Source organism: Callorhinchus milii, unplaced genomic scaffold, assembly GCF_018977255.1.
Source record: "Callorhinchus milii isolate IMCB2004 unplaced genomic scaffold, IMCB_Cmil_1.0 Scaffold7, whole genome shotgun sequence".
NCBI classification, from domain to species: Eukaryota; Metazoa; Chordata; class Chondrichthyes; order Chimaeriformes; family Callorhinchidae; genus Callorhinchus; species Callorhinchus milii.
Genome location: NW_024704748.1, coordinates 20,576,733 through 20,865,090, shown reverse-complemented (window position 1 = coordinate 20,865,090; position 288,358 = coordinate 20,576,733). Strand labels below are relative to the sequence as shown.

Genomic DNA, 288,358 nt, shown 5'->3' with positions numbered 1-288,358 from the left:
ATTTATTTTTGTGTTGTAATCCTTTAAATATTGGGAATTCAAATATTGGGAATAAAATACTAGTTATCTCAATCTATACTGGAGTCCAAACTGAACTGTATAATAGACAAAATAAATAAGGCAAATCCTGGTGGGAGGTTGCTGCTCATCACAGTGGGTACTGGTTGTCCTAGCAACTGACATTTAAAGCAATCTTGAAGTACTCCGGCAATAACAGAGCAGAGGTGGACAAGACGATATTGAATTCGGTCTAGTTTTTAATTTACGCTAAGGACCAGCAGCAGAAGGAGCATAACTTATCAATGCAAATTTTTCTCCTTGTGTATCGTACAATTACAGATGAGGAAGACCAGTTGCACAGCAACACTGAAGTGATCCCTGGGCATGATGTTAACAGTATAATACCTGATGCAATGGATTCTAAGGAAACTGCATCAGACATTTCTAAGGAGGAAGGAACTTTATTTCTGATTGAAAATACGCTGCATGTTGAAACTTGTACTATAAGTGAGAATTTGAAAGAGAGATGTAATGAAGAGAAGGAAGAAACTGAAGGCCACACAACAGAAGTGCCTGAAGCCAGACTTTCTGTCGCTCTCTGGCCCACTTTGTCGAACATGGAGAGAAAGAGTTGCAACCCAGGTTGGAGCAGCGCATTTTTTGGAATGGAATGTTTTAACCAGGATGTCAAGACTTATGTAAAGCAACTAGGTCAACATAGCTCCAGTGAGACGCAGAACATAGAAGCAAAGATGTTGGTAAGTGTTGCATTCGTCACTTGCTAACATTAACTTCAAAAAGAATTTTAAATATTGTAGGCTGTTTGCTCTATTGGAATGAATCATAGATACTCTTTAAAGGAGAAGAGTCAAAGAGGGCTGCCTACTTTTAATGTTGTTTTTATATCCTTACTACAATTATTTCTGTATTTTTTACACATATATATTTTGCCCACAATATATAGTCAATTCACTTTACAGTATATTCTGTGAACCGCTTTGAGATGCCTTGAAGACATGATAAGGCACTATATCAAATGCAAGGATTATTATTGTTATATATATTAAAATATTATTATGCATGCATTAGATTTTAAAATAACAGCTGCATGATCTAACAGTATAAAATAATTAATTTTAATTGGCAACATTCAAAATGTCTATAAAAATTTACAATTCCTAAAAATGGCTTAAGCTATACATTTATTGGTTTTCCTATTGTGAGTTCTGTATGATGTATTAAAATCAGTAAGCACTCAAAAAGAAATTGTGCATTGTATTTCTACCACTGTAGAATAAAATGCCAAAATGTAACATTTGCAATACAAATTCATATGAAATGTTGTTGACACTTCACTATTGGAATAACATCCAAGAAAAAGGTGTATTGTGCATAATAAAGTAAAAACGTATTTTAAATTTCTGTTAACTCTTTTATGCTGCTAATTTAAGGTAATTTTCAAGTGCAAAAATAATTATTCCTTCTTAAATATAAAATATAAATATTTTGCTTTTCAGGAACTTAATCAACAGTTGATGATGGAAACAAAGGATTTTAGAAAAACTAAAACCTTCTACCAGAAACTTCAGCAACAGGAAAGAAGAAGCAAAGGTTTAAAAGTAGCACATAACTTGTCATAAGTTTTCACTTCTGATAAAAAGCAGGCACTCTAGATGGGTAGGGATTGGCAAACTGCTCTCTGTCATGTTTTCACCATTAAATGACTAACTTCCCTCACTAAGTATCAGAATTTCTTAATGATGAGGCATCACATCTTTTGTAAATGAAATCAACCTCAGCTGATTGTAGAATAAAACGTAATATCAATAGTAACATCTAATAATGTACAAATTCTGACAAAATATGCTCAATGAAGGTGAAACCAAGCAAACTGTGGCCCATTTTGGCCTATTTCGATTGAACTAACCACCTTTTTATTTGGCTATCTCTTAAACAGCATGATTGAAGACTCTTTCCTAATCAAATTATGCAACACACAGCTCTTCTCTAATACTGCACATACTGTTTAACTCCTGTTTAGTGCCACACCTATTCAATTCTATTTTCTCATTATTATTATCTTTTCTCTTCTTTGCATCATATTCCTGAAAGATCCTGAGCACTCACTGCAGTTAATACATCTGTACCAAAAAACTGTTAAAACGTTTATTCTGGAGCAGCGCAAAAATATTTTAAGGTGATCATCAGTTCGATATTTGGACTGGCCATGGTTGCATATTACTTCCATACCAACGGATGTCTGTCCTGCACAATTCCACAACACAGGACTATTGTTTACTAAATGCCACACAAAGTTTAAGCCAACCAGTCTGCATATAAATTTTGCTGATACTATAAAGCTGGAACAGATTTGAAAAACATAAATGCAACAGACTCCCATTACAGAGTTTCTTAAAGCTTTAACTGTATAATTTGCTAATGAGCCATATAGATTTGGAACATAACTTTACACTTTTCTTCAAAGGAACAGACACGAAGATAGTATTGCCCAAACTAAAAGAGCAGCTTGAAGAAGTGAAGCTGAAGGTGGAGTTCCTTGAATTGGCAAAAAAATATCTTGAGGTATTTCAAATGATTGTTTAAAATGTTCATTGCTAGATAATGAGTTGCAAGAGTCTTACGTTTGATTTATTAAGCACAAACTATTATGTGAATGTGCAGGAGTTTGGGTAGATTCTAGGCTAAGTTACTTATGAGGTGTTAGGGCTAGAGAGTAACATCACTCCAGGTTCCTATTCCTGATTACTGTCAAGTAACTGGAAAATTTGCTTTGTGTAGACTATTTTTACTTACACGTGAAGAATAGCTGCTTGGGAAGCCGGCAGGGAAATGGAAGCTCACTCTGATGTGAGGTAGCACCTCTATAACAAAGAAAAAGGCAGAGGTTTTTTTTGTGTAAAATATAGCATATATTTGATGTGTATACATATTTAGTTTTTTTTTTGAAAATCCAAACGTACGAGTATTCTATATTAAAGAAAACGGATTCATGTGTCCGTAGTTAAAGTAGACTTTCAAATGTTCTTAATGTTGATCTTGATCTTTCTAGGTATTGCATATGGAACAGTGGGGCCTGAACTCCTCTGTGCTTCCTTCATTGGTCAGCTCGTCATCCCAGACTGACATGTTGGAACTCAAATCCACTGATATTAATTCTCTCCTCACCTTCCACTCTCTGAAGGACGATCAGAGCCATAGCAATATCAGACTACAAATGCTTCAGGCTGGTACAACAATGGGTTTGATGGCTTACCTATACAACAGGTGAATAACAACTGGCATGTATAACTATCAGTTGTTATTGAGGCAACATAAGATATTTTGAGGTTATATCTAATAATAAAAAAATTGAGAAATTATGATTATATCAGACTAATTAACTTTTACTCAACTAGAGTAATATAATTTCCACAATATGTTCTTGATATTCTGTAGGCTTGATGACACCCCATTTTTTTAATTTCTGCAATCCTTTTGTTCTACAAAAGTTTATTGAAGAGATTATTCAAAGCCAATTGTTGGAAATTCCACTACACAGTAGACAAAGGAACACTCAGAGTTTGTGCTGTTGAACCTGATCTCATCCAGTAGAAATATCTTCTATTTCTGAGACACTACCCCCTGTGAAGGGCGCAATATAAAATACATATTGTTTTTGTTATAAGTTTACTAAATTTTTTAGCCAATTACATTAGCATTTCTATCTCATCCACCATGCTGAATAATAATAATAATAGTAATCCTACATTTCATATAGCACCTTTCCCATCAGGAGGATGCCACAAAGCACTTCACAGGATTCACTGTAAAGTGTATTCTGTGTCTTGTGTATTCTGTAGACGAATACAACTTTCTTATAGCTTTGTTGTACATAAATTATTAAACAAATAATTAAATCCCACTTCTGGGATTTAAATCACGTCTTATGAATCTTCATAATCTATCTTTGCGCTCTTATTCAGTATCCTATAAATTCCGCTTAAAATATATCTTTGTTGCTAAAATCCTGAAAACATTGTTCTTACCCTGTATACAATAAATCACTATATATGTAAAAGACAACCAATTCTCATCATCTTGTAATTAAGAATTCCTATATTTAATATCATGCACATATTCATTATTAATATTCTTATTTTTACAGCAATGCAGTAATAGAAGGCTACATTCAACAGTTCTTTTATACCTTTCGTTATTTTACATCACCCAGCGATTTGTTTCAGTTTCTAACTGATCGATTTGACAGTGCTGCCCATATCAGGTACAGTATTATCAGAGATAGTCATTTGTTGAATATTTACAATTTAATTTCTTCATTTCTATACTAGGATTCCAGGAATTTATGTTACTGTTTGTACTATACTATACTTAATACTATTTTTGAAAAATTCTAAAATTACTTGTCTAAGTTTATAGTCCAATTGTTACAGCAATGGCCAGCAGAATGCAGGTTCATGGCCAGGGCTACCTGACCCTCAAACACTCTTGTTACAGTTTGATTTCAGGTATCTTGTGAAACACCCAATGGAGTTCCACAACCCCAGTGTATAATGATAATAGACAGTATCCAGATGTGCATCTTTGGAGTCCTGTAGCTCAGTGGTTAGAGCACTCGCTTTGCAAGCGAGAGACCTGAGTTCAATTCCAGGCAGAGGGCGAAACCTTGGGCAAGTTTCCTTACTCCACACGCCTAATAATAATCTCTCCAAAACCAAAAACAATAATAAATTGGTCATTTTCATTCCACGACTGTTTGTGGGACATTGCTGTGCGCAATTGGCTGCCGCGTTCGCCCACAAATATACAGTCAATTCACTTTACAGTGTGTTCTGTGAAGCGCTTTGGGACGTCCTCCCGACGTGAAAAGTGCTATATCAAATGCAAGGATTATTATTATTTGCAAAATAGCACCAGTAGTGCTTGCACCGAAATAAAGATGTTTTGGAAGCACTGACTGACTGATGTGTTTAATTAGATCTTACCCAAGGAGGCTACTGCAGATCTAAAGTAATGTTACCGCTGATATTGATTTAATCTTTCAGTATACTAAGAATTGGGAAGAAAAAGCATACTTTGTTTTCTATTTTTGATAGTCTGAACCAGAAAAGATCAACTGATTGCATCAAGGTGCTGAACCGAACTTTAGATCTACTCCAGGGCTGGGTTGAAGAATGTTACAATGTGGATTTTGCACAAGACATTGAACTCGTACACAAACTGGAAATCTTCATTTCCACAAAGGTAAATGTTAATTCTGTAGAAATAGTTGATCCGCTATACTGAAAAAGGAAACAAAATTAAGACTGACTTGAAGACTGTTTAATTCTTGACGTGAAAGGCGCTATACAAATGTAATTTGTTGTTGTTTTCTAAATTCTGAACAAACTTTAAGACAAAGGGTGTGAGAAGTGTAGGACCCAAGTATGTATAGGATTGAACTGCTTGCTACATTCAAATACCCTGACAGCAATCACTCTTTCATCTTATCAATGAAGAAAGGCCTGAAACTATTTTGAAACCACTATGCTTGCACAAATTCCAATAATATGCGTTTCACCCACAAATATACAGTCAATTCACTTTACACTATATTCTGTGAAGCGCTTTGAGACGTCTAGAAGACGTGAAAAGCGCTATATCAAATGCAAGGATTATTATTATTATTAATGTGTTCATTGTTTCCATTTTCTCTTGTGACAAGGGAAGTTATGTAGAGGCAAGCAGTAACAAAACCACTTTGCCACCTGTACATAGGTGGGCAGGCGTGTATCAGTCATTCAGTTTACAGACATCAGATATTTCACTGCCAGAGCCTCCAAATAGCATTCTAACATGTACAATGAGAATTAATGTAGGACTGCCATTGAAAGCTCAGCTGAAAACTTACCAGTCAGGTGTGCACTGCCTCCCAATATCATTAGGACGTGGTTTACAAAGCAAATTTACAACTACTTCCGACTGCAAATATAAATGGCGCATGAGGTGAAACCTGGCTCTACGCGTATTATAATAATAATAATCCTTGCATTTGACATAGGGCTTTTCATATCTTCAAGCCATCTCAAAGCACTTCACAGAATAGACTGTAAAGTGAATTCACTGTATATTTGAGGGCGAAATGCGTGCAATAACCCCTGCAGGAAAGTGTTCTTCTGTGGTAAAGCCAAAATGCAAGATCTGGCTCAATTCACTGTCTCACTGTAAAACAGCCTGTCAAGTCTCACTTGTAGAAGCCAATTAATTATTCAAATTCTTTTCTGTACAGCATTTCTCTATGGAGCCCACTATAACAATCTGATTTTAACTATTAAACACTGTATTGACTTAGGCCAAGTAAAGCCCCTTTGAACACATTTAGTTCTTTGGAATGCCTTAATAATAACTCGTAAATTCACAAACTGATCCTAACCTTTTTTTTATTGCCTGAATGTTTGTATTATTCAAAAACTAGGCTATTAATTGATGTTATTCTTCCTTCATTTGAGCAATGCTTTAATTTTCCAAATGTGATTGATCAAAGCTGACTATGCAAATAAAATTTCACATTTATGATTTAATCTAATCGGTTTCGATAGAGCAAAGAATAAACATCAATATGGCAATAATTCACATTACGGATTAATGTAATAAATAAGTAAAATACCAGTAAAATCAGTTCTCTTAATATGATCTTTCCTTTGGAAGGTTATTCCATATGACGATCGGGGTCAGCATTTAGCTAACTTGCTTCACACATGCTCGAAGGCTAAAATGGTCCATAAGTTGTCTCACTTAAGCTTCAGTGCAGAAGACATGAAGATTGAAGAGGACATTCAATCGCTTCACTCATTCTCCAAAAAGCTTTCAGAAGAAAATATTTCCAGAAAGGTTTGTTCACTGTTTTTTTAAACTAAAAATCAGATATAAAATGACTCTAATGATTCAGTGGGTAAATGCATTGAATAACGTGGTACAAATTCACACAGGCCACAATCCTATGGGTTTGATTCTTTGTTTGTGCAGAGTAGTTATCTCAACTGGACAATGGTCAGACACTAAAATTAGGTTAAATGTTTCTGGGCTAAGACTAGAGGGAAAACTTTATCAGGGTTCCTGATTATTGTCTTGTGTCCAGTGTTGGAAACTTTAAGTCTGTGAAGATATAGTGAGAACAGAATCAGGCTCGTTAGTCTCACCCCTACTCAATGCCTAGCCTCACACACTTGGGTAAGGTACTGGTACAGAGCTTGAGCTTGGCAATTGTTTTCATATTTACCAAGTATTTTAATGTATCCCATTTATTCAGGATTTTCCATTTTATTTTACTTTCAATTTTCCTGAAAGGCTGGATATGACTACACGGGTGACTGGCATCCTCCAGTTCTTTTGCCCCAGTGCCACTCACAAATCCGTGAGTTTTAGTGGCTGTTTAATTCAGGAGAAGCTTCACAGCCAAGCCCAAGCCCCTCCTCACCTGATGTCCATGTGCCTTGGCAGAAGGGAGAATTGGATAATATTCAGAAGTGGGAACCTTGGATAANTTTTTCACTTCCAATCCAGATGCGCTGCTGCCTTGGCTGAGCATGCAAACCAAGGTTTAAACTTGGGACATTCAGGATGACTCCGTTTCATTCAAGGCATTGGCTTTAGTGTTTTGAGATATTAGGCAGTTCTTTCGATACTAAACGAAAATGAGAAGAACGTATCCTTGGAAATCACAATGCCCTGTTAAGATACGCTTGATTGGTTCATCTTAAAAATATTGTCTGGAATGTCTGCATCCAGCGCCTTGGGACATCCCCCTGACGTGAAAGGCGCTATACAAATGTAATTTTGTATTGGATCTCATTCTGTTATTGTTCAAACAGAGCTTTAAATGGAAGATTAGTAAAGGAAGCGAGTCCACAAGCCCTCAGCACAAGGAGAGATATTACACCATTGCAGCTGCATTACCAAGGCCCTGCTACAGTAGTTTTGCAGCAGAATTGTCAGGCTCTTGCCAGAAACTTGATGAGAAAGGGCTTTCCATGTTGACTGAGTACAGCCCACAGCATACAGCCCAGCAGCTGACCTTGTTACAACAGGTACTGTTAGAATTCTTAAAGCTTATGATTTATTTGATAATAATCCTTGGATTTTTGGTACAGCGCATTTCACGTCAGGAAGATATCTCAAAGCGCTTCACAGGATTCATAGTAATGTGTAGTGACTGTGTATTTTTGCAGACCAATGCGGCATCCCACAAACAGCCATGAAATGAATAACCAATTTTATCTGGGTAAGCATTGTTGGCCAGGATACTATAAGAGTAGTGCCATGGGATCTTCAACCTCTTTACTAATAATAATGATTCAATTTCATATGGTGTCATTCACATCAGGAGGACCTCTCAAACCACTTCAAGATTTACCCTAAAGTTCAGGATTTACCTGCAGGGAGCATTAGAAGTCCTGTTGTGTTTTTTTTTAACTGGTATTGCAGTCATTTTTGCTCCTTAAAGGTCTTTTTTATTCCACCAATTAGTTAGACCATTTCCAGAATGCCTGAAATGTACTATCTGAAGAACTTCACAACCTGTGGATCAACCAAGCTAGTAAAGAAAAAAAAAGTACCAAAGTGCTTCCTGAGTGAAAGCCCAAGTCAGTGCACTGTCAAGTGCAAATATTGTTGTTAGAGACAAACGTGGAACCCACTTGCACCAGCAAAGTCGCACAAACAGCCAAGAGATGAATGATCAAATTAATCAGAAGACTTGTTGGCTATGACACCAGGCGAAACTTCCTTCTCTTTTCAAATAGTGTCATGAAATAATTTTCTTCCCCCCCCCCCCCCCCCCCCCCCCCCATCCCAACAGCACTTGGGTCGATATTTGATCCAACAATGCAACACTCTCAGTGCTACACTGGAATATCAGCCTAGACTTTGCTCTCAAGTCTTGCATTAGTAAGTTTTTCACAGCTAGGACAGAAGTTTGACCTCTACATATAATTTTAATGTTCCAATGCTATGGACCAAGGTCAGGTAGCCCCTTGGCACTCACTTTTTATTCTGAGCATCTTTGCGTGCACAGAGTGGAAATAATGGTTTAGTCAGTCGGCAAACGGGTGACCTCTAACGTGTAAAGGAGAATGACATGCTGGAAGAGCATTTTCAATCTAACATATTGTCCCAATAAATATTTTTTATATATCCGACGTGTAATTTCTCTTATCTTAGATAAAATATTCAATGGAAAAACAGCACACTAAAAACATGCCTTGTCAGGTCTCTCTAAAAGAAAAAAAACCTATCAACTTTACATATGCAATGGGTCTATCACAGAATACTGCTCATTATGTTGAAGAGGGATTGGCATCCTTCCTAGTTCTAGCCGCTATCCTGGCACTGCAATCCAATTAAAAAGTACTTCAGATTGAAGCTACCCTCCCTTCCCAGACTGGTTCTATTTTAAGGGAGTGTTTTATGGTGTGTTTGTTTTGTAATTCAACAGCTTTTCATATGTAAATATTTTACGTAAGCTAAATTATATCCAGTTCACCTTGTGAATCCAATTTTGATATAAGCAATTCCCCCTTTTTACCCACTCCCTATTTCAAATAATCTTTCTCTTTGGTGGCAGCTTGGCACACTTAGTAAATAACAAATTCAGTATACTGTTTTAAAACCATGCACAATAGTTATACAAAACCTATATTTATATTCTCTTTGCAGCATTCTTTTAATATTAAATAATTTCTATGAAAATTTTAATGTGTACATACAATGCTGAAGCTTCTGCTTTAACAGCTGTTTTTTGTAATTTTAGGAATTGTTCCAAGATTGTCACCCTGTTAATTTTCTCAATTCAAGAGCATTTGGGGTTAAAGACAAATCTCCAGCAGTCACAAAGTGAGTAGCTTCAAGTCCCTTGTTTTATGGTTGAAATTGAAATCTAAATGTATTTATTTAGGTTTAGCATACATAAAGGATGATGCAAACAAAAATAAACTATATTTTTAGGTTTAAATTACATAGAGAATAGCAGTTGTGTGGCAGTGATTACAAAGAAATAACCTCACTGTGGAAATCATGGTGGTCCTTCAAGAAATGGACTGAATAGTCAGCAAAATATAGCTATGTGTAGTTTCACAATATTTCTGATCCTATTCATGCAGAAATCTATTTTAATATTTGATACATGCCTATATTGAAACATTATCTTTCCCCCTCTTAACAGATCAGTTTCTCCGGAACCAGTGGTTATAGAGGGTAACAGTTTATTTGTGCCAGAGTACAGACAGGAACACTATCTTATTCAGCTGATTAAATATGCAGACAATGTTGGCAACTGGGTTTCTGCTGAAATTGTCAATTGTGACACATCTAAGGTAAGGTTCCAGATTTACTTGATTCCAAAATGTATGAAGGTTATGCTCAAAGGCTTAGTTGGGGAAGAGCAGGAGGAGGCTCATGTGGAGCTTAAACACAGGCATAGATCAATTGGGCCAAATGGACTGTTTCTGTGCTGCATATTCTAATGTATTCTAATGTATGGGAGGAACCTGTTTCTTTTGTGGTACAACATTCTGTTTTTTTATATTTGATACTATAGATAGATTCCATATTCTTACCAGCACCTATTTGCAATTAATTGAGAAGCTTTCCAAATAAATCAATATACAATCCAAATTTAAAGTTGGTCCAATTTATGACTTTCCACTGGAGTATGCATGTTCCTAAAATGGCCCAATATATATATTATTTCCAATTAAGGTGGTCAAAACTTCAGTATATTCAAAATTATCCTCACCATGATCTGTACAAAGGTAGAACACCTTTGTTCAACCTGCAATGAAATGCTCTTTATATGTAATAATAATCGTTGCATTTTATATAGTGCCTTACCACGTCAGCAAGACATCTCAAAGTGCTTCTCAGAATCTATTATAAAGTGGATTGACTATGTATTTTGTGGGCGAAACGTGGCAGCAAATTGTGCACAACAATGTCCCGTAAACAGTTGTGGATTGAGTGACAAAATTATATATTTTGGGAGGGGAGGGATTATTACCGGAAAACGATCTACCAATCAACCAACAATTGGTTCCTACTTACTACTAGGTAAACAAAGGCATGTGGAGTAAGGAAACTTGCCTGACATAGGGTCAGTGAGACAGCCAAAACACAAACCCAGCGAGAGAAAAAAGCTGTTGTGAACACTGGCACCCACTGTGCGACAGTGACCTCCAGTATTCATTAGTTTTTTATTTGTTCATAGTTTCAAACTGGCTAGAAAATTTCATAATCTTACCAAGGTTCAACTCAAAGAGCAAAACATTGTCTGCTCATCCTCTATTCAGGCAAAGCTGTGTCTCACAATGGAACCTGGGTAGCAGCAGACATCAGCTTACCAAAGTATGATTCCTTAAGAGCTATTGATGTGTTTTCCCCTCTCAGACACAAAATGGACTGATAACAAAATGTTTATTGATGGCAAAGTGTTGTTATGAATGGAGAAACTTCGCTACAGCAATGCAGATTCTCAGTGGACTGGAAAATCTGATCGTGCGACAATTGCCTGTAAGTAACCATTAGTAAAAGGAAACTGACTTGATCCCAAACACACCAGCTTCTGTTAGGTTCCATCTCACTCAAAAATTTCCCAGACTATATACTGCTGAATTCAAACGTTATATTTCATGCTGAATATGACCACTTAATTTCCTATTGTGATAGCCTCAATCAGTGTGTCTTGCTACCAGTCTCTTCCAAGCCAAATAAGTGCACTCTGATTGGACTTCAATAATAATTTATAACTCTTTATTTGAAATAATGGAAATAAATAATCCTATGTTAGTTTATGTTGTGATCCATGACAATTCAATGCTCCCCAAATATACCCTGACCTGATATTCCCAAATTAAATCCCACAGCATCACCCCAGCCCATTCATATATATCTCATAACCTATGTGACAGTCTAGAAACTCAGGAGATCTATCAACTTTCGCTCACATGAACTTCTAGATTTATTTTATTTTATTTATTTATGAATTGTGGCAGTCAGATCAAACTAGAATGTTAAAAAAAAAGGTTTTCTTTCAAAACAAAAAAAACTTGACGGATTGCATAAATGAAAGCTATCACAATCTTTTGAAATTGGTATTTTGTTTTCAGGCCTGGAAGAACTTGTCTTCAAAGGCACTAGAAATTATGGAGGAACTGACTGCTGTTCAGGTACTGAAAAATAAGTCAATAAATAAGTAAATTTAAGTCTTGTTGGAGAACATTGTAGGATTATTTTTTCTTCTCAGCCCACCCCTTCCAATTTTATTTCCTCTTTCTCTAAAGGTTCAAATTCTCATTGAGATACGGATCAACATCACAGTAATAGGTATCAGCTTGATTAGTTAGTACTACTCTTATCTCTGGGTAAGAAAGTTTGGGGTTCAATCCCCATGAGCCCATAGTACTTCATTGTCAGAGGTGCCATTTTTTCAGATAAGGTGTTAAACCAAATTCCAGTTCACTTGTTCGAGTGGGCGTTTATGGTTTAAGTTTCCAATGTAAGAAAAGTTCTGGGAGGATTGTCTGTTCTTTGCTAATATCAAAAGTGTCACTAGTATTTAGTCACTAGCAAGCAGACCTCTGTATACGTGTTTACATACACACAATCAAAGTTCCTTTTTTTCCTGATTTGGGTAGGCAGAGTGGTGCTATCTGGTCACATCACTCTGAAAACTCGACCTGTGTAAAGTAATAATACTAATCATTTGATATTTGATTGCTAATAATCACTTGCATTTGATATAGCGCTTTATCACCTCTTCGAGACGTCTCAAAGTGCTTCACAGAATGCTGTAAAATGAACTCACTGTCTAATTTGTGGGGAAACTTAGGTGTATAATAACACCACAAACCAAAATCATTGCTTCAAATAGAAGGGATTCTGCAATATCCTGAGCTGCTGCGGAACCTGTGCTCATGACACTCTGTGAGGTAGATTCCACAACACCGGCTCAAGCAGATTAACAGCGCAGATGGGGCTACAGTTGGTGGCAGCAATGCAAGACACTTGGATCATTAGTTGCAGCATCCTCCAAAAAAATCAGTGCACTTTATTGATTTCAATCAAATTATATTGCACAGTGATAATAGTCAGATAATTTACTGACAAGCAGAAAATAACCATCTAGATGTCTAGTGAATCACATGGGAATTTTATTCCATTGCAATGAATATTAATTTCTGTTTTATAAATACACACATGAACCTGTGTACTGCCATGGATAAATCTGCTTCCTATCAGCCAGATTGATGGAACATGCAAATTTTCACATTTTTCTCCTTTAAAATCCCTACATGTTTAGTGAGTTAATGCCACCTTACATGGCAACTCTGCAGTTTTAACCGCCTACCATTCTGCTCGCTCCCCCCGCTCAACAGGCTCCAGCCTGCTTCACGTCCCTCGCCTCATTCGCCCCACTATTGACAGGCGGGCTTTCTGCCACTCTGCCCCCATCCCCTGGAACTCCATCCCACAGTCCCTCCGCCTTGCACCCTCCCTTGCCTCCTTCAAGATCCAACTGAAGACCTTCCTCTTCGACCTTTCGATCTCCCTGCTTCCCCTCCTGCCCTCCACCTTCCCTGATCCCGACCCCCAGCTCGGGTCCGAAACTCTGTCTGTCCAGCGCCTTGGGATGTCCTCCCAATGTGAAAGGTGCTATACAAATGTAATTTTGTTCTTCTTGTTGTTTAGCTGATTAACTTCCAGCAACACCCCATTATTGCACTCTTTGTTATATAACTTTATGCAACAAAACCTAATTATTTTCCCAGAAAAATTCCATAATAGACACACTTGGGTAGAAATTTCACCTGGATCTCCATTTAATCACCTAACATTTCAAAGCATCTATAATTTGAAATGTTTTAAAATACAGTTTGCATTTCAAAATTGTTTTTCTGTGATGTTCCTTAAAGAAACTACAGAAAATCAGCTTCAAAGTTGAGACTGAATTCAACAATTTACCAAATTCTGCAAACTTTGAAATACAGTACATTTTGACCCAGGTGGAATTTCTTATCACATGTTGTCAATCATAACATTTAGCAGCAAGAGAATTTGTTGCTTTTCAATGTTTGGAGTCCTGTAGCTCAATGTCGTGGCGTCCTGTAGCTCAGTGGTTAGAGCACTCGTCTTGCAAGCGAAACACCTGGGTTCAATTCCAGGCAGGGCGAAACCTTGGGCAAGTTTCCTTACTCCACACACCTAATAATAATCCCTCCAAAACAAAACAATAATAAATTGGTGATTTTCAATCCACGACTGTTTGTGGGACACTGCTGTGCGCAATTGGCTGCCACATTTTGCCCACAAATATACAGTCAATTCACTTTACAGTATATTCTGTGAAGCGCTTTGAGATGTCTAGAAGACGTGAAAAGCGCTATATCAAATGCAAGGATTATTATTATTATTATGATTGTCAAAGAAGAAACGTAGTGTTGATGTATTTCTGGTTTGTGAGCTACTAACAATATTCTTTACTATATCAGGTTTTCCTGAAGAGTGACAGCCTGTGTCTAATGGAGGGAGATAGCTTCAGGAAGCAACCTACAATTCCATGTGCTTGCATTTTGGCAATGCATGTCCAACAAGTAGAAATAGGTTCTTTTACCATGGCTAATGGAACATACAAATGGCCCAAGCTAAGGTAAGTTTGGAAAAGTGTTAAATGATTGCAGTGTTCAAATATTTTATTTGGCTCTTATTCAGCATGCAGTTTAACAGTTTTCATAATGTAGGAATTTAGTTTTGCAGTAAGTTGGTTGATTTTCTTGATTTAAGTTGAAAACACAGGTTACTTGGTCGACAGTGCTCCAGGTAAAATCCATACTGTGGCTCTTTTTGGGACATTGATGTGAACAAATTGGCTGCCACATTCATCTACCAATACATAGTCACTACATTTACAGAAACTATGGGAAATGCTTTGAGATGTCTTTGACATCACAAGTGCAATATCAAGTACAATGATTATTATTATTGTTTTCAGCTGAAATACAGGAATAGAGCTCTAATTGTTTGAACATTTTGATAAGCAGACCAGAAGTTCAAATCCTAGTATGTGCTGAAATAGTAACAATAATAATCCTTGCATTTGATATAGCACTTTTCACGTCTTCTTGACATCTCAAAGTGCTTCACAGAATAGACTGTAAAGTGAATTGACTGTGGGTGAAATGCAGCAGCCAATTGTGCACAGCAGCATCCCACGAACAGTCATGGATTGAATGACAAAATTATTACTGTTTTTTTTAGGTATTATTAGCAGGCGTGTGGAGTAAGGAAACTTGCCCAAGGTTTCACTTTGTTGGGAATCGAACCCAGGTCTCTCATTTGCAAAGCGAGTGTTCTAACCACTCAGCTACAGGACTCCACGAGTCCTGAGTAGAGATGAGGAAATTATTCTCCTCATCATTATTATTCATGACTTCTGCAGGAAACTTCACATGTGTGAACAGGATCAAGCTCATCTGCTGTGCCATCATAACCTGAATGCTTGATGTCAAAGCTCACACATAAAGATAAGAGTACTTGAACAAGGTACCAGAAGGTGGCTGGCATCCTTGAAACTACACCTCACCAAAGAATCAAGATACTCTTAGAAACCAAACAAAATGATTAGGATGTGACTATGAAAAGATGAATATTTAGATTTTAAAGTAGTAATAATAATAATATAATTGTATTTTTAAAATAGATCAACTTCATAATTAATTTTGTCTACATCAGAAAATCAATAAGCTCCAGCAAAACAATAAAAACAATAAATAAAAAAGCAATAAATAACTAAATTTAAATACTGTATCTGAGAAATATTGTGACCTAACTCCCATTTAGCAGGAATAATGTCAATCAAAATGCATCAGACTTGCTCCTACCAGCAGTGAAGGTAAATTGCAGACATTGAGCAGAACAAGAATAGCTGCTGTGTGAGCCAATGCAAGTTATTGCTAGTTTAAAAACAACGAATTGGGTGCTAACCTCACATAGGTGCAAAAGTAAATTCCATTGTAATTTAAAGAAAATGCAGTGTCCTTATTCACACTATTCTGACAAAAGGCATCAATCACATCTGCGTTTTGGTCATGGTATGGAAGTGGAAATTGCTCATTACAGTGTATATATAGAGCTGTGAGTTTTCAATTTTTATGTTTCTTTAATTTTTGACAAATAGTAATGACTTCTTTCACCTTATTGTTTTTTTCCAGTTGAGCTTTGTGTTTTACTCTGATGTTCATCAGCCATAATATTTTATGTGGTTTGTGTAGTAGATTAAAATAATTATTTTCTCATCAGTTGTTCAGTTCGTGATATTTAAGATATATCATACCAAAATATAACCCTCGTTTTCGAGTTTGTTTATTTATTTAGGAGTGATATGTGCAGATGTAGAGTAATTGCACATTTTTCATAGTTTTGTTTTGTGTTTTCAGGAAAATAGCAAAAGTAGTAAGTCAGATTCGAGCATTTCAAGAAAATCCCTATGTGTTCACCCCAGATTCGGAGATGCAGATGTATCTGAGACATCGAATATCCCATTTCAGTGAAGTAGATATCCATGTTCTTGCTGCAGAAAATAAAACTAATTTCTATCAGTCATCAAATGAATTGCATTCTCGCAAGATTCAAGACACATTGCGCAAAGTAAAAGCAACATTTCAGTGAGATGCTAAATTTCTGGTCTGTTCTTCAAAGAACTTGAATTTATTTTGATGGTAAGGTCGAGCTATAGTGTTACAATGATGTGTGTCAATATCAGGATTATTGGTTTAATCAGTCATGATGAATGGCACTTTTGAAGATTTCTTTAAATTTCACCAATCAGTGATTTGTATGAACCAATTAGATTGCACTTTATTGTATGATAAAACTGTATCTTATTAAAGCATCACTATACTAAAAATAAATGTTTGAAGACTCACAGCAACCTGTATTTAATACACAGAGAACTGTCCAATTTCTCTCGTCCAGAAATGGTCTTCATTTTCCATTCCTTCCTCCCACCCCCACACACCAAAAAAAATCAAGCACCTTCAAATGTGGAGGCATTACAAAATACAAAGAGGTCACTATAAATCTGAAGTTTGTGTTCACCCAGTTTATATTGAGGGTGGCATACATGGAAGAAATAGACACTTTGTATTCTGTGAAGCGCTTTGAGACATCTCGACAACATGATAAGGTGCTATACCAAATGCAAAGATTATTATTTATTATTACTTTTGCCCTAATCACTCCTATGCACATCATTTTCCCCATCCATTTTGGCCTATGTGACTGAAGATATTATCAATTGGATATTGGAGAGGAATTAAGTGTTTCAATTCTTTGAAATCTGGAGTTTTTCCTTAACATACCAACATACTTGATGTATTTTATAGTCTAGAAAACTGTTATGTTGCACATACTTTCCTTTTCTACTTTTTAATGCCTGCTAAATTATTGAACTCCTGTATTGCCTCTGACACATTAAAGTGTCTGACAGGAGGAATGTCCCCACGTCATGCATGCAAGGGAAGGCAACACGTTTTGTTGTGGAGTACCTCAAACCACTTATCTGAGTGTACCTCAATCATTCAAGAGTAGCCTGGCTGAGATAAGCAAATTGCTATGCGGGTAATTATATATATATATATGAAGCCATGTCCTGGCACTCCACAACACCTATTTCATAAAGGAGCAATCAACACAATTATTGATAATAATTGTTTCATCTAGCATAAATACAATGTGTAGTCAAAAACTAAATGTTTCAAGAGAATTAAAAAGGAAATGTTAGCATAGCTCTTATTTGAAGCTATGTGAAGAATATTTTTGCATCTGAAATATTCACTTCTTAGATCCAATAGTGTGGTAGCATTAATGTCAAACTGTACAGCAAATGAACAAAGGTGCATATGAGTTTTTTGGGATATGTGTTGTGTACGCATGAAGTGGTATACCTTTCAAAATAATCGTGATTTTCACATTTCAATTAACTCACCAAATAAATGTAATGTTTTGATCTGATTTTTCAGTATGTAGTTTAGTATGTAAGATTGAAAGAGCATGAGATATTTTAATCATGATCTCACCAAATATTGTGCAACTCTCTGAAATCATCCCTCACCGTTTGTATTTGAATGATGTACACCACTGAGATGCACGTTTTAAATGTACTTTATAAATGATTTTTTTAAAAATAAATTTTAATTCCTGTAATCCTTAAGCATTGAATTTGTTATGTTTGCAATTTGCATGAAATAAAGCATTATTAAGCCTTTCATGTTTTTTTCAGTGCTGAAGCTATACACTTGACATGCAGAACAGTAGGATATATACTTGTAGCAGAAATTTTCATACATAAGGTCGAGTAAATTATGTATTTTCACTAGGAATAGATTAAAACATAGTTCAGAATTAATATATTGCCATCCACTATTTTCAGTATATCTTAAAACTAACAAATTAGCTGTCACCCTGTGATGTGTAAGTAGCAAACGTTTAGATGCACAGACTTGACTAAATGTAATTTCCTTTTGAGATTTAGACAAAAACTCAAAATGTTTGGTTGGCAATCTTTACTTACTCAATTTATTTTACATATGTAACTGAAACATGAAGAGCAACAGCATCAACACAGGAGGGGAAAGTTAAGCTAGCGTTCTCATTCCTTCTCATTATCCTGTGATCTCCGCGGGAAAGTGCATATATGGGCATTGGAGTTCTGCTGTGATGTCCAGCACAGAATAAACACACTTGCAGAATCATCACTTGGGCCCTGTGTCTGGAACTATCCTCCAACATAAGTCAGCACTGTCAAACATGGATGGAGAAAAGTAAAACCTTATGACTAAATTATTGTACCTTCTCTCCCTCGGCCATTCAGATTCTTGCTTCATGGGTAATTTTATTTCCCAGAGCAAACTGCTAAATCTGATCTCAAACTTGCTATCCACCTTAGTTGTGAACCTCTTAACCATATTCAATAAGGCGATGTCTCTTATTCTCCAATCTGCAGCACAAGCAGAGCCACTTCCTCAAGTCTTGCTACAACAACCACTTACATTTACATAGTGCCCTTCACACGGGGAAGTATCTAGAGTGCTTAACACCGATGGCACTTGATGCCTAGCTGAGAAGAGAGGAAGGTCTTCAAGTGCAATCTGAAGACAGGCAAGGAGGATACAGATTTGGTCTCTTTTGGGAGTGAGGTAATGGCAGAGTTGATGCAATATTGCAGAGGTGAAAGAAAGTGGACGTGGTCAGAGGTTAGTGGTGTTGTACCTTCTTACTAAAGTCGACTATGAAATAAATTGTTTTAAACCTCTATTGTATCTAGTGATTGGTCTATTTACACAAGGTGTTTCTAAAATTATTCCCTTTTTAGTACATGTATTCATGCTTATTTCTCTAACTGTTCAGGAGTCTTTTTGGAAAGTGGCACTGATAGCAAAATCATTCATTAATTATTCAATGCTATTTCTCACACCAACTAAAAACATGCCCAAACCTCATTCAGAAGGTAGGCAACCTTGAACAGAACTGATATGTACAATTTATTGTAATTATTTTCCTCTCTTATTTCTCAGAGTTGGTATGATTTGGAAGGATGTGGATTCAGCCCCATATTAGGACCTGAGCATAGTCCAGGCTGACAGTGCAATGTAGTTGGTTGCGCAATGTACTGTGGGGATTGTTATCCTTCAGTTGGCATGTTAAGCAACGATCCTGTCTGCCTGTCTCCGATGGCACTGTTTGTGGAACCCTGCTGTTGGCTAAATTGCCTTTTGTGTTTGCGTACATAAACACAGTCACTGCATTTTTTGACTTTTTGTTTGCATAGTTCCTCAACTGATGAAGGGCTTCCTAAACAAGGCATGCAAAATGGGAATAACACACATAAAAGGGTTGACAGAAAGTCAGCAGCATCATGCGACTGGCATGATTGTTTTTCTGATGCATGACAAGAAAATATTGATAGTACATGGCATAAGAAGCTTGGATGTGATGATTGAATGAATGAGGATCTCGACTGCCTGATGGGAGAGGACGTGGCAGAGGAGGGCAATGTTGCAAGGGTGGGCAGAGGCCGAATGGGTCATGGCACGGATGTGGGGTTTGAAGGATAGTCAAGGGTCGAACATGACACCAACGTCCCATACTGCTTCTGCAAGGTGGAGAGTGTATCCGTGAATAGTTATGCTGTCAGGTGAATAGTCTGTCCAGCGTGAATGACTGTATATAAATGCAAATTATTATTCTTGTTTAGGCGCTGACAGGAGCCAAAGAAGAGGGTCTTCCATCTTGGCAATATTCAACTGGAGAAAGTTAGCTCTCATCCAGGACTTGATGTCAGTGGTCCTGGAGACCAGGTTGGAGATAGAGATAGAGCTACAACATGTCAAAATATTTTAGAAATTTCACATGGATCTCAGCGTTCCTGCAAACACTTAATGGAGTTGCTCTGGAGATTCCTAAAGGTGTGTTACTGTTGACTGGGAGGCAACGCCTGGTAAATCCCTATCCTGCTCGCTTTGCATCGGCACCCTCAAAGGGTAGCATTAACAGATAAGTTAATTGATAAGTCAATCAAAGATCTTAGGTCTCACATTTGCGCCTTATTGATGAAGCATATATACTTTAAATAAACCATTTAGCGCACAATGCAGTGCTAAACGGGAGCAGAGGGATCAAAGTGTTTCGATTGCGTCGGGGGAGGGTCCCCAAGAGGTCAAGTACTCATTTGCAAGAGACTTTATTAGTCAATGAAGCAAATTGGAAAGTAATTAGTATCAGACGAGGTTGAATAGTTTGGAGACAATAAGCAATGAGATCAGTTTGTCTGTACTGGAAAACTGCTGCTGTTTCAAAGATGCAGAACACGCCTCACCTTCGTATAAAGCGAGAGCTTTTGCCTTAAATATTCTTAAATTGAAGCAAAATAAGAGTTTAGACTGGATAGTAAGATAGAAAAAGATGAATGTGTATTTCGTATTGAAACAAGCAAACGCTACAACCTCACCCAAAGCTGCTTTCCATTGCCTGGTAATCCGCTACTATTTGAAATGCCATTTATATCTTTTGTATCATCCCATAAAATGTACCCTTTAACACTGTTTCTGAGAAATAGGCACTGATGGGCCATTTTGGTTTTGATTCAACATTTCGCAAACTTGAAATCGTTTTCTTTTCCCACACTTTTATGTTGTCAAAGAACAGCAATTGATTAGTTCAGAAGACAAAACGTTTGTGATCCCAACCTTTGCATATCACGGCTTTAAATGATTTGCATTTGGGATTAGCATTACTGAAGTAGATTAGCAGCTCCATCCCACCACATTGATTTTTTTCAGTGTAGGAAACTCTTTCATGTGCTAACGTTAGTCGTCAGACTGCTGGCGCCGTGCTCCCGTTGTGAGCTGCAGAAAGTATCCCTGCATATATTTTTATTTTATAGCATCCAACTTGGGTAGATTTGAAGAGATTCCGAGGAGAGCCGAGTGGGAGGAGCAAGCCAGAAGGGAAATCATGCAAACATTCCTGAATATCTTCAGCATCGGTTCTGATGAACCCCTGAATGATTATTTATGTGTATGTAATAATAAGAATAATCCTTGCATTTGATATAGCGCTTTTCACGTCGGGAGGACGTCCCAAAGCGCTTCACAGAACACACTGTAAAGTGAATTGACTATATTTGTGGGCGAACGCGGCAGCCAATTGCGCACAGCAATGTCCCACAAACAGTCGTAGATTGAAAATGACCAATTTATTATTGTTTTTGGTTTTGGAGGGATTATTATTAGGCTCTGTGTGGAGAAAGGAAACTTGCCCAAGGTTTCGCCCTCTGCCTGGAACTGAGCTCAGGTCTCTCGCTTGCAAAGCGAGTGCTCTAACCACTGAGCTACAGGACTCCACATATTTCAGAAAGGTGCAGACATCCTAACATAGGAAAACACGTGATTTTTGTTTTATTGAGGTACAGTATAAAGATATAGAAATGCGTTTGTAGAACTTGTGTCTCTGAATCGACGAGCCTCTGAAAGAGTTGTCAAACATTTGAAAGACCTTTCTGTTTCACAGTATTGGTTCTGAGGAACTCAAAAGGTTGTGCACGTGAAATGTGTAGGGATTAAACACGCATCAGGTGACTCTGTATTCCATTCGTTTTTTTTCCAAGAAGACAGCAATTTAGAAAGTTTGCACTTAATTTGTGAATGGCTCAGGTCGTGAAGAATTCGACGTGTATTTTACACTTAATCTGCTGTTTGTGAACAGAAAGTTCGCATGCAGTATTGAAACGCTGGCCTGGATAGGAAATCTGATGATTTGGCTGAACAATTCTAGAATATGTTAGGGAAGGTCAGAACAATAATGATGAAATAATAACATCACATCATTTCAGTAAAGGTTCCCCAATGCCCAGTTCGAAAGATGTTTGCGAGACTATGGTGCTCTTGTCAAGTGTCTTTGATGTGCCACTGAATTAAAAGAAATCTTAAACAGCTGTCTAGCAATTAAATGAGCTGCTCTCTTTTCTGGAGAACACAAAAAGGTTAAAAGCAAATGTAACTTTTCAAATACTTTGGGCTACTGGGAGAAGAATAATACATTTCAAAGTAAATGTTTTTGTTGGTGACAAAAATGCGAAGCTTATTAGCATCCTCACAACATGAAAGGCCCTATACAAATGTAATTTTGTATTGTATCTCAATACATTTTTTGCAGTACATTTACCTTACTGGAGCGTGAGATTACAATATGTTGTGATGACCTTCATATTAAAAGATCTTACTGCTGCCTAAAGGAGTATTCTTATGTTCTTCCTCTCTCTTACAATCTTCACTCATACAATTAATGCAAACTTGAATTTACTATATTAAAAACATTAATTCCTCCATGGAGCCTTTCATTGGGCTCTCCTGAATGTGGTGATTCATACCCAAATGCAGTTTCTTTGATCCAAGTAGCTATTTTCATGTGTAAACCTAGACAGCGAGTGATGACTAAAACATCTTCAATACGTCAGCAGCATTCTTTATTCAATGTTACTGACCAACTTGGTAAACCTAACTCTTGGTGTAGCACTAAACCCCTACAGAGCAGGAAGCTGCAGATACAAATCCATGTCTGTTGCATGGACCCACCTGACACAGTGATTTGGAATGCTATAATTGGCCTCAGAAGCCTTGGAGTAGGGATGTGAATAATCGGGCTTTCACACCTGACCACTTTTCAGTGAATGCTGCTGGACCATAATAATAATAATGTAAGCTTGTGAATAAAAGATAAAAACAGGATTATGATTGGCTGTGATGGAACTATCTCTAGTTTATAACAGACATTTATTTATATCATTATTATATAATTATTTAGAACATTTCCTTTGATTTTACATGTCCTCCTCCTGAAGTTACTAACCGATGCGAGGGTGATTCAATGGCCCTGCTGTCCTTCAATACTTCACCCAAGTTTTCAATCTTTATGTGAGAGATAGCAGAATAAATGACTGTGAGGAGTATAACAGTTGAACCTGATTCTATCCTCGACCAATGTCCACATATAAGTACTCTCCAGCAGAAGTTGCTTGATTGTAATCAGGAACACAGAAGCCAATTATGTCTAAACAACTGTCTCAGATGCTTTTTTTTGGTGGTGGGGGGATATTTTGGTCAACATCTGACACATGCGAAATCCCATCACCCTTAAATCAGCTAACTTACTCAAACCCAGGAATGTACCTGTGATGTATGGCTGAGCCATCAGTTGAGCTATTTGACATTTCTGAATGCAGAAAGGTCATTATGGCAATAGGGAGCGAAATACAGCGAACTGTTTTTATTGATTCAGCTCTCATTTTCCTCTACAAACAAGGTCTCAGATAAAATGTAAGTGTAACAATAGCATTAGATACTTAACTCTAAATTTAATCTGCAACCATATGTTCCAAACGTAGTTAGATTTATTTTTATCCTATTTGTTCTCTTGTGTGAATCGATGTGACTCATTTTAAAGGATTACATTGAACTGTCTCAAGGTCTATTTTATTTTGTGTTCCTATTCCTTTGTTGATCCATGTCCTTCACTTCAGCCTGGGCATGGAGGTTGTAGTTGTATTCTTCATTTTGATTCTTAGCTTTCTTTCTGTCTGTTATTATATGTTTGGTAACATTTTAATATTATCTTTTTATGAGGTGCCATTTATGAATGCCAAAGTCACTTCTTTAATAACATTCAAGTGTTGACACCACTGTTTGTCTGAATAACTAACATGCTTTTATAACATAAAGGTAAAGTAATTTAATATTGGATACTTCACACAACTTAGTATTTTCTTTGTTAAAAGACAAAATTTAGGCTGAATCAATTTCTGGAGCTGGCAAGCTGCATTTCACCACTTATATCTGGCTAGTGCTCTCAGCAGTGTTTACTTACTTTGACCACTGTGTCTGTTGAAAATACAACAACAAAATTACATTTGTATAGTGCCTTTCACATTGGGAGGACGTCCCAAGACACTGAACAGTCAGTGTTTCGGACCCGAATTGGGGGTCAGGAACGGGGAGGATGGAGGAAAGGGTGGGGAAGAAGTGTGATCAAAGGCACAGTCGAAGAGGAGGGTCTTGAGATGGATCTTGCAGGAAGCAAGAGAGGGGTCGAGGCGGAGGGACTGCGGGATGGAGTTCCAGAGGATGGGGGCAGAGTGGCTGAAAGCTCACCCGCCAATGGTGGGACGGGCGAGGTGAGGGACATGAAGCAGGCCAGAGCCCGCTGAGCGGAGGGAGCGGGCAGGTTGGTCGGGCGTAGAAGGTCCCAGAGGTAGGGGGAGCAAGGCCATGCAGGGCTTTGAAGATGAGGACCAAGATCTTGATCCAGTATCCTCTGTGTGATGTGAAGCCAGTGGAGTTGGTTGAGGATGGGGGTGATAGGGTCACGGAGCCTGGTGCGGGTGAAGACACAAGCTGCAGAGCTCTGGATGATCTGCAGCCTATGAAGGGAGGAGTTGGGGAGGCTGACAAGCAGGGAGTTTGCGTAGACCAGACTCAAAGTTATGCATACGTGTGTGAGGGTTTCGGCGGCCTGCAGCGTGAGGCAGTCTCGGAGCCGGGCGATGCTGCGGAGGTGGGGGAAGGCAGAGCGGGTCATAGCACAGATGTGGGATAGAAAGGGTAGTTGAGGGTCAAACAAAATGCCAAGGTTCTGGACTGGCTTAATAAGGTGGAATGTGCAACCATGGATGGTGATGCTGTCAGAGCTAATAGCCGACACCATCCAACTGCCAATAGTGGTTAGGGAGAATAGTGGAGCTGGGAAAATTAATATTGTATTCCACAAGGACACTAGCTATGAAAATAACTAGGCAGATTGCAGCAAGATGCTGTTTCCTTCAGAGGGAAACTTTTTTAAAAACACTTTAACACTTTAAGTTCCTTGAACCAAAGCAAACAAGACCACAACAGTACATATCTTGCAATATATAATCCTATAATAATCCTTGATTTGATATATGGCCTTATCGCATTGTCAAGACATCTCAAAGAGCTTCAGAGAATACACAGTAAAGTGAATTGGCCATATATTTTTAAACACGTATTCACACTGAAATTGAAACTAAATATGAAAGCACACCAAAAAAATGACAAGCGATTGCTGCTGACTCAGAGCAAGTTCAGGACATGGATATTGTGGGTTGGATTTTCACAGCAGGCTGCTTCAGATACTTCTAAAATGTGTAACACTAGTCTGAGCAAATTGAAAGACTACAGACTCGCACACATCCCACGAGCATTGCTTGGACCAAGATTATCTGATTCGTGGTTATGGTTTACGCTTTGGATGGCAAACGGGTATGAGCTGTTCCCGAGCAGCGAGGTCCTTTCAAGTGTATAGATATTTAACTATCTTCGCATCTTATCTTTCAGAATGTGCTTGGATGGCCTTTTATTGTACAATATACTGGAGAGCATAAGCCACAACAAATAGAGTTACGTCGCAGACCTTTCAAATGCGCACAAATGGGCTTCGCATACAAAAGGAAAGAAGATGAACGATCTGGCGACGTTTATTTAAGGTTAGTGACAAGTACATAATTATTGGATTATCTCTCTGGAAAACAAGAACTGACTGTCGCAGACATGCTGGAACCTGTCATCTACAGATTCCCCCGGATCTCAGAGTAGTTCAGTGATCAGCTCAATTAGTCTCAGTTGATGACCATTGTCTGTGCGCTTTGCTTTCCTTTGATGTTGGTTCACACATGCAAATTCTTCCCGAGAAAGCGTGTATAAATAGGTCTTTCTTGAATTACCAAGGGCAAAGAAAAGCTCTGTTGTTGAAAGTTCAGCGAGTTGCAGTCCAATATCGAGTAGCAGTGTCCAAAGAGATGGTGAAAGCTTCATTTTCCATTGACTGGCTCTCTCGGAGTAACCAGGATGACTTCACGGATGCACAACACGGGACAGATGCTCAGATTTCGGTGGACTGCCACAAACCACTGCGTTTTCCCTTCGATAAACATTCGGATAGAACAGCCTCAAACACCAGCGAAGGACAGGAAAACATGTTAATGCCGAGAACGGATCCTCGCCGACTTCAGACTTCTCCGTGTAACGGTGAGTAGCGCTTCGTGACCAAGTTTGTGTTGTTTTATTGCTGCTTTTCTATGATGTTTGCAATGGGGTCGGGCAGACAGCCACCCGCTCGGAAACACTTCTGCCATCATTGCAATCCTTGCGAGCGCTCACTGTGACCGTCCAGAGACGGGGAAAGGGGGGAATAAAACACGTTCTCTTGTTTGTGTCCAGCGTTTGCTCCTCTCGTGTCCCAGATCGGTTGCAGTAACCGTGACGACTGTTGCGGGGATGGGAGTGAGTGCGGCGGCTCGGATTGCTCGGGCCGGGGGGAGGCCGAGGGGACCCCCGGCTCTGAACGCGATGCCCCCCGCAGAGCGCGCACAGCTTTCACCGCCCAACAGATCCACAGACTGGAGAAGAAGTTCACACATCAGAAGTACTTGGGCGCGTCGGAGCGAGTCCGGTTGGCAGCTTCGCTCCACTTGTCCGAGACCCAGGTAAGGTGGCAAACCCCGTCAGCGATCTCATCGATACTGAGCTGGACGAATACGCGCGGGGATCTCGTTTTAATGGCTTAACAAGTGGGGGTGGGCTGTGTATAATGTCATCGCTTCGTTTCTTTTTCCAGGTTAAAACCTGGTTTCAAAACCGCAGGATGAAGCTGAAGCGCCAGTTGCAGGATCTGCGCCCCTCTTCCTTTGGCCCAGTTCTGCTGTCGCACCTGATGCAGACGAGAGACTCGCCTCTCGCCCAATGCACTTTTGCTGGACAGTCCTTGAAAAGTGGCAACAGCTATCAGAATGCCAGGTTTGCCCAGGTTGCCTTTCAGCCTCGCCACCAGCCGCCGCTCCACGGGTACTACCTTCCTCAAACGACTCTCTCGAACCAATCTCACTTGCGTCCGCTGGTCTTTCCAGTGATGCACGAGAAATTGTCATTTCCCTGCTTCTAACTCGTGTGCTGGAAGAAACTCGTCCACGTCTTGATTTTGCACCGTTGTCGCAACGCAACGCAAGCAAGAGGGTGTCTTTCGAATGTGAAAAGAGACTGTATATGTGATGCAGCAGTTTTGTACTGTATTTAACTGGAAAACCGCAATTAAGAATTACTTTTTTTTATATATCTGATTAAACGTTATTTTTTCTCAATCCCTTTTATTATGAGCGTATCTTGTTTTTACCGCTGCTTTGAAATGCAGTGATCCTAACGATGATTGTGTAACGACATGAATTCGAGTCGGTAAGCAAAGAGTCGGAAAACCCAATCCACCCCCAATAACCATTTCGCACTCATCGGCTCCACCCACATATCACATATTCGGGTAACTTTGCAAATCCATCCATGCATTATTAGGATCCTTATCTACTCTTTCTAAGTGTCTTGCGGTTATCGTTGGTTCAATTTACAATATTCGTTGTTTTGGGGGTCCTGGTGGCTTAGTGGTTTAAGGCACTATTAAAACAGTGTAACTGGGAAATGCAGCTTGAAGGTCCATTCCTTGTCTGTGCTAAATTAGCTGATTTGCGCTCTCCCCCCACCACCCCCTTTTTCTTTTGAGTTCTGCTTGTTAAGAATTCATAAAAGTAATCTTTACACAGTCTCTACAACACTTTGTGCACATAGCCCACATTTGTAATTTAAAATAAATTTAGACGAGGATCTGAAAGAATGTAATATATTACCACTTATTTTCACTACAAGACATATTAAAACATCATTTCTAACATTTATTTATGAATGCTTAATTCTTGCCTCTTTCGATTTCCTATTGAAAAGAAAACCTCTTTGTTTACAACAGGAAGTTATTTGATAATGAGGTTTCTCTTCTACCTCATTACAATCTTAAAACCTAAAATTGCTCTCTAAAGACTCGGGGAGAGTTTTGGCCTCGCCATGTGTGAGAATACATCAAAGCAAAGATAACCGGCCCATCATGGGAGATAATTGAGACTAATTTAAGGGATCATTAAAGTCTTAAAGAGACTTTGAAAGTGCAGTAAGATGTCTCCGGTGTGTCTGCGACTGGCATTTGGTATCGTATCTATGAATCGGCATAACAATGGTTTTGAATAAATGTTTAGGAATTTGTTTCAGATGCATTCACTGCATGTAGTTTCATGTAGTTGTGAACCATATTAAATGTCTTTATTGTAGGCATTTCATCAAAGCCCCACAGATTGGCAGCTTAGGGTGCAACAATGATTTACTTGGTAATCATTCTTGAACGTTTATAAACACAGTTGAAAAAAAGTTACTTTTTCCTTTGCTCCTGTCTTTTGATATATAAAAGAACTGAAGGTATTCAGCGTAATTGCCGAACACTATGTTCAAATTAAACATTTAATTCGGAGTAACACTCTCATGGCATCTGGGATATTTTCATTGGAAACGTGGGCATGATGACTCTGAAAAAAGTTTTTTTTAGATCTTGGACAACAAGGGGGAAGTCGATCGAGATGAGAATAATCCTGCTTCTTCCATATGCCTCTTCTGCAAAATCCCATTAATGCCATACATCTTCTTAGGTACACAACGATTGCAGAGAAGCAATGTTGAGCATAGGATCACGATGTTGGCATCTGTTGGAAAGTAGCATGAAGAAGGGCAACAGTCTTGAACAGGGTGTCAACTTCAGGAAGAGATCCTGTGTTATTGTCTGATCAGTAAACCTTTCTGATATTACTTGTAAAAGGCTGGTTGTACAGCATGTATAAATTTGTGGCTTCATTACTGAACAGTTAGCATTGTAGTGGGTAAGTCTGGTTTGGGGTGATCCGATTTTCCGCTGGGAATCCTGATTCGTTATTTACCAAACAAAGAGGATGTCACATGCAAATGAATGCATGTTTTGTGCAGTTGAAGATGTGTCAGTGAGGCATTACAATTGGGGCTGGGCGGATGGAGCCAAAGTTTGCACTGCTGATCGATATCCAGAGCCGGGGGGGAGGAGGCATAAAAATGTCATTATTTTTATTGGGAAATTCGTGGTCACTTTTCCTTTTTTTAAAAAACAGAAATTCAGTGTGTGAATCTCCTGCACGGTTTAGAAAATAACTGATACGCTTATTGGAAAGTTTACAGCACGATCCTTTCTCATCTTTCAAAGGCTTTGTGTACTGTTATGTCGCCATGGTAGAAATTAACAACAATAAATGAAGCGTGATTGACAAGTTTCCTTTTGAATTGTTAATACCAACATGAGCAAGAACTTGGCGCCGTCAGTCTCGGGGGTATATTGATTTGTTTGTAACCCCTCTGAACTTTGTCTGTCGGGACTATAATGTTTAAACGGGTGAGTCCACAAACACAACGAGACACTGATAAAAAGTTTCACTCGCCCAGATGCTGATCACTGCTCCAGCGTAAAGCGCCCTTTGCTTGTCTCACTCAATACAGGTTTGGGTCTGTTTCCAACACGGTCCAACCTCACTGGATTGAAGTAAGGCGGGTTGCCTGCTAAACTATTACTATTACAGGATCACTTTCTTCAGAGAATCATTTACTTCTTTTGTAATTCACTTTGCAACTGAGAGTGAATTGTGAAGAGGGAGAGGGGAACCCACCCCCAGCCCCGCCTTATTTTCGCACACAAAATAAGTCAAATCCACTTTACAGTGTATTCCCTGAAGCACTTTGTGAGACGCCTCCCGAGACGTGATAAAGCACTATATCAAACATAAGGATTATTATTATGGATGGTGTATTTTTAATCAAGCCTTTCACAATTAAGGTTTCTCCAAATTGTGTGGGCTACTTCAGCCAACTCACCTTTACCTCTGCAAGCCAAAGCCCTAACAGGTAGCGTGGTACTTGCTAAAGATTCGCCTCGCAAGCAAGAGACCTGGGTTTGATTCCTGGCAGGGTGAAATGTTGGGCATGTTTCCTTATTCCACATGCCTCTGTTTACCTACCAGTAACTAAGAACTTGGTTGCTAAGTCAATTGGTGGATTGCGTTTCCGGGGGTAATAATTCCTTCCAAAAAAAATAATAAAACAAACTCAATCCACGACTGTTTGCGGGACACTGCTTAAGCTTTCTGTGAAAGGCTTCATTATAAATCACTGTCATACAAACAAAATCACTGCTATATACTGTGAAGCGCTTCGAGCCACCTCGAAAAGTGTTATATCAAATGCAAGGATTATTATTATTATCATTATTTACTATATGACCTTGTTTTTCTAGAAATGCATGAAGCAGGCCAGAGTTTGGAGAGGTGGGGTGCTGGTGAATAGGGTCACAGGAGATCCAATGGGGGGAGGGGTGGAGAGAGAAAGCATTTGAAGGTGATGTCAAGAATCTAAAGTCAATCTACGGAAGAATAGGAAGCTAATGAACAGAGCAAGGATGGGGGAGGGGTGGTGGGGTTAGGCATCTGATTGCAGGCTTCAGCATATAGGATATTCTGCAGTCTATGTAAGAGGGTGGAGCTGAGAAGGACGCCAAGGAACACATTTGAGAAGTCCAGTGTGGAGGTGATAAATATGTGAATCAGTGATATTTGAGCTAGTGGTGTAGATAGATGATGTTACAGAGATGGAAGAAAGCACATTTGGTCAGACCTGGAAAGAAAAATTGAGGGTCAAACAACATGTTGAGTTTATGCTCAGGCTCTGTGGGCTTGATAGGGACTAAGGGGTAGGGACTAGGGGGTGTGAATTTAATTTTGAAAACATCCTTTCCAGCGCAGAAATGTTACCGAAATAGACTTTTAATGATTACAAAATTAAATCATTCAGTTAAATAGGTTAATAAAGGCCTCATTTCATTTTACAATTACAGTGAAATTACATTGAAACAATATTGCACCATATCATTTCCAAGATAAAGTGTACGAATTTTGCTCCGTAGCAAAATTTAACGCAGCGTTGCCATCAACTGATGTACAGTCCAGAGGTGATCAGCAGAGGTGTTCAACAATAACGGGTAATTGTGAGACTCGTGGCTCAAAGTGCCTTGATCCAGAAATGAATATTGTTCACGGAATGGCAACAGGCTATATGGCTGATAAGCAGCCTGTGGTAGGCGAAGGTTGGCATTGGCATTAACCACAGCACTTTGAAAGTTACTCAGCCCATTGAGGGACTGTCCCACAAAACTGCATAGAGGTGCATCACCAGTTGGCATCAGGCGTGACAGCAGAACTGGATTATAAGAAGCCGAGGACAGATCCTGCAACTGCCGTTTAAGCTTCATCCTGCGGTTCTGGAACCACGTTTTCACCTGCAAACAAACAGGAATAGGAAAAAAATGATGATGAGATCCCGTGGGTAAGAATGAATAATGCAAATTAGATTTGTTCCAGTAAATAAACTGCGTACAACGCGTGCAAATACCGACGCGGAATATTTCACTGAAGGCAGCGACTGACCCCCCCCCCCCCCCCCCACACACACACACATAAAATATTTCAGTTCATTTACTACTATACAGCAAATCAATTACAAAATTACAAAAGACTTGGGACATCAAACCAATCCATATAGGTCCAGAACGGATTATGCGAGAAGAAAGGGTTGGGTTTCCATTACAAACACAGTTTAAGTAACATTAATAATAATCCCCGCACTTTTATCTATCGCGTCGTGGAGGCGCCCCAAAGCGCCTTCACGGAATATACGGTAAAGTGGATCGACTGCGTATATACCTGGGTCTCGGACAAGTGGAGCGAAGCTGCCAACCGGACTCGCTCCGACCCTCCCAGGTAGGTCTGGCGTTTGAACCTCTTCTCCAGTCTGTGGATCTGTTGGGCGGTGAAAGCTGTGCGCGCTCTGCGGGGGGCACCGCGCTGGGAGCCGGGGGTCCCCTCTGCCTCCTCCCGGCCCGAGCAATCCGAGCCGCCGCACTCACTGCCATCCCCGCAACAGTCGTCACGACTGCCCTCGGACGCTGTCAGGAGAGAGAAACACAGAAAGCTCAAGTCAACCTTTCGGGTGAACGCGACTTATCCGGTCGATCCGCGTAAAAGGGCGCAGTACGATTAGCGCAACGTGACGAACCGTTATCCATTACAGTCGCAGTCTTGATTCGGCACAACAATTGAGTATCAGAAACCGAAGATGTTTTAATAACTCGTGTAACTTGGGGACTTACCACAGTCGCCCGATGAACCAGTCAAGGTTGGGTCGGACCCGATGTGATCCGGTGAATTCAGCAGCTGAGCTCCTGCTGCCGACAGGGAATGTTTCTGCGCTGCTCTCGGGTCCGGGTGACAGCCTCTTGGTTTGGGCTGCGCACAGTCTCTCGCATACAGACTTGGAGCCCGTGGCGGGGGCGCACATGGGATGTACATCCTGATGGTTTCTGGCTCACGTTTGCTTTCGGTGGATCCGTCGCGGCTGCTCCGGGCCAACCAGGACACAGAGAAGGTGGCTTTGACCATCTTGAAGGCTCGTGGCTTTGTGGCTCGTCCTGAATGCCCCTCTCCCCAAGATCTGCCCTCACGGGCTTAATATAGGAGATGTTTCACCGCAGTGATTACCATGTGTGAAGAGACTTCAAAGAAAAGATAACGGACGGACAATGGTCGACAATTGGGTCTGATTTAGCGAATCTTTAATGTGCTCGAGTATCCGGCAAATCCGAGAGCGTTGGCTCCAGAATGTCTGCGGCCATTCTCTCTGCCCTTTTTGTATTAGGACATAAAATCACACATGTGAAGGGGATCCGCGCTGTTCCGCAAATAGGCGTATGATAGCTCATCAAAGGAAGATATTTACATACCGAATATCGTTTTCCTTTCGAACCCTATTAGTAATTTGCACAGCGTTTCCGATGTGTTGCCTCGAATGTGTATTCAGACACAATCAAAGACGCATCAGCAGTCGTCATATAGCAAATATAATATACATAATCGTCTGTGTTTATGATAACTATATAGCGTGCTTTGGCACTTTGTCAATACTGTTTTCAACAGTAGGCTGGTTACCTGCTCTCTACAACTTTTTTGCACATTCCGTCGCAATTTACTGTTAAATCGCCCAAGGTTAACATATTGAGGGAGTACTCCAGGTGGGAATTGTATGACAATATAACTAATCGACATTGAATTCTTTCAGGATTTTGTAATTCAAGAGCAATGAATAAATAGTAAAATCTAATATCCATCATTAACTCAATTGAAACTCAATCTCGGCCTCTGATATTTTCTTTCCTTAAATGCACTCTTCAAATGTCCTATTGCACTTAAGTATTCGCTGTAACACTGATTGGAACTCCCTTCCTTAACTCATTTGTCTGTCTGTCTGACTCTCTTAAAAAGTTGTCTAAAAAAGTACTTCTTTGACCATATCTATATGACCTCTTCACCCCCCCCCCACCCCCCCCCCCCCACCCCATCCCCAACCCACCGTCCCTTCCCGATTGGTACTGTCTTTATAAGGTGTTCTGAAATATTGGTCAACTGCATCCTAACCATCAGTGCTACCAACTGCAGACGTGGGGTTAGTCTGCATACCGAAGTCCAAGTGTGCAGTGCAGCCGTTGATACTGTGGCTTTGCTGTTTGGTCTACCTGCCCATCACCATGTCCCATATGTTCTGCAGCTCAATGTCAACAAGATTAAGGTTATCTGGGGGCAGCAATCTCATGGTGTGGTGGACAGCGATGCCGTTTATGAACCAGGACCTTGGTCGTTCTAATCTCGGTAAATTGACTCGAGCAGAACCAGAGACATCAAAATATGTTGACATATTAAAGTAGAATCAGAAAGTAAAAAAAACTGACCGGCCATTCCCATGGCTCATTGGCGTTCTTCTACAGGAAATAACCTGGTTGTCCTAATTTTAGTTTGTATGCGTGTTTTTTTCTTATCTGTGGTGCTTGTTTTGAATGTCAGTCCATGGTTATGCGGCCCGAGTACAATTTGCCACTTAGACAATTAAAAAAAAGGGAACACCCGAAATAAAATAAAGGAAAATGTTCCGAACACTGTCACTGCACTGTGCTCGAGGTAACGAGGTTCACTGTTTGTGCTCAATGGAATGGTGGGAGGATAATTGTAAATCTATTAAGCCCACTGGGAGGATTTTCTTATTTGCATTAGATCTCTCAGCTGGCTGAGGGGGGGACCGTGAACATTAGTAAGTATATGTGCAGACTAACGACTGCAATGGCCGAGGAGGTGTGAAACCATTTAAACACTTAATAAGGTATTAAGTGTATGAGAGAGCCCCCATTGACAACGCAAGAGTGTCGCATTATGTTGTGGTCAGTCATACAATACCGACGGAGGGGTTCCCTACTCTCACAAACCTTTGATCTCGTTTCATTGAAGTATTCTCTAGACTGCTGGCGCCACGCTTTGCACATAAAATGTAAGTGGTTTAAAACGCCCCAACAAAGCGGCTGCTGCTTGCAAAGTGATGGCAAATGATACATTTCATAAAATTGCCTGGAGCCGCAGATGTTCAACCTGGTAGCCTTTTCAATTTAAAAGTTTCGACTCCGAGAGAGTTTTTCAGTTGAATTGGCACAACACAATTTTCCCTTTGAGGCCTGGCATTCGTTTTCAGTACTTGTCTCAGAGGGACCCAGAGCTGACACTGTATTGTTTCGGTTTCCTATGGGATAAAGCGAGATCCAACCACATAATCTGGGAGGATTGGGGTTTTATTTATTGCACTCAAACTATGAATAGCACTGGATCGTTAACGATTCTGCCTGGATCCTCCTTCACTAGTGTACATGCAGAATACCTCCCATAAATAGCAGCAACATAACACTGAATTATAAGGGCAATTTAAGAAGAAAAACACGTTAGTTGCAAAAGACTGACTGAGAAGTGGCGATCTCCACTTTACTTACGAGGTTGCCTGCTATGGCCACTCTCAGACCTGGCGGCGCCCATTATGAGCAGATTGATCCTACCAGCACTTCATTGATGTGTTTAGTTCAAACAGACTGCCGCTGCTTTGCCATATTATCTGTCCTTTGATGCCTCCTCAGACATGCAAATAAGAGGCACATAAACAACCCTCTCTTCATTAGTTTCAGATAAAGCCTACAAAGGGAGGAGGCGTTGATGTGCAGATCTCCCTATCAGACCACCCAACCAGGGAAGCCTCCTCTCTGTTCATCAACTCACTCACAGTAGTCATATCGATTCTATAAGATCAGAAAAGTAACTAAAAATATGATCATACATGTGTTCCAGGATAACTTTTCTATTCCTTATACTGTAACTCTCTCTATTCATCAGTGGTAACATGTCTATATTCTATAAATACAGTAGACAATTAGTAAGTAATAATAATAAACCTTCCATTTGATATTGTGCTTTTTACGTCTTCTGGACGTCTCAAAGCACTTCACAAAATATGCTGTAAAATGAATTGACTGGATATTTGTGGGCGAAATGCAGCAGCCAATTAATTGCGCACAGCAGTGTCCAGTGGAAGGCAATATTGGTATCAGAGCAGTTTCAAGTATTTGAATCAAACTGTTTTCTACCAATTTGCTTCATTAGAGGCCAATGATGTAATCCGGGTTAATAATGCGCATGGAACCTTTCTTTTGAGAATTTTGTACTTTATTTTGTAAACGTGTTAAATATATTTCGGCAAGTTATATTTGCAGATTTCACGTTGTTTCAATACGTCCATCCGAATAGGCAAACAGTGCCTCGTTTATTGTTTCATGGAAAGGGCAGAAAAACAAAGCTTTACAACAACAACAACAACAACAACTTTGATTTATATAGCGCCCCCCCCACCCGGACGGCATTTCAGAGCGTTTCACAGTAACGGATCCCGGGACCGAACCAGGGGGAGGGGAAGGAAGGTGACCAAAAGCGCGGTCGAAAAGAAAGATTTTCAGCTGAGACCTGAAAGTGGGAAGAGAGGGTTGAGGTGAAGGAAGTGAGGAAGGGAGTTCCAGAGCCTCGGGGCACAGTGGCTGAAGGCACGGCTGCTGATGGTGGAGTGGAGGACTCGGGGGACAAGGAGGAGGCCAGACGTGGAAGAACGAAGGCAATGGGCACTGTTGTGAGGGGAGAGGAGGTCAGAGAGGTAGGGTTTCCAGACGAGTGGAGGGATTTGAAGACAAGGGTGAGGATCTTGAAGTCGATCCTCTCTGGAACAGGCAGCCAGTGCAGTGTGGCAAGGACTGGGGTAATCGGGAAGCGGAGTTTGGTACGGGTAAGAATGTGGGTGGCAGAGTTTTGTAGTACTTGGATTTTATGAATGGTAGTGGAGGGGAGCCCTGCGAGGAGGGCATTTGAATAGTCCAGCCGAGAGGTGACAAAGACATGGGCCAGGGTTTCATGAACCGAGCTTTAGCAAATCAAGTGGTCTGCTGAACATGAACAACTTTCTAATGTTAAAGAAAACTCATGACATTTGCCTTCTGCATCAAAACATTGCATTTGGACACCAGCAAGTAAAATGCTGTGCATCTAAGTACTTATGCATAAAGTTGTTTTCCATGCGCACAGTGCTGTAGACTGGTTAGTATAATCCAGAACTGTCTGATGTGCTCTTAAATCAGTTACCAAGCAGCAGTCCTTGCAATATAACCAACAGTGGGATAAGTATCCGTGCCATTCAAGCCCAATAAACAGGTTTGTGAACAAGTATGCTGACGAAGTTGTTAATGAGAGTAGACGTTGACCCCTAAACAAGAAAGGAAATGACAATTTTATGCTATTAGTAACTTGATTTGCAGCAAGACAATTTACACAATGCGTTTTATTCAAGCGCCACATTTGAATCATTGACGGACACACGGTAGAGAGAGGAAGAGGTAGCCCGAGTTAAATAACTTTCGGAATTTATTGTAATTTGTCAACTTGTTGATATTAAGTGATATTTTTCAATGAACTGGAAAGTGTGAAATGGGAGTCAGTGACAGAGCATCAAGAAAGTTGTCACGGCTCACACATCCCCTACTGGTGGTCATGCTATGTCAATATAACATTGCCCAACCTGGCTCAAATGAGATCATTATTGCTCAACTACTCTTGTAAATCTGCTCTTTATCTCTTGTCTCGAAGTGATGTGATCTCTTCAAAACAATTATTGGTTAATGAAAGCCATTGCCGGCAATTTACAATCTCTTCTTCTATACCTGTGATCCTAGCTTCTCTTTCATTGTTGATCACTTTAAGGGATTAAAGGAGCATGAAAGGGATGGAAGTATTGCTTTTAATGGTTTGCGAATGCACGAATTTGCATTTTTTAGGCAAATTACTATTTTCTTCCCGAGAAGACTTTGCTCTAAGTCAACTAATCGGAAGAACGAAAAAAAACCTATGATTTATTTAACATGTCAGCCTCAGACACTTGGCGCCTGAGTCAGTGATTGTGGTGTAACGGGTTTCAAGCCACTTGTGCATTACACCTCTCCGCCTCTTGTCGCTAGAGGGCAACGAAAGTCGTTGTGCCCTTTTTTATCATGTGAGCTTTTTATTTAGTTTTTCCCCTCCATGATCAGATAGAAAAGTGTTCTTAATAATAATCGTTGCATTTGATATAGCACTTTTCACGTCTTCTAGACGTCTCAAAGCGCTTCACAGAACACACTGTAAAGTGAATTGACTGTATATTTGTGGGCGAACGCGGCAGCCAATTGCACACAGCAATGTCCCACAGACAGTCGTAGATTGAAAATGACCAATTTATTATAGTTTTTGGTTTTGGAGGGATTATTATTAGGTATGTGGAGTAAGGAAACTTGCCCAAGGTTTCGCCCTGCCTGGATTGCTTTTCATGTGATATGCATTGATATTTCATAAGGGGTTCCTCCCATTTCTTCGTCCCTTCTGAAGACATTTGGATCCTTTTCCTTTTTTTTGAGCTACAGTTCTAAAAACACCACATTAAAACTGACATGTGTGGAGACTTGACAGTGACTGTCAGCGTGTTATTATTTCGGGAGAGGCATCATAGCTTGCTCAAATCTGCCTCACCTGATGTCCATCTATGTGATCTTCAAGCAAAGTCTCTGGAGAGCGACCAGTTATAGGAACCCTGGAAAAAAATTCCCTCCATTAACACAGAGATTTCGATGTTATTGGTCACTGTCCAGAGACTTTGCTTCAAGGCAAAATAGGGAGGATTTCCACTTCTGATTGCAGTCAGATGGGTCTTTTTTAGGAATACAATAGTGTGTAATGATGGAGGTCCATTTATATTTTGTGGTCATGGCCTGTAGAACACTCATTTGTGGAAAATGGCTTCTTGAGTCAAGTATCATTGAGTGAAATATCAAATGACATTGAACCATAGAGATACTATCGTCAGGAGCAGACTGTGTATGTCAGGAAATAAGATACGAAAAGAAATTAATTTACAAAACTAACTGAAACAAACTATGGTGGTTTTGTATATTTTACTGAGTGTACAGTGTGTAGTAAGTGTAGTAAAGGGAACTTTTTATTCTGGAAATTGTGGCACTGCCAGGAATTATTTGTGGGCAATCTCACAACAGGTCATTTTCCTTGTAAACATTCTGTTACTGTACCAAAATATTCCATTAGGTTGAAATGATCGCACTCTGGGCCACAGAAATTGAAAACAATGCTAATTTCCCTCATTAGCACAAACATAACTTTCATTTATTTGGACTGAGTACAACTGATCATTGTAATTTTGACAATACTGTAAATGCAGGAGATTTAATATGTACACACAATATCCTGCAAAACACAAAAAGTACATGACAGAATAAATACAACATGATGTATTGCACAACGGGTGGGCATTAGAATTTTTGCTTTTGTAATACCTTTTTTTTGTCATAGGTCTCCTTTATTTTAAATAGTGAGCTATGGATGAAATCTTCTAGGAGCTGTTTTTATTTCGATTGGATTTTGGTAATGGTTGCTAAATGGATTGCCCAGATGTAGTGCAAAGTAATCAGAGAAAGAAGTCAGGGCAAGGGGAGATCCAAATACAGTATGATGAGGAAAATATTTGGAATCTGACAGGGGATAAAAACTGAAATTGGAGTGAGATTGACAGGACAAATACTGATGGAACATTCTGGATTTCAGAGCTTCAGCCTGAGCATCTTGGAGTTGTTGCTTGAGTTTCATTCGACGATTTTGAAACCATGTTTTTACCTAACAAAAAGCAAAAAAAAATTTCAAGCAAAACATTTCCATTATAGTAGTAATTTTACCTAATAGGAGCCAATACTTAGCCACTAATTCAACCAAACAAGTATTTAATGTTGCATATTTTAAATTTTAACTTAACACAACAAACACTTATGGTGTCAAAGAAACATTAAACACAAACAGAAACACAAGGTGGGCTTAGTATTATTTCAATCACCTCTGTAATAAGTAATAATAATCCTTGCATTTGATATAGCATTTTATCACGCCTTCGAGATGGCTCAAAGCGCTTCACAGAATATACTGTGAAGTGAATTGACTGTATATTTTGTGGCCCAATACACAGACCTGTGAACGCCTGTGGGAGCTGTCCTCACACTCACCTGTGTCTCTGAAAGGCTGAGGGCTCCTGCCAGCCTCTGCCTTTGGCAGGTTCCTGGATATGGTTGGTGTTGGAAACTGGTCTCGAGTATGCTCAGCTGTTGCACACTGAAAATAGTTCGGGGTCGACGTCGATCAGTCCAATCCTTGGATGCAGGGAGAGCCTCTTCCATGTCATTGGAATTCTTTGCCTCTCCGAGAGCCTCAGCCACTGCACAGAAACACATGCACAATCCTAACTGATTGCAATCGCGCTGTTGTGTTTGATCTCTGTAATGTCACATGCAAAAACCTTTTGCAAAAACCTTCTCAGGTTCCCCCCCTTTTTTTTCACAACAGAACTGTTTTTTTTTCTGTTAGACACGTGAAACTTTAACGGATTTCTTACACACTTTAATAAGCATCCAGTGAACGAAAGTGTCGCAATGTTATATCTTTTGCTGCTCAGCTAACGATAGATAGCGCTCGTCATTGTATTTAATGTGACAACGGTTAACCTATAACACTGTAAAGATTCAGATCACTCTGTATAAACATTCAGAGACTGAGAAAAAAAAGTTATCAACTGCACAAAGCAGCTCTGACTTCTCAGTGATCAGGTTTCGTGAACGGTAGAGCGAAAGGGATGTTTTGAATGACTCCTCCGCTCTTTTGTTACGAAATAGAAATGACTTACGAATAGTTTCATAGGATCTCTGTTGAGCTTCTTCCAGGTCGCGATCGTGTGTCGAGTTCACCATCAGTTTCGTGCAGTTGGTTTGGGGGTTTGCGTTTTCACACAACTTTCCGGATTCACGAATAGCTGTGCGACTTGTTATGTGTTGCCCCCCGCGAGTGCTGTTGCTGGAACAGCTCTGGCTCTCCACGTCTTGTTGAGACAGTTCTCTGTTGAGTTTCTGGCTGCTCCGAGACAGCCATTCCACCGAAAACGCACCTTTTTTTAGCATCTCCCAAACAGCAACCGGAGGAGACTTCTCGAAAGCTTCAGCTCCTTGGGAAACACTGGGCATTTCTGAAACGTTTCCCTGCGTCGGCCAGTAAATATGCCTGTCCACATCAAAGCAAGGATGGCCACAGATAATAGCTCGGGTCACAGGTAATCAGCTCCTTTTCAGAGGTTTGTAACATCCGATGGAGCTTTGGATACTCGAATCGAGTCTTCCCGACAGATTGGGGTGTGGGGGGTCGGGGGTGGTGGGGTATTGAAATGCTGCACCAGGTTCAAATAGAAATACAGGAACATTATCAATATAATAACTCTTAGTGATCAATTGGTGGCAGCACAATAATCCTGACAAAACCATCAGAAAAAAAACTTTCAGACATTTACCTTAACGGGCTGGGAAAACAGGAACATTTTTTTTGTTGAGCATCGTGACAGCAGTTGCAAACCCAGGTCACTCACTCTCCCTTTTTTATCGGTTGTGTTAAAATTAGGGGCATCTGCACGTTGTCTTCAAGATAGTGTTTGCATGTACCTGTATTTTTTTTAAATGGACCTGGCTTTTGACAGTGCAAGTGATCAAGAAGACAGGAAAACTCTCTAAAAACCTTTCTGCGACTTTTTATGCAGATGTAGATGTTAATGTAGATGTTGAATTAAACAATCCAGATGTTAAAGGATAACTGACTGCGCTATTTTGCTTCAGCAAGAACTTGGCAGCATTCACATCGCTTTTTCATAAAGTTATCTTTGAAATGATCGGAATTATCCTTTGCAAATGAACTGTTGACGCTTTTTTTTTAGAAAAGAAATGCAACCCGCGCCAGTTTATATTTCACAACTTCGCTTCTGTCGCAGAGATGAGCATTTTTGGGGGTAAATTGTCAACAGAAAGAAAGAGAAGAAAAAAGTGTCAGCCTCGCAGTCTGTCGGGAATGATGGCCGATTCGCTTTCTAATCCATTTGTTAGGCGATGGACAAAGAAATGATTGTGTAAAAGTGCTGGTTGTACAGTGCATAACTGAATGTAACTCACATTTCAAAAACGACGTGATTATTTCTCAGCTGTAAATGCACTGTGTCTGTTCCTTCCGTACGAACAGTCGAGAGGTGACAATCTGGAAAAGCAGAGTTCGCTTATAGTTTGATTAGAATCCGTGGGCGTTTCATTGCAAAAGTGTTTGAAAGTCATTCAAATCTCGTACACCTTTGCATGCACCTTTGCAATGAGCCTTTAGCATTCCTTCCAAAGGACATGGTGTTCTGCATGACCCTATTCCAATCAATCAATTGCTTAGCAAAGACAAAAGTGATTTAACTTCCAACACTGACAGCCATAAATCTGCATCCTGTCCACTTCAGATTAAATGCCTCAAGGAATATATTACAGTACACCAATTCATTCTCCGTTAATTTATATTATAGAGAATGCACATCAAAGGATAACAAAACAAATGCTGTCTTCTGATGTACTGGCTTCCCACACGAGATATGCTAAGTTGCCTTGATTACAAGTGAATGTCGTCATTTTGGGCACGTTCTCATAATCTTACTGAAAATATCCTAAATATTCTTTATTTTTTACAATCAATTGTTAAATCATAATGCACGTGTACTTGAATATGCAGTGTGTTATAACAGTCTTTGGTTATAAAATACTCAAAATGTACAGAAACCTCCCCTTAAACAGTTTTAGCATCTAAGGGGATACGTCCATTGGGTATACATTGTACTTCCTGAGTATTTAAAAGTGAATTATTGAATTCAACAATTTATTTGGAAGATGGTTAACCTGTAGTTTTTTGATATAAAACCGAAGTCTGTTAAAGTATTTTAGAATTGGCTAAATTCTGGATACTCTGAAATGCTAATAGAGTACATCTAGACCCAGGTGGAATTTCTACCTCCAGCAGATTGAGTGCTTTGTGTCTGAAGATCAGAGGCTTATTGTCGGGGTTTGTCTTATCTGGATAGCAATTTTAATATAATTCTTTACCAGAATTTGACAACTCTCATAACTTTATTTGTAAACATAACGAATAACTTCCATGTATTTTTCTACAATTGTTGAATGTATGATTCAAATAAAGTGTTTTACCAAGTTACTTAATGAGATGATTAGAAACTGCTGTTGTGAAATAATTTAGATCACAAAGTTCTTATATTAGCCTGTTAGTGTAAAAACCAGCAGATTTTCCAAATATCTGACAAACCAGAGGTCTGTTTCTTCAGTTAAAGTGTCAACAGCTGCCTCACAGGGCCTTTGGGTTGTTAGGAAATAGGCTCCATTATTAATTTATTTAAGGAAAAATATGCTTTGGTAATAACTGTAGAAATTAAGGTGTGCACTTTCCTTGATAAGCAGAACTACTGGGAAAGGGATTTTAAAAGTTCACCCTAATATATCTATGAACTCCATTTAAAGATTACATGGTAAACATAGGAAAAAAAGTTAATGTTTACTGTACAAAATGTGTTTTTAAAATAATTTTTTTTTAAGTGTGAAGAGAAAATATTTTGAGAAAAATGGGGTTGGAGTAGGCAGGGCAATTGGGAGGGGAAACAAGTGTGGGTTCATGCTGGAAAGTGTTAATCTCAATGCTCAACACAGATGCTCCCTCTCCCTTTCCTGCAATTTCTGTCAGAGTTTGCATAGAAAGAATGGTTACCTTGGCAAGTTATCAGAGAGCTGTACACAGCTATGGAAATGATAGTCCAACAAGACACAACTTTTCATGGAAAAATGGGGGAGATAGTTGGAAAGCGAAACAAAAGTTTATCACCTGCCTGCAGGGAATTAAAACAATAAAAGCCAATAAATAAATGCAGGTTTAAAAGAGGATACTTTTAAAGTCTTTGTTGGAGTTTTAGATCAGCATAACATTATATTGATGAGTAACTAACATTACAGTGCTGGGTTATTGTATAACCTACATACAACAATGTGCCCACAAAATATATCCAATCCACTGTGAAGCTCTTTGAGATGTCTTGACGACATAAGGTGCTATATCAAATGCAAGGGTTATTTATTATTTATTTTGAAACTATATAATAAGCACTTCAAAAGATTCTCATATACAAGATTTGTTGAACTTAGTTGACAAAAACATTTAATTTAGTTAATGTTATTTGCTTTATGCAGATAACTAGGCAATACAAACTTAGCATGACAATAGCGTTTGCAATTACTTCCATGGAAAACAGCTTACAAGTCGGAGGAGAAAAATGCAGGCTCTCTTTTGAATGCAAAGTTCTTTTTATTAGGAAGGAAACACATGATAATATATCGAGGTAACGAAGATCTAACAGTTCAATTTCCATACAAACATTGTTCTATAAAAATATACAAAACAAATTAAGAGCCTGAGGAGAAAAATGTAGACTCTCTTTTGAATGCAAAGTTCTGTTTATTAGGAAGGAAACACATGATAATATGTTTTGGTCATAAAGATACATTTGTTCAATTTCTATACAAACACTGTTCTATAAAAATATACACTTTATTATGGGAGAAATGATTAATCAGGAGCAGATGGAAGGCTGGTGTCTGTTCCTGGAAGACATGAAGCTTGCTTTAAGGATCAGATGCAGCCTCAATTGCCCCATTTTCCCATGCCCTATGCCTCTTTAGACCTAATTCTCAAAGAGGTATGTGCATAGGAAAAAGGAACAATGAGTAATGGATCAATTTTGGATGCCTGTGTCCAGTCCTGTAATAAAAGAAATGCCTGTTAAAATGGAACAGTTGCTTTTTCTCTAGCTTATTCAAGTCTAAGCTATGAAACCTATCCTTTCTGAATTATTCTAATAAAAACTGAAGCATCATGTCAATTCAATTAATCGAATGGTTCTTACTGCACACTATACTGCACTCTTCACTACAAAATCAAATTTCTTACAAACTGAAACAAATTGATAAAAATTACAAAATGCATTTTGGAAAATATTCTGGTCACAAAGTAACTCCTTCACGAGACATATAGATGTAGATGAACATCTCTTAAGATTCTATGTAGTACAAACCATTTAAATGTGGAATATTCTAAAATCGTAGTTAAATAACAGGTAAGGTTTATATTCAATTCAAGAAATTAATAAGTTTATTAAGTCTAAACATTCAAAGTAATTTTTTTTAACATATACACATATATAGTTATATATATGTGTGTGTGTATTAAGCTGTATAACTTAAGAGATATTATTCTGATTTAGGAATTACTACCATTGCCTCCCTTTACAAAAATAGTACTCACCGCTCTTGTAGCAGACTGCAGGCCGAATACAGCAAAGCTGTTTCTCATCCACATTTATTCCATCTGAAAGACCTTGAGTTTATTTAACAACACAGTGTAACTGTTTTCGAAAAAAAAAATGAGCCTCAGACATGGGCCAAGGTCTCTCCTGCACCTGCAAGATTGTTCAGTACGAAGCTCTAGTTGAAATTGAATACTGCATATCAATGATAGGCGGGGGGGGGGGGGGGGAGGGGGGCGTGTTCTGCAATGTCTAATTGGGGGGAGAAACTGGGGAGGGAGAGAACTATATTGTTAACAGGGTCTGTTTTGTACTCTAAGAGCTTGCTTTTATTATCATCTGTTGATACATCCTATGCCTCAATCTATCCGAGATGATTATATAATAGAGAACTCCTAGTTCCAAGGAGTTTACAGTAATTTTTGTCTTATCTCTCTGCCTTCCTTCCAGCAGATATGGCAGGGCGCAGGCATCAAGGCCAATGTGCAAGGCTTTTTACTGCTGTACAAGCAAATCTTCTGGATGCCAAGGACGAGAAAAGTGGTGTTACATGATTCAATGATTATTTCCACATAACAAGTCTATTAATAAAGTGATGTTGCATTTAAAATGCAGCATTAAGTCCAATATTAAATCAAAATCATTTTTAAGAATATCACTTGTGAAATTTTCTTGATTTGTCCTAACATGGGACCTCGTTAAAGATCTGGAAAATAAACATCTAATTTATTTCCAATTGGAACTACATGTACTATATTAATTGATATTTATTAACACTGCAGATTCCTAAAGTTTTAAAAAATATACAAAGACTTAAATAATTTCTATGGCACTGTTTAGGGGAGAAAAGTATATCATATCAGCATTTTGGACAGTTAAAATGTAAAGAATGAAACAAATGTAGATATTTGTATATTTTTTGCTGCTCTGTGGTGAGGTAGCTGATCTCAGCTGAAGCTTTAGTAAGGTCATTAGAACTGCCTTTGAACTGAAGAGGGGGATCCATAAATCAGTCAAGGGAATCCAACTTTCGATCTATATCCACTGACCCTTGGTGGAAAGTTTAAAGTGTGTGGGTGTTGGATGAAGACAGAATCAGGCATGGCTATGATATTCCTCCCTCCTCACCACGGTTGATTTGCCTGTTTAATTTACACATGAAGAATGGGCAGTTAGGTGAGATCTCAGAAAGTTTGTGGTGCACGAGTCAATGTCTTTAAGAAAGGATGAGAGAAATAAATGTAATCTTGATACTTTTTCCCCCCAAAATGTTCTTGTACATATGTCCAAGATCCGATTTTCCTCCCTGTCAAAATATCTGTTGTCCTTAGGGTTGGTTTTAAAAGAGGTAGCTCATGAGATAGTGGAGGTCTTGTGTCTGCTCTTCCGAAATTCTTTGGATTCTGGAACAGTTCCCATTGATTGGAAGATCGCAAATGTCACACCACTATTTAAGAAGGGTGGGAGAGAAAAGATGGGGAACTATAGACCAGTTAGTCTGACATCGGTGGTAGGGAAAATTCTAGAATCCTTAATTAAGGATGTCGTAGTGGGATATTTAGAGGATCACAATATGATTAGACAGAGTCAGCATGGCTTTACAAAAGGGAAGTCATGCTTAACAAATCTTTTAGATTTTTTTGAGGACATCTCAAGTAGATTAGATAGGGGGGAATCAGTGGATGTAGTGTATTTAAATTTCCAAAAGGCATTCGATAAGGTGCCGCATAAAAAGTTGATCCACAAGATTAGGGCCCATGGAATTAAGGGGAATATATTAGCATGGATTGAAGAATGGCTAACGGGAAGAAAACAAAGAGTAGGGATGAATGGGTCCTTCTCGGATTGGCGGGATGTGACCAGTGGAGTGCCACAAGGATCAGTGCTTGGGCCTCAACTATTTACAATCTACATCAACGATCTAGATGAGGACATCAAACTTAATATATCCAAATTCGCAGATGACACTAAACTAGGAGGGAGAGTAAACACCGAGGATGACATTAAAAACATGCAACAAGATATAGATAGGCTAGGTGAGTGGGCAAATAGGTGGCAGATGAAGTATAATGTAGGAAAGTGTGAAGTCATCCACCTAGGTGGCAAAAACAGTAGAGCAGATTATTTTTCTAGAAGGGGAGAGACTAGATAGTGTTAGCATTCAGAGGTGTCCTTGTACACCAGTCACAAAAAGTTAGTTTGCAGGTACAGCAAGCAATTAGGAAGGTTAACGGTATGTTGGCATTTGTTACAAAAGGGTTAGAATATAAGAGTAGGGAAGTCTTGCTGCAACTGTATAGAGCCTTGGTGAGACCGCACCTAGAGTATTGTATGCAGTCTTGGTCTCCTTATTTAAGAAAGGATGTACTCGCCTTGGAGGGGGTACAACGTAGATTCACTAGGTTAGTACCTGGGATGAGGGGGATGAGTTATGAGGATAGGTTGAGCAATTTAGGCCTATATTCACTAGAATATAGGCGAATGAGAGGTGATCTTATAGAAATCTATAAGATTACAAAGGGGCACGACAGAATAGATAGTGGGAGACTTTTTCCCCTGGTTGGAGAAACTATAACCAGGGGTCACAGTCTTAAAATTAAGGGTAAGCCCTTTCACACTGAGTTGAGGAAAAACTTCTTCACTCAGAGGGTAGTGAATTTATGGAAGCTGTAGATGCTCAGTCCTTGAACATTTCAAGACTGAGATTGATAGATTTCTTGCGGATAAAGGGATTAAGGGATATGGGGATAAGGCGGGTAGGTGGAGTTAGAATAGATCAACCATGATCTTATTGAATGGCGGGACAGGCTCGTGGGGCCGAATGGCCTACTCCTGCTCCTACTTCTTATGTTCTTAATATATGAGATCTCCACCCAACTAACATTTACCCGCAAAAAATCCAGTTAAAATCCAATGTTTTGAGTGGATGACATCTTAACCTCTCTTTCAAGCATTTCAACTCATATAAAACTATAGTAAAATTCTATGGTGCTCTTAATGATATTTTAACTGCTAGCTGGTGACCACAGACACATTTTGTACAAAAACATGAAATGAATACCTGATGGAATAAATACATCTAGAACAAGATTAGGAAGACTTTTGTAAATGTAAAATTAAGCAAAGAAATTATTGATGAAATAGAGCAATGATAGCTACAAAAAATGCTGGTGGAGAATTGCAGTGTGTCATTTGACCTCAGTCTTCCAGAAGCAGATATGCAATCACAGAGCTCTGTTGCTAGTTTTGTACCTCTAGTACTGGTATTTGACTGACCAGTATCAATGATCTAATTTATGAAGATACATTTGTACTGATTTGGTGCCTGGAGCCAGCTTGAAATGGCATTTTGAGTATAATGCCAGTTTTAATTACCAGTGTTCAGTTGAATGTAACATTAGCAACAGGTTTCCAGTGTGATTTGTGTGAACTCTCAGGGTTCAGGGTTCCGCTCCCTACACTCAGCAGGCTCTGGCTTGCTCCACTTCCCCTGCCTGTCCCGCTCCATCATCAGCGACCGGGTCTTCAGCCTTTCTGCCCCCACCCTATGGAACTCCATCCCACATTCCCTTTGCCTCGCTCTCTCCCTTGCCTCCTTCAAGGCGCGTCTCAAAACTCTCCTCTTCGACCGAGCCTTCGGCCACTCTTCTGCCCTCCACTCTTTCTGATCCCGACTCCCAGTTCGGGAGACGTCCTTCCAACTATGCAAATGTTATTTTGAATTGGATTGTTCTATATTATTAGAGGAGGAATAGCTGTTATGTGTATTATCTTTGCAAAAATCCTGGTGAACTAGAAAATATAGAATGATGAATGGACTGATTACAAAGCTATACTTTTGTTCCTGGGTTCAAGTGGTACAAACCATAAGAGAAATGTGAGAACATCTTCTAAACATCAGCATTTCATTACTCTTTCAAATCCCTTCCGCTTATTGTTATTTATAAAACACGTTGAACAGATTTGAATATGGTGTTAAGCATTTTTGTTTTTACTTCTTTGGCCATAGTCCTGATGATGGATAAATATATTGTATGTCTCTTCAACAACAACAACAACAACTTGGATTTATATAGTGCCCTCCACGCCGGACGGCGTCTCAGAGCGCTTCATAGTAACTGATCCCGGGGCCGAGCCGGGGAGAGGGGGAGGAAGGTGACCAAAGGCGCAGTCGAAAAGAAAGGTCTTCAGCAGAGACTTGAAAATGGGAAAGGAGGGGACGAGACGAAGTTTGGTACCATTGACAAAAGACAAAAACTGAGCTTTTAAAAATGTACTGTTTTGAAATATTAATGTAAAATATTTTGTAAAATACAGTATAATAAAGTACTATAAAGTATGTTGTGGGACATGCCTAGTTACTGAGGAATAGACTGGGAAAGTTTTCCAAAGTCTGATCAGGAGCCGGGAGCTGTGCCATGCCATGCCTCCCTTATTACCGGTGGATCGCTCAATGTTCACAGCTTGAATGTTCACACAGTTCCTCTCTCTGTTCCAAGCATGCAGAGATCCAACCCACAGTCTTTCTGAACAATGACTGGATATTCGCCAATATAAAGAAGTAACAACTTCAGTTATGTGCCAAAGTCACTGCAACTTTATAACTAGTTTGAAGTAAAAAGTTTAATAGCTTTATTTCCATTAAAATTATGATTTAGAGGCAATAGTGGCATAACATGTTACCTTCCAGGACAGCTGAACATAGGTATAGACGAGTTGCAGATAAGATACCCTTACTCTACCACCTTAATGCAAGGATTATTATTATTATAATTGAGAAAAATTAAAATAAATAATTTTACACTTAAGGGCACAATACAACAACAACTTGCACTTATATAACGCCCTCCATGCAGGGTTGCATCTCTGAGCACTTAACAGTGACAGAGCCTGACTCCGAGCCGGTGGGTGGCGGGGGTGGGCGGGGTACGCGGAGATGACCATGAGCACTGTCAAAAAGGAAGGTTTTCAGGCGATACTTGAAAAAGGGGAGAGAGGGGGCAAAGCGGAAGGATTGAGTGACAGTGTTCCACAGTTTCGGGGCGTAATGGCTGAAAGCGTGACCTCCAAGAGTGGAGAAGGGTGCGAGGGAGAAGCATGAGGCTGGTGCCAGTAAAGCGGAGGTGCCGGGTGGTGGATTGGGGAGTGAGGAGGTCAGAGACATGGGGATGTGCCAAGGAGTGAATGGATTTGAAGATGATTGTGAGGATTGTGCGGAGTCCTGTAGCTCAGTGGTTAGAGCACTCGCTTTGCAAGTGAGAGACCTGAATTCAATTCCAGGCAGGGCAAAACCTTGGGCAAGTTTCCTTACTCCACACACCTAATAATAATCCCTCCAAAAACCAAAAACAATAATAAATTGGTCATTTTCAATCTACGACTGTTTGTGGCACATTGCTGTGCGCAATTGGCTGCTGCGTTCGCCCACAAATATAGTCAATTCACTTTACAGTGTGTTCTGTGAAGCGCTTTGGGACGTCCTCCCGACGTGAAAAGCGCTATATCAAATGCAAGGATTATTATTATTATTATTATTATCCTGAAGTCGATCCGTTTGGTGATGGGGAGCCAGTAGAGCCTGGCCAGAACTGGTGAGATGTGGGTACGGAGTTTGGGCGGGGTAACTATGCGGGCGGCAGAGTTCTGAATGAGTTGGCTTTTCTCAATAGTGGAGCTGGGGAGACCGTTGAGGAGTGCGTTTGAGTAATCCAGCCAGGAGGAGACAAACGCATGTACAGGGTTTTGGTTGCATTTGGGGTAAAGTACAGTCGGAAGCGGGCAATGTGGCAGAGGTGGAGGAAGGCGGTCCTGGTCAGGAACTAGATGTGGGGGAGGAAGGATAGCTGATGGTCGAACTGGACGCCTAGATGGTGCACTGGTTCGGTGAGTCTGAGGGAGAGCCTAAGGAGGTTGAGGACAATATTTGTTACTCTGTTGTACAGCACCAAATGATATGTTGCATGAAGCGTTTCTGGGAGTGCTGCCGTGGTACCTGTGCTGCCTGAGTTCTTTCAGCACTGCTGCTTACAGCAGTCTCCTTATCATCAGCAGCACTATGCTGTACATGGAGCAGTTTCGATATTGCTGGTCTGTCTGGATCTTAGCTGAATTTGGGAAAGATTCACCATCAAAACAAAATGTTGCAAGTATCAACTTCAAAACAAATTCAAGCTTAATTCACATAGCCTTAGATTTCACTGCACAATGGTATGAATTCCACGCACCAGCAATCTCAGGCTTCTGAGAAGAAGTTTTATTTGATTAGGTTCTCAAGCATCTGCAAGATAAATGCTAAATGCAACATCAGTTCTACTGTTGCCATTCCTACAGTGCAATGGCATAGAAACTTCAACTAGCTATTAAGATAAAACGTTACTTGATCTTACTATTTTTCAGATTGCACTTTTTCTAACAAGAATGCAGAGGAGGCAAGTCATGCTCAGGATAATGGTCCTGAAAGTGAGATCATGGGGTCAATGGAGCAAAGCTCTGAATAGAGGTCCTGGGACCAACTCCTACACAGCAATCAATAAATTTAATATAATTGATGTGGACCTACAAGGACTGAATGCACATTTCCTTTTACCAGGATATTCCTACTCTGTTATTACAGAACTGTGAAGACAAGTGTAGCCATAGCTTTCAACTTTCAGTTCAATTATTTTAGGCATGTGTTTCTTATAAAATACCAAGTTATCAACTTTTTTTCATTTCATTTACTTTTCACCAGTTTCTCCACTTCTCACTTGAAGGCAGTGACCCTCACTGAGATGTATTCCCATGGCCACAACTAACTTTCAGGCTCCTTGCCCAAGTATTTATTTATTTGTTATGTCTGAAGCTAGACTGAAATTTAGCAAGTTATTCAACCATGGTGGGCAATACAGCTGAGCCTGATCCTATTGGCACCTGATGTCCACACATGCACACTTTCTAGCAGGTATCATTAAATAATAATAATAATAGTAATCCTTGCATTTGTTATAGCGCCTTATCACGCCGTTAAGACATCTCAAAGCGTTTCACAGAATATACTGTAAAGTGGGTTGACTGTATATTTTGTTGGCAAAACACGGCACCAATTGCGCACAGCAGTTTCCCAAAAACAGTCGTGGATTGAGTGACTGAATTCTTATTCGCCTCAGAAAAGCGATAGCAAATAGTGATCAGGAGAAAGATCTGAGGCACCAAGGCTAATTATAGTATCCTAATTATTGCCCAATTTGAGATCTGCTAAGTAATCACAGATGAGGAATACAATCTATGAACTCAATGGTTAGAGCTACAGGACCTGGGTTCGATTCCTGGCAGGGCGAAAACTTGGGCAAGTTTCCTTACTCCACATATGCCTGATAATAATCCCTCAAGAAAAAAAAGCAATAATAATTTGGTCACTCAATCCATGACTGTTCATGGGACACTGCGGCTGTTGCATTACGCCCACAAAATATGCAGTCAATTCACCTTACAGTATATTTTGTGAAGCGCTTTAAGACATCTCGAAGATGTGAAAAGCACTGTATCAAATGCAAGGATTATTACTATTATTATTGTGATAATCAGACCCACATACATATATATAATAAAGATACAGCGTGGACCTGCAATACACTGGAAATGCAATGGAATTCTGGCTTTTAGTGCATAGCTCATACCCTAGAAAGTGTACCAGCAACCCACTGCATCTCACTGTAGGTGACTGAGTAGCTACTTTGACACAGCAGTGTCCTACAAACAGCAAAGACATGAACGAGCAATTTAGCTGAAGGGTTACTGGGATAAACTCCTATCTCTATTTGAATAGTACCGTAAGATCTACCTGGCAGATTGAACTACGGTTGAATGTCTCAACTGAAGAATAGCACCTCTGGCAATGCAGTACTTCCCCCATCACTGCACTATATTCGCAGCCCAGACTATGAGCTCAAAGTTCTAATGTGGGGCTTTCTTTCTGTTAGACCTGAGCAGCATTTTCACACAGCTGTTCAATAATAAATGTTGCAATATTGCATCCGCACATTTTCCAAATAAGAATTCATACATAGGACCATTATTTTAATGAAGTTGAGGGAAGGAAGGATTGTTATGTATTGACACCCCCAGCAATGCCACAGGTTTTCAGATAACATTTTGAATAGTGATAGCAGCACATGCTCACTGTCATATCTGCCATTCTTTCTGCCAATCTTCCTGACCCAGAGGCGGATTAGAGGATGGTGAGAATAGTTATTGGACTTTTACCAGCAAAATTTTCTAAAAATGAACCACCTAAATAATTATTTAAATTTAGAATCCTAGATTCTACAGCTACGAGGGTAACTAGCATTAATTTAAATAAATAAGAATGAAGGTACATCTCCTTCACACAACATAAGTAGAAGCAGCACATTATTTTTCATTCATTACATTGTTTTCATGTTTAAGGAAACACAGAATAGCTATTTAGATGCACTTACTCTATAATATAATCCCATTGTAACAAAGAAGCATGCTCTTTATTTCTTTTTAATGACTGGATTCAAATTAAATGGTAAGAAGAAAATTAATACGTAATAAAAATAATAAAATTAATTCTCATGTTAGTTTTGATACACTATAAGCAGCGGTTTCTACTGTATTATTTACTTGAAGAGAAGGTATTTAAGATATGGTATTAAGAAACAATTTAACAATGAATAATTGCTTATAAATGTCACAAGGTGGCAGCAGATGGCAATTTTCTAAATACTGTGCACTACCCCTTTCACACATCATTCTGTTATTCTACATCATGTGCTGCAATTTCATATGCTAGGTATCATCCAGATCATTTTTATCAACCTGGAAAGAATATGGATCATACATATGCTGTCTTCAGCAATGAGAAGACAAATTTTAGAGATACTGCGACCTGTAACCTTGTTTGGGTTAGTGTTACATTGCCCATTAAAGGAAATGCTTCCAATAACTTTAATTTATTCCCCACATATTTCATTTTTCTCTTTTCCTTTAACTCATTCCATGATGTGTGGAGGAATAACATTGTCCAGAAGAAAGCTCTACACGTAAAAACAACAATGTGTCAGGCATTACCACGAATATTCCTTGCAAGCTCTTTGAATTGCTATGGAGTGCTGAGATGCATGTGCTGCTGGTTGAGATGTCAGGGTTTGACTTTGATGTACTCATGTGAAGAGACTAAATATTTAGTCCTTTTAACTCAGTACAGGAAGAGTTTAAAGAAATATACAAGGACAGCAGTTAATTTTTCAGCTTTTGTCATCTGAAGTCACACCTTCAGAAGGGGATATTTAAGTTCCTTCTGGCGAATATTTTATTCCCAATTTGTTCCTCTGAGTATGGTTTCAGAGTACTTCACAAGGAATCTTCCTTCATGTTGAACATCAAGACTGAATTTTGCTATAAATTGTTAACTGTGGAGGTATCACATGACTATTAATGTACTCATCTGTGCAGATTCCATGGGGCATCACTGGAAGGTGATGAGAAAGGGGAACCATGGCTGATTTTTCCCTCAAGCCCAAAGGAATGAATGCCAATAATAATAATTTTACTGGTGCCCTGGCTAAGATCAGCTTACTCAGCACAAACCAGAAATCAAATCTACAACCTTCTGCCCTCACTGACTAGGTCATTGGAGGAGACAGAGGGATGTTTATTAAACTGATTATAGTTGATTGCCCGTGGGTTTTTGCTGAGCTTTCTGCAAATACAAAGTTCAACAATTGCAGTAATATATGACTCTGTCCTCCTCTAGAGAAGGAACAATGGAAACAGGTCAAAGCTGGACATAGATTTGACTACCATTCCTTAAAGTCTCACTGAGAACTGAGGCTATTGTGTCTGTACAAGTCGGACCAAGATTAGAAAAGGTTCTGTTTAACTGGAAAATGTGCCCTGTCTACAGATTTCCCTTATTAGTTTGTGCAGCACTAAATCCTGAGAACAGCAAGCTCTTTTACTTACAAGCACACTTTTCTAAGCTACTTTGCAATGAATTAAGATTATGTTGCATACCCTGCTAGTTACAGTACCATCTATTAACACTGCAAAATCAACTGGTTTGGGAAGTGTAGTAAGTAGCCTGTTGGTAAAAAGTGATAATTCAACAACAAATATATAGTTTGTTATATACAGTAATTACTGAGGTTCCTTCATGTTTATCAGATTTAGAATACTATATCATTTATATTAGCTTTAAAAAATATACAATATGAACAGTTGCAGGTATTGGAAACTAGTCAGCTTATTTAAGTAAAGTACCAAATAAACTGGAAGTAGATACACACAAGACATTAACAACCTCAGTGTTCACTCATGAATTGCACCAAAATGGTTCAAAGGTCAATTTTCTAACCAGCTACTTTGGCCAAAAATAAATACCCGGAATGTTTGGTAATGAATTACAGTGAGTTGTTATGGGTGGCATCATGAACTCTTCTTTCTGATTATACCCCCAATTAAAAGGTTGCTGTCATCATCAGTAGTGTTTTAAAAATAGTTGTAAAGGATTACTATTAACATCTCACTGCTGCTTCTATTTAGTTTATTTTTTATCTTTAGTGAATCTGAGTTTGTGAAAGGGCAGTAAAATACTGAGGATTTGTTTTGAAAGTAGTCTATCCAACCAAACTAGTCATATTGCTAGCAATAGTATATCACCCTTTTGTTTTTCATTGTAGGTTTCAGGCAATATTCTTGATTAATATCCATCAAGTGGGTTTCATTGCATATGTTTTAGTCAGTGCTTCCGCTTATTAATTTTATGATAGTTGGGAAAATTATTTAACAACAAAAAATATTGTTGTAAATATGTGTCTTAATTATTGATAAACAGGTCAGATTAACAGCAGAGTATTCATTATTTTACAATGGTTTCAAATTATTTTGACTGTGTAACATGTGTGCTTGGCTACTGTATATGTTTAACAATGTGGCACTAGTAGATAAGCAAATGTATCTAACACAATTATTAGTGAAAAGGGGAGGAAAGAGATAGTCTTCACAGACTTGTTCCCATGAGATTCGTGCCAGACAATTTCTGATGCCAGAGGCTTTGTTCTGAACAACATGATTAGCTTGTGTCATTTGTACAACGCATAATGAAAATTGATTTGGGAAATGATGCTTGGTGTTAGCCCCATGTGGGTCTGAACTGTTGTCAGCACAGCAAGGCAATACAAGTTGAATAGAAGGAAAAGAACAAGATCACAAGATCACAAGGTCACAAGATTAGTCTGGGATGAAGAATGCCCTTCGGCCCATCCAATCTCATCCTCCAGACATCCACTTTATTTTGCCCCCATCATTGCATCAAGCTGATTTTTCATTGAGTCCTGTGTCCTGGCCTCTACCACCTTTCCTGGCTACTTGTCTTAGTCAAGAATAACAACTTGCATTTATATAGCACACCTCACACAGGCTAGTGTCCCAGAGTGCTTGTTGCTGAAGGGCCTTCATCAGCTGGACATCTCTTGTGATTTTGCAGATACACACAAGACATTAACAACCTCAGTGTTCACTCCTGAATTGCATCAAAATGGTTCAAAGGTCAGTTTTCTAACCAGCTACTTTGGCTAAAAATAAATACCCGGAATGTTTGGTAATGAATTATTGTGAGTTGCTATGGGTGGCATCATGAACTCTTCTTTCTACCTGATTATACCCCCAATTAAAAGGTTCATGTCATCATCAGTAGTTTTTTAAAAATAGTTGTAAAGAATTACTATTAACATCTCACAGCTGCTTCTATTTTTTTCATATATCTATATAATAATAATAATCCTTGCATTTGATATAACGCTTTTCACGTATTGTCGACGTCTCAAAACGCTTCACAGAATAGACTGTAAAGTGAATTGACAGTATATTTGTGAGCGAAACGCGGCAGATTGAAAATGACCAATTTATTATTGTTTTGTTTTGGAGGGATTATTATTAGGTGTGTGAAGTAAGGAAACTTGTCCAAGGTTATATATATCTTGTTTTCATATAAATCTAACTGCTCAAGAAGCTGTAGAAACCAATCTGCATTATAAACAAGGTATTTGGCAATATAAATTTGACTCCGTTTCCAGTTCTCCCAGGGAGTATTTCTTATTAATATTAGACCAGCATCAGGGTAAACATGTCCCTCGTTAATAGTCAGAAAATGTACCCTACAATGCCTCACTGTTTAGCTCTCACCCAACTCCCATTGACAAAATAATCTAGTATGTTGTCTGTCCCTGGAAAGACTGACTTACATACCTGAGCATAGCAAACTAAACTTATTACATCATTGCTTGCCAGTTGCATTTCACAATCAAAGGAAGCTATGTTAAATTGGACCAAAAGAATTATGTTTTTTATTGCTCTGCAGAGAACAGGACATGGCTGAGTGGTTCTGATTTGAAGCTGCTATTCTGAGTACATCATTCCAACAGTGTTGTGCTCTCTCTTTAGTTCTAACTCAAAGTGATGGCAACATAAACCATGTCTGGCAGTCCGTAGCAGTCAAATCTTATCCAGAGCATAGGAATCGAGTTGATAGTGCAGCATGAGCAACTGCTAAAAATTTCTTTAAGAATTATCTCAAATTAGATTCAACATATCTACAGACACCTCTACAGAAATGTTCTGTTTACTACAGAAGCTTATGAATATCTATTATGAATATCTATTTAAAAATTCTTGACATCTTTTTGATGGAAACAGGATTTCGAATGCAATGCGGGTGAGTTTATTCTTGCTGCTACTTTGGGAATAGGGAAAATTTAATTTTTTCCCTATGTGCTTGATTTTCTCATCTTTAAGAGAAGCCTTTTTGGAAAGTTAAAACAAATCCTTACATTTTATAGATGATTTTACACATCGGGACTGTGTCTTGAAGTGCTTCAAAGGATTCACTGCTAAGTGTATTTCCTGTGCATTCTGCAAGCGAATGCAGCAGTCAATCCTTGTACAGCAATATCCCACAAACAGCCACAAAGTGAATAAGCAATTTTATCCGGGAAATTGTTGACCAGCATTTTTTAGTGTTATTCTGCAAACAATGTATATATTTATTTTTGCCAACACATTGATATAATATATAAATTCTGTACAGAATCATGTCAACATTTCAGCATGCCCAATCAAAATATTATTGCAAATGGCAATCTGGAATAGTCTGGGGCAAGACGAGAAGGTAGGAGGCGAAACAATGAGGGCTGTATTATTGGTGGCAACCAGAAGTGATGTTACTTTGATTGGTATCATATCATTTGACCTGATAGCACCTGGATCCATGAAACACAGGGACTAGATCAGCCTATCAGGCAGTTTTACTTATGTAATTGTGGGTCAATGGTACAGAGACATCACTGGAGTGAAACCATGTCTCTTAAACAGCCAATTGGGCACAGCAATGTCCTGCAAACAGCCATGAAATGAGTGACTAATTCTGTTTGGGGGATTGTTGGCCAAGACACAGGGAAAAACTCTGTTCTCTCTTTCACTAGTGCCATGGGATCTTTAATGTCTCCTTGAACAGGCAGATGGGACTTTGGTTTAACGTCTTATTCAATGGACAACACCTATGACAATGCAACACATCCCCAGCACTGCATTGGAGTGTCAGCCTAGATTATGTCAGTTCAAGACCCTATGCTCCAAACTTTGAGCAAGTCTCCACAAGCCTCTGTTTACCTAGCAGTAAGTAGGAATCTAGTTGTTAGTTGATTGGCAGATCGCTTTTCCGAGGGTAATCTTTCAAAAAAATAAAATAAATTGGTCACTCAATCCACGAATGATTGTGGGTCACTGTTGTGCGCAATTAGCTGTCGTGTTTTGCCACATAATATACAGTCAAATCACTTTACAATATATTCTGTGAAGCACTTTCAGACGTCTCGAAGACATGATAAAGCGCTATATCAAATCCTAGGATTACTATATCATTTATTATTTGGGAGAGGAGGAGAGCTCTGATCTGGTCACCTTGCTCCCTCCCTTGCCTCCTTACCTCCTTCATCCACCAGAGGATCGAATTCGAGATCCTCATCCTCACCTACAAGGCCATTCACGGCCTTGCTCCCTCCTACCTCTACCTACTATCCCCTACTTACCTGCCTGTACCCTCCGTTAGTCTGGCTCCGGTCTGCTCCACATCCCCCGCCCTAACCGCCCTACCATCGGTGGCCGGGCTTTCAGCCTCTCAGCTTTTAGGTTCTGGAACTCCATCCTCCAGTACCTCCGCCTTGCTTCCTCCCTTTTCTCCTTCAAGGCCGGACTCAAGACCTTTCTCTTCAACCGTGCCTTCAGCTCCCCTCTCGACTCTCTACCCCCTCCTCGCTCCCTCCCTTCCCTCTCCTAACACCCTGACCATTTCCCCCCTGCTCAGGTCCCGACCCAATTGTCCAGCGCCTTGGGACGTCCTCCCGATGTGAAAGGCGCTCTACAAATGCAATCTTGTTGTTGTTGACGTCTAAAGCCCTGCCTCTTCGACCGTAGATATGTTCAGCTCCCTTTCCAAGAAATTACGATTAAGATTGCAAATATGTGCTAAAATCCTGTCGAAAATGGTGAATTCCTCCAGAATTAAACATATGTTGGAGGTGGATACAGAGGAGTTATGATTTGCTTTGCATTTTGGGTCAACCCAAGGGGTCCAGATGTTTGAAACTGCTGTTGATAATTTTTATTATTTTGAAGATCTAAAGAAATACCATTAATTTGGATCCATTGCATTGCCTTTGAAATTCTCTATGGAGATGACTTTGGAACCATGAATAAGCCGCTTAAGTTGATCATCGGTTCTGTCCCATCGTCTGGTTCTTGGCAAGCCTTCCACTGTGTTCTTCCAGGAGGTGGTCTGCATGTTTTGCAGTTTCAGAGAGGTTAACTCACTCTGCTTTGTGAACCAAGCAAAGTTTCTCCAGACACTATGTCTAGTGTCTAATAAGTACTGTGTCTATGAGAGAGTAGTAAACTTATGGAACAGGCTCCCTAGGGAGACAGTGGAAGCAGAAAATGTCATTTGTTTCGAGAACAAATTAGATAGATTTCTGCTACAAAATAATATCTCAGGATACAATGTATAGTTTGGGCATAGATTGTTTCTCTTTTAACCTTGTACTTTTACAACCTTTTGTGCTACCTCGGAAATGGTTTTTATATATATATATCCCTCTATTTTAATTAACCTAGCAATAAATGCAAGAGTTCCCATTTTTATACGATTGAAAAGTCTTCATGTTTCTTTTTGCAGTTGTCATTATGGGGTAATAATTGTCGCATTGATTCTATTATGAAACATTGCATTTTTCACCCCAGTGCATTTATGAATATTGTCGATGGCGTCCTTAGCCGTGCTTGTTGTGTTCAGCGTAGCGACCTATTTGTACCATCAGTTTCTATTGTCATTTTAAAAATCTCCAAATAAAAAAAGGTGGGAAAAAGACAAGTGGTGAATGAAGGAGATGAACCCCAGGGCGACTTTACAATCTTGGTTGAATTATTGGTCAGGCTTGTTCACTTCTTTTGTTTAATGTGGCCTGGAGCATTCTTTTAATCTGCACGTTTGTGATTTTCTCTCTTTGATGGCAGTGTTTTCGTTCATCCTCAATGTTCACTTACCTATGTTTGGGAGCCTTTTGAGTGGAATGTAATGTATGCAGGGTCAATACTACAACACAGTATCTCATAACAACAATTAATATTATTAACATTACAGTACTGGTTGAACAGATTAGCTGGGGGTGGGGGAGGGAAATTTGGTACAAAAGTGATTGGACAAAAATGTAATAAACATAGGAAATGTGCTTATTCAGACAGTGATTGAGCTACTGCATGAATAACACATTTGAAGTGCATTTTTATAATGCTTTTTTCTTCTCTTTCCTTCTAGAGAAGATGACACTTGATGTAGCAACTGTGAAGCAAAAGCCTTAGATACTACAACTCTACAGAATGCTATTTCAAATGGCATACTTTAAACTGACAGTTGTCCTTATAGACATATACAGCAAGTTAGAGGAGTTATTCCATGGAATCTTTGAGGGCACAGAAAATGATTAATTTCTTCACATATGCTAAATTTGACCAGGAGTTTGATTCAACTAACAAATATTTATTTAATGTAATAAGTGCATATCATTGCATTATTTGGAGTCCCACTGCTACATCAGAAGGTTGTGCAATTTCAGTTCCACATCATATACATCTGTGCTATGCAGCAAATCTTTTCTTTATAAATTATATAATTGCCTAAGTTATACATGCCCCTGAGTCAGATTCAGTTTCCTATCAAAACCACTTCTTTGAATCAATCATCTCCTAAATGTAATGCCACAATCCTGCCCTCCATTACTGCCACACTAACTGGCTGTCTTGAATTGCGGGAAATGACATCCTGATCCATCGATGCATGTCGCCGGCTGCATTGAATCCCAGGAGACTTAGTCTTGATCTGTCAACGCATGTGCAGAAGAAGAATAACTACAACTTGCTTTTAAATAGAGCCCTTCACGCAGGGTAGAGGCCCAGAGCGCTTAAGAACTTCATTTTGTGCGACACGTCAAATCACTATGAATAATAATAATCCTTGCATTTGATATTGCGCTTTTTATGTCTTCAAGACATCTTAAAGTGCTTCAGAGAATATACTGTAAAGTGAATTGACTCTACATTTGTGGGCGAAATGCATGAAATGCAAATGCGAAATGCAACTTGTTCGCCAATTGCGCACAACAGTGTCCCACAGACAGTTATGGATTGAAGTGACCAATTTATTATTGTTTTTTTTCTTAAGGGATTATTATTAGGCATGTGGAGTAAGGAAACTTGCCCAAGGTTTTGCCCTGTTGGGAATCGAACCCAGGTGGGAAATTTACTCTTGACCCAATACCACACACACAACATGCGCACTTATCAGATGCATTGAATTATCAGATGCATTGAATCAGTGTAGATTATTGATTAAATTGGATTTGATACGATTTATACAACATGATTTTGCCATGATAAAATTCAAGTTCTTTTTTCTATTCTTCAGGACCAATTCCCTGCATATTTTATATTTGGTAATTTTTTTTATTAATTTAAGGCTCAGAGTGATCTTGAACATTGCTTTATGAAGTCGTGTCCAGTGTAGTCTAAGAAATTTTGCTTTGGCAGAATTTAGTGAGTTTAAATCTTAACATACAAATTGTCTACTTTATTTGAAGTCTGAATACAAAGATGTATTTACATCAACCCTGGTAAGAGTGAATATAGCAAGTCTTTATAAATAATAATAACCCTTGCATTTGATATAGCGCCTTATCACGACTTTGAGACGTCTCAAAGCGCTTCACAGAATATACTGTAAAGTGAATTGACTGTATATTTTGTGGGCGAACACAATTTCAAAATCTGTAACTTATTCATGCACGAGGCCTGAAATATAATAAACTGGTAACCTTCCAAATCTGTTTGTCAGTTTGCCCTCGCACCAGCTGCTCCATCTCTGTTAATCTGGGTTGCTGGCTGATCAGTCACCTAAGTTATCTTATATACTTCATTCTGCTTTGGGGTACAGTGCTGTTCTATTTTAACACTTGTGATCTTATTCCTCTGCACTCTGTAACTGTTCCTTATTTGCTATATGTTCTTCAGTGTATCTTCAATTTAATTATTATTGTTTGTAACTGCTTTGTTACTCGAATAGTATTCATCATCAATCATCTTTTATCCTATCTGTTCAGCTGTAATCATGTGAAATTGACCCCTAAGCTAACCACAACCAGTTTTCAATATACCAACGATTTCATAGAAGTTCAACTTATAACTGTTTAAACCTTTTCCAATTAATGACAGAATTTGAGCAAAATAAAGTTGTGGCAAACATTTTTGAAAAATGACAGTCTGAGATAACGCCATTCTTACATTTTTGTTGTTACATTGGAAGATACTGTAATTAGAAGATACATCAGAAGATATTGCCTTATCAGCCCCATGTCAGACACAATTTATGTTGTCTGTTTGCAAAAAGTACAATTTGCAGTTTACAAGGACACAAAAAAGATTTAAAATTATCAGAGCACATCAGGGATATTACAGAGTGGAAACGTAGCACAAAATAACTATTATAATGAAAGTGACAAAATGATAAACACTCAATATTTGGGGAGAAAATATTATTTCTTTGCAAAAATCAACTCATGTGGTTAAATTCTAAACAATCAGTTTAAGAAAATTCTCTGAAAGCTTATCCTGATACTCAAAACAGGCTACAGTACTCAATTGCAAAACGAAATGTGTACATTAGATAGATAAAGTTACAGAAATATACATTACACCAAAACCATACTCAAATGTTAGAAGGTCTGTCAGTGAAATGCATATATAGCAATAACTTCACAGCCTTAACATTTATCTGTGAGTTGTGGTGCAATTCAGTTTCAGATTCTTATTGGCAATTACTGTCTAAAATCCCATGTATCATTGAACAATGCAGGGGAGGCAAGGCTACCTCTGGATAGAATTTAGTAACTTTAATGAGCTGTTGCAGATAGTTTTTCTTTAACAATGCTATCTCTGGTGACTCAGGTACGTGGGTCAGAGAGCTCTACTTTGAGAGTGAGGAAATTACTCATCTATGCCATGTCCTATCACTCAGCTTTTTAATTGCTCTCTCTATCACTAACTGTTTCTGTGGTTACTAAATGAATAGTTAAAAATAATAATCTGCTATATAAAGCAGTACTTTGATACTGGCAACAGGAGTAGTTTTAAGATATATTGTGCTAATAAATGTAATATGTTCATGGCTTCTAATCTCGATTATATATTTTTGATAAAATATTTCTCCATTTCTGCTCTCTTCCTGATGCTTGCTGGGGTAGGTAGGGTGGGATAGATGATGGTTCCTCTCCAGAAAGCTAACATAGTCAAGACCAAGCATTTTTCACACACATGTATTTTTCACTTGACTTTTTCACTTATTTTGTACAATATACATTATATAAAAACACACCTCTAAATTTCAGTTTGTTTCACTCAGCGATGTATTAGAACTTTATGGTGCATTGTCACATTTGCAAATTGTAGTAGCTCAAGACTATTGCTGCTCAATCACCCAATTTCATCTTTACATTAAACACTTACTGCTCTAATATTCTTTTATATTCTCTGCTAAAAGAATAACAGATTATCTTTCTTTGTTTGTCTTCTTTTTTGGTGGGAGCAAACGGTAGCTTTGGTCTCTCAGACTCTGCTCTGACCTTGATGTCTCTGCAACAGGCACAGTTTTATTGGAACACAATTGTTTATTGAGACTGATAATCAGGCTGTATTTTAAGAGGCTTGAATGTGTATCTTTTCTGAAGGCAGAACCAGAAGCAGAAGCGAACACAAAATTAGGGACGTAAACATAGCTGGTTCAGTAAGGCTATCGTTTTAAACTTGTCCATTTCAGTCACACTGACATTTGTGTCTAGGACACACATAGTTCTGAGGTTACTTTGTAAATATTTTGAACAGAAAGACATTAAACATTCTAGTATCAGAAATGATAAAGAATGGGTAATCCAGAGGTCTGTCCTTGTGAACTTTCAAGACAACAAATGACCTTGTGTGTCAGAAGATACAGTAATTTCTGGCTCACAGGATTAAATCTCAGTAGAAGAATTTGAATGTTTGAATAAAGGTTTCACTGAGAATTTTTGAGATTTGGATTATTGATGATTTTTTTGATCTTATCACAGACAGAGATGTCAGTGTTGAGAACCAGAATAGACGTACGTTTGGCCACCTACTGTCTGCTCCAGAGTTCATTTTACTTACTGTGAGCCTAACAGTAGGCTTCATTTCAACCTCAGATGTGCATCCACTCTTAAAAATATGTGTTTTCCACTTTCTAATTCAGCTATATTTATGAACTTTCTGATTCTGCTGAGATAGTTAAAAACGCTATGTTGACATTGTTTTAATGGCAAACATGGAATTAAAGATCAAGCACACACCAACCAGCACTGTAGCGCTGTTAGCTATGCCTGTTGGAGAAGAAGTAATTTTCTCATTCTGCATTTGCATTATGTTAGTTTGAGTTTAACAAGTGGAGCCAACATAAGGCCTCAGGATTTATTGTGCAACATGAGGTGACACCACCACTGCCTGATTCACTGCAAGGTCATTTTAATTTATGTGGGCACATTAATATTGAATGCACACACTGTTTTCTTCAAAACACAAACAGGCATTGTTCTCATGAAGAAACATATGTAATGTCGAGTGTTCATTGTGCATGTGCCTGGGTAACACAGAACTCCCCTGGGTTTCAGAGGAAATCAGTGTGAGTGATAAATTACAATTCAAACAAGGTTTATCAAAGATTGTTGCCCCCAAAGAGTTGGTATGCTAACCCAGCCCATGTGGAAGGTTTTACTGAGTTTAAGACTTGGTTAAAACCACTGAGCAGAATAAAATAACCATTAGAAAAATACTTTTTACAAGGTAAGATTGAGTGATTTCTAAATCGTGATGACAATCGTGCTGCTTAATTTGAAAATACAACTGGATTAAATACTGTTAAAGAAAGAAAGAAGCTGAAAGATGAACTCCTCTGTGATTTTAAATATCAAAACTAATTTAGATATTCAGCTAAACTGATACCCTGGGCTTTGGAATGATCGGACAATGAGTAATCCATCACAGATTACCTTACTATAGTGAACTCCAAAGCTGACCTAGGCTATCTGGACTTTGGAGATCATTCGGAAAGACAGGATGGCAGACTGGTGACCCTTCAGGAGGCCATGGCCAGTATCATTTACAATAGAAAGTGGAAGGAAACACTTTCAGAGAGATGCTCTCCAGATTTTTTCATGTTCATTTTTTTAATAAGAGCACTGAAAACTAAACAGAGTAAAATAGATTCAGCACAGACTACACTGGGATACGAGTTCTAGACACATTAAGAAGGCACAAAGATGACGTGAATTATGTTCAAGAAAAAAATACACAATAATGCTATAATAATGCACCTATAACAATATAGGAAAAGCTGAAGAAAATAAAATGGAAAATGTGATAATACAATATAGAAGGAGATGTAAATAGAAATATAGACCTACAGATGGATGGAGAAAGCCTGAGAAATAAAAATGTACATATGCAAATATGACACAAAGAATAAGAAAAGCCCAGCAGCTTACCGCATTGAACGATTCCTTCAACGCTAGCACTAACTGTCTTCATCGCCATCCTTCCCCTGCACCATCTACTCCCACTGAATCTTCTTGAATACTCCAAGTTATCATTTACTGTGCTAAGCAGCAGTCTATTCCAAAGGTTAACTCGAAGTGTGCAGAAAAAAATCACTCCTTAGGTTTTATTTGACTTGTCTCTTCATTAGCTTGAAATCACTTCCTCTAGTTTGGCACAAGATATCTTTCTTTGTGTGTTTTCTCATCATTTAAAAAGTTGGACCATTTCCCCAGCTTCATAGTCTTTTCCAACAAGAAGGTACTCAGCTTTCTTAGGTTTACTTCTCAGCTCAGAAAGCTTGCAGCCATCTTTGTGGACTTTCTGGTATACCCTTCTTGTTCCCTCCATATATTTTGTCTGTACAGTGAGTAAAAGTGGCCAGAATATTTCATGTGTGGGCCACAATTAATAATAATATAATAATAATCCTTGCATTTGAGATAGTGTCTTATCACATCTACTAGACATCTCAAGCACTTAACAGAATATACTGTAAAGTGAATTGACTATGTTTTGTGGGCAAAACGTGGTAGCCAATTGTCACTTTCTTGGACTTGTGTTGTATGGGTGAAAGGTGCTACACAAATGTAATTTGTTGTTGTTGTTGTACACTTAAAAATTATAAGACTTTGTTAGTTCTTGCAACCATTGCCACACAATGGTAATATTTTCAGTGCCTGGTCAACAATTACACTCCAATGTTTCTTCAGGTTGATTTTATTTATTGATACATTTTAGCCTCAGGTTTCATTATTTTTGATATATCTGCTTACCTACTTGTTAAACCTTTAGATTTCTGAATCCATGCTCCCACAAAACCTGTTACTGTACTGTTCACACATCTAGGGATGCAGTTTTGAAGTTGAGGTCATCAGTCAGATTTAACAAAGAATAAATATTATGTCTATTAGGATTCTCATGAGAAATCCATGATGGAATGGATATGTGTTCTGGCAGACCATGTGTAAGTGATGGCAAAATTGTAAGTAGCTCAGTCTGAACTTGTGAGCAATAGAATTTGGATTTAATGTGTGTTTACTCAGCACTTTGCATTTTTGAGTTTGTTAAAATGAGCAGCATTTTTTAGAAATAATATTCTCCTTGGGTTAGTCTTTCAGAGATAAACTAGCTCCAATTAGACATACTTGGAAGGTCTTCAGCAATCCAAGGATTTGCTGATGGCTGACCAGCTGTGTGCTTACCATTACTTATAGGTGGGTTTGGATCTTATCCATATCTCTATTATTTTCTTTGCATTGGGCTTGTGCTGGTGAGCTCAGTCAGCATGGTGTGAACTATGATATGGGTACACGAGTACAGCTGCCACCTTTTCTGCATGCATAAGGACATCTGTCATTTCAAACAGCAGTGTAAACCTGATCTCCCTCAGGTTAGTAAACAATTTAGTGTCTGGTGGGTTAAGGGTCTCAGATGCTTCCTCCAGTTATCTGGAATGGTTTGGATCCTCCAAATCACACCAGAAGTGCCACTTTGGAAGATTTCCAGATCTTTGCTAACACTAGAGGGTGTCACTGCCAACAAAATGTGTGAGATCTGAAAATTACAGGCATCCATGGAAATCCAGATCTCTGACATGCTATTTTGGGATTGTTTACTCAGATACCTTTAGCCTTATGCATGGAGAGTTTGATTAACCTTCACTTACATCTTACCTGGCTCTCTAGTTAGCTCAGTGGATGTATACTGGATCCAGAGGAGTTGGAATTCAGGGGTTCTGCATGGAGAAGCATAAATGCTTGTTTGTTTGTTTTTGTATTGGGAGTTTAGGCAGGCATATTCTGTGGCCAGCATAGTTTACTGAGCACAACATTCATCAAGTGCCTAGCTGTGGAATTAATTAGTCGATCAGAATCCAGGGCCTAGAAAGCTTTCACTTCTGCAAGGTAATAAGCCAGTTTGCCATAGCAACTGAGTGAGAAGAGAGAGAAGGGAGTTTCTCCCTATGTCCTAATCAAAAATCCCACAAATAAAAGAAATGGTCATTCACTTCTTGGGCTGTTTGTGAGATATTGCTGTGCGTGCAAATGGGCTGCTGCATTTGCCCACAAAATACATAGTCAGTACACTTTACGGTAAGTTCTTTGAACCATCAAAGCAGAAGTGTTGTGAAATTATTGTTGTTGATGTTTTTCTAATACCAGCTATTGATATAATGTTAAGTAGCTGTTGATTTTGTATAGTTAAATTTATTTGACTGCGTTTTCAGCCAATCAATCTTTTATGGGTTTCATGTGAATTTTTGTTGTTTTATAACTGCATACTAAAATAATAGAGAACATTTTGGAATCTTGCCTTCTTAATTGGATGTGAGGAAAATGACACCATCTGGTTTGAAGGATTTTGAAAACCTAAATTTTCCAAATTTATATTTGGCATCCCTCTTGGCTAGAAATTGGTCACTAAGTATCAGTTTGCTCTGCTACTAACATTTTACATTTTATAGCTCGAAATTCCATACTTGCTTTATCCACCCAACAAAGTTAGTGAAAGCATACTTACATCTTTACATAGCACGTTGTTTTCACATAGGTGTAATCTTGGATTGTATTCTCACAATTTGTTGCCATGCACTGCAATCTTTGAATTATTTCCAGAAAAAAACATTGGATGTACACGTGCTGATTTAGAGCAGTGGAGAATCAGAATATTTATCAGAAATTTAGAAGATTTTGGCTAGACTATGAAAAATAGCTTTGCATTTCTTCCAGAATTATATATACAGATTATTAGCCTTGGAGTATAACTACAGGCTGTACTTTTCTGTTTGGTGTGAGCATGTTTGTGGAAATGCTGTAAATAAGACAATTCAGAGCCACATTAAAATGGCCAGCTATAAGTTACGATCTCAAGTTGCAGTGGTGAAGTGTCTGCTGTTCTGTCTATCACTAAACAATTAATCATAGAATAAATCATTAACTAACAACAGCACGTTTTAAATAAAACATCTGTAAGATTTTCAGAAAAAGAGGATACTGCAGTCAACTATCCAAAAGACCTGGGAACCAAATCAGATTTCTCTCAGACATCATGTTACTGATAAAATTGCAGAAATAATTGAAAAATTGATAAGCTTTTGACCTCCAATCATTTCTATGTTCCAAAGAGTGATTCCAGAGGGAAGCAGATTAGGTCTACTGAATAATTGCTTGCAAGTCGATTAATTGGAAAGAGTGATATAAAGAAAAGCATTAAGTTTACAGTATTAAATTACAAAATGCAGGCTATTATCTGTAACAAGATGATTGAATTTTAACATCGTCAATTTAAATATGTTCAAAATAGACCTCATTAATTACCACAGACTTTATATATAGTAATTTTTTAAAAAAAAGCTGGACATTAATATATAAATAATGGGCATGATGGCACAGAACAGATTGATTGATAATTTGAAAGATCTGAAAGAAATTTTAAAATGGGATGCATATTTCACCTTGATGTATAGCAAAAAAAAGCAGGTGAGTCCTTAATCTGAGTGTTCATACATTTTGGGCTGTCTGATGGAATTTATTGCATATTTATATGCCAATAGTTAAGACTTACATGGAATACGCATACCAAATCGGCCACATTAATTTGTCAACGGAGCAGTCAGTAAAATGGAATTAATTCAGGATGAAGTCTTTGAAAAGTCTGTCTCTCAGAATGTTCTCATCATTAAACAAGGGAGAATTTGAAGGTTCAAAAATAAATTGAGAGACTCGTAGATATCTGCAAAAGTTTCTATATTTTAAATCAAGATATAAGTTCCCCCATCTAAATTGCATAATGCATGTAAAAAATATAGAGCAAACGTATTGATTGTGTAGGAGACATGGTTGATAATCTGTGTCACATCAAGAGATACAGGAACCATTATTTTTTCCAAATTTTTTTTCTGGTAGAAATCCCTTTTTGATTTTTTTTGTGTGTCTTTTACCACTTCATTACCTTATATGTCTTCTAGATTTTGGATTCTTAAAATAGCTTGTTTCGAACATACTGTTTTTGACCAAAATATACAATTCTTACCATATTTTACTTTCAAGTTCATGCATTTTAAATATCAATGAGGCTGTAAAAATAAAGTTAAAATGGTAGAGAGGATTTTATTCATCTTTCCGCATATACATGAGCTATTCATCAAATTCATACTCTTCTATGTCTGCTTTTATAGTTGAAGTTCACTGGATACTCCAGTAAGGACTATTGCGGATGGGTACTGTTGAATGTTCTTCCATTACCGGGTGAATACAGCAGTTAGCTTTCTTTTTTTGGATGAATGAATCTATTCCAATAACCTGACAGTCTAGATGATTGCTGGAAGCAATAAAGGTAAAAGTGCAAGTTATGAAAGAATGTGATGATGAAAAAGCACACTCATTTCCCCCAAAACAATCTATCTTAGTGGGCATAATACTAGGTGGTGATTACAATTCAGTAGCCAACATATGGCCATTATTCATAACATCTAGCATTGCTTTTCTAGCTGCGTGAATATCAAAGTAGAGCTAAATTGCTTCACACCATGGCAAGGTGCAATTAGAATCAGAGTACTACAGGCTCCAGTTGAAATTTTGCCTTTCTCAAGGGGGAAATACCACACAATCTATCACGACCAAACATTGGGTGGATGTTTTCTTTTGACATATTCGAATGTGAGTAGTCAGGCAGTATATTCAAAAGATGAAGTGCAATACAATCATCTTCAGACAAGACACCCAATTATACAGATACATGATAGCTTTAGAAGGAACATCAGAATTACACTGAGGACACTACAGCATTTTCTGCCAAACTGAAAAGGAGGTCATCATTCAAAAACATCTTTTAAATCCAATTTGCTTGATATTTGTTCTGTTTTACCAGTTAAGGGCATTGAAGACTGACCAGGAAGCCAAAGACCATTTAGACATAATATATAATGAAGGATCTTTCAATGCAAAATCTGTTGCTGTTACTGAGGGCTTTTAAACAGAATTCACTAAAACTGTAAAACGTTATTACCTCAAAGGTATGAAGACTGATGTAACATGATGGTAATTTCTTACCTTAGGAGTCCTGTGGATGATTGCAAAATTGATACCATTTGCAATTGGCAGCAGTCAAAAAAGCTGGTTGAATCAAGACTTATTAAAGCAGGAGTGCATTATCTGGTTTATTCTTCCATTCCTGAACAAGACCGATCAGTTTTAGTAAGTGATATTGTTAGCCAGAAGCAAGAGGTGAGAATGTAGTAATACAGTAAAGTTTTTCTATAATTCTGTTACAAATGACTCTCCCTTCTCATAGTTGGGCCCTATGTGATGATGGCCTTTGTATAAACTGTAATGTAGTGTTATTGTGTTTTACTGATGTTTTACTGTGCTTTACTGATACTGAAAGGTACAGATTTCACAGTGGGGTCTATTATGTGAGTTATGATAATCATGTGTAAACAAATGTGTAGAGAGGGACATTACAGATGTCCTTAGCTGTGTAATTAACAAACAGTGACTAGAATGACAGGTGATTCTGTCAACAAAATAAAAACAGTGCCAGGGAAGAATTCTTGAACATCCAATGAGAAGCAAATGACTGTTTTTCTAAGACAACAATTAACAGTTTCATTCTATGATGGTGTTAGTTCATGATTGGTTTGAATTAGTTTAGCTCCAGTCAAATTTCTGAACAAAGGCCAGTTCTCTACAAGAAGCTAATTGATTGATTAAACACGCAGCATTTTCCCACTTTTCCATTAACTTTAAATTCAAACTCTGTACATTTCCTCTGAAATGTGTTCATTAATAATAATAATAATCCTTGCATTTGATAAAGCATCTTATTACTTCTTTGAGACGTCTCAAAGCCCTTCACAGAATATAATGTAAAGTGAATTGACTGTATATATTTTGTGGACGAAGCGTGGCAGCGAATTGCGCACAGCAGTGTCCCACAAACAGTCATGGATTGAAATGACCAATTTTTATTATTATTTTTTTGAAGGAATTATCACCCCCAGAAAAACGACCTGCCAATCAACTAACAAGCATGTTCCTATTTACTGATAGGTAAATAGAGGCACGGGGAGTAAGGAAACTTGCCCAACGTTTCGACCTGCCGGGAATCAAACCCCGGTCTCTCACTTGTGAGGCGAGCGCTCCAGCCACTGACTCCACAATAAAACAGTTCAGCTGTAAGGTCAGTTAGTTCCATGGACATTTACATGTAAGCCTTATCACTTCCTTGATTTTGAATTAAAGCAGCATTGAATATACTTTCAGTTTTTCGAGAAGGATCTAAGTCTGTTATTAATAATCTGATGCAGACAGTGGGAAATGAAAATACTCTCCAGTTTTCTGCCAGAACATATCTCGGCATGCTACCAGAAAGCCGTGTGATGTGTTGACAGAATGAGGCCAGAGGAAGCCAAAGCTACTGTAAAATGTTTATGTAAATGTTCCTGCATTTCAGCCTGAAGAATTATGGAAAATAAGCTGTATCTTTTAGTGATTTTCATGGGTAATTAGATAAATAGAGTTTTCCCATGGTAATGTTTTCATTTATTGTACAGTGTATTGTGTCTTTATACCTTGAAATTCTACCTCATAATTTAAAAGTGTATTATGTAAGTCACAGATATGTGCATTATATTTTGAACCACCATTGGAAAATCCTTGTTCACTGAGTGCATTATGCATTTAAGACCTTAAATTATACCCAATGATTTATAAGTTGCATTGTGCATCTTTTATTCCTCAAGCCATTGGTTTGTGCAGTTTGGAAACTACCATTAAAATTATCTTTACTCATTGAAAATTGTAATGTTTATATACACTGTGTTAGTCTTCATAAACTGTGACTCGCTGTGTCATAGGAGAAAAATACAATTGCTGTTCCAGTTAAAGATTTATTATGTTAATTTAGATTTGGTTAAGGATTAAAAAAGACCATCATCTTGAAAGTTACAAGATAATACAACTTGCTTACATTCTGGTAATGTTAAAGGGAAATCTGCTGTTAAAATGTTGAAGATAGCAGGAAAGATAATTTAATTTTAGATCAATAATGCCACCCAGATAAGTCTATTGAAGAAAACAACAATTTATCTTTTGTTATCCATATAACTGCATTCAAAATGGTCTGTATGAAACACATGAATCACTTTTATGTTTTGTATAATGAATATAAGAATCTAAGTTTGGGTTATATTCAAATAAAACATTTTAAAATGCAGAATAAATAAGGAGATAAATAAGATTATGATAAAGACTATTATAACTCCATTTTTAAAAATAATCTTACTTTGAGATTATGATCATCATCCTGTACTTTATTGAATGTATTTGATAACTGTTCCCAGTATGATATTATGATACTACTTTCTCTCTTGAATGATATTTAAACGCATTTCTCAGACAAATAATCTTTCATCCTCGTTTGTGTCAACGTAATTAAGCTTTGCAAGGATTTATTCTGATATCTTTTCCTGCAATCTTTTTCTATATGATGTATAATCCTGACAGAAGGTCGTTAGATTGCAACTTGCTGTTTAATTTGTTCACAGCTGGAGGTGTCGTCAAGCATCATGGCATTTATTTCTAGGGATGAATTTGGCAGTGTTAAAGGAAAGCACGGTAGCTACCCAATTCTTTTCCTATAAGGGAATAGTCGTGGTGTGACTTTCTCTAAGGAATGAAATGAACTCTATTTGTACAGATTTGATTTCTAAATCCCCACAGTAGTTCATTCAGTTCCGGAATACTAATGGATTTATAACACTTGAACATCTGTATTCCAATATCAAATTATCACCATCTTCACTGTTAATGTACTGTTTCCATGTATGATTGATTCTTTCCTTTTTCAAAACCAGCATGTTGGGAATGCAATTACAATATTGGAAACCTAAGCCCGCACTTGGTCTTCAAGGAATCTTTATTGTTGATATTTTGAAGATTGGTATCTGAGGATTAAATGGAAGTTATAAGAAATGCGAACATGAAAACGTGAATAGAAATGTTAATAGTGCAGTATCAAAAGGTTAGAGAAAAAAATACTTTTTTTGACCTATATGTATGTTATAGCTATTTATTATTTTGGGGAACATTCAAAAAGTGAGAATTGTTTTCTTAGAAAAAGCTTTTAAACCAGTAAGTGCCTAGCAGCCTTCAAAGCCGAATTACAGTGTGATACTTTTGGCCTGATCAAGTTCAAACCACGATAAGAATGTTTGGTATTTACCCAATAACAACCCACTTGCATTCAGCTGGAATGGAATAAATTCAGCTGCTTGAAGCAATCTATGCTGCTACTAATTTATCCATCCAGTACTTGCATTGTTCCTTTCGCTAACACATGAATTAATCATTTTGCTTTGTCTAACCAGTAACTCCAGAGCATTGTCGTGCTTAGTTGTAGTCAGACGGTGGTGCTCACAACTGTCTGCTTACATTGTGCTCATGGTGAATAACCATGTGTCGCAGTATATCATAGTACGCAAATAAATATTTAGTGGGCCTAGGAAATAAACTAGATGTGTTAAGGGCAATTTAATAAAAATACATGCCTAGAAAAAAATACTTCCCTGCAAAGAATTGCCCAAATGGGAATTTTAGAGCTGTTTATTATGCATAACCTTGTAAAACTGCACAATACAGTCAAAACCTGTTATTTATTTACTATTCAGTTAAGTAAAAGTCCTCAGAATTGTACCATGAATCATAGTAGGAACCCACTTGGTGGATCTCTTTCCGGGGGTAATATCCCTAAAATAAAGGGGCCACTCAATCAACAACTTTGTGAGACACTGCTGTATGCAATTGGCTTAAGTTGAGTCTTTAGATTAAACATTGAAATAGTTTATTTCAACATTTGGTGTTTTAACTTGTACATCAACATGGTTTGGATATTAAAAATTGAGCCAGATTGTGAAATTCCAGGTGTTCCTTAAATTGGAAAGCTGAGCAATTAGAATAAATGCAAATAAGTACAGTACTAGCTGGTTATTCTGTTACAATACACAACACACCTCATTACAGGCGTTCTATTTAAGATTGGCTCCTTAGTGGATGTCCCAAATCTCTAGATAATTCAGATTGTGCTTTACGTTCTTACTGCCAGATAATAGCAGTCAAATAAAATTTCATGTCAAGAATCCATTTTCATATACTTTAAATATTTGCTGATCCTGTGTTGGATTTACAGTACAATCACCAGACATAGAAAACCCAAATGACATTAGAAATCATTATATCTTCTGTGTCCTGTTATTTTAATAGCCAAGAAAACCTTAATCACATGAAGCAAACCTTTTCTCGACTGATTATGGAGTAACATTGACTGCGGTGTTGTTACCCTGATGACTTAGCAAGTTTACTTAATAAATAGTATTAATCACTATAAATTATAAATCACCATATATACCGGTGAGTCAAAGGTCCAATCCCCAATCTATACTTAGTTAGTTGATCTCATTTGAGATGTCATAAGGAATTCTCACAAGACGTTCAGATGAAGACGGCTCTTCAGCCCATTTGATAAGCACTCCGACATGCCGTCTAGTGTGAAGGGCACTATATAAATTCAAGTTGTTGTTGTTAATTTCATGTTTCCAGAAAACCCACCCAACCCTCTTCCCATCACAGCCTGAAGCTGATTTCTGTAAATGATTGCTATAATTGAGCTCAGCCAGATGGGGAGGGAAAACTCCTGCTTCTCGGTTCCTGCTCCTAATCATTATTCAGCTCCTGGATGTGCAAGAGCGTGGGCATCTGGTGAGGATCTGTTTGGTCTTGACTGTGTTGCCCTCTACTGTCAAATCCTTGCCAACATGCATTGTCAAGACTCAATCATAAATAATGGTGATTTGGAATGGAGTATTTAAGAACACTGAAGTTTATGTGAAACTGAAGATTATGTATCCCAATAGAATAAAAAAAGTCAAAGAATCAGTCGCGGTGTAGGTAAGATATTTGTCAAAAGTGAAAAGCTTTGAGAATGGTTGTAATCTTGTGGCCAAAATGCTCTCTCTCTTGTAAGTGAGGAAGTGTGAGATGGAAGACAGCAATGCGGTTCTTAAAGATAGCATTGGGAATATGCTAGACAAATATCTTAAAACCTGGAGTAAATCCAGCAACAAACAAAAGGAAACTTACTTCCATGTTGGTGTAGCATGCCTACAAAAGTAAATATTACTGCTGCAGGTACCTCACTCTAAAAATTTGCCATTGATGAGTAATCCAATTTGTTTTGAGATAGTAAAATGGTTCTCACGAGCATTTGATGTTTCAGAGCTTTTATTTACCTAGTAAGCAAAGCATGTTTCATTTCCTATAATATATTTAAACCTAAACTTTACTGTGTGACTGTTAACTTCCCTTGAGATACTAATTTTGTTTAACCATGATTGAATAAAGCTGTCATTTGTAATCATGCAAATGTAATTATGAATTTACCTGTAGTGAATTTCAATCTTGAACATTTTTAAAAAGTGGGCCAAATTCTTATAACGGCATAATGTAGGTTAACAATCATATTTGTCATTAGAAATATGCTCTGAACTAAAACATAGTCTGACCTTAAAGTGTGAGAATATTTTGACTGATTAGAAAGCATTGATTGGAATGCTTGCTTGGTAAATCCAGTATCCATTTCATCATTGTACAGGATTTGTTTTTGAAAAGTGAACAAGCATATGAAATGAGGTCAAACTCTCCAGTCTTTATCAAACATTGTGCCTGTGCACTAAACACGATTTTACAACACTTAAATAAATGATTCAAACCAAATGTGAAAATCAATTGGAACTAAATAGCATTACAAAATGTTCTACATGAATAGCACATTCACCTCACATGGTATGTTAGAGATCAATACAAACTATAAACAATAACATGAAAATAATCAGATGCATAAAAATATGATCTATCATGAATTATGGAATATTGAGGAAAACATAGTTATAGCTTTTTTTTATAAAGAGAGCAAATCTACTAAAGTAGAGGTTATTTTTGAAGGTCTATACAATATGAAAGTACAGAAATGTGAAAGCAACATGGCAGACCCGAATATATATATATCCTCATTTGATTTGCTCTTCATAAAATGTTTTGATAGCTGTTACATTATGTGGCTTTTGAGGTAGTAGATTACACAATTCCTGTTCTCACTTATCTACTCTACTTTTCTTCAATATGTACCCTAATGTTAAATGTAGAACATTCTGATACTGTACACATTCCCTCTGCATTTGTGCTGTGAACAGTTGGATTAAGAAGTAGATCTGTAAAATACTTTTCAAACAATAGAAGGCATGTTTAAAAAAATATCATATTTAATTTCTATAAATAGCACATGAATAGCAGAGAACAGGGTAAATATTCTGTATTAATGTTCATTTACGTCAATAATAATATCACAAATAAGCATTTCTTTTATCTAACAGTTTACAATATTTTATCGGTGCCCAAAACATTGAAATATACAGTCCATTTGTGTTAAAGAATCACATTTGAATATTTAATGAGAAACAATAACATGCATTTGTGAACATGCAGAACCAGGAGGAACTGGCAATAGTAATTTACATATTTAAATTACAAATAGATCACCTGGTAGGCAAGCAACAACCATCAGAACAACTACAGGTACTAACCACCTAAACAGAGAGGAATTGGTGTCCACAGTTCTGATCCAAATTTATACCATGAAAATAATATTGATAAACCAGCAGTGCCAGTATGTTTGACACCCGGTGTTTATGTTGGCCTCCTGCTTCTAGCCAGGAATGAATAATTTATCGCTGAATATATTTATAGAATTTTTGGACTGAACCATGCTAGATTTCTTATCTCTCATAAGCTTGTACTGCTGGGTTTACTGTCTGCAAACATAACTCTGGAATTAAATAACTGTTCTGCTGGGAGTCATTTTGAGTTTAAAAAAGTGATCATAAAATTCAATAAAATAACAAACGTGGCATTAATTGATTTAATATTTGCTGACCCAGCAAAACAAATAAAGCATGTGGAATGTATGTAAAGTTTTAATGCCAATTGAAGGATTTTTTGACCATGCTGAAAAATCTCTCATTGTGCTCTCTAAAGTAAGCACGCAATTCTGCCAGTACTGTACTATTCACAACTGGGTGGGGCCGTCCCTTGGATTCATGTAAACATCTCTCTCTACCATCATTTCGAAGACAATAGAAACCCTTGGTATGATTAAAATAAAAATTTGAAGCCATTATCCTAGGAGGAAGCTTAAGAAATGTTTCAACTTTCCGTAATTCTGGCAGCGGGTTCCTTATCAGGGTATCCCCATCTACTATATGTATTTGATCCAGTGGGAAGTATTTTAGCCAGTTACTCATATGAAAGTCATATAGACTTCGTTGAACAGCCTTGTATTTAGTATTTAATACTCCATTTTTAATGACAATTTCTTCAATTGGTTGGACAGACTTGTGACTTTCCAGTCGATTGTAGTACACTTGAGTATAGTCTGATATCACTCTTTCTGTCGGGTCTCTCAAAATTAATAGCAGTTTGGTAGAACTGTTCATATCGTGGATCCTTTCCGGAGCCTTAGCAGATGTGAAATAACCTGGGGTCTTCTCAATAGTGGTTTGGTGTGGGTAAGACAAAGGCATCAGATTTCTATACCATTCTAAGCCCTTTTCATAGTTTTCATCCCAATCGAAGAAGTGGACTTCAGTGGCTGCGACCACAATATCAGAGTGAATGTCCAACATCTCGAGTAGAGCCCTGGTTCCTCCTTTGCGCACACCAATAATGATAGACTGTGGAATCATTTGACTCGCACTGGAAGGTTGTGCTGAATGACTTTCTGTTTCATTGTAAACTGTTCCATCTTGGTTTATCAATGACTGAAGCCGAGCTCCTCTCCACTCAGTATTTTCTGAATGAGCCCTATGTATTTGGGCCACCAACAGGAAAGCCCCCAATAATAAGTAGGCCATGGGAGGAGGAAATGTGCCTACTGAGTAGTAGAATTCGGGGTGTATTTATGTCAATTAAATGCCAGTCAACAGTCTCAGATGAAATGATGTGAGTAGCAACACACAATGAAGTGGAGTTTGGAAAACTTCCTGGATCTCCATCTGGAAAAGACAAAAATGACAAAATGATTGAGGATGAAGCAAAAATGTCAATTCTATAAATACAAAACTGCTTTTGTAAAAATTATAAATCTTGCATCTTTTCCATACAGCAGAATTGCATATTGCTTGGGACTTTGATGCATTTTTAGACTTATTATCTTCAGGCCAAATGAGCGTATTTTTCTCTCATGACTTACGCTAATTAATCCAACCTCTGTAATTGACATCAGGTGATATAGGAATTTCACAGTTTTTAAAGAATTACACAATTTATCTTAATAATAAAAACAATCAGCTGCAAAACTAATTTAGTTGCATATTCAAAGATTACACAAAGAGCATAAATTCTGACCTTACATAATATGGAAGTATACAATATTCAAATATTTGCTTCCCTTTGTACTAAAGAAATGATGTATCCTCAAAGAGGCAATCAGAACATTCCAATGACATTTTATTTCAGCTTTACAGATAATATGCAGTCAGAACTTTTACATCATTTATTTTTGTTATTGTAAAATAGACTTTTGCATACATTTAAATGTTTAATGGGGAAGATAAATAGTCCTTGTTGAATGATAAAATTCTACCAGATCAATAACATTTCAACCGAGAGTAACTGAGTTCACATGAGATCATCAGTTGTTTATAACTGAGTTAGTTTCACAGCAACTAAGCTGTGATTCAGAACAGCTACATTCTTCATAAATGCATCTCATTTCAAATAAAATTCATAATTAATTTTTTAAAATATTCAACAACATCCTTCATAGATTCATGCAATGGGGTATGGGAAATTCCATACCCAATTACATTTAAGTGTACTAGGTATACTTTTCAGTAATAACAAAAACATAGCTTGACATCGTATAAAACTGATATATTACTTTTATGGTGATTTGCTTGTCAATTTCATGCCAGTTTCAAAGATTCTAAAATCTATCAAAGAGTAATTCCAGTGGGCTCAAATTGATCAAGAAGTAGAGCTTACAGTAAATCAATTACACCAACAGCATTTCAAACTCCTGTGAGATGCGATTGATAAGAGTGGTAAAAAATAAAAATAAAAATTGGAACAGATGAAATATATATTTCTTGTCAATAAATGTTGTTGTACATTTAATAAAGACCCAAAAATATATTGTGCAGCCTTTGCCATTCTACAACCATTATGCAAATGTTTTTATCATACATTTTATCACATGAATGTGCTTATTTCTGATTAATGAAGATTTCTGTTAGGAAATAATATCTCGAGATGCAATACATAGTTTGGGACACGACATGTCATGCCAGGATGGTGGAAGGCGAACTGGATGTACCTTGGTCTTCATTTGCCTAGCAAATTCTTATGTTTTTATGTAATATAGAACTAAAATCTGATTAATTAATACAAAACGACTGTTTGGGGGCATTGCTGTGCGCATTTGGCTGCCGTGTTTCGCTCACAAAAAAATACAGTCAATTCACTTTACAGTATATTCTGTGAAGCGCTTTGAGACGTCTAGAAGACCTGAAAAGCGCTTTATCAAATGCGTGTATTATTATTATAAAATAGTAATTGGTTGCTGGCATCTGGATTGGAACAACACTGTGCTATCTCACCTGGCTGGCTTTTACAATAATAGTTTTTTGGAAAAGGTTTCTTTTAATGTTATTCATTGTAGTATTTTGATTTGGTTAAAACAAATATTTTCTTTCGGAGGAAAAAAATCTATGCAAATCATAGTCATAAAATTGTTATAAACACACCATCCTACCATTATAGTATGAAGCTGTTTCCTAAATGTGTCCAGTGCCCTGGCATCAACCACCCTTACTGTTAATCACTTCCTGTTGTTGACTTTCTTCTTTGCGAAGAAATACTTTCAGCTCTTGTCCTAGTTTCCCTTCCAACCATAAAGATGTGCTTTGATCCTGTTGTATATCTGAAAGCATTACTTAATCTACCCTCCACAACCCCCGTTAAGGATCTTTATGTCGCTCTGAGAGATCTCTTTTCAAGGCTGAAGAATCCCTAATACTGAGGATCAATGTGATTGTTCTCCATTGCACTGTCCCCAGTCCTAGGGCACCCAGAACTGTAGCTGCACTCCACAACCAAACTATGATCACAACTCTCATGCTCCCCGATTCATTAAATTGACACACAATTGATCTCGGACCATTGCCCACTGATGCTATCTATTGCAAACCATTGCCAGATCATATCACCAACACTAAATCATTCTCTGATGCCATGAGAAAACATTGCTCAACTAACGTCATCCATCCTGGAAACTTGTGTAGTTATGCCAACCCTCCTATAGATCATTATCAATTGCCTTTTTGTGCAGACTATTCCATGATATTGCCTCTCTCAAAAGACAATTTGCCACTGATGCTACACTCTGCAGACCATTTCTTATTAATCTCAATACCTGCATACGGTTTCCTGCTCACATTATTCCATGAAGACCGCTTCACAGAGATTGTCAATCCTGGCAGACCTTTCTTTGATAGACATATTTGCATGAATTTTGAGAGTATCAATTTTAGTTGGATGAATATTTAAATAATGTATTTTTCACACAATCTGTGTGAGAAATTGGTGTGATTATTCAAGAATTCACAATTTGGATTAAAATGGATCATCAGGCAATCACAAATAAAATCATCTGTGTGAAAACCATCTTTTGAATGTTAATGATATGCTAATTAAGGCTAGTCTCCAGCAAACATCAGCTACCACTTTATTTCACTTGATTAAACAATGTTTAGGGTCATCATAAAGGATGAAGCTATTTGGTGACTATTGTGTTTGGCTGAAAGACTGTTATAAGGTGCTATATAATATTGCTTTTACAGAACATGTCACAAAATTAACTCTATCTCACCTATCTTTCCTGTGTCACTTAGAAAAAAAATCCTGCTAATTAATTTATCTGTACTTTGTGTCTAACTGGTAAATGTAAGGCTTCATACATATGCAATGCAATTTAAACATGCTTGTGCATGACTTACTGCGAGATGGATAGGTTGAATGCCAATATTTATGAATAAACTAATATTGGAGACCAAGACAAATTCAGTCAATAATAAAAGCAGTATTCATTAGTCGGGTAGTCCATAACAGGGATTATGCAACTCATGTATAATCATCTGCTGTACAGCACAATCTTCTGCATAAACATCTTTTATATGTTTAAATGTCACTGAGTGACACAGCAGATTAGCATATTGTTCTTTCTCCTGGGTTAATATCTATTTCACTGTGATAACATTTATGTAAATATTTCATCTGAGGGACAGCACCTCTTACAATGCAACGTTGTCCCAATAATATACTCGACTATGAGCTGAATCTGGCTATGAGCTCAAATCGTGAAGTGGGGCTTGAGGTGAAACGTTTGACCTAGATCCGAGAGTGGAGCAATTGAAACTGAGCTGAGCTGACAACCAACAATAGATAACAGGCTTTATATATTTAGAGCTGCTGTAGTAATAGTGTGAATTACTATTTTAATGAATCAATCTGCTTTGGTGCCACACAGCTAGTGGTTATACCCTCAGATCCTGGAGGAAATCAAAGTGTCTAAGGGTGTGGCTAATTTAATCAATTTAATTAAATTTAAACATGTCTCTGCATGCTTTCTGTATTTACCAGTGAGATCAATAACTTGAATGGCAATAAGTATAAATATTTATCAAAATATGTTATTTATAGTCCGTCGTCATCTTGACTTAGTTTCAATTACTACACTTTCGTATCTACATCAGAAGATTGCAGTTCAATCCCACATCGTGATTTCTGATCACAGATCATGATGCATTACTAAAACATTGCTATATTACAGAAGGTCTTGTCCTTCGGCTGAGAAATTTACATAAATGTTCTCCAATTTCAAATAAATGGAAATTATCAGAGGTGATTTAAGAAGTCAAATGAACACCAGTAAATAAGGATGGCAGGGCATCAATCAAGTGAAAGCATGATGATTCATTATTCAGACCTGTGCATAGATAGAATCATCAAAACAATATTATTCACAATTTCAAAAATATATGTTGGGGTTTAACCAGAAATGACTTAAGTTTGTCAAAAAGAATTACTGAAGTAGCATTTCAATGATAAAGTGTTCAAAATTTGGAAGCGTGTGGGTTTAAGCATTTAACAAGTTATTGAAATCATATTCAGTCATTGGTGCTGTTACTAAACTGCTTTTGTGACACGCATTAAACTGTAGTTTCCATGAGTCATTTTATTCTCCATTGAAATATTGTCATAAGAAAATCATTTTATCATGAGAAACCGTTCTTTAGTTCAACTTGTCTATCTTTCTTTTTATTTGTGTTTTTAATATACAAACTATAAAGCTGAAGGACAAAAAAAAACCTCTTAAGTTGCATAACCATTACCAATGATGGTTTGTTGAAGTATTCTATAATCCTAAAGACAAGTAGTCACTTTAATTACAAATTAAAAGATCTTAGTTTACAGATGGTGCTACAAAAGAAATAATGTTTGGGTAATGGTTAAGTACATAAAAATAAACCAGAGTTCCCTGAGCCACATAATCAGATGATTCTGTTGGCCACTCACCTTCTAGGAAACAAAAACTGGTAACAGATTGTTTCTCTGCTGGAAAATAAACTCAGTGAATATATCTCACTCCTAACTACTTAATCACAGGGCTTATAACACTTGAACAGTCTCAGTCCCAGATTTGATCAGGAGAGAGGGAGGGACACATGCCAATAATGAGGATGAACAAATTCACTTCTGTTGTGTCAGCACCAGCTGCCTCCTGCAGCCGACACAATGTGAATACATGTGACGGAAAAGCATTTCAGAGGGTGTTGGAGAAAGTACAACATTTATTTATCACAATGACCTCTTTTCCTGCCCATTTTATACTAGATTTATGCCAATAACACTCTAAATATGATAGCAAATTGCTCATACAACAACATTTGTAAATCCTTGCGTATTTGGTAATCCCGTCTATCTTGTCCCGTTCTCATAAGTATTCTTTGCACAATATTATCCTTATCTACTTTATGATGATTTAATAATAATAAAATAATCCTTGGATTTGATATAGCGCTTTTCACGTTGGGAGGATGTCCCAAGTGCTTCACAGAACACACTGTAAAGTGAATTGACTGTATATTTGTGGGCAAACGCAGCAGCCAATTGCGCACAGCAATGTCCCACAAACAGTCGTAGATTGAAAATGACCAATTTATTATTGTTTTTGGTTTTGGAGGGATTATTATTAGGCTCTGTGTGGAGTAAGGAAACTTGCCCAAGGTTTCGCCCTCTGCCTGGAATTGAACTCAGGTCTCTCGCTTGCAAAGCGAGTGCTCTAACCACTGAGCTACAGGACTCCACAGGATTTAACCCTTAGATTTAGTTTCTCTTATCTCTCCTTGTAGATGTCTCCTTATTTTGAAGTTAATCCAAAAAGCATTGTCAGTTCCAACTGGAAGATGTTCATACAATCTACGTAGATTAAATCTTTTTTCAGGAGCTTCCTTCCTCACTCTTTCGGAGGAATACGAGTTCTTTATTTTGTCTGCCAGGGAGGTTTTCAAAACACAATTTTACTGTTAAAGAGATTGTCAATTTGATCAGGCATCAAGCTTGATCAAATTTAATGATTAATTATTAAATTGCTGGGAGATTCACTTTGGACCAGATCATTGGCTTTTAAATCACTTGTTTCATCATTATTCTCACCCCATTCAGTCTCTCTGGGCTTCAGTAGCCCTTTGTGTAGTCCTTGGGTTTGTGTCCCAAAAATAGTCTTCAAAACATGGACCATTTTTTTGTCACATATTGTAATGTAATTATTCCTACTCATCTCTGAGAGACTTGGCTTCTAAACATATCTTCCTTATCTTGTCTTGGGCCTTCGCGGTTACTGCTTATATTTGTTCTGAATCTCAACTCCACATTACATCTTTTGATTATCAATTTTATTAGCCGGAAGCTTTGCTATCCAGGTCACTGTTTCATTTTTTTTAGTAAAGAGATTTTATCTGTATGTAGTTTTTTTTCACTCTTACTATCTTGTCATGCTGAGCACCATCTGTTTATGGATAAAATTCATGATGTTGAGTACCAGGCATCTTACTGTTTGATCCTTATTCTATCTGAAGCACTTCTATCACAAAGCCGTTTATGTGGGAGTAACCCATTCATTCATCCTAGCTCCTGTTCCTTGATAAGCTGTATGATTTTCCACAGGTTTAATTGGAGTCTTTCAGTCCATGACTGACTGCTTTGCTCAGCTTTCCCTCAGGTAAATCAAGGTAGAAATGTCCTAAAGTTTCAAGCTTTACTTTTTTACATTATTGAAGCTGTAATGGAAACATGGTTTGCCGTGAGTTTATGAAATGGTAAACTGTTTTCCTTTGCTGGACATAGTGAATCACCGTTTCCCACTTTATTTTTGACCATTTCATTGTGCACTTTTGTCACTGCTGCTTAACACCCACAGATTTCCTCAACTAACTACCATCTTCTTGTGTTTCCCTGGAAAGAAACTACTTTATTACAAGAAATTGGGAGGCTACAGGGAAAACCACTGGGACTTTGGTATGGTCCTTTAAAGGCATATGTCCCTCTCCTACATTAGCTAATATTATTCTTATTAGAATATTATTTCTAAATAACAGCACTGTGCAATTTAACATTTTCTCCAGGCCACCGAATTTAGTTAACCTTCTCTCAACGTTCTTATTCCTCACATTAACAGTGTGGTTATATCCTTTTTTGTAGGTCAGTATCAAAGCACTGAGCTCCACACATCACATTTTATAATAAATGGATGAATCCCCTGTATTATTCAACTCTTCTCGTTGGGCACTGAATTTGCCCATTCCTGATGCAATTATCCCTTTTAAATAGTTTCTTAGCATGATATCTAATGAAAATCACTTTAATGGGCTATAAATCCATACTAAACCATATTTTTCAAATAAACAGGTTGACTGCACGCAAAATGATGCTTGAGATTTTCTCTGTTCCATCTAGCTTCTGTAGAATTCAGTATTGTAATATTCTTTCCAATTAACATTCCTTTTCCTAGTTATTATATTAGAAAAAAAATATTCTGCAAGATAAGAAATAGAATGCAGCCTCATTAATTTTGAATACAATCATATACCCTGTTGATAAAATGCAATGCGAAAGATACTTCTCCTTTTAATATAAAACAAAACACAAAACAATCTCATTTTAAACATAACCCATGGGATTTCAGATAATTTATTTTAAAAATGTTCTTTCTCAAGGAAAGTGAAAAGTTCGCTTATGAATAATAATAATAATCCTTACATTTGATACAGTGTTCTATCATGTCCAAATGTTTCATAGGCTTCACAGAGATTTCTGTAAAGGACAATAACAAAACAACATGAAGTGAATGACCAATTTTTAAGTGGGGGCGCACTGACTGAAATCTCTGCTGCCAATATTGGGGTGGAGGGGGTCAGGGACTTGCATTTGCAGAGCAGAGTTTCATATTATAATGTGAAACAGTAGAAGGTGTGGAGGCATATATGGACTATAAACACCAGCTCAGACTTTCTGTATTTCTGTAGCTATGCAATTCTATATAATGTTTTTTCATTGTCACCCTGTTTATATATTATATTTGGATTATAAGCAAGAAACACTTGTACAGAATGTAACAAACCAGATACAGTAGTACCTATTGGTAAACTGTAGTAAACGTGCTGATTGTTTCATAATGCATAATGTTGCTTTATGACTAAAATAGTGGATTGGTTCATGCCCAAATGAGAATTTTTCAGATAATATGGATTGCTTTAGAATCATACTTGTTATGTGGATACCCTGGAATTTCTACGTTCAATGATTGTTTTTTTTTAAGAAACAAACAGAGCATAAAAAATATCAGCTAGAGACTCCAAGAAGGTCTTACCTCTCCTCCTGTGTAATTTGATGCCTGAAAGCAGTGCGATGAGACCAGTTATACACAGTAAAAATGTTGAGAAAAAGCAGGCTATAGCCTCACATCGAAGCACTTGAAAATCTGTTTTTGCCATCTTTACCATCATGTAAATTTACATCTACTCGCACATCAAAAACTGAAATCTAATTGTAAAAGGTTTCAAGCAGTAGTTAATATATTAATCTTCGATATTTTTGTAAGAATAAACAGATGTTGAAATCTATACTTAAAATCTCAAATTCATAAAATAAAATAAAACGGAATATAAAATGTAGCTTATTCTCGCCTTTCAAATATCAGTCATGTTCTTAGTCATGTTAAACATCCTCATGGTTCAATACTTCTGACGTCTTCTGATATATCAATAAACAATGCCCCTGCAGTCAAATGGTCTAACGACACTCACTGTCAAGGATCGCCTTGAATAATTGGCAACCCATGAATAATGGTCCCTAGGATGTGATACCCGAAGACACCCTGCGAGTGTATTGCAGTAGAAAGAAAAATAATTCAAACTCCTCAGGAGAGAAGGAGAGAGGAGAAATTTGGTGAAGAAATAACAACAGAAACAATAACACTACCAGTTACTCAAGAGATTTAAAATCTCACCAGTTCACTATTTGGCACCTTTTGACTCCTAGTTCTCTTTCAATCAGCTTCTAGTGCTGGTGACATAGTTTCCACTTCCAAAGGCTAACCTTCCTAGATTAATGTTCTGAAGCTTTATGGATTCCCAGTGGAAAGAGACAATGAATCTGTGGATTTCCACATTAGTACAATAAATCCTTTTGCAACCAGTGTTTACAAAAGTATACACAAAGAGCAGCTTTGATATCTGTCAGCAGAACAAATAAGTATAGTTTTAGTCAGTTTCCATTGGCAGGCTACTCAAGCAAGTAGGTTTCTCATCTTTAATTGTTTATTGAAAGGACAACATTTTTAATAAAAGGACTTTTTTTAAGCACAGATTACAGGTTATTTAAAGATTACTCCAGGGAAATCTCAAACAGATTGGGTTTGTTAATTGCCACCAAGTGTCTGAAATTCCTTTAAGTAAAAAATGTAATTTACTCAGTATTTCTTTTTTCAATATTGTATTCGCATAGCAGGATAAATGCTCATTTTCAGAGCAGATATTTGGACCTATATAAACTCGAAATGGCTTGTGGGGGCTGAATATTGAGTTCAGCACGAGGCAACTTCAGGAATGATTCTAGCACTGAAGAAGAAGAATATTTTATTAGCTGGTAGTACTTTTACATTTTTCCTGAGATAAAACAGTCAGAGAGGGCAGTATATTCTGGCAATAACATTTTATTGTCAATCATTGCTCAGCTCAGCAATAAAGTCAGGCAGTGATTGACTTGATATTCAAGGCTCCCCATTTCACTGCTGCCATTTTTAGCTATCAAAGTACTCTGAAATGAACACAACAATACTGCTGCATTCATTTCTATTATATGTTGACCATCAAATAATTATAATTTATAAATATTTTCACTTCAGCAAGTGCCAGATATTTGGAAAAGCCTTGTAGAAAATAAGATCTGTTTCAGTCTTTAGAGGTCTTTCCTTTAAATAACAGCTTTGGGATTAAATTTGTACCAAAATGGGCATTGATGGGGGGAATTGGGGGAATCACATCCACAGACTTATCAATAAATTAAGAATGGACGGATTGACAACGTGTTCATTAGCACATTAGAGGATCTTCAAGCACAGCTCGAAATAGCGGTGCAGTTCATTTCACTGGTTTCCCAGTGGTGGCTTACGCTGAGCAGAGCTACACTCACTAAGATCACCAAAAACACGCAGATACAGATAGCAGAATTCACAGCACAGGACATTGACATTGGACCTTAGTGACTCGCAAATTAGAAATTCTTGCAAGTGCTGAAATATGAATCAATTCAAAGATAAAATCATTGACCTTCATGTGAATCTGCTGTAATAGTTTTAGACTGTGTTATTCAAGTTTAAAATGTGTGAATGCGTCTTTCGTTTTTCTTCATTTACTTATTTACTCATAATTTGAAACTAATGAAGACAATTTTTGCTATGCTAAACATTGCTTTAGACGTTGTCTCATCTTTCATATCATCTAGATTTGATCCTTTCTTATACTATTCGAAAGGTGACATCCATCATATATTTCTCTATATCTATTCGTTTGAAGCATTCCTGCAACTCACAAGTTTCTGACATTCTTTCATAGGGAATATCAAGATTCTAATGAGATAATAAATATCAAAGTATAAGTAAGGATTACATTTCAGGATCATATCATATACAATTTTTTTGATCAATGCTTGTGGGAGTTTTGAACATCAAAACCAATGACAACATTACATGCTTTGACAGTGACACATCAAGGTTTTATTTCATTCTGACAATTTTGTAACTGTGACATATAAGATATTCTTGAAAAATATTTCATATAATGTAGCTTTTCTTGTTTAGTTCAAAGACCTTAATCCTGAATTATTAGTTTCATGATAGAACGTTTGTGTTTTTAAATTGAACAGTGAATTAGCATTGAATACCTATGGACTGGAGTAAGTGGAGAGGGCAGATACACACAAATATTGCTTCTGTGCTTTAACCATTTGGTGGATAATCTTGGTAAAACTTGAATTTGACTTCAAAGGGGTCTATTGTGTCAGTGGCATTGCTTTGCCTTGTAATAATATGGTTTGCTTGGGAAAAATCAGATGCTACTTGCAGAGTATTCAGAGTTATGCAAAACACCTTTTTGAAAGCCCTGTTCACACAGAAAGAGTTCACAGTCTAATGTGTCACGAAGAGGTTAACACAAAACATGGGAAGAGGGAAAAGAATAATCATTTTCAGGGCATTTACAAAAGGAATTTCAAGATCAATTCTACAGTTGTTTATAAAAAGCTGTTGATATATATAAATTGCCCATTTCAGTGTAATAATGTAAGATTTTATGCCAATTAGTTTTTGTATTGTAATGTAATAATAATAATAATCTTTGGAATTGATATAGCATCTCCGGGACACTACACCGTGTGAAGGGCATATATAAATGCAAGTTATTGTTGTTGTAGCGCCTTATCATAATGGTGTCTCAAAGAGCTTCACAGGATATACTGCATTGTAAATAAACTTACATATTTATTTCTTCTGGTCTGTGTTGTAATATCCATTGTCCTAAGAAGTTGGCATGTGACTATCAAAGTGACGTCAAGGTTCCCCTCAACCTTCACGGTTCTGTCATTGAATGGTTCCGATCGTACCTCTCACACCGCCTCCACTTCATCTCCTCTAGCCCCCGCACCATCTCGTGCGGTGTTCCTCAGGGCTCTGCCCTTGATCCCCTCCTCTTCAATATCTATATGCTCCCTCTTGGTGACATCAAACACAGGGTCAACTTACACATGTATGCAAATGACACCCAACTGTACCTCTCTGCCTTCACTCTTGACTCCAGGGCCACTGTTGTCCTGACAGAATTTCTGTCGGACATCAAGTCCTGGATGAGAGCTAATTTTCTTCAGTTGAACGTCAACAAGACCAAGGCTCTCCTGATTGGCTCCCGTCAGCGTCTCCACACCTCATGGACTGACAGCATCACCATCCATGGTTGCACACTCCACCTTACTAAGCCAGTCCGGAACCTTGGCATCTTATTTGACCCTCAACTATTCTTTCTATCCCACATCTGTGCCATGACCCGCTCTGCCTTTTCCCCACTTCTGCAGCATCGCCCGGCTCCACCACTGTCTCAAACCGCAGGCCGCCGAAACCCTCATACACGTATTCATAACTTCGAGGCTTGTCTATGCATACTTCCTGCTTGTCGGCCTCCCCAACTCCTCCCTCCATAGGCTGCAGATCATCCAGAACTCTGCAGGCAGCCCATGTCCTCTCCCACACCAGGCTCTGGGACCCTATCACACAATCCTCTCCCGACTACACTAGCTTCCCATCACACAGAGGATACAGTTCAGGATCCTGGTCCTTACCTTCAAAGCCCTCCATGGTCTTGTTTCCCCCTACCGCTCTGACCTGCTAACCTCCCAGCATCCTGCCCGTGCTCTCCGCTCAGCGGGCTTCGGCCTGTTTCACGCCTTAGCATTAGCAGGAGTGCCATTCTCGAATGAGACATTAAATTGAGGTCTAGGTGGACAATAAACTGTAGCATTATTCAAAAAGAAAAGAAACGTCTCCTGATGTTCTGGCCAACAATCCTCCCCCCCAAAAAATACGTCATTTACTTTTGGCTGTTTCTGGAATATTGCTGTGCAAAAATTCACAGCTGCATTATATATAAAAGTCACTATGCTTTACAGAAAAGTCTGTGAATCTGCGTGTGATGTTTTCACATGATAAAGCACCATACTGTATCAAATTTAAGGATTATTAAATATGTTTACCATCATTATAGATTTGTCCCATTATAAAACCATTCTAGTTTCAATGTTTAAACACACACACCACTTATGGTTTCATATAATTTCTGAAATTTCAGCTCGGGGATAACACTCTATTTTCATATGATAGATATAATTTCCTATCACACGAACCATTAAATCCTATTATACAGGCAAATAATTTCAGATGAAAAAATATATGCTTATAAAATGTTTAAGTGTTAAAATCAACTCCTTTATCTGCTTCGGGAAACACATTATCACAACCACCTTGATGTACATCAAGCCTCTCATAAAATTAAATTGAAATTTTGAGTAAAGATCTATCATGAATATTATCTCCTACCATTACCACTAATGGTCATTTGTTGCAGTTGGATACCACAAGCTTATATCAAGATGAGCAGACAACTTTGTTCCTAAATGTCATCAAATTTATCAAATATATTACAGATTAAACTTATTTTCTGCATTATTATTAAATAATGTAGACACCGGTGATGCCATTTTAAACTGCAGTGTGACATGGAATTTAGCACAATAACTTTTGTGTCCATAATGGAATGAAATGAGGAATTATAAGATCTTCAACTAATATTCAATCTTGCTTTGACATTTTCTAAATGATTTTACATGCAGGCAGAGAATGTTTTTTACACATGATTTTAAACAGCTGGTAATATAGTATTGCACCTTTTGTAATATTGTCAGGATGTTATGGACACCACTGCAAAAGAAAACTACTGGGATTAATTGTAAAGGAAATTACAGAACTCTTTTACTATTTTTCTGCAGCAGGCTGTTAATTTTAACATTTCACTTTTTAATTTGGGTTTAAATTAATTCCAGAAGCAAACACTATGAACACAGTGGCAAACTGACGCCAACGGGTCTGAGCCCACAACAAAAGATAATCTGCCAATAATCCATATTACTCATTTTGTTTTTTTAAATAGAGAAAGAAAACACATATTCGGGATAACTCTAGGATTTTACTTTTGGAACTGGACGTTTTGGACCTTTGTGAAGCTGACATTTGGATTCCAAAAGGCAAATCACCCATGAGTATTTCTAGAGAACACATAGTGTTCATTCTCACATAGTTTCTACACAGAAGCTTTCCTGCATGTTGGAAATTTTGTTTTGTGCTGCCAAAAGGCAAAATTTCTCACCTGGTTGCTCATTGGACAGTGACTAAATTCTTTCCTTATGAAGTACCTGGCTCTCATTGCCTAGGGATCTGTATAGATTTGCTCTTATTTTCTCCTTCAAGCCTTATTATTATTGTCACCTCCTACCTGTGCAGTCACTCACTAGTACTTTCTGAGTCCAATGGATCGATGCCTTTACTGATCAACGTTCTTGCCTAAGCACTAGGCAGATGAATTTATGATGAATGAGTTTCATAATGTAGCATCAGATATTTTTATTGTCTTTAAAGCAAATGGTGACGCTTGTTTGTTGGTTCAGCTTTACAGCATTATTGGACGATAGTTATTGTGGACACATTGATAGCCTGGCAGTTAGTGCCGGATGTATACCATAGCAATATATGCTTCCTATACCGAAAAGCGTACTCTATACTCATGCTAATCCTAAAGTACATTTTTGACCTTTTAATCCTTTCATTGTGGGAACAGGGGAAAGATGATTCTGTCAAAGCCTCAGTACTATGGTTAAACTCGAAGATTTCTCCTCTTAGATGCTGCCTCAACAAAGACTAGATACTGAATTCACACAAGGCAGAATTCTGAGACAAAGCACTCAACTGCCTCCTATATGATTTAAAATCAAATTCTCATTGGTGTTTCGAACCACAAAGTGTGAAAAAGATTAATCCATTGGGGACATATCAGGTGGCGAATGTTTTGTTACACCATTCTCTCAGAATGGGAAGAAATATGTAGCGTTTCAAAATGCATTTGATGTGATCATCTTGACACTGAAAATTTCACTCAATTATCTATCAATTGATAAAAGGCCTTAAGTAGAACAAAATATTTGTTGCTGTACAACCATTTTTATTACTATCCGTCTCTGTCTCTCTCTCTGTCGCTCTGGAGGTGTCTTCCCCACCTCCGAAACATTGCCCGCCTCCACCACTACCTCTCCCCTCAGGCTGCTGAAACCCTCATCCACGCATTCATTACGTCCCGGCTTGACTGCACTTACTCTCTGCTCACCAGGCTTCCCAACTCTTCCCTCTACAAGCTGCAGATTTATGTCCTCTTCCGCACTAAGCTTTGTGTACCGATCACCTCCATCCTTGCCTGGCTTCACTGGTTCCCCAACCTCAGAAGATCGAGTTCAAGATCCTTGTCCTTACCTTTAAAGTCCTCCACGGTCTTGCGCCACACTACGTCTGCAACCTATTAAATCTTCACCAACCTGCCTGCTCCCTCTGCCCTGCAGGTGGCCTGCTCCAGGTCCCCCGTCATGCCTGTTCCAATATCAGCGGTCGGGACCTTCAGTCTTTCTGCCCCAACCTCTGGAACACCATCCCGGAGCCCCTCCACCTCATCCCCTCTCTTGCCTCCTTCAAGGCCATCTCAAGACCTTTGTTTTCGACCGTGCTTTCGGTCATCGTCTCTACTCTATCCCTCCTTGCCCTCCACCCTTCTCTGATCCCAACCTGCAGCTCAGGTGCAAACCCCTCATCCAGCTCCTTGGGACGTTCTCCCGACGTGAAAGGTGCAATATAAGTGCAATTTGTTGTTGTTGTTGTTGTATTCTCCTAATAATTCAGATAATTAAAATAAAACTTTCTAAAAGGAAAGCTGACAGCAGAATTTCCAAGTGTTAATAGTACAAATAGACTTGAAGAAAGCTCTCGCAGCATATTCCTTTGGGCTGGAGCAATTTTTTAAAAACAATGATGCTATTAAAATATATCTGATTCTGTCATTTGATCCATCTCAGAATCTGACAGAAAATTTCAAGTTGTAGGAAGTCAACTTCTTAGGCACAAAAAATCAACATAAAGTGAGTGTCTACCAATACAATTCTGCCAAGGATGGAAACCAGGTTCTCATCTGAGCATGGATCCCAACAAAAGCAGAAAGGGACTAGCAAACATATTTCAAAATGCTAAAGTGAAGCACATTGAGATAGAAATATGAGAATATTCATTTTCTATTGCAAACTCCACAATCCACACTTAAGAGAAATATTACATATACAACTAACAGAACCACAATTTCACTGCTAGTTAATAAATAGGTTTTATTGATGCATTTCATAAAAATACTAATCTCATTTAAGTCAAAAGTTGTCAATGTCACCATCTTCCTGTGCTTGTTATACCTAGAATTACATTTTATTCTTTGCAAAAGTACATCACCAAAAGGACATACTCACATGAAAAGCTGCCGTGAGCTTTGTTTTCAGTGACTTGTCAGCTAGAGGTTGTTTAGCGTGCTGAAGAGTATAGAAATAGCCCTGTAGAGAAACAGCATGTTTGGAAGAGAGTGCAGCATGTAATAATTGCAAGAAAAATGTGGTATACTCGAGAAGTCTAATAGAAAATGACAAATCATTTGGTTCTATAATACAGACAGCCTTCAGAAAACAACAGTAGCTATGTGAGAGTAACAGCAATGCTGTACTGTGACAAACTAACAATCATGACAAGTTCAAACAAATATAAAATAAATGGCTGTCAATCCATGTCAATTAGTAAAATATGCAGTGTAGTTCACACTATTCTGCTTGAAGGACACCTTATTGATGTTGTTCTTGTGAACATTATTTACATGTGTGCTTTGGTTGTAACAGTCTGCAGGCTATTTGGCCATGGGGATAAATCAGCTAAGCTTGATCCTGTTGATGTAACTCCAACAGAAGCCACTGGATAGCAATTAGGATGTTCACTCATTACCCTCGAATATTGCAGCATAGTGTGTCCAGACTGAGATCACACAGAATATCTAATGCATCTTTGTATGACTCACCTTTTTTAGTGTGTCCAATTATTTTTCTAATTTCCTCCCCACTGGCATATGCCTCTATTCTCCTGGTCTGGCCTCCTGCTACTGGTGGTTCCACAATCGCTGCATTTCCTCCAGTACCCCATCCAAGTGGCCATTGTTTGTGTGTGAGCCTTGGCAGTGTCAGCAGGTAATTTGACTGTGGAAGGCATCAGAGCTGAGCCTCAATTTAGTCTGCCAGGCATCCCTGGATGATATCAGCAAACTCAGCAAGGCCTGAGATTCGATTCAGCAAACTCCTGGTTCACAAACTGCTGTATCTGCTAGGCCACTGGGGCACTGGCTGTATTCCTAGTTCCTGCTAAACTAAAGAAACTAAACTAAAAATGGACCAAAAAATAATTATAATAAAATGGCAACATAATGAAATGCAGTTGTCCTCCAAAAAATATGATCTTGTAGACATTTAGTCACGTTACGAGTTGGCATTCTTGAAAAAACAGCTGTGCAGCCTACTTAATAAAGTTTGAAAGATTGGTAGCAAAATTGCCTGAGCATTCAACGTTCCATAATGCTAAATGTGAGATATATGCAATTTTACTACTATTAATAATATTTCAACAGCTAATAACAATCACTTGCAGTAATGTGCCATTCACATACTACTGCTAATAATAATCCTTGCATTTGATATGGCGCCTTATCACGTATTTGAGATGTCCCAAAGCGCTTCACAGAATATACTGTAATATGAATTGACTGTGTAATTTGTGGGTAAAATACGGAAGCCAATCGCGTACAGCAATGTCCAACGAACGGTCATGATTTGAGTAACCAAATTCTCATTATTTAAAAAAATGTTTTATTAGGGATTAATACCCTAGAAAAGCGATCTGCCAATCGACTAACAGGGTTCCTACCTACTGTTTAGTAACAAGTAGGTATCAAGTCAATTGATAAAAAGCAAGAGTCAATGAATACACCGTACAAGAGGCCACAATAGTTCTAAAGAAGTAACCTTGAGGGTGTGAAGATGCGGATCTTAAATTAGTAGTAGATGGTTTACCATTCATATAGTACATGAATTTCTATACACAGCAATCTATTGCAATACACTGTGTACACAATCAAAGCAAAACTGAAACCAGGATGCCAAATCAAGGATTAATGACTGTAAGTGTGCCATTTGAAAATAATAGCCCTCAGTTGCAGAGCTCACTGAAATTAGGCAATGAAATCATCTGACAACTGGCTGGACTGTTGCTGATGACTGCTCAGGGGCAAGAAACAGGAAACCTGACAATGAAGTGCTTCAATTACTTCCTTCATTAATTCATCACACAGAGACCATTTAAGACGAACACAAATATAGCAGAATTAAATGAATCACAACCTGCCTAAAAATAAAGTCATTAAATTGCCTGCAAAATGTTCTAAATGACAGTATGCCCTCTTTGTATCAAGCTTGCCTTCCTCTCCCCTACGATACATCTGCCGATTCTGCGAGACCTTTGCTCTCAGGCACAAAGCTCTTATTGACTTCATTCACCGCTATAGGTATAAAGTACTTTCAAATCTCAACATTTGTTAAGAATACTCATGCCGCCGGTTCATACCTAGCATCAATTACTTATCTTCTCCATTGTGTAATGCTGCCATTTTAACATGGTTTTAAGCAGTTACATTGTCCCTTTTCTTCCATTTTCATTAAAATACTGTATTTTAATGCTACATTCTCAGGAATAGGGATCTCGGAAGAGCACTATACACGGATGAATTGTCCAAAAGCATAATCTCCCAAATTTCCACCCAAGTCAGCAACTACAGGAATATTTGATACCATAACCTTTTACAACTAAATTGCAGTTCTATAAAACTATAATCTGATGCAAATTAAATGAAACATCAACAGCCTTGTTATTTGTGTAATATCATTTGATTGTGACCTGTTGGTACAACAACTGGACCCCATGAACAGTCGTTCCTGAAATGAACAAATTTGTGCTGTTTTTAGCACATCAGATTTAACCTGTAAGGCAGTTACCATCTTTCTCATCAATGCTGGCTGCTCATGTTTGGTGAATGTGTATTTTGTGCTGCCGTGTGTTCTAATTAGTTGTGGTACAAATGATTGAGAGAAGAAATAGCCAATGACAGTGGTATAGATGGAGATAGATTGAATAGCCACTCAGCATGTTTTACTCTTTGGGCAAAATGACAGATTGAATGCAATTTGATTTCACAAATTACTTATTTTTTATCAAATATAATTGGAAATTACTAAAAGCGGAATAATTCTGCAACTTGATGCTCTAATGGATCTTTATTAAATCATCATTACTGCCTATCATCTGAAAATTAAAATGAAGCAGTTAAAGCACTGTGCAATTTAAGGTTTAGGAGATGATTAGAAAGTGCTGTTTATATTGATATTTATAAGCATCCTGTTATACATCAGTTAAAGATGCGTATGGTTTTAATGACTTTTTTTGCATTCAGAAGGATTATCATTAAAGCGCCACTGTAACAAATTACTAGAACTACAATAAAACCTTCTGTTTCCCCAATTCCATGACTTTTAACCAACTCCAATTTTAAAATAATTGTGCCAAGCAAAGCTTGAGCTGCTGATGTCTGCTACAATAATGTATGATGATGTGGTGTTGAACGATTTCTTGGTCCACATGAAGGATTCTTTAATTCTTTATTTCCGTTGATCTAATTTAATTCTAGGCTTTACACCAAAGGTTTCTAAAATTGTGCTGATATAAAATTTCCAGTGTAAATGGTTGGTTCCAAAGTGCCTAAAGAGCTAATTACAGAGCCAAAGTCGGCACTTGTTTAGCTTATATCATAGTTCCATTTGTCTGTCACAGAAGGTTATACAGAAGGTCAGCCTGCCTGTCAGACCTCAGGGGCTGGATGAGCAAATTTCCTTCATATTCTTTGGCTCTCGTCAACATCTAAAATCTCACGGTTCTCACCTCCTCCACCTACCCGACCTCCATCTAAAACGCTCCGAACCCGTACGAAACCCAATTATCCTTCCTCCCCCACATCCGGTCCCTCACCAGCACCGCTTTCTTCCACCTCCGATGCATCGCCCGTCTCCGCCAATACCTCATCCAAAAGCCACTGAAACGCTGGTCCATTCAGCTGGACTATTCTAACCCCTTCCTTGCCGGCCTCCCATCCACTACCATCCATAAAATCCAGATTATTCAAAACTCTGCCCCCCGCATTCTCACCCGCACAAAACTCTGCTCCCCGATTACCCCAATCCTCGCCAGACTGCACTGGCTGTCTGTCTCAGAGAGGATCGACTTCAAGATCCTCACCCTTGTCTTCAAACCTCTCCACTCCTCTGCACCCCCCTTCCTCTCTGACCTCTCTCCTGTTAAAACAGTGCTCATTGCCTTCGTAACTCCGGGTCTGGCCTCCTCCTTGTCCCCCGAGTGTTCCGTTCCACCCTCGGCGGCCGTGCCTTCAGCCACTATGCCCTGAGGCTCTGGAACTCTCTTCCTTTCTCTTTGACCGTGCCTTCAGCTCCCCTCTCGACTCTCTACTCCCTCCTCGCTCCCTCCCTTCCCTCCCCTCACCCTGACCATTTCCCCCCTGCTCGGGTCCTGACCTAACTGTCCAGCGCCTTGGGACGTCCTCCTGACGTGAAAAGCTCTATATCAAATGCAAGGATTATTATTATTAAGGCGCTCTATAAATGAAATCTTGTTGTTGTTGTTGTTCCTCACTCCCTTCGCCTCGCCCCTTCTCTTCCAACTTTCAGGTCTCTGCTGAAGACCTTTCTTTTCGACTGCGCCTTTTGTCATCTTCCTCCCCCTCCCCCTGGCTCAGCCCCAGGGTCCATTACTGTCAAGCGCTCTGAGACGCTGTCCGGCGTGGAGGGCGCTATATAAATAAGTTGTTCTTGTTGTTGTATATTGATACATCCATTGAAGTAATACAAAACCTATTAGTGCTTTGAGTGCAGGTTATATCGGGTATTTTGTGAATTTTTGCATTTACTTCAGCCATATAAATGTACATAGTCAAACATTTTGATATAATTTGGAGTCCTGTAGCTCAGTGGTTAGAGCACTCGGCTTGCAAGCAAGACACCTGGGTTCATTTCCAGGCAGGGTGAAGCCTTGGGCAAGTTTCCTTACTCCACATGCCTAATAATAATCCCTCCAAAACAAAACAATAATAAATTGGTCATTTTCAGTCTACGACTGTTTGTGGGACACTGCTGTGCGCAATTGGCTGCCACGTTTCGCCCACAAATATACGGTCAATTCACTTTACAGTCTATTCTGTGAAGCGCTTTGAGACGTCAAGAAGACATGAAAAGCGCTATATCAAATGCAAGGATCATTATTATTATATATAATTTGTGATTATAATTAAAAGATCACAGAATGTCATCTAATAGCACCATAGTGAAAAAATTATAAGTTTATGTTTAATGAATGTAAACTACTATCTAATGTAATCTAATGTATCTAATGTATAAATCTGATGTCAATTATTTTAAAACAAATAGTCTTAGTATTTTAAATGAAAATGCTGTAAACGTCACTATTTAGAAGAAGCAAGTTTTACTGATTTGAGAAATTTCTTCCTCAACTGCTGCTTTCACAGGATCATACGAGTTTGGTTCTATGCGAGCTGCAGCTAGGAAGATTGAAGATAAATAAACAGAATATTTTCCACATGACCACACTGTCGCTGAAATTCCATGTATTTGCATAATTGTGCGAATTAAAAATTATTGCTAACTAGACTTGTAACTCCAGCAGCTTAATAATAAATTCACTCTAATAGAACTGTTCTAGTTGCTTGCTTAGCATTTTGATAAGTTCTGATGAAGTGGAAACGTGGAATAAGCTGTAAAAAAAATGATATTCCATCGCAACTAGCAATTGCACTGTATTTGTTAACCAGTTTTTAATGTGGTTGAAATGTGAGGTTTTGTTCTGCATGCACAGTTGGCAGCACATAAGCTTGGTGTTAGAAGCTGCCATTTTTTTTGGCACTTATCATAAATCATGAAGCTTCAGTGTTTCAAGATGCTATGCCATGTGAAGACTGCTGTATAAATGCAAGTTGTTGTTGCTAAACTGCATTTAGAGAAACATCAAGGCACTAAATCAAATGCAAGGATTATTATTATTATTATTTTCATCACTTTACTTTGCATGCTATGTTTATTCCCAGAGGATGTACTGAACTGATATTTATTGAAAGATTGCAGGAAATTGCATAAATTACTTAAATGTATTTTCTCAGTGTCAGAATGGAGTCCTTGTGGGTAACAGGATGCTCTTAGCATTTCCTGAGAAACTTCTCAAATCCTTCGCAAAGTTGCACTTTCCATGGACCTTTTGGTAGTGTTTGCTGGTGTGCCATTATTTTAGTATTTATCGTGAACTGATATTTCCTGCAAGGAAACCTCGGTTTAATGGCCTTGCGCCCTCCTACTTCTCCTCCCGATGTGAAAGACTATCTATAAATGTAACTTTGTTGTTGTTGTTGTGCTGTAATCAGGAAGAAAATGAAAAAAAAACATAGCAATAGCCCAAAATGATGGCTGTTGGGGGGCTGGATAAAAATAATTCAGCTATTTTAATTGTTTAATTTTAAAGGAACACTCTTTATAGGAAAATGTTTGACACACTGGTCCCAAACATACAATGATGCATTGCGTATGCATGACAATCAGGATGAACATAACACAGATCTCAATTAAAATCTGGAAGCATTTTTTCACGCAAAGGGTAATGAAAATCTGGAACTTTCTCCCCCAAAGGCTGTGGATGCTGGATCCATTCAAATTCTCAAGACTGAGGTAGATAGATTTTTGTTAGGTAAGGGTATCAAGGGATATAGGGCAAATGCAGGTATTTGCATTTGAGGTACAGATCAGCCATGGTCTAATAGAATGGCGGAACACCCTTGGGGGGCTGAAAGACCTACCCATATTCCTATGTTCCTACTAATTTTTCACCCTTCCTAAACAAACAAAAAATTCTAAAATTTGGGTGTATTATTTCAGCTTTGGCCAGTGGAAATGAATACAATGCATCTGCCTTCTCTCAAATACCTTGGAACGTACGTTCTGACAAATTATAATGAGCACAATGAGAAGACTTTACCGTGTCTCATAATTAAATATATTGTTCTTTAGGATTGGCCACAAATCATGGAGCTCTTGCATTAAAACCAAGATAATATTCCAGGCATCTGAGATACTGAGAATTCCTCCAGTGAATGTGTTAAAACTGATGTTTTCCTTCTTTATAACATGATGGTGGTCTTGGCTTTGGAAGCATGTGACTGGATTGTGCCCTGGGTGCTTCCTTCCTATTTTTTATTAATTAGTATTCGATGTGTCAGCACTGCAACCATAACATAAAACTTGATTTTATTTGTTTTTAGCAGAGTCTTATTCACTTTTGCAACACCAGGTGATTGTTAAATAAATTGGTTTGTGGATATTTTGTCCCTGAGAATACTCTAAATGCTGCAATGTAGTTAAAGAACAAAGATTCCATGGAAATCAAATTCACTGATAAGTTTGACTAGTTTCCTTGAGGTTTCACAGTCATCATTAAATCAAGATTAGACTTCACGTTGTTAAGGCAAGACATACAATGAGAAAATAAGAAGGATGCCTAACTTGGTATTATCTACTTTCGCCTACAAAAATACAGTTACTGTACAGTGAATCCTGTGAAGCAATTTGAGACGTCCTCCCAATGTAAAAAGCACAATGTAAAATGCATAGCTTATTTTATTATCTTAACACAAGTATCAGCCCAAAAATCAATGGCTTCTATTTTCTAAGTGCTTGGATATGATCAGATGACAATTTAAATTTAATTACTCACAATTTTATCACTTAGCGGTAGTTGTATCTCTAAGAGCAAACTAAATATACCCTTTCAGCAGGATTTTACATGTGGTTTTGTTACATTTCTCTAAATTATTTCACTGCTACTTTCTGAATAAATCAATGTTGCTGTTGTTTTTGTATAGTGGGAATGCTTGGAAGTGTGATAGACACTCCATTAGCAAGATCTTGCAGCACTTCTCCTTACATACACACAGTGATATTGTTGCTAAAATTAACCATTGGGCCGGGCCTATAGTTTTTAATATGACTTAACTTGATCCTGAAGATATGAATTGGAAACAAATGACATCCTCTGCATCTGTAATATTTTTAGTTAGCACGAAGATGAGTTGTGAAATGTGAGGATATTGAAATAAATCGATGCTAAAAGAAAATGTAAGCTACTTCTGCATGTTAAGGATGCTCACAAAGTTTATAAGCAGTCCCAGTTAAATTGGATGTAGAAATGCACTAAAAATGTCCCAGGAGAATGTAAACACAAAATATCATTCAAATTGACATTGAGCCTCTTGCCACTTCAGTTTCCTGAAGGCTGCTAGTAGCACTGAGAAAGTGATGCCAAAGTAACCTCCCAAAAACTGTTCACCAGGAATAAATTCATTTGATGGAATCTTATTGGGTTGACAAATCAACTACAGTACACTTTTACAGATCAGATATTCTTTTCAACATTAGAGTAGGAAACATTCAGAATGATCAATAGGTTTATGGTAAAACTAAGGTTCTCAAACAGGCCGAGTTTGAATGTCCATGTAAATTGATACATTTGTCAAGATACAACATCTACTTCACCCAGAATGACAAAGTGAGCTATCCCAAGAGAATTCATATGCATTAACAATAGAGAAGAAAGTTTGGATGTCTAACCCTTTTTAATTTTTTTCTATTAAATGAGATAGTGAATTTAGGAATGATAGAGTACAATATAACATGTGTCTATATGTATTTTTATGTGATGAACACATGGTATTTGGTGAGCGTGTGCTGCTCCCTTAGTGGATGATGATCACCGACAAGATAATTAAATATTGTATTCATACACAAGAGAAACTAAAGCCACTAATTCAAGAAGCTACAAGGCTCAATTACAGAAGGGTGGTAACTAGTTCTATTAAATCATACGATGAAATCTTCAATACTTTCAACAAAGTTTAAACATTATTAATAAGAAGTTAATGTGCTTGCCAAAGGCCTACAAGTGCTAAAAACCCGTAGAAGAATACTATGGTGGAGAATGCAGAAATTGTAAAGCCGATCATGTATCCAAAGGCAGGATGTGTTGATTGTGGAGTAGGTACAATGTGTCAAACACACAGCAAGTGAAGAATATGTGAAATATAAATTTAAAATACTGTATAGGATTAAAAAGGAAATTGGAAGAACGCTATGTTAAGACTGCAGGTTGTAGGAGATGAAAACTTTTGGGTACATCGAGTTTGCCTAATACAGTCATTAATTTAATAGCAATTACCTTTGAAGCATTTTGAGACATTTCGATACATCAAATGGAAGATTATTATTGTAATGATCTGGGGTTTGGACTTCTTACAATTGAAAGGAAAAGCAGCCAGAACATATCCCATTTACAATCCAGATAAGGGAGGGGGAAGAGAAAACCATTGCAATAATAAAGCTCATGGGAAAGATCAATCAAGCACACATTTTTGACTTTTGATATAATCATGTTAAAAAACAGGATAAAACAAGGATATTGACAATATTCATTGGATTCAACAACATTGATATAACATGCAGAGTACTATAATGAAAATGCAGAACTTTGGACCAATTGAGTGAGGAAATGTAGTTTCGAACTTCATAATTTCCAATATCTAAAGTTATAACTGGCTTTATACAGATAAATTGACTGTGTACTCCTACGACTTTCAAAATCAGCTCCTGTAACCTTTGCTATTGCTCACAGGTCCAGAATAAAATGTCTTGCTAAATTATATGTTAAATTGAAAGGTTGTCAATATTAGTTGTTGTTAATATTCAGAATATTCCACATTTGTTTCTTGATTTTATTCATGATGAGAATAGTTGTATTGTACAATACTTAAAATACAACTTCTTAATTTAATATAGTACCTTTCACATTGAGAGGATGCCTCAAAGCAGGATGCACTGTAAAGTGTAGTGACTGTGTGTATTTCATGGGTAAATATGGCAACCAATTTATGGACAACATATAAGATAATAGTTTGATTAATATGTGAGTTGTTTTGAAATTTTAATCAAGATTTTAAAAATCTGCAATTAGGCAACTTTTTCTAATTTAAATGAAAAAAACACAGCATTGCAATAAATAGCATTTTAGTTTTCTCCCAATCGTTAATTAATGAGAGTAAGAGGAGAAATATTCTTACAAATGTGATGCATTACCACTTATGATATTTTGTGTTATTTCCTGGTTTATCATACAAAATGCAGTGATTACATAAGTTGTTGTTTCTTCAGCTTGGACATCATCACACAAGATAGCATAACAAAGAGCAAAGGTTAGAAATGATTCTTGCAATACCCACAGCTGGAAAAATATAATGACTCAAAACAGTTTTTTTTTTAAAAAAAACTCCCATGAACTCATTATAACAAAAATGCATAAATGCAAGAAATTTCAAGGTTATTATCAGATGTTTCTCAATCTCTGGAGGCTTTTCTGCAAAGTTAATGAAAGATGGGTTGTTTATGGGTACTGATAACAGAACTTTGACTTCCATGCTCAGCAAAAAAGCTTCCTGAGAAGCATATTTCCAAGTTACGATTTGAGTTACCCACTAATAAAGTCAACACGATCCAGGAAACTGATTGCCTAAGGAGCTGTTGGCACTTAAAGCATCATTTCTATATATTTTTAATGCAGTGTATTTTAAAATACAATCACCCAAGTATTTGCCATTTTGTTTTTAAAATACAATTATATTTGTTTAAAATGTTTAAATTACTTCATTTTATAACTAAATTAAGATCTCAAACAACAATAAATACTACATATTTTTGTATGAGTTAATCACTTAGTGCTGTTTCCTCAATCAAAGCATTGTCTCATCCCTCAGGCTGCCAAAACCCTCACCCACACATTTGTCACCTCAAGGCTCGATTATGGAAACTCGCTCCTCATCAGCCTTCACAAGCTGCAGATCATCCAAAACTGATCTGCAGCTCGTGTACTCTCGCGCACCAGGCTCCGTGACCCCATCACTCCCACCCTCGCCCGACTCCACTGGCTCCCCATCCCTCAGAGGATCAAATTTAAGATCCTCATCCTCACTTTCAAGGCCATCCATGGCCTTTCCCCCCTGCTACCTCTCTGACCTGCTGACTCCCTACCAACCTGCCCGATCCCTCCATTCAGCAGGCTCCGGCCTGCTTCATGTCTCCTGCCCAACCCACCATACCATTGGTGACCGAGCTTTCAGTCTCTCTGCCCCTACACTCTGGAACTCCATCCCACAGTCCCTTCGCATCGCTCCCTCCCTTGCCTCCTTCAAGGCTGGTCTCAAGACTACTCTTCGATCGTGCCTTCAGTCACCCTCCCACCTCTCTGCCTTCCCTCACCCCTACCCCACCCCTCCCTCATGCTCGGGTCTTAACCCCTGACTGTCCAGCGCTTTGGGATGTCCTCCCATCGTGAAAGGCTCTCTATAAGTGTAATTTTGTTTTTTTTGTTGTATCTATTCGACCATGCTTTCAGCCACCCTTCCCACGCCATTCCCCACCCCACCCCACCGCCTCAGCTTGAACTCAGTGCTTTGAAACGTCATCCCAATGGAAAGGCTCTGTATATTATGCATATATATATATATATATGAAACTGTTGTTATTGCAAATTGGAGGATGTGTTTCATATACAGATGTAGATTGTTTTCAATCTATATTTCTGTAATGAGAAAAGCTATGTTGTGGAACTTTTTTTTCACAAAACAAGTCCCCTAAGTCTTGGAAGCATTTCTGTCATTCTTTCCTGATTTCCTGTATAATCAATATGTTTTTTAAAGGTAGGTTGACAAATATTACACACAATTTTCTAGATGTGGACCCATATGGATCTATATGGAGGTAGAAAAGTTTCTTTCAACTTTGATTCAAATGTCTTAAAGTTACAAATTGGTACATGACGAGCTTTCTTATGAACTGTCAACTTTTCCCTTCCTATATGAGATTGCTCTGGAAATGAATGAATGCCTTTAAGCCGCTTTGGCTAGACATTTGTTTCCTTTGGCATATCAAAGAAAAGTAGGTGAATAGATAGATTACTGCGGAACCATTGACAACATGTATTATGTCCTCCTTGACCGAGGAACCTGGAAGCTGACCTGGAGGATAAAGTAAAGGAAAATACTGGATTGACAAATAATAAACCTTGTGCCATTCCTTTCCTGATGGTGTTCACCTAAGCCATCTGACAGTTCCACGGACGCCCTTTGGAACCCTGCCTAAGAGACCCAGCGAGACTGGGGAAAATATGCATCATGGGAGGTATCACAGCCATGTCGACTCTGTCTCATCCAACATTAACATGCACACTTCCCAGCAGGTGTTACTGATTAACATGCAACAGTACAAACCTGGCTAGATTTTTCTTCCTCCTGCATTGCCCAAGGGTGCAGAGTCCAATTGTCAAGTTGCTACTGCCAGGTGGACTGAGATCAGCTTTCTCAGAATCTGAGACCTAACCAATCTGTACGGTACAGTTTCACACTGACGAGTAGTGCTTTTATTCAACGAGCGAACAGCAAAATGGATTTAAGGATTTCTTGAGGATTTATTTTGATATATTCAAAATGCAGCATTCCAACAAATTTACTGTTTGATTTATTTTGCCTCTCACAATTATAGCTGACTCCAGCTCTGTCCATTCTGACCTCACTGGGGGAAAATATAAATAAAAAGGATAGAATGGGAATCCAAATTTCATCACCACTATGATATTGCCTAATGCTGGACACAAAAATATTGTAATATATGTATTTTCAACATATATAATTCAAACCATATAATTAAAAACATCAAAATTATGTAGTTAGTGAAATGGTTTGAAACATTAGCAAAATAATTTCATGTTACCATTTTTATCAGCGTTAGGTACAGGTTAAGATCTACAAAGCATAATAACTAATCATTTATATTCATCTATGTGATACTGATGCTTAAAATAAGCAAAAGTAAATTTTGAATCTCTGTTTTGACAGATTTATATTGAAAAGATATTCAATCTATTATTACATATCACATTAAAATATAGTTAATGTCTCTTTTATTATGTATTCTAGTCCACTTCAAGGGTAGTACAATACGTGTATTGAATCTGTTGACTTCATTCAGGCAGCTTCTGGCCTGTTTCCACATGTACACAAAGTAAAGTTTCAAAGTAATTAATGTAATATACCTTTAAAAGGTTTGATTGCTGTTGGGCCACATTTTTCATCAATCAATCAAACAAAACATGAAACAGCATTTTGTGTTTTCAGAACCAGTTTCAGAGGATGACATTTAAATCTTCACTCTCGCAGGTTCTCACCAATCACTCACAAATTGTTTAAGAATACTTTTCAAAAAATAGCGTATTGTTGCTGATAATAGGAAATCCATTTATGGTACATAAGGTTCATTAGAATAAGCAAACGGCACATGTTAAACCCTGTCTCCAGCGCCTTGGGACGTTCTCCTGATGTGAAAATGGTTATACGAATATAATTTGTTGTTGTTGTCTCGCTATATATGCTCTAACCAAATAGCAAGTGATTCTCTTCTCTCACTCTATAGTTGCTGATACTGTAAACCTGCAGCTGTCTTTATGGAATACTCAAGGGCACATTTTGTTTGATCCACCTGTGAACATGGTAAATGTGCTTCCAGTAGTTCTTATCAGTTTGTTGGACCTAGATGATTAAAGGTAAGATTCAACAATCTTCCTCCCGGGATTTGGGGGGAATGATAGAGGATCAACTTAATATTTTCTTGTTGCAAAGGACTTTGTTGATGAACACTTTCAAATATTGCTGTCAATATTCCTCCATTTTCCAAATTTCCACCCAAAGCAAACAATTCCAGGGTATTACATTTAAACTAATTTTTTTTAAAAATGGTTTAAATTATTATTTTGTATTAGCTCATATGGAATATTCCCAGCACTATTTGAGGTGGGATAAAAGAAATGTGAGCCATGGTATTGATTCAGTTCCATTTTCTTTGCCTATTTTAATGTTTCGAACAAGACTGACAATCAAGCCTTTCTTTTAAACAAATGTAACTAAACAGATGCATACTGTGGCATGGTAATAGTTTTTTCTGTTGGAAGCCCCTTTATTTTTCTATGGTCAACAATTATAGAAAATGACTACAGTATGTCACTGAACCTAAATCATAGAATCATAGAATTATAGAATCATACAGCACAGAAGGAGGCCATTCGTCCCATCATGTCTGTGCCAGATCCGAAAAGAGCAATCTAACTCAATCCCACTGGCCCACTTTCTCTCCATAGCCCTGCAATCTTGTCCTCCCGAAACACCCATCTACTTCTCTCTTAAAAGTTGTTATTGAATCGGCTTCCACTACCGTTTCAAGTAATGCATTCCAGATCCGAACAACTCGCTGGGTGAAAAAAAAATTCCTAACCCCCCCTCTGTTTCTTTTACCAACTATCTTAAATTGGTGTCCTTGGGTTATTGACCCACATGCCAGTGGAAACAATTTTTCCCGGTTCAAACTATCAAATCCTCTGATGATCTTGAAAACCTCTATTAAATCCCTTCTTAATCTTCTCTGCTCTAGGGAGAATAATCCTAGTTTCGCTAACCTCTCCTCATAACTAAGGTCTTTCATTCCTGGTACCATCCTAGTAAACCGCCTTTGCACCCTTTCCAATACCCTACCATCTTTCCTAAAGTGCGGTGCCCAGAACTAAATTTCTAAAGAGTTGATCTTACTTTTCATACTTTGAGTAAAATGAGTAAACTAGAAGGAATCAGATTAACAGAAATACAAGACTGACTGAAATCTGTTTATTATATCTGTTTGCAAACACATAATATTGCCTAGCAAGTTCATGGGTCCAAATGGACAATGTTGACCTAATTTGTGTTTTCATTCTTGTGTCAGTGCTCTGCTGTGCATCACAGATTCTGAAACACTAAAGGCTATAGAATTTTAACAGTTCAGTCACAAAATTTCTGCAGATGGTACTGCGTATATCCAGGAAAATAATAGGCAGCATGGAATTCATCCAAAGTTTTTTTGCTGCCAAGTGTAAAATGCGTAAGAAATTACTATACTTCAGGACGAGGCTGTCTAGCACTCCATCTAGTGGATTTCCAGGTATTGTGAATTTTTTGTTATGTGGGTGTTTATGACAGATGGTGAGTTTGGAATGATTTATGTGAACCATCTGATAGAGATTGGTGTCAATTGATCAGATGTTTTAAAAATAGCAGCTTTGTAGTGCTCCACAGCCTTATAAAATTCAGTGGAGACATTTTATAGAACCATACAAATTTACATCTATGAAGAAGGCCATAGTAGTCCTGTAGCTCAGTGGTTAGAGCACTCGCCTCGCAAGCAAGAGACCTGGGTTCGATTCCTGGCAGGGCAAAACCTTGGGCAAGTTTCCTTATTCCACACGCCTGATAATAATCCCTCAAGAAAAAGAAACAATATTGAATTGGTCACTTCAATCCACGACTGTTTGTGGGATGCTGCTGTGCACAATTGGCTGCTGCTTTTTGCCCACAAATATATACAGTCAATTCACTTTACAGTCTATTCTGTGAAGCGCTTTGAGACGTCTAGAAGACCTGAAAAGCGCTATATCAAATACAAGGATTATTATTATATTCGGCCTGTCACGTCTGGGCTGGCTTCTTTAAAGAGTAAACCTTCCAGTCCCATTTACCTGCTCTTTCCCCCATACCCATGTAGCTTATTTATTTATATTTTTAGATATCTATCTAGTTCCCTTTTGAAAGCACATATCACAGTTTTGGAAATTTGCCTCCAAATATACAGTCACTACACTATCAAAACGTTTGTGAAGGGCTTTGAGGCATTGACATCATAAACTCTATATCATTATTAGTTTATTATTAAATACTAGAACGCATCATATAACTGGTCTTGTGCACAGCAGTATAGCTTTTCTTACACTAGCAATAAAATAAAACAAGTTGGGATTTTTCTTTATTCGTTCCTTGATAAGAATTTGCTTTTAATGCTTTCCCTCTTGCAGTAAAATCCTCTTATATATAAAAGCCTGGGCATAGAAAACCACTTGTAAATAGATGATCCTGTATATAAACTTACTCCATTTAAAGCTTACCGGATACATTAAAGCACAGTGCATAGCAACATGGAGTGGTATTTTACAGTTATGTACATGTCTGTATTTCTAGCTCAGAATGCTAGAAATATTGTGCACATACAGAAAATTTTAGTGAACTAGTTTAGTTATAGTCGTGCCATAGATTTTGATTTTCTTTCTGTTATTGTTTTGTTGGAAACATAAAGTGGGTCCAAATTTAATATCAATCTGACATTTTGAGGTTTGCACCCTTACATCCTTGTTTTGCTTAGGTTCTCTCCTTATGGAGTCCTGTAGCTCAGTGGTTAGAGCACTCACTTTGCAAGCAAGAGACCTGAGTTCAATTCCAGGCAGAGGGCGAAACCTTGGGCAAGTTTCCTTACTCCACACGCCTAATAATAATCCCTCCAAAACTAAAAATAATAATAAAAATTGGTCTTTTTCAATCTACGACTGTTTGTGGGACATTGCTGTGCACAATTGGCTGCCGCGTTCGCCCACAAATATACAGTCAATTCACTTTACAGTGTGTTCTGTGAAGCGCTTTGGGACGTCCTCCCGACGTGAAAAGCGCTATATCAAATGCAAGGATTATTATTATTATTATGAGTCCACTGAGAAGGGCAAACTATGCCCCATTCTCCCATCTGACCATCAAAGCTATTCTTGGCCAGTCACATGAGAGAAGCCTGTTGAACGTTTCTATACATTTTTCCTCTTGCTTCCAGGAGCATCATTCATTGATGAGTGAATTTGCTGCGTTATAGAATATACATTTAGTAACAATTTACAAAGCTATAAAACTGGATCTGCCCAAACCTATTTTGCTTACGACCCACATAGCCATCAGCAAGAGATGAATTTCATCCTCTTAGCCTAGATTTGATTTAAGCCTACATTCCCCAGGTGAAAGGACAGTACTGTAACACATTGTGCCACCAAAATCTTGTCAAACTGATTACTAACCTTTATTAATAGAATAATGTATTTCCATACAAAAGTGGAGTTTTATCTCAAGATTTTATGTTACTTCTTTTCTTATGCAAATCTATAGCATAACAAGATTTACATTACATGCAAAGCTAATTGGAGAAAATGCAGGGCTTTTTACAATGTAATTAAATTTATAAACAAACGTGCTATACTGATTTGACAATGATTTTACTGATTTTAAGCAGCTGTTTGTAAAATGTACAATTGTAATTGTCCCTCACATTGTTAAAACTGTTAACTTTCAATAACAGAAGAGTTATGTATTTAATTATTCTATTACTCTTAGTTTCATAAGTTTTTCATTAAGTCTCAGGTAAATCAATATTACAGTTCAATGATGTTTCATTTTCAGTTAATTTTTTTCAGTAATTGAATGGAAAAACAGTTAATACTTTTCATATCATGTGGGAGATATTTCAGGGTGCACAATGGATATTTGAAGCATAATCATCTAGGACCAAAGTCTATTAAATGGATATTATCTGTATCTACTCTGATCATACTTAAAATATTCATTGTTAATATATCTAGATACATAAATAGATGTCTTAATCCGCACATTCAACTAGGTATTACTATATATTGCTATATGGGTTAAACAGTAAAAGACAAAATTTTACAGTCCAGCTTGGCTAACATACAGGGATTCTATGCAGAAAATACTGGAAAAATCTCCAGTACTGCAATTTACAATTGGTTAGTACAGAGAAACTCTTACACACCTACTCACACTTCATTATTTTTTATCTGCCATCTCTCATATATTTTACTTTCCCAGATAAATAATGTTAAAATGATACTGAAAATAAAGCACTATTCATAGACCACTTTGATCAATATCTAGATGACAGCAATTAATATGAATATGCATTTAGATAACACTCCAAGTACTGTACTTTGTGAATGAAAAATACAATAGTATAAATGCAAGTTGTTGGTGTACAAATAAAACAACAATTTAAAAGAAACATTTTATAATAATTACAAAATGGACCTGCAATTAAAATTGGGAAATTGTGTCCTCAAGTATCCAGTTGGAATTAAGGCCTGGATTGACCATTACTATGCATTACTTTAACATTGTAAATCAGAACTATTCAAATAGCAATTAAACACTTCTTCCCAATAATCTCCAAAAAAGAGTGTAAGTCTTTATTGCCATGTAATGTGAGTCCTTTCTCAAAGGACTAAAATTACAAGTTGTTTGCAGCTCCTGTTTTAGAAGTTGGTGCTTCTTCTGTTCAGTACATCAGCATCATTACTGACATACTATATTCCTTATTGGACTGTATAGAACAAAGGATTTTTTTAGGATTGCTTTTACTTTTCACATAAAAAGAATTTGTCAGATAAGGTTGCAGCACGAACAAGAGGGCAACTTTTGATCCAAAAATATTCAGTTTATTGAATAAAATATTCCATAAAGAACTCGCCTAATGTTTTATAGTTTTATCTAATCAGGAACTGAGTTACACAGCCTAGGAAGCTCCTCAGCCTGATCCCTGACTGTCTGGACTCAGTTAACCAAGGTTAACCATATTTCACAGTAGGGATTCTTTACTTGACCTGAGTACCCATGGGTTAGGGAGGGGAAACTGAAGCCAGGGCTCTGGCTCCGGTTCATTATCCGATGGAAGCACATTGTATGGACATCAGCTAAGGACACAACAGAGGTTGGATGTGATTTTTTCCTCTCAGTACAGTGACATTCTTTGCCAACACTCACTGTCACACATGAATAATGGCCAATTGGAAGTTGAACATAAGCTATGCAACTATGATCTGGCAAGACAGCAACATCTTCTGGAGAGGAGGACATGGATGAAAATTAGTGAGAGAAAACCCCCCTCCACAAACACACACACACTCACGGCCTTAAATCAGGTCACAATCTGTTTTAAGATTCCATTTAAATTGCTCATTTGATTCATAAATAAATTTAGCTTTAATTCTGTTCACCCACAGAAAGTTGAAGCAATTTAGACAGGTCAGCAGAGTATGAAAATAATGGGCTTTCTTTCACTTTGTTTATTGTCTACTGCACATGTCAAATTTTGAATCTTTCAACCACACATGGATTCAGTCAAAAGAAGCGACACATAGAAGTAGTGGTCCTGGTGATCTGCATTGCAAAAACTTAAAGGTTGGCTTATAGTCAAAGTAGCATCTAGTGAAATCTTCAGTGAAGCACATGGCTCTAGATCCAGATGGTCTATACATTCTATACAATTGAACAATAAAAGGTGTTTGCTTTTTCTTTGATGATCTGCTTCAAAAACATAGGCAACTCCTCAGTGTAAGCATTTCAATCTTTGGACAATATTAGAACATCCCATTAGCAATCACATTCTTTTCTGTAAAGTTGACTGAAAAGCATTTACTATACAGAAGCTTAATCAGAAATCGTATTCAAAAACATATTCTGCTAACTCTTTGCAATCAATTTCTTATGTAAATTGGGAAATTAATGCTTATCAGTTTTCAATCAAGCTGGCATCTGCTAAATTTACAAGATTATCCATCAACCTTACGATTAGTGTACAAACATTATATTGCCGTTGTATGTTTTAGAAACCTTCCATATTAGAATTCAGTTTAAATCAAGTTATAAACTATTAATTGTCTAATTAAATATCTGTAAAGACAAGGAGCTTATATTAAAATGCTGGTAATCTCTAAGATTGCAGGTTCCTCAGTGATGAGTTCTATTTTTGTGTTCTTATACAACAAGGTGGACAAAGTGTTACATTCATTTTCATTTTATACAACTTGTATATATATATAGATAGATATTTGCATACTGCCAGAACAAGAATTTTAAAATATTTAAAAAATATTCATTCTAATATTATTCTAGAATACAAAAGGGTGGTATACAGATTCTAGTCATTTACACATGCTAAATTAAAAAGCAACAAAGTCTATTCCACAGGAGGAACTATTATTAAAATGATATACAGTTAGAAGATATAGATTTTTTAGTGTGTTTTTACCTTAAAGAATGCAATTAGGTGTGTTGCAATTGGTCCTTCAGCATCTCCAAATGCAGAAAGGATTCAGGTGTAGTGCATTCATCAGCTTTAATACCATTCACTTTCACTGCAAGCTGCAGCTTAGGACACAGTCTGGTCCAGATAAAAACATTATCACCAACCACTTCATTATCAATTAATCATTTCCATGATTGTACGGTCATGCAGGAAGAAAAAGCTAATAAAGTAGAAGTCAGCTAAGACGCGTATCGTTCTAGGTTCAGTGCAGCTTAGATTTCCTCTTCTGCTTCTGAGGTGCAATGCTTGTCATTTCACGAATAGCAAGCTTACAACACCCTGGCTAAGGAACCACAAGCACAGCTTCACATTATGCACTGGGAGGAGTTTTGTCAGGTGACAACACAATTTCAAATACTGGTGTTAGCGTAGGAACCTTCTGGGAGATGTAGTTATTTTGCAATGCATTTTTAGCTCATTGATATCATAATATCTTTCCAATCATATGTAATCTTCTTGTTTATTATTCTGCCTTTATGTAACACGAGCATTAGCTGAGATTAGGTTGGCATAGACCTAACATATTATTCCTGCTTATATTAAAATAATGTGACATTTCTTTATAAAATGTACAATTATTTATTGTGATAATACAATTATTTGTGTACTATACTTATAGCATAAAACCCAAGCACGTTGATAGTTTTGACAATTTTTAACAAAAATATAGATGTGGTAAAGTTGGGCGGAATATTGCAAGTTAGCACAATTAGCAAGTTATCCAGGTTTAGGATGACACTCAATATTTCTACATCTCACACATGAAATTAAAATCTTTACAGAAAACGGCAGAAAGAGGTTAATTTAATTTAAGAACTTGCTATTATGGATATTAAGGAGAAACGTGCTGTGCTGTGCAGCTGAGAAGGCACATCAAAAATTCCGAATCAACTCCATGTCAAACCTTAAGTAAGTTTAATAAAAGTGGAAATTTAAGAATATCACCACAACATTGCCAGAGTGAATAATATAGAAACGTGAAAGAATGCAGTGGTCATTTGAAAAGAGAAGGGAGTTTCTCCTGTTATCTGGCCAACAATCCCACAAATAAAATTGGTCATTCACTTTGTAGCTATTTGTGGGATATTGCTGTGTGAAAATTGACTGCTGCCCACAAATACACAGTCACTGCACTTTACAATATATCCTGTGAAACGATTTGGGACGTCCTCCTGACATGAAAGGCGCTATACCAAATATAAGGGTGACTATTTATTTATTATTATTGGTGGAGCAGCGAAGGATGAATTACTTACAAAGAAACTTAGTAGCAATAATCCTTAAATTTGATATAGCATCGTATCACAACGTCAAGACATCTCAAAGTGCTTCAACCAATGTGGGCATAGTAATGACCCATAAACCGTCATAAAGTGATTGATTTTATTTGGGAAATTGATAGCAAGTATACTGGAAGGAATCCTTCCCTTTTCAAAATAGTGCCATCATATCTTCAACATCTACCTGAACAGACAGATGAGACTTCAGTTTAACATTTCATATGAAAGACACTACCTCTGACATTGCTGCACACCCCCAGCACTGTACTGGAGTGTCAGCCTAGATTTTATGAGTACACAGTCCTTACATTGGCCCTGTACCCACAACTGCTAACCAAGAGGCGAGCATGCTACCAATTGAGCCAGGTGTTAAATCTATAACACCCACCCTTTTGGTCGTGTCAGCTTCCCTCGTTTCCACCACCCCCCTAGCTCAGGTCCCGGTCTGCTGTGTGAAGCACTTTCTAATACTTCTCAATACAAAAGGCGCTATATAAATGTAAATTGTAAGTCATGCAGGTTCTTCTGTGCCTCCATCCATTTCTTTGAATGGTGCAGAAATAGCTACTCCTGTTTGACACATCACTCAACAGTTGCCACATTATATGTAAGGCTTGGGGACTCGCTTTCCTATCAAATATATAAAAATATATGATGGAGCTGCTCCATTATTATGCCCAACAAATCAGACCTTGTGAATTTGCTGTTTCATCTTTTTTCCCGCTTAAGAATCTGCACTCCATGCCTTTTTGAATTTTATAGTACTCAAGTGGCTTGTTAGCTGCTTTAGAAGTGGGCAGTAACCATTATCACAGGTGCATCATTATTATCATCTGCACTTTCATTAACAAATTTGGACTTAGGAATTTTGGAGTTGTTATGCAGCCACACATTTTTTTTAAAAATTAGTACACAAGCTTTCCCACATTTTTAAAAACAAAAAAGTAATGTCAGAAAGTAAAAAAAACAGTTAGCTTGAAATAAAACATTTTTTATAGTAATAGTAATATAATAATAATCCTTGCATTTGATAAAGCGCTTTTCAGGTCTTCTAGGCATCTCAAAGTGCTTCACAGAATATACTGTAGTAAATTGACTGTGCCTTGAGATGTCCCAGTGCCTTGGGACGTCCTCCCAATGTGAAAGGCGCTATACAAGTGTAATTTTGTTGATGTTGTGTAATTGTGGGTGAAATGCAGCAGCCAATTGCACACAGCAGAGTCCCACAAACAGTCGTGGATTGAAATGCCCAATTTCTTATTGCTTTTTATTATATATATTATATAGTGTGCCTCTTAAAGAATTATTCATACATAGGCTAACAAGCTAACCTTACTAATAGGTTATTTTAAGAGCTCAAAACAATTTTACTTTGCTTTTATCTACTTTTAATCACACTAGTTCATTTCTAGCTACTGTTGTACTTCACTGCGAGACTGCAGGAGACACAGCTTTGAATTCTATTGGAACCTGAAATATGTGGTCCAAACTTAGTTTAGTTGTATTTACTCTGAATCTCCAATGTACATCTGTGTACTTTCTGCACAGTAACCTGCTCTAACCCCTGTTCAATAGGCTTCATCTAGGTCCTTTTCATGCCATTAGTCACTATAAGGAGGCTGCTCTAGGTGGCTCAATCTTTTATGGGAATAAAAATCAACACCATTTACATGCTCAACATCAGATCCATTACTTATAGCCTTAAATGCATTTTGTAGTGACACTCATCACTTTGCATGGTATATCAGAGTAACTTCACAAGCAGGTTGTATTTTTTAGCCCAATTTACAGCTGAATTTTATCAGCACTCAATGATATTGATTTTTTGCTATAAAATACTTCACAGTACAATGGGTATAATCTTCCATGATGATTCTATATTCAGTTAGTTATAAATTGTCCAACTCAACGCACGTATTCTTATCTCACTCTAAAATTGTAATTAATGTTCTTGTTGAAAAAAAGTAAAGAGAATACAATCATCTGCAGCCCCTGTCGTCCCCCTTCAACCCCCCACTGCGTGTAGAAAATATGAAGAGCCTTGAACCAAAAAATATATGAACGATTTAACTGAGCTACACGACTACAGAAAAAAAGATAATCAACAATAATATGATATGACATTCTGAGACCATCCTGCTTACTTGCCAACCATGGGGTCCCATCGCACACAAAATGCTTTCAGTTACAGAATATACTGTCGATTCCCCGGAGAGATTGTCACATGGATTATTCTTCTGCACTGTTTAAAAGGCCCTCCAAGGCACAACTGACAAGTGGCAGGTAATAAAGAAATGACTATGCAGTGGAGTCTTACATAAAGCAATCTGACCAGCAGGAGTGATGCAGCTGTAAAAATGAATTCCCAGAGGATATCCAAATCTGCGATTCCCCTCATTGTTTTTGGTTTGTTGAAGAGTTAACAGAGGAGTTAACCAAAACAACCACTATTGGATACTATTATATAAAAATAGCTTATAGATAAAAGATTATGCAAGGCATCAGCTTGGCTCAGTTGATAGCACTTTTGCCTCCGAATCAGATGGTCATGGATTCAGGCTCCTATTTTGGAACTTTGAGCTGCAATGCAATGCAATGCCTGGGGGAGTTCTGCATTGTCCTGTCCTTCAGTTGAGACATTTTGTATTTAATATGGTCCCAAAAACATCTAGACGGCAGTTAATGAATGTACTTTAGAAGTATGTGGGAAAATATTAATGGAAATAAAATATGAAGATTTGGGAACATCACAAAACAGTTCAACTTATTTTCTTAAGACACAAAACATCACATAAATATCAATTTCAGTGAATTAGAACACACGTTTTCTAAACATCTTTTCTAAGATGAAAATAGTTGACTTGTGTTTTCAACTGGATTTGCGTCTCACTGGTGATGTCTTTATCATACTTTATTGATGGTCATGTTACAACATTTTGTTTGCAATATTCATTTGAAGACTTGTAGCATATCACAATGACAAATTGATATTAACAAAAAAAAGTTTCAGCTGTCTCAGGAGTCCATCATCAATCCTATTCCTTTTGAGGTGCAACTTTAATTCGTTATAAAAATATATCAAATTCTATCCACTTGTTTTCTCTAACTTAACCTCCAATAATGGTTAGTCAGTCAGCTGATTAAGACAAATTACTCCATGAAAGAAAATAATAATAGATATAAGATCCAAAAGCTGTGTGCAGCCAGTCCAGTTACTTCAGAATAATTTGCCAGCTAAAAATATCTAAGTACGTTGACTACTTCAGAAGCAACTATAATGTAAATACAAGTAGTTTCATGGCAGACAAAACATCTTGCTTCTTATTTTTTTTATTTGTGTGGAGCAGTGGGCACGATTCACAATAGCTAAATGATAAGGTTGTTGAATGCAGTCAATGGTGATTTATTTGAACAGAAACAGTGATTTCTGTGAGATGGTTGTGGAATCTGAATCACTTGAATCCTTGCAAAATGTGCTTCACAATATACAAATAGGAATAATGTCATTGCCGTTGGTCATTTATCATGAGTGGATTCATGCAACATTCCCCAAATTAAAGTGCAATTAGATTTTATTTGGATTCTTCTAAAGCCTAAATATTTTAGACTGAATGCCTGTGAATTTAATTGATAAGTAATGGACTTCTGTGAGGCAGAACAAATGGAATAAGTTGGCAACTCGGCAACCACTTTGGAATACTTGGGAAACAGTGCAGGAACTTTCAATTCAGAGAATATGAAACGTATACTTCTTGAATGTTTTGTACATTAGATTGTATAATAACAAATCACGGATAGAACTTTTTCAAATAATTTAAGAGTTGAAAGTAAAAATGCATAGAGTAAAATATATCTAGGATTCGGTCACTGGTGCCAGATGTAAGAAGCTAAAAATGGAAGATCGTATGGTTAGTATTCTGGAATCAAGAGCTCAAATGGATTGAAAAGCCTTCTTCATCCAAATCTCTTGTGTGATCTTAGTCCAATTAACAAGTTTTCTTTAGAAAACTAAAAGTACACTATAGCATCTAAAGGGACCCATCCTCCACCACATGATGTGATGTGCGTGGCATAGTTCAATTTGGGTTCTAAAATAATAATAATGATAATTATACTTGCATTTGATATAGTGCGTTATCACATTGTCAAGACGTCTCAAAGCACTTCACAGGATAGCTGTAAAAGTGTGACTGTGGATATTTTGTGGCTCAGCTATGCCAACTCTCTGCTTATCAGCCTTCCCAACTTTGCCCTCCACAAGCTGCAGATCATCCAGAACTCTGCAGCTTGTGTCCTCTCCCGCGCCAGGCTCCATCAGACCCCATCACACCCACCGGCTCCACTGGCTCCCCATCCTTCAGAGGATCAAGTTCAAAATCCTCGTCCTCGTCTTTAAGGTCCTCCACAGCTTTTCCCCTCCTACGTCCCCCACCCAGCCCGCCCCACCATTGGCGGTTGGGTCTTCAGCCTCTCTGCCCCACCCTCTGGAACTTCATCCGACATTCCATTCGTCTCGCTCCCTCCTTGCCTCCTTCAAGGCACTTTCTCTTCGACCTTGCCTTTGGCCAACCTCCTACCCTCTCAGCCCTCTCCGTCCTCCCTGATCCCAACTTCCTGGCCCCCCCACCCCCCCCAACTGCTCGGGTCCTAATCCCTGACTGTTCAGCTCCCTATAAGAGGGATGAATACATATAATTGTAAAGGAATCCAGCCAGGGCAAAATTTTCATATGACTTGGTTTTCATGCATCAGTCACATATAGGTGGACATCACTGTACATTAAGATCAGTAGAATAATAAAATTCTCAGAACAATTATCTAAGGTTGATGAGATACAGCTGAAATATTTAAGCCATTGATGTTGCAAAACCTGATGCAATCTGACACGAACAACCGAAAGAAAAGGTGTAAGTACCTCTTCAGCACCATTATAAATGTCATATATTCAGCAATGAGTCATCTTTTCATCTACACAGATACAGGCGTTGACAGAACTGTGGAATGTATAGAAACTCTAAATCTATCAAGAAAGAAATTCTCTATTGGCTCTAATAGTGTTCACAGCCATAGATAATGAAACCAAATTTATACTTCCAAGAAGAAAGAATACAATTAGCAATATCTGCTTTACACCTTGGTATTATTACAAATATGTTTGCCCTCTTCCTCCTCACTGATATTGAAATAAAAGGGGTTTTACATTTCCGCAAACTCACAGGAACATTGGAACCAAAACATAATAATAATCCTTGCATTTGATATTGTGCCTGATCACATTGTCGAGATGTCTCAAAGTGTTTCACAGGATTTACTCTGTGAATGATCCAATACTCAATTAAGGTCCAGGATGGGAATGTTAGAGAAATATTACAAAACCTCTAAAATAGCAAGATATAATGCAACTTTATTTTCCATTGGTCACTATTGCAATATTGTTATTTAATTGAATCCAACAAGTTTTGTTCGTTAAAGCTTTAATCAGATTCTGGTCTCAACATCACTGTATACAGTTCAAAGGTCAAGTCTTTCTGTGCATCACTCATCGACAAGACGTGCAAGGGCAGACTACTCACTAGAGGCAGGGACTCATTGCATTCAGCTCCCAATAACCCTGCAAGCCAAAGCCCTAACGGGTAGCGTGATCCGAGCTGGACAAGCAGCGGAGAAGCTTGCCAAGCAGTGCTCTCAATGGCAGGCTGCATTCCTTGAGAAAGAGAGTGCGCATTCCAACAATTATCTCTGGAATTTCTTTCCATGTGTGGGTGGGATGCATGGAACTCACAGTTTGTTTGGATCCTCTCAAGCATGGTGATGGATTTCCACACGTGTCAGACACCTGAGCAACCAAAACAAAATCCAAATGCAAACACCTTTGAAAAAATAATTAACTTTTATGTTATTTGTGTTTATGATGCAACAAGCTGATAAACAGACTCATTCCTAAAGGACACGTAACCAATAAGAGAAGACAATGTCTAATAATTTCCTGTTAGAGTCTTCAGAACCTTCTGTTACATTGTCAGAATATATTTGTCTCTGTAAACCCAAATGATAAAATGTTGCCAGAATGTAGTGCTTCCAGTTCGGCTGAAAATAATGTACATTACATTTGTTATGTGGTTGGAAAAAACTTTCTGTATACTGGCACTTGAAATCTGGTTGAAAGCTTGAACAATAAAAACCGCAATCACACGACAATTCCCAACATATACAAAACAGCCTCTAACCAAAGGACAATGGTGGAGGGTTTTACTAATAATTTCATGTTGCTGTGGCAACAGTTATCCACCGAAAACCTGAATCATTGACAGATTAAAATAGTAAGGCTGTTGATCAAGTGATAAATGGAGCCTGTCCCACAAAATTACTGTATAAAGAACATGATATTGCAGCAATCAAAATTTTACCGACTTATTATTTGTGCTTTTCAACCTTTTTCACACTTTTCACATGCACGCAATTAGTCCTTTTCTAAACATGGCAAATTGGACAGCTTTAAATGTTCACAGTTGAAAGTCACAATTAGTACGTTGAATCTGGATAATGAACAGCAAAAATTGGACCCCATTGTGTCCTTTAATTGAACTCTGCAATGTATTCATGAATGTCTTGACCTTCTGGGTACTTAAACATAAACAAACTTCTGCTTGATATTTTATTTAAAACCAGCCTTCGCGTGCTCCATTAAAACTGAGGTGTTTATCCCAAATCTCATGGGCCAATGTTGAACATTAAAATCACTTCTAAGCAAAACTCAGATTATGTAACTACAGAAGTTAGGGTCTTTGGTTATCCTTTTACATTCACAAATATTTCAGATTTGTGACAGACTGAAATAAAAAAAGTTTCAGTCAGTAGTCCTAGTTATGGCAGTGTCTGACCATACAGTATTTATATTCCTAAAGTTTTTTTTTTGGTTGACATTCTACAATCCTATGCTGCCATATCACGATTGTACAAAAGAGCTGTATTTGTGGCTCCTATTATCTCCCTTTCTGCAAATGAGATCTGCACTGTCTTTGAAGGTTTGAAAAGTGCTCTCAACTTTGTACTCGAGTACCTTGAAAAGATCTAGATGATTTGGATAGGATGAAAATAGCAAGTCATCTACTAAAGCAAACAAAAATTCTGAATGGTTCAACAACAATAGCAAATTGCATTTATATAGCGCCTTTCATGTCATGGGGACATTCAGGAATAATAAAAATCCTTGCATTTGATATAGCGCCTTATTTGCTCTCGTCTCCCTTTTACATTTAATGTAATTTGCTTTGATTTATTTTTGTACTGACTGTTGATGCCTCAGACAAATCGAAGGAACCTGTTCTGAAATGAAAGGTAAATAAACAAAACTATCCGTTGCATCTTCTGCTGGAAAAGTCATTCTGGAGATATGTAGAGAACAGAATATTACTTCCATTACTAACCTAACAATATTGATGAGTTGGAAGATGATCAAAAATATCTCAATGAGCAACTGATGAACAATCACCTGGATGATAAAACATGACTGACATTTAAATACTGAAGATAAATTAGCATTACTGGAGCTCAGAATAACAATGTCAGTAGCATTACATGAGAAAAAGTGAGAAGTGGCAACTTTAACTATGTGAGAAGAATGTCTAAGTGGGGGTTCCTGCAGTAGAAAGTCTTTCCTACAGATTTCATCAACCAATGCTTAAATGTGTTGGATTTTGCAGATTAAAGACTGGTGGAAATTCAATGGTCACTAGCTCTTAGACTGAAGAATCAGAATATTCATAACTCCGCTTACCAAATATCTGTGGACAACTCTATCAATAGAAGGAAAACTGATGTTTTTTCCCCTAATGGAGTCTTAGCTAAGAATGGAATTTAGCAAACTGGAGCAACACCTAAGAGATTTAGACTGATGCTTTGAATCCTTATATACTGCAATGCTTTAAATCTTTAATGGAGTGAGGTTTGGCGTTCAGAATTCCCCCATTTAAAGTGGTTGATTTACTGATTACTAGATTCTGAAAGACAACAGGACGTTTTAAATTCCCTGAGGCCAAAATTAAGAGAAATATAAGAAGGATGAAGTAATGGGATCATCACAACTGTAAAGTGTAATGTAAAAGGGAGAAAAGATGTATCACAGAGGCTGATAATTTGCAAAGATTCAACCATGCATAACAGGTGGATTCACATGTTTAGCATATGGAGGAGCAGTTAATGATTTAAGCATTTTGATGGATAGTTAATACATAATATTATTCTGTTATTTGTGATGATGAAGTGAGAACTATGGAGCATCTTATATAAATGTGACTGACGTATGTAAGTATAAGGATTATGTACATATTAATCTTGAACTAATCTGGCTTTGACATTCTTATTTTTATTTTTCAAACTAACCCACAGAAAAGCAACTGGTTATTGGAACAAAGGGGTACAAATTGTGACCAGTGATTGTTAATTAAAATTAACATTAATGAAAACTGATGTTAATTGAAACATAGATGAACATTACACCCTGTCAGAGTTCCAGTGAGCATAGTGTAATTCAATTTACCGGAAGGAATCCCCACTTGGATTGCTTATTAAGGAATTATGTTTGAAACTGCCAATATTAGACCCCATTGTGAACCTGGAGAAAGCTCAAATGTTAGCAAATATACTAAAAAAAAGGATACTGAAGGATTGGTTACAAATTAGGAACATAGACAAATAAGAATAAGTGGAGGCCATTCAGCCTTCTATGAAGCACTTTGAGATGTCCTTCCGATGTGTAATGCTATATCTAATTAAACTATTATCCATAAGTACTTCACAGAAATTAAAGTAGAGTGTGTATTTTATGGGTGAACATGGGAGTCAATTTGTGCACAGCAATGTTCCACAAACAGCCGTGAAGTGAATGATCAATTTTACCTGGGATTTGTTGGCCATATCTTTGGAGTATAATGCAGTCTACCCAGTCTATTGTCATAGCTAACTAGCTCTTAGACTTCAACCCAGTTATTATTCTAGTGAACAATCACTGGACACCCTAAAAGGCTAGTACATTCTTCCTAAGGTCCTTCAAAATGGAAGGATTATGACGATTGGGTTCATCCCCTCAGAGCTCAAGTGATAATTAAAGACTTACCTGTACAGAATAAGACAGTATGCATTAGCCACTGGATTGCACCGAATGGCAGTATTCACTTTGCAGAATTGTTGGCAATATGTTGAAAATAAGTTTGGGATCCCATGTCCCCCTTTTAACATTAAAGGTGCCATAATTTTGCTAGCCGAGGCTGTCGAGCTCAGAAAAGACTCAAAGAATAATTCTTTGCTCTTGGAAGTTTATATCTCATAATCAAATTAATAAATGACCGAGTAATGGTAGTTCCACCATTACTCGGGAAATGTTCCAGCCAGCAAAAATCTCAGTGGGCTGACAGTAATTATTATTTATAGAAAATTGTGTGAACAATTACGGGGAAGAGAGAAATTAGACAGGCTAAATCAGAGCGAAGGAGAAAGAAAGAGAGCGAGGGGGTGAAGAAAGAGCAGGAAGGGTTATAGAAAGAATTTCATCATTTTTATTTTTATTATTGGATATCAATGATAATAATCCCTCAAAAAAAACAATAACAAATTGGTCATTTTAATCCACGACTGTTTGTGGGACATTGCCGTGCGCAACTGGATGCCGCATTTCGCCCACAAATATACAGTCAAATCACTTTACAGTCTATTCTGTGAAGTGCTCTGAGATGTCTAGAAGACGTGAAAAGCGCTATATCAAATGCAAGGATTATTATTATGATTATAATGTCGTTGCAGAGCAAGGTATATAGGAAGCATTTCAAAACTGCACAAGAACACAGAAAATGTTTGGTAAAAGCTTATTTGGTAAAATGTTTTGAGTTCCCTGTAATCATATTATTTATGTTCTAGCTATTTTTAAGATTGTCAACCACTCAAAATTGATTTTTTTACTATACTTCAGCATCGTTGTGCAATATTAGCCAGTTTACTTGATTAAAAAAGTAACATAGTTATTGTTTTCATGTCATAACAAAATCTCTAATACATGTTCAGAATTATGCTTTAATTAAACAATTAACTTTCGCATGGAATACTGAAACTGAAATTCCCAGCATACATAGGAAGGCCACTAAGCAATTAAAGGAAAATAGGCACACATCAGTTTAATAACCCTATAGTCACCTTCTGTCCTGCTTTGGTTGCCAAAACTGTATACAGTACCTTATTAATAGGCAATAAAAACTAAATTGCTGCAATTTAAATGTTGTACATTGCAATGAGTGCATAATAGGAGATTATCAAGACTTTTTGATGACTAAGCATGAGAATAGGGAGCTAGCAACACATATTTGTGAGACAAATACAGGCACACTCATCTGGCCCAGTTGCATCTAAACCTCTTGAAGCTCACAGAAAAGAAGTTTAATGAAAAAAGCTTTAGCAAGAGGCTACCATCACTGGATAAAACAAAAATCTCATTTAGAATTGGATAATCAGATTTATATGCCTTTTCTCCTCAAGCCCTCTGGTTAGGAGAAACCCGTTGGTGGTATTTTATGTCATCTGTGCTTCTGTCATTGGATGAAACCATCAGAACAATTTTTAATTTGAACTATATTTCTATTATTTCATGATTTTCTTATTAACAATTGAGTGAAATGCCAAACAGATCACCTTCCTTGTGGCCATGAAAATACTTTGTGTGAAATGATAAAAGATTAACTTGTATGAAGCTAAAGGCTTGCTCATGCACAAAGCTCATTCTTGCATATATATGAACTCTCAGCCCTAGATATGGCAGGCTCCACCAACATTAGAACAGGAGAGAGGAAAATGGTTAATAACAAGCTGAGAGGTTAAATCAACTAAAATCCAGGGATTAAAAGGGTAAAACATTTGTAAAATTTATATATGGGTTAATGGATACCAGACAATAATCTCAGTGAAGTATTTATGTGACATGATAAACCATAAAAGTGAAGTTAGAGTGGTTCCAAACAATCAAATCATGAAAGAGCTTACTGTCTAAAAACAGCTTCACAAATTTGTTAATAGATTATAAAATATATTGTGCATTTCAGATTGGTTATTTCTTGCAACTTTGATATTTGTTTGTCAAATGTGGGTGTCATGAGAAACACTCCACTTTCCAGTGCAAGGCCATCTCCAGATAAATATTGATTGCTAGGAATTCAGTGAAAGCATTGATGATATTATTGGTTTAGTGGTAAAGAACCTGTTCAGTGTAGACATTATTTGCAGGAAGAGATGTCACAATAAAAAGTGTACAACAAAATTGTAATAAAAGAAAACTCAGGCAATAATTACATCATAGGGTGGATCAGTCAGTTTTGATGGACCACCAAAGTGCAACATTAGTTATGGAAATATTAATATTCCCTTTTATTTTAATTGGTATGTGTTAAGAAATTCAATTTCAAAATAGATCACAAACTTTAATGCAATGATTCATGCCTACCTCAATTAATATATTCCTGTTGAGTTTCTAAATGATACAGAAAACAGGTAATATTGAATTATATCAGTATAGTTAATTCTATAGCAAATTCGCAATCAAACTCTGCACAGAGGATGTCTCATACTGCTTGACAAACCCAGTTAACCGCAAGACAAAAGAGCTAGGTTTCACGTGATTGGTTATATCTGATCCATGATATGTTCCAATCAATGATGACTGAAAAAAATGTAACTAGAAAAACAAAACATTAACAGAAGTTCTACTTGGAAGACTTTTTATGGAGAATTCCTCTTCGACCATGCTAACGGCCAACTCCGGTGTTAAGCACTCTGAGACGCTACCCTGCGTGGAGGACGATATATAAGTGCAAGTTGTTTTTTCCACTAGTATGTTCAAAAGTTTTGCTATTCTTCCTACATTGGCTGTGGAATAACCAATGTATATTTTCACAAGCTTAATGCAGTGATTAATGATTACCTCAATTATTGCAATAAGCACAGTGATGTGTTGCCACATGTTTTGGATCCTCAGCTGACTAAAAATGCGCACAACGTCATTCTCACAACTGTAGCATCTGTGCACATGAATTTAAAATGTATCAAGGAAATTGCTGAGGTTTATCAAAATTTCACTTTGCATCACCATATTACAGATCAATTCAATTATTTACACAACATACAAATGATCTGATATAATTGGTGAAAGTGATACACACGGAAATGTATGGGCAGCTGTTTAGTAAATCCTTTAAGGCCTTACTAAAATACTATCAAGCCCTTAAAATCTGAATCTTCTGCTTATGCTGAAACATCATTTCACACTTGGGCTGTAAATGCTTTGTTTTTAGGAAAGTAGGGCAGATTTTAAAATTAATGCTAACTCAGACACATGTTTGAAAAACAATTGTACAATTGTACTCTATTTGGAAAATAACTATAAGCCAATTTTTGAATATTCCCCTTCAATCATATTGAGAATGTGAGGACAAATATTATAATACAATACAATGATGAAAGAGTAAGCAATGTACCTATCAGCGATACTAACTTTGTGGGTGTAACTGTGCGCAAAACTACTGCAACTGCATTAAAGAGGGGGATCTCTACCCTATTTGGAAAAATATCAATAATGAATTCACAATTAAAATTCTGTCAAGTCTTCCAAACCACTGTCGATGTGTTATAAAGAAATCCACCTTAAAGCATTGCATTTTTCAACACTAGCGGAAATGTTATTTCTTCTCTAGGTTTCTCAATAAAATAATATATGTCACCGTAATCTATGTTCGGAGCTGTGCCGTAAAACACGGATTTGTAGTAAAGAAAAATAATGAGTATCTGCTTTGTTTTTACGCAACAGAATCCCATGGAACCCTTTTTTTAGTGCACATGCAGAAGCGAGGTTCACTGATGTGTATTCAGCCAGTACTGAGTTACAAAATGACTGACAGCTTGAGATTGTATCCACCAATAAACGAGATGTCATTCTTCATTGATATAAATTACATTTAATAATTTTTTGTTTCATTTTCTCCTAAAGGCTGGGGGTGAGTGGGTCCAGTTCTATGGTTCTAAGTGCCTCTTATTACCATTCTAAATACCATTCTACATATGTGAGCTTAGAGATTGTCAATAGGCCACAGAAGTCAACACTTAGCAACCAGAAGAACCCTTTTTCACTCTTCCCCAAATTCATACATCGAACCATAAATAATTGCGAAATGAGAAGTGACTATTTTATCCAAAGAACCAATTTCTTCCACAGGTTGTGTATAATTTCTGACTTTAAATTATTTATTTAATCATTTCAAAGAAATTCATAATTACTGGCAAAGCTTCCAAGACGATAATGCTTTTTGATATTTCTTCCTCATTGCTCCTCAAGGAAGTCTTTTAGGAAACTCAGGAGAGCAATTAGTATTGCAGCACTGATCTCAGAGTGGGCTTTATGGAGATTTAAAAGCGACAACCAGTTGAGAGAAAATAAAACTGAAAATATGTTCAGGTAAGACTAAAAAAGAGCACAGGTTAAGAGAGGTGGAAGAGCAAGATTAGGGGAGATACCAGAAGACATTCATTTCAACAGAGGATAAGCAACAAACAGAACAATTCCTGGGGAAGATTATTGAGACTGGCACAATTGATCCTTTAAAAACTGGGAAAGTGAGAAGGTAAACTTTCTAAATAGAAAGTATTTTTCATCCAAATCTCCCTTCTGATCAATGTTGTGATGTAATAAATCCACGCCACCCGGCGTGGAGGGCTCTATATAAATCCAAGTTGTTGTTGTTGTAAATTGTGTTTTACAGATGACATTTTTATGGTTTTAACAATCAAGCAGCTATTCTATTCTTATTTTTTTTAGAAAGAAAACTCCACTTAATACACTAAAGATGTTATAACTGGACTAAGTATAATATCTTGACAGGTGAGAAAGAAGTACTCCCTTGCCTCCTTCAAGACCCATCTCAAGACCCTCCTCTTCGACCATACTTTCAATCTCCCTGCTTGCCCCCCCTGCCCTCCACACTCCCCGACCCCGACTCCCAGCTCGGATCCGAAACTCGGTCTGTCCAGCGACTTGGGACGTCCTCCCTACGTGAAAGGTGCTATACAAATGTAATTTTGTTGTTGTTCTTGAGTTAGGATTATTAGTTTAATATGATACTATTCTGAGTGGAGTATTGAAATAATTGAAACAAAAATTATCTGAACAAAAGGCTCAATACAAAGGTCAACCAGTGTGATTAAAAGATGGTTCTACATTGTGTCTCGAGTTCTTTTGAATCTATTTTGTATAATCTCAGTAAAATCGGGTCATGTGTATCCAATTCATTTCATGCACTGCTGTAGCTTCACAGTTTTTTTGCTGAGGGAGATTGAGTTTCAACTCAATAGCTTCATCAGATTGTTGGCCACTTGAATACCAATCTGCTAGATGCACGATACTTTTGAGGCAAATGCTGTACTTCATGGTTATAAAGCATATGACATTCCTTTTTGCTCCAGTAAGCACTGTGACTTGAAAATACAGAATTCAAAATGCATAACATCTTGTGTCTCATTGTATTTATGTACTTTGTTCTTTTTGTGAATGGATCAGCAGTTTCAAGACATCTATAGAGTTAAGTGAAAAGACCTTCAGTTCTGTGAACAATGACAATTAGTTTGATTACTGATTTCTCCAGGATTATTACGTAGAAGAAAAGTTGTATTTTTAAAATTATCTTCCTGCACAACTTCCACCATGTTGACACCTAACCCAAATTATTACGATCAATCTATTTAATCTATTCAAATGGAGGATAAGAAGAGGTGACACGACTAAATTGAAATTCAGCAGAGTCAACTGAAGAAAGGGCTGGAGAAGTGTAGTGGGCTACTTTACTACTGATATAATTAGAATTATTGACGGTGCAAGTGACTTTTTGAGGTGCAGGAATATAAATACTGTTTGAATTTAGCAAGAGTTCGGCATCGGTGGTGGAGTAATAATAATTATTATTAATATTCGATATTACTCAGTCTAGAATTAAATGATGTGAAAAAAGCAATCATTGAATCTGTTACGAAAAGTCCCATATTTCAGCCCAATAAGTTTAGCATTATTGACAAAATTATGGAATGTAACTCGATTTTTAACATATATATTGAGTAATGTACAGCACTTATGTATTACAGGATAACACTTTTTGTCATTGGTAATTCAGTAAATCTTCTGTGATGGGCATGATGACTAATGTTACTCAGCAGAAAATCACTGAAACATCAGAGGTACTGTAGCTTCCAAACCTTAACAATAGCAATAGGCTAATTAGAATCAATTGGCATTATTAACATTATTAATAATACTTACATTGTATATAGTGACTTTCATCTCAGGAGTATGTCTCAAAGCACATCACAGGATACACTGTGAAGTGTAGTAACTGTGTATTTTGTAGGGGAACACGCAGCTAATTGCAATGTCCCTCAAACAGCCATGAAGTATTAGATATTGCTCATGTGATGATAGGGGGCAGGAAACAGGCATCTCTTTGAACAAATGTGTGGTTTAGCAGAATCTTACAGATAGAAACAAATTTTAAGACACCTCTGAAACACCTCCTCACCCTTTTCCTTTGATGGCGTCAGCATACAGCTACTTGGTGTAGTGTTGCACATATATACAAGATATGCAGTGTTTTGATAGGCGATGTTTGTTGGGTAATTCAGCTATAATTTTTTTTACTTATTGGCATTTTGTAAGACTTACAATTTCATTCTAATGAAATCTCTGATCTGATCAGACTTGGGTGATATTTCTGTTTGATATGCTCTAGATTTGTCCGTGTGTTCTTCTGGGATTTATACAAGGAAGAAAGAAATCAATAAGGTGTTAATCAAAAAATGAAACCAATATCAGGTAGAACTAGTATTGATTCCATTGCTGTGGTATACAATTCGGCCCTTTGCCTGCAACAAGAACATAGGAGGGGCTGCTGTTACAAACATAAAAAAATTAAGTCTCTGTGTGTATGTAGTGGAAGGAAACAATGCATCTAAAAAGTGAACAGTCTGAAAGAAATTACTAAAGTACTTAATCATTGTAGGCAGTGTGTTGTTGTGTTTCCCATACTTGTGACCTTGTGCAATAAATTTCATTTGCCTTGACTAGGAGAGAAAAGTACCTGACCACAACCTCATGGTAAAAGTAATGGGGATTTCAAAGAAGAAAGATGATAACTAATCAAAGGGATGTATTTCTATTTCAACGAAGTGAAGAAGTGTTCTAGTATTTGGGTACCTATTTAACTGCTAAAGTGTCTAATCTTTTCCATATATCTGAATGTAATTAGACGGATCCACATTGACAGCGAAGCACACATTTTCATCTCGCAAACAAGCTAACATACAATGGCAGCATATCTTAAGGTTCTGCATCTATAGAACAAAGTATTACCAGGTGTTACCTCCTGATCACTCTCAACAAGGACAGTAAAGAAACCATTCAGACAAAATCCATCAAAGTGGCTAAGTCTGCAGTTGAAATAGAATGTGGCAAAATTTAATCTATTGATAATATAATTAAGCCAATATAAAAAGAGACTTAATTAAAGTGATAACATATGGTGATGTGTGGGATGACAACGATGGTGATAAGAGATAAAAGGTTAATATACGAGATTTAGCTAAAGACATGTATTCAATACTTTCTAAAAGGTATTGTATTTTTTATTGTTTAGATAACACTGGGTATTGATCAACATCTCTTCTGGTCTGGCTATTTCATAATTAAGACAATGTTGTGCAACTTGAAAATTCAAAAAAAAAGTTACAAGACCACAACTCAATCATAGTGTTTTTTCGGTATGAGGAAATGCACTCACCAAATTTTTTTGGTAAAGTCACATTTCAGCACTACAAATTGAATTCAGAGTAAGCTATTATAGTCTCCATTACTGCACAGAAGCACCAATCTCTGGGTGAAGAAATTGCTATTCTTCAGAGTAGTTGTGGCAAATTGCAGAGGCACAATATTATAAACAGCAATCAAATAAATACTAAACATATCATACTAATAAATAATCACACTGATATACTAATAAAGATGTGCCTGCAACATAAAACCATTACACTATCTGATAAGAGAAAAATGATGAAAGGAAACAGCAATGAAGTGAATCTTTTCTGTGGACCAACCTATATAGAAACAAATGGAGCATATTTGAGACAGATGAGAGAACTCTCTAGATTAAAACAGGATTCCATTGGAGTCCTGTAGCTCAGTGGTTAGAGCACTCGCTTTGCAAGCGAGAGACCTGAGTTCAATTCCAGGCAGGGCGAAACCTTGGGCAAGTTTCCTTACTCCACACGCCTAATAATAATCCCTCCAAAAAAACAAAACAATAATAAATTGGTCATTTTCAATCTACGACTGTTTGTGGGACATTGCTGTGCGCAATTGGCTGCCGCGTTCGCCCACAAATATACAGTCAATTCACTTTACAGTGTGTTCTGTGAAGCGCTTTGGGACGTCCTCCCGACGTGAAAAGCGCTATATCAAATGCAAGGATTATTATTATTATTATTATTATTAAAACATATTAACATTTAAAAATATACTGTATCTTTTATTAAAATATAGAAAAGTAAAAAAAAAATCAATGCATTTTAGGAAATGACCATATAAATACACAGTTCAAAGCATCACAATACCATGTAAAGATACTTCATACAAGAGTTTCACTGATATCAGGTTACACAAGAAGATGTATAATTTCAATACTTTATTACACAAACTAAAGGATTGCCAGTGAACTATAATATCTGCTTTGGTAAATCTTTTTTCAATTTTGTTACATCAGTATTTATTTGCTTTATATTGCGCTTCCACTTATCAGATAGTGTAATGATTTTATCACATTCTTATGGAATGTGTAAGAATGGTGGCTGGGGGAGAACATTGATGATAATTGAATGTATTACTTGCTTTGCACCCATTATTCGATAAGTGGTCGGAGGCTTTTTCTGCTTCTGTTTGCTTTACTCTTACATGATCCTTTCCATTGCTGATGTCCACCCAGAACTGTTTTACCAGTGTGTGGATTGAAGGATCATTGCATGCAAGTGACGGTAAGTTGTGTATAAACATACAAGCAACAAATGTCTATTTGTACATTGTAAAAAGCTCAGATTGATACAGATGTTGAGTTATAGCTGCAGGATTTCTTGTGTTTCAGGCACAAACATGGAAGTCTTGACAGTATTGCTGCCAGAAAAATCAAGCACCTCTGTGCAGGAAATTATGTGAGCCACTGGTCATTTTCTCCTTTTCTCCATGACATTTAGCTTGTTGTATGTCATGTCATGACACACATTAAAGAACAAATGGAAAAATGGCAATGCATTTTATAGTATTTCCTATGAAGCACTTTGGGACATCCTCCTGACATGAAAAGCTCTGCACCAAATGTTAAGGATTATTATTATTTTTTGTTACCTTGACTCTCATCGAGTGTTGCTGAATTTCAACATGTTTCCACCATGTCTGTATATGTTACACTAGCAGGCTGATCTTTTCCAGAGACAGGCTTCTGCATTTTAATTGCTTTTTTTTATTGTTCTGGTACCATGCAGGTGAAAAGTCAGTGTCATAAACATTTCTGCCCTTACATCTACTCAATTATTTTAGTACCTTTGGATTCATATTATCTGAAGCTGGTGTTTTATGAACCTTCAAATACTCCAGCTTCTTAGTGACTATTTTATGGGTCTCAGTGATTATTTTATGGTTAACTTGTATTTTCTCCATAAATACTGATGCATCCATCACATTCTCATCTCCATTTCTCCTTCAGAAAAGGACTTGCCTGAATGTCACTCAACCCTCGTCGTATTTTCCAGATTCATTCCGTTCAGCCTCATAGAATATATATTGCTCTGTTTTCATATTTGGTGTCTTTCCATAATTCATTGTATTTCCTCAGAGATATAGCATAGCATAATTCCCATTGTGGCCATCCATGCACTTGGAGCTTATCTTGTTCAAGTCCATGGGTGGACTGACTAGATGGGATATGGGGAAATCTCTGAGGGCCCCCGTGATTGGCTCCCAATGCTTAACACCCCATGCAGCCTAATTCAGAAGTTCCATTCAGCTTTGTCTTGTTAAAGTCAGATTATCTTTTATGTTTCACCACTACATTTTGAATCTCACAGGATCCTGACACGATAGGTTCCTGATATGACCAAAACGTGATTGTATTTTAATTCAAACAAAGATTCACCATTATATTTAATAGAGAAAAGTGTATTTATTTATAATTCATGGTGGAACCAATTTGTAATATTGCTTAAGGATTATTTTCAAAAAATAATTTTTCCTCTTTAAGGAATTTACTTTAGTGTATTTGCACTTTGCATGTATTACATTTCTGATTTTGAGTCTTTAGAGATTCCAATTATTCAATCTCCAGCACACAGAGGAAGCCAAACATAGCAGATGCTGACATATTGTCTTTGCCTCTTTCATCTCTAGTATAGTTCTTGGAGGTCATTTTTAATGAGTCCTTATGAGCACCTGAAAAATCAGGTGCCTTCATTATGTAGCAATTAGAACATTTAGAAACTGAAAATTAATTAAAGAAACTGCATTCATATCAACTGCTTGGCAACGCTGCACATGAGTGTCTGATGCATAATACTGATTATAGTTCTTAGGGGGATATTATTGTATGAATGGGTTTGAATATCATTATTGTAGCAATTTATTTTACATATCTTGCATTTACTTTGTAACTTATGGATATAGTTAATGAGAGAAAGCAGGAATGTATTGACTTGAATTGTATATTTAGCTGTACATGGCAACTGAGCTTGATCCAACCGTCAACAAATGAACCAACTGCTAGAAACATTCTGGGCCTCCAAATTCTTTAGAAGCAATAGTTTTCGGTCACGCACCTCCCGTTATCACTTTGTTTAAAGCCTTTTTCATTTGCTAACTTTTTTTTATCTTGAAGGGCTTTACAGCGCATCCCATTCCAGCTGTAAACCTGAACCGCTGTGACCCTGTGTGTGTGTGTGTGTGTGTGTCTGTCTGTCTGTCTGTCTGTCTCTCTATATCTATGTGTGTGTGTGTTTCTCTCTCTGTCTCTACCGTGTTATTTCTTTTTAAGAAGTAATTTTGGTGGATAAAAATCATTAGTAAATCAACTAAATTTGACTCATAAAACATTATTTATATACCTCATCAATGTACAACTGATTAGCATTTCCTAGAGCTCTAGTATTTGCAGGCTATCTCACATGCATCATTCATCAGGTATTGCAGAGATTATGAATAACATCAGTATATCAGAGAGGGTTGATGAAATCAAATAGTGAGATGCCCTGGGTCATTCTGAGAGGTTGTGGAATGATCTCTTTGTACCTTATCTTTTGTCCCTATGAATTGTATTGAACACTTTGCCTCAAATTTGCTTGCTATGTTCTTATTATCCTTCTTTACGTCCGCCAACCCTCTGTTCATGATGTCTTTTCCCAACTAATCACACAGCTGTTTCAAACCACTTTCCCTTCATTAATTCATCAGGTGATTTTTGGCTATTGACACCTTTAACTAATACTAATACTAATCCTTGCATTTGATTTAGCGCCTAATCATGTCTTCGAGACGTCTCAAAGCGCTTCACAGAATACACTGTAAAGTGAATTGACTGTATATTTTGTGGGCGAAATGCGGCAATCAATTATTTAACAGAGGAAATTCTCATGCAAAGAATTCTGAGAATGCTCCACTTCACTCCTGTTCATAATATTTAGCAAACCAATTATTGCAGAACACCTTAACATACAGTAAATGAGACACTTGACTCCTATAAAAAAAGAAATAGGTCACCTTATCAGATTTGCTCATTGGAAATTGAATATCTATGCTCAAAATGTTATTTCATTGACAAAGTATCATCGTGAAAAGGGATATTGCCTGACAAAGCAGCACTATTTGGTCACTTATATACTCATTACGGGTGTCTCCGGCTGTTATTTCACTTAATATACAAAACAAAATCTACTCTGTGTTGTAGCCATGTAGTGTGAAAACGTATAGCAGAATTATACTATAGTTTTGATTTATACAGTATCTTGCTTGAGTGAATAGTAATAGCAGAGACCAAATACTAATAGCAGAAACAAAAAAGCTAATAATAATTTTATTCTACAACTACCAAGGAAAAATAGTAATTATGAACAAATGATATCAGATTGCCATCACTGCAATTAATGAAGCTAAGCACCCTCCAAGAAAATTCTAAAATGTCTATTGTAAAAAAAAGTTCTGTAAAAAGAAAGCCGATTTTGTGTATTCATGAAGCATATGATATGCAATTAAAATTCTTCTGCTCTTGTTTGTACTGGATCATGTTCTGGTTTTACAATTATTGCACGGATAATTGAATCAATCCATCTCTTTCGAAATTTTAAATTTCTATGCTACTAGCTGAGTATCATAACAAATAAAGTGAAATTCTGTTCATTGAATATTGGATAATTAGGTTTATTGAATAGGATTTATGAATCCCAAAGCATTTGCACACCAAGTCAAAGAATGTAGATTGTTGGAAGGATGCCACAGAACCGTTCAGAGGAATTACTGAAAAGTGGAGTGACTGTATATGTGTAGGCACACACAGCAGCACAGTTGCGCACAGCAATGTCCCACAAACAGCCATGGAATGAGTGACCAATTTATTTTGGGGAATTGTTGGCCAGGACACTGGGAGAAACTCCCAATCTTTTTGAGTAGTACCATAGAACCTTTAACTTCCACTTGAACAAGCAAACGGCACCTTGGTTTTACGTCTCATCTGAAGGACAGCACCTCCAAAAATGCAACATAACCCCAGCACTGCATTGGAGTGATTTGAAGCCGCAACCTTCTGAATCAGAGGGGAGAGTTCTACCACTGAGCCAAGCTTACACACAACTGACTTACTCTACATTTCTCTTCAGTTTTTACTCTTTTTAGATCTAATTACTAATAATTGGTGATATAAATATGTCAAGTAAGAATAATCATCGGAATGTGAAAAATTATTGGGTTAATAAACGGTTTCTTCTGACAAATACAGTAACTTTAACAATATGCTCTTCCAAGGGCATTCAGCCTATGATTGACTGAGGTTAGTGGCAAATGACATTTCCATTATGTTTGTATTGTTACCAATCAAGGAGTTTTAACCTCCACATGTTGCTTCTCTAGATTTTCCATTTCAGGCATTTGACAAAAGACTCTTTAGATCAATCATCAGATAAATGTGATTGCAAGATTTTTTCAATACGACTTACGTTAATTTAAGGCATATATCATCTCATTAATGCTCAGTGTTTTGATTTGAAACAAAAGATTTTTTCATTATTTAACCTTTACTGTTCAAGTCACAGCATTTTGCTAAACTTATGGCCCTGTTTATTCACCAGGATGAGAGTTCAAATTGGTTAACTTTAGGGCAAGTTGATAGTTGCCTTTCTATTGAAATAGTCAAGTCACATCAATCTCATTTGTCTCACCAAGCATGTTATGGATATTGGGTAGGTTTTCTGGAAGGACTAACTAAGTACCTAAATGTATCTATCACAGAGCTTACAGCTCAAAGGTTGCTTTCACTGACATGCAGACAATTCTGACAACTCGCTGACAAAGGACACTATTTATCTCCATGTTTCACAAACACCTTCAAATAATAACCTTATGATCTCACTTATCCCAACAATTTATTACTACCTGTCACCCTAATTGATTTAAAGGATAAACTTTGAAGAGTTCACTTCCCTAAACTGTAGCCAACTCGGAGTTGTTTTTATACTGACCTCTTAAATTAAAGATGATGACCAAAAATTGACCTGAAAAAACAATTAAATTTTTTTTCAATTTAAAACAATAAGCAAATCTTAACCACTGGTATCCATACAGACAAAGCCTGAACATGTGGCCTGATGGCTACTGAACTTGCCAATTGTGGATCACAGCATTTAAATGTTGGTTAACTGGCTACAGTTAACAAAATAAACTGAAGGAAGAATAGGTCAATTTTACATGTTCCCTGCAGTCTACAAAAAATGGATACCACTTCACTGAAATTAGATTTATAACAGTTCTAAAGTGCAGTATATCTGATTCTTTAATATTAAAGGATGCATGAACTCTTTCTGTCAGAGCTGATATTCCTCAAAAGCATATGTAAAACTTTATAGATTTATGGAAGAATATAATTTAATTATTTTTCCATGGATTGTGTGTACCACTAAATGTGTCAGTTGCTGAATCTCACATCCTGTAGCCCCCATTCAAAATCTCATTACAGTATTCTCTGGAGAGGAAGCTGACAGCTTCACACTGAACCATCACTACTCCCTCTCAGACTCTAAGTGAACTGTTGCTGTAGTTCAGACCTATGCCTAATTAATTATGAATTGCTTGAAATATGGCCCGAGGTACACAATGACCATGAAGGTGCTGTTGTTGGTTGGATTACTTGCAAACAATTAGCATATCTTTCTAGTTTTGCCATTCACAAGTACTTACAAATTATATACTGTTAAAAGTATTCTCTGAAATTGGGGCATTGCCAGTGATTAAAATATAAATTGTAGCTTGTAGGCTATTTTCCTAATTTGTACATTATCTACATGTTCTTGCTTGTGGCAATTCTAATATACTGTGATTATAATGGTTGTTAGTACCATTGAACTCATATATGTTGCCAAATGTAAAAATATAATTACGCATTTTGCCTGTTTGCCATGTTATCTAATTTTATTTTTGTACATTACAACAACAACAAAGTAAAGCGCCTTTCACGTTGGGAGGTCGCCTCAAGGTGCTGAACAGTCGGGGACCAGGACCCGAGCGTGGTGGGGCAGGGTTAGGGTGAGGGAGGGCAGAGATGCAGGTGGGCGGCTGAAGGCACGGTCGAAAAGGAGGGTCTTGAGTCGTGCCCTGAAGGAGGGAAGGGAGGGAGCAAGACGAATGGACTGTGGGATGGAGATCCAGAGGGTGGGAGCAGAGAGGCTGAAAGCCTAGGCGCCGATGATAGGGCGGGTTGGGCGAGAGACATGGAGCAGGCCGGAGCCTGCTGAGCGGAGTGAGCGGACATATTGATAGTGGGTCAGCAGGTCAGAGAGGTAGGAGAGGGTAAAGCCATGGAGGGCCTTGAAAGTGAGGACGAGGATTTTGAATTCTATCCTCTGATTGTCAAATGCCTGTTGGATGTCTAGATACGCTACATCATATTTTTTCGCACAAGCAATTTGGAATGTCATTTCCTCAATAAAGTTTGAGGTTGGTCAGACAAGATCTATCCGTTCTGAACCCATGTTGGCTATTGTTTATTAGATTTGTATTCAAGTAGTATTGCATTTCATTTTCTATCTCCATCATTTTCCGATTGAGATCAGGCTAATGGGCCTGCAGTTGAAAAGTATGGTTTGGTCACCTTGAATATGGAAACTACATTTGCTTGCTTCGGTTAGAACCTCACCAGTGGCGATCAACCTCATAATATCCATCACTGCTATACAAGTCTCCTGCCTCCCAAAGTACCCTGCAGCTTAGTTTGTCCATTCTGGGAGATTAGTTAGTTTTTAGCCCTTGAGCCTTATTTCAAACCTCACTGCATTTATGCCAAGAGTCCTGTAGCTTAGCGGTTAAAGCACTTGCCTTGCAAGAGAGAGGATAATAATAATAATAATCCTTCCATTTGATATAGCGCCTTATCACGTCTTTTGAGACCTCTCAAAGCGCTTCACAGAATATTGTGTAAAGTGAATTGACTGTATGTTTTGTGGGTGAATCACAGCAGCGCAAACAGTTGTGGATTGAGTGACCAAATTATTATTATTTTTAAATTTTTTGACATCTATGCATCAACTGTATGTTTGTGAAACAAGGTAGCAAATAAATATAGATACAGAACATTAAAATTTAATTAGCAAAGTTATTATTCGGGATTTTATAAAGATGACTAGAAATCAATTTCATATTGATGAATAACACCAAGAAAACAATGAACATCATTACATGGATCAAATATTCAAATATCTATGCTACTGAACTCACAGGAAGTTCACTATTGCAGTAATATCAGATATTCCATGGGGAGAATGACAACAGAATTTCTGAAGCCTTAAAAATTATTATGCAAAGTATTTCAGTAACCCTTTGCCCTCAATAGGCTAAATTTTACATCAAAATATTCAGTTGAATTCCATAGCAACAGTTCAATCTAATGGTCGCAGAGCTTCAATTATCCTAATGAATAGTTCTAATTTGTTTTTTATTAATAAAGAAGAATCTCATTACCATCTTTTGTTAATTCAAAAAATGTCATAAAATGCAATCAGGAACCATTGCTTATCCTCAACTATACTATAAACAAGGCCCAAATGATACAAAACTCTGCTGTCCATGTCCTCACCTGACTCCTCAACTCCATCGTCCCAGTTCTTGCTGAACTGCACTGGCTCCCGAATGAGGAACAGATTAATTTTGAGATCCTTACGCTCATTTTCAAATCACTTGACATTCTGGCACTCCTTACCTCACCTCCGATTTGCTCACACCCCACTCCACGACCCATTGCCTTTGATTAGCTGGCTTGGATCTTCTTAATACTTTTGTCCCCAGCCATGCTTTTAGCCACTATGCCCAATCTCTGGAACTCCCGACCACAATCCTTTCATCTTGCCCAGTCTTTGCCTGTCTTCAAATCACATCCAAAGACTTTCCTCTTCGACCGTGCCTTTGGTTGCCTCTCCTCTCTTTCCAGCTCAGTGTCAAACCACATTGTGTCAAGAACTGCAAGACACAACCCACATGAAGGGTACTATATAAAATCATGAATGTCGGCCCAAATGGAGAGGTATTGGCAATGTTGTGAAGGTGAGGAAAGACACAGACGTGGGGTTTAAAGGACAGTTGGAAGTCAAACAAGACACTGATGTTCCATACTGGCTCAGCAGGTGGAGTCTACATCAATTTAGATTGATATTGTTAGCGCTTGAAGTGAGATGGCGCTGATGGGAGCCTGCTTTGTCGACATTCAATTGGAGAAAGTTAGCTCTCAGCCAGGACTTGATGTCTGACAGGCATACTGAAGCATACTGTTTTGCAACATCTATTTTGACTTGTAACAACAGAAAGTCAGTTGATTGATATAAGTGGCATAACTAACTAGGAAATATACTTCTGATCAATATAAATTTTCTCTACCAACATATATAATGACAAAAAACTGTAATGAGGCTGCAGCTGCAGTAATCTAATTTAATAGAAATTGTAGTATTTTTATAATAAAATTGTCATTATTCACAAAATAAGCAGTTGCCCATGAGGAAGGTGCCTGTTTGCTTGGAATACATTTTGTTCAAGACTATCAGTGAATGCCGATTTCATTAGAAGGTCAGCCTGTTTCCAGTACCACAGGTAGTGGTGGTTTATTGCAGAACTCACTAATGAGCTTGATTAAAATTTGCATGCTAGAGAAATACAGTTTTCACCCATGTAAAGCATACAAAGCATACCAGTATGACTTGCTCTGTCTTCACCTCTATCTGTGAAGTTAATAATCAATTTCAGGCCTCTGATCCCCAAAACAATAGTGACAAGTTTCAGAGGTTAAAAGACTAAAGTCTGTTTTTATTGCCCATAACCTTATAATCTCAGCCATGGAGCCAATTAAGCAACAAAATGTTCTCATTTATGTTGATTTCCAACAATCCATTTTGAACCCATAACCTTCTGACCCAGAGGTGAGAGTACTATCACCCACACCAGGCTGACACTCAAATATTAAATAGGGTATGCTTTTAATATAACAAATTCATGGGTTGAATATAATCCATGAGTTCATATTCCAATGGCATTAAATGTAAAAGTCAGTATTTTACATAAAAGATATACTTTAGTGTTTCCTTTGCTCTAAATTGTATTCTATTCATTATTATTTGGAAGATTGTTAAACTTAATAGCAGGAAACTTGCCAACGGTCATTTGCCTCTTAAAGAAACTAGCAGGGCATAATTTTCAGCTGTGCAGAGCGGAAAAGGGATGTGTGTGTGTTTGGCCAAGCCACATTAGAGATGCCACAAAGAATTGAATGGAAAGGAAACATTACATTTGTAAATGAAACATTAATATCATGGTAGCCCACTGTTATTGAAGGAAACAGTGACTGAATGCCCACAAGCGTTAGAATGTCAGGCAGTTGCAAACCCTGGAAATTTATATGTGACGGGTCAGGGAGCTGGATGAACAAGCCCAAGCAATGTAGTGGAAACTTGGAGAGATAGCATAAAAGGATAAATACTCATAATGGGAAATATCATAAATAATGGAAAATGATGTAAAAGGTACTTATGTCCAATAGTTGTACTAGTATATTCTAAATAAATAGCAGGAAAGTGTTGAAGCAAATTCATAAATAACGTTATGACTTCATAAAAAATAGTAACTAGGCAGAAAACGTTAATATTGTAACACATTTTCTAAATATGGCACTATAATTTTACATAAAGCATCCAGTAGTGCATATACTGCACAAACATTGAATATACAATAGAAGCTTCCTATAAAACCATAACAAATGATGTTGATTATAATTACCATTTGACTTTAGCTTCATAACTAGAGAAACTATTCGAAATATTTAGAAATAGCACTGAATAGTATATACAGTAAATGTTTCTAAATGCATGTCTTGTAACATGATATGAATACGTAAAGTTTTAAAATTACAACAATTCTATGTGGTGTTGTAATGTGAAAAACTCTTAAGAATAATTGCCATAAGAACCTTAAGAGCAGTTGTCATACCCCATTAAGCATCTTATAGACCTCTAAATTCCTCTTGGGAATTTAGTTTCACTAGGCATTCCTCATAGTGTCTCCGTGTAACGCTGTGGACCAGTATTGTTGACCAACACTTGTACTCTTTTCAACATCTGCTTTCGTAAGTTCTATCCCAACCACGAAATATATCATATGTGCATCCCGTTCTTAGTTTCAATATAGCTAAGCCTCCCGTGGCATGTTGGCCCTTTGTCTCTGTGGTATTCTTTCATGGTAGCAGTTTTTCCCCATTTTAATTTAACTTTAATTTAGTTAAATTATTTTAGTTAAAGTGCTTTCATTGAACACTGGCTTCCAAAATGCTTGATTCTTTTGTGACTGAAACAATGGTAATAAACAGGAAATGTAATTCCATGAAAAGAAAAGCCACCATCCATTTTCACATCTTGTTACTCACCATAAATGTGAACCAACTGTGTTTGGTGATATGCATTTTACAGTGGTATTAAGAGTATTTATTGTAAAAATTCCTTGGTAGAAAAATTCCACCCAAATCTGGGCTTGCCTCTTGTCTTGAATCTTCAGCTAATTATGACAGCTATAGTGTTTGACATGTGTTGTCAGAAACTGTAGCATGGAGGTATAGTCATAATGTGGATTTTAACACATTTGTTTGAAGCTACACTTTTCTTCTAGAAAAGTCTTATTTTGCAATGCCATGGTGGGCACTTATAGTCAAAAGGCAAAGCTTAGATCCACTGAGAAAACTGACTTGTAATTCTTGCAGAAGAATATTATTTTTAAAATGAATCAGGTAGGCTGAAAATTGCCCTGAATGTATTCACATTTACTATCTGCTTTTATTAGTAACAATTTGTTGTGTCAGAGTGTTTTATCTGTCAGTTCAGCAGTCTTGAAGGATTCTCTCACTTTCAATGTTCTTCTTTTCGAGTGTCTTCTGTTCTTCAAATTAATTCATTTGATATAATCCTTGCAGTTGATATGAACACTATGATGTCATTGAAACATCTCAAACTGCTGCACAGCATTTTACAATAAAGTGCAGTGACTGCATTTATAAGGAAAAGCATCAGCCAATTTGCAAATAGCAATGTCTCACAAATAGCCATAAGTAAATGATCATTTTTTATCTGGAGTATTGTTGACCAGAACATTGGAAGGAATGCCCTTTGGTTTTCAGATAGTGTCACAGAATCTTTATTGTCCACTGAATTGGCAGTCATGGCCTCAGATTAACATCTCATCTGAAGGATGATGCCTCTGATAATGCAGCACTTCTGTTTATGAAGACTAAAGTGTTTATACTACAGGCACAGGTTTGTCATGGTGCCTCTCGTAGAGCAATGCGAGTTGGCAGGATGCAGTTATTACATTGCACTTGACCTCAGCTTAACTGCAAAGAAAGTGGAGCTCTGAACCGAGATGATAACAAACACAAGAACAGAGCACCAAAATTGAATTGAGCCCAGTTTATCATTTGTTTACATTCACATAATAAGATCAAGACCGATTTAAATGTTCCTAGTCCATGTATTGTTAGAGACAATTAAATATTAATCGTATGGGTAAGATCCTTTCAGCCACTGCAATGATTTTCTTATTAGAGGTCTTATTTGCCTAATTAACAGATCACTGATACACTGTATCCTTGTGGAATAATTAATGCTGCCACTGTCCTCGCAGGAAATACAACCATGCACATTTAGTGTGAAAAAATTTAAGTTAATGAACTGTTTCCAAATATAGCTGGATTCTGAGAAAATTATCACTGAAAGTCCTCAGAAAATGCAGCTAGTAATGAATTAGGCAAAACGGAACTGAAGAAAAAATCCAGCAATCTGTGCACAGGACAGAGCACAAAATTGTTCTATGCATTTTCTTTCATTTTTATTCCCACTGCTTAAGACTCCAAAGATGGAATATAGTTAACCCAGATGAGACTTCAATGTGACCAACATGAAATCACTACAGTACTCAGAAGTGTGCAAGGTGGAAAACTGGTTCATCCTAATAAGCACCTGAAATTGTTCCCTTTATCAGATCTAAGAATGTCCATGAGGTTATGTTTCAGCAGTACTGTCAAATGGATGAAAAAGTACTAAACTTCAAGTACCGAAATAATAATATAGATGCCAACGACAAAAACTTGCATTTATATAATAATAATAATAATCCTTGCATTTGATATAGCGCTTTTCACGTTTTCTAGACGTCCCAAAGCGCTTCACAGAATATACTGTAAAGTGAATTGACTGTATATTTGTGGGCGAACGCGGCAGCCAATTGCGCACAGCAATATCCCACAAACAGTCGTAGATTGAAAATGAACAATTTATTATTGTTTTGGGGTTTTGGAGGGATTATTATTAGGCGTGTGGAGTAAGGAAACTTGCCCAAGGTTTTGCCCTGCCTGGAATTGAACTCGGGTCTCTCGCTTGCAGAGCGAGTGTTCTAACCACTGAGCTACAGGACTCATACCACCTTTCACATAGAAAACTGTCAAAAAACACTTTACAGGGATTGTAAATTTCAGAGCAAGGTGGGTAGAATAGAAGGTAAGAGGAAAATATCTGAAGGCGTGGACAAAAAACGGCTTTGACAATTTGCAGAGAGGATGGATTTGGGGAGGAAATTCCAGGGAGCAGCTTAGTGGCTGAAAACCTGATGGTTCGAGGTTCACCATTTACCTTTTGCACAGGATGTTATTTTACACTTCTCACAATTTAATTTAAACAATTTGCTGTTTTAGTGAATTATTTGCTTGTAGGATATTGAAATTATGACCCTAAATGTAGGGGAAAGAATCAGCATTAAATAGACAAGGGTTAGTGTTTTTTTTCTTTTTCTTATCTCTTCACTAAATAAATTAAATGTGTGAGGTAACTAGAGGCAACAGGCTGTTACACTTAAACGTTCTAAGGAGACCAGAATAATTAACTTGTCAATCATTCAGACACAAGTTTCTCCCATCAGTAAATTAGCCCACAAAAATGTTGTCCTAGCCAGGCAGTGTATTAAATGCAGGTAATTTGAATGAAGGAAGTAAAACTTGTCAAAAGAAATTCCATACATTCTATAAAACTGTGTGATGTGACAAAAATGCTGTACAGCAGTATTGAATGAAACATATCCATAATCATATCATATGATTTACTATTTGTTCAGCAGAATCCATGATTCTGTATTTGCCTCTGAAAACGTATATGATTAATACAGAAACCACTAAAAAAATTAATATAAAGCACTGAAGATTATTATGAGAAGAAACAGATGTAATGTTTTATACAAGCTGTATAAATTTAAGTATCAAATGTCTAACTTGCTCTGTTTTTCGATTGAATAATGCTTTATCAGCTATTTTTGAATTAGAGAAGAGCAAAGGTATTGCTATCTTTTGGAAGCAGTTGACTCAAATATTTGGACATTTGAGTCAGGGATCATGTTGTCATTTTTCAAATGTATTACTACTTCATTCAAGCATTGCATTAAATTGAGTTTAGAGTTTGAAGAAAGGCTGAAGCAGAGATTGTATCTGCCACATTAACTGATGTACCAGATGGATGCTTCATAGATCATCCTGTAAGTAATGTACAGTGGTGCATGAACAAATTATACAGATCCGATGTATGAAATGTGATATCCTATTTTGTGTAGAATGCAGTAAAGTATGAAAACATATGGGGCTGAATTTCCAGGAAGCAAACATTTAAAGAATTAATGATGGTTTACATTTAGTTTTTGCATTGATACATTTCCTCTCAAGAACTCCAGGGTAGGCCTGTGTCTTCCATAGACCTAGACAGCAACTGGAAGTAAAACTGTCAATCACAGCCAGGCATGTGAGTGGCCATCTGACAGCGGAGTTAGTGAGATTAACCAGGGCCATCACTAAGTAACCTCTAAGGGAAAGGAGCTACCCAAGGCTATAGCACTCAATGATTCAACCCACTTAGTAAATAGCAAATTATTGGGATTTGGCCATGCTCTATTGCCTTTAAAATCCACAGTAGTCCACTAGGTCTTGAAAAATGTACACGGTTCATGAGGTGAAAACTGTTTTAATAACATATAGGATCAGAGTACAGGATGATCTGTTAAAGGCAACACTTTGGCAAATGCATAAGTGGAAAGTACCAAAGAAAATATATACAGGACTTAATTGCATTAATAACATACCAGGTATCTACCAAATTACTGTATCTTCTTTTTTATTAGAATGGCACTGAACTTGATTGATTGTTGCTAACATTGTTGGCCAAATAAAAGCAAAGAGTGAATAATGCCATTTCTTCAATTGTACCCGACATGCAGATCATTTATGAAGAATATCCAAGTGTATCGATGTCACACAAATACATGCCTCAACAAATGTCCACATGCATTTTTAAAAAAAAAATAGAAATAATGGTAGCCTTACAACAATCAGTTTCACCATCAGTGTCACAGAGTAATGTGTTGGCAATCAGCAGTAGTTCCTCAAAGTGCAACCTTTCCACCAGAGACATAAAGAAATATATATCAAGTTGTTGAACTGTGAAGTCAATTTTAACTCAAATCAAAGAAATGCTAGTCATGAGCAGGAGGGTGACCGGAGCCCATTTATATTTTTGATCGACTTCAGGTTGTAGCTTGGAATTAAGAAGGTGAGGAATGATTATTTCTGTGATCCGCTGCCAAGAATGCTGTGAAGTATGCCTTAGTTGAGGAAAAGGAAACTATTAGAATCAGTAACAGTCTAGCAGATGAGTTAGTTGATAGTTGAAACTGGCTCAGGACAGGTGAAATAGGTTTCCTGAGGAAAGTAGGCACCCAACGAAGTCTTGTGTTATTTATCCATCAAGAGTTGAGGTACACATTTAAAACTCCTGGATCTGCCTTTTTTTTAAAAAAATGCACAAAATGAGTAACCATGTGCTTATGTTTATTTTGACTCCAGCTTGTATGTTGCATTGGTGACAAACAAAACAAATTGCTATCATATCCTGATAATAAGTTAAACTGAAACAAAATAACCAGACCTGAATATATTATTACAAATGAAATGTAATATTGGTAACAACTTTCACATATGAGGTATAATGAGGAATTTACTCAGTCTATTTTGCTGCAAGTTCCTCCACTGGGGCTTTCCATTCTAATCCCAATTCCCTGTCGTTTCCCTGTAGCTTTTCATATTGTTCCTCTTCAAATATTTATAGAATCATAGAATTTGTCTGTCTCTTCCTACTTTGATATTCATAGTTGGAATTCCAAGAGATCTGGTCTGTCTATTTCAAGCATGATTAATTAGCTTCCTGATGCATCTTAATGGGAATGCTTAAAAACTAACTAGGCAGAATTCAGCCTGAGAAAATGTCTGTGAACAGTTCCCAATATGTAGTTCAAAGATGATAAATGTCAATTAAATCCTTTCTAAAAAACGTATCTGCTTCAAAACAATATTGCAGGATAAGTACAATGAGACACAAACCACATAAAGGGTATTAATTAAATGTTGTTGTTGCTGTAGAAACTGAAATGAACATGAATGTATGGATAATTCACGGGATATGGTTTCCATGCAGTTAGGGCTGGCATTTTATTGGGGGGTGGGGGATGGGGAGGAAGAAATGAAGAAAATCTTTCTCACTCCTTCCTCTTCAGACTGTTGAATGCCATGGCAGAGATAACTAGAGACAACATCTTGTTGGATGAAAATTTCGGGAGAGATCAGACAAATAAACTTATCATCAAATGTTCTCAAACAAGTTTTGCAAAAATTAGTCCACAAAGATTCGTACATTCATACACTCCCAATGGGCTAATTGTTCACCCTTGCACTGTCAAACAAAAGTACATTTTTATACCCAAAAGAAGGATATAATGATTTACAATTAAATTCAAAAAGAGAAGTTTGTTCTTTAAATAATTCTTCTAATTTCTGGTTGAGAATAAAATATTAAAGGATGCACAGGACACACCCATAAACTGATAGTATTTTAATAGATAACAGAATTAAGATCCTGAATGCTTTATAGTTCTCTTTTTGAAACAAAAATGGAATTAAATCAAGATGATTCAATGGGATTGACAACTAGTGGAGTTTGGACAGTTTTGCATATTTTTGAGAGAAACTGTGCAATGCATAACATTCTGTATCTTGACCAGTTTTGGGCTTACTATAGTACTCAAAGGATTTCTGACATGTTATGCTTTACAAGACTGCCATTCATTGTGGCATTATGGTTGAATCTACAATAAAAAATGAATCCTTTTGCTTGTCAGGACTGCATAAGCTATTGAAAGTCACAGGGGATTTGGTGGTGTTTTCCATACAAATGAATGGTCTTCACATTGTCCTCAAATCCTAAAGTTTAATTCTTTGTACATGACCAAAGGCATGAATAGACACTGAAATATCAAAAGAATCTGAAGGAACATGATTGTAAATGATTTGTTTTCAATATAGCTACATGCTCTTAAATGGAGTATTATTCCCCCTGGAGCTTTTTTCAAATGAATAGAACAGTGAATTCCAGACAACCTGCTTACTTCCTGTTGGACTGGTAAATTAACATAATGGTATAACTGCTCGTTGCACTTCTATTGATTAACAACCTGACAAACTTTCACTTAGCAGAAGATTCCCACCATTCCCTGAAGATTCTTAGCAGTAATGTCAGAAACCGCTTGTTTAATATAAAGGGAGTGAGGCCCTCTTCAGAGATCTTCACGGAACATTTTCAGATTAAATTTTCTCCTTTGTCAGAGTCCTGTAGTTTAGTGGTTAGATCACTCGCTTTGCAAGCGAGAGCACCTGGGTTTGATTCTCGGGAAGGGCTAAACGTTGGACAAGTTTCCTTATTCCACACGTCTCTGTTTACCTAGCAGTAAGTAGGAAACCAGTTGTTAATCAATTGGTGGATCGCTTTACTGTAGGTAATAATCCCTTAAAAAAATGTAATAATAATTTGGTCACTCAATCCACAACTGTTTGTATACAATTGGCTGCACACAATTATCAAGTTTTCGAGACATCTCAAAGTGCTTCACAGAATATACTCTAAAGTGAATTGACTGTAAATTTTGTTGAAATGTATTCCTTTGTAGGAGAATTTAATATAAGTGAATTGTTGTCTGGCAGTATACCTACTAGCTTTCAATAATTTTGCATGTGAAAATGACAACACTGCTTTATGAGTTTCATAATGGTTAAGAAAGGTTAACTTTTACGTGTCTATGAAGCAGGCTGATTTGTCCCCCTTCATGAATCATGTAAGGAAAGGTATAACACTGCATTGTTCTTTTCTGCTCTGCTATTTACCTCGTTCTTTGCTCTGAGTGGAACATTCTTCTGTTCTGACCTGGCATTCACTTGACACATTACTTCAAATATAAAGACAATCCCTAATTGTGCTTTGATACTTATTAGTAATATTATGGCATTAGTTGCCATGAGATCATCAAACTCATCACAAAATAAAGATTAAATATAAGACTTTCCTGATTTGTGAAGCTTAGTTATTCACAGAACGAATATTCAAGGAAGCTGATTTAACTCTTTTAAATGCTGAATTATGGTAACCATGTCAGAAATCCAATGCCTTCAGGGTTAGTGCTTTTGAAAACCGTTACATGGCATCACTTTCACAAGATGCAGTGTAACACTTTGACTCTATAATTGCTATATTGCTTGTATAGTGATATGACTTATAACTGACTTTCTGTAAATACTAATCGTCATTAGCCATTTCCTCATGAGACAAATTTATATTATTAATTGATAATTGTCAATTATGTCAATTGTCAATGGTATTCTGGTAGACAGAAATCCTAAAAATGGCTTGATATCCAGCCTGCTTCCTAGACACTCGAAAGATGTTCAGTAATCCATCCTAAAAAGCACAACAATGGGGACTTTTTTCTTGCAAACTTCACATAACAAAAAGCACATCTTTTGGATGCTGCCCAATATGGCAATGTGTTAATTTGCAAGAGAAATGGTTTGAAAGTTAATTAAGATTGCTATATAATGGAAATTCCAATATTATCAGGGCCAGCAGCTGGTAGGCAGGACTGATGTATAGCATTAATCACGCACAGCATTATGCTGATAGAAGTAATTTCTCTTCTTCAATGTTTAACTGAGCCGGTGTCAGTTGATGACCTGCATCAATTCTATTTGGGACAATAGGTTCTGTTGCACAGCATTATTTAGCCATCCACTTACATAGTTTTAGTAATTTAACAGAATAATCACAGACCATGGTAATGAATGTGAAAACCTTTTTAACTTCCAAAACATTAACCATATATACACATACACAACACATCAAAACTCTGTTGATTTGTCTCATTCTCCGCATCCAGAATATTATTAACTCATAATTCAATAAGTTTGACACTTACAACAGAAAATCACTTTTGAAAAAGTTAATTTGCAGTAACAAATAAAGAGGTACTATGGATCAAAATTCCAGTACAAAATCATCAGAAGATTTAATACCAGGTTTGGGGGGGCTGGGGGCTTGGGGAAGGGGAGAGAAAAAGGGTTTTGTGCCAGTTCAATTCTGCTCAGTTTTAGGAGCTGAATATCTTCTCTAGTACCATGCAGGAAGTGGACCAGCCAATCACACACTAGCAAGTATAAAATACAGGCAACAACAACAACAAGATTACATTTGTATAGCGCCTTTCATGTCAGGAAGACGTCCCAAGAGAGAACAGTTAGGCATCTAAACAAGGTTGTGATACAATACAGTACAAAATTACATTTGTATAGAACTTTTCATGTCGGGAAGACTTCCCAAGATACCTAGTAATCATACAAGAGAGAGGAGCTTCCCAAAGCTGGAGCTCAGTGTCGGCCCCACTTGGGAACCAGCATTTTAACTCTTGGACACATCTGACAATGTACGCTCCTGAATAATAATAAGTTTGTGGATATGGAAACATGCTCGATAGACTGGCTTGATTTGCATTTCAGTGGAACTTCTGAACTAACCTTTGGTTTGACTAAACGTTTCCACTGTGTATAGTATTGGATCTGTGAAATCACCCATGAGGATCTGTAGGTCAAGAACATTAAAGTAAATAGTGGTGGACTGACTATACAGGAATCTGGGATATTTCCAGAGCTCCCCATTGATTAGCTCCGCAGCATCTCATGAATTTGCACCTGTATTTAACATCAGAATCCCAAGCCTTTCGGGGAGTCTGCCACTCAAAGTGAATACTGTATAAAAGCAGGAGGCTTTGAAATAATGAGCCTTGAAGTCTTACTTAGAAGATCATTTCCTCTGTTACATTGGACATAGAAATCCATATTGAGGGACTTATAACACAAATAGGCAGGGGGAAAATTAGTTTGCTAGTATTGGCATTCTTAATAAGCTTTCTTATCCAAACTGACAAATGAACAGGACCATTACATTTCTGGTGAGAACAGATTCTGATTATGTGACACGTGGGTTTCTGGAATTGCTTTCCTTCCTAATGAACTATTAAGTGAATGTAAAATAGCTAATACATCTTATCTTCAATATACCTAACACATGCTTCATACTTTGTCAGTCTGAATAAACTGTTCTCTCTTTTATCAGAAATCAGCTGCAAGTACAATTTTAAAATACACAATTCAAATATTTTTACAGATATAATAAATAATTCTCAAACAAAAACAACTGATTTTTTAGTTAACAGATTCCCTTTATTTAACTACATCAACTTCATCTTACAACAGTTAGTATAGGAGGACAAATATACACTTAGTCTGTACTTTACAACTATGAACCTCTTTCTCATTGATTATTAAATGGTTTTACAACCAATGAAAAGGTCAGACAGTGAAGACTGAATCATAGAAATGACAGGTCAATCCACAGCCATGATCTTGCCAAATCACTTGCAACTCCCACGTTTCAGTCTGCTGAGATTTTCTGTACAAGCAAGGTCATCTTTGGTAAACTAAAGATTAAAACTAATGTGATAGAGAGATTATATTCAGTTAGATAGACTGGTTCAATTTTAAATCCACCTCAAAGCATTACGTCTTTTCAATGCATTATAGAATGATTCAGATGTTATGAAAGTACTTTGCTGACAGTGATTACAATGATTCCCTGTGCAGTATTTGCACAGCACCCTGTTCACCTTTTGGAGCGATTCATGAACACGCTTGAACTATATTTGACTAACTTTAACATGTGCGCCTAGGTATGTGTCTGTGTGTGTGAGGTACAGAAAGGATATACGAAGATGAAGCATGTCTGATGCAAACTAAATTATTTTTTTGCTCAACCATTAAGCGCTCCCAGGCAAAGTATAGCAGGATATAAATGGAGGGTTACATTTTTTCTATTGCACACCACAGTTGTTTCATAACCCGCTATCCACTTAGCAAGGGCTCATATCTGCATTTGTCACTTACAAATATACGTGTAAGGTCATCTTTGGTAAACTAAAGGTTAAAACTAATGTGATAAAGAGATCATATGTGCTCTAATGTTTTCAGCTAGATAGACTGGTTCAATTTTAAATCACTACATTTTAAATTATATTCTGTGAAGCGGTGTGAGACATCTTCCTAATGTGAAAGGTGCTATAGCAAATGAAAGGAAAATTAATTATCATTAACTCCTGGAAGCAGAATGGCTAGAAAACAGTTAAATGTTGTTTGTATAATCTAATCTAATTGCACAGTCTCACTCTTCATATGCCTAACAGCAAAGTCATAGAAATAAACTACGACCTGTGCCTTCAGCACAAATGGAAATTAAAGCAAGTTAAGTGCGTATGCAAATTGCCTGGAAATATTTCCTTACAACTCGCCTAATGTATTCACTTTGCGAAGCCTCAGGCAGTATCAACATGAGAAACTAATTCACTGTTTTTAAAGCCATTGTAAACAGAATAGCGCACAATAGATGAGCATTTACTTTATGGTTCTCCCAAGTTACTTTTATTGTCATTGAAATTCCTAATTGATTACTGACTCTGTATTTCAAGTTATGCACCATTATTACATGGATTGAGTATAATGAAAAGCATTAGTTACAGGGCCAGAATTTAATGCTAACTTGTCATCTCTATAACAGTTCATAGCCTAGTCAGTAATGGATACTCTACTAGCATTTGGTTTAAGGAACATTGGTGGACTGAGTAATGGAAGCTCTGCATCTATTCTAATGAGTGTTTAATGCTAATTTGGGAGCCGGGGACGGGGGAGTAGAAACAGTTCAATTCCCTAAACTAACATTATCCCAGTAATAAGCAAAACATCACACATTACAATTATTTCCAAAATGTAAATGATGTGTGGTTAATTGCATGCGTAAATATAAAGTTTTATTCCATTTCAAACCAACCAACATTCTCAAAACTACACAAATTTTTGGCATTTAGTTAAAGCTTCAGTCTGCTACATTTGCAAAGCTCTTAAATTTTAGATTTCAGTTTACAGCATTCCAGATGCTGTTAGATTTACCCAACCTATGTCTGGGAGCTTGCCATTAAACTATATTTAACAACCAATGCGGGTTTATGAAGATAATAATCCTTGCATTTGACATAGTGCCTTATCACATCATTGAGATGTCCAAAGCGCTTCACGAGATGATAATAATAATAATCTTTGCATTTGATATAGTGCCTTATCACATCTTCAAAGCGTCTCAAAGAGCTTCACAGAATATATTGTAAAGTGAATTGACTGTATATTTTGTGGGTGAAACGCAGCAAACAGTCAGCGATTGAGTGACCACATTTTTTTTAAGGGATTATTATCCCCAGAAAACCGATCCGCCAATCGACTAACAACCGGGTTCCTACTTAGTTTTAGGTAAACAGAGGCGTGTGGAGTAAGGAAAGTTGCCCAACGTTTCACCCTGCCCGGGAATCAAATCTAAGTCCTCTCGCTTGCGAGGCGAGTGCTCTTACGACTAAACTACAGGACTCCATATAGGGTACACTGTAAAGTGGACTGAATGTGCATTTTGTGGGTGAAAACATTATTTATGAGCGAGCATTATTTGATTGATATACTAATTGTAGAATAAGGATGAAAACACAAGTGCATCATTGTTGTATTATTACAACCGGGCACTGTTTTCAATGTCGCAACAAAGTTGCATGGAAGGATAACAACATTAAACTATGCCCCAGTTCTGGCAATTACACAAATAAGGAAGCACATTAGGAATTCAGATAATTTTCTCACATTTCCACAATCTTGAAAAAATGTTCATGCTTAGTTATGGCTTTTCTAATAGAAAGATTATGCTGCTGCAAGGAAAATCTTATGCAGGTAAGTGCTGCAGGACCATCATAACTTTCAAATCAACTAAAATCCTCTTACATTTCCTCTGATTCAGTCTGGCTCCAGAGCCAACGCGGGAAACTTATAAAATAAAGTGTAAAATAAATGCTTATCTTGTAGGAAACCCTGATTTTCAAATAAAGATATATGAGATCTTTCCTGATACTCTTAATATTAAAGAATTGTTGAGTAATATCCAAAAGGTGCTTACTGAGTTTTTTTTGCAATATATCAACTTTGCAGAGATGTGATCTATTGTATATAGTTCGGGGAATACATATCTTGTTTATCTTATACAGTACAAGACATCCTCCTTCACTCAAACTCCTGGATGTTCATTTGTGTTGAGCAAAGCATTTTATTTTTGACTGTTTCTTGATCTGAAAGAGGATTTTGTCATATTTATGCATGNAAAAAAGATGCATTTCCATAACTAGCATGGTTCTGAGCAGCTCTACCAAATAGTGCCTTATAACTCAATTAGGGAGAGGCTAAACAAAGACAACAGAAAATATTATTTCCTCTTTTTATTGCTTCAGTAATTTCATACATAAATGAGCAAAATTGTTCAGATTACAAAACTAGATAGAAGAAAGAGTTTATTTCAGCAAACTTTGAATAGAATGCATCTACAAGCATTTGCTTACAGTAACCTGATATGGAGCATGGGAGAGACTCGCAGAGCTTAGCCTTTTCATCATTCAGTTGGCTGAGCACACAGCAGATCATGTAACATCCTCTCAGAATGGTTGAACAATTCAGTCTCAAATTGAAAAGGCAATGGAATTTAACGTTTCTTTTCTGTGGAAAGTTTGATGAACCAATTAACTCTTTCCTTACATTTTCTCAACCTGGGGTGTTTCAGGTCATTCTCATTTTCATTATTTTTTCTTTCCAACTTTCCTTTCAATTTCCTTTTTTCACCATTCAACACAACTGTTTTATAGCTTCAACTCCTGATTGGGGAGGGTGGAGGGAAACAGATGCACAAGTGACAGAAGCCCTTTTATATTGAATATTATTCATTTGTGAGCCTCAAAAAATGGAGTATAAGCACACTTTTCAATTTGGGAACCATTACAGACAAATCAATCCTGAAGTTGTCAACATTCACACATGGGCATTTTTAGGAGGACTTGCTGTATAGGAATCAGGAACAGGAACCATGATGGAACTTTCACTTCCCTAAACAGGAGTTCAGAGGATCAACACCACTATAGATGATGAACTAAATCAACTCAGACCAAGATTCAAACCTATAAATGTCACTGGACTACATGGCCCAAAGACACATCTCACCAATGATTTTTTAATATCAATTTTTGCCGAATTATTATTAGATCTCAGAGTTCATTTGGCTTAAAGACGTATTACCAAGTTTTGACAAAGAAAGGTGCATACATAAATAACGACATTTAAATATTAATGATTTATACTAGTTTAATATAAAACCACAACTGTTTTATATTAGATTATAGCACATGTTTTCCATGACAACATTTCACTCATTAAAAGTTCATTGCATCCAAATCTGGATTTTGCTTATTTAGTAATGAGTTAGACCCACTACCAACAGTTTAATGTAATGGGAAAGCCATTGAGTTCAAGTTCAATGAACAAATGGTTCAAGCTGAAATTTCTGCACTTATGACAATCACTTGAGAAGGTTGAGTTATATTGTATTACATAAATGTAGAGAGAACGTGCTACAATGTCTGCTTTCTCATGTTGAAACCTTATGGGAAACTTCACAATAACAAAGGTAATGATTATGTGACTCAATGCCTCCCATAGCTGTAACATTTAACACAGTCATTGTGCAGAACAGATGGAACTTGATGAGATGAAACATTGTTCTCTATTGGCCTCTGCTGTCGATTCCAGTGCTCTGGGATTCCACCCCACGTGAGGGGCGCTATATAAATGCTAGTTGTCATTGTTTTCACCATCATTTATTTAATAACGACTTAGACCTCGTGTGTAAAAAAAATTATGTATGCACCTCTTTCTGTCAAAGCTTGGTCTATCCTAGAATTTCCTAAAAAAAATCAAAATAGCTCCATTAAAATGATTTTGCTTTGCATTAGACGTAGCAGAATGGCATTGTTTTTTTGAATAGCAGTAGCTGAGATAGAAATGTACATTTAACTTACAAATATAATTGATTACCTTTAAGATTGTAATTATTATGTGATGAAAATGCAATAAATGACTATTATCATTGTGATAAATGTCATACTTCATATCACATTTTTCACACCTAAAAGTGAAAGTTCAGGTAAAATATCTAATTTGCTGGTTATTGATTTATGTATTGAATAATTATTGATGTTTTTCTTGTAAACATATATCAATATTTGATATAACAAATCAAAGCAATAGAAAACTTTTCCAAAATATTTACTTTGTTTCGAGTTCTGTTCCATTACTTCTGCAAGCAAATTGGTCAAGTCTCGCTTATTTAACTTGCAATACTTAACACACAAATATAACAATCAAATATTATACTCACAAAGTGGTATTGAGTATTTATATGGAATTAATGTTAGTTTTAAACCTATGATGTGTTTGGCCAACACCACTACTGACAGTTACATGTCACCATAAAAAAGTACATTTTGAATTCTTGCAGTAGTGTTGAAGCACCTAACACTTTTTAATAGAATGCAAGAAAAATCTTCCTTGCATTGTAATTTGAGCCTTCCCATCAAGTCAAATTCTATTTCAGAATGTCTTGGGATATCATTGACAGATTTGAAATCCAATCCACAAAAGTGAGTTGTTCAGGTACACCCCTAAGATACTAAAATTCCCCTCATTAGTAAAGTTACCTAGCATAGCGACATGCATTATACACAACAAAATTGGTTGACTTTACAAACCAGTTGAATTTCACCATATGGATGTCAGTAAAGACATTTCAATCCAACTAGCAAAACCTAATGCCTGGAAATTTGTATTGTATGAAATTTAAAATTATTTTAGGTCACTGAAGGTATTATTTTATATGTGTCCCTAACAAAATGTATGGAGTGAAATCCAATGAAATATGTACTTGACACATATGTAATTTATGCATTTCGTTCCCATGGTTCAATGTATTCCAAGCCCAGATGAGCAAAGATTTCTTCCTCAGTCTTAGCTGTAAGAAATACCTTCTGTAAAAAAAACAAAGAGTTCACTTTAGTGAATAATCAAATTTTAGAGACATGGTGTGCTAAACATACAGTTTATATATCAGTTTTTTTCTTAATACTGGTATAAGTGGAAAATTATTTTCTGTAAAGACAATAGCAGTATATATTTAGTTTACATGGAGGTTCATTTAAATTCTTCAAGCCTCTGTTAACAATATGATGCAAACATCAATTCTGTTTCCAAATTGTTACAGCAGAAGTGTGTAGGAAATTTGTCTTATTTCGACAATGGTCAAATTAAACATAAAAATACCGTAGAATCATTTTAGTAATATATACAGTGCAGTAAATAACCTGGTTTATCACATCAATAAATAAAAATACTCTTTTGCCAGGCTTACGCAATGTAACAGAGATTTAGAACATTTGATTCAGAGGGAAAAGTACATTTTATAATCTACTTGATTGTTATATATAGACAATATATACAGTTTTAATACGTACAATACAATGCAATACAATACAATATATTAGTGCACTGCACTTAATAACATGACAAGTATTTTCTTTTATAAAGTCTGGATTTAATATTTTATAGGAGAGAGAAATCTAAATAGTTTTAAAATAAAATGTTTCCAGTATTGTTCACCGAGCTAGTAACCATTTTTATCTTTGGCTTGACCATAAACCTAAACAAAATATTTTAAAATCAAGCTGATTTTAAGATTTTGTATGGAATAAAAATTAATTTCCATGACTTTTATTTGAATTTTCAGTTTTATTAACATTCTTCACATTGAGTTATGGAGCTGGAGCCTTACCCCTTCTTTATGGACTCTATGAAGAAAATCCCATGAATCTGATTCAACTTCAAGCAGATTTTCCCGATGTTACACACTCAGTTCTGGCAAGAAGTGAAAGGAACTCACATGGTCAATTGGAAGGCATTGAAGCAGCCTCCACACCTTCCTATCCTAATTGTAGTTTATTTTAGAATCCAATTTAAATATTTCAGTGCACTTTAATGAATGGGAAATTTGTTACATTTTAATTACTTTGCACCACACAGATATAGCAATCTATGGCCATGAAGACAGGCAACTAGTTTGCTCCCAGACTCCAATCAAAGCGAATAAGTGAGGTGCTCTGTCACTTGATAAGAACATAAGAAATATAAGAAATGCTAGACAAAAAAAAAACAATGTCCCTCTAGTTCGCCTACCACCTTCCTGGCAATCGCATGTACATATGTTCTAAACTACCTATGTACTATATCCCATAATATTATTTCACTGAGCTAGTGAAAACTATCTAAGCTGTTTGAAAGAATCAATACTTCCTGCTTCAACTGTCTCCCTAAGGAGCCTGTTCCACAGGTTCATTATTCGCTCACAGAAATGCTGTTTGCGTAAATTCATTCTGAATTTACCCGCCCCCCTTCAATCGCAGGCTGTGTTCTCTGGTTTTATATTTCTTGACAAGTTGAAACAGCCTGTCATGATCTACATTGTCTTGCCCCTTTAGAACCTTAAAGACAGCAATCATGTCAGCCCTCAATCTTCTCTTCTCCAGCAAGAACATGCCCAATTTACTTAGTCGCTCCTCATAGTCCAGTCCTTCCATTCCATCAATCATCTTGGTTGCCCTCCTCTGTATCTTCTCGATGTTTCCAATATCCCTTTTGTACTGCGCAGACCAGAACTGTACACAGTACTCTAAGTATGGTCTCACCAATGATTTATACATTAGAAGGATTACCCCACTATTTTGGCCTGCTATTGATCTTTTGATACAATAGATCTCTGATCTTATGTTTTAAAAAGTTTTTAAACACAATTCATCAAAGTGAAATGTAGAGAATAACATTAATTTCAAATATCAAATGTTAATACACAATACATAGGATAACAGTGTTTATTTACTCAGTGTCTCAGTTTCCATATTGAGTTTCACCTACATCCCTACATACCAAATTCTTAGTTTTAAACACCAGACTTTACTAATACTACATATAAACTATGAATATTGAGTTTATCTGGCAAAGCTACATTAGTTGCAATCTATTACCATTATCATCCCTGGAAATATGTTTATGCCTCAAGTCTAGAGCCTTCTAGTTTTCTTTCCTCTTTACAGCAACAACAAAATTACATTTATAGAGCGCCTTTCACGTCGGGAGGACGTTCCAAGGCGCTGGACAGTCAGCGATCAGGACTTTATTGATATTAATCATAATTCATTATGCTACCACCTTTTCATGATGGGGAAACTAATGGGACAATACAGATTTAATGATGGCAGTACTGCAGGATCCTTTATTTCATGCTTAAAGGGAGAGCAGATAATGAACAACCTGCCTCCTTTTTCATTCTGCCAGGCTACTTCTTTTTATTCTAGTCTTTGTGCACCTAAAATAGAAACACATTATCCATCAATCAATTTTAATAAATGCAGCACGGTCTACCTCACCATCATTACGCTCCAACAGTGAGTTACACCCCATCTCAAAATCAGCTAATCTTTTGTATTTTTCAGCGCTTGAAATAATTACATTTGTGGTTTGAAACATTATTATTAACGCTACTTAACAAAAGCAGCTGCAAAATGTGATCTGTAGCTTTTTGTGTACATCCTGTTTGTCATATGCAGCCATGATCAATACCTATAATAAAAACGTAAAACGTGCCAATTGATGTTTTGCCAGTGAACACATTAGCATTTTTCCAGTGTTTCTATTGTGGTAATTGAAACTTGTATTGATGCCATTCGTCTACTATAATAATAGCTTTGCAAATGTTACAGTACCTAAGAAATGTTTTTTAATCTCAGATTGTACTGTCAATTTATTGTAATGTATTCCATACACTGTACCTCCTACAACACTATTTATATATCACTGGATGCTCTGAAAAATGTTCTGTGGATCCTCTCTAATCAACAATGCTTTATTCAATGGGGATTCAAAATTAATTGCAACCTTATTCAAATGTTACACCAGAAAATGCCCTTAAGTATTTAGAATGCCGTCTATATTTGTACAAACAATGACATTTTCTGGTTGTGCGATATTCTGCAAATGGTATGAACATGAAACTAAAACAGTTCATTGAAGACTTCAGATAGCACACAAAGGAAACTTCAAATGCACCTTCATGACAGCTTGAAACTGTCAACCATCAGAAGAACTGTGTTTAAAGATCTGCCAGGATAGGGTTAATCACATGTTACAATTTTATAGAATATCTGCAAAATTGAGACAAAGGATAAGCAGTTGGATAAGCAATCTGAGATGTCTGGTGTGAATGGTGCTATATAAATGCAAGTTGTTGTTGGATAGATGTCAACTAATTAACATCCCAAAACAAGTCCAACCCGTAATGAGGACAGAGCTTTTCTCGTTAATCAGTGACTCGCATTCACCACGCACAACTCAGGAGCAATCAGCACTCTGGAACACTTCTGTACAAGTGTAGTGAGTGTTCAACTCTACCTGGGAGTGAGAAATGCACAGAGAGATGGTTGTTATAGGAAATGGGGAAATCAACTGCAAACCTCACCATATGGTCTCTCGCTCTGTCATTCTTCTCTCTGTCTTTTCCAGTGAAAACAAGCTGCCTTTTCTCCTGAGTCCCACTTCATAATTTAACGCAGCAGCAGTGCCAGCACTGTCAAAAATAGCTGATACTCTGAACACACAAAAAGACAGTTTTACTTGTGCATGCACACAGGCAACAATTGACACATGAGCAGCTGCGCCTTTTGTGGGTGCTGGGGGCAATTATGATCAGCAGTTACATGATGATGAGTGAATAAATATGACTGTGTACAGCATAACATCTGCATCTAAACAGCTTCTCTTCTGCACTTCCCTATTTTCATCCTCGCCTACCCCGCTATAGCCCCGATAATTGTCCATGATCTCTCCAAAGGAACTCAATCATCTCTCCAAAGTTTTTTTCAAGAGCACTCATCATCAGCTGTTACCTGATAGCCTCCACTGCTCCTAGTTGGATCTATTCTCCATATTATGCACAGTAAAAGTGCAAATATTGAGCTTGATCCTTTGAAGGCAAAGAGATTAAGAATCTTTTCGTTGTGGACATAGATGAAAGCTTCTAAAACTATTCTGAAAGACTGTGCTTAAAAGTGCATTTTCTTGTATTTTGATTGGATCTTTTTGGAAGTTAAACATCCCAGCCGTGGTGTAACTAAGCATATATTTATTCATTCAGTGAAACAGCTATGTCTAATAGACATATCTTCCACCTATCTTATCAAAGAATTCTATTAGAAATCGCCACATAGTAACCCCCCCAGTGTCATTTTATGTCAATTTTTCCTAACACTTCCAATGTAATATTATTAAATGATGTGGCATGATTTGAAGTAACAAATCATCTAAAAATGTTCACTTTTATTTATTTGGTTACTTTTTCAGCCATTAAAAAATATAAAATCCAATCGAACAGATTTATATTTGTGACTTTTGCTGTGAAACTCAATGCACTGCTTAGACCAATCATACCAATATTTGAAGGTTACGCATATATATATATATATATATATATAAGATCTATGTTATACTTCAGATTTTACAATACATCAAAGTAAAAACCAGGTCAATTTTTTAAGCAATGTCTCCCCGAGTCATAGAATTCAAAAATCCAATAGTTTTCCAGGATTTATTCTCCCCAGGATCCATTTTTCAGATGTCTCAAAATGGCTTTGTTTAAAATCTGAAAAGATTAATTCTGATTCTGCACATCAAAATCTCAAATCTACAGTCATCCCTTTTTGCATTTCTACATTCCTGATATCCTTTTTTATATTTCAATCAGTGCTATTCAATGGTTCACCATTCATTAGCTAGAATATCAACATATTTATATTAAAAAAGATTCTACGTAGTGTTAGATCTGCAGTGGTTCCTGCTTTCGTGGAATTGGTATATTTAATGGGATTGGAAATGAGGTACATAGCATTCCAGGCCAAATGTTGCTCCAGACATGCAAAATGGTACTGAGTGCTAGGACAATTTTATATGAAAAAAATTATCAAAATAAGTGATCTGTGATACAGAACTTAATTTAAAGATCAAATACTTTAGTAGCAGGCAGAAGTTGGAAACTTTTGAGGAGACCACACGCCAACTGTGTTATAAACATTGTCATTGCATGAAAATACCTTAAATTGGTTTTATTATTTCTGTGTAATTGTTGGTGTCCTATCAGTTGTGGAAATAAAGGAATCATTCTCTCCTATAAGGAATCCTGTGGATCTGGGAAAGCTGGATCTGAGAAAGCAGGAACCACCACTGATAGGTGTGTAACCCTGCCTTCCATTGGTGATGATGAGCATCTCCTTAATTATAACCATAGCAAACATCCTATGGATTTAGCAAAATCCTGGCTGTAGGGTTTTGCACAAAAAGAGAATGCAAGTTGGGAAGTCTCAAGAGAAACCTTTGAGAAACAACTTCACACTTAAAAACTAATGTCACATTTTATCATAAATCTTAAAAAGACTTGTGTGAAATTGCCTGTAGTTTTTGTTTTCCTACCAACAACAACAACAACAACAAGATTCCATTTATAAAGCGCCTTTCACGTCAGGAGGACGTCCCAAGGCGCTGCACAGTTGGGTCATGACCCGAGCAGGGGGGAAATGGTCAGGGTGAGGGGAGGGGAGGGAGCGAGGAGGGGGAAGAGAGGACATAGGACTGAACTGAAAGTGGAGGCATTACCATAAGTGCATTACTATAGTATGCGACTACATCATAGACTAGCTGGTGGGATTTAAGTTAATGTAAGTAGATGATTGTACACAGGATGACCAACAGAGACTTACATGATCAAACCTAATAAGGCTCCCTTATACCTACTAATGTTTTATAAATCATTATAAATTATTATAATCATTTCTTCTACAATGACTTCATTATTGTGCTGGACTATTTATAGGACTGATGAATTAACAAGGAGCATTTCACTTTACAATTAATCCATAAATATTAAATAAATCCCTGTTTCCTTTTGATAATGGAAGTAATAGGGCCAGTACAAATAAAGCATATATTAAAAATAGTCTGATGGTGACAAATAATCAAAGTAACAATACTTTTACAATTGCAATTTTATAACAGTTAAATTTAATATCACTAAATCGTGTCTACACAGTATATAGGTTTGCCTCCTAAAGAAGCTTCCAGTTCTTTGGATACAATCTTGTTAAGGTGGTGTCCAATAACATTGCCAGACACATAAAAATCTTTAATAATAGCATTGCAGTGATATAGAAACCCAAGAAACAGTCATAGCTGCAAAATGTTTAAACACTCACTTCACAGAACAATGTTCGATCTAAAAATAGGAAGAAATAAGTATACTTTCCTTGCCAATGTTTTTTGTATACAAATATAACAGTGTGAGCTTTAAATAGTTTTAATTTTATTTAACCACTCAAGTTGTAGATTTGAAATACATCTTATCACATCTTCAACACGTCTCAAAGCGCTTCATAGAATATACTCTAAAGTGTAGTGACAGTGTATTTTGTGGGTAAGTGAGGCAGCCAATTGCACACAGCAGTGTCTCACAAACAGTCATGGATTGAGTGACCTAATTATTATTTTATAAAACAAATAAAAAAATGTATTATTCCCCCAGAAAGCGATCCACCAATCGACGAACAACAGGGTTTCTACTTCTAGGTAAACAGAGGAAGAATACTTGAAGCAACATACTGATGTTGTTGAGATGTCTCAATGATGTGATAAAGCACTCTATCAAATGTAAGGATTAAGGATTATTATCACTCTTCACACAGAAACACTCTTTTTATTTTGTTTTTTTCATAGTACAGTTGAAAAGGAGTAGACGTAGTTTGCTTTTCCAAATCCTCACAAGTACCTTTTCTCACTATATATTTCTCTGTCTGCAATGTTATAAATGCTGCTCTTAATTTTTCCTATTCCTATTCCATCATTCTGAAATTGTCCACCTCTTGTCTGTCCTGCTAGTATCTATGTTACTCAGATAGTTTGTGTAAGTTTAATTATAAATAAATATTTTAAAATCACAAGCTATCAAGTGCAGAGATAAAAAGAGAAAATTCAGGTTGTTGCCAGGCAAAACCCATTTTGTCCTCCATGAATGGACTGCAATGGAAATAAAGTAGAATTTTTTGAGTATTACCGCAGGAGTCAATACGAAAGATCCAGAATGACATACTCTCTGTTTCACTACTGAACAGATGAAATTTCAGTGACTGCCCCTAAGCATTTTACATTCATTTTGTAATGCCATTAGAACTGCAATGGTTTGAAAGGGAAAGTATTCTGTAAAAAGAAAATGTGAAGCAAATTTTGAAAAATTTATATAAATTTCCAAATATCTGGTTGTTCTGCATTGCATTCCACACTGTGGAAAAGAGTCTGGTGGAGCATTTCCTCCCGCGGGACGTCCTCCTGATGTGAAAGGCGCGATTCAAATGTAATTTTGTATTGTGTATTGTTATCCCCTGCTACAGGTGGAGGTGAGGCATGATGCACCCAAAGACCAAACAGGTGACCCAAGCCTGCAAAGTGATACATTACTACAGATATCCTGGAGCACATTCTTGAGCACAAGGATATTATCAAAGGCATTGGCAGACTGGGAGCTACTATAGATGGGGTATCCCCATGCTATTTGGTAATGGAGCCGAAAGGGATACACGAGTAGGAGATGCCCCAAATAAAAGGCAGCAAAATAAATTGGTGCGGTAAGGAAAACTTGCCTTTTAAACTGCCATGTCAAATAGGAGGGGCAGTTGGAAGTCAGCCAGAAAGTAAAGGTAAGGAAAGAATTTGCATTGCAGTCCACTCATTGAGAACACAATGGGTTTTGCTTAGCAACAGCTTCAGCAGCCAAGGAGAAAATGGAAGCAGGGAGAGATGCTCAAGTAGTGAATGCCTCTTAGGTCCTAGAATGCATTGTGCAGTCGGTTACTAAAGGCTGGTGGAAGTGAGGTCCCCAGTCAGCATGCATTGGACAAAGAGAGTAGGGCCTCGAGAAACAGTGAAAACTTGCCAAGGTTAGGCTTCAGACAACTATGGACCAGATGACATTGGTCCATGGACTGCCAGGGCCACCTAAACATCAAGGTGGAGGTCAGGAGGGTCTTAGCAGATGGTGTGGATAATAGGGATCATAAATGATCTTAACCTAGACATGGGCATTCTGAAGATCTGGGGTTTTCCGGTGGGGCCTGTTCTGCACTGTGGACTTGGAGGCAGACCATATGGGGTAGGGATCCTGAGAGACATGGTATATCATGTAAATGGTATTGCATTTTATAACCTTCAAAGTAAACTGTAAGGATAAAAGCTAGTTTTACTTTGCATAACCAATGCATACACAGTGGACCACTTTTAAATGCTGTTTTAGAGAGTAATACATAAATTGTGTCATAAAGTGTGCCATGTTATAAATTGGGTATTTTTATGGGTTATCTATTAGTGAGAAGCTATAAACAATGCACTTTATGATAGGGGTCATTGTAAATCAATGTCATGGGTCTCTCTTGGTTGATCAAAAATTAAAAACCTACATTTGGTAAGTGTTCTGAGACATTATTCCTAATCGGAGGGTGTTATTATTAATGCAAGTTGTTGTTGTGCGTAAATTTCTAATTACTCTTTTGAGTACATAATCCAGTTTGGAGATGTCCTGAGCAAAACAAATTTGCTTCATGAAAAGCTAATGTGCCTTTCTTCAATATGCAGGTTCTTGTTGAAAATGCTATACTATTGCACAATAAAGGAGCAAATTTCCCATTAACTGTATCATGGTTATAATTTGATATTAGTAGAACATGTGCAATAGCCAAGTTTCCTAACCGCTATAAAATACTGAATTCATCTATTCCTAGTTACTGTTTCATAATAAATCTCAGCTAACACATTATGTGTTAGTCATAAGAGTACATGTCTCCCTGAAATGTCATTATTGCACTGTGTAATTTCAATGTCAAGTAATAGCAGAAGCATTATCCATTAAATCAATGTCCTGAGGCACAAAGCCCACGTACAAGTATTACAAGAAAAGCTACAGATCGTGTAATGAAACTTTCTGTAATATTTCTAAGCATAAATAAATCCGTGGTTTGTTAAATATATAAATCAACTCTCCTGGGGCTCCTGAGCAGTTTGAGATTGTACATTTTATCACAGCTTGAGAGTGTCATGAGTCAAAAATGCTGTTTATATTTATAAACAAATAATTTTGAAAATAATACATTAAACAGTTTGCAATGTAACCTGGGATACTATTACTTTCCTGATGCATTTGAATAAATAACTAAGCATCCAACACTAAAACGTGACTAGTTATTTTAGTTCTGTGAGCTCCCTCACCAGTTTTGTATTTGTAATATTCTTTTTAAGGTTTAACAAGATGAAATATGAAAATAGAATCTTTACTCAATCCTCCAATAGTGGGAATAGAGCCATCTCAGAGGGGATATTTTAGAGGTGTGTAAGAAATTAATTAGAAATCTTAAGAATTAAAAATGTGTCTGATATTTTATGCTTCATAATCAACTTTAAAAATATAAACCAATATCGGATTACATAACAATGATATTAAAGATTAAAGTTTTGACCACTCTTCATTGGAAGGTGATGCTGAAGAATATAATAATACAGCCCATTCACTCTATGATACAGACAGAAAGAATCTGAAGTCAACTTATGTCTTAGCAGGAACAAATAAAACGTGAACAGTTTGTTCTGTTTTTCTTGTGGCTCTGTATTCAACATCATTATAAAAGAAGGTGCCAATGTATGGCAGGATAAAGGAAACACAAACAAAAGTAGTATTTTGTCTTTAATGAAACTGTAACTGTGTCAGGCATTTCTGCCATTTTGCCAATGTATTCAATATTCATTGCAGTCAATGCAAAGTATTTCTATTTATAATAATAATAAATAATAATAATCCTTGCATTTGGTATAGCGCTTTTCACGTCTTCTAGACGTCCCAAACAGCTTCACAGAATATACTGTAAAATTAATTGACTGTATATTTGTGGGCGAACACGGCAGCCAATTGCGCACAGCAGTGTCCCACAAATAGTCGTAGATTGAAAATGACCAATTTATTATTGTTTTTTGTTTTGGAGGGATTATTATTAGGCGTGTGGAGTAAGGAAACTTGCCCAAGATTTCGCCCTGCCTGGAATTGAACTCAGGTTTCTCGCTTGCTGCACTGAGCTACAGGACTCCCTCAGTGGTGTGTATTCATTCATCATATAGATACTGCCAGAATGGTACAATCATACCAGACATTAACAAGCTTATCTTTGCAAAGAAGATAAATTTGGAGTAAAAAAGGACAAACACCAGGAAGTATTTCTTTACCCAGTTTCTATTTTCTATTTAATGTTTTCCGGAAGGTTGGTTGAGGCCAAGATACTGGACTTGTTTAATGTTGATGCAGTTTGATGCTGCGATGGGAAGATGGGAAGGTAGGTATTCTGGAAGAATCAGAACAAATAGCTGAAGTGTCCTCTTCATACCAACCAACCTTGTGATCCTGTGTATTTCCCAAGAAAAGTAGCACTGAATTTTTTTGGGGGCAACTCCAAAAAGGCATTTTCAGATTAGCCTGTTTCTTGCTGTTCCAAGAACAGGATAATTTCAGATAAGGAAATGTGTTTACTTTTCATTACAGGTTGCAAGAGGAGGCAAGCTTCCCCAAAACCCCCAAGTGACTTTCCATTCTCCACAATTTTTTTTTTGGGGGGGGGGGTTGAGGTGGGGCTTGATTAACCGAGAGGTAAAAGGATAGTTTGTAAGTTTTTTTTAAAGGTTCAGAGTAATGAATAGTGCAGTGTTTTAGAACATTGCTTTTTTACCTCTGGGATCTGAGCTCAAATGAAGTCTAGATTGATGAGATGAAAGTCTCTATCTAACAGTTGTTAAGGTCCCTAAGATAAATGAGTTTGGACAGTCTCAACTCAGTTCCCAGTGGGCTGAAGCAGAAAGCACAAAACTGCCCATAATTCAGCACTAATTGGCATGAGTTGGGCAATCTCACACAGAGAAGTGAAAAGCATGACTGGTGTGGGAAATACGAATGCAATGCAAGTGCAGTAAGTAATGCCCTCTTGAGTTTTAAATTAAGGCATGTTGTAAAGTCCAGTGTAGCGACAACGTCAAATTATGTGTTAACCTAGTTTATATATGGTGATGACTAAATTGTGTCACTGGGTGAAAAGACAACATAAAAGTCCATCCCCCAATGCTACCATTCATCACCTTAAAATGCATTTTTTTCCACAAATAAAAATGTACTTTTGACTCTGAACTGTTCAAAACCTAGTTCCAGTAAGGTTCCGTATCCTAGATTTTGACCTTTGTGACTTACGAACAGATGGCTTGGAATTCCTCTTGCCAAAACTGTAGCAAGTTTGTCGATGTGTGCTTATGTGCTTATTATGATTTGAACCTATTCAAAATTGTGGTCATGTTTAAGGTATCTGCCATCCATCTCTAAAATATTCTTTATGCCCTGGTGTCAAGCACTGCAGGATGCTACCCCGTGTGAAGGGCACTGTATAAATGCTATTGTTGGTGTTTGTCTTAAGGTTCCCTAAACTTCAACCAGTAGAGTACTTTCCCATACTATTCACAGTTTGAAATAACAAGCTAAGTATAATTGTTTACTTGTTGGAATCTTAATTTGGGAAATCCTACATTGTGAGAAATGTATACAGTTTCTACAAAGATCGGGGATCAAATGTATTCTGGACTTGTTTTTATGGCCAGTTTTGCTCATATGGTCATTTATGAAATTATTTTTTCATTACGTGTAGAATTTTTCCATCTATTCATGGTTGCTGCTTTTGAATTTCCTCTTGGGAGCTGAGTTATTTATACTCTCAGTACAGCAGCACGATAAAAATAATAACCACAACCACATACTCTCAAATATTCATAAAGTTAACAGTTTTCCTCTGCTGAACAAACCATCGTACAGATGGACTACATACATACACACGCACACATATTAATGATGACATGGGATATTCACGGAGGCACATTATGAAAGAGAAAAATGTAGAAATTACAATTAATATGAGTGGGAAGTGCTAGCGTTCAAATTAGATTTATCTGTAATTAAACACTGACCAACCTTAATGCAGAAGATAGTGCCACTATAGAGATCACATTGCAGTAATACCATACCATCAATCATTCTTTTATATAAAAAAGGAAAGAATTTTCAGATATACTTTATTATCCCAATGGAGAAATACTTCTGAACATCCTTTGTGCCTCTGTGAGACATAAATCCTGTTGGAGGAAATGGTCTTTAATCTTGTACTTTGTGTGGCTTTTCCTCTCTATTGCTCTTACATAATTGTGGCTCCCAAAAGTGCTCTGGAAATCTGCTTAAATGATCTGAAGAATGCTTAGTTGACCGCACTGGCCTCTATTCTGTTCCATCTAAGAAAACAAGTGCCCCGTGACTGAAGTTAGCATTGCCCTTGGTGCCCCCAAAGAGCTCATTTATCAAGTGTTAACCTTGATGCATCACCCTTTGCTATTCTTTACTTTGACTGATTACGCTGCATGATAAAAACTTACCGTGTTGTGTTCTGCATCTCAACAAACCTTATTTCTATAAAATAATATCTGTACACCATGCTAAAACGATCAGTTCAGTGTTCAGCAACAATAATGAAAGTGAAAAGGATGTTGGTGTGGAGTAGCTAAAGACAGCACAGGTCACAAGAATTATACTGAGCTTGTACAGGGCACTGGTTTATTTCTACTTGGAGAATTGCATAGCATTCTGGTCAATGAAATACAATAAGGGCAAGTTGGCAATGGAGGGGATACAATGAAGTGTATTAAGATTGATAGATGTTATCTGGGTTAGGAGGAGAGCCTATAGAAACTGGGTATGTTCACAGAAAAGAAGAGGGAGCTGAGCGATATTACTGGATATTCAAGATCACCAAAGGTGTAGAGAAACAGAACCTAAAACAACATGCTTAACGAGGTGAAAAAGTCTAAAGAAAAGGGACATGTACCTTGGTTTTATCGTACAAAACATGATTGTCCAGGTTCATACGTTTCTCATGGTATGAAAATCTTCTCAGGTCACGTTCAAAGTGCTACATAAATGATAAGATACAAAAAAGTCATTATTACTTCCTATTACTGTCACTAATGCCAGGCATCAAAGAAAATGGTGCTCTTTAAGAAGTAGTTATGAACGTTTTTCTGCTACTGTTTCAATGTATTATAACAGTAAGACATTTCCGTATGTGATGAGTTCAGAAGTAAATGCCTCCACTCCCCTTGAAGGGAGACTCAGAAAGGATTAATCTATCTTAGCCTCTCATATTGAGCACCAGGTGGCCATCAAAGGAGAACCTTTGTTCTCAGGCAGCACATGGTGAGTTCCATGTGGTGATCAAAGAAGAGAAGTAAAACTAAAACAAAATGCAAGAATAGAGCAGAATGCTTTCCTGTAAAAGATTTTCAAGCAGTATTTTTTTCAAGATAAAGAATCTAGCAAATTGTTTTATCGGGTACAGGTGGGAGGCAAACATTAAAAGCAATATATTATTTTTTTACAATCCTGCAACCCTACCATCTTGGAAGCTCTGTCTACTCAGCGAACATCAACCTGCTTCACGTCTCTTGCCCAATCCCCCCACCATCAGTGGACAAGCTTTCATGCACTCTCCATTCAGCCATTGCTAGAATCTAAGAAAATGGTGTTCGCTGGTGTTCTTTGGAACTCTATCCCAAATTGCCTCTGAAAGGCGCTATACAAATGTAATTTGTTTTTGTTGTTGCCTCAGTCCTTCCCTCCCTCCCATTAAACCCGTCTTCAGACCTATCTTTTTAACAGTGCTTTCGATCATCTTTCATCTTCTCAATGTGAAAGGCGCTATATCAAATGCAAGGATTATTATTACTTATTTATTTACATTCAATTTTCACACTTTCAATATTAGAATGTCAAAATGATTAATCGCAAAATATTGCATGTTCACATGTTGATCATATATTGCATGGATATATTCCATACATAATGCATTTCTCTATTTGCAGAAATGCATGCATTTCTCTGCAAATAGGATAATTCAGTGAACATTGATAAACTCTCTAGATTTATCAATTTGCCAATTCATTCAGGGTTAAATAATGCTTGATTATTTCTGGGGTTCAGGGAATATCTATGTGCACTTTCCCCCCCAAGAAGGAGTGTTTGATATGGACTAGGGCAGGGTTGTCAAATACATTAGCCACATGTGGTGAATTGGGAATCCAGATATTGCAAAATTGATTAGTAAGTAAAAAATGAGTGATACCATCGTTGGGCATCGATACTGATGTGATCTCTATACTCAAATTTGCACAGTGTGTGCATGCGTACTTTGACCTTTTCTATGTTTGTTAGCAAAATGTTAAGTTGAAAAGCAAGGGTTTTTTGATCATGTGTGTGCTTTACTTCCTTGGTTACTGCTTATGGTTATTTGCTAAAATGGTGTATAACACGGGTGAAAACGTCGGAAACACCAGCAATATTGTATGGAGAGGGGCACTGTCAATCATGCTCAGCATGTACTCTATTGGCCTTCAATGGCAAATTGTTCCACAAGTTAACCTTCTTCAGTGTAGAATAATTTGTCTATTTCACCCTCACCCTCCTGAATTTGAGATTGTGACATTTTATAGAGCAGTTCTCTCCATGGAATACAGTATTGCAATCCAGCCTCTCTAAACTCTTTTATATTTTCTCAAAGGATCATCCGAGAGTCAAAACAAGTGTATTTAGTGTATGTAGAATAATATCTATTTGTAATTGACGTGTTAAACTCTAATAATTAATTTCCTTAATAAAAAATAAATTGACAGAAGAATTTATGTTTTTCCTCAGTTTTATTTTCAGGACTCTAGTTAAGCACGGAGTTTCTTTTTAATCTTTTTTGCTTAAATTATTCTGTCACGGTAATCTGAAAAAAGAAAATGTTCTCTTTCACACCCACCTAGCCAAGCTAGGTCTGTATAATTAGGGCTTTGCAGCTGCCTGCGTTTCCTATAAGCGCATGCCAGAGCACTACAGAGATGTCTCTAATGGTTACATTGGGAATGGAACACAGAAGGAAGCATCTCTGCAACATTTCGCGAGTTTCGCGAGTTCACCCTTACAGTATGTCAAGCATAACTACTTCTCGTTTTGAAATCGATTTGAGTAAGGTTAGGTGTATTTTTTAAAAGCTACAGATAGTAAATAACTAGCCCTGTTTCTCAAATCTATTTTTAGATATATTTTTAAATACAAACTACAAACATTGGCTGTATTTTAAGAACCAAAGATGATAAAATATTAATTAAATCAGTTCATAAACATATTGCATTTTATCAATATCCTAAAGGGAACATGTAGTGGTGGTGGGCAACCGATGGCTCGCGAGCCAAATGTAGTCCCTGGGACATCAAGAAGTGGCCCGTTGAACATTTGCACTAGTCTAGGTGAGTTTGTTTTGAATCAATGTTTTGTTTCCAGTAGCTACTGAGGCCTGATGTTGATGGTGTGGCCATAAATCAAGAAATATTCAATAAAAAATATGTATTTGGCTGGCTGACGAAAAAAGTTGCCCCCCACTGATCTAGAGGGTAAATTCCTAAATTGCCATGCTTAACTATTTAGGTATAATTTTATTGCTCATTGTCTGAAGCCTGAGAGATTCTAAAGTTCTGTTTTGGATAGAAATTAATCCCAATTGACATGTTATGTGATATAGCTACTCCATTTTGATAATGACTTAATTGCATTGTGAGCTGCAAACAATTTTGCAGGAATTACTATATAATTTCAGACCTACTTTATATATCAACATTATGTGAAAAGAAATGGTTTTGTGTGGCTGTAATGAGCATTTAATGCTAAAATAGAAAAATGAGATTTTGAGATTAAAATTATGTTTTAATGTCTAATTGTCAAAAAAAACACTGGAACATTCATTCATGAGACAAAACTTTTTTTTCCACTGAATATCATCAATGAAACTGAAACCATTTTGTCTGGTTTGTTCTTAGCAACACCTAAGTTCCTCTGGCTCTATTTCACCAACCTTCCAAGCTGCTCATCCTAGTTGAACCAGATATTGGGTGACCTTGGTGTTCTTCTTGTCCCCGACCTGACCACAACATCTGGCCCATTGCCAAGTCTGCCCACATTGCTCATTTATGCCCTTACCTCACCACCCACTGCTGCTAAAGCCATATCCACCACTCCACTGGAATACATGTTTCTTATCTGTATTAATTATAGAATAAAATGAAGGACATAAACTTCATAAGTTTCATAGTATGTCATCATTCAAGGACTTCAAGTCCCTAACCAATCAATGACCCAAACACTGCTGTAATTCTTCACCATCTGTTATTTTGCATGAGTATTATTTTGCAGGTGTACAGTTCGTATGCTTGGCGAATATCCCAATTTTCACGGAAATATCCCAATTCACTCAACTGTAGCCTAAGCTCCTGTGCCCTTTAAGAAAAAGTCTAATTTGGCAAAATCATGAATACCTGATTGGATTGTCTCAGCTGTCACCACATGATTAGTCTTTACAATAGACACTGAGACATCTCATATTAAGGTCACCGAGATTCAAGATAACATTTACTCTGACTTTTGATCTTGAAATATTCTCAGAGATTGTCAGAGCACAATCCAATCACTAGGGCTGACTGACCAATCATATGCAGCCAATAACCTTTGTATATTCTCTAAGGCAAAGCTATGCACACCAGTCAGGTGTCAGCTAGAGATAAAGAGAGAGCAAGAGATTGCAACAAGAGAAAAGGAAACCTGCACAGACAGAACCTAAGGTAAAGATTGCAGAAGGAAGGAGACCGTGAAGAACATGACAGAAAATAAATGTAAAGTGAGAACAATTGCAAAGATCAAGATACAGATTAAACTATCAAGACTAAAAATAAAGATTGTTGACAATGAAAGAGAGATGCAAGAGGATACAAACAAGAAGATATAATCCTAGTGTTACCTATTGATTATATTTCTTGTTTTGCATTCTTTCTGCTGTCTCCCATTGTTGTACATAATACAGGCAGCCTGTTCCAAGGCCTCTGACAAGCAGGCTGTACAGATTGCTATAAAGATCACTGAATTGCCTTTTGATTTGTCTCTCTTTCTATGAAGCAAAAGCTCGATACCTCCCCACAATAGTGCAGGTGGAACAGGCACAATGGGGCCTTCTTCTTTGCCGAAAATATTTATGTGATGACTAACCCACTGGTGAGTTGCAGGCATGCTCCTATATACTATTGTTTTGTATTATCCCAACCTCCAAATGTTTATTGCAATATAAAGCAATGAAAACCTTAGAAACAATGCATATTTTTAAGTAGAAGTTAAGTAGAAGAGGTCTACTCACCCTTGATCCACTCCATCCCAGCAGTGCATAGGCATACTGTTGAATAGGTACAATAACCAAATCCACCCGAATAGCTTTCCAATCTTTACTTTCGATCTGTCTTTCAGGTTCTGCTGTCTCATAAGCTAGTTTGATTCCAGATTCTGAGTGCAAATTTAGGTCACTGTTTTGAACTAGTGTGTTGTTTAATTTTAGAATCATGAAGCATTTTTGAAACTTATCCATCACATCATATTGCTTGCTGGGTATTTTGTTCTTTTCCATCGTGGACTCTATAATATCATAGTACAAGAGTAAGCCCTGAGGAAGAGAATGTACCTGTCAATCATTGACTGGAATTGTAAGCAATGCTGAGGAGCAGTGTAAAATTATCAAACTGACTCACAAATAATACATCACAAATATAAAGAAAGGCACATCTGTCATTGACCTTTAGCTGGAACATTTTTACAGCATCTGTCAAAACAGTGAAATTCAATCTTTTTCTTCATACTTGTGTGAGTTTGCACGTTTGATAAAATACGGAAAAAAAGAAACCATGTTACAAGGACATTTCATGTGACAAATCTGCTCTTGGACATGGAAGGCCAGAGAGGCTGTATCAGACCATTTCTAATTGCTAATGCTAAACCCTTTCAGGATGTGATTTCTTATGACAAGGTTACGGTGCAAGGAGTCAACCCTTGCTACCTTCACTTTATCACTACTTTCCATGCCTCCAGACGATTGTCACATTCTGTGCTGACTGTGAAAGACTTTGTTTTCCAGAGCAAGGCATAGCATTTTGCTGGTTAGTGGATAGTAGTTCGATTATAAATAAAAAATACTATTTCCCTGGTGACATTTTTGACCTAATTGCAAGATATCAATACTCCAATTTCTTTGGGACAGGTGATTATAACAAAATACTATACTGGATATTTTATTTTGCTGTAATTAGACATCAATTATTTTTCAATAAAGCTCAAAGTAAGTCATCAACATGCATTAATCTGTCTTTTGGGGATTTAAGCATGAGGTGTCAGAAAATGTATTAATAATTTAATATTGTTAATCTTCACTAATATTGCACACAGGAACTGATCTGCACTGTCAGCTGCTTCATGCAAATCTGAAAATGTTGCAAAACTCCCACATGTAACTTAAAAAGTATAGATTTTTAAAAAAACATGAAATTATAATTTAATATTGGAGTTCAGATAATGGTTGTGAACCACTTGTTCTTTGGTCTCAGGGCTTATGACCTATTCAACCTTTTCAACTCATCATATATCCATTATTCATAGACTTATCTGCAATGGACTATCTTAACCGTGGTCAGATGATGAATGGGAGAGCAAAATTGTTCAGGTCTTGAAAGTCCTTTAAGGGCACTGCTAGGTTGTTACTTTTGAGTAATTTGTGATTGATATTTACCTTGTAGTAGTTCCTGCTTTTTGCTGTTTTCAGAAAATAGTGCAATTTATATCGATGAACAAAAAGTATTGAATGTTGAAAGTGATAGTGTGAATCTCTTTCCTGCTTTATTATGTGGTAACTACCTGATTGTTCATCCGACTGACTGCTTTATGGAGAATTCCTTCTTCCTTCCCTTCCTCGGGGCAGGTTATCAAAAAGTCCACATCATGGCCAATCTCCTTTCCTCTGTGAAAATAGAGAAACTAAAATCTGATGGCTCCGAAAATGTAATTTTAGTCCTTTATAACAAAAACAATATTCTTTCTAAGATGTAAAATAAAAATGCTCTTAAATCAGGTACAATAAATCTAGCTCACGCGCCGAATTTCTGTTCAGATTAAAATTAAATTTCCACCTCAAATGACATTCAAATATAATTGCTCTGTGTAGACAGATGGCAATATAAGGATCCTTATCTTTTTAGAACAGAAAGGGAGGAGGATACATTGGATAAACACCTATCACACTCACTAACATTCCTGGTTAGTTAATAGACAATTCATTGAAAGCCACTTGAACTGCATAGGATAGGATGCGCAGGATTTCATACAAGATAAATAAAAATAAATTGGTCACTCAATCCACAACTGTTTGTGGGACACTGCTGTGAACAATTGGTTGCCGCATTTTGCCCACAAAATATACAGTTCATTCACTTTACAGTATATTCTATGAAGTGCTTTGAGACGTCTCGAAGACGTGATAAGGCGCTACATCAAATGTCAGGATTATTATTATTATAAAGTTAAAATTACAGGGCATAAAAACATTAGACACAGCAAAATTACTACCTCATTCCACTTTTTGTTATTGCATTAGTGAGAAATCAACCATTATTAAGATGACGATTCAAAAGAAATGACAAATATTTCTTGAAAGATAAACCTGGGGTTTTGTGTCTAAATCATGATTTTGTATGAAGTGATAATTTATCACTGACACGGTGAAAAGCTGTAGAGCACAGCAACAGTAATCTGACATTGCAGAACAAAAGGAGAGCTTTGCCCTTTGCCCAGATGAACACATCCAAGATGTTCCAAGCTGATGTGAATCTGATTCTATTATCTCCTAAAGAATATCAGCATTCACTAAATGCTACATTCACTAAATGCTATGCCACAACACTGAAATGATAAGTAATAGAATGCTGCACATCTCAGCATTTCAGACAATGTATCACTGAGCAATAAAGCTTCATCACCAGACTTTCCATCTTTTCATTGGATGGTCTTGTGTACCCTTTGCTCTCATTTTGCCACCCACAGATGAGCTTCGGAATTCCATTTACTGGCTTATACATTAGCTGTGGCCACCTGAGCAGTTTAGCACCATCAATGCAATTCGAATTCTTCACAGAACTATTTTTGGTCGCCATAAGTGACTGATGGACCAGGTGATCAGATTTCAAAATGGAACTATTGCGCTGTTCTGGTGACCATTGACATTTTATTTAAAATTGGAATTAAAAGAACAAATCAGATTAATACAATACTTCACAAGGGGTGAACCTCTGAGAAGTTCCGCAATGCTACCCTGCGTGAAGGACGCTGTATAAATTTGTTGTTGTTGAAGCACAGATGCTGACAAAAGCAAGTGAAGAACTTTCAAAATCTCTCAGACCATCTAATGAACTGTACAACCCAACACAAGATCAGACATAAATCAAACTCCAGAATGAAGTTTGAACTTTTTTTTGATAGCTATGAAACAGTTGAAATAGTACAAGATGAGACATGAGATGACTTTTTTTTCGTATAATTACATGTCAAATAAAAGTTACATTATAGTGGATCATCGATGAAACAATGCCAGATCAAGAGATGAATGTAACACGCTGAAAAAAATCTTCAAATCCAAAATGCTATAAAACAGATTATTGAAGCATCAAAAGTATTTTTTCATATCTTGTGACAAATTTGACATAAAAAAATTCTGCATGCAGCATAATAATAAACAACAAATTAATGAAATTATTAACCTAACAATAAAATGGTCGAAACTAGTTATGAGTGAAACTTAAACTGATGAAACAAACAGAACAGCATAGTTAAAGAGTGCTGATTAACTCTTGGGTATTCATGAGGTTCAATAGAAACAGCTCTGCAAATGTGCTAAATTATCTTGAATACTAGTTAAATTCCAGATAGTTGTATTTTCTCTGAAATCTTTAAACACAAATAGATCGGAATGATTTAAGGAGGGAAGTAAACTAGTGGTTGAAGGCTCTTATTCTACTGTTTTGACACACCTAAAGTAATTCCAGACTAAGTCTTGATTTTATTTAAGAAAGGAACTAAAAGAACTAAATTATAATGGTGTTAAAAAAGGTGTAACATTGCAAAGTAATTCTTGCAAAAAGAAACAATGAGGCTGGAGAATCCAACAATCAATATTAAAAGGAAACTCAGAAGTTAAAATACACAATTTCAATGTGAGAAGCTGAAATCTGTATATCCCTTCTTGTATACTGACTGGTAAGTATATAATACATTCTGTTTAAGATGATGATAAAAGGGGAATAAGAGTGGCACAAGTTGACTCACCCTCCAAAGTTTCCCCTCTTCCTATGGGAAATCACTTCACCTTCACTTGATGCTTCTCTGCGACAGCATATCAAAGATCAAGATCCTTGCCGGATGAAGAATCATGTGCATTCTACCATTTCATGGCACAGCATGTTACAGAATAAACACACTATGCTCACAAGCTCTTCTCTTTCTGTTTGTTTATAATTCTTTATTTTTTCATTTTTTTAACATTATTTTGATATATTAAGTGGCATAAGAATAAGATGCAGTTGGGAACAATTGATTCAAGGACTTCTATGTGTTATGAAAAGTATCCTGATACCAAATCAAAAATAATGATTACATTTGATATAGCCCTTTCACAATGGGAGGACATCTCAAGGCTCTTCACCAGATATACTAGGTGTAGGGTTCTGTATTTGTGTAAGTAAATGCTGTTACTTAAGCACTTTGAGATGCTGCTCTGCGTGAGGGGCACAATATAAATGCAAGTTGTTGTTGTAACGTGCAAATATGAATATCACACTAGCAGTTCTATTCAGGAATCCTTTATTCATTGAACCCATACATAACTAGAGTCTTATAATAGTCTCAACAACATAATTAGAGTCTTATTCTATGCCATTTCTCTCTCAAACACATATCCTCTGTTCCTTTTCAATCAGAGATCAGTCATATATCCAAATGTTTCACTACCAATTGGAATACAATGTTATGGCACAAACTGTATTATTCTATCTAGCAAAATTCTCTAGCATAAAGACAAAAAGGCATTTCATAATAGGTTTGATGTGATAACAAATTCTGTTATGAAATTATGTATTTTTCACTCCCAAAATATCATTAAATACTTTCTTTGGACATTAGAACAATATGTTCATATTCTGCAAAATCAAAGAGGAATTTCAGGAGATAAGAGGTTAAACCAAACTACAAGGAAACAACTTTGCTGTCTAGCACTTATTGCCCTCTCCAGACAAAATTTATTGTGGTAGGAGACAGGTCATCTCTAGTGCAGATTAATGACCTTGTTTACTTCCTTCCAAAGCACTATCAAAGATTATTCAATTGAAAGTCTGAAGACATTGTAAGACAGATATGTCTGGAAATATCTCCACTAAAGTGGACATTCCATTGCAATTTATCATGGAAGCTACAACATTTTTAATTCTGAATAAACTGAGTTTACTCGCGTCTGTCCACAGCAAGAGACTCCATATGTATACTGTAATATCAATGCCCAAAATATAAATTAATTCAATAGTGAAAATGCATACAGTGAAATTTCAGGGATAGAAAATAAGAATTAAGTCATGGCATATTGCTTTCTGGCTTTTGTTAGTAGAAAAATGTTTGGTAGCCTGGAAGCAATATTGGTGGGCCTATCCCGCCATTGTTATTTCTTTATCTCTGTTATTAATGACCTGGGATTTACCCCATTTCACTGATAATTTACTGAGTACGGTATAACATCCTTCATGGCAACCTCATGGCTTAGGCTTTCACCACAAAGTTGAACCCAAAGTCATATTGACTATCCAGTGAAGCAGTGACATCATAAGTCCATTACTATTCTGTGATGAAGGGAGATTTTTAGATCAAATTTCTTTGTGCAAATATAGCCAAAGTCCTTGGGGGTCCAGCCATATAAAGTGAAATATTATCTTTATATTTTTAAAAAAAAGACTACTTACAGTGTGGATGATTGCACACTTACAAGTGTTCTCACAGTAATTGGTGATTGCTGAGTGAGACATTTCACACCCGGGCTCCAGTTTAGACTGAGGCAATAAATCTTCTCTTTCTGATGACTATAAGTTTAGTTCCCAATGGGTGTGAATTCACAACACAAACAACACAACACATAATTCAGCACTAATTGGCAGTCTTACTCAGAGAAATGATATGGATGGTGACATGGGAAATGTAAACTGATATATTTTACTTTGATGGGCACAAAAAATATCTGAAATTAAATGTATGGGGAAAATCCCATTGGTTCTGGCTGAAAATTCACTCCGATAGATAAATATATTTCTGTTTTCTTTTTCCTGTTAAATACTGTAAGCGGAAGATGACTGAATGTAAAATAATTCTGTTCATAGATTTCTATTTTTGTTGAGAAGTTGAATGATATCAGTGCTAGTAGATGCACCAATTTTGGTAGGAAAAACATTGAAGATTAGTGTGTGCATTTTGCATATATGCATATTATATGATAAAAATTGTGTAGCTATTTTGTTACAAAGGTTGATTAATAATTTCATGGTTAAGGTTAGATTATGGGCAACCAGTAAAGCTAAAATTATGGGTTCTTGATTACATTATAAATATTATTCACCATTATAATTACACCACGGTATATAGCTCTACTTCAAAGTGTACAGCCTTATTGCTATTATATGTACCAAGAGCTTGCCTCGTTTACAGATTTTTGTTTCAATTAAATCCTCTGCCCTGCTACACATCCTGGGATGGGCCACTTTTATTAGTCAGTGATACTGTTCCTGCATTGCCCCCTTCCCTGTAAATCTTTTCTTTGCTCAAAACACAGTGTATTTTTTCAACTTGTTGTATGTAGATGAAGAATTCCACGCAATTGAGGGATAAAAGATGCTATTGTTATGTTGTTAAAAGTTGAGGACTAATTTCAGTTGTCAGAAGATATGGATGTGGACAACAGTATGTTAAACCATCAACTTATTATTTTCAAAAAGTGATACAAGGTGGTAATAGATGAAAATAAAATTATAATCTGGGTATTGCTGTTTGATGGAAAATACACATCTTTGTTAAATGAAAGCATCAATCTACTTGACATAAGGCATGTGGACCTACTGATAACACTATTAACACTGCCAGTCACATATGCAGCTCTATTTCTAGCTTCATGGTCTATGATTGATATTGTGAACAGTGAGAAAGTGATTAGAAGGAATGAAATTCACTTTCGTATAAGGTCAGGACTGCTGGACTGGCACTGCTCACTAACTGAAAAGAGATGTGTTTGGGAGAAAGTGTAAAAGAACTGCAAATAGTTTCCAAAAAGGGAAAATAACTAAAAGGAAAATGAGCCAGATGGTGAGGAAGAAAAGAAGAGTTAAATTAATAATAAAAAACTGAGAAGGGCAGCCTCACAGTCTATGATAATTGTAGGACTTTTGACGAGACAGTCAGGATTAGGAATGACAACGTCGACAGATTGTTTTTGTTCATCAGTCCTAGATTTATTTCCTCTAGGTTTCTCCTCTGTTCTCCTGTGGTGCTAATTTATATTGGGGTTTCACCATTTCATGGCTAGGCTTCTAGATGGGAGTAAACTGAAACTGCAAAAAATATCTGCAGTCATAAATTCTGCTGCCCTACTATAAAGTAGCATTGACACCATTTATGCAGAAGGTAATAGCCAGTCTGGTCACTCTGGAAAATATAATAAATGGCCAAGAGCTAGAGCAAGAAAAAATGCATTAAGAAATGCATGAACAATATAACTAATTTAAACACAGAGAAAAATCATAGAATTAGACTATCCTAAGAGAAAATATATCTTCTGGTACATTTGTGTAAGCATTTCACAGATCAGTCCACAGATGAACAGAATGCAGTACAAAGCGTGGATTAACTCATTTTTAATGTGAGAAACTAATCTGGGAACATTGTTACTAAACAAGCCTATTCAGCTTGCTAAGAGTTTTATGGTCATTCTCAACACTGTTTCTTAAATGCTCTCATTTATATTTTGTAAAATATTTATGTTTGTACAAGATTAGAGAAGCCAATTTTCCATATGTTATATAAACTCAATTTTACATCAATTTTCACTAATGTGTGATTAAAATACTTCACGCTGATGAGAAAACTTGTGCTATAACAGATGGAACTGTTAGATAACAGATAAGCAAAACATTTCCATCTGCTACTCCACACACCTTTCCACATGTGAAGGAATGTGTAATTAACTGGATACTGGAAAGCTGAACTAAAAATGATTTAATGAAAGGTAAAAGTATCATCATTACTTATTTTTATTGAGAATATTGTTATGGCAGATATTCAATAACCAAATAGTGAATATTCAATGCCTGTATTTTATTTTATATATATCTGATAATGAGCATTACGAGAAAAACGGAATAGAACCATAAAATATACACTAAAATCATACATTCAAGTCCTGTTTTTAGGGATTGTTTTTGAAACTCACTGAAAATCATTATTATTTGCTCAACAGAGCAACAAAAACAGTGGGGACGATACAAGGTGAAAGTGCACCTCTATAAGAGGTTTGTAGGTTGCGAGACAACACAATGCAAAGGGAGCTGACAGTAAGCAAAGAACACAAAGACAGAAAACAAACAGAAAGCAGTGCGATGAAAGACAGTTTGAAAATATTGTAGGGTTGATGATCAAAGGATCTCACAGAAATTTTCTCCTTAGCATTTGTAAGCAATGACTGACTCTTCACACTTGACAGAATGATTAATCTATATAGAATAATAATCTAATGAAATTGTAAAAATACCATATAAATGGAAAATTGAACTCCATGTAACTATATGGGTGTTTAACTCCCTAACCTTGCTCATGTTTTCCAGCCTTAATTATGACCAAAATGTACATTTAACACTATTTCAAAAACATTAAACTACCTTCCATTCTTTTTATCCTTCTTGGTTTTGAGACCTTATTTTGGGAGAAAACACTTACTGCAGGCACTTAAGCACCCACTTGATGGTAATACATGACATTCTGAAGAAAGATTTATTTTATTAAAATGTGAAGCTCATGCTTCCTTAGAAGCGGTTTAATCCTTGGTTAAGTTTTGCACATCATTTTGCTTCTGTTCTCTCCAACAGAAGTTAATTTTGACTTGTTAAAGGTCAAGTATTTAATTTCTGGTTGTTAAGCCATTTGATTTGCATAATTATATCTAATATTCTATTGGATGACTCACATTTGACACTGCATTAAGAAGCAAAAAAAGGCAGTAAATTATTCGTCAGTACAATACTGCACTGTGGTGGAGCATCCATACAATACTTGTGCATTTAGCTTCCAAATAGCATTGATAATACTGCAGCCACAAGGCTATTCTCAGAATACTGTATAATAAACCTAGCTCTTTCATTGAGACTGGGAGTCTAATTTACAACAACAACAAAATTACATCTGTATAGCGCCTTTCATGGCGGGAGTTTGCGTAGTCGAGCCTCGATGTAATGAAAGCATGTATGAGGGTTTCAGCGGCCTCGGTATGAGACGGTGGTGGAGCCGGGGGATGTTGTGGAGGTGGGGGAAGGCAGAGCGGGTCATGGCGCAGATGTGGGGTAGAAAGGATAGTTGAGGGTCAAACAAGACCCCGAGGTTCTGGACCGGCTTAGCAAGGTGGAATGTTCAACCATGGATGGTGATGCTGTCAGCCCCTGAGGTGAGGAGGCCCTAACGGGAGAGCCTCGGTCTTGTTGATGTTCAACTGAAGAAAGTTAGCTCTCATCCAGGACTTGATGTCTGACAGACATTCTGTCTGGACAGCAGTGGTCCTGGAGTCAAGGGTGGAGGCAGAGAGGTACAGTTGGGTGTCATCCACATACATGTGGAAGTTGACCAGTGGATGATGTCACCAAGAGGGAGCATATAGATGTTGAAGAGGAGGGGACCAAGGACAGAGCCCTGAGGAATGCCGCATGAGACAGTGCGGGGGCTCGAGGAGAAGCCATTTGAGGAGATGAAGTGCAGGTGGTGTGAGAGGTATGATCTGAACCAATCAAGGACAGCGCCGTGGAGGTTGAGGTGAGAGGAGAGGCGGTGGATGAGGATAGAGTGGTCAACGATTTATAGAAATAAACTGAAAATTGTTCAGTGTAAAAAGATAGAAAATGAAAATCCTTAAAATATAATTGAGTTTAAATATTTTGCTAATGTCACTTTCTGAGGGAAAGATTCTCTCGTTGTAAGATATGTTTGTCCTCTTATGCTTTCTTTGGCTCTGCTGTGCCACAGCCTCTCCAGTTCAAATATTGCTGTCCATCCATCCTCAAAGTCTAAGGGGTATTGCTAATAAAAAAACTTAATAAGAGGTGATTCTTCCTCCTCATGGGGAGAACATGAATTCTCTACACCTCCCAGTAATATTGTTGAGATCAGGAACTCAGGTTGCAGACTATGATGAGTATGAACTCTTACTTGATATTCCCTACACTACCATAAAGTCCAGGTAATTTGACATATAATTAAGTGCTATTCAAATGTAATTCAGGATATTGTTTCAGAGCAAAAGTATTTTAAAGGCAGAAAAATGTTTACAGAAGCTCTTTACACAGTAGCCAGTACTGTGTAATTCTCTGTAGTCTCTGCAGCGAGTCCAGCAAGTTAACAGTTAGCTCAGATTTTATTTGGTATAGACTTCTCTAATTCTGCCCTTGCAAATCAAACAAATGTCTTTCTCGTCTTTGCACATGAATGTTGTGATAAATGATTTCATTCTTTTTGCTGCCATCCAAATCTAAAAAAAAATGAATATTTTCTAAAAGCTACATGGAACAGTAGAAATTTGTGACATTTTTATCATTGATGTTCTGCTGTAGCATGTGCTGGCAAATAAATGATTTCAACATAGAGAGAATTTTATCTTCTGTCAGTAGATGTTGTGACAGAGTGTCAAGAGCATCCTCATTGCTGTTGAAAGTCTTTCATTTTACTTGTCATATTGAAAAAGAACTATGTTGGATTAGGTATTTTCAATTTGCCGCATGAACATGCAGATGAAACAATGTCTAATTATAAATAAGCTTGAAAACAAAAGCTAAACCTTGTATATTCATGTTAGCATGAATCAATGTGAAAAGCTATAGTTGTGATTGGTGTGAGGATCTACAAACATTTGTCATTAAATTACTGCTGACTATTGAGGGGCAGGATGTCATTTTCCTACTGAAAACAATGACATTCAAAGTTGCACTGTTGTATTTCAGTATGATTACAACTATCTGCACTTTCCTTCTGATATCTGTAGCACCAAGTAAACAAATAGGAACATAGATAGATCAACATCATCTAGTGTCAGGCATTCCAGAACTTATCTATTGTACCCAGGTGGTATGAATGAAGATGGATACAGACTGTGAATCAAGTGATGCAGAATTAAACCCATTAGGTTAATTAAATAAATTGGACCCAGTTCAGAAGCTTAAAGTTCAGATATATGTCCAGTGAAACAAGTAATGGTGTACAAACATGGCAACAAAATGTTCCCCTCTGCATGTATGCTGCCATTTTTAATATTGACCTGTTATCATGGCAGTTGATCGGCAAGCAGCTGACATCTGTGGTTAAAGCCACACAAGAAAAGTCAATTTAAACCACATTTTTATATTTTATTAATAAAAAGGGCCATCTGGCAACCTCTAGGGGATATGAGATTCCTGGCAGCCAATTGAAAAATTGCATCTGTTTCTCTGGCAGTCTCGTGGTGGACTTTCTCTAGCAGTAGTTGGAATTGTGGATATGTTGGTAATATAATTACGAACAATTATAGCTGTGATCAAAATAATTAATTGTCTAGTCGGGGCAGGGGAGATTGATAGATTGATTCACTAATCACTGTTTATAACTTAAATTGAAAAGGTAATCGGGGGAAAAATACCAACACAATGATTTTAGCAATGCACAACTATAACTGAAATTCTCAATAGTGCCTAATTTGGCTAATATCACCAAAGGCGAAACATGCAATTCTCATTGGAATTTTCCCCCAGTATTGTGCAACATAAGCTGTTAATCATTTTTAAAAAAAACCTTTTTTTTAGCTTCATTTATGCTTGAGTAATTCTCTGCATGATACAAAATTAACATTCATTAGCATTGGATGGAAACACTGCTGGAGAATCTGGGTCCATTTTAAAAGGGTTCATTTTAAAAGAGATAGTCTGCACAATTACTCAATTAATTTAGAATCTAAAATGATTGAGCAATTGTGCAGACTATCTCTAATTTAGTCTAATATCTAATTTAGATGATGTAGCATAGCAACAGGGAATTACACATAAACTCTGCTTCTCACTAGGTGTGAATGCCATCATCAAATTGGCATTCTTGTTATATATGCTGTTTGATTCACAATGTGGTCTGAATGATTATTCGGACACACCTAATACGGATTCCCATTTGCCTGTTGTGAAATGGGCCGTGTAAAGAACCTATTGTTGTGGGAACCTGTGGGTTACACCAGCTCTACCTCTCTGCCTCCACCCTTGACTCCAGGACCACTGCTGTCCTGACCGAGGCTCTCCTGATTGGCTCCCATCAGCTCCTCCACACATCAGGCACTGACAGCATCACCATCCATGGATGCACACTCCACCTTACTAAGCCAGTCCGGAACCTCAGCATCTTGTTTGACCCTCAACTATCTTTCTACTCCACATCTGTGCCATGACCCACTCTGCCTTCCCTCACCTCCACAACAACGCCCGGCTCCACCACTGCCTCACTCCGCAGGCCACCGAAACCCTCATGCTTTCATTACATCGAGGCTCGACTATGCAAACTCTTTGCTTGTCAGCCTCCCCAACTCCTCCCTCCATAGGCTGTAGATCACCCAGAACTCTGCAGCCCATGTCCTCTCCTGCACCAGGCTCCATGACCCTATCACCTCCATCCCCGCCTGACTCCACTGGCTTCCCATCACACAGAGGATACAGTTCAAGATCCTGAACCTCATCTTCAAAGTCCTCCATGGTCTTGCTCCCCCCACCTCTGCGACCTCCTAACTCCCCATCATCCTGCTCACTCCCTCCGCTCAGCGGTCTCCGGCCTGCTTCACGTCCCCCGCTTCTCTCGCCCCACTATTGGTGGGCAAGCCTTCTGCCACTCTGCCCCACCCACTGGAACTCCACCCTGCAGTCCCCCCATCTCACCGCCTACCTTGCCTCCTTCAAGACCCATCTCAAGACCCTCCTCTTCGACTGTGCTTTTGATTATCCTGATTCTCCCACCTGACCTCCACCCTCCCCCATCCCCCACCCTGCCCCCCAGCTCAGGTCCAAAACTCTGTCTGTCCAGAGCCTTGAGACGTCCTCCCGACATGAAAGGCGGTATACAAATGTCAGTTGCTTCCTGTTTCAGGATTAGCTTAGTCAATTGGTGACATTTAAAAGAGATTTAGACAAGCAAGTGCAAAGGAAAGGTATTAGAGAGCATGGGGAATTTGGATTGTGATCAATGATATCTTGAAGAAGCGAAGTCTGACACAAACAATGGGACTAATGGCATCTTACTGTGTCATGCATTTCTATGTTTTATTGTATGGGGAAGAGGGAATGGAACTAAATGGAGAGATCTTACAGAGAGCCATCAAAGACACAATGGGCTGATTAGCCTTCTTCTGTGCTATAAGTTTCTGTGGTGCATGATTAACCCAACCTGCAAATTTTCCTTGTGTGTTGTTAACTCAAGCTGTAAAGTAGACCTTGAGTGTCTTGCTCAGTTTACAAAATATCAGTTTTGGTTGCTACTGCCAGTTGGCAGTGACTGATGTACATCTTCTAAGTAATTCAGCAAAGTTAGAAACTAGCAAAACAAGATCCAGCATTGGTTGTAGGAGTCAAAATGCTGCATTATTTATAATGAAGTATTCAGTTTTTCTGATATTCTCATATGAACAACTATGTCTAATGAAGTCCTTCCAAAAGGTTGGCACAGTCCAAAAATGTCAGGAACAATCAAAATCCAACAAAACACAAAAGATGTGGAGAATTATTCATTTTACATCGTTTTAAAAAATTGCCAAATGAAATCAATTGCTCTACAATACATCTTGAAAACAACTTAATTGTGTTTAAAGTTAGCATTTTTCTAAATTACATTAAAAGACCTATTGAGCATATATGAACCTCTAGTTCTTATTAAATTCCTGTAATTTTATTATAGTTTGGATATATTACTCACCTCTGAATCCTCCTGTTAAAGTCACAGTGGCATTCGGTACACATTTGTGGACAAACTTTTCGATAATTTGACCCACAGCATGCGCTTCTGCCTTGTTTACAAAGCTACTGATGTCTTCACAGTACATCAAGCCTGAGTGAACAAAAGTATTGTTAATCATATTGGTGTGTATTTAAATTTGGAAAAGTAAATCTGAGTGAAACACAAAACACTCAACATTAGGTTTTACAGCATCCTATAAAATTTAACAGTTTAGAGCTTCAGTCTGGATCTTATGGATACCTTGCTGAACATGTATTTATGCTCTAGAATCTAATTCATGTTGTGATACATATTTAAAACTACCCCACTCCATCACTGTGAGGAGGGTCAGATTCAAATCTATTAAGTGTATTCAATATGTATTGAATAATAAGAAAAGAATCCATCCTAGACTTATTTGTGGGTAATATATATATTACAAATAATAATAAATATATAAACAAATATACGGTCAATTCACTTTACAGTCTATTCTGTGAACCGCTTTGAGATGTCGAGAAGACATGAAAAGCGCTATGTCAAATGCAAGGATTATTATTATTATTATATAATTGGTTAGCTTACATGGTTTAGGGCAAGGGGGACAACCGAAGGCACAGTCAAAGAGAAAGGTCGTGAGCTGGCCCTTGAGGGAGGAAAGGAGGCGAGGCAGAGGAGCTCCAGGATGGAGTTCCAGAGGAAGGTGTGGAAAGTCTGAATGACCGACCGCCGATGGTGGAGAGGGAAGGGCAGGGGACATGAAGTAGGCTAGTGCCTGCTGAAGGTAGGGTGTGGACAGGTTGGCAACATTTTAGTAGGTTGCAGAGGAGCAAGACCGTGGAGGGCTTTATAAGCGAGGATGAGAATCTTGAACTCGATCCTCTGGTGGATGCGGAGCCAATGGAGCCAGGAGAGATTTGGGGTGATCGGCTGACGAGCTTAGCACGAAAGAGGACACAAGTGGTAGAGTTCTGAATAATCTGCAGCTTGTGGAAGGAAGAATTTGGACGTCCGGCGAGGAAGGAGTTAGCACAGTCAATATATTGAAAGCATGGATGAGGGTCTCGACGGCAGGAGAGGAGAGTTGACCCAAGGCGGGCAAAAGACACCAAGGTTCAGTACTGGGCTCAGTGAGGTGGAGAATGCATCCATGAATGGCGATGTTGTCAGCGACTGAGGTGAGGTGAGGTATTCATCTTCATTCAAGTTTAACATAGACTATCCCGCCACCCTGCCATCCTCGTTCTTGAATGGCTTCTGTATTGCTGAATGGAGTGGGAGTATAGCTTTGGTTATTTTGTATCCTTGGGTGCTTCATATTCTATGTTGTTTCAGGATATCTGGGTTCTAGATAGCATTCTCAAGACTATGTCAATAATCCACGACTATTTGTGGGACATTGCTGTGTGCAATTGGCTGCCGCATTTCACCCACACAATTTACAATCAATTCATTTCACAGTATACTCTGAGAAGTGTTTTGATATTATGTTAATAGCAATATTGCTGCAACATTTAGAACCACAACCATTTCAGCTCTTAAAACTGCTCCCACAGATAGTGTTTTAGTAATGGCAGCAACTATCGGATTGTGAGTCCCTATGTGAAACATAGAAATAATATCGCCTCTCAGTGAGAAAGCTACAAAGTTCAGCTTGATCCAGATTGTGCTATAAATAATGAACAGCACAGAGCAGAACTTATGTGAACCATATCGTTTGACTAGGGCCCCTTAAAGGTTAAGTTCTTTGAAGGTTTAACATTGGCAACTTTTCTGTTCTTGGATCCTACACTTTGCTGTAATGATACCTCATCGGAACAGCCTGAAGAAATACTTTGATATTTTTCTTTTGATTTTGTTGTCAAGGGATATAATCGCAATGAAAATATTGCTATATATGCTGAAAAACAACACTGTTTTTCTATATTTTCAGCAGTTTTTTTTAATTGACCTTGTGAACAAACCTATCAAAATACCAGAAAGCCATGCTATCTTTGCAAAATATCAGGCACACTCAAATAACTATCCACGATCAAAAGTAAAACTTCAAAGGATTTACCCATAAGGACCCAGCAAAATCTGAATGATTCTCTTATCCTAAATAATGGAATGTGTTATACCGTTTGTAAGATAATTATTCTCTTTAAAATGTGCAGCGATAATAATTTAATCCGTTATCACTTTGTTAAAATTGTGTGCAAAACTACAAAATGTTTATTCAGAAAATAAAGATATAACCACGTATATCATTGAGAGATAACCGGTTACCAATGCCCTGCAGTAAAATGCTTCCCACAAATAAATGTTTTTCAGTTCATAACAGACCTTTTGCTTTGTACTGCAATCTGATTATATATCTTCGAGGAGTAGAGCCACGGGACAAAGCGGAGTAATATAAAAGGAATGATTTTACTCTAATATAACAATTAGAGTAAATTAGGCACAATTAGTATACAACCATCATTTTCAAACATTTTTATATCAACAGTTCGAAGCATTACCTGCCTTCTGCATTTTGGTAAATTTCAGGTCCTTGGCAGCCTGTACTTCTTCCAGTGTTCGGAAACCTAGCCTGTACCACCGGTCTGCTGTTTTCAGACCCACACCAAAGATACTCGTGAACAGCTAACAAAAAATAAATAGATAAGCTTACAGAATATAACGAAAAAGTAGCTAAGGTTGAGATTAATCAAAAATGGATACCCATTAAGCCGAGTGCTCTTTTGTCATTATTATTTTCTTAATTCACCTGTTGCTGTGTCAAGCACCATGACTGTACCATATTCTTTATTGTTATAATTTTTTTGTGCATAAACTCTGTTTCATGAATACAAATACAAAAATTGGCTTCCATGATTTTATTAAATTTATAAAAACGAAATATTTGATATTAATCTTTTCACTTCATGTGCAAAATAAATTCCAAGGTTTTTCTATAGTTGCATGTAAATGAATCTCATTGTCTTTGAGTAATACCATATCAACAAAAAGCACATAACCTTTATTGATAAAGTATTATCAAAGTCAATATGATTTGGGTGTACTGATTCCCTTATTTTGCTCGGGAACTCTTACATAATATTAATATACAGTGATGTGAACACCTAGAAAGAAAACAAGTGACTAGATGTTTCCCTAGATATCACAGACAAGAATAATCTATGGAGTTGTCACCTAGCATATGTGCTTACCTTTGTTGCTTTGTATCGCTCATCACAGAGCAAACTCTCAACGGTAGAGGATTTGCCATCTTCCAAGATTTCCTATGTAAAGTTGTGAAGTACATATTATGGTGCAGAAAGCTTTCAAACTTTGTTGGCAGTTAAGAATTCACAATCAACATTTAATAATACATCCCATCCTATTTCAAAACAGCTTTTATATGGGGAGAGAAATGTAGCATGTGACGTCATATATTGTACTCCCTCCTCCACATTTCTATTCAATCCCTAAGAAAAGGGTTATATACTGTATAATTATTGATGAAAGGTAGTTATAAAATGAATCATGTCGTCAGTAGGATATAATTTATTTCCATATCATTCTGATACCTAAATTAATCCTTACACCAATAACACAGGCCTGGGCGAGAACCTCAATCTTTTAGATATCCCTTCTTCATAAATGCAATATTTTAAAATACGGATTAAATTAATCAAACTAGCTTGTGTGAAATTCCTCTTGCTGCTCAGTCTAGTGAGAATGATAATGTGCACGTGTGGGAATTATGTCAATGATATGAGGAAGTTCTGAATTTATTTTATTACTATACAAAACTTTAGTAGTCTTACAGCTACATGACTGCCAGATCCAGTATTTAGATCTTTTCATTCAACTTGTGGTGAGTTGTATCAACTTTTTTAACCAGAAAGCTCCACAAAATCTTTCCACAACTAAGAAGTTATTATTGAAATCTCTGGAAATATCTTTTTATATCCAGTCTCACCTCAATTATAGCTCTTGGTTGGACTTCCATGTTGGGTAATCCCTCTAACATTGTCATACTGCTGATGGCATAAGGAAGGGATTTTAGCACCGATGTTGCTCTTGCAAAAACTACATAGGATCGTTCATTTTCATTGAACTCACAGTTTTCTGCCAATATCTCCAATGCATCCTGCAGGAAACATCGATAGCATTAGCAATGTTAGCTTACAAATGATAAAATGTTAATAAATATGTATAGAAGACTCTAACCAATATTCTAAACAGAGATGATTTTGAAGTGAGAAGACACTGATTTTAATGAGGCTTTTGAAACTATTATTAGTATTTCATCATCCGCAAAGATTTGTTGACTGAAGCCATGGTCTTAAGAATATAAAAGAAAATGACTTTCATAACCTAAGAACAGAAATACAGAAATAGACCTGTGTAATACCAATAGTGCTTCAATGTGATAAAAGTACATTATTAGGACAAGATTAATTTGTAAGACATGAATTCTGACTTGAAATCTCACAGCCACATCAATGCTACTATGACTGTTTTTTTTAAAAGTTCTCAATCAACTGAAGAACTTGTCTCCACTTTAGAAAATAATGTTTCACATACGGCACAAATAGTTAAGCAAGCTATTTAATGTAACCCCAAATAATTCTGTCAGATGAATCTGGCAAAAACGGTAACTCATTCACAATGCTTGATGTGCAGTGATGGATACAGGGGTTGAGATCCCATGCCAATGCTTACTATGATCACCAAGAGCGTCATCCTCAAGGGCAATGTTAATTACTGCCACCAAAAGCACATCTCTTTCTTACCATGAGACTTCTCTGCTATTATCTGCTCAGAGATATTGCAGATATCATCTCAGGGTACAGTATACTATGTGACACATCTATCCATGTTTAATAGGTGTGTCAAGATTATTGGCATCAATTAAGCACTTAATGCCAAAGTTAGTCATTTCCCCAATTGTTCCTTTTCAGTTGGTGTCTTTGATTATACATGTCAGAAGTTTATCAGCTAGTTCACATCCAGTAGTTACAAACTCTCAACTCAATTTGATGTAAAGCAAGACGAGGACCTAATTGTCAATTCTGTTACAGATTCCAAATCTTTACCTTTATACTTTGTTGAACAGACTCATTGAAAAAATGGGAGCAAAGGCACAAGGTTATTAACTGCTTCTTTAGTTCCTTGTATTTCTTTTGCATATTGGCATTATTTCTCATGTTCAGCATTCCTTTCTCCGTTGAATTGACTGTATATTTGTGAGCCAAACATGGCAGCCAATTGCACACAGCAGTGTCTCACAAACAGTCATAGATTGGAGTGACCAATTTATTTATTTTTTTATATCTTGAGGGATTATTATCAGGTGTGTGGAGTAAGGAAACTTGCCCAAGATTTCCAAACTTTCTTCTTATTATAAGAATAATAATTCTTGTCTACATTTCTTTCCATTTCTACAACAGATTTGAAGAGGAGTTTCCCCAAATATCCTGGCCAACAATCCTTCAGATAAAATTAGTCATTCACTTCATGACTGCTATACAAATGTAATTTTGTTGTTGTTGTTTGTGTAAATTGGCTGCCATGTTCACTTACAAAATATGCAGCCCCTACACTTTTCAGTAAAGCTGTTAAATGCAAGACATGAAAGGTGCTATATCCAATGCAAAGATTTTTTTTACATATAAATAAAAAAGTAAGTATACAGTATTATGAGGTTGAGGTCATTTGACATAAAAAATGAAAATGGGAATGAAGAAAACATATTTTATATAGGATATATTTAACAGATTTAATTTATGTGACTGTCATCTGTCCCAAATCAAGCATATTTACATGCACAATTGTTTTGTTGGTGTTTCATTTTATTTCAATTATTTATTAGTACTCTCAGTTACTGTCCTTCACTTTGAGGGTAGGATTAATAGAATAAAAAATTTGAATTCAATTATTGATTCATAACTGTGCAAACTATAGTACTGTAAAATGCTATTGTATCATCTGCATGGATATTTGGAACAACAGTTTGCAATTGTAGGTTTATCTGTTAATTTCAAGTTCCACAAAATGCACCTAGCTTTGAACTCACAGCTCTATTTTACCCTTCACCGCTCACAACCTCTCCCTAACCTCACAACCTATTTCATCCAAATAAAGTATTGGTCTTGCTGCAGTTTATCTTCATTGACTTTTTGTTATTAGTCTTTTGTCTCAGACAGTCCCTTCAGATTCAACGGCCAATTATTCTTTCCTCCCTATGTTTTTTTTCTTAAAGTCAAAATGTCATTAATCATTCCTAGAAAGGATCACAACAAGGTTGAAGAAAGGTTGAATGCAGAAATGCCTGATGAGTTGACAGTAACAAGACAGTAACTAAAATGTTGCAGTTAATATGTTTGTTAAATGTGCATGAAATTGTGAACACCTATACTAGGTATTTTGGGCTCAAGTCGAAAACCTATTAATAAAGCCTTATTCCAATAATCAAAATGAAAAGATCATACAATTCTCACATTAGGAGACTTATCAATTCTAATAGATCCATCACAGAAATAGATATTTTACTTTAAAAATTGAGGCTGTGATACAACATGGGTGCCTTTTAATTAAGATCATAAATAGAAGAAACCATGTTGTGAGCTCATCGTGACATTCCTGTGGGAAACACCATCCAGATTAAAATAGGTCCTGAAGTAAGCCGGCAAAAAGTGGAGAGAAAGATTATTTTAAACTCCATCTCATCAAAACGAAGCAACCCCAGGAGACTAAAGCTCCATACAAGAAGCTGAAGATAGAGAGCTTTGATACCTCTGACCCCCAAAAGAGGCCACTATAATATTCACAGTCTTAAGCAAATCAAAAACTCTTGCACACATTAACTTGTTCTCTCTTTCTGAGTAAAGTAAGTATAGGCATAGGTGCTACTAGGCCTAGAACAGCCAACGCAAGGTACAGAGGGAGAATACACTTTATACTCAAGCTACCTCTTGTTCTGTGACTCATCTGAGTTGACATTTATTGTAAAATAGACTGCATAGGTTTACATGGAACTCTGAATGTACAATGGCATTGTATCCCATAAGTCTGAATGAGGCATTTACAGTATTTATTTCATTGGGTGCAAATAAATAACCTTTGTGTCTCCATTTCTGTGTTTATGTCTGTTACAGAACTGTGATCAAATGCAGGCTCATTTACGAGAGTCACTATGTTACAAGCAATATGTAATGTTATGGCAGCCACATTTGGATCATTAGGCTTGCATTTGTAGGTTTATTGCTAACTCATTGATTCTAAGACACCAGAATAGCATCAACCTGAAATTGAAGGCGACCGCTGACTTCTGTTGCTGGGTGAAATATCACCGTGGCCTACATAAAGCAATTTTGTTTATTCACATTGTCAAGAGCAGCAATTTAAAATTTTAAGCTCAGAATGGAAATTTACATCTGTTGTCCCAAACAAATTTAAAGACATCAGGGTAACAATTCCATCTGTACACCAGCAACAACAACTTAGTAATAATAATAATAACTTGCACTTATATAGCGCCCTCCATTCAGGGTGGTGTCTCAGAGCGCTTAACAATGGCGGAGCCTGACTTACATCAGCAGGGTGTGTGATATAATGTATCAAGTAAAGTAAGGTGATACTTTTGATTTAACATAAGAAATTCTGTGGTTTAAAAAAGAACTGTTCTCACCACAAAGACCTTAATTAGATCTAATTAACTGCCTATGTATTCCCCAGGGTAACTTTATTCCATCAGTTACGTGCTTTTACTCTCAGGTGAGGCCAATGTTCCATTACGGTTGACAGAATCTATATCTGCCTGCTCCAAGCTCTTTTAGAAGACTAAAACTTGTCAGCTGCAAAAGATTTTATAATGGGGAATGTGTGCTTTTAACAGTAGAATCGTTTTTTTCAGTAATATTCACACTTTTTTTACTATTCAAGGCCAAGTTGCCAGGTGCAAATTCAACTACGATATCTCTGCCGCAGCAAGACAGTCTACCCTTTTAGGAAAGACACATCCCACAAGACCAGTGTAGCCACATGGATTTTCTGGTTGCTTTGAAACACAGAGGTTAAGTGATAAGAAACCTATAAATGTCTCAACTTTGTTTAATTAGACATTGGTGATTGTACAGAGTTTAGACCTTGAAAAAGTGAAATGAGGCACAAGTGCAATGAAATGCAAAGTGAGTATATCCTGCTTGAACCCTCGCTCTCCATACCTCTTGCTTCAGGTCTCTTCCTATCGCTCTGGAGGCAGCGTGAAGAGCAATGAGAAGGTTACTAAGTGCACTCACTACATGTTGATTTACTGGACAACATCCTTCAGAATGCTTGAAATATTCTGGCAGCCAATCTGAATGTGATAATCAAAGCGGTACCTATAGTAACAGCACTAACATTGCAGTCAAATAAAACTCACGGAAAGCTGATGTTTGCCACTCTTTGCAGTATCAATGCATTCGTTACACCCGCGGAGAATTACACAATTACACAACCGCATAATTTCTCACACAATACGCTTCACTACACGTAGGCACAGAATTTCGCGTAATATGGCTGAACTGCCTCATACATCCCGCTCCACCTCTCTTCCCTCTTCCGTCTCTTCCTCTTCCCTCTCTTCCCATTTCTCCCCACACTGACTCCAGAGACAGCGCAGCGAGCAAAGGGAAGAGAAGCCGTGCAGGAGGTACGATTCCTAAATACAAAAATGTGCTATGGAAATATAATGTGCTACAGCAATATAATACAAAATTCATAAAACCTGGGCCTCCATATCTTTCTAAAGAGGCTACAATAGTGTTATCCTGTAATTAAACTGCAAAAATTAAAGGGTAATTTTGCATAATTTTTTATTTTTTGCCTGCATAAATTGCATTTTGTTGTGCATAATTCCCTGGGTTTAATTAGTGATCTTATTTGTAACGCATGAAACTAGCTCTAAACAAGACACCGGTAACTCCAACATTACAAACACAGTCATGTGCTACTGCTCTTCTGCCCTCCAGTGGACTCCACCCATCTGCACATCTAATTGAGACTTTCCTAAAAATGGGGACTGTTGGCAAATGAGAAATGCATCTAATGCTCACTTAGAGTGCCCATCTGAACCAGGCTAACAGGACCTTAATTTAATGCTTCATCCAAAGAATGGCCCCTGTGAAAATATAGTGCATCCCCAGCACTGAATTGAAGTGACAATGAGCTCAAAGTTGCACAAAGGAGCTCAAGTTCCTTGAACCCACAACCTTCTGACTCAGAGGCAAGAGTGCTATCAACTCAGCCAAACTGACACCCAACCAATGATCTTTTTTATTTTTATTTTTATTTTATTTTTATTTATTTTTAGCAAGAATTTATCTGAACAACTGGTAGAAATTTTTAAAGAAAAAACATTTCTAAGGTCATTTAAATATTACATTCACTTTTATTTTTGCCAAGTTGTTTCTCACATTTAATTATTTCCTATTCATTTGATAATTAGACAACTGCACTACTTTGTAGTGTCCCATAACCTTAGTGATATGAGAAGGGAAAACTCCACAGTAGATAAGGGAAAGAAAGAGAAAATTAGAAAGAAAAGAACATTAGAAAGAAAAACAAGAGTGCATAAGTAGAACAGAATATCAATCCGAATATTTAATAAAGGCAAACACTCCATAAATGCACCTTTACAATTGATTGTCTGCTTATTCACAAATGTAGCTGAGATGAAAAAACAATGTCATGATGAGCTATGCAATGTTTCCATGCTTTATGGTACCATTGTATCATCCCCATAACTAAACAAAGATCAGATACAACCAGACACATCCAGAAACAGCATCTTCATTAAGGAGATATTGGTGGCACAATTTTTTCTCACCATTTGAAGGTGTGAAAGCCTTGCAATCATTGCTTACATATTCAGCATTTGGGCATTTCAACTGCGAATGTGAACAAAAATGTGATATTTCATAAAAGATTCAATATGATCGGTTGTTAAATTGGTCTTTCATGCTTTTCAACCTGTAAAATATTCCGACCTACAGGTGCACCCTTAAATACAGCTAATTTTGCTGCAGTAATTGGTCACAGCTCTTGTATAATGGAAGGATCTTACACCATCTCCTGCAGTGCTACATGAATTCAAAACCATGACCAAGCTTTTGACATCAAGCCCTTTACACAGAATTAAAAGAGAATTAAATATTAAAATACTGTGTGTTCTTTCAGCATACTGCAAGGTGACCAAAAAGTTGTGATACCATTACAATGTCTAATATGTCTTAAAGAAATGATGATATATATTTTTAGATAATAGGGTAGTTATCATGACTTTTTGTCACCCTGTACACCATAGTCCAGTGACTGTTAAATAACTGAACTAGAGTTTGATGCTCTGTAATTGTCGAAAGAGGCACAACACATTCATGACAGATATAAAATATGTATTTGTATCAGATATGTGCATTTCAGATTTTGTATCTGATAAATTCAATTTCATATTCATATAAAAAAACACAGGTACTAAAGACACCTTCATATTTAATACAGATAAATTGAGTGGAAATAACAGAACCTTCAAATAACAGACTTCAAAAATAGCTAATAATTTAATAAAGCGCAGCTTGTTGCTGAATGGATGCTATTGTAAATAACCTACTGCAATTTTCAAGGCCCATATTAATCAAGGCTTGATTTGTTTCAATCATAAAAATATAAAGTTTGGAAAAGAAAATGCTATTTCACAGACTAAGCAACTTTCACACACAATTGCAAAACCTACCCCAATATCCCACTCGTGCTATCTCCTGGGGGAAAGTTCTGTATATACACTCCATGGAGCCCAAAGACAACCAAGCTAAAACTGGCAAAAATGCATCCAGCCCACATCCTTACTACTAAGATGTGGACTCTTTCCCCCATTCATAACATTGTACTTCCATCCCCACAGGAGCACAGAAATTGTTTCCTGGGGAGTATTTGTTCATCTCAGTCAACACCTATCCCTATTTCCTCCAACATGGTTTTCAAGCAGTTAATCAATGCAGCATAACCAGCTTTTGCTGAGAGTCTGTCACACTTATCTGTGATGCAGGAAACGCAAGACAACAATAACATTTATAATCTTATATCTGCACTATTACTGCAATAACAGGCAGATGAAACACAAACTCAATGTTTTTTTCCATCAATCTACTACTAGCACAACAGGTTGGACCTGTAGACAAGCTATGGCAGCTGCTATCAGTCTGAATTTCTAACACAATCATATAGATAAACAAAATCCTTTAGGGCTCCCTAAAATAATAATAATAATAATCCTTGCATTTGATATAGCGCTTTTCACGTCGGGAGGACGTCCCAAAGCGCTTCACAGAACACACTGTAAAGTGAATTGACTGTATATTTGTGGGCGAACGCAGCAGCCAATTGCGCACAGCAATGTCCCACAAACAGTCGTAGAATGAAAATGACCAATTTATTATTGTTTTTGGTTTTGGAGTGATTATTATTAGGCTCTGTGTGGAGTAAGGAAACTTGCCCAAGGTTTCGCCCTCTGCCTGGAATTGAACTCAGGTCTCTCGCCTGCAAAGTGAGTGCTCTAACCACTGAGCTACAGGACTCCAAATGGCTTCATTGGAACTGCAGTGTGAGAAATCGTATTGATATTGTTGCTTTATGTTTGTGAGAAGCTTCATATAAGTAACAGCAGCACATAAACATGACACTTTAAGTACTTGACAGTTTGTCACTGAGCCTCCTGTAAAGAAGAATCATTTACATGGTTGTTGGGATGTGTGTGGGTAGAGCAGTTCTTGTTAACACAGTAGTGAAAAACAGATGGCCAGAAGAACACAACATTTCATGGCAAATTTTGTGGAGTCCTGTAGCTCAGTGGTTAAACCACTCGCCTCGCAAGTGGGAGACCTGGGTTTGATTCCTCTGTTTATCTAGCAGGAAGTAGGAACCCAGTTAGTCGATTGGTAGATCGCTTTTCTGGGGGTAATAATTCCTTCAAAAAAATAATAATAATAAATCAGTCAATCAGTCCACAACTGTTTGTGGGACATTGCTGTGCGCAATTGATTGCCGCGTTTCGCCCACAAAATATACAGTCAATTCATTTTACAGTATATACTGTTAAATGCTTTGAGATGTCTCAAAGACGTAATAAGGCGCTATACCAAGGTGGGTACTGGGACGCATATGATCCGATTGAAATTTAATTTGGGTAAATACTTTTTAAATCTGAAGCGCTTTCATTTTCTGTATATTCACACTGATTTCCCATATGAAAAAGTGAGGCCACTGAGGTGAGTTACAGTGCACGTGCATGAGTTTCATAAGAGTCTGTGAGCTGCTCTTTAAAGTTGAGCTTCTGGGGAGAGAAAACAAGTATGACAAACTTTATATTTGTATAAAAATCATTGCTAATCTTTTTACAAGCTGAGTTAATGATTTCCAACTAATTAATATGCTGTCCGAAAAGTTGGGGGTTGAAAGTCAGATAAAAAAAAAGCTCACAGGCAGACATACTTGAAGGCTGACGCAGTGATGTAAGTAGTCAAGTCTTTATACCGTGATCTCAAATTCTAATTTCTCCGTTAAACGCTGATTCCAATCATTCTTCTGCTGTATTGAGGTCATTGATTTTCCAAATATCCATCACACATGAGAGTCAGAATATCTTCTTTAATTTTAGGAACTGTGTGTCCATTCTTCCCTTTCCCTCCATTAGTGCATTGGTTTTAAAAATTAATCTGGCAATCAATGATTCCACACCACATCACTCAATAAACTTGTCTTTCTGTCAGACTGCACTACAAACCTCTATTACTGACAGTGTGAAGTGCATTCAACTTTATTTGCACGATCCACATTCCATTGAGGTGGAAACTAAGTGTAACTAAAAGCGGTTTGTTAGAAACGATGAATTTCATTTTCCAGGGCAAATTAGAAATGTGAATTGTCGTATGAGCATTTATGTGCTAATTTGAATCTGCTTTCATCACATTAGGTTGGAGGGCTGGAAGAAAATAATTACAAACAACATCAAGTTAAAGCAGGTATTGTGGACAACAACAACAACAACAAGATTCCATTTATAAAGCGCCTTTCACGTCAGGAGGACGTCCCAAGGCGCTGCACAGTTGGGTCATGACCTGAGCAGGGGGGAAATGGTCAGGGTGAGGGGAGGGAGCGAGGAGGGGGGAAATGGTCAGGGTGAGGGGGGGATGGGAGGGAGCGAGAAGGGGGAAGAGAGTCGAGAGGGGAGCTGAAGGCTCGGTCAAAGAGAAAGGTTTTGAGACTGGCCTTGAAGGAGGAGAGGGAGGAAGCAAGGCGAAGGCACTGGGGGATAGAGTTCCAGAGCCTCGGGGCTGAGAGGCTGAAGGCCCGACCACCAATGGTAGGGCGATTGGGGCGGGGGACGTGGAGCAGACCGGAGCCGGAGGAACGGAGGGTACGGGCAGGTAGGTAGGGGGACAGTAGGTTGGAGAGGTAGGAGGGAGAAAGGCCGTGAATGGCCTTGTAGGTGAGGATGAGGATCTTGAAATCAATCCTCTGGGGGATGGGGAGCCAGTGGAGGCGAACGAGGGTGGGAGTGATGTGGTCCCGAAGCCTGGTGCGGGACAGTACACGAGCTGCAGAGTTCTGAATGACCTGCAGCTTGTGGAGGGAGGTGGCGGGAAGGCCGGCGAGGAGAGAGTTCCCATAGTCCAGCCTTGAGGTGACGAAGGCGTGGACCAGGGTTTCAGCAGCGTGAGGGGTGAGGTAATGGCGTAGTCTGGCGATGTTCCGGAGGTGATGGAAGGCGGTGCCAGTTGTGGTGCGGATGTGAGGGAGAAAGGACAGCTCAGGATCGAACAAAACAATCAAGATGAAAATAGTTTGTAGGAAAATTTTCAGGAAGGCAGTTCAGGACCTTTGCCTTATCAAGGTTAATGCATTGTAAATTTTATTTATTCAAACATTTTCTTAGATTAGTAGCACAGTACCATTGCATCACTAAAGTGGTATAACTGTTATGATCAGAGGCCTAAGAACAAATTTACAACAATTCACATTATATAGCGTCTTTCAGGTCGGGAGAAAGTCTCAAAACATCGGGCAAGAAACATGAAGTAGACCAGTATTACAAGTAAACACATAAATCGTATTGCTGGGGACCATAACGTTTATTACAACTTAGGCAAAGTACGAGTTATGCATTAGTATTTGCCTGACAAAATTGGAGAATCCAGTACTTTTCCTGATAGATCTTTGTGACTAGTGTTTATTGCTTGCGGCCATGATAACGGATAACAAGTGAATGATCCATTGACTGTGTCACACAATGGTCCTGTGACACAGCGTCCGTGACCAGAGTTGCAATTTATCAATGTGACGCTAGCTTTGTGTTAGAACAAAACTCAATGTAATGCACAACCACGCATGAAGTGGAACAAAAATACAATGGGGAAAAAAACACTCGATTCAATCGATAATTTGATCGCTGACAGGGAACTGGATTAGGATCAGAAATTTTAAAATTAAGATTTTTGTGATTTTTTTCAGTAAAAAGTTCAAATTTCACAATTGCCTCCCTGGGCGTGACGTCATTTACCACACTGTAGTGTTTCAAACATAGCACTATACATGCAGTACTTCATCAATGCAGATGGTAGATGCGGTTGGATTTATACAAGTTAAGAGATGATATTGATTAGAATTTACGCTTTTTGGGATCAAAAAATTATTATGATTTAGCCAGATATCTGACTTGTAAAATCCAAGTTGCGCAAAGAAATCAAAATTGAACCCCTAAAATCTCAAATAAGCTTCAAAACACATATTTGCGAAAAAAAACAACTTAATACATTACCGTAAATATCTTGTTCTTATTGTTGAGTGTAGTTCTCCTCTGACATGCGTATTGAGATATGGCTGCCACTTTTGAGACTGGCACTGGGTCTGATTGTTCTGGACAAGTCGTTTGTGTCTAAGGAAAGAAATAGAAAAGAATCAATTACGTTGCTCAGGTCAGGTTAGGGTTCATGGGTTTCTGTCAAGACTGCTGTAACTATCTATTCTCTGTCAAATGAACATACATTCTATTGTTACCAGCAAATAATTGTAGGGTTAAGGTTCATTAACTCAACTAATGAGCACTTTTTGCTTGTGTGTTTTTGCTCAGCATACCAGTGAAAAGATTTGTGTAACACTTTCACTTAGCTATTAGTGTTTTAGCCTTCCAGAATTTAAGAGTCACCACAGTGACTGCATATAAAAGAGTAACAAACTCCAAAATGTGCATCTCTTATTTTGCAAATAATACAAGGTGAAAGAAGTAAATAACTGATAAATACTTTATAGAGGATTAATTTTCCAGGCAGCAGTGGGGGAGGAGGGCGGGTGCATGTAATGTCCAATCCTAGTGAGTTGAATATTGAATTTATTTTCCAAAAGATTTACTTGTAGACAGATGCCAAATCCTTGGTAATAATAGTGCTTCTTAAGGCCAATGGAAATATGCACCATTTTTTTTGGTCAGCTGGGTGTCTGACACATGCTTAAGAGTATCCAAACCAAGCTGAGGTTTCCATGCATCCCACCTACACATGAAAATCCCAGAGGTAGATTGTTGGAATGGAATATGCACTCTCTCTCTCTCTGGAGGGACACGTTCTGCTTACCTAATTCCGGAACGTATTAGGCACAAGTTGGCAAGAACCAAGGCTTGGGGCCCCCTGAGTGTGTGTTGGGGTACTGCTGGAGTCTAACCAGCTAAAACCACATAGCTTGCCATTGATATTGCATTCATGTTCATTGTCCAAAGCTATTAGGGCTTTGGTTTGCAGGGTTAACAGGAGCTGAGTGGGATGACTCCCTGCCCCCAGTGACTGGTCTGCCCTTCCAGGTCCTGCCGATGAGCCAGGCTGGCTGTGCTGTCATTAGCAGTGCCTTGGAGAACTGTGAACCCGCCTGGCTCAGGAATTAGACTACTGAGACTACCACAGAGGGCTGGCTCGAATCCAACATTACAATGTACCATGGTATAGGCTTTCTGTTAGTCAAGTGGGACTCGTATACTGACTAATGAGATCTTTAGGCTTGTTCTTAAAGTATCTAAATATTAGAACTATCAAGAGCCAAACCTGCAAATGGTCAAAAAAAATTATAAAAATAATCCAAGCCTTTTTACCACTTTTACCACCAATTACCACTTTTCACACCGGCAGGACATCTCAAAGCACTTCACAGGATTCACTGTGTAAAGTATATTAACTATGTATATGTATTGTATTTTTAGGGGCAATTTGTGCACAGCAATGTCCCACAAACAGCCATAAAGTGAAAGTACCAATTTTTATTCTTAATGCAATGAATATTTAAAAAAAATGTGAGTTTGATATATCATGCTCACATTTGGATTTTGGATTTTGTTTTTCATTATGGGGCAAAGTTCCACGGGGAAAGCTATCCACAACTCAGAATGTTGCTTGGATCAAGAATGCACTTATACTTAATTTATACTGTATGCATTTATACTGCTGTGCGCAATTGGCTGCCACGTTTCGCCCACAAATATACAGTCAATTCACACTACAGTATATTGTGTGAAGCGCTTTGAGATGGCTGGAAGACATGAAAAGCGCTATATCAAATACAAGGATTATTATTATTATCAATTATCAAAAGCCGGCTGTTTATGCATCTTTGGAAAGCCGAATGGTCTCTTTGGCGCTGTAACGTGCTGTGATTCTATACTGTTTGCAGAATTATTGATATTTCAAGGTTGGACATGTCTAAATAGCCGGGTCTATAAATGCTTGAGCTTCATTTCCTTTTGTGAGACATAGAGGTAGTTTTGCCAGTAATTCAATAGTAAATCTGCCGAATTATTGCTTTGTGATGCACAATTCCTGTAGTGATGTTGTAGTAATTTCCCTGGCAATAAATATCAGCCGCCAATCAAGTTAGAACCCAAATAATTAGTGTAATGATTGAGAAAGACAGGAATAAACTCTGACCTTTGTAAGCATTGTTTCTGCTGTCAGATAGAACTGCGAAACACAAGGGAGTCAGTGAAACCACAAAAATAATTACTTGAAAAGTCTCAACTAATGTTGCTTATTTTGGAGATTCCAGGGATGTGCAGAAGCAGGTTTTGAAACTCAAAACATTAATTGCTGAAAGTGTTAAAATTATTAGTATATCCTGCCTTAAAAATCAGACGTGATGAAGTGTAGGAATTGTAAATGAGTGTGAAAAGAGCTACAAAAAGCTGCCTGTAATAGTCAAGCCAGGAGTATTACAGGGGCATGGCCGTCATCACAACAATCTTTCATTTGTGTTTGTGGAGAAGATACCACTACTCATGGAGAACTGTAGCTCAGTGCACTCGCCTCTCAAGCGAGAGGACCTGGGTTCAATTCCCAGCAGGGCGAAATGTTGGGCAAGTTTCCCTACTCCACACACCTCTATTTACCTAGCAGTAAGTAGGAATCCGGTTGTTAGTCGATTGGCGGATAGCTTTTCCAGGGGTAATAACTCCTTCAAAATAAATAAAAATAATTTGGTCACGCAATCCCCGATTGCTTGTGGGACACTGCTGTGCGCAATTGGCTGCTGTGTTTTGCCCACAAAATGTACAGACAATTCACTTTACAGTATATTCTGTAAAGCACTTTGACATATCCCGAAGACGTGATAAGGCGCTATATCGAATGCAAGGATTATTATATCTGCATAGAAACAAAAGGAATCAAGTGTGTAAGGCCAGAAAAGACCATTGGAGTCTGTCTGGTTGGTCCTAAATAAAATTATCCTTGAAGGATCTTTTTCCTACTCCAACCACCTTTCCTCTCCATTTGTATGCAATAACGAATTCTGCATCAATTATTGCTATTTTATCGATGTGTCACGTGCTGCTGTGAGCAGTTGGAATTGTTTAGACAACTTTTAAATGAATTAAACAATCATCAGGAATTCATACTGAAAATTGCTATGAAAAATGGTACAGTTGTCAATACCTTTCATTAAGATCCTGAGTAACATAATAATAATCCTTGCTTTTGATGTACAATAGCAACAACAACAAAATTACATTTATAGAGCGTCTTTCACGTTGGGAGGATGTCCCAAAGCACTGAACAATCAGGTGTCGGGGCCCAAGCATGGGGGAGGGGTGGTGTAGGGATGAGGGAAGGCAGAGAGGTGGGAGGGAGACCGAAGACACGATCGAAGAGAAGAGTCTTGAAACCGGCCTTGAAGGAGGCAAGGGAGGAAGCGAGGCGGAGGGACCATGGGATGGAGTTCTAGAGTGTGGGGGCAGAGAGGCTGAAAGCCCGGCCACTGATGGTAGGGCGGGTCGGGAGGGAGACATGGAGCAGGCCAGAGCCCGATGAACGGAGGGAGCGGGCAGGTTGGTAGGGAGCCAGCAGGTCAGAGGTAGGAGGGAGCAAGGCCATGGAAGGCCTTAAAGGTGAGGACGAGGATCTTGAATTCAAACTCGATGTAGTGCCTTACCACGTCACTAGACGTCTCAAAGCGCTTCACGGAAAATATTGTAAAGTGGATTGACTGTATACTTGTGGGTAAAACGCCACAGCTAATTGATCAGGGCAATCGTGGGTAGAGTGACCAAATTTGAATAACTCTGAATTGGCTTGGCAATCAAATTGAAATTAAACTAGTTGCAAATGCAACCAAATTTCAAAACAAAATCAAGTTATTTTAAATAGTAATTCGATACAAACAGATCATCTATACATGGAAGATCCAAGCCCTGATTTCATAACAGCAAATCAAAGAAACACTAGCCAAAGGAATTTTTAGAGGTTCCAAACCCTATCATTATGAAAAAAATGTAATATCGAGCCGTTCATCACTCCCCGTTAATAACATTTAGAAGCTATACCAATTAATATCATGTTTCCAGATTTTATTACACCTGCTTAACTTATTCAACTGAAAAGTGATATTTTCTCCATCGTTTTATTAGATCTTTGCTGTAGTCGGAGAAATCTGTCAGCATATTTTTTCCGAGTGCCTCCTGCCTGCTTTCCATTACATTCAAAACATGGTATTGTTGTCTTGTGTTACAAGGCACCAGATGGTATGCACAGTGAGGCAGATTGGAGCTGATAGAAGTTGTCTGTAATATATTTTTAGCATTATGACAGCTTGTAAGCTACATGAAGCTGTCATCTCACTTAATTTTCAGGTGTGTTGATTGCAGAAAAAAATATCAGCAAGTTCTCCTGAAATTGCTGATTATGCTTCAGATTCTGCCCCTGGACTGTTTTCCAAATTGCCCCAGAAAAAAATATTACATTTTGGTTCAACTAGGCAGAAGCATCATACTTCGGTTTGTGAAAACTTGAAAGAAAATTATTTGAAAAGATTGTGTGCTACGGTTGATTCTCAGCAGTTACAGACTCTTAAATATGTGAGAAACATTCTACCGTATCAGGTAAGGGGCAGATCACTTGGTGAGCCAAGGATGCTATGTTCCACTGGATCAGGAACTTAGGGAGTGATATTTCACTCTGTCTGAAAAAGAAGCAACAGACGTGTCAAAAGGATGCTTCCCCTGTTTGCTGGTCCTCCTTATAGGTCAGAATAATAAAAGTGAAGCTGGATGAGTGCCAGACCAGAATGTTGTTTGTACGTTGCTACTGAATATTATATGATCTGTGAACTTAGATTCTATCTAGCCCTGTGAATGACAAAGCACAGTACAGTGCTATTCGTATTTGCAAAGTAGCTTCAGAATGTTCCACCTTTTTCGTTTCGACAATAAGAACAAATTAAATTTGTATACCCTCTTTCATGTCACGAGGATGTCCCGAGGCGCTGGACAGTCAGGTATCTGCACCCGAGCTGGTGGTTGGGGTGGAGGACAAAGAGGGTAGGTGTAGGAGGGTGACCCAAGGCACAGTCCAAGAGGAGGGTCTTGAGAAGCAACCTTGATGGACTAAATGGCTGATTCTTTACATTTTTTAATGGCCCTAAATGATTTTATTTTAAGTTCTATAACTATCATTACAAACAGTGGTGCAGGTCAACAGTACAGCTCTGAAGCTCTTCTGTGCATATCTAAAATATTTAATATCATCTATTATACACATCTAATTCAGAAGTCATCCTAAATTACTGTATATCTTGACGTGTTCTGTATAACAATATTTTGTTAATATGTGTAATTTGCAAGAAAACTGAAAATGCGTAAAATTAAAAATAGTGTTTACCTACCTTCCAATACATGGGTTTCTCACATATTTCTTATTTAAGTTACCATGCTACACTGCCATCTGGTGGATGCAGTCATATATCCTACAGTTGATGTGCTCAATTGTGTATCCTTTTATACTGCTGTCTTTGGAAGATATACAAGATAAATATTAAAATGATGAAGATGTTTATTGTATCTGATGACTCCATAATTAAAATGTCTATCAAAAGCACAATACATAAAGAGTGTTTCCAAAACTAATACCTTTCAAATCTAATCACAGTTCAGACCCCATTGTAAATTATTGATTGGATGCTGAAGCTACAATGGAATGGTGACAGTGAGGTACCAGATCATAACAGATATTATAGTAAGCAACCTATTGTATGCATATGATATAGCATCAACAGGAATAAGTTCTATAATGCTTGCGATCTAATTATTCTTAACCCCTTCCTTCTGTGTCAATGAAAAACTATGTTCTGCATCTCAAAGGTTGATATCAATGAACAAAGCTTTAACTTTATTTCTGTAATTGGTTTCAGTATTACTTCCCACCCTAAACCTAGCGGACTCCTTCCCAGATCTGGCTGAGCCCAACAGACTCATCCTGAGGGCCGAGTAAAATGTCACTAGAGATTAGGATTGAAGCTCTGATCCTCTGATATAATCATGATGTTTTATTCACATAATTTTAATGCTGTATGTATCTTGAAATGCAGTGAATGACTCCCAACTTCTGGTGAATCTTAATTTTGTAGCAGAAGTATTTTTAGACTTGTTCTATTACATAACGCCTTGGGAAGCCTGGGAAACAAGTCAGAAGAATAGATGTGACAAAAAACAAGCTATGTGTCTTTATCTTTTTCCTTTCATCATTTTGTCTGTTTTATTCCCCCACTTGCTTACAACACTAACTGGCATTCATTTCAGTGTCTCAGTTTGAATAATTCATACGACTGTCTTGCGATTGTGTCCAGATGGATCATATTATTCAGATTTTTAAATGGAAATGTTGATTTGCATTTACATTTCCTACATTAAAAAGCTGTACTAAAATTGCAAGTCTTCAGTAACCAAAATGAATTTTCATTGCAAACTACTGCTACAAATAAGATAAATATGGGCTGTCAGAACTATTTTAGAAACTGTTTTGACTCCATTTTTATAAATTTGTGTTTCACTGGGTTTTTGCATTCTTTCTGCACTACATACCATTGCTACAACAACAACAACTTGAATTTATATAGCACCATTTACGCCAGACGGCGTCTCGGACGTCTTGCTCAGCTAAACATGGAGTTAGAAAACCTACTCCCAGTCTTACTTTTAAATACAGAAGGTGATTCACAATACTGGCAAAGATTGACTTGTCTTACTTGCTCAAGGGAAGCATCACCTTCACTGTGTTCCTCTCCCAGATTGGCCATCTGAGGTTAGGGAACTTGGCAATTAACCCTTCTCCCTGGCATAGTGTATCATCATGCTGGTTTTTAACCATTTGTGATTTTTATTTTAAAAAAGCCTCATTATCCAAATAAAGATTGTGGATTGTTGAAACTACCACAATTGATCATGAAAGTGGGACTGTATTAAAGTTGGTTCAGGTACCACAAATAGATGTTGAATGATTCGGCTTCCCATTCCATCTTGAAAGAAGTTCTCACTTAGGTACAAATGCTTCCAATACAGTACTTTGAACATGCGAGAATCCGAATGAACTATCCAGTATGTTGTGGAGAAACTTTTTCACATTTATATGTCTTCAATATTTCTACCTGAATTGATTGTGTCCTCTAATAATTAACTGAATGCATTATTTAATTAGAAGGGAACTTCACAAGCTAACAGGCCCTAAAATAAAAAAGCTCTTTGTATTTAAATGCAAACTTGTGAAGCGGTGCTCCTGTAACAAAGAAAATACCTTTATTCCCAAAGAATTGTGAAATTCTTTTTCTCCTTGCCTCTGCTCCTTTTGGTGAGTGATAATGGACTACAGATGGTTTTAAATGCTCTTCTCTCTGGCTAAAACATTCTCCCGCACTGGTGGTAACAGGCAGATTTAATTTTAAAAGGCCAACTCGCAACTAAGTGCTCCTGGAGAAAGCAAAAACAATTTTGAAATATAGCCAAACAAGAACGCACTAACTCTGCCAGGTAACTCTCTGCTGCAATCCTGTTCTGAATACTATTTGCACATATGGTCTTATACAACTGAGCACAGGACTCCAACTGTGTCTGAGAGATAATGGGATTTTTTAAAAAATCTTGAAGGTGGGTAAATAAGATCAACAGTAGCTCAATATCTTAGCAAACATACACATAGTTCCCTTATTTGACTATGCAGCATTACTCAAGCATGGCACTGCAGTATCAGCCTAGACTTTAAGATGAAAGCTCCAACATGGGACTTGAACCCACAACCTTCTGACTCAGAAGCTTGAGAGCTACTAATTGAGCCAGGCCCACATTTTTATCTATGTAAATTATACACACTTGTAGTTTTCACCGGATAAAGGCAGTGCTTGAAGCAATAATTATGGCTTCCTGCTCCAGGAAAGATTCATTTCCTACTTATGTGTCAAGTTCTCTGGCATCAAACCTTTGTGTTTTACTGCTGGCACTCCTTCCAAATCGAAATCCTTTTGAAAAATATTGTATGCTGATCCAAAGCACATATATTCTGCTGAGTTTTATTTTTACAGCACATTAAGTATTAACCAGCAAATACATGCCAGCAAATTTATGGCAAACATTGCAGATTTATGCAAGAGTGAATACATTTACTCATGTTAAACAGCTGAATGCAAGTAATGAAACATTGTGCTTGATGTCAAATTAAAGTGCAAAACGCAAGCAACGTGGGTGCAGAGTGGAATTATGCTCAGGTCCTGGTGCTCGTCGTGACCTCTGTTCTGTCTGCTTTGCACATTGTCAGCATCATTCTTATTGCATTCCTGGCTCCAAGAGCACATTCAAATTGTATCATTAGAGTATGATGTGAATTGAATGCAAATTCACTGGGCTGCGAATGAGTTAAGGTACTCTGCCACCAACACAAGCAAAAAAAAAATTTCAGAAACATGATAATGTGTTTTGCTTCTCTATACTGTATTCCATTGTGCTTCAGATTTATATTTTGATGGGCATATGCTTCCTTCATTTGTAAGCAGTATCTTAATGTAGAAAAATACTATACATTACATATTGAAATGATGTGCCTTTGTAGTGGCAACACCAAATTACACTCATTTCTAAATCCACAGGCACCTGACATTTATTTTCCACTAGAAATGACTAACATTGAAATGGATTTAAAGCCTTTAATGTCCTCCTTGGTCTTGCTCCTCTCCACTTCTGCCACCTATTGAAACTTTACCAACCTGTCCACTCCCTCCACTCTGCAGGCACTTTTGCTCCATGTTCCATGCCCTGCCTTTTCTACTATTGGCGGTCGGGCCTTCAGCCTTTCTGCCCGCACCCTCTGGAACTCCATCCTGGAGCCCCTCTAACTCACCTCCTCCCTCAGCTCCTTCAAGACCCATCTCAAGATCTTCCTTTTCAACTGCGCCTTCAGTCATCTTCCCTCCTCCACTTCCCTTGCCATCCACCCCTCTCTGATCCCAACCCACAGCTCGGGTGCAAATTCCTTATTGCCTTGGGACATCCTTCTGATGTGAAAGGCTTGTACAAATACAACTTGTTGTTGTTTTTGATGGATGCAAACCAGACCCAGATGTAGTTATAGGCGTTACACAGGATGGTACTCAGATGCATGCAGGTGCATTTAACATTAACTGACACCCAGGATCACTTGAAAGTATTCAACCAAGCAGCAGTTGACCACAACTTGGTTGGCATCCAAATTAACTTCATTGGTTTTCATGAAAGGAATAGTATGTACATGCTAGATCGCATCTAATGCCACATAGTGTCATGTCCCCTACAAGAGTTCTGCAGCCCTGCTTTATGAATTTCAATATTTGCCAAAAGAAGACAAAAATTATTTGAATGTTGAAGATAACATCTATCTTCTTCTTCTTCTGTACTAATAAAACGACAATGTCTGTCTGTGCTTCAAGAAGGATCTCAATAACCGATTAACATAGAGACATGATTTATACCTCATCAGAAAGGTCTTGCATCTTGGAGTGACATGGGCATATTTTTTCAGGTATCTGCTATTGTTTATGAGTTATTTCAGTTTTACGTTTTTCGCTGCAGTTACACCTGGTGGTCGCTAAGTCAAAGTAGTGCTGTGGCATCATGCGTCACAGAGCACCTACGTATGTACGCACGCACTGCAGTTACACCTGGTGGCTGCGCCGGCTGACCATGGCGCTGCGGCATCCTGCGTCACAGAGCACGCATGTAGCAAATCGGCGAGAACAAAATAAAGAACACAGACAAAGCTAAGCCGCAGCAACAACACCGAAATTAAAGCGCTTTTCATGTTGGGAGGATGTCCCAATGATTGCAAATTATACATGTCCTCCAAAGCAGTCCTCCCAGATGAGTATAGATAAAGATGAAATGTCTGTCTGTGTGTCAGTCTACATTCATATTGGATCCTTTTGGTTGCTAGCATAACTGCAACCGGTACATAAAATCTCCATTAAAAATGACCAAAAAAGAACCTTGTTACCAGTTTACTGAAAATACCAGTTAGATATCAACTACAAACTGCATAATTCTGGATTCTGGAGCCAATTCAACTCCGAGAGACCTTATTTAATTTTATTGTGCATATATCAAAGATTTATTTTACAAACATACACGTAAACAACATGAATTGGACAAGTTTACCATATATATCGGAACCCTGAGTGCAGTTTTTAACAACACCTCAGTATGAATAAGATACTATTGTCTAATTTGCAGTATTTCCAAACTTAATGTTCCTTAATAAATAATCTAAATTATGCAAATGGAGACTCCTTCACGTAACCGGAAGTACATTACACCCACTTATGGGAGCTAAGCTCCAATATATTGACATCCGAAACAAATATCCTGCAATGTGTTGGGAATTCTAATGGGATTATTATTCAGTGCTGAGATGGGCTTATTGTTTTGGTGGATAACTTGACTTTGGCATTACAAAATATTGAAGTATTATTCATACTATTTTATATGATGTCTACTAATACCTTTGAATCTTAATCTTTCACCTTGTGGAGTCCTGTAGCACAGTGGTTAGAGCACTCACTTTGCAAGTGAGAAACCTGAGTTCAATTCCAGGCAGAGCGAAACCTTGGGCAAGTTTCCTTACTCCACACAGAGCCTAATAATAATCCCTCCAAAACCAAAAACAATAATAAATTGGTCATTTTCAATCTACGACTGTTTGTGGGACATTGCTGTGCGCAATTGGCTGCTGCGTTCGCCCGCGAATATACAGTCAATTCACTTTACAGTGTGTTCTGTGAAGCGCTTTGGGACGTCCTCCCGACGTGAAAAGCGCTATATCAAATGCAAGGATTATTATTATTATTATTAGTCAACTGGGAAAAGTATCTCAAAGAAATTGAATTCCAAAGTCCTGTTCATTTCTCAGAAATCAACATACCTCAATAATATAGAATATCAGTTTTGTTCAGCTGAAGCCTGTTTCATTCAACAAATGGGTTACAATCAATGAACTCTTACCTGTCATTCACCTTGCTTTCCTCATGAATTGAAAGAAAATTATGGGTCTTGATACAATCTTATCACCAACTACAAACATAAATTATTTATGAGAAATAAAAGTTACCTGCAGTCTATGTCTTTCCTGTATATCCACAGGTTTTCCTGCGCCCATACTATCTGTGAACCAGGAGATATCCAACATCTCAAGTGTGTTCGTGTTTGACAGCTTGTGGATTTGGAGCCAGTCCCAAATTTCATTCCAAGAGTTGTTTTCTGCCACAATATGTGTGACTGCATCACTATAGTTTAGAGAAAACAGAGACACTTTGCATCAGCGGTGCATTCAGTGAGCTACAAAATCAAGGACTGTTCAGATTATGGATGTACATTATGAAGGTTGCTATTCCTGGAATTAATGTTTCTGATGAGGCTACCAAGCACTAAGCTTACATCCCCTGGAGTTTTGTGTTTCAAATACTAGGGTCCTGATTCTATCAGAGTTGAGCAGAAGGAGAAATGTGCAAAGCTGCAAAACTCATTATGGCTATATTGCCTGTGCAATATCCCCTGACAACATAAACCATAATTGCATATGCAAAACACCAACAATCAAATCTTTAAAAATTATTGTAAACAGAAGCAGGCATATAGATTGAGTTAAATTAAAAACTTGGAAAATGAGCAAAGTGGGTGAAAAAATAGGTTACATTTCATTTATTTTGCATCAGGCTTAACGGTACAATACAGCAATGTAAAGTTGGTTTTTGAAAGACTATCAGACAGGAAGCAGAACAGGGTATTTTTGTTTACAATGTTCACTTGCCCAGCTGTTCGTTGCATATAATCTAAATTACCATTACTGGGGCACTTTACAGCAATGTTTAGAATTTCTAATTATCAGATCTGCTAGTCTTCATTAAACTAACACACCTCAGTCTATAAAAATTGTGAGTATATTCTACTTTATTCATATTTAATTGGCAAAACTGAGCTACATAGTGAAGTAATATGATGTTTTATCGTATAACAGACATAACAGGCTGGTGTTGTTGGTTTCCATTTCCTTTCAGGATACATTGGCCTCAGATGTACTCTTTCATTGCTATAAGTACTAAACGGTTCCCTGCATATTGGAATGATGCCATGCTGAATGTGGTGCAACGCATTTCATACTTGACAGAGACCAAGAAGGTTTCTTCAGGTCAATCATGTTTTTGTTTTGCTCTCTTAACATAAGCCTTGGTTTCACCGTGCTGAATCCTGAGGGCATCTGAGAATTTTCTAAACAATCTGGGTTGACTAAATCAAAGGTTTGTACCACTACAAAGTGTTCTATGTTTGCTGGAATTTGGGGAATGGTTATTATTTCATGAGTTACTGTTACAGTTACAGTATGTAACTATGCCCCCAAAAGCCTGGTTTGCGGTTGGTTACTCTGTTCAAATTACAGGAAAAAGTATGACAATTACTAAATAGAGTAATCCAGTCAGCCTGGGTACTTAACAATCATTTGGAGGATCCCTTTTGTACATCATGGAGCGTTTGATGTTGAGTCGTACTGCACACATTCAGCTCCTGTTAACTCTGCAAGCCAAAATCCTAATGGGTAAGGTGGCCTAGCTGGATAAGCACTGAAAGCTTGACAAACAGTGCTCAGAATTGCAAGCTAATCATGATACTCTTAAGCATGGTGATGGATTTCCTCTTAAGGTTAGCGCACAATATTGGACTGACTGATGATGCTTGTATGAGCACCATTACTAGCACTCAGGGATTGCAACATTACCAAATCTCTGCTATATGATCACATTTCCTCTGAAATGTATGAACCTTCTTGTCCTCTGAAACAGTGCATCAGTCATCTCCTGAAAGCACCAAGACAGATTCTCAAATAATACCAGGCAAAAGTAACCCCTAATGCTGGAACAACCCTAGGGCAACAAAACATATTAGCTGCTGTCAATTTGCACCCATTAGCAGAACAGTTACCATGTAATATAGCTTGGCTATTACTGAGCCTAAACCTCCAAAGGCTCATCGTGGGATATCGTACCTAAGATGTGAGCAGCATATATTTTTGTCTGCCAAAAACAATTAGTGTAGCATATTCCATTGTCACAGAAAAGTCTGCAAAATTCAGTCATATAACTGGTTATTGGTTCATGGGTTAACAGGTAGACAGCAAGGGTAATATATTACATTCAGCATTCAGCAGTTTCTCAAACAATTAATAACCTGGACATAAGTTTTATTGATCATGGTATAGTTCGATGATACTGGGATAAACAATAAGGTCAAAATTAACAAATGTGTAATTCTAATGTGTAAAGAGGATAAGAAAGCAATAGGATAAAACATTGTAATTATTCGCAAGACAAATTCAAAGAAATTGAATGTTATAGACCAGTAAGATTCTATAAGGAATACGTTCGATAGCAAATATATTAATGGAAGATGTGTTGAATAAATCTTTCACATAAGTGTTCACAAGTGAGGAATATGGACAAATTAAAAATCCAGCCAATTGGCTGATGAATGTATGATATAAATAATGGTCATTATTGGTTAATAAGTAATATGCCAGAAAAATTTCAAACGTGCACAGGATCTTTGTATCATATGGTTCCACTTAACAATGAGTGAGTGAGTCAATTCATGCATCTTCGGGATGTCCGTGAATTCAATACAACAACCACAACAACAACGTCCTTCACATGGGGTAGCGTCCCAGAGCGTTTCAATAGCTGTACTCATGTACCTGGACTGAAAAGCAAATGTAATCCTGTTATTCGTAAAAGGAAAACAACATTGTGTGATATGGGGCGATTTGTCTGAAATCGTTACTGAGGAAATTGGAAGCATTTTTGATTTGATGATGTTTGAAATTAATACCCATTATTTTATTTCCTGACTAGAAGTTTCAATCCAGGCCACACTGATGGGATGAAAGTCTTGTTCCTCTGAATGCTGTCAGAGTCCCAGGTACAATGCAATTCAGAGCCTCACTGCATTCTCCAGTAAGCAAGGTGCACATAACTACCTATGTGTGATATTAATTGATAATATATTGGCAGTTTTGCTTAGAGACAACAAAGGTTGCTAATAATTGTTGGATTAAGTCAGGAAAGATGGCATGACACAATCTGTAACCAAATCCCTATACAAATCATTTACTCTGGAGTTGAACATTTATTATAATAATCCTTGCATTTGATATTGTGCATCACAGAATTGAATAAAAATATTTGACTTGATTATGCCGATGCCAGATGGTAAGATTTACAGTAAGGAAAATAATTGTCTTCCTTGTGTATAATTTCAGTTAGAAATAATACTTCATGTGTGACATTACAGTTTAAAATGTTGTAGGTCTTCTTCCTGTGGTTTTATTTACAGAAAATAATTTGCAATTATTAAGTCCCCATCTTCCTGTCACATGTACTGCAGGTCTACCACTGGGGGTTGTGACATCTGGAAAGGCTCGAACATTTCTCTGTTACTTTTATGACTGTGGTTGTGTTTGGCACAAAAAAACTAACATTGTGGCAACATTTCTAAACTATTCAGAGGAAATGCAAAGAAACGAATAACTGCAAGTGCTTCTTTCAAGCTGCATGTATGTAAAATCATACTATTTTATTTAATGTTGATCTAAGAGATCTAATAGGCACTTAACAGGCACAACAACCACATGATTCATTCATCAGCCACTTTTTATGCAAGAATAGAGCATCGTGACAAACGGGATTTTCTGGAACTATTTAACTCTGCTAAGTTGTATTATATAATAATATTTAATCTGCAGAAGTAAATCCGAGTTCATTTTCATGGCAAATGATAATTCACCATTGGAGAGTGAATAGGGAATAATGCGTACCATAGGCGCAGTGATCTCATCAAATGGTTCATAAAACATCAAATCCTGCAAGAACAATACTCAAGTAATTTATAATCATCTAAACCCTGACTCTGGCATTTGTTATGGATTCTAGATGTACTTTAGAATAGAAGTCATCAACCTTATGTCTCAATAATGCATTTACGGATTGATTACTGATAAACATGCAGTGATGCCAGCATAATTACAAATTTTTCAGTATAAACATCATCAAATAATAATAATATAATAATGATCCTTGCATTTGATATAGTACCTTATCACGTCTTCAAGGCGTCTCAAAGCGCTTCACAGAATATACTGTAAAATGAATTGACTGTATATTTTGTGGGCAAAACGCAGCAGCCATTTGCGCAAGCAGTGTCCCACAAATAGTGATGGATTTAGTGACCAAATTATTTTTATTTATGTCAATGTTCTCACATTTAATTTTAAGGAAGGGGAAAAGGTTCTTTGGGGTCAGGTTAATGTGTGACAGGGTAGAATATATTCACAACCAGCTCTTGAGGTATTCAATTTAGTTTTCCATTAACCTACCAATTCCTACAGCAGACAGAAGTGGTTTAATTGTTCCCTTCATTCATCTCTCTGTCCAAAGAAGAAATTATTTCATCCATGGAAAGAGGGGTGTGGGGTGGCGGGGGGGGGGGGGGGGGGGTGCTGGAAGGAGGGGAATTATATGCATTTCCACTGTGTATTTAAATAGATTTGCAATGGCAAGATAATTTCTTGTTTAGAGTACCACCTTGGCGTAAATACTCAATCTGAGATATAGTAATAAACTAATAAATCAGCGGATACATACCTCAGCTTATCATTGACTCTGAATCCTTTCTTACGAGCTAAATCCATCAGAAAAGTTCTTCTGGTTGATCCCATTTTCCTTTCTACAATAAATATGTTCAGTCCTTGAAATTTGATTTTATATTCATCGTGTGAACAAGAGTCTGCTACTTTCTTTCTTTTCATTTTGGGTAAAATTCCTGTTCCCCCCAGTCTATCTGTTGAAGCCATATTCTAGATTACTTTACTGTAAATGTTATGGTATCTGTAATCTACACTATGCATTTAAACAATGTCACCTGCATTTGCATGGAACTCAGATCTACGCCTATCAGTGATGTCATCTCCCTCAATTTTCTTTGCAAACACTGTAAAACAGTGCATGAAAGGATCACAGAATTTCTGCATGAGCAAAAAAGCCCTTTGTTTCTTTTAACCCTTTAATAACTACAAAAAGTATTTTAAAACCCAACTGAAGTAAGTGATCAGTAAATCTATTTTATAATACTTATAGTTTTGCTGAGAAGCAGTTGTATAAGTTTTAAATAAAACAAAATTAGTCTTTTTGTCTTGCTTTCTAAAAATAATGATTTGAGCTGTTACCAGCAGCCTTCCAGTATCTCATTCAAATAATCATATTTCATGGTGAGTTTGGACAGTAAGAATTTTAGAGGCTATTTGGTGAGTGATTACTCTGAAATTACTCTGAAATCTAAATCTGTTCTCATCCAACATCGATATGCAAGCATTTTCCAGCAACTGTCCGTGAAAAAACTATATCGCTCATTGATTTTGCAAGGATTATTATTATTATTTTCCACCTTCCCAGCCTGGGGAGACTGAGATCAATTTTAGCGGTGGGCCACCGTTACGCTATCTGAAAATAGGTATTGTATCTCAATGCAATGAATGTGAATTCAACCTATGCCAAGTAGTTAGGATAGCTTAGTACAACATTGCTTACTGAACAATCTGTAGGCCACAATTTGATTTTGAAGCTGTAATTATATTTTACCATTCAACTAGTATAACACAGTCTAGTGTTATTAGCTGGAACAAGGCTGCTGAATATGGGTAGCCTTTGATTTATATCTTTGCACTCCCTCCTGCCATTCACAATCTCTTTCTTCAGTTGAAGATGCTGACTTCTATTAGTGGAGTCCTGTAGATTAGTAGTTAGAGCACTCGCCTCGCAAGCGGGTTCTATTCCCAGCAGGGCAAAATGTTGGGCAAGTTTCCTTACTCCACGCGTCTCTGTTTACCTAGCAGTATGTAGGAACCCGGTTGTTAGTCACTTGGCAGATTGCTTTTCTGGGGATAATAATCCCTCAACAAAATAATAATAATAATTTGGTCACGACTGTTTGTGGGACACTACTGTGCGCAATTGGCTTCGGCGATTCACCCACACAGTCAATTCACTTTACAGTATATTTTGAGACGTCTAGAAGATGTGAAAAGCTCTTTATCAAATGCAAGGATTATTATTATATTCTATTAGCAAGGACTGCTTTCCTGCACTTTGATCACAGGCTGCCCTTCCTATCTTAGCCCTAACAATGGGTGGAAGCAGAATATTCAATTGAGTAGGGTCATTGGTTAATTCTGCACTCACATGATAATAATAATAATCCTTGCATTTGGTATAGTGCTGTTCACATCTTCTAGATATATCAAGAAACACTTCACAGAATATTCTGTAAAGTGAATTGACTGTATATTTGTGGATGAAAAGTGGCAGCCAATTGCACACAGCAGTGTCCGACAAATTGTCGTGGATTGAAGTGACCAATTTATTATTGTTTTTTTTTGAGGGATTATAATCAAGCCTGTGGAGTAAGGAAACTTGCCCAAGATTTTGCCCTGCCGGGAATCGAACCTCGGTCTCTCGCTTGCAAGTTGAGTGCTCTAACCACTGAGCTACAGGACTCCATATAGATATCTTATACATAGACTTTCCACCTGAGGTAACCTGACAATAATTGGAAATGGCAACCTAACCAAACCATGTTGAATCTAGCTATGCAAGACCACCTTAAGGTTAAAATTATCTGCTGTAAAGTGTTAGTTAGCAGAATTCTCTTTATGAGTCATATATATATGTGAACAATATATGTTGCCAATTCATGCATAGAGCTTACCCTACCCGGCTCTCCATTCCTCATTACTGAAAGCTGAAAGCAATAACAAATTAGCCCAATTTACTATGTGCCATTTATTAATAATTTATTCTTCATACCCATCAAATACCATTGACAGATTTTTTCCAATGTCAGATACATTTAACTCCTGACAACAATATAATAATAATAATATCAACCTGTTATGTCTATTATGCTATAATAAGCCATCATATAATTTCACTACGTAACTCAGTCTGGCTAACTAAATATGAATAAAATAGAATATGCTCACAATTACTCTAAAGAGTCATTTTTCATGCCTTTTGTTAGGTTGCTTTGCCTCTGTCATTTTGAACTGAAATTTCTCGTCAGGAGTTAAATGTAGCTGGTATTGGAGAAATTCTGTCAATAGTATTTGATGGGTATGAAGATTAAATCATTAGTAGATAGCACATAGTAAACCGGATTAATTTGTTATTGCTTCCAGCTTTCAGTTATGAAGAATTGGGAACCTGNTTTTTTTTAATTCCTGCTCTGAATTACATTTTCTGCAGGGTGAGATATATACACGAGTTGGCCACATAAACAGAGAATCCTGCTAAGCAGCACTTAACAGTAGTTCTTTTTACTGTAAATGAGAAATTTTGAGAGGAGGTGGATTAGCACTTAATTCTGCAGCATTGCAAAGCACTGCCTGGTAAAACTTCTTCCTTAAGTAAGGTGTCTTGAATAGCCAACAAATACAACAACAACAACAAGATTACATTTGTATGGCGCCTTTCACGTCAAAAATACACTACCTTTGTTTAGGTAACCTCAATAACTCAATGCAAAAAATATTTACTCCAAACTGCCTGTGACAGGCAGCTCTTCAGGTTAAGTGCTACATCTACTATTTGCTTCTAACTTTGAAGATTTTTTTTTGTATCGTGCATAGTATTTAGCACATTGACAAAAATTGCAGCATGTGGTATCATCATGATGGCAATAGCCACCAGATTTCTCACGACTGTACTGTTGTCAGCTGTGTGAGCTCTAAGTGTGGACGTGTGTGGAGCACAAAACTTTATTTTTTGACTCAGAAGCAAAAATGCAAACAGCTGAGCCAGGCTTCCAAGTTCTTCTTCCAAGTTCCTTAAACTAACCAATAAAGTTTTTCAATGTAGTTTCATAATTCACGCTTTTATTATTATTATTATTATTATTATTATTTTTATAGATGATGATGCCCTGTAGTGATTCGATTTGAGGTCTAAACACCACGTTCCAGTATTTAATAATTAGTCTGACAAGACTGCCATCCTCTAACCATGTAAAATGCAAAACCACAGGAAACGATGAGGTCAAGCAGACAGACCTGAGCATTGATCGCTGGTTGATTTAGTGGAGGGTTGGATTGGTCATTTCAAGATTGTCACAAGCTGGGATAAATATTTAGTGTGCAAACTTGCTCACAATCTTAAATCTGCTTACATCAAACGTGCGACTGACTGATTGTGCAACCAGGAGAGCAGACGTGGAAAAGCAGTAGTGCACTTAGTGCACACGCAATGACAGGGCTTGTGCAAGCTCCAGAACTTCCGCCTTTACGAAGGGAAAGTGATGCTGTAATAGCACAGTGTTGTATTAGTCATCTGGATGGACGTGTAAAGAACGATCAAACGCTGAAGCAGGTGCACTGACAGCACTACCAGACTATTCACAATGACTACAAAGTCCCCAACTCGAGAAGAGTGTGAGGATTGGACAGTGGATGAACTGAAAAAGTACCTGTGGCAGGTAGGACAAGGGGTTGTTAAAAAAAACAAGTGAATGGTCAGTTTCATGGAAACCATCTGTAAACATCCGTTTAAATATCTTTTTTTTTGCAAACTGGAGCAATACAAGGGACATTGCTATACTAAGCTTAAAGATCTCTTGACAGGAATAACTCCAATGCCTTTAAACAACGTGAATGTTGTTTAAAGAACAGATCTCTTGGGAGTTTCTTTTTTTGTTGTTGGAAAATGTCCCAGAAACTATTCCAGGAAGTAGCCAAACGAGTTGCAGTTTGTCCTGTGAAGTCATTAAGGTGTGGAGTGGAGACCTGACATTCCTTGCAGTTGTGTTGCAGTAATGAGAATCAACCTGTTGCTGTGTAAATGCAAACCCCAAATCACTAACTTTTTAAACCATGACTGTTTTTCCCTGCCTGAAGCAGTTCTGTTCATTATGTGAACCCTTCTGTTACTCTATCTAATGTTTCACTGAGTCCTTAAGTGTTTCTGACAATGAATATAAATTGCTGTGATTTGTATTTTATGTCGCCTTTGATCAGGAACTTTGGCTAAGGGCCGACTGATCGGTGGAAACTAAATGTTTCGTTGTTTATGCTTTTTTTACACAGAACAACATGCAGGACTCTGCAAATGTGGTAAACAAATACAAAATAAATGGCTATATGTTTTTGGTAAGTCAATTCATTCTGTATTTTTAATGCTTACTTGAGTTTCTTCCTTTTCTGCATCTTAAGTCACATACACTACTAGACCTGCTGTACTTTTAGAACAATATGAGTTAGGTTTTATTGACATGGATTTAAAGGGTAATAATTAACTTGGGTCAATATAAACACAGTCTATTGATTTAGATGATAGAGGATTCATTTTATGATTTGAGTTCAAAATGCCTCCAAAAAATGCAATCTTTAATTTGATAATAGCTGCAGGAATGTGAGGGAAAAATAATTTAAAACATTTTACCCATCATTGACATGTAGGTGCAAGTGTAAAAGAGTGGAACTTGGAGTATCATTTCTGTTTGAAGTGCTGCACTTCTCTCTTCTCCTTCAACCCCTCCCCTTCAAACAAAAGTGCTCTTGAACTTTCAAATATGCCAAGATTGAGGCAAAACAGGTTCAGGGTTTTGAAAGACAATTATATAACCAAAAAGAATTTCTTTACGATGTGATTTATTTGGAATAAGTAACCAGGAAGTGCAGTGCAGGCCAGGACGCTGGAATCAAAATTCACCAAAAATCACAAAGATGACTGCTCTGCGCAATTGACTGCCATGTTTCACCTACAAAATACACAGTCACTCAACTTTACAATATATTCTGTGAAGCGCTTTGAAACATCTCAACCATGTGATAGAATGAATACTCTGGTAGGAATGAGATAAAATGGTCTAAAAGGCCTTCATCTGAAACTCGTATGATCCTCTCATGATCATGGTCTGGAGCAGAGCATATTGGAGCATCGTTTTGTCCACCTTTCACTGATTTAGGAATGCAGATGGTATGAGCCAGCTATCAGAATCATCTTTCAGAGTCATCTTAAGTAACTGTTGATTTTATATTTCCTCCTTTTACTATTCCTATAGTTTATCCTGTCCATCCTCCTGCCTTGTTTGATGTTTCTGCAGCTAACAGGGTGGGTACACAGACTTCTGTTATTGCCTCCTATAGGAAGATGCTAGAAAGTGCTGGCAACTGCCTCAAAATCATTCTACTGTCTTTTTATTCCTTCAACTAAGACACGTCAGAAGCTTTACTCAGCGTCTTTCTGCTTGACTTACAGGAACCTGTGTCTGGTCCCCATTCTAAATATGTTTTGTCTGAAAAGATTTATTAACTGGCCTTCTGCAAACGGATATGTCATTCTGACTTCTCAAATGTTAATAGCCTACTTTTCTGTAAATGATGACTGAAAATGTTTTGCATAAATAGAAATAAAACTTGGGGATCTCCCTCGACAAAATATCTCAAAAGGTTTGCACATGCAGTTTTTGCACTTATTAATGCTGCTGTACAATGGAAAATGCAGCAGAAGATGTATTGTAAAGATTCAGAAAATGTTAAAGCCAACAAACATCTCTGCTATTTAAGAATAGTACTGTGGCTAAAAATTAAATTTGAAATATCAAAATTACACAGAAAATTGAAACAAGTTTTCTTGTTCTCAATGCCCCAGAGTTGAATACCTAAATATATTTTTCAAACTTTAGCACAATCATTTTGGAAGTGTTTCAATGCAGTGAAATGTTTAGAAGCTTACAAGTATCTGCGCTTTCATAACCATTCTTTACTTTTTATTTGAATACTGATTTAATTTTAGAAATACAGATGTGGGGAGGACATCTGTTGGTAAAGTAATGATTTCAGACAGTACATTGCCTACTCAGCATGATCTGTTTAGTGGGTATTGCTCCGTGTATTTTTAAACAGTTCGACATTTATTTGAATGCAATTACATTTATAATTATCAGTCTGCATAGCTATACTTTTCAAATCTGTCTTGGGCTAAATATTAGTTATTGAAAATTACACAGTTTAGATGGTCTAACTCTGAAATGGGTGGAGCTTATATGTGCACACATACAGATCTTATTACAGCAACCGAGAAACAAGGACATTATAATGCACACACACATGCAAACACTTAAATACATACATACACACATACACACATAGATGCATATACGCATACATACACATATACACACATAGATGCATACATACACATATACATACATAGATGCATACACGCATACATACACACATATAGTATATATGCTGTGTATCATATATGTTATATGAAAGTACAAATTGAAACATCTGCTGCTCATGACTCACAACTTACTTCACCAGAAGCCTTCCCACTAAACGTAGGTTCTGCTTTTAGGATGTTATCCTTCATGTTGTAAAGTGGAAGGCCTTAAACTGTATGGCACTATTTGAACAGAATGTGTATAAAATGGTGCTGGTCTAAATTTTTAAATCAAGAAATAGCACATCGAAATCCAATTTGGACCAATTAGGGTTTTATACTTTGCCGATTTATGTGTATTATGTATGCATTTTATCTGAAGTGTTATGATGGGAGGGTGTGTATTCTGGAAGGATGAGATCAGATGGGCCTAAAGGCCTTCTTTATCTGAACAAATGTTATGATTTTGTGAGGTGCTGTCATTTCGATGAGACTTTACACTGTGGTCTGGTCTACCTATTCAGGTGGACATTAAATATCTCATGGCACTAATTCACACATTCAATCCACATTCAAAAAGAAGGGGATTTCCTCCCAGTGTCCTAGCCGACAATCCCAGCTAAAATTGGTTGTTCACAGCATGGCTTGTTTCTGAGGTCTATGTCTGCATCCGTTTACAAATACACAGCAAAATCAGGTGAAAAGCTTAGACATCTCGAGGATGTGATAAGGTGTTCCATCAAATTTTATGTTATTTGATAAAATAATAAATAAATGCAAGGATTATTTATTATTTTATCAAATGCAAGAATTATTATTTGTAGTAGAGATGCTCACTGCAGGTGTGCATACCCTGGTGACAATAGTTTATAGTCTGTGAAATAGTAGAGCTAAAGGAAATGTGTTGTTTCCTTCAGTACAGACATGAAATAATATTTTACTCTGAGGGGAATACTTCTCAATATAATCCTCTTTATTGAATACATTTAAGGACACACCATGTCCAACTTCCTTCTCCTAGAATTAATGACCTGTGTGGTTTTAATTTATTGTTGTATCAGTTGGGCAAATTACTTTCTTAAGGTTCTATATTATTCTAAATATATATTCTATATATAGAATATGGTACAAGATTCTTATCCAGACTGGGTGTTTTTCACTGCATTTTTTAGGAGAGTTTAAAAAGTAAAGATGATGAAACTTAACTTATACCCATTACTACTCAGCAGAATTTTTTAATACCAAGACCTTTCTTTATCTGATTTAGAAATGTTAGACATGACTTCCTCTTCTGTAGGCAAATTGCAGCTTTATATAGGGTGACCAAAAAGTCGTGATAACTACCCTATTATCTGAAATATATATATATATATATGTATCATAATTTCTTTAAGACTTATCAAACATTGTAATGGTATCATGACTTTTTGGTCACCCTATATAAGTACAAAGACAGTAACTAATTTAAATCATTTCCAGTTATCTTAATATATAATGTTTCAGCAGATTATACACAAGAGTCAGGTGAGGGCATTCATTTGTTTAGCATTAATAATCCATACAGCAAATAATCGTAGTCATATTTCTTACACATTTCTTTGTAGCTTTTTTGTTTCTTACTTCCCCTTAAAGACATTTCCAATTTTGGCTACATATAATCCCTGTGAAGAAAAGTATTTTTAGTGACTCATATTAATACTTGCTGATCTGTTGACTGAAATACCAGAGATGCAACATGGTCAGTTGTGTCAATTTGTTTTTCTCAGAGTCGGGTAAAGCAATTCCCTTCCACAAGCTAGGGATTTAACAAGAATTGCTAAAATCTCCTGACCTTGTAATAACTTTGATTGTCAGGCAGGTTCAAACTATCTAAACCATTTCCCTTATTTAAATTTTTCATGGAAATCCACAGTACAGATTGCGGCTGAGCAGTGCAACTGAATGCGAAGCCATGCAGTCAACATTACTTTGAAAAGATGACTTCATAAGTTTTGTACTTCCCCAGTATAAACTGAGGTCCCAAATTGAGAAATGGCCCCTTAATAGTTCTTGAATTAAACTGGTATTCCTTGGGTTGGCATAGAAATACTGGAATCTCCATGGCTGCAGCACCAAATGCGCCATCAACAAACTGAATGACTTCAGTGACTGGACTTTGGATGAAATAATTTGAATGAGTTGAGGTTATGGTATTACGAACAGAGGAATTCCCCTTCTCCTTCCCATTGATGTTATGAAATGGGAGTCTTACAGGAACAAAATGTTGCAAGGATACAATGTATTGCACATCACAGTTTTCACCCTATCTACCACTAGAGGACACTATAACCAAAAGGAGCAGATTTAACACCTTTTTACTTTGCTCCCCAACTAAGAACAGCTGCATTAAACTGAAGCTGTGGTTTTTGTTCAGGGGTAAAACAAAGAGGCGGGGAAGCCTTGGTGGAGTGCACGGAAGAAACCTCCCCGGCCCCCCCACCACCACCACCACAAGGGGTTGGGTCTGTTGTATCCTGTAGCGGGAAAACAATGTGATTCCGTCACTGTGAAGTGCTCCAGGATGCTACCCTGTGCTATATAAATGCAAGTTGTTGTTGTTGTTGCGTTTTTTTTCTGTGACGGGTTTGATTTTTTTCTGAGCTCAGTGTAAACATATATTTTATTTAAATAAACACAAAAAAATCCCACAGGCATTTTGTTTTAGAGGTATTCTTTCAGAGGTATTCCTGTTAAATTATACAACTGTATACAACTGAACTCTCCCCATGAATACTATCAGGAGAATATTTTAACTGGAAAATGCAAGTATCCCAAAGTGATTCTTTCTCCATTAGAGTGGTCAGAAAGAAATTACGAAGTTGCTAATATCCACCTACTTCACCATTCATATTATGCATTATTGCCAGCATGTGTGTAGTGTGATGAAACCCCCAAAGGCATTACCCAAAATATATTTCCCTGTAAATGAAAAAAATGGTTCATAATTTTCTATTCAGGCACATGTTAAGAACTATCATCTCACCAAGAAGGAGGAAATGCTGAGGAACTAATGCTGGCATCTGCACCCAACATTGAAAATAAAAAGGTGAAGGTTTTCAGTTTAGCCCTTTATAATATCTCTCCTGGTAACTGCCTGTCATTGTGGGATCTCAGGTAAATTGCACCGTTTGAAATGACATATTTAATCAGATGAACTATCCACCCCTTTTCTCCAGTGCTCATGTAAAAAGTTGAAAGAAATCCTTGCAGATTCTCTAATCAATCTACTTACATGAAGGTCAATGTTTTTTTGGCTGTTTCTTTGATTTAAAAGACTGCTTGCAATGCAGCTGTTCATTGAAGTTTTCATCTGGATACAGATGACCATGTTATAAATACATGAAGAGGATATGTGCAGAGTGACTAGGTTGCCAGGAAATGGTTGAGGTCAGGACCCTCGACTTATTTTTTTTTAAAAAAGGGTTTATGCTGTGCTGGAAAGATGGTAGGGTGAATATTCAGGAAGAATCAGATGGGTTGAAGGGCCTTCTTTATCCAGAACAATCTTGTGATTATTTTCCAGTACCTTGTACTGCTCTATAAGAGAACAGTACTTGAACATAACTTTTGGCTGTGTTCTCATGTTGCTGTCAGTGGCAAGCTCTGAAGAGGGCACTGTTCTATCACCAACTTCACCTCTTACAAACCTCATCAAATGACAGAATTGCAACAAGATTTTCGATCAAAGAAATCGCAGTTGCCTTTCTTCATATAACTAAATAAATCAGAGAATCGGTAAGGATTTTTAAACAAATCTTTTTATCAGTGCTTGAGGAAAAAAAGGAGTTGTGAATGTTGTAAAAAAATTAATAATCGTATTTGATACAACTCCTTTTCAAAGAGCGCTTCATCATAATTATTTGGTTAATTTTGTACCCGTAAGCATCCAGTTTGCACCCAGCAATGTCCCACAAAAACAGCCAGAAGGTGAATAACCAATTTAACTGGAGGATTGTTTGATAGGACACTGGGAGAAACTTACTTTTCTTTTCAAGTAGTGATATGAGTTCTTTAACCTTTACCTGAATAGGTATGTGGGATTGGGTTTAACATCTCATCTGAAGAACAACACCTCCAACAAAGCAGTGCTGTTCCAGGACTATCAGCCTAGACCATGAGCATCCAAACCAGCCTAACGCTACAGTCTTAATGCAGTTGCAATGTCATGCTGAATGAGTTTTGTGTCATCATTCAACTAAATGTAATTCAATATTCTATACGGTAAACTCCTGATAACACCAAGGAAAAGTGACGAGTTATCCAGAGTAGCAACGTAGGCATGTGTACAAATACATAAATAAATGCGACCGAGATATTGACAGCATGATGACTTAAGTGGTAGTGACATATTAAGCCTGGGTCGAGTTATCAGGACTTTACTGTATACTGTTTAAACCATACTTTCTTTTAAGACCTTCAAGAAATTGTGAATTGATCTTACAACCTATATTTAAGGCAAATTTATGTGTATTTAAAACAAGTGCAGCCTGCAGTATTCCTTTGAATGTTTGATTTTTTTTCTCAACAATTTTGAACTTATAATGCATCAATCCTGTATTGCATATTCAGTAGGGAAAACTAGAAAGGAGTCCTTATGCTTTTGTAAAATTGGCCATTTTTAACAAGACAAGGGTCTTGATTTTTTTAACAAAGACCTTTCTTGTATATTCCCCAAATACATGAAAACTATAATTTGTGTTAGGGTTAGAATGTGCTTCATTTGTAACTGATTCATCTATTGGGTTTTCCAGGGGCGGGGGCAGAGTGGCTGAAGGTCTGCCCGCCATTGGACGGAGCGGGCAGGTTGGTAGGTGGTTAGGAGTTTGCAGAGGTAGTGGGGAGCAAGGCTTTATTCAGTAGGAAATATCAATCAGTTTAAAATGTGCCTGCAAGAAAGATCCTATAAATACTATGAAGCATTTTGGAACATATTTGTCGGTTTTAAATGGTAATGAATAATATTTTTATTTTCAGAATTCTTCAGATGGTCACCAGAATCGATTCAATTCATTAGAATATCCGTGAGTAGGTTTCTCCTTGCCTATGTATTGCGCCCTTTAACAATAATTTGCACTTATATAACTTATATGATGGTGTGCAAAGAGTTCATTCCAATCACAGCAATCAAACTCTGGGTTCTGAAGGTTAATCTCTGCCTTGCAGTGTGTTTAGCTGCTGTGAAGTCATCTCTATCTATGTGGAGTTACATAGCTCAGTGGTTAAAGCACTCGCCTCACAAGCGATAGACCTGAGTTCAATTCCCGGCTGGGCAAAATGTTGGGCAAGTTTCCGTACTCCACACGCCTCTGTTTACTTAGTAGTAAGTGGGAACCTGGTTGTTAGTCGGTTAGGAGATTGCTTTTCCAGGCATAATAATCCCTCAAAAAAAATTTGGTCACTCAAATTTTGTATGGGGCACTGCTGTGCGCAATTGGCTGCTGTTTTTCACCCACAAATATAAGTCAATTCACTTTACAGTATATTTTGTGAAACGCTTTGAGACGTCTAGAAGGCATGAAAAGCGCTATACCAAATGCAAAGATTATATATACCCTTAGACAGGAGGTTGCAGAGGGAGATGATGTGGGCTGTAGAGGTCTGGATGATATGGAGCTGGGTTGGCCAGCAGGCAGGGAATTGGAAACATCAAGTCTGGAGGTGACAAAGGTGTGCTGTGTTAGGTGTTTGTTAGTGGCGGAGCTGAGTGGTATTGTGGAGATGGAAGAAAGAGGAATATAGTTCACTGTTACTTCCACCCTCAAATATTGCATACACTTTCACAGTCATTTTTCTTGTTTAAACTTCTGCTTCAATTTGACTTCAGTATATCTGATTTTGTGATGCTGCTATCAAACTTGACTGAGAAGCTAAGCATTTGGGACGGTTCCTAATTTTGCAATCGTTCTACCATTGTATACAACAATTTATAAACTGTTTAATCACCGTCAGATGTGTTTGAGGGAACAGAATAACCTCAAAGACAAGTTGAAGGTGCTTTTTCAGGCAAGTTTCAACAGAAAAAATTATGAAGTACTATAAGGGGAGGATGAGACAACAATCCATAGGGTGAAATTCGTGGCGTTTCTTAACCCATTCTATGTGTTAATTAGTAATGCATGGGCATTAGAAACACAGCAAATTTTCCTTTACCATAATGTTCACCACTCAGCTCAAATATCTGCTTGCATTTCAAACTCTTTTAAAGTGTGGAGAAAATACAGGAAACTAACTTTATAAAGCCAGTTAAAGGAACAAATTAATTGTGTTATCACTTGTTCCTTGCATGAATTAACCTAAAACAATGAAAAATGTTCCCCTATATCTCAACACATCAATCTATACAATTGGAGAGTGCTACCATTGGTAGGGCTATGTATCATAGAATCTGATAGGCTGCTTAATGGCCCTTCATCAAGAAACATGGTGTCAGCACTCTTGCCTCTGAGTCAGAAGATTATAATAATAATAATAATAATAATAATAATAATCCTTGCATTTGATATAGCGCTTTTCACGTCGGGAGGACGTCCCAAAGCGCTTCACAGAACACACTGTAAAGTGAATTGACTGTATATTTGTGGGCGAACGCGGCAGACAATTGCGCACAGCAATGTCCCACAAACAGTCGTAGATTGAAAATGACCAATTTATTATTGTTTTGTTTTGGAGGGATTATTATTAGGCGTGTGGAGTAAGGAAACTTGCCCAAGGTTTCGCCCTGCCGGGAATTGAACTCAGGTCTCTCGCTTGCAAAGCGAGTGCTCTAACCACTGAGCTACAGGACTCCAAGATTGTGGTTTCAAGCCCATGTAAAGACATTGAACTCAATCTGTTCACACTCCAGTTCATTGCTGGGGGAGCACTGCATTGTTGGAGATATGTTCTTTGGATAAAATGTTCAACTGAGGTCCTGTCTGCCTGTTCAGGTGGACATTAAAGATCATATGGCTCTATTTGAAAAGTGAGTTTCTAACCACGGACTGGTCAATAATCATTCCCCGAAATAAAGTTGGTCATTCGCTGTTTATGAGACATTGCTGTGCACTAAGTGGTTAATTATTACACTGTCATCGTCACTTCCTGTGTATTGCACATGCATGTTACATGCAACTGTCAGTGTTGACACTTCCACTGCAAAGGCAATGTAATGGACTAAATTGCTTTTAAAAGAGTTTGTAGAACAAACCCACCCACAAATTGAAGCTTTCTATGTACAAAAGATTACTTTTATTCAAGGTACACTTATCTTTCCTTTATAAAGATCCTCAATGACGGATCTCCCCTTGCTGGTGAGATTCTTGACACAGATATGAAAACGTTGGAATAGGGGCTTGCCTTGAAAAAATTGCCAGTTGCATATGGGACAATCCTTAGAGAGTGCAGACATTGTACTACTTTGACATAATTCCTGGAAAATTAATTATAAACGAGTACAATTAGGTTAAGACAATCCAGCAGCCAGATATTACAATTTTACCTTTCTTTGCATAAAATAAATGGTGCTGACTGAGCTGCAGACGAAAGCTAACGGGAGAAATTATTTGGAATTCAGTGGGGGTGTTCTGCCCACGAGCAATAGTTATCACGCCAAAACAATTAACACATTAAAGTTTTATCAATCCCATAAATTGGCATAGCAGTTCCTGCAGCATTTAGCAAATATCCGTACCAGGTACAGACTCACAAATAATGTTCTGAGCCTTCGTGAAACATTCCTTTCAATAACACGCCCACAGCTATCAGACGGAATGAGTTGCATTACCTGTAATCAGTGAATGAGACAATCAGGAAGTGTTTACCACAGCCTAATCGTGGAATCAATGAGTTGAATATATCCTTCCTTTTGCTCTTCTCAAGTAAGCCTTCAGAAAGTTTTATATTTCTACTTCTCCTCTGAATCGCTACTGAAGACTGTCTGGACCACAACAAATTTAAAATACCTTTCCAACTTCTCTTTTCCACTGTTTTTTCACATTCGGTTTGTCCTTCAACCTACACTGAATATCAAAGGCTATAAAGCTGCCAGCAGAAAACATAGGCTGTTTTCACTGAAAGGAGTTAACAGCTGAGTATAAAATAGATCAAGAAGATGAAAAGTGTAAGGTAGGCATCATTCTGTATCTCTTTATTTTTATCCAATCAGTAGTTTGAAAAATATAAAAATCTGTTAACACCCAAAGTCTTGTACAGAAGGGTGTCATGTGACCCATTATTATCTTAAGTACTGTTTATTGTTATTACTACTTTATAATTTTTAATTGGGAGTCAATATTGGAGATGAATGCTAATCTAAATTGAGCTAACTGAGAAAATGTATTGGATACCTGAATTTGGAAAACCAAATCATTTAGACAAAGGGATAGAGCAGCATATAGGAACAAACATATAGGAACTATCATTATAAATATATCTGACAGAACAACAGCCATAATGTTTGCTCCCAATTCACCTGAAGACTGTAAATGGAAACAAAGGCAAATTGTGTTTTTGTTTTAGCTTGCAAGCGTTATTTTCATTATATTGCTTACTTTGCGTCTGTTTTTCAAAATTAGAAAAATAGCAGCCCCTGCAAAGAGACTTCAGTCAAAAGAAGCAAAACAGGACCCACCCGTTTGAAAAGCTAATTGCATGCATGCCCCCTATCCTGTATTGTACCTGTTCTATAATTGCTGTACATAATCATTATCAGTTTGAAGCGGATATGTTCACTGTTCAGTTGGAAACAGTAACTGATAGAAAGGGAAAAACTAAAAACTTTCTGCTCTCCTTTGTCCTGCTATTAGCTATCAGCTGACCTAGCTTTTACCTTTTAACAATTTTTCAAATAATCCATTGGGTATGAGCACCAAAATCTGAAATCCCAAAAATTTAAATATTCAGTAAAATCATTGTTCATCCATTTGAGACCAAGTAGGATCTCTACCCTTCCCTTTCTTTGTTCTATGCATTTAGGTCGTTTATAATTCAGTCACATTTACCTTTATTTGTCTTAAGTAGTGGTTCCAAATATCCCAACTTCTGTACTGAGAGGAACACTGCTTTGCCTTTGTTATGTAATATGAAGTGCAAGTATTTGATTCATTACTTTTAGTGAAATTCTATATCACTAAATATGTATGCTATTTATAACAGGAAATTCACAACTGTCAACTTCAATGTTCTGTATTTTTCTCTGGCTTGGAGGAAGCAAACACCAGAACAATACTTTGGATGCCAGAACAGCAGAACAATAGATACGGGTTTTGAGCTGCAAGGGGCAATTTCAGGATGGACACCAGAAATAATTTGTTTCCTATAGCGTAAATAATGACTGAAGCAGGTTACCAGGAAGGATGACAGAGGCCAGGACACTTGATTTATTTGAAAAACAGGTTAAATAATAAATAACAATCCTTGCATTTGATTTAGCATCTCTCATCTTGGGAGGATGTTTCAAAGCACTTCACAGGAATTACTGTAAAGACAAAAGCAGCAGTTAATTTGTGCACAGCAATGCCACGTAAACAGCCATGAACAATTATTTTATTTAGGGGATTGTTGAGCCAGGACACTGGGAGGAATTCCTTTTTCTTTTTGAATATTGTCCTGAGATCTTCAACATCCACGTGAACAAGCAGTCAGGCCCTCTGTTTAACATCACATCTGAAGGACATCTCCATGTCCAATAATACAGAACAATTGGAGTGCTAGCCTCGACTCGCAAGTTCAAAGTTATGGCGTGGGACTTGAACCCACTGCCTTTTGACTCTGAGGTGAAAGTGCTACCAATTAAGTCAGGCTGACACCCAGCTTGGTTTGATACTGTGATGGGAGTGTGATACAGTGGGTATTTTTCAAAGGATAGGATCAAATTAGCTTAAAGATAATCCAGAATTCTGCAGCCTGTGTCCTCTCCCGCACCAATCTCCATGACCCCATCTCCCCCATTCTCGCCTGACTCCACTGGCTCACTATCCTTCAGAGGATCCAGTTCAAGACTCTGGTCCTCACCTACAAAGCCCTCCATGGCCTCGCCCCACTCTACCTCTACGACCTCCTAACCCCCTACCAACCCGCCCACTCCCTCCGCTCAGCTGGCTCCGGCCTGCTCCACGTTCCCCGCCCCACCCGCCCCACCATTGGCTGGAGACACTTCAGCCACTCTGCCCCAAAGTCTGAAATTCCATCCCTCAATCACTCCGCCTCGCCCCCTTCTTAGCCTCCTTCAAGTTCCGCCTCAAGACCCTCCTCTTCGACCATGCCATCGATCACCCCCCTTCCCTTCCCCTCCCTTCTCCCCCCTGACCCCAGCTCTGAAATGCTGTACTCTGTCCAGCGCCTTGGGACATCCTCCCAACATGAAAGACGCTATACAAATGTAATCTTGTTGTTGTAAAGGCTTCCTTCATCCAAACCACCCTTGTACAAAGTCAAATAAATCTAAAAACAATTATCAAAGTTTTAGAATTTAATATTATCAAAATCAAAGCTTTATTAAGTTTCCCCCACCCACCTCTAAATCAATCTTAACACAAAGAGGATTGTCTGTAGGGGATTGTGGAGAGTCACTTGGAGTACAGTTCACAGGCTCAGGCAATGGATAAGCAAGCCATAAACCATCAAAGATTTGGTGATATCATTCAGTTCCCATAGACCAGATCAGATGCTCTAAATTTCTAAATGACTGCATTACAGAGTGAGAGGAGACATTTTTAACCTGTGCAGTGAGCTGATTAACTAGAAAACCGCACCTTGACAGATTTTATGTAATACGATAAAATTGTGTGTCTAAATGAAATTAGACTACATGCTTTATTTACTTTCTGTTTCCTGAGATTTGGGTACAGTTCATGTTCTGTATGTGGTGTGATATTAATGGATATTAAAGCCCAACACCTGTCAACTGTAATTGACTTGATGCCAAAATTAAATTGCCATCATGCCTCTGGATAGCATATACTCCCAGACTGAGCACAGAGAGAATCAATATTCTGGTTTCTTTCAAGCAAAGTAAGGTGCAGTAGAAAATCAAACCTGTTGGCGGAAGGAAAGTAAAATTGATAAAAGGAGGGGGGAAAAAAGACAATTGTGAACAAAATGTAATATTTACAATTAATTTCAACTGAAATGTGTATAAAATTAAAAAAGTTAAAATTAAATTGCAAAGTTGCTCTTAACATTGGAATAACCTTATTACTACATTATTCAGATTCGTTTCCAATGAGCATGCAAGCTAAAAATCCGCCACAAACCATTTACTGGAACAGCAATCCTGCTCCGTGTGAGAAATAAAACAGCTGTCGATTAGTTCCTAAGGAAATGGTGTTTATCTCAAACTGTCAGTAGTTTCGGTTTGGAGGTTATATTACACACTTTGCAAAGTGAACAGGTCTGAGGAAGCTCTTTAAAAACATTTTTAAGAAGCTATTATCATTAAAAATGAACTAATGTCTCCATCTGATTTTCAGTACTCTCTGCAAAAACAAAGGTTTTTTACAGCCATAAGTTGACGTGAGTTCAGTGGTCATTGCTTCCCAGGCTCAGAACAGGCCCGAGGTCCTGAATGACCTACTCCTGTTTCTTTGTTTCCCCTTTCTCTCTTTCCCCCACCCTCCTTTAAATGCCCTAATAATTCTCACTGCCATGGTTCCCATATGAAGAATGACCACCTGGATTAGGTATTAAGTGGTTCCCAAGCAACCATACACTAGCAGTAAATTAGCATTTTGAGAAAAGGGGACAGTGGAATAATCTGTTAAAATGGATAAGATTTGTCTTTTAAAAAGGAGATGTTCAAAAAAAAATTAACTAAAGCTCCTAATCTATTTGCAGTTTTCAGCAACTATGTTTACAGAAAGTGAAGATGTGCTTAGTATTGAAAAAAATTACAGAAATAATGGTTTCCACAGGCTGATCGGTCTGACTCAGGCTTAAAGATTCAAAGCCTCATCAGTTTGTGCTACGCTTTCCCAACTCTTACATCTTATCAAGAGTCTCAGTCTTTAAACTGTCATGAAAAGTCCCAAAGCATTACAGTGGGATATCATAAAATGCACAGATACAGTGAAGCTCTAATGGCCCCTGCACATGCATCATTTACTTCTTTTATTCTGATGTGAGCTTTCTTGCTGTTATGATGTGGGTGAGTAGCTCTTAAGCTGCATTTCTGGACTCTATTTCTGTGTTGTTTTTGGATCTGATACTTGCTAGAGATTTGTTTCTGTTTTCCCTAATAAAATTAGCTACAGTTGAGAAGCAGAGTCCTATCTGATGATTCAGAAGAACAATGTCAGAAGTATCAATCTTGGAGCTTCAGTTTTGCTGTATCTTTATTTTACATCTGTACCTTTTACAACAATAGTTAAGCATGACTAAATTTGACCAAGTGTGGCATATGTGATGTTTTTCCTTTATGCTGCAGATCACTAACAGATTTCAAAACAAAAAGCAGAAGTGTCTCTTTCCATGGTGAAGGCTATACTCCAGGGAGGTTTATTTTTAGCTACTTGGGTTTGTTAATTTAAATGACAATTTACCCTTCCTTCAGTCTTCTTGATTGACTTGCATTTTAAAAAGCTTGTGTTGTCCAAAGCCTAATGGTTACATCGTTTTAAAATATATATAACAAGGTGGGTATGTCTGTGCAACAGATGACATGGATTTAATAGTCCATGAAACAATAATTTATTTGGATGGTTTACTAAAATAAAAATAATAATAATCCTTGCATTTTGATATAACGCTTTTCACGTTGGGAGGACGTCCCAAAGCGCTTCACAGAACACACTGTAAAGTGAATTGACTGAATATTTGTGGGCGAACGCGGCAGCCAATTGTTGTTTTTTTTTGGAGGGATTATTATTAGGCGTGTGGAGTAAGGAAACTTGCCCAAGGTTTCGCCCTGCCTGGAATTGAACTCAGGTCTCTCGCTTGCAAAGCGAGTGCTCTAACCACTGAGCTACAGGACTCCACGAAGGGAAGGGATGAGATTTTATTTATTCTACTCATGAAACGTATCACTCTAATCTCAAACATTTTCATATTTGTGAAACATTATAAATGTGAATTTCTATCAATTATGTTTTAAAATGGGTTGTTCAAACAGAATCCGTCATGCTCAGCATTTGTGATGCTGATCATCCAGAGCTCTCTGGATCTTGGAATAATGCCAGAGGACGGGAAGGTAGTGAATGTGCTCCATTCTTTTGAATAAAGGTATAATCTTTATTATAGGCCATTATGTTTGGCATCAGCGGTGGGATAGTTATTGCATTCCACGATCTGGCAGTAAGTGAAACCTGGATAGATCCAGGCTGACCAGGCAGAGTCAGTGTGGACAGGTTGTGTCAAACCATAAACAATTGATGTGGTATCACAGAGAGGGGGAGAGCAGTGATGTTTTCTATGTTGATTTTCAGAAGGAGCTGGATAAAATTAGCTACAGGCGATTCCTTGTTAAAAGTGTTGAAATGCATGGAATTGTGGGCACTCTTCTGACCTGGCTGAAGAGTCAGTTAAACTGTAGAAGTCAAACTTAATGTGGAAGGAAGATTCTCAGATTGTCAGACAGTGACAAGCGGAATTCCCCCAAGATTGAAGCTTAAGATATTGATCTGTCTGGCTAGAAGATGTGTTAATAAAGACTCCACTATGAAGTGTATCATCTCTGAGTCACATAATACTTAAATGTTATACTGTCCCCTCATATCTGGGAGTTGTGTTTAAATCTGAAGTGATTCTGGGATGAAAGTTTCCCCCTCATGTAGGGATCGGACATGAAGTTAGCTTGGGAAATATTAATTTATTAGTTATTATTAACAGCCTAGTACTTAATTCAACACAATTCATACTAAGTTGATCAATCCAGAAACCTAGAGATGGTTAGAATTGTGGGGGATATGTCAGTGATGTAATAGGTGTACTCCTGAGGTTATGGCCATTCATTTGGTAGAACCTTTAGAGAGCTTTATTAAGCAGTTGAGTTTAATCTGCAAAGGAGATTCACAAGATTGATCCCAGAACTGAGGTTATACCTATCAGGAAAGGCTGAACATACTTGGACTCTTTTCTCCTGAGGGGTGACCTGAGAGAGGTGAAGGATGACCTGAAAGAGGTCTTTAAAATGATGAAAGGTTGTGATAAGGTAGACTTAGGGAAGATGTTTCCATTTGTGGGGGAGACCAAAAGCAGGGGCCATCAATATAAAATAGTAACAAATAGATCAAATAGAGAAGTTAGAAGAAATGTCTTCACACAGAGAATAGTGGGAATGTAAAACATGCTACCACAAGGAGTTGTTGGGGCAAATAGCATAGATGTATTTAAGGAAAAGCTAGACAGGTACATGAGGGAAAAAGGAATAGAAGGTTATGCGTGAAGGCTTAGTTGAGGAAGGACAGGAGGAGGTACATGTGGAGCATAAACACTGCATAGACCAGTTGGGCCAAAAGTGCCGTATATTCTAATGTATTCTAATCTCATTTGGGAATATGCAAGTACCTATATTTTGCTATTACATTATAAAGAGGAATCGGCATTCAGAATGTAGCTTCACCTTTTCTGAAATTCGAGTAAACCAAGGCTAAAGTTGTTTTAGTTTACCAGCAGAAAGACCAGCAAAAATTCCAAAAAAAAGCATTATCCATATGAACCTAATGCTCAAACTACTACATTGAAGTGTTATCTCTTTAAAGAGAAATACTGCATAGAGTAAGTCATGGCTGGTAACTTAATACCCATAAAGTTATTCAAGCATGTAACCTGTGGTCATAGCTATAAAAGAACATGATAACCAATAATGTCACAGACTTTTGACCAATAATAGCGAGTGATTGTGGCCTAAATCACCCACACAAACTACTGACAGATGTTTGAACATCATGTCAATTCTGGACTTTAACACTGGTTAACATTCTGTTAGCTTCTGCAACCAATACACTGATGAAGATAATAGACCAAAAATAATTATATGTTCTGGAACCAAGACGATGGAAACATTTAGTAAACTTGCTCAGAATCAGAAAATAAGGTAGGCACTCAGGCTTTTGATAATTAATGAATCATAAAATCAAAATCTATTTCTATAATTTTTAGGCAGAATCCTTTTGAGTAAGAGTAGGTGGTATTTTTAACTCTTAACATGAATAGCCATAAGCAAGCATTTTGGTATTAACTTGATAATTCTATCCGTACAGCAGTAAACATAATACATTTTTGAAGATGGTTTACACCTTTTGATTTTTGCTATTTGTGACTCATTTTCATGACCAAACTGAAGTGAGTGTTCATTGTCACAGGTAGAAATATTTGACATTTTATAGTGAGTGTGAAAGTGTTGTCAAAACATTCTTAAGCTTTTCAAACTGTGATTTTTCTATTATTTATCTGAATATAATGGAGGAGGACAGAAGGTATCTAAACCACACTTGGTAAAAGAGAAAGTAACTGATTTATCAATAAGAGCGATAATTAGTGATGAAATTAGTAAAGAAAAAGGCCTTGCTATGACACCTCTGTTTGAAAATAAATATTTTTGGAAGAAATTCCACTGGGATATCAATTTATCCAAGTGAGAGACATGGGATCGATTCCCGGCAGGGCGAAACGTTGGGCAAGTTTCCTTACTCTACATGCCTCTGTTTACCTAGCAGTAAGTAGGAACCCGGTTGTTAGTCGATCGGCAGATCAGTTTTCCGGGGATAATAATCCCTTCAAAAAAAAATTGTTCACAAAATCTTCGACTGTTTGTGGGACACTGCTCTGCGCAATTGGCTACTGTGCTTCGCCCAGAAAATATACAGTCAGTTCACTTTATAGTATATTTTGCGAAGTGCTTTGAGACATCTCAAAGACGTGATAAGGTGCTATATCAAATGCAAGGATTATTATCATTATTCAATTTATGTAGTACACTATCTGTATTACAGAGCCTTCAAAAAATTTCAAGTTCTTAAATACATTCTTCATTTTGAAGTTGGTTTTCTATAAATCTTTTCAAAACTACAGAAAACATCTTTCAAAATGAAGTGTAAATTTAATGCCAAATTTTGGATATTTTGAAATGCTACATAAATAGAATACAGACCAGGTAGAATTTCTGCCCTCTTACAAACTTTCAGTTACTTGGACCAGTGAACACCCAGGTCAATAGTGTTTTTTTAAAGTGCTAGCAGATATACCGAATAACTGTTCCACACTTCTGATACTGTTACAGTACTTTGGTCAATATATGCCAGAGGTCAACTCTTTCCCCCCCCAATTAAGGTTAAAAGGGTTAAATTTGAGATTTCATTAAGGGAAACTATTTGTCACTCTATCTGGACACAGTACAAATTATTGACTTGATCTGGATTTGGTGCTGTCAGAAGACACAAATCGGAAATGATTTCCATTGAATGACCCATATGCTCCTCATGTTTTGGGCACATTTCCTTTGTCTGAAATGCGCAACCTTGCTTTTCCTTTGACAAAATATCATTTTAGATCTATTAAATATATAATGTGTGATTATCAACAGTTCACCATAGCTGTCCCTCGGGCCTATAAAGCACATTGTTGTTGTCATTGTATTGTGTTTTAAAAAGTTGTATTCTGAATATGTTCCGGTCTTCATAAAAAAAATCCAATACATCTTTTCTTTTTAAAAACATATTGATGAGTTCATTACAATTCCGCCATGCCACAAATATCAAGTGTAAAACAAATTCCTACATAAGATAGATTCTTATCTTGCAGACAGTTGATCTTCACTCATTATCAATTGGAATTACAATAGGTGGGGAGTGGGGGATAACCATATTCCTGCTGCCAACTAATATCTGGAAAGTGTGTGTGGTAATGTTCATTGAAAATAGAATAGTTCATGATCGATACTCGCTACTTTTAGCATTTAGCAATTGAGGGAAGAAACTAAGCAGTCTTCAAAGTTTCATACTTTCATTTCTCATTAGAACCGATTTTCTAATCTCACCACTGGGGAATTTTACATTCTGTTTTTAGACTAAATAGAGAGTACAACAGTTTTACATTTTTTAAAAAAATCTTCCTCTTTACTCTCACAGTGCCTAGATTCTTGAATTGCTGTTTTGTACAGTTTTTTAAGAGAAATGTCCATTCATCATAGACAGTAATATAATTAAAGTGCACTAACTTTGCATTTAGAAAGTGGGAAAGTATGTTCCTCTGTTTTCTTCCTTTAGTATGCAAAGTGACTTATTGTTGCAATCGGGTTTGTGACTAAGCTCCATTCTGAGGGTCATTATAGTTTAAATTTCAATTTTAGCTGGAGATGGGGTATAATGCAGCAAAATGTGAAAATTGTCCATTTATAAATCTTTCATGTTTCCTATAAAATTAATTTGCAAAGTATGAAGAAAAGTGAGCATCTTTTCTTACACATGCAGCTAGGGAAAACATTATGTTGCAACAGCATTAGTTTTGAAATAACACAAACAGAATGACTCAACAAAATTGAATTGGAAAATTAAGTAAGAGAATTTTTCCCCACAAAAAACGTTTAAAACTCAATGTCATGAACAATTTAACTGATCTTGTGATATTTTTCCCCCCACTAGATTAGCTGAAAAAAAACTTACTTAGCTGATTGTCAACATTTCTTTTTAAAATGAACAAAGGGTTCATGAGAAAAAAGAAAGCTTCAATCAAATATCTGTTTTTTTGTATTTTTTAAAATAGAGCAGTCCATAATGAATAGAATGTGGTACACTGGAAATCAATGTATAGGAAATCAAAATAGAAATTGAAATAAAAGGAAAGACAATGGGGAAATTAAATAAATGTTTTTTTTAAATATTTTTAAAATTAAGTTTGGCTATCAAATATCAAGGTTTCCTCCCAACATGTTGTTAGACATGTATAGTATATTCTGTGAAGCGCTTTGAGACATCTTAAAAACATGGTAAGGCGCTATATCAAATGCAAGGATTATTATAAACATAGCTCAGTGGTTAGAGCACTCGCTTTGCAAGTAAGAGACCTGAGTTCAATTCCAGGCAGGGCGAAACCTTGGGCAAGTTTCCTTACTCCACACGCCTGACAATAATCCCTCCAAAAAACAAAACAATAATAAATTAGTCATTTTCAATACATGACTGTTTGTGGGACATTGCTGTGCGCAATTGGCTACCGCGTTCGCCCACAAATATACGGTCAATTCACTTGACAATCTATTCTGTGAAGCGCTTTGGGACGTCTAGAAGACATGCAAAGCGCTATGTCAAATGCAAGGATTATTATTATTATAATATACATGGAAATTATAAGCAATAACTATCTGGTAACAAGCTTGTCAAACTGTGAATGTTATGGGAGATGGAAGGGATATAATACACCCAGTAGGGACGAGCATGATAGCAAATTGGGAAAGAGGAGACAAAACTGTGAGTTAAATATTCTTGCTCACACTAGTGATCAACTAATAAGTAAAACTGGATGTTTATCTCCTAGACAAGTACCTTGAATTTCTCCCATATACTATTACATTAATCTCCTAATAACTCAACCCTGGTTTAACTTGTCACTACCACTGACGTTGCCATGCTATCAATATCTCAGCCTCTTCCCATGCAAAATGTTTAGCAATCCAAGACTCCGTGTGAAGGGCGCAAGTTGTTATTATGTGATTCCACTTTACTTGTCACTTCCCTTAAAGAGTAACTAAATGCATTCTACAAATTCTTGTAAATACTTCAATGCAAAATTGATCAAATAACTCATACTATAAGATGGCAATCTTGCATCACAGAATCCTCCAGCCCTATCCCATGACTGATGCAGGCGCTCGGTGGAGCATATTCCGACCTCAGAGTTCTGACATGGGGTTTGAACCCATAATCTACTGCCACAGAGGCAAGAATGCTGCCGACTGAACCAGGCTGACATCCATAGATAAGTGAGGGATGTTGGTAATTTTACAGACATTCTCTGCTGGTTAATAAAATTAATAGTTACCAAATTACCCTCTGTTCCTTTATCATTAAAATTGGGAATCTTATCACTCCACAAGCACGTAAATTCAATCCTCTTCCATAATTTATTGAGGTTTTTCTTCTTTTCACAGACAAATACAAAAGATAGTCCAGGACATTAAGAAGAACGATGGTGGAATTATCAGAAAATTTAAAAAGTAGGTTTGCAAACAGGCCTGGGCAATCATTGCATTTATATTCCTATCAATTAATTTACATCTCCCACATGTGAATAGGGATAATTCCCATTTGAAACCGTGAAGTCAATTTTACTTCAATGACTTTTGTTAGGAGAAAGCAGAGTATTGTGAGAGTGCTCAAGGATTTTATTTTCCCTCTCCATGCCTAATAATGATATGCAGGAATCATTTCATGATTTCAGAGGCGGAAACGTATACAATAATATTCCAACAACTTATAGATAAATCAATATTTACAATCTAGCTAAGAACACGTTTGCTTAATCTACAGTTAAATAAATTGCTTTATCTTGATAAAGAAATTTGGAACAGCAGTCTTATAAAGATTGTAAAGGAAGTATTTAGACATGTCAAATGATAAGTGATCTTCATAATATCTTCTGGCAGGCACATTTTTATGACTAAGGTCTCTTTATAACATTTTGTCGTAAATTATAAATTTAAAAATAGCAAAATCCCAATCAAATACTGCAAATTTGGCTTATTTGTAATTATTTCAATATCCCAAAGACCAATCGAGAGTAGTGTAATTAAGAGAAAAATAAAGAACAACAAAAACTGTTTGTGTTTATATAGTGCCCTTCATGCAGGGCAGTATCTCTGAGCAATGACAAAATATGGCTGACAGGCCTCAGAACATTGAATGTTATAAATCTTTATACAACTATTCAGGTTTGTGGTCGTAAGTTTGAAACACTTTAACAGGGAGCAAAAGGTAAGTAAGCAATATCCTGAGTTCCTATTTCAACTGTTATGTTTTACGCTAATGAAATCCACATTTGTTAAGATTGTGAGCTTTCCTCCATTAACTCATAGGTTTCATACTCAACAAGCAGCCTTGATCCGCAAAACTGGGAAAAATACGTGGGATCGGTATGAATGAACAAAATGCATACTCGCACTTTTTGGTGTGCTGCTAACTTCATGCATTAATATAACTGACACTTTTGAGTAACATTTGAGAATATTTATCCTGCTTGGGTTATCTTTAACAGTATTTGCTTTCTGCAACTGTACTGTATTTTCTTTCAGCAACAAGTTGGCATTAACACATATTGTAGATATAACTCAAAATATCTACACTACACGGGAGGAACTTAACTATTTGTTTCAGTTAATTGTAGAGTATGAACAATCACTACAGTTGAGCCTGTACATTTCCCAATTTCTGCATCAGCTAAAACTTTAGCTCAGAGAAGCCAAGCTAAATATTGTATTGCACAACACAGAATTCAATGTAAATAAGCATTATATTTCCCTTCATATAGATTCTCATTGGTTTGTTCAAATAAACTGTTAATGATCAGAAATTAAAAGGAATTAATTTTTGGAAAAATTGAGTATTTGAAGGTGAAAAGTAAATACCAGGAAAATAATTACAGTTGAGAATCTATGCTTTATTGTGATACTTTAGACAATCCAACACTTTAAAAGAAAATCAATATACTGTTTTGACATATTAAAGCTATCTGAAGATTTAATATGTAAGAAGGGGTGCTTAAATGGAATTAATTGTGCATTTTCTAATAAATGCAAAATATAATATGTAGGATTATTAGAGGTAATTGCTTTGTAAAAGTCAGAAATTTCAAAAGACTGTCTTTATTTGTTACAATATGTCCCATTTCAAAAGGGTTTACTGTTCTTTACTGGCAAAGGGACTCTCAAAGTGCTATCTTTACTTACATGTCATGCAGACAACTAAACAATGCTTCCAACGCGATTGCACAAACTCGGAAGTGCTCTTAACCCTAAATCAATTTCTGTGCTTGATGTACTGCATCCACTAACAACTTCATGTGCCCAAATCTTGAACGTCACTCCTTTGCCTTGATCACATTACATTCATTTCTTTCCGTTTGTGTAGATTCACAAGGCCTGCACCACCCAATGTTCCTCAGAGAGATTATAGCAACCCAGGTAAAATTTTGCTTAATTGAAATTGAAAACAAGAAAGTAGATTTTTAACATGGAGAAAGTGTTTTCAAGGATTGACCAATGAAAGAATGAAATTAATTAACAACTTTTCTTTGTATGCATTCAGTTCTGTAGTGAAGGCCTTCAGGAACAATAACCCAAGTGGTCCCACAAAGGATATCTGCTCAAAAATTACCGCTGTATTCACAAGTAGTCTTCTCCTGTAAAAATCGTATGTTATCTCAGGAGCCTTATAGGACTTTCATTGCTATTGGAAGAGTCCCTGCTGACATGACTAATTTTAACCTCATGATGACTTTAGTAGATGCACAATTTAATATTTTTGTTCACATTAATTACACAGGAGCCGCATTATAGTGCCTTTCAACACAGTTCTGCCTCACTTATTTTGCAGATCTACTGTAGACCTGAAAGCATTGTACACCAATCTTGCTGAGACGGTAAACTCAGCCAATCATGCTACAATGAGGTTTCCCTTTATACTGTATTTTAACCTTCTGAGTGCCAATGAAAATTTCAAACACTGAATAATTTTACATCGAAATATTTCTACCAGAGTGTTGCAAGGTAGAATCGAAGAAACATATCTACAGGAATTAACATTTTAATGTATTAGTATGATGTATAAATCAAGTTAACATATTGGATGTTATTTTGGCATCGTTGACTGGAAAGACATGATTGATCATGGATATTTTTGGTGTTTTTTTTGGAAGATTTATTATAAAGATTGAGTTTTACTCTGCACTTAAAAGGAATGATTTTATTCTGTTACACATACCTTCTCTAGAATCCAAACAATTGCTCGTAAATTGTGATTGTTTAATTTATAAATCTCTTTTCTCCCCACCAACACACAAACCTATCCAGACCCAGAGTAATAATTGTATGCTTATACAAATAAATCTTAGCTTATTCAGTTTTGCTTTCTTTTTACCATTAATCTAAAGGTGCTGAAGAAGCAGAAGGGCAATGGTCCGAGGATGAATTTGTAAGTATTTAAACCATTTGATTGAAATATTGATAAGAAAAGCCAAGATAGTGTCTTGGAGAGCAAGTGGTGGAGTTGGACGCCAAGGGGGAGGGGGAGGTGACCAAAGGTGAGGTATACAATTACTGTGAAGGAGACACTTACATTTAAAATGGGTTTGTAATTCCTATAGATTTGTATTGTTTTATGGGATATATTTTGAGATGAAAAATAAAAAATGTGAGATTGCTTTGCAATTTTTTGACTGTTCAATTCAATCACCATTTCCGTATGAATTATGGGGCTGTATTTCAGTCAATCAGTTTGCTACATAACTGTTAATTGGTGAATAAGATATTGTTGGGCTGTGTTTTTCTTCCTGAAGCAGCCCATCATAATGCAGTAAAATCTTGCCACTCTCCAATGTGAGTTAATATAACAGGTTGTCAAATTACAGATGGTACAAGGTAATATGTTGCAGCATGAATAACAAGAACAGAAACTGTTCAATGACCAGAATAAGATTCAGTGACGTAAAGTTTCATGTTGGCATTGTTCATATTAGGATATGATTTTTGTCTTAAAAGATATAATTTGATGGAAGTAAATAGACAGAAACTATCCTACCAGTTCTCACTCTCGCTTTGAGCTCACTATAAAAAAAACACTCTGCAGATGAGCGTCTAAATATATTTGTTAAAACTCTGCTGGTTGTTTTAAAAAAAAACATTATTAGAGCCAGTTGTTCCACCTCATGTTGTTCCACTTTCTTGTTCCAATTAACTGATGGTGGATTTATAAAATTGTCACTTCACGTCAATTGTAGTAAGATTATAGTTATATAGTATTTTAATCTGGGAATTCTGTGAAAAAATTGAAATTTTGAAATGGTGGACATATTGACTTGTTGAATCTGATCTACACCTTTACTCAAAAACATTAGCACAAGCACTGACCGTCAATTAAGTGAGGGAGATATTTAACAGATACAGTGATACACCAAAAAATACACCAAAATCAGTTAGGAGTTTAGAATTCTAAATTAGATTAAATATTTGAGCAATATGTGTATTTGATTGATATGGCATTCACAGAAATACACATTGACATGTGTGTTGGAATGGTTGTGTGTTTAGATAGCATTGGAACTCTGAAAATAGAAATTCAATTTCTATTATCTAAGGGCTTCTTGCATTGTTGAGCAGTATAGGGTTCAGTTCCTGTGACTTTATACATTATGTGGTTGTAACAGCAATGCAGAAATATGAAATGGTCGTTCTTTTTTTTGCGGATGATCTGAATCTATTTGCTGTTCTTATTCAAATTTGGTTAGATATTATCTACTCGCAGCATGACTGACAGGCTTTAGTAAGTGTGACTAACAATGTGTTAGATTTACAGTTGAATTATGGCATTCACTACAGGATAAATGCAGCATTTTACCCCTTGTTTATAAATAATATATGGAATCCTGTGCATTGTAGAGAGCTAAAGGTGTTTGTTCTTTTTTTTACATACATGTATTTTTTTTAAAAATAGTATTTAATCATTTTGTAGAACCCAAAAATCAGTAAGCTGAGTTTTGTGGTACTATGTTTTTTAAAAAAAAACTTTATATGAGTAATACCCAAAAAAATGAATAGTTTATTTCAAATGCTTCCTCGTGAGAGATAACTAGCTGATTTGCAGATGTTTCAATGAATCAACCAAATTGCAGTTCTACCTAGTAAAATATGAATCAATTTGAGTCCAGTATTGAAATCATTTTTCTTCATAATATTTCTGTTGCTCTGGATGGAGGACTTTACTCACCTATCTAAACCACCTTGGTTACCATGACATGTTTGTTTTTCTGCTAGAATCATGGGTAAGATAAACCACAAGAGTCCAAATTCCAGGATGTCAAGTAATGAGGTATTACAAGTCATGGGCAAAATGCAACATATTTTACAGTGAGATGAGCTAGCAGCACAGAGACACCAAACAAGTATTTTGCATGAAGATGATCCTCACTGCATTAATTGTACAAAACACATGAAAATTAAATTTTCTATGGGACGTCTACATGGGAGCAGCCCAACATGATTTTCATGCAGCCAAGATTAGTTTGAAAACCACGGAATTTATATCAATGGTGAGCAAACATAAAATGTCAAATCAGCCGCAGATTGTTTCGACATACCCATACATGGAAATTTGACCACATTTCTGTAGTTCTCCACAGACTGTTTCAGAATTTTTTTTTGGAATGGAAAAAGTTGATCAGTTGCGTAACCCTTTCCACCTCTCATTTGTAGCTGGTGGAAAATAGCATTGTGTGCTGTCTCAGAATAATGTAAGAAACTGTACCAATAGAATTAAATGACATGATAAGGCACTATATCAAAAGCAAGGATTATTATTATTTACAACTTATACAAAATTGTCAAAACAAATTCGTTAAGCTTACAATTCAAATCCTCAAACTCGATAAACTCTCTCAAATCCTTTCTTTGCCCTTGTACAAGTTAAACTGTGAAGTCCTGTAGCGTATTGGTTAGAGCACTCACCTCACAAGCGAGAGGACTGGGTTTGATTCCCGGGGAGGGTGAAATGTTGGGCAAGTTTTGTTACTCCACATGCCTCTGTTTATCTAGCTGTAAGTACGAACCCAGTTATTAATCGATTGGCGTAAGGCTTCTCCGGGGTTAATAAGCCCTTTTAAAAAAAATATATATATTATTTGGGATGTCCTCCTGATGTGAAAGGCAATTGTGAGGATTAACTATAATTTTACTAAGATTACCTTTATATTCTGTCATATTATTAGCTCAACGCTTCAAATGAGAATGTAGCTAGTAGCTAAAAATATGTGGCACAGAGTTTACAACTCAGTTGATGTCTTTAACTCTGGTATATAAAAATATTTTATATAGTTTCTTATCTGGAGACTGGACATTCTATCCACTCCCTGACATGTGACAGATATCTCTTAAGTACCTCCATAAGTAAAGAAACAGCACTTTTCAAACAATAACTTTACAACCTAACTTATCCCAACTTTATTTAATTTTAACTTGGCACCTTAATTGATTTCAAGTACAGACTTTCATGAATACTTTTAGTTCACTTCCCGAAACTATAGCCAGCTCGGAGTCATTTGGTAGATTGACTTCTTGAATTGTGAGATGACCAAAAAATGACTCAAACAAAATAATCAACAATTTTATTTCATAATTTTCAATAAACAAATTGTGTTATTGTAATTAAATTTTAAAAATGCAAAGAACGACTGAATCAGAATTGTTGATATGTAACTTTAAATGTCATGTCTACAGGATAACAGTGATTATGAAAACCCAGACGAAAATTCTGATGGCTCAGTGACTTATGAAGCTCCAGGTGAAGATGATGAAAATTACGAACCCCCACCGAGTGAAAATAAAACAAAGATTGTTTCCCGTCCTCTCACTTCCACTAAGAGTGAATATGCAGGTAACAAATTGATGTGCGGCTCTGAACTTGGTTTCCTTAGTCATTATCAATCATTGATATAGTCTCTCCTCTTTATGGTAGCTTGGCATTCCTACAGTAGATACTGTTTGCACTTATCCTGATCAATCCACAAGAGCTATAAAATTCTAATCGTGTTTTTAAAGTGTTGTCTTTCAAAGTAATTCATTGTTCATAATATCTAACTTAATCAGCTGCCATTTTTATTAAAATGTATGTTTTTTTATTGCTTTTGCATTGCAAGCCTTTATTGTTTCCATTTACTGTTTTGTTATTGACCTCCATTAAAGCATTGTGATCTATTCAGTATCAGGCTCTTGTGGTTCTTTCTTGTAAGTCAAAGAAAACCTCTTTTTTTTTTAACAGACCACCGACCAGGAAGCAGTAAAGCAGCAGCCATCTCAAGGCCAGGGCCTATTCTGCCAAAACCAGCAAATTATTCTCCAAAATTATTATGTTATCCTCCACGACCAGCACCAAGAAAAGGGAAAAGGGAAGATGATGAGGTAGGATCAGATTCCACTACATGCACCCATGTTTCTAAATCAACTATGTTTTCAATACTAAGGCATTTAAATGAGTCACAAATATTTTTGTCATGTCATTGGCGGAAGGAAAGCATTCGATAACTTCAGATGAAGAATTCAATGAAATCTCAGCTGATGCTGCCACTTGAAAAACCTTTTCGTTAAAAAATGCCACAAAATTTACCCCATAAATCTTAAACTATGTAAACTGTTAGTTTGGAATTTACTAGAAATAATGACTTTCTTTTAAGCTATATAATTACTGACTAAACTGCCTCTTAGTAAAGTACATACCTGCACCAAGGAAGCATTCAGAAGGGAATTGATTTAATTTCTGAACATCAAATGGTTCAAGCATATGGACCTTTAATAGCAAAAGTAAGGATCCAACCCAGAAAATGGACCCGGATGGTTGAGTCAGCTGAATAGCCTTTATGTATTGTTACATTCTTATAATGATACTTAATTTTCTTTTTAATTTCAGGATGATTATATTGTTCCTGTGGAAAATAATGATCCTGATGAAGCGTACATTGATCCAACTGAGACTGACCCTTCATTATCCACAAAACGTACGTTTTTGAAGTAGTACTTGTCAGCTTACTGGCTGGTTGCCACCTAATTTGTGTTCAAAGTAACCGCAATCGTCTCCCAATTTATTGCACAGTTATTTTCACCCGTAGAGATTAAACAGATATGTATAAATATAGCAATTCAAAGTTCAGTTGTATCATGCTGTTTAGGTTGTTTGCACTACCTCTCTGGTTTTAAGTCCCATTTGGGGAGTTTGATATTCTCTGAAGCATTTAGACATTTTGAAGACACGATAATAGGCTCTATTATCCATAAAATATCATGTCCTCTTTTACCAGCTCCTGTGATAGACAGAGCAGCCAAACCACCAACCGGCCCCTCCAGTACTAGAGTTGTTCCAGGTATACAGATATTCCACAGATATGTTTCATCTTATTTCCAGAAATCAGTTATATACATTACAATATTTACTCTTATTATTTTAGGCAAAGATCACACAAATGGAACAGAACCATTTGTGGACATATGCTCAAATGTATACAAATGGAGCATAACATTTTAAGATCACAAAATAATAAGAGTCTCCTCACTCCTAAGAATGTCTATGAGTAAATGCAGATGAGTAGCACTGAACCAGAGGGCAGGAAAGGCTCAGGTTTCAGCAAAGGCACAGATTCACCAAAATGATACCTGGGTTGAAGGGGTAAATACATTTTGAGGTGAGGTTAGGCAAATTTGGATTGTATTCGTTTGAGTTAAGAAGGTTGAGTGTAATATAAATGAGGTGAATTATAGTTAAACATTGTATGTAGTATAATGAGCTGAACAGGAATCCAGTAATTGTATTAGAAATGATTCACAAATGAAAATAAAATCAGGGTTTCATTGATTAAAGTAAACACAGTGGCTATTACCATTGCGTATATAGTATATAGACACTGGGAATCAAATGCATGTAAAACTCTGTACCTATTTGTGAACTATAAATCTTTACCTCAAATGTCATTGTAATTGACTATTATAATAATAATAATAATAATAATAATAATAATAATTCTTGCATTTGATATAGCGCTTTTCACGTCTTCTAGAGTCCCAAAGCGCTTCACAGAATATACTGTAAAGTGAATTGACTGTATCTTTTTCACTTAGGTCAAGCTGCACAACCTTGCTCAGAGAGTCCACCAGGCAATGGTAAGAAGAACACAAAATGAACCTTTTCTTAAAAAAAATCCTCAGTATATAAAAATATTTAAGGCTGTAATTCAATCACCGGGTTCTGCTAACAATTTAGGAAACTGCAAAAGCTGAATAATAGCCTTGTAAGTAACTGCTAATTAATGATCCGTTCCTTCCATATTTTCTATATATTTTAGTGTAAAGTATATTTATTAATATTTTAACTAATTATGGATAATAATTCTTGCATTTGGTGTAGCGCCTTCAATGTCCGGAGGACTTCCGAAATCGCTTGATAAAGGCTGCCCTTATAAATTCAATTGCAGCCAGAGCAGTATCTACCTCCTATTTATATAATCTTAAAAATGTTTTAATAGCCTATCAAAAGAATATTTGACCAATATATCATAACCACAAATTCAGTAATTATTATTGTCATTATAGATTCCCGTGTCATTTGAAAAACACAGTAAAGCCCATTATCCTTATGTTAGAAAAACAATATTTAGCAGTATAAGAGCTGGCTTGTACAATAACATCAACTAACATTTATATAGCACCCTTCATGTAGGATAACATCTCAGAGCACCAAACTAGTTTACACAGCTGATGGCTTTCATGATATTTGACTTGAATACATCATTTATTGTTGTGAGAAAATGGTAGATGAAAAGAGATTCTCTCTTAACAAAGATTGAAAAGAAAAAATCCCCTCAATCCATTCATAGTCAATGGAGGAAAATTCCACACTTTTTTTAATCTAAAAAGAAATAAAGCACTTTGTGCCTCAGACATAATATTGTGAATTTTATATTTTTATTCATAATTTTCAAATATTGTTGTCTCTTTTAAATTTGTTCCATGTTCTTTAACCTTCTATAGTTAAACTTAAAATCACCCACTCCATTGCTGCTATCTCAGATGAATCAGATTTGAATTAACCCTCTATTTCCAAAGCTAACATAATATTCTAACAAGTAAAAAATATTTTAAAATGAAAACTCTTATTTCTTATTTGTTTTAATAATATGGATTTCTCTTGTTTTTCACTGCTAAGACGTGTATGAGATTCCAGATACAGAGGTAAGCATTCAAAGTGGATTTTTAAGATTCTTTTTAAAAAAGAATATATTCTTTTATATAATATATTTTTATTTCCCTCTATTTGTTGGAATTTCAGCTATTGTGCAATGCTATTTTAATGGGTATTGTTTAAAACCTACTGCATATCTAAAAATTATGCCCACTTATGTTGAATGACCAAATAGTAAAATGTTGGTAACATCTGATAGCAAGACATCTTTTGATTAATCAACCATTATGCTATACCGAGCATTCATATGTGTGTAAATTATGTTTCTAATGCTTTGATTTCAAAGTGCTTTTCTTTCATTAGGAAACGCCTCAACCAGCGCAGAGGTGGGTGACATTTGACTGACAAGAAATAATGTTCTAACCAATGCCGTCCATTTGTTATCAAGACCCTTGAAGCTTCATTTTTAATACCTATTTGATTTTAGTGCATTTATGCATAAGCATTAATGCTGAAGAAATCAATGTAGAAATTGGCTTGGAAGAGTTATAATCTCAAACAACTAGAATTTAATAAGTGTATTTTTACTAAAAGGTTTACTTTCATTGCATGATCAATTTCAAAATCTTGCTCAAGTTTGTCCCGATAGAAGGTTTACTAATGATCATTATTTGTGTTATTTTAAAACAAAATCAATCAAAAACTCTTCTGTTTATTTAAATATTCATTTAGTAATGAAATTATGAGTCGGGTTGACTGGCTAACGACAAAAAAATTTTGCTTGATCCTTTAACAATTAATGTGATCCTCTTCTTACTATACCATGTAAGAGTGCCCCCAAGAGGTCGTTTAATATTGTTTTCACCCGCAGTTCAGTCATATCACACCTTAGTGTGGATGAAGCCTTTCTGCTGCAAATTTTCACTTGGTTTTACTGAATAATTTCTTAGATAGAAAATAGCATTTATTTTCCCCTATACCTTTCCCTTGATCACAACTTATCTTTTTTTCATAGTCGGTACAGAAATGTGGAAATATCAGAGGCTCCAGCAGTAGAAAGCAATTTATAACCTATATATATTTTCAGTGCTTTAGTTCTGCCCAGTACTTATTTTTTTATAAGACTGCTCATACAGATATCTTGTAGAAAAGATGGGTATTAAATATGGTGCCATGGCTGATTTATCTTTTAGTTTGGTATACCCATGGTACACATCTTATTTTTGAATAATTAAAATTCTACTCTGTAGTTCAGTTGCAAACAAATTTGAGTTGCAGAAGGCTATTTGGCCAATACTCCAGTATATTGGTTCTCCCGATATAACAATGAAAGGCATTTTGAACAGCCAATTGTTTTTGCCTCTAACTATACTTGGTATATTATGCTGAACCTTTATGAATCTTCAATGTTTTTTCCCAAGTTGAGTTCTAAATTTGTTTCACTAATTCCAATTTATTGCTTCTTGAAATACTACACCTATCTTAAAGGTGGATTGTTGCTATTCTGAATTTTTCTTCTGTCATGTGTTGATTCTGTATTGATTGCTATATTTCTGTGCTTATGTTTATTTAAAAACCTAATTCAGAAAATAATCTGTAATACTATTTATAGGGTCAAACCACAACTTCCTAAACCTGTACCTAAGGGGGCAGGAAATCCTTCATTGTTTCTTCGCACGTTCCCAAAATTGACTGTTGCATCAGAAAGGTATTTTACTTTTATCACTGTTAGTTTATATATGTAGAAGGAAAGCCAACAGAAGTCAGAACAGAAATTGACTGAGATGTCATTTTTGACCCAATCAATAATTGGTTCAAAAATGACAGTATAATGTAAAGGAAAATATTTCTATGATTAAAGTCAATTTCAATTACAGTTACAACACTTTAGTAAATCCTGTGAAGCACTTGGAGAAGTTTTGATGATGTGATAAGGCACTATGTCATATATATGAATGCAAGAATTATTATTTCGTTTTTGTCAATTTTGAATAAAATATGTTGTCTGATTGGGGGAGTTTATCCTTTGAATTCAGTTTCCAATATGCTGCTTATACTATGGGTCTTTCTAACCTAGAATGTAAAGATGTTACAGTTCTCAGCATGTCAATTTATTTTCAGAAAAGGGTCACTCATGAACAGCAAAGCACCTTCTGCATCCCATGTAAGTATTAATATTTTCATATATTTTCCATTTAAAAGGACATTTTAGCGTGTGAAAAGTTTACGGCAACAGAAAATGCATATCAAAACAATGTGCAACAAAATGACATCAAATCAGTTAGCTGAGCTCACAGTTCATTGTGGTTTACTAATAGTGTGAGTGTGTAAATAGTGTGCAAGTATTCATTATAATGTACCACAATATAATTTATGATAAATTGTCATTCTGAAATATATGGCATGTTCTATGGATGTCAGATGAAAATTAAACCACAGTACTAAATAATTTTGACAACCATCAGATTTTCATTTGCAATCTATCTTGCAAATATGTAAATAAGTATTCTAAAATATATTAAATGTTATTCCTCGGGAAGGGTGCTATATAAATGCAAATTGTTTGTTGTAACAGTAAACATTTTCCCCCAGAATTTGCCAATATTAATCACCAGTTGTATAAAATCTTGTGAATGCTTAAATTTGACAGCATTCTCATTTAAAAATCCTTACCTTAAAAGTTGGGCTTGTGTTAAGGTTGGAGGGAGTGGCTGCTGAACAACTGAGGTGGAATTACTGAGACAAATCAGTAATTATTGTGCATTTTACAGAGAGTGACATATAACATAATTGTTGTTGTTGCTGACGATTGTTTGCCAAATCTTATTTTAGGATTGTTTCCAATGGGACCAAATCTTCAACTGTACGATGAGCATTTTTAACTTTACATTTATGCTGCCTTCAAATGTCCATTTTTGCTAGCTAAGTCTCTCTTTCGTGCACTGCATGAACTTTAACATAAAATATTCTTCCACTGGTACTAGTTGTTTCACTGGTATCTTTAACCTTCCCATTGCACTACAACAGATGATAGTATATCCATTGCATAAATCAAAACTATTAGCATTTTGCTTACGTTATCACCACTATTAATAATTAATTTCAAATCAGAACCAAGACCTCTTGCACATCTATTCATTTATCATGAGCTTGCAACTGCAAGGATTATTATTTTAAGAAGTTAGAAGTCAACATAATCATATGAATCTCATTACAGGATGTTGATTCTGAAGATTATGAAGTATGTGACCCTGAATCAAGTTAGTATGCATTGTTGGTATGAAAAGGGCAACATAGTAGTTTCTTTGTAAAGAATTGGCTACAATGTCAAACGTATCATTTTATTGACTTTTTATAGTTTGGAATTCAGACCTATTAATGCATATTGCAGAACTATTAATGCCTTCGTAAATGGGTTATTATTATTGAGTTAGAGGTCAAGTTGATGTTTTTTCAGTTTTCAATCACTACACTGGAATTGTAATGTGATTTCAGTGCATTGTATTTAACTTGATGGAAAGAAAATGTGCCAATCTTCTGCTAATCAAATATTATGCTAATCATCTGCATCAAATATTAACCGACTATTTGTCTACAATCTTAATTTGTTTCCCTTTTTTAAATTTGTTAGCAATTAATGTTTTAAATGTATTGTTAAATGACATATTAAGCAAAGCCATTCTGAATTAATTCAAATTAATTTATTGACATCTCCTCCAGATGAAAAGCCTGAAATTCCAGAAAAACCTACAAGATTCTCCAATCCATCAGCTGAAGCTCCCATTCTACCTGCACGGCCTTTTGACAAAAAGTATCTTAAGTATTCTTTATTCTTTTTAATACCTTAAAAAAGTTTTTATTCTGACAGAACCTGCATTTATCCTAGTGATTCCGTGATTGAAACGTCAGTATTTAAATAATAGAATAAAATTTTCTGTTCGCAGACCACAAGCTCTCAGACTACCACCTATAAATAAATCAAGTAAGTTGCATACACCATCAAACAGCATAATTTTATTATGTTTAGTCCTGGCAAAATAGTTTGCTAATGATTTCCAAATATATTTGGCATCAAAGAATGCCATAGGAAGATAAGCTTCAAAACAAATTACAGCCACCCTGGGCCACAGGCAGGATTTGGAAGTGCAGAACAGTCACTGGAAGGGAATCCTCCCACTCAGCTGCTGTTTACCCTCCAAGCCTAAGCCCGAACAGGTAGGGTGGACTTGCTTGACAAGCAACGGGAAAGCTTGCCAGACAGTGCTCAATGGCAAGCTATCGATCTCTGGAATTTCCATGTGTAGGTGGGATGTATTAGAATTCTCAGTTTGCTTTGGATACTCTTAAACATGGGTTTCCGCATGTGTCAGATACCCGGCTACATATTTACCGATAGAAAAATATTCCTATGTGAGCCAAGACAGTGAGATTTGGCAGCCTACTCAATTAGTGGTGGTTGGGAAAGGGAAGCGAAACACATCACAGCTAAACACAATTTTATTCCCACCAATATTCAGAGGCATACTTCCCAGAAGAGGCAGTTTTTATGGCACTGAGAAATGAGGAAAGTCTTTTGATGGCCAATGTAAAAATGTATATTAGCGAATTTCTTGATTCTTTTAGATGCTCCAGAACTTCCCAGTCGACCCATTGGAACTCTTCCCAGACCAAACGTCCCTCCACGTCCTCTTAGTCCCAGTTCCATAGAACAGGTACATCTCTACATAATGTGTAATTATTTTCTTCAACAAAAAGATTCAGCCCATTAGGCCTGGTCTTGTATTGTTTCAATTACATTGCATTGAAATTTATCCTGTCTCTTTAGAAATGTATTCTGCATCTTACATGTATCAAACATTACTGCTTCATTATTTGAGATGCTACTACTTCTAATATGCGATTTGATAGTAAAAGCAAAGATATATATTTATGGTCATATTTTTCATGTCAGAACTTTTGACTATTTTCAGACACATTTTAATAGCACATATTCAATCAACCTCTTTTATTGTACTTCATTTGAAGGATTCAAGTGTTAATGGCAAACCATGGTATACAAATTATGGTGACCGAAAAGCTGCAGAAGAGGCATTAAACAAATCAAACAAGGTACAGTAGGCTGAATGTCTGAATATTAAAAATCATAAATGTATATTTTTATGATATTAAAAAATTATATTTTCCCAACAGGATGGATCTTTCCTTATAAGAAAAAGTTCTGGCCAAGATTCAAAGCAGCCATATACATTAGTTGTATTATACAAAAGAAGGGTTTATAATATCCCTGTACGTTATGTTGAAGCAACAAAAGAATACGCATTAGGTAGAAAGAAGAGTGGAGAAGATGTAAGTAAAATGTCCAGCTTTCAATTATCTATTAAAATTTCATGGAATACCATGAAAACAATTGATTTAGCATTCTTATGCTAATATGCCTGTTCGATTACATTTGATTCGATTACAACTATTTTCAGTAAATAACTGACTAACCAAAAAATTAATATTGTAGTAAAACTCACTGGAGATACTAAAACCAGAACCCTTATTTAACATTTTATACTGTATGAATCATTTGCACTTCAACTGATTTGGAGGTTTGCATATGTGAATCTTGGCACATACATACAGCATTTTTTTAAATATGTAAATTACTACAAATGCTTGATGAAAGTGGACCACCCCTGTCTCCCCTCCCCCCGCAAGATGTTGATGGACAAGAGAATTTACAATTCACATGTGTATTTCAAAGTTTCCAATTGTCAATCCTGTTGAATTAAGACTTCATTTGAATATTTTTTTATTTTCACATAAATCTGAATGACTAATCTGATTCATTTCTTCTTAATCTAGAGATTTGCCAGTGTTGCTGAAATAATTGAGAATCATCAAAGAAATGCCCTGGTACTCATTGACAGCCAAAATAATACCAAAGATTCCACCAAGTTGAAGCATCCCGTCAAAATCTCATAATTTTGTGAAGACCTCCAGCTGAACTATTTCTGATTCCCAATCAGCAGGAAACAGTCAGATACTTATGATAATGTATTCAATCCTCACTGAAGTTAAATTCTGCATCGATTACATCAGCACATTGGAACTCGTGTATAAAATGTACACTTCAACAATTGATGTCCTGAAATCAATAAAACATGTTTGTAACACCATTGTACAATAACTAAATTGGACAAGTTTCCACAACAAAAGAATAAAACTGTTGATCTAGAAGTGAATCAAAGTATGAAAATTAAAGTATGAATAACTGTCACACACTGTTTATTCAAGAACTTATGTTTGGAAAATTGAGAAGATTGTAATCAGTTTCATTTTCCATTATGTTTAGTCAAGAAGTTACATTTCTGGGAATTATTACTCTTCTCTAATTTGTAGTAGGTTACATGATTTTTTGGTAAATCATATGCTTCAGAAGAAATGTTAGTACTTCAAGTGAAGGTATTTAAATTCTTCAAGATATTTTCTGACATGGAAGATGCTAAATGTGCAAGTTATTGTATTAGAAAATTGATCCAAATATTGTGCAATAACTTGATAATGTTACATTTATATATCTAGCAATAAAATCAACAGAAATAATCTGAATGATAGTTTCCTGATATTGTATAATTTGCATTCCTTCCAATGTGTATTAGAAGATATTGCATTGTTGTAGACACACAGTGGTAATCACTAAAAGCATGAGTCCAATTACTGAGGCAGGCAGGTCTGCAGTACTCCAAGGTACTGGTGATAATAGAAATTGCAGAAATATTTTCCCAAATTGTGGGGAAATTTGACAAATTTTGCAGGAAATTGCAGGTATTTGTTAGAGGCACATTTTACTGCTAACCTACAATTTTTCACTTTGATTAAAAAATTAACTTGAAGAAATAACACATCAGATTGTTGCAACATTTTTTTTATAGTTTTCTTTAACCAGAATAGAACACCTTTCGAAAGGTGCAAAAGTGCAGTTTCAAGTTTGCCGAAAAAAAATTCAAAACCAAAATTTCAGAAACAAAAAAATGCCACAGCCAAAACTTTAGTGGTAGTTATATTTTAACATGAGAAGAATCTCCATATTGTCTTGTCAGACTTTGTCTGTTTTCTTTCAAGAAGTCTGAATAAACAGAAAATGACCTTTCTGCATCAGCAATGCTCACTGGTAATGTATTATTTTGCAATAACAACAAGTTTCACAAGTGACTCAGCTGAGCTGCCCACCATGTTGCTAGGTTGTAGTTACCTGAAGCAGTTTCTGCAGCTGCTTTGTAGGCCTGCGATTCAAATATTAAAACAGCTAAAAGGGCATGAATTAGAACACTGTACAAGTCTTTTTCTGCATCCAGTGTTGCTTGCTGGCGAGGATCAAAAATGCAAACCGCCTTCACCCAGGAGCAGCAACGCATCTGAAACTTTCCTCCTGACACGAAAGGCACTATACAAATGTAATTTGTTGTTGTTGTTGTTGAATAGCAAAGACTGGTATATGTAGTTTAATTCCATCCTTTGCCTCCATAAATTCCAATTACTGATGCCAACACATTAGACTTTGGCAGAAAACTTTCTTGACTGTAGTGTCAGCCATAGTTGACCACTGGTTTAAGTCCTCCAGTAAAACAGCCCAGATTTCCAAAATCAAGTTCAAAAGATGGGCAATGCATGTAATATGTAGTGCGTTAGGAAACAATTATGTTAAATGCGCTGAGCATGTAGCTTGCAGTGTGTGTGGCAACTGCAAGCACTTTATCAACATTAACTTGTTTTACATTTAAGACTTGTAGAAGAGCTCCAATAAGAAGAGGCTTTTCCCTAACTTTTTGCAGTCAGAACACTGCACCCACAGGAATCAGTGGTCTAACCCAGGAATAAGTGCACATCGGTATCAACATGTTTCTTCAAAAATGCTTCATACTCAGGAATAAGTTTCTTCAGGTCGGTATTACGAAGCTGTGATGGTGTTGGAATAAGTCGCACCCTGTTTTGTGTACTTGTATAGAAACTATTGGAAGGCAGGAGCTTTCTCAAGAGATATGTCTGGTCTAATCAAACTCTGCACAAAGACCAATATGAATTCTTCCTTCTCCATAGATGATGCAGTGTTTCTAGAGAAGCAGGATGTCAGAGTAAGCTGTCTCTGGAGCCCAGTTCCAACTAGAAAGGAAAAAATAAAAATTGATCTTCAAGATCACTATTATAATAAAATAAGTGCAATATATAAAAATAAAACGTGGTCTTCTTTCGTCTAGCAATTCTCATGTTTTTAAGAAACATTTGTAGTTCTGTCTACTTCCGCTTTTATTTGTTGTGGTTGTTCTATGTGCTTTAACAATATCAATACAAATTTTAATCAAAAAGCAAGGGAGATTAGTTTTTGCAATTATACATATTAAGAATTTCTTTCAAAATTAAATTGAAAGCAATAATGGTACATTTTCCATTTATAAAACATTTCAGAAACAAAGCCATGTAGAATAATCATTCAAATACAGAAATGAATCCACCCCCAACCCCCCAAAAAAACTAAACTCCTTAGGAGTTTAGGAAAATAGTAACAACTTTTAATATTTCACCTACATCTGTTAGCAGGATGGGAAAGAATGCGGAACAAACTAATTCTGTACTATTAAAGTGAAGCTGAAATATTATACAGTATATATCAAAATATTTTACCTTCATTGCCTTGTGTTCACAGATTCCATGTGCTCATCAATGGTGTTCTTGCGAACATAGCCAATTGTGACAGAAAGCGGCTAAACAATGCCCCCCTTCTTCATAAAGATCATTTGAGATAGAGCAGAATTCCACCTGATGGACGGACGGAAATTGAGATGTACTGCACGTGGCTTCCTCACAGGATTTACAAAGATGTTTGGACATTTTTGTATTGTACAACCTATAAAGTGAAACAACCCAGATTAAAGCTACACACATAGGCATATTTTATCTGAAAATTAGTTATGTTTAAAATAATAAAAATGTTAATTTGAATAGTAGAGTATTTACCAGGAATTTGTTGCAGCAACTCAGTTTAGCCCGGGCTTCAAACACACAGAACCAGTAGTGTCACGGAGCTGGTAATTATACAGTGGTTCACTCACCAGCGGGCAAAGTGCATTTTCCGCCCACACTGCTATCACAATCCTAATGCTCCCCGAGCTAACTACGCGTGGCCAGAGCCACACTGCCCACAATAGCAGCACTGAGACATAGAGTAAACAGCCAGAGGCAGCGAGCAGAGGCCTGAGGGCTGAGCAAACTTAATTTTTACAGGTTTTCACGGAGGATGTTTGTCTTAGTGGTTTCCATTTTCTATTGGCCCAGCTCATCAGCAGGAATTGGTAGGGCAGATAAGTCAATGGGGGCAGGGACTCTTTCCACTCAGCTCCCATTAACCCTGCAACCCAAAGCCCTAACAGGTACAGTGATCCTAGCTGGACAAGCAGTGGAAATCTTGCAAGGCAGTGCTATCAATGGCAAGCTACCCGGTTTTAGCAGGTTAGATTCCATCAGACCCCAACACACATTTGGGGTCCCCAGACCTTGGTTTTTGTGAACCCGCTCCTAATATTTCTGGAATTTGGTAAGCAGGATGTGTCCCTCCAGCGAGAGTGCACATTCCATTCCAACAAATATCTCTGGAATTTCCAAATGATAATAATAATCCTTGCATTTGATATAGCGCCTTCTCACATCTGCGAGACGTCTCAAAGCTCTTCACACGATAGACTATAAAGTGAATTGAATTGTGGGAAATATGGCAGCCAATTGTGCACAGCAGTGTCCCACAAATAGTCGTGGATTGAGTGACCAATTCTTTTTTGAAGGATTTATAATTCCATGTACAGATGGGATGCATCAAACTCTGTATGGTTCAGATATTCAAGCATGGTGAGGGTTTTCTGAATGTCAGTCACCTGGCCCAACCAAAATACAGAAGCAGCATGCTGATTAGAGTTAAGTCTGTTGTCAACTTGGCTCATTCGGAAACGTTCTCGCCTCAGAGTCAAGAAGGTTCTGGGTTCAAGCCCCACAGGAGTTTTAAAATCAATCTTTACTGAACTCAATCAGGTGCTGTCCCTTGGACTAAACCCTTGAGCTAAACCAGAAGAACGTTAAAGAAACCATGGCCAACAACCTCCAGATAAAATTGGTCATTCGGTTCATGGCTGTTTGTGAGACATTGCTTTGTACAAATTGACTACCATGTTCAGCAATGTCACACAAACTAAAATGACCAATTTTACGCTGTCCAACATACTAGTAAAATTCCTTCTCTCTTTGAATAATAGATCCTTTCCCCCATTCTAATAAAGTAGATAAATAATGCCAATTAAGAGAAACTGCTAAAACAGGAGGGACCCTGGGACATTTGACATGCAGAAGCTTCTTAGCAGAGGTGATGGGGAGGCCAGTTGGGGAGACTTATCAGCAGAATGGTGAGGAAAAGTATCTTCAACAAATCTTACTCAACATCTTATCAGATAAATGGAGATGTAGGTGTTGTCTATTGATGCACTAATAAATTTACAGGAACAGTTCTGTACCACACCAAATAGTATTACATTTATAATAGTGATTTTAAGTTTTCGCACACACTGAAGAGATCACAATTAAGACATTTTTAGATAAATTTATTTCTGTACTGTAAAAATGTACATCACATATATAAAAATATTCAATAGTGTAAAGCATTTGTAAAAGTTAGCATTTAAGAAATTCTATTACTGTTAGTGTATAACTATAAAATGTACAAAAACATTTAAAGGTTTGACATTGGTAATTTCAAATTATTGGAAATTCACTCAAATAAATTTTCCAATGTCACCTGAAACTTCCACCTTAGCTGTCGCAGGCACTGGTTTGTTTAATATGAACTAACATATGAACTAAAGAGGCTTTTACAAAGTAACCACATTTTTGGTGAACCAAAAGATATTGCCTGAAACAGTGTCCATGGTACAAGAAATTGACTTAATTTTATTTAACACAGGAAGGAACCATGGATAGTCATAAATACTATTAAGTTTTGCCATTAAAGCAGCAAAGAGGTTTATCAACTAGGGTTTTAAACCCTAATCAAGGAACACCAAAATAAAGCACATACAGTATTATATCTTTGCATTTGTTATTGTGCTTTATCACATCTTCAAGATCTCTCAAAGCACTTCAATAGAATATACTGTAAAGTGAATTGACTGTATATTGTGATATTTCACCAACTTTCTCAATGGTGAGATGTATAACGGTTCATCATTGGATTCATCAACATGATTTAGTATATCAACATAAAGAATAATTATTCGATTAAGTACTTTGCTTAGTGCCTTGAGACCAAAACAAATTTGTGCCTATCAAAACTTTTAACTCTTAGTAATAATATCAGAAGCAAAACTATTTAAAGATTGGCCAGAACCTGGCTCCATGTACAACCACTATAAATCAAATTGTATCAAAGTAAAAATACACCATCTCAGTTTCTGTCTTTGGATTGCAAGATGCTGATGACACTATACTCTCAGATCTTTAGACAACAATCTTCATATGAATAGTAATCCTGTTCAGGCAGAGAGTAATGCAATCAGTAGAACTATAACTGCCCCAAATTTCTGGAATACATTTTTATCAATTCAGAATGAAAGAGCCTAGGCTACAAACTACAAAGCCAATGGGAGGTTCAGCACTATATAAAAACTAAGCAAACAGATGAAATGGGCACAAGTGATGAACTTAAATGTTATTAATTCTTGCATTTGACATAGAGCCTCATCACAGTCGCCATCTGAAAGCACTTTGCAAGATTTCACAGCTAATTTGCATCCAGCAATGTCCAACAAACAGCCATGAAGTGAATGACCTAATTTTATCGAGGGCATTATTGGTGAGGACAGTCGAAGAATTTTTCAAATGGTGACATTTAATAATCACCTGAACAGGCATACAGGACCTGGGATCAACATCTCATCTATAGGCCGGCACCTCCAACAATACAGCAATCACCCAGCACTGTAGTGGAGTGTCAACCGGGACAATGAGCTCAAAGTCTCAAGGTGAGGCTTGAACCCACAACCTTGTGATTCAGACGGTTCTACCAACTGAACCTATGTGTCAGAGAAAAACAACAAATTTTACCCATCCACTGCTTCTTCATCACACATCACACCACACATGTTGGGGGGACAGGGAAGAACTGATCACTCAGAAGAGTCCATCTTAACTATAATCTCAATTCTTACTGCAATAAAACAAAGTGCAGACACTGAAGCCAAAAAGAACAAGAAATGGCAAATGCCTTCTACACTTAAATTAAATTCTGAAATCAGCACAGTATCAACAGTTTTTGCCCATCGGCTAGATAAGCAATGTACTTTCCAACATATTTATATCAAACTGTAGTATTTTTCCTCACTTCTGACTTCAGGTGAAACTAAAAATAAGCATCAGCATGTATTTCACCAGCTTCAAATTATCTGTTATGATTTTGAAAGATTGCATATATTCAGTTAGTGTTCACATCATTTAGGTGGTGAAGACTTACAAATGTCAGTATTTTACCAATGACAATAGTACATACTTCAAAATGTAAAGAAATACTATACACATGCAAGATCGTATGAAAATCTACAGTGTATCCAGGTTTGCATACTTAATTTATATGCTACCAAGAGACCATAGCTAATTTAGTTCCAATCAAAAACATTTTATCCCTAAACACAGAAGCAATGCATTTTAGTGAATTCAAGTATAAATAAATATGGCCAATCACAAAAGGCAATAAGCAATTGAGTTGCTTGCAATTTAAGCCTTTTTACATCACTTGATCCTGTGTTCATGATATCTAAATCAAGGTGTTCCAATCTCTCGTTGCTTCCATCAAATGTCTTTGACCATGTCCAACCCAATCATCTTGATTATCAAATATTCGACCACAAAACCAGCAGCTGAATTTAGCCTCAATTGCTTTACTTGAGACTGTTTTCACTATCTGATAATTGTTCTTGCTAGTCTTTTTCAATTTCAGTTTAAGTATATATCTTTCCTTCACTGGGCTCACTGGTTTTACCTTTTTGTGTCGAATGGCAGGAAACCCTTTTGCAGCTACTCGAACATTGCTAGAAGTTGGATTCAACAAGGCTTCAATTGTTCGTTTTGATAAAACCACCTTAATAACATTTCCTTGATACTTTTTCATGGTTTTCATCACATTATACACTTCAGGAACATCTACATCAGGATGATTAAGCACGATCACTGGTTGGTTTCTCCTTGGACATCTAATAAGCTGATGATGATCAAAAGGTATAAGCCTCATTGTTCGTACAGTTCTGGCAGTAGCTGCACTGTTGTGAAATTCAACACGCTTGTTCAGTTCTCCCTTTTGTTTTTCTTTGTGTGTACCATAGTCAATGGTTACCGTTTTCAGGGATTTTTCAGAATGCTCCAACTTTCTTTTTAGGCGCTTACTGTATCTAAAAACAAGTTTTTCATTAGATGCCTTTCTCGGTGTCCATACTTCATCAGATTTTTCTTTCGTTGATCTACAGTTTGACTTTGTTGCAGATTTTGGGGTATTAAATGAGTATACTTTACCAGTACTCTTCTCAGTTGAACGGATGGAAGGAGTTCTGGGAATTCGAGGAATAGGAAGTTTAAGAGAAGTATGAACACCACCCTGTGGAAGAAAGCGCCAGGTTGCAGCAGATGAGGGAAAATGTTTGTTCACTGGTAACAAGAAACAATGAGAACCACCAGTAGTAAGCAGTACAGCTGGACTTGGTTGCTGTAAAGGTTTAATTAAATTGCCTGCAGCATCTTTCTGAAATGTCGATAGTGCATTTTTTAAGTACTGGCCATCCTTCGTGCTTGACTCTTCATTAGAACGTTTAACAATTCTCAATAAGATTTTCTTTTGAGGAGGCCCAGTGTCATCAGATGTAGAACTGGTATTAACTGGAGAATCTTCACTGCTGGGCCCAGTCTGTTTCTTCTGCATTAAACACTGAAGCACAACAGTTTGTTGGCTAGGCAAAGTTTCTGCTTTAATGTTTCTAGGTGTACTCGAACAACCCAAAACTCTCTCTTGACTCATTGAATGGGATGATGAATTACTTGAGACAAATGATTTAACATTTTCGCATGGTTGAAACAACAAATCTGCATCATCAACACATCCCTCTAATGATCTTTTCTCGATTGAATTCTCTAATGTTTCTTTGGAAGCAGTTGTATCCTTTGCATAAGAACAGTGATCAACCAAAGCAGAAATTGGACCTTTAAAGAACAGTGTGCTTTTGAAAGGCATGCTATTTACTGCTGGAACTGATGAACTCTTTGCGCAGGATATTTCAGAACCACTCGTTACCACTGAATGTGTATTTTGTCCTACACAACTACCAGAAGATGGTGTTTCTCTTTTTACCTTTGGTGTTTGAAGATTACCACCACAGACAAGGTTAGAAACTGCACCTAGTGTACCTTTACTGAAAGTAAGGATCATGCCAGGCCGTTTCTTAGTCTGGGAAATGGAATTGTCTGTTACTGTCTGCAGAACAGCTGTGTTCAATTCTGAAACGGAACCCCCAGAAACTAATTGCAATCTGGATTGTTTTGATAAATGTGAGGGCACTGCAGAGCCTTTCTGGAGTGATTGAATTAGAATTGGCTTATTGAGGCCAGCAAGACGTATAGGTCTTAAAAGTGTCACAGGTACGACAGATGACCTATTGTTTCCATTAGCCGATGTACGAATTGCATCTTTCATTAACTGCTTGTTGATTATTTCATCTCCATGAGTTTTTAACAAAGTGTTCAGCTGTTCAACACTTGCTGGTGTACTAATACTTGACGCAGGATGCAATGATATACTCTGCAACTTATTCCCATCGTCAATACATTTACTCTTACTTAAAACAGTGCTGTTAGCATATTCTTTAATATTTGTACAGTCCTGTTGTACAACAGGTGTGTCTTCTTTAGAAGAAAAACTATGTAAAAGAGTTTTGTGAGCAGGAATATTTACACCAGTCTGTCTTTCTAGAATTCTACTCTCACTGCAAACATTTTCATGACCTAAAAATACAGAGGTATTTGTCAGTGCATCAAGAATTAATTGGTTTTCTTCAGGAGGCAAACAATTCATTTCATGACCAGTCTGCAATGAGAACACAGATGTGATTCTAGGCATTTCAGGGGACATTTGAGCATCAACTTGAAAATTGTTGTCTGCATCAACATGATGCATCTCCTCATTTATATAGCCTCTGGTATTATGATCCTTCATCTCTGCCCATTCATATCCAGTTGCGTCATGTTGCAGTTCTTTTTCTGAAGATGAATCTGCTCCACTGTAATCTAGTTTATTTGAGCACTCAGCTGTACTATCACCATTCATTGTTTCACTGCTGCTTGCATTTTGTGATCTATCATTTTCATCATTCACATAAGAGACACCAGTCAAATGTGATGACCAATCAAAGCTCCTAAATTCAGATTCCTGTTTCTGCAGTGCAGAACTTTCATTATTCAATATGTCACATGTATTATCCATGGGTAAGGTCTGAGCTTCAAGTTTAGAGTCTGCTTTCCCTGACTCGGATGCCTCTACAGAATAAGGATGATTCAAATTATCTAAACATTCACTTTGTTGCTCTTTTTCATTTATTAGACACAGATTGCTTTGTTCAGACAGAATAACACTTTTAGTTTCAGAATTAATGTTGTTAATCCCATTATTATTTGTGGATTCATCACAGTTTACACTCACCAGGTTTGTTGAAACAAAAGTAGAAACTGGTGCAGTACAATTAAGTGATGTGGAGGCTGAAGACACAGGCATTGTTTTTGTTGTTGCCATTCTCATCTTTGCTTCATCAGATCCCTCATAATTTTCCTCAGAAGGCTTCAGCATTTGCAGGAGTAGAGGTGAACTAAATTCACTCAAACCTTGGCTACCACAATTTTGGAAAGCAAACACTGGCTGTGAAGGATACGATACAGATTGGTTTCTGGAAATTGAAACCATACTAGGTGTATAAATCTTTCTGTTTAAGAGACTCAACTTGGGAATTTTAGAAAATGGAGTGGTTATGATGCCTTGTAGCTGCTGGGAACTAGAAACATTATTTCTACCAGCTTCAACCGCAGGTGGTTCTGCAGACCTCAACTCAGTCCTTTGCTGAAAGGCAACGGTTGATGGTTGTGAATTTACTGAAGTATTTGGTATGTCTCCTTTCACTAACAAAGCATAATGACAGTTGTGTTCAGAAGTGCTCCTCTTGGCATACTCATGAAGTAAAGGCAAGTCTGTGCCTTTTTCAGATGATTGCAATGAAGTATGAAAATCTGAACATGCCATCTTTTCCTCACTCGATGTCTGTCTACCCATTACATATTGCAAGTCAGTGCTTGAATCAATCTGGCTCTTTGTTAAATATGCAAATGTATTAGGCAAATGGCCACTTGATCCTGGACACTGATCTAAAGTTGGAGTCTTATTTTCTATTGGATTCTTGTTTTGTACAAGTTGTTTTTCTAATAGTGTTTTGTTTATTATAGTTTCAATTAAATTTGGTGAAGATATTGGTATTGCTGGTAACTGTTTGATATCTCTTTGAACTGTATTCATACCAACAAGCAATGGTTCTGGTAACTGGATAACTTTATCATTTTGGATTGTAACAGATATATCATCAGGCACCTTATGCAACACAGGGCTTAATGTTTTCAATATCACAGAACTATTTATTGAAGTGGACACCTGAGGTTGATTTGCAGTAATATCAAATTTAACTGATGGTAAATCCATAGATGATCCAACACTTAATGTGTTTGTTCCAGTTAATCCATTGCAGTCCTTTTTCTGAAGATGAATTTGCTCCACAGTATCTGCAGAGCTCTGAAGTAAATTTGTAGAGCTGTCACTTAATGCTTGGGGCGGCGAGTTTGAAAGAGTTGAATTTTGTTTGGTTGCAGGTACTAGTTTTATAACTAAATGTTGTTTTCCATCAACCACCTTGAAGCCCATAAATTGAGCACTATAATTTGGTGGCACTGATAACTTATTGTTTACCATTACTACAGAAGCCCCAGGATGAAAATTCTTAGAAATCTGAGAAGAAGAAGCCGTTTTGCTCTGAGGAAAGCTCGTGGAAACTTTTGGATTCTGACCCCGATTTCCAACATTCTCAAAACCAACATCTTTTGTATTAAGTATTCCATCGCTCAAAATTGGATCTACAGTTGTTGGAGATTGTGGTCTTACACTGTTGCATTTGTTTGTTGTATCAAAATATCTCTTAGCATTATCCATTGTTGCTACAGCATGAAGACCTTTCTTCCTCCACTGTGTTTTTCGAGACACCCCATTATTATATCTTTTCAGTACAAGTTTGAGACCCACAGGATTCTTCCCTTTTCCTTTCTGAGATGAGTCAAGGTCTGCTTTTAAATTACTATTCTCTGTTAGCTCTTTATGGACGGCATTAAGGTGCTTTACAATGTAGTCTTTCCGAGTTGCACCATAGCTGCAATATTGACAACTAAATGGAAAAGAGCCTGTGTGTACAACAAGATGCCTCTGAAATTCACCTTTTGTGTAACTTACATGCTCACATTTACCACATTTGTATTGAATCTCATCATGTCGGTGAATATGTTGAATGAATGTACCTTGGTCTTTTGTAGAAAATCGACACTTTTCGCAACGAAAATGGCCATTGACACAGTGTTTCCAATTTAAATGCCTCCTCAGCTCTTGAAGGGTATACATTTTTCCATCATTGCAAACTTCACAGTTTAGAAGAGGGGTACGGTGTTGCAGTCTATGTTGTCTCAATGATTGAAAATCATTTGCAGTGAAAGTACATAACTCACAGGGATACACAGGCAAATCTGCAGCGTGCAATTCTTGATAATGTTTCTGCAACTGCTTTGGGTTGTATTCCACATTATCCTTACATTTTGCACAGCTAAAACGAAGAACTTTTATCAAAACGTTTTTTGCTGCCTCTGGAGAAGTTTTAGACATCGCACCCAAAGCTTGCGGCACAGAACCCTTCTTGAAACAAGATAACTCCTTTCTGAATGATTTTCTTGCAGTCTGGCATCTACGTGATGATTTCTTGTTTAGACTGACAAGTGAGTTTTGAAAAAGATCTCTTTCCATATTTAATTTTGAAAGAACAACTTTTGAATTTTCAAGTTTTAATTTCAACTTCTGTTGAGAGTCTTTACTCACATTTACTGAAACTGGTGTAAATGTAACTTTTGTGAATTTGTCCCCTACTGACACTTCAGATCTTCGTAGAAAACTTCCCTTAGATACATTTATTTTTCCACAGTAACTCTTGCTATTCATAGGAAAAGAAGCATTTGCTTCATCGCTTTGTGCAGAAATTTTCTCACCAGTCTGCATATTTCTATTCACTGGAATATCGGAATGTCAGGAGCGTTGTACAGACTTGTTCAAGATACTTCTTCTCTTGCATTTAGTGCATGTTAGAACAAGGCTCTGACAATCGTGTGTCTTCAGATTATTTAACACAAGACAGCCACTTCAATAGTGTGATGTTGAACCTGTGAAGTACAGAAAATTGTTTCAAATCACAATATTGTACAAACATTTTTGTGATTCAATGTAATGCAAAAGAATTCTTCTGAACATATTTCTATGAATTTAAAGCATCTACAAATTGGTCATTTTGAAAGCTCTATAACCTCTTAAATTAAACCTGAAAATGTATACAGGTAAATTTCCAATTTAAATATTTTCTGAATGTAAGAAAATTTTACTATTACTTCATCATTGCAATGTTCGCTGCATCACTTTATATTTAGAAGGCTCATTCTCTCAGTAATAAAATGTTAGATGAACAAAAGTAAAAATATTATATTCAATGGGTCATGAAAAGGCTACACTTTTGCTAATGTCCTCTTCCTTTTCCATTTGTCTAGTTTTTTTTAAAAGAGAGACAAACAAAGGGTCATATCCTCCTCCCCTCTGGCCAAGAGATTCTGTACAGTACTTTTTTTTAAATCTGCTAATTTACATTAACTGACTTAATTTAACATAACATGTAGAAGCAGGAGTAGGCCATACGGCCCTTCGAGCCTGCCCCGCCATTCAATCATGGCTGATCTTCTAATCTAACTCCAGCTAATAACCTAACCCTGCCATATCTCCATATCCCTTAATCCCTTTTGCAATAAGAAATCTATCTCAGTCTTGAATATGTTCAAGGACTGAGCGTCAACAGCCCTTTGGGGTAGTGAGTTCCATATATTCACCACCCTTTGAGTGAAGAAGTTCTTCTTCAACTCAGTGCGAATGGGCTGGCCTTTAATTTTAAGGTTGTGACCCCTGGTTTTAGTTTCTCCAACCAGAGGAAACAATCTCCCACTATATACTCTATCATGCCCTTTGATGATTTTATAGGTTTCTATAAGATCCCCTCTAATTCTTCTCAGGCCCAAATTGGTCAGCCTATCCTCGTAACTCATCCCCTTCATCCCTGATACTAACCTAGTAAATCTACGCTGCACCCCCTCCAAGGCAAGTACATCCTTCCTCAAATAAGAAGACCAAAACTGCACACAGTATTCCAGGTGTGGTCTCACCAGGGCCCTATACAGTTGCAGCAAGACTCCCCTACTCTTATGCTCTAATCCTTTTCTACTCTTAATCCACTTCATTTGTGAAGACCAAGGATTTCCAAGCTTCAGGAACTTAATTACTTCAACATTAATTACTTCAATATTAAACTTATGAATATACTCTGAACAAGTTTTTAAAAATATTAATGTCACCTTATCGCTCAAGATTCCTCAGTATTGGTATCTAATGCTGGTGCTCATCTGTGCTGCTGTGGGAAAGCCAGAAATCTCTTTACAAGGGAAGGATAATGGAATTACCATTGATAGGTAAAATGAGTTTAAACTGGTGTTTTAGTCTTCTGTACAAAGGCATGATCTAATGGTGTGTATTTAATACAACAAAAAATGCAGATGTCTTACTGAAGCCTGGAGGATAGCAGAACAAATCATCACTGTTTTTGGATACTTAAAGAAAAAAAACATTGTTGATATCAGTGGGTATTTGTTTTTTTTAAGAAACATTTATCAACACTGACTGAGTTTTAAGAGTTTACTAATGTAAATCAACATTACTTCAAGTTTAGCCTTCGTTATCTTTGATGACTACTAACGTATTTGCAAATATTGTTAAAATAATCTTTAGAAAGAATTCAAAAGACACTGTCATTGGTGTCGTTTCTGATCACACCAAACACTCAAAGCTCTTCAGAGATAAGTACTAGTGCACCAGGTGGGTTCCACAAACATTCATGTGGTAAATAACTAATCTCAAAGATTGCACAGTACAAACAATCATGGATATTCAACGTGGAACAAAACAGTCAGATGACATCTTGCTTTATTGTCGCGTTTAAAAGACAGATCCTCCCTCCATCACTTCTAAACTGGGTAATGCCTTTTCTTTGGGGGGGGGGAGGGGCGGGGGGTGCAGCGAGGACTGACACATGCAGAAAACTATCAACCTGCTCAAATGTACTCAAACCAAACTGACAAGAGTGCCATCAACTAGGCCAAGCCACCAAAAAACGGTGTTCAAAATGCTGAAGAGAAATGACCATGTCAGCATTTCTTGTAACATTTTACATTACACTTCCTAGAAGAGAAGAGAGGGGAGGACACAACACACACACAAACACACACACACACCACCCACTGCTGGGGACATTTAAGGCTTAAAACCTTATTTTTTTTGGGGGGGAAACCCGTTTAAAAAAAGTAGGCATTTTTGATTCGAGTCCGGGTGACGGTTCAACGGTGGCACGTGCGCCTCGCGCTCCAATGGCAACGATTCGAGAAGAGGTTTTTAAAGAAACGGGTCTTAACTTTCAAACCGAAAGAGTTTCGGGGGTGAACATAAATAGGATCGACGTCGGATTCACAATTCCTGCCACTTACAGCTCAGGCCAGTCAACCGGCCGACTGGACACCCGGGGAAGTGGCGCCCGCCGCTGGACCTGAGATGGAGAAACAAGGAAGTCAGTGTGGTCTGGACGGCCAGTGCTGCTGTCGGGTCTCTCTGCGCTGCGGGGCCGGGGGTCCGGGAGCAGGAAAGTCCCGAATAGAAATCTATTTATCGCCCGCCCTCAAAATGGCGGACGTATACATCACGATCCCCGTCGTCTTCACTCTTCCCTCCGCTCCCGCACCTTCGCTGGAACACGAGCAGAAAGGCTTCCTTTCTTCCTTCCTTCACGGCCAGGAGGCAAAGACGCTTTCGGAAAAAACGACGCGCACACTTTGGACGCCATCCACCTGCCGCAAAGCCGCGCGCTCGGCCACCGCTTTTTTTTTAACCGCCCGCACTATTTTACTCTCAGCCTCAAAATGTCCTCCTTTTCCTTCCCCGGGACTTAACGTCTTTCGGGAGACATTTTTTTTCTCTCTCTCTCTATCTGATCACTCGCGCGCGCCACACAAACGGTAAAAGTTTTGAGACGTCCCGCTCCCGAAGAATTAAAATGTCTTTTTTTTTGTCGTCGTTGGTTGGTTGGTCCCCAAAAAAAAATTTTTTAAAAAAAACCCCACCAAAAAAAAATTTAATAGAAAAAAAAACAAAGGGTGGGACGGGGTGGCAACTGCTGGGCTTACGTATTTTTTTTAATATATATATTAAAAAATAAATAATAATAAATGCTCTCACCATTCCAATAGAAGACCGACCCCGCCAGCCGCCATGACAGCTACATCCGGGCATCTCAGTGTGGAAGGAGACGAGGACACCGAGCCGTGAAAGGGGGAGGGAGTGAGTGAGTCGGCTTTGGGGGTGGGGTGGGTGCAAACTTCCTTATTTTTTATATATATAGACGCATATATATTTTATTTATACATATATACACACACACACACACACTTTACCAGGCTGTCAAGTTGCTCCTCGTCAACCAAAGCCTCGCAAACAGACTCCGCTTGGCACTCACTCACGGCGAGCGGGCGAGCGAGCGGCGATGATGATGATGATGATGGCGGTACATCAGTCAGTGGAAAGGCCGCGCGCATTTTGGAACCGCTTCCGATTCCGGCGAATTCGTGCGGAGCTCTCAGGCCCGCAACTCTTCTCAGCCATTTGTTTTTTTTTTACCTTCGCCTGTTTCTCGTGCCTTGGACACCGCCCTCGGCTCCAGCCTTGCCATCGGATTTCCGCTCCTTTTTTCGCACGTGGGTCTGGTCTCCCAAGACGGGTCTGCAGTCGAGCAGGAAAGAGTATTTTCCCCAGTGACTGGATCCCTGTCCCGTCAAATTTCCCAATTTCCCCGCAATTCGGGGCAAATGTTCCCGCACTTTATTGTCCCAGGTGATCGCTACGTAAGTACTACATAAGATAGAAGGGAATTACAATGGCCATTCCATAAAGAACCTCTCGACAAGCATCAAGTTACATCAGTAACTTTTATCATCAGCTTCCCTTTTGAACATCCACGCAAATTGTAAATAATCGTTGCATTTGATTTAACACCTTTCATTATCAGGAGGATACCTCAAGGCACTTTGCACAGTTTACTGCAAATTGGCTTCATTTTCTGGATCGGCATGAACTCCAAGCAGCCATGAATGTGAATGAGCAATTTTAAATGGGAGGAGGGGATTGTTGGCTCGGGTATCAGGAGATTCACTTCTCTTTTTGAAAAGTTCCGTGGGATCTTTAATTTCCACCTGATCAGGTGGACAGGACCTCAGTTTCACATGTTATATGAAAGGTGGTACCTTAATCAATGCAGCATTCCCCCGCCACTGTATTGGAGGCTCTACCCAACATGAGGCTTGAACCCTTTCTGGCTCAGCTAGGCTGAGACCCGATGAAAATCATCAACTTTTCTTATTCCAATATCATTGCCAGGTAAAATCTCATTACATTGAAGGGGTGAAAGGGTACTAGATTGTGGATTTATCACTACCACTTAGGGAATATTAACATTTTGTTACTTAAACAGCACGCATGTTAAGAAACATGCATTTTATATTACAAGTATCAACATTTGTTTTCAAGTTGATTTGTCAAAACACATTGATATAAGATATACACATTGAAGAGGTCCATTCGACCTACAATGACCCAAATTTAGTGCTTTGTATCAATATTTTCTGTATCTGGTAAACACTGATTAGTCCAATGATAATATTGTGATGAGGAATGACATAGTAAATTCCCTGGTGTGTTCTTAATGTTCATTTGAAATTTTAAACATTGTTGTTCCTGCTGCATGTTTTTTTTCCCAAACAAATCCATGCTTCTCATTATTTTCCTATTATAGCTTTATTTTCTATCTACTAATTCTAATGTCAATAATGAAATTCAAACTTCACGTGTGTGTGTATATTCTATATCAGCATTTTATCAAATCAAACATTCAGATTCACAAATGTCTACCCTTTATAATGTGAAGCACTCTGAAATATTTTGTCAACCTAAAAAGGTGCTGTATCAAATGCAAGGATTTTTTTTATTCTTTCAGGTCAGTACATTTTCCCCACCACTGTTCCACTCAGCCTTAGACTATCATAGGTTATCATCTACTTACATCTTTAAGAAATAAAAGGCCAGCCAGCAAGAATTTAATTTGACCTTTGAAATACTTTATTACACAGAATCTGGTAGTTTATATGCAATTTCAAAAGTCTTAAAAGCATTTTTTACAGTACTGAGAGGTCAGATTTACCCCATCATTCAATTTCTTTTATTCATTGTGAACCTCTCAGATTGTGTTTTTTGGGTCAGCACCTATGTAAGACAGAACCAGCTCTAGGACAGATCTCACACTGATGCTTGTTTGAATAAATACGGTTTACAATTGAGGATATTCATTTGCTATGCTACAAAGAAGCAGCCATTCTAAATTTGTTGTGTTAATCGTTGTGTTAAAGTCGTGGAGTCCTGTAGCTCAGTGGTTAGAGCACTCGCTTTGCAAGCGAGAGACCTGAGTTCATTTCCAGGCAGGGCAAAACCTTGGGCAAGTTTCCTTACTCCACACGCCTAATAATAATCCCTCCAAAACCAAAAACAACAATAAAAATTGGTCATTTTCAATCTACGACTGTTTGTGGGACATTGCTGTGCGCAATTGGCTGCCGCGTTCGCCCACAAATATACAGTCAGTTCACTTTACAGTGTGTTCTGTGAAGCGCTTTGGGACGTCCTCCCGACGTGAAAAGCGCTATATCAAATGCAAGGATTATTATTATTATTAATTTCCTTCAGGTAAGTAATGTGAGACATTTAAACACAGCCGCAACAAAAGCTAGTTATAACATGAAAGTCACGGTTCGAATTTTGTTTTAAAATTCAACGACAAGCAGGACACACGTCCCAAAAAACACAGAGCACTATTGTTATAATATTTACAGGGATTCGTTACTCCTGGAAAGGGAGTGAAGTAACATAACCGTGCTTCATTTTCGTAACAAACGAACAATATTTATTTCGTAAAACAAAATGCAAAATACAGCAGATGCTGGAAATCTGAAACAAAAACAGAAGTCGCTGGGAACATTCAGCGGTTCAGTCAACATTCAACGGTCGAAGTGTTCTGACAAAGGATCATGGACCCAAAACGTTGACTACTTTCCTTTCTCCATAGATGCTGTCTGACCTGCTGAGTGTTCCCAGCGACTTCAATATTTGTTTCATTGTGTTTCAATTGGTAACACTCTCAAGGTCTACAATTGGACCGAACTCCCAATCAAAGATGACATTCCAATGAAATAGCACTATACTATACGCTGTCCATAAAATCAGATATTAAACTGAGTTCATATTTACCTGTTCAGGTTAAAGATCTCATGATATTATCCATGAAGAATAAAAAGGGCATTTCTCCTAATGTCCTGACCTACAGTTTTTCAGACCTGATTTCCTGGCCTACAAAATCTTACAATCTTTCGCTATTCGTGACATCTTGATGTGTGCATTGGGTGACATATTAAAATAGTCTTTACAGCGATTACTTTTGAGATAAATTTGACTTATAAATATATGAAATACAAGGATTATTATGTTTTTAAAACAAATTGTCAAACTTTGCTTAGTGAATACTTTTAAAATAATTTGCTATGATATAAAGTCATGTAAGAATATTGATATAATGTTTCCCCAAATAGTGGAACAAGCAGTTACATTGTGTATATTGTACCAAGGAAATAAATCATGCTGTAAAAAAAACTGAACATCTGTTGAGTATTAATTTATGGAGAAAAGGAAGACTTATCAGTAAATTACATGCTTTGCAAAAACACCAAAATATCAATGTCCTTCCTGTTAATTGATGGCGTTTAGTCTTTGCACAATGTTGCTTCCTGTTATGAAGGAACCATATCTGTCTTTCGCCTGAAAGGTCAACAAAGAAAGCATGTAATATACATACAATATACTGTAGTTTATTTTTTCAGTGTTAACAATCACTAAAGATGTGGTAACTAAAAAGTTGGTTAAAAATGCTTCAGTGCAACATCTGTACCAAAAAACACACTTACCCACATATGTTGTACATATATACATAAAATTACAAAAGGGATAATTTAAATATCTTACCTGAAAGATTTGTCCATATCTTGTTTAGGAAGTCTGTGTTTTCCATCTCGATACAAATATGGGGGAGTAGATTAGTAATAAATCTATTACGCTGTGGAACATTTGAATTATGAGACTAAGGCCAGTTAAAGTCCCTTACTCTCTCTGACTGGAGAACAATTGAGAATAAAAGATGGAAAATATTGGCTCCATCCTCTGGAAATATTTCATAAATAAACAGGGTATGAACAGAGAACCAAAGGCACAAGATGCAGTTGGTCTTCCAAGGATATTGAGGTATATTACGAATACATTCTGTTTATGGTACTTTTAAAAATAAGTTAGTGCCTAGTCATTTTTTTCTGATTATACCTCTCTGCTCGTCGGGCCTCCTATTGCGTAGGTGCAATTCTATACCCCACAGCTGACTTATTTTTTTGGCCAGCCAAAAAGGTGTCCGACATGCAGAAACCCTTCGACATCAATGAATATCCAAACCAGAGAAGAGTTCCACATGTGTACCGGCTACACGTGGAAGTTTCCTGTTTCTGGAACTGGAACTTTTCTGTGCGTCTGGAATGAAATGTGCGCACTCCCTGCAGGGACCCATACTGCTTACCTAATTCCAGAGAGTATTGGGCACAGAACCAAGGATTGAGACCCCAGAGTGTGCTGTGGTTTAACCATCTGAAACCAGAGAGCTTGCCATTGAGAGCTCTGTCTGGGAAGCCTGACCCTGCTTATCCAGCTCGCACCACCCTACTCAGGTTAAGAGTTTGGTTTTGCAGGTTTAACAGGAGCTGAAGTGGATGGAATCCCATTGGCATTGACTCATCTGCCCTTCCAGGCCATACCGATGAGCCAGGCTGGCTTCAAATTAATTATTAGTTATAATACTTTAATCATACCTCTCCCTGTATTGATTAGATCCTCGATTTTCTTTCACCAACCGATAAAGTGCTTGTTCTGTATGTCTGTCACAATTTCTGAATTAATGGATCTACTAATGCATTTCATGATACTCTCAGATTTCAGAATGGGAAGGGGTGGGGGACATAAGCACCAATACATGAAAATCAAAGGGAGCAGAGAAACAGCACCGAAACTGGAGACAATGTGGTTAGTGAGTGCCCTCCGGCTCACTGCCTTTCCGTGCATTGAGCCAAGAGGCTGCAAGAGGCTGAAAGGAAATTGAACCCAAACCTTGAAAGTTTGCAATTCCAAAACCGGGCAGTGGGGAAAAAAAAAGCCCCCAAATCAATGCAAAAAACAGCGAGCGAATCCGAACAGAACAATTGCGAAAAGAAACTTTTGCATTCGTCTACAGATCGGTGGGGGGGGTCGCAACATTTGACGGGTGACTTTGCCCGTATTAATAGTGTATTAAAAGCGCCCCCAGAGCGGCAGCAATCGCTACTGTAACTACTGTACACCAAACACACCGAAGGTGGTCACTCATAACCGGAAGCGTTTGTGCCTCCAAATGGATAGATACACTTCGTTTAAGTTGGGCTCCGCACTTCCTGGGCTGCAAGTCAAGTCACTTGCAATTAGTGAGTTGGCAATCTTAGAGCTGCTTTACTGTCAAAAAACCACCACCAACAAAAAACAATAACTTTCAGGTGCGCTGTGCAGAATGTTTTTGCAAACGCAATTGAAACTAACCATTAGCCGGATCGAAAATTTATCATCAGCGGTCGATGTTAGTTTTGTCCGGTGGGTACGAATAATTGGCGTTAATTCGTTGGATTGATAAGGACGGGAAAGGTTTGGGACTTGTTCAGTCTGAACCGCCAGTATGTTGCAGTACTGTTGAAGGAGCAGTGGAAATAGCCCAGACTTTGGCTGAACGTTGTGCGTTTTTTCAGGAGGAGGAAAAAAGCGTTGACTTATTGTATCCAATGGAGCTGGAGGAACAGTGGTGGAAAGGACAGTTGGCTGTAGATATACATCAGGCTCTTCGAAACAAGGTATATTTCTCACATGAGCAAAAGTGCAGTTTGAATAAGCTTCAGCTAGAGTTTGTACAGGCTTTAATTTTGAGCAGCTAACTAGAAGTTTGTCGTTACCATCTCTCTCAATCTAATTGTGCAGATTTTCTTCTGATGATCCTATTTGTTGTACCTAATATGAACATATTTTGTGACATGTCAAAACATTCTTAAAGCAAGGCTTTGGGTTGTAATTATTGAACACATGGAGGTCATCATAATTGGTTTTCTGTAAACTCACAAGCCCTAGATCACTTTTTGTGCTCCGAAGTAGAAATCTTGAGTAAGTCTATTTTTTCTATCCCAATTCATTAAGGCCAAGAGTACTATAGTATTACAGTACCAAATGATATAATCTGCTGTTTCTTGGTCTTTAATCTAGAGTTGTGTAGATCCCAGCATTGTTGCATTCAATAATGCAATGAATTTTGCAACTAAAATACTGGACCTCATTTCAAGCATTCCTCAGAAATTTGCCAGTTTGGGGCCCTTTTTTTTCTTTCTTTCTTTCAGATTTTACTTACACACAGGGAAACAAACTGGAATGGATGCTATTGGTTCCAAGCCTTAATCTCTCTGAAGGAGCATACTTGACTGTTTATTGGAACTTATTGTGTTTCTTCCCATTTCCAGTTGGGTTGTTTTTTCGCATCTCTTCCTATACAATTCAACTGGCTGAGACTGGCGAAGTATCTTGTCTCAAACTAGAGTGTGAAACTCAAGCCCTGGTCTTTCAGTTAATATGTCAAAACTCTAACTACTGTAGCATGTTGCAATAAACTATTGTGTATTTTACAAAATAGTAGAATTCTATTTTTATGTTTATATTTTCTTTTTGCCCAGGAGGTGAAACTAACCCCTTACAAAAGCCAGTCTCCACAGTTGAATCTCCGACGATATTTTGCAGATCTTCTTGCAATCATCAGCAATCATTTTTGCCTTTGTCCCACAACCCGGCATCTTGCTATCTACCTCCTAGACTTGTTTATGGACCGTTGCAACATTTCCGTTCAGCAATTGCATGTAGTGGCACTCTCCTGTTTACTTTTAGCAAGTAAGTGATGTATTATCAAACTATGAAAATTGCAATTGTGTAGTATTGTACATTTTAATTTTTAAATGTTATTCTCGCATTAAGTACCTGTACATTATTTATATCTGCACAAAGACAATGCATGAAATTAATTCATTTTGGCCTTAATTTGCTCTGATTGAACTAAATCATTCCCAAATTAATGCTAGAGAATAATTCAGGTAGAGTGATTTTTTAAAAAAAAATAAAGTTTGAGTCTTTTAAGAACAATGCATTTGTTTTAAAAAGGCCATTTTTCTCCCTTTATCTTTTCTAAAAGAATTAGCCTTTTGCTGGGTTCACTTCCAAAGGTAACCAAAGCCCTCCAGTACATCACGCCAAAGTTGGCCATTTTTCATGCGGATCCCTAGAGTATATGTTGGCTAACTGCTTGATGTGTAGGACACTATACCTCTTCCTGTTCCACTTGTGATGCATATAAACTTACTTTCTTAGTGAATTAATTGAGTGGGTATTCGGCAAGGAAACCTACATGATTTTTTTTTCTCTCCTCTTCCTAGACAGAAGCACTGAGGCTCAATTATAGCTTCCCAGCTATGATTAGCTAATTCAGCACAAGCCCAAACCAGTCAAAATTCTGAATCTTATTGCTTCCATTTTGTGTATTTTTTTTCTTTGGGAAGAACTTATCGGCTTAATTTTGTACATAACTATCAGTGGAATAGCTTCAGTGATTTAGAGTTACTAATGCCCCCTCAATATGGAGTCTTCATTGAGCCTTTTTGAAATGTAGGGTTGCTGAGTATGAAAAACCAGAATGTCTCTTGTTTGTTTATGTTTGCTTCTGGCTCCACCTTCCCCTTTTAATGTCATAGGTGGCTTTCTGTTATAAGCAATCTATTAAATGCAAATCTATTTCAGTTAGGACAGCACTTTCGTTGATTGGACAGAACTTTTTGATTGGAACTGCACAAATGCTCATTGTACAAGTAATTGTTTGCTATTGCAGTCTTATTACAGCTGATAGAATAGAGAGATGCATAACTACTAATACTTTTTTTTAAAAGAGCGTATAGGCTGTTTGTGGCTGCTTTAAGCCAAATGTGAGGATTTTCAAATATTAATTTCCTATGACTTTAATTTAAATCAGGCAAATTTGAGGAAAAGGAAGAATGTGTACCTAAACTTGAACAACTCAACAGTCTTGGCTGCATGACTAACATGAACCTGGCATTGAGCAAACAGAACCTATTGCAAATGGAGCTCTTGCTGTTGGAAACTTTCCAATGGAACCTGTGTCTACCTACTGCTGCTCACTTTATTGACTACTACCTCACAGCTGCGGTACATACATCAGACGTTCACAATGGCTGGCCCATGGTTTGTTTGGAGAAGATCAAGGTGTACATGCATAAATACTCTGATTACTTTCTAGAAGTGTCCTTACAAGGTATTTACTCTTATACACTTTTTTCATATTATGACTTAACTAGTAGACTTATTCCCCCCCTTCTTACTGCAAGGTTTTATGTGGTGGCAGAAGGGGAAGTTTAATATCAAAAAATACTTATAACTATCTGGCATAAAATTGTGAAGTCCTCTTTCATTTGTAGCAAATTACTTTTTTTTACAAAAGTAAATTTTGTGGAAATGTACACTCTTAAAAAGACTTATTTTGGGTGTTATTTTGTAGGGGTTAACCTATGAAATAGTCACTATATTATATATCTTAAAGTGCTTTGAGACATTCTTCTTATGTGAAATATGTTGTATTAATTGCAAGGGTTATTATTTATTATTTTTACTATTTACTATTTGATAGGGCTTGTTTGTTTACTCCATAATTGCGAAGATCCAGCAGGCAAATAGTAATTTCTCTTTACTAGATGTTAAGCTAATTTCCCAATGATCCAGGAAGTAAAATGCACAGGGGTTTCAATTGACTCCATGTTTTATTTTACCTTTGCAGACCATGGCTTTCTAAATTATGCTCCTTCGCTTGTTGCTGCTGCTTGCATAGCAGCATCTAGAGCTGTTCTTAGGCTCTCTCCTCCCTGGCCTACTCGCTTGCATTGTCTTACTGATTACACATGGGATTCTTTGTTATCCTGCATTGAAAATCTGCTGATGTAAGTAAAAATTTATGCAGTGTAGTTATTTTGATAAGGGACTACTGCTTGAGATGTTACCTGATTTTAATCATTATAATGTTTGCTTGCAGTGCACATGACAATGATGTAAAAGAAGCCAGTAAGCAGAAGATCCAATTGCAGGTTCAACAATCCAGCCAGACGTCTTTCTCAATTCATTCTGCAACTTCACCCCAAGCACAGATTGAGCAGTGTGCATCCACATCAAATGCAGTGTTCTCACCAACAGTCCAGACAGTAGAACTGCCTATCTTCAGCAACTCAAATACCAGGATACATGTTGCCAACATTCTCTTCCAGTATACAAGCCAAGATAACAACTTGTGGACACTTTCAGGCTAATGTCGCCATGCCATTAACTACATCTGTAGATGTCAAATCTGCTATGAATATATCCTATAACCGAAGTTACCAAATCAGTGTATTATAGCTGCACAGCACTATGTTTTGAAAGGTAATTGCACAAATCTGTTGTTGAAAACGTACAACCAGTTCTAATTGAAGCCTAACATTTTTAAATGTGACAAATGTAATCAAACAATGTTGTTGCTGTTGGATACTGTAATATTTACAGAAAT

General features: G+C 37.1%; 9 protein-coding genes across 17 annotated transcripts in view; 4 read left to right on the top strand and 5 right to left on the bottom strand.

The window, feature by feature from the left end:
- The window catches only part of LOC103180454 (kinase non-catalytic C-lobe domain-containing protein 1), a 44,679-nt gene extending 26,373 nt beyond the window's left edge, over positions 1–18,306 (top strand). Inside the window, exons 17-30 of the mRNA XM_007896340.2 lie at positions 340–758; positions 1,518–1,611; positions 2,486–2,583; positions 3,071–3,285; positions 4,166–4,282; positions 5,115–5,262; positions 6,706–6,888; positions 7,869–8,084; positions 9,806–9,888; positions 10,217–10,367; positions 11,437–11,559; positions 12,156–12,215; positions 14,538–14,695; positions 16,482–18,306. Coding sequence (XP_007894531.2) covers positions 340–758; positions 1,518–1,611; positions 2,486–2,583; positions 3,071–3,285; positions 4,166–4,282; positions 5,115–5,262; positions 6,706–6,888; positions 7,869–8,084; positions 9,806–9,888; positions 10,217–10,367; positions 11,437–11,559; positions 12,156–12,215; positions 14,538–14,695; positions 16,482–16,713 — 2,297 coding nt within the window. The 3' untranslated portion in view covers positions 16,714–18,306. The remainder of the gene's footprint in view (positions 1–339; positions 759–1,517; positions 1,612–2,485; positions 2,584–3,070; positions 3,286–4,165; positions 4,283–5,114; positions 5,263–6,705; positions 6,889–7,868; positions 8,085–9,805; positions 9,889–10,216; positions 10,368–11,436; positions 11,560–12,155; positions 12,216–14,537; positions 14,696–16,481) is intronic.
- A 7,970-nt stretch (positions 18,307–26,276) lies between these two features.
- On the top strand, positions 26,277–27,605 carry LOC103180465 (homeobox protein vent1-like). The gene is made up of 3 exons (XM_007896353.2): positions 26,277–26,642; positions 26,835–27,100; positions 27,232–27,605. Exons 1-3 carry the CDS (start codon positions 26,288–26,290, stop codon positions 27,553–27,555), a joined length of 945 nt encoding a protein of 314 aa, XP_007894544.2. The 5' UTR covers positions 26,277–26,287; the 3' UTR covers positions 27,556–27,605.
- A 3,856-nt stretch (positions 27,606–31,461) lies between these two features.
- On the bottom strand, positions 31,462–32,986 carry LOC103182585 (homeobox protein vent1-like). The gene is made up of 3 exons (XM_007899652.1): positions 32,698–32,986; positions 32,252–32,493; positions 31,462–31,827 (listed from the first exon to the last, which is right to left on the bottom strand). Exons 1-3 carry the CDS (start codon positions 32,984–32,986, stop codon positions 31,462–31,464), a joined length of 897 nt encoding a protein of 298 aa, XP_007897843.1.
- Positions 32,987–39,332: 6,346 nt separating this feature from the next.
- On the bottom strand, positions 39,333–41,203 carry LOC103180473 (homeobox expressed in ES cells 1). The gene is made up of 3 exons (XM_007896363.2): positions 40,719–41,203; positions 40,045–40,253; positions 39,333–39,664 (listed from the first exon to the last, which is right to left on the bottom strand). Exons 1-3 carry the CDS (start codon positions 41,050–41,052, stop codon positions 39,368–39,370), a joined length of 840 nt encoding a protein of 279 aa, XP_007894554.1. The 5' UTR covers positions 41,053–41,203; the 3' UTR covers positions 39,333–39,367.
- A 36,593-nt stretch (positions 41,204–77,796) lies between these two features.
- LOC103180481 (heparan sulfate glucosamine 3-O-sulfotransferase 1-like) lies at positions 77,797–115,371 on the bottom strand. The gene is made up of 2 exons (XM_007896371.1): positions 115,040–115,371; positions 77,797–79,551 (listed from the first exon to the last, which is right to left on the bottom strand). Exon 2 carries the CDS (start codon positions 79,408–79,410, stop codon positions 78,475–78,477), a length of 936 nt encoding a protein of 311 aa, XP_007894562.1. The 5' UTR covers positions 79,411–79,551; positions 115,040–115,371; the 3' UTR covers positions 77,797–78,474.
- A 44,203-nt stretch (positions 115,372–159,574) lies between these two features.
- Positions 159,575–221,783, bottom strand: dntt (deoxynucleotidyltransferase, terminal). Its single transcript, XM_042336659.1, has 11 exons — positions 221,575–221,783; positions 216,996–217,170; positions 205,886–206,002; positions 195,008–195,178; positions 194,253–194,324; positions 193,563–193,686; positions 191,037–191,172; positions 178,651–178,753; positions 177,110–177,409; positions 172,721–172,804; positions 159,575–159,661 (listed from the first exon to the last, which is right to left on the bottom strand). Exons 1-11 carry the CDS (start codon positions 221,781–221,783, stop codon positions 159,575–159,577), a joined length of 1,578 nt encoding a protein of 525 aa, XP_042192593.1.
- Positions 219,799–263,612, top strand: blnk (B cell linker). 7 transcript variants are annotated; one of them, XM_007896377.2, is made up of 23 exons: positions 219,799–219,853; positions 226,062–226,124; positions 233,158–233,204; positions 247,241–247,306; positions 248,165–248,221; positions 249,216–249,268; positions 250,237–250,277; positions 253,574–253,730; positions 254,115–254,254; positions 254,760–254,847; positions 255,148–255,210; positions 255,962–256,003; positions 257,046–257,071; positions 257,385–257,407; positions 258,634–258,729; positions 259,143–259,185; positions 260,239–260,281; positions 260,742–260,832; positions 260,966–261,003; positions 261,645–261,733; positions 262,047–262,130; positions 262,212–262,367; positions 262,872–263,612. In XM_007896377.2, exons 1-23 carry the CDS (start codon positions 219,836–219,838, stop codon positions 262,989–262,991), a joined length of 1,644 nt encoding a protein of 547 aa, XP_007894568.1. In that variant the 5' UTR covers positions 219,799–219,835; the 3' UTR covers positions 262,992–263,612. The 7 variants fall into 7 exon arrangements, with proteins under 7 accessions (XP_007894568.1, XP_007894567.1, XP_007894569.1 ...); XM_007896376.2 differs by lacking the exon at positions 219,799–219,853 and adding an exon at positions 225,063–225,454; XM_007896378.2 differs by lacking the exons at positions 219,799–219,853; positions 248,165–248,221 and adding an exon at positions 225,063–225,454.
- Positions 263,613–269,092: 5,480 nt separating this feature from the next.
- Positions 269,093–278,802, bottom strand: LOC103180506 (zinc finger protein 518A). Of its 3 annotated transcripts, XM_007896406.2 has the most exons (3): positions 278,746–278,802; positions 278,001–278,059; positions 269,093–275,588 (listed from the first exon to the last, which is right to left on the bottom strand). In XM_007896406.2, exon 3 carries the CDS (start codon positions 275,425–275,427, stop codon positions 269,854–269,856), a length of 5,574 nt encoding a protein of 1,857 aa, XP_007894597.1. In that variant the 5' UTR covers positions 275,428–275,588; positions 278,001–278,059; positions 278,746–278,802; the 3' UTR covers positions 269,093–269,853. The 3 variants fall into 3 exon arrangements, with proteins under 3 accessions (XP_007894597.1, XP_007894608.1, XP_007894618.1); XM_007896417.2 differs by lacking the exon at positions 278,001–278,059 and having other exon boundaries at positions 278,746–278,797; XM_007896427.2 differs by lacking the exons at positions 278,001–278,059; positions 278,746–278,802 and adding an exon at positions 276,819–276,901.
- Positions 278,803–284,275: 5,473 nt separating this feature from the next.
- Positions 284,276–288,122, top strand: ccnj (cyclin J). Its single transcript, XM_042336852.1, has 6 exons — positions 284,276–284,322; positions 284,475–284,576; positions 285,441–285,651; positions 286,781–287,080; positions 287,600–287,759; positions 287,852–288,122. Exons 2-6 carry the CDS (start codon positions 284,508–284,510, stop codon positions 288,120–288,122), a joined length of 1,011 nt encoding a protein of 336 aa, XP_042192786.1. The 5' UTR covers positions 284,276–284,322; positions 284,475–284,507.
- Positions 288,123–288,358: the final 236 nt, after the last annotated feature.

Excerpts from the sequence above, each read along its gene's own strand:
- LOC103180481 (XM_007896371.1), bottom strand. The coding sequence starts at position 79,410 with ATGGCCTACTTATTATTGGGGGCTTTCCTGTTGGTGGCCCAAATACAT.
- LOC103180506 (XM_007896406.2), bottom strand. The coding sequence starts at position 275,427 with ATGCAGACTGGTGAGAAAATTTCTGCACAAAGCGATGAAGCAAATGCT.
- LOC103180473 (XM_007896363.2), bottom strand. The coding sequence starts at position 41,052 with ATGCCCAGTGTTTCCCAAGGAGCTGAAGCTTTCGAGAAGTCTCCTCCG. Across the intron at positions 40,254-40,718 it reads GAGATCCTATGAAACTATTC|TGGCTGAGGCTCTCGGAGAG; the intron begins GTAAGTCATTTC and ends GTTTCTGTGCAG. Across the intron at positions 39,665-40,044 it reads TCAGCCTTTCAGAGACACAG|GTAAAAACATGGTTTCAAAA; the intron begins GTGAGTGTGAGG and ends GCTTTTTGTTAG.
- dntt (XM_042336659.1), bottom strand. The coding sequence starts at position 221,783 with ATGGCTTCAACAGATAGACTGGGGGGAACAGGAATTTTACCCAAAATG. Across the intron at positions 217,171-221,574 it reads AGAGTCAATGATAAGCTGAG|TGATGCAGTCACACATATTG; the intron begins GTATGTATCCGC and ends TCTAAACTATAG. Across the intron at positions 206,003-216,995 it reads AGGAAAGACATAGACTGCAG|ACACAAACGACTTGTCCAGA; the intron begins GTAACTTTTATT and ends TTCTTTCCTTAG.
- ccnj (XM_042336852.1), top strand. The coding sequence starts at position 284,508 with ATGGAGCTGGAGGAACAGTGGTGGAAAGGACAGTTGGCTGTAGATATA. Across the intron at positions 285,652-286,780 it reads CTCCTGTTTACTTTTAGCAA|GCAAATTTGAGGAAAAGGAA; the intron begins GTAAGTGATGTA and ends AATTTAAATCAG. Across the intron at positions 287,760-287,851 it reads TGCATTGAAAATCTGCTGAT|TGCACATGACAATGATGTAA; the intron begins GTAAGTAAAAAT and ends GTTTGCTTGCAG.
- blnk (XM_007896376.2), top strand. The coding sequence starts at position 225,380 with ATGACTACAAAGTCCCCAACTCGAGAAGAGTGTGAGGATTGGACAGTG. Across the intron at positions 253,731-254,114 it reads CACTAAGAGTGAATATGCAG|ACCACCGACCAGGAAGCAGT; the intron begins GTAACAAATTGA and ends TTTTTTTAACAG. Across the intron at positions 255,211-255,961 it reads CAGTACTAGAGTTGTTCCAG|GTCAAGCTGCACAACCTTGC; the intron begins GTATACAGATAT and ends TTTTTCACTTAG.
- LOC103180465 (XM_007896353.2), top strand. The coding sequence starts at position 26,288 with ATGCAAATTCTTCCCGAGAAAGCGTGTATAAATAGGTCTTTCTTGAAT. Across the intron at positions 26,643-26,834 it reads TCAGACTTCTCCGTGTAACG|CGTTTGCTCCTCTCGTGTCC; the intron begins GTGAGTAGCGCT and ends GTTTGTGTCCAG. Across the intron at positions 27,101-27,231 it reads TCCACTTGTCCGAGACCCAG|GTTAAAACCTGGTTTCAAAA; the intron begins GTAAGGTGGCAA and ends TTCTTTTTCCAG.
- LOC103182585 (XM_007899652.1), bottom strand. The coding sequence starts at position 32,986 with ATGGTCAAAGCCACCTTCTCTGTGTCCTGGTTGGCCCGGAGCAGCCGC. Across the intron at positions 32,494-32,697 it reads TGGTTCATCGGGCGACTGTG|CGTCCGAGGGCAGTCGTGAC; the intron begins GTAAGTCCCCAA and ends CTCTCCTGACAG. Across the intron at positions 31,828-32,251 it reads TCCACTTGTCCGAGACCCAG|GTGAAAACGTGGTTCCAGAA; the intron begins GTATATACGCAG and ends GTTTGTTTGCAG.